Source organism: Mesocricetus auratus, unplaced genomic scaffold (genome assembly GCF_017639785.1).
Source record: "Mesocricetus auratus isolate SY011 unplaced genomic scaffold, BCM_Maur_2.0 Super-Scaffold_100010, whole genome shotgun sequence".
Classification (NCBI taxonomy): domain Eukaryota; kingdom Metazoa; phylum Chordata; class Mammalia; order Rodentia; family Cricetidae; genus Mesocricetus; species Mesocricetus auratus.
Genome location: NW_024429194.1, coordinates 19,002,490 through 19,247,683, shown reverse-complemented (window position 1 = coordinate 19,247,683; position 245,194 = coordinate 19,002,490). Strand labels below are relative to the sequence as shown.

Below are 245,194 nucleotides of genomic sequence, written 5' to 3'. Positions count from 1 at the left end.
GCAAGAACAAGAGGGACAGCAGAAGCTGAGGGCAGAGCAGAGAGGAGCAGCTCAAGGACAGAGGCTATAACGAGCCAGAGAATAACCTGGAAGAGTTCTAGAGAGTTTGTCAAGTCTTTAGGGCCAAGAGTCTCAAACAGCTCAGGCCTGAGAAATCTAACACTGGTCACTGAAGAATCCCGCCTCAGGCCTACATAATGGCTAACTGTCCTGATATCCCAGGTCTGCTGGGATGCTAATGCCAGAAAGAGCTACCTGCTGCTGATTCTGAGGGCCTATTGCCACCTGATGCCAGCTGCCAAAAGCTCTGAAGACCAACACTGAGCACTTTCTCCTTACAAAAGAACCCAACTCAGTTGACCGACAACATCATCAAGTCACCACAGCCTCTGAAGGTCAGAGCTCAGCAACAATACAGTCTCATGCTCTCTCTTCTTTTTTCTTCCCTCTCCTTCTCCTTTTAATGTAATTAAATGTCCTTATTGTCCATTCCATCTTCTTACTGGGTTCTTAGGTAAGCTATATTGCAGATTTTCAGTCCTGTTATTTGTACACGTTTCTGTTCATGGGTTGCCAAATCTCTCTTGAAATCCACTTATTTGCTTGCTGTGTATAGATTTCTTTTATAGATCTTGTTGTTGCTGCTGTTGTATTAAATGTAGTATCTCAGATTCCTTATCCATTAATTGTAGCTGTGGTTTATGGATGAGTGTAACAGGCTTTCTTGGACCGCCAGCCCCAAATCATGACACAGAGACTTATTATTAATTATGAATGCTTGGCCTTAGCTTAGGCTTGTTTCTAGCTAGATTCTTTTTCTAACTTAAATTAACCCGTTTCTATTAATCTATGTGCTGCCCCAAGACCTGCTTACCTCATCTGACATATTACTGTCCATCCTGCTTTTCTGCCTCCTCCACACCTGTCTGGCTCCTCTTTTCTCTCTGCCCACCAGCCCCGCCCATCTTCCCTCTGCCTTGCTACTGGCTGTTCAGTTTTGTATTAGACCAATCAGGTGCCTTAGGTAGGTAAGGTAAAACAGCAGCACATCTTTACATAGTTAAACAAATGCAGCATAAACAAAAGCAACACATCTTACATAGCTAAACAATTATTCTGCAACAGAAACAAAAGCAACACATCTTTACATAGTTAAACATTCTGTTCCACGACAGGTCTGTTTCCATTGTTTTGTTCCTGGTTTTGGTTTTTGTTTTTACAGTGCTGAAGGTGGAATCCTGGGCCACGTACCTGCTAGGCAAGCACTTTACTACACCATGTGTTGTTTTTCTTGGCCATGGTCTCATTTTCCTGCCTTCTCACTTCCACACTAATGCCCCTGTCCAATGCACAGCAACTCTGTTTTTCTCTTCCTTTTACCTCCAAGAACAGCACCTTTGCCTTGAATTCCTGTCTTCGGGATATCCAGAGAGCAGCTGGTAAGCCACAGTGATTCTTGTTGGGTCACAGTCAAAGAACAGGAAGCTGTCACGTGTTAGTGCCCACTGAGCACCTGCTCAGCTCAGTGTTTACATAAATTATAACAAGAATCTTCGCAGCATCCCAAGAAGCCCTAGACTATTATCTCCACTTCCTGGGTAGAAAAACTGAGGCTCCGAGTGAGAGAGCAAGTGCATTCCCACAGCCACGCAGCTACTGAAGCAGGATTCACGCTTGCATCTCTGCTAAGTACTACACCACAAAGCTGAACGCATCCCCTGAGGGGAAATGAGCTCCTGCCAATCAAAGCCATCTTCCTACGAGATGCTGAGGAAATGACCTCTGTAGACAAGCTGCTTTGACTCCTCGATTTATAAATCCGAAAGAAAGAAAAAACAAAAGACAAAGGCAGCAACAATACACTCAAAACGGGTCAGAGAAGGGCAGCACACAGCATCCCACTTGGTCAGAGCACACAGCACCTATCCAGGCCCCTCCGAAAGCAGATCAACAGAGTCATCATCTCCAGGGTTGGCAAGGGAGTAGGCAGATGGCACTTCCACAAGCTGCGGCTCACACACCCCGGCAGCTGTTTGCTGAGAGACACACAGGAATGTCCATCAATGGGCCGGGCAACAATACAGCCTTTAACTCAGCAGTTGCCCAGTGAGAAACGGCGCTCAGTGCTGTGGTCACGCTCCCGGAGCGCATCCGGAGTCCAGCGGACACAGGGGAGCGGGTGACTCAGTCCTCTGGTTCTTTTGCTGCTCTGAGTGTCACTAATGCTGACGGCAGCATTGCTCACCCTCATGCCAGCCTGCCAAAGCCTGCTTTATGAAAGCCTTTTGGAAGCTTGGTGCAGGGAGCCATGGTGGGAGGGCACAGCAGGGGCTCAGATCCTGCTGAGTTTCAGTCATCACCTGGTGACCCTATGAGCTCCATATAATTGGGTGTCCTTTCGATGGTTCCTTGCATTTCATAACATTCCTGCACTGACCCACCTAACAGACAGGCTCTGGAGTAAGCCTTCTCATACACCTGTAACCCTCCTAAACCTGGAGGATCAATGGAAAGAGCCACACTCACTCCTGCTAACCCTGGGTCCACGTGGAAGACAAATGTTGAGGCTTGGGCTCCTCCAGAGATGAGGCTCACAGCCAAGGTCACAGCAAGCCAGACAGGCCTGGGGGAAGGAAGGTCCAGTATAAAGGAAGACCCATCTCCTTCGGAAAGCAGAGAAACTGCTCCTCCAGCCTTTGTGTATGCATCTGCTAAAACAGCCGCGGAAGCCCCACAAAGTGAGTTTCTTAAACAGCAAAACTACATTGTCTCTTAGTCGGGAGGCCAGCTGCCCAAGATCGAGGTGTCTGGAAGCTCTCGGGAGTAGCCAGTCCTCTCCCTGCAGACTGTGGGCAACTGTTGGTGCCCTGGGCTTGTCAAGTCAGGACTCCAGCCTCTGCCTTCATCTTCATACAGCTTCTCTCTCTGTTGTTAGTGTCTGTCACCAAACTTCCCCTTTTATAACATCTCCAGTCCTGCTTAATTAGGGCTACCCTAGTGACTGCATCTTAACTCGATTAGCTCAGAAAAGTCTCTATTTCTGGTCTGGTCACATTCTAAGGGACACATGTTAGGAATTCAAATCAGATCATCCTGGGAAGACATAACTCCCTTGATAAATATTCATGATGTGTCTTCAATATTCATGAGAAGATGAGCCTGAGTGCACATTTCCCAAGGGCCTGTCCTCTGGAGGTTTTGTGAGCCAATGATGAAAGTTGTAGACTCTAAGAACATATTCTGAGCTGAAGAATATTCCCCCTCAATCCATGTCCCTGTGGATCCTCGAGGGAAGAAGATATATGATTGCTGTAAGCTTGAGGCCAGAATGGGCTACATAGTGAGTTCTAAGCAAACCTGGGCTACAGTGTGAGAAGTTGCCTCAGGAAAAAAAACCAAACAGATCAGGGCTGGAGAGATGGCTCAGTGGTTAAGTGCACTCATTGCTTTTTCAAAGGTCCTGAGTTCAATTCCCAGCATTCCCATGGCAGCTCACAACTGTCTGATGCCCTCTTCTGGTGTGCAGATGTACATGCAGACAAAGTATCCACATACATACATACATACATACATACACATATGCATGCATCAGAGCTAAGAATGCTTGTTTATTGTTGTAATCCCAGTACTTGGGAGATGAGGTCTCAGAGAGGAGCGAGGGTGGATGGTCAGATCCAGGCCAGACCCCAGGGAATAGGATGGCCCTTCAAACAAGCCAGTTAAGAGGATGAAGATATATCAGTGCCCTGATAAGAAAGTGTGTGTGTGTGTGTGTGTGTGTGTGTGTGTTGATGAGAGAGAGAGAGAGAGTGTGTGTGTGTGTGTGTTCTGTCTGTACTAGGCCATGCATGCCTCAGTGGGAATTCTGACTCCTGTTTTTCATGCACTTACCTGTGCTCATTCACAAATTCAACAACTGTTTTCCAGATGCCCTGGGAACAAGATAAAGGCTCATGTCCCCTCAGCGAAGTTCAAGGTGAAGGGACACCTTCTCCAGCATTTCTGAGAAGTATTTCTTTCTTCCCAGTCTGTCGTCAAACTCACAGAAATTTTCCTGCCTCAGTCTGAAGGCATGAGATATTTTCAGATAAATCTACTCCGGCAAGATCTCCTCGATGGTCCTACCTGACATTTGCTCATTCTCCATCATGAGAAAAGCCTTCTGCAGCAAAAACAAAACAAAACAAACAAAAAACAAAACCAAAAAAAAAAACCCCAGAAAACCTCTGTGACATTCCCTCTGCTCTGAGTCGATCTAAATTTAATGAATCATAGCAGATTTTATTAGCTGTTCTTTGTCTAGAGATGTCACTACAGACAATTCAACTTGAACATACCACACAAATGAATAAGGGATAAGCAGTTTTTCTTTTATCGAAAGGTTTGTTTATTTTATTTTTTCGTGAATGGATGTTTTGCCTGCATGTATGTAAGTGTGCCCACCCATGTGCAGTGCCCAAGGAAACCAAAAGAGGTCATCAGATTCCCTGGAAATGGAGCTATAGAGGGTTGTGAGTCCCGCCTTGTGAATACTGGGGACAGGAACCCGGTCTTTTGTAAGAGTAGGCAGTGCTTTTAACTGCTGAGCCATCTCTGCAGCTCCAGGAGCTATTTTTTTCTGTTGTGCTCTTAAAATAGCCTGGATGCTGGTGTGGAATGCTTCACTTCGGACCTTCCCTGGAGTTAGGCTGAGTGAAGCCAGGCAGAGCGAGGTTCTCAAAGCGGTTGCATTGTCAGCACTATCTTAATGTGGGGAAGTTTCCAGTGATTTTTCTCACCAAAAAAAAAGTCTCCAGGGCATTATTCAGTGAACAAAAAAACTTGATGAAATGTGTGTGCTATTTTAAAATTGCCAAATCAAGGACATGACGTGCTTTAAAAGTCACTGCCAAAAATATGAGAAGCATCTTCCAGACCCAGAAAAGAGAGTTGAAACATCTGTGCTCAGTTTCCATTGTGGAGGAAGAGGCTATGTGACTGATAACGATGGTGCGTTTTGTATAAACACTGTGGTGTTCGTGGCACAGTTTTAGTGGTGACAGGTATCCAGGAATGGGAGATTTGTATCCAGATGTGCTGATGTGTGTGAATACTCCAAGGAGGCAGAGGGGCCAGTCCACAACAGGGCTCTCTCCTCTCTCTCTCTCTCTCTCTCTCTCTCTCTCTCTCTCTCTCTCTCTCTCTCTCTCTCTCTCTCTCTTTCTCTCTCTGTGTGTGTGTGTGTGTGTGTGTGTGTGTGTGTGTGTGGTATCTCCTGGGATTAATAGCAAAAAACACATTATGTTTGTTGTTATTCAAGAGTATTGACCGTGCAGTCTACAAGAGACAGTGGGTTGTTCTTAGCTTCTGGCTGCTGTGAATCAAACATACACAAACATCCTAGTGTGTGTCTTTGGGGCCTTATTTTCATCTCTCTTGGGTAATTCTGGGGAGCAGAATGGCCTCATCATATGGCAGTTTGTATGTGACAGTACTGTCAACTTGAGATGATCTAGAAGACAAACCACTGGGCATGTCTGTGAGGGAGATTTAGAGCAGGTTCATTGAGGTGGGAAGACCCACCCTAAACACGGGGTTCCAGACACTGGAGTCCCTGGATAAATGAAAAGGAGAAGTCAACCTGAGCACCAACACTTGAAGTCAAGCTGAGCACCAGCATTTGTCTCTCTCTGCTTCCTGATTACAGATACGACATGACCAGCTGCCTCCCACCCCTCCTACCATGCCTTCCCCAGCTCTGATGGACTGCATCCCTAGAACTGTGAGCCCAAATAAACCCTCTCTCCCTTAGATTGCTCTTGTCTGGTATATAACCCCAACAAAGAGAAAAGTAACTAATGTATTATGTTTCTTAGTAACTGCCTGCAGCTTTTTAAAGAGGCTGCCTGGTTTATGCCCACCTTGGTTCAGCATCCTCACCATTTAGGATTACCAGTCTTTTTTGATGTAGGCATTCTAGTGGTAGTCTGACGCTATCTTCTTACTTTCCTCCTCCCTAACAACAATACTGCCTGTGGTGGCTTAAATGGAAATGGTCCCCGTAGGGAATGGCACTATTAGGAGATGTGGGCTTGTTGGAATAGGTGTGGCTTTGTTAGAGGAACTATTTCACTTTGGAGGCAGCTTTGAGGTCTCCTATGCTCAAGCTATGTCCAGTGTAACAGTTCACTTCCTGTTGCCTGTGGATCAAGACCTAGAACTCTCAGCCACCTCTCTAGCACCATATCTGCCTGCATTCTTCCCATCATGAAGATGATGGACTAAACCTCTGAAACTGTAAGCCAGCCCCAATTAAATACTTTTCTTTATAAGAGTTGCTGTGGTCCGGGCTGGAGAGATGACTCAGAGGTTAAGAGCACTGGCTGCTCTTCCAGAGGTCCTGAGTTCAATTCCCAGCAACCACATGGTGGCTCACAGCAGTCTATAATGAGATCTGGTGCCCTCTTCTGGCTTGCAGACAGACATGGAGGCAGGATGTTGTAGTCATAATAAAATAAATAAATAATCTTTTTTTTTTAAAAAAAGAGTTGCTGTGGTCATCTTCTTGGGTATAGAAAACCTAAACAAGACACTACTGAAGTCCTTTTTGGTTACTTCTTGGCATTTGTATCCCTTCAATGTAACAATACTGCTTCAGAAGCCTTTATTCTGGAACCAGGTACTTTGTCACCACAGTCTGTAGTGGAAATTACCTCCAGATATGTGAATTGTCTTTCCATTTTCATAATGAAATTCTTAAACTAGCAGAATTTAAATTATTTTTGAAATTTCTTTTTATGATTTGTGCTTTCTGTGTACTATCTATGAAATTTTGATCTTTTATATGGTCTGAAAGATGTTCTCTTACATTTTCTTCTAGAAACTTTTAAGTATGTTTCTAAAATCTATTGTGACATAATTATGTACATTGTGAGGGAAGGTGTGGTAGTTTGAATATAACTGGCCCCCATAAGCTCATTGGGAGTGGCACTACTAGGAATTGTGTCTTTGTTGGAGAAGGTGGGGCCTTGTTGGAGGAAGTGTGTCACTGTGGAGGTGGGACTTGAGGTTTCATATATGCTCAAGGCATGCCTAGTATCTCAGACCACGTCCTGCTGCCTACAGGATCAGGATGTATGAACTCAGCTCCTTCTCCAACACTATGTCTGCCTGCATGCCACCATGTCCCACCATGATGATAATGGACTGAACTGAACTGCAAGTCACCCAATGTTTTCTTTTAGAAGAGTTGCCCTGGTCATGGTGACTCTTCCCAGCAATAGAAACTCTAAGACAGAAGGTGAAAGTCAAGGTGCCCATCGCACCCATATAGATTCCCAGTGGCTACAGTCCCTCTTCTTCACTGAATTCTCATGGAGCCTCTGTTGAAAATGCATTAACCACTATGGGAGTCTGAATCCCCTAGAACCCAGTCTTGCTTGTTCACATTTTTTAATGTGTCATTCTGTTTGGGTAACATTATTATTTTTCAGGTTTACCAGTCGTTTCTTATATATTATCCAGACTCTTAATAATACTATTCCATATATTTTTGTTAAAGCGTACTTTTCTGGGGCTGGTTAAGAGTGCTTGCTATTCCTCCAAAGGACCCACGTCAGGTGGTTCTCTTGTACCTCTTGTGTCTCCAGGGGATCTAGCATCCTCCTCTGCTCTCCAGAGGTACCTACACTCACTTGGCATACACTCACACAAGCACAGATCTGAGTGTGTCTCCCACTTCAGCTCATGAAGAACTCGAATTTATACATGTGCCACCATGTCTTGGCATGTTCATGTTTAGAATTCCCAAGTCTCTTCTACATTCTCTATCTTCATTCTTTATACCATATCTCTCATAGTTATTTTATGCTGTTCATCTGCTAATTCCAACATCTATATCACCTCTGAATTTTTCCCATTTGACCACGTGCCTCTTGACTGTGGCTCTCTTTCTTGTCTAGTAACTTCTTAGTAAAGGATAGTGTATGGTGCTGGCATTATTTTGCAGAGTCTGGATCCTGTTGTCCTCCTTTGAAGAGTGTGAATCCCAGGAGTAAGTTAACTTTCCACAACCCTGATTGCCATCTTGGTCCAATTGAGACTTGGTTCTAGGTTTTGTCACAGTGTGTCTCTTTGGGTTTTCTTATCATACTTTTTAGCCAAAAAATGTGGCCTCCCCATTAAGAAGTGGTTGGGATTTCAGTAAGAGTTCAAGATGTCTGACAGGTGCAACAGTCAACTGTCTTGTCACTATGACAAAATACCAGAGAAAAGCAACTCATAAGTAAGAAGGGTTTCTTTGGGCTCAAGGTTTTAGAAGTTACAAATCATAGTCATTTGGTTCAGTTGGTTTAGAGCCTGTGGCAAGGCAACACATCTTTCTGAGACAGGACTTTTCTGCTCATGGCAGTCAGGATCAAAGAGGTAAGAAGGGTCCAGAGTCCCCCTATGCCCTCAAGAACATGGACCAATGATCTAAATTCCTCTCATCAGGCCTCACCTTCTAAGAGTTCCACCACCTCTGTTGTAGTTTGCTCCTCTGTGATAAAAGCACTGACCAAAACAACTTAGAGGAAGGAAATGTTTATCTCATCGTTCAGCACCCAGGTCACAGTCCATCACTGAGGGAAGTCAGGGAGGAACCTGAAGGCATAAACTGATGCAGAGACTATGGAGGGATGCTTCTCACTGGCTTGCCCTCTGTCTTTCTCATGCTGCTTCCTTATATCATCCAGGACCACCTGCCCAGGGATGACACCACCCACTGTAGGCTGAGCCCTCCCACATCAACCACTAATCAAGAAAATGCCCCCTCAGACATGCCCACAGGTCAATCTGATACGGACAATTCCTCAGCTGAGGCTCCCTCTTCCCAGATGACTATAGCTCTTATCAAGTTGACAAAAAGTAACCAGTGCAACCTCCCCGACGATGTCAGTGGCTGCTGCGTGAGTTTTGAAAACACCTTTGGGAAACAGTTCCCAATCACAGCCCCAGGCCCTGGTAGCTCTGCTGGACCCAAGCCTCTGTCTTTATCTCTCTAGCACTAAGCAGCTGCTAACAACCTCTGCTCAGCTCTTTCAGGATCCTAGCTGTTGCATTCTTCTGGGTTTCTTAGAGAGTCATCCACAGATGTGCAGTTCAGGTCTTGATATTTGCTTCTTCATGGTTCCCCATTTCTTTGGTTTTCCTATTGACTTTGTAGCCCCAGACTCTGACATGTAGCTTTTCAGTCTACCATCTTGAGACTTGTTCCCTTTATATCTATGCTGATTTGTATCTGTGTCACAGCGGCAGCACCCAAACCTACTGATGTCTCAGCACCTGACTGTATCTTAGCAGCCACCACCTATGTTCAGGCAGAGGGCTAGGTGGACCTCTGTCTCCTGCCACTACAACCACCTCAGCTGCCTCCACAGAGGGAGACGAATGTTATTTTAACTAAGTCTCTATCCTTTTATTTTACCAATAGAGACTTGGGATCCAGATGCTGGGGTGAAAACCTGCTAGCTCAGAGAGGCAGAGAAAACAGTCATCTGACCTTCCTCCCAGAGGGCTTCTCTTTTGCCATCCCAAACCAAAAAGGACCACCAAACCTCCAAATCCCTCCCTACTACTTCCTGTGTGCCTTTCTATCCATCTTCCTGACTTCCTCTTACTCTCTATGGCTACTTCCTGTCAACTAGGTACTTGCCCCACATCTTGACCTATGGTGGATTTTATTTAATCTCATTTACAACAAACAGAAAGCTCTTAGATGAAGTGTGTGCACTGGGGCTGGGCTACACCACAACCATACGCAGGTTTTCCAATAAATAATGCGATCTCAGGGTTCACACTGTGATTAAATATCCTGCAACATATCTCAATGATGACAAATGTCTCACTGGGAAGATGTCACATCGTTTGCTTCCCTTACTGCAAAGGCTGTGTCCACTTGGATTCTTGTCTGCACATAACTCCCTGGCACTCTCAAATGGCTCCTTACTGTGCAGACAGGCTTGGATTGTTATTATCAAATGTTTTTAATGTAGTTTACCTTCAATTGCTAGTACCAGAAAGTTCACTGTCCTGTGAACATCAAATGTTTTTAATGTAGTTTCCCCTACATTGCTAGTACCAGAAAATTCACTGTCCTGTGTTTTTCAAAGCCAAACTGATTCAATAGCTAATAAATCCCACACTGGAGAAAGATGATTCCATCACTAGTCAACAAGCATTTGTAGCATCTCTTTCACAAGTAAAATGAATATTGGCTTTCATATCCTGCTTTACACAGCAATATATAAAAAAGTAAAAAAGAAAAAATGACGTTGTTGTGCCCAAGTTGCAAAGATCCCCAGAGACCACCAGGAAGACAGACCCACCAAACTGTAAAAGCAAGGCTTTAATTGTATTGATTGTACATCCAACCATGACAGGGACCCTGTCTGGTTAGCTGTCACAGCAGCCTCCAGAGGGAGTGAAGTTCCCTGTCTACTGCTAGGTTTTAAAGACAAAAGTTACAGGATTATACTAGTAGGTACAGGTTGGTTTCTGATTGGTTGACATTTGGGAATAATTGGGAGAATTTCTCAAAGTCATATTTTGGAATAAAATACTTGTGTACAAATTATTCTCATTGGTCAGTGCTGAGAGGGAACATTCTGTGATTTCTATGGCATTGTCTTGTTACTTGCAGGTAGCCCGTCATTCATAGATACCAATAGTTTTCAGAACTATATCCTGGAGACTACAGGGGAGGTTTTGGTCTCCCTTGGAGTTTCTTTTGTGGCCAAACAGTTCCCAGAAACCAAGTATCTAGGAGGCCGGGGGGGGTGGTAGTCTGGAGTTTCTTTGTGTTCAGTTTTGGCCCTAGGCTCCGGGTGGCCAGAGGATCTGGAGTTTCCTTGTGTCAGAGGCCTATGTGTCTTTTCTGTCATGGCTGCTAAAGCAGGGGGCTGAGTAAGGGTCTGGTCCCTTTATTTCTAAATTATTGAAAGTGAAGCCTTTGAGTTTAGTTTATCACTTTCAATTGTATGTAGTCAGGTGCATTTTTTTTTTTTTTTTTGGTTTTTCGAGACAGGGTTTCTCTGTGGCTTTGGAGACTGTCCTGGAACTCACTTTGTAGACCAGGGTGGCCTCGAACTCACAGAGATCCGCCTGCCTCTGCCTCCCGAGTGCTGGGATTAAAGGCGTGTGCGACCAACGCCCAGCCACATTTTCTTTTTTAAAATACTTATTTTAGTTTCTGTGTTTGGATGTTTTACCCATGCGAGCGTGTGTGTGTGTGTGTGTGTGTGTGTGTGTGTGTGTGTGTGTGTGTGTGTGTGCATCATGCTCATTCCTGGTGCCTAAAGGAGGTCAAAAGTGGGCATCTGGTCCCTGGAACTGGAGTCCTATATGGTTTGAGCCACCATGTGGGTGCTGGGAACTGAATCCAGGTCCTCTGAAAGAGCAATCAGTGCTCTTAACTGCTGAGCCATCTACCCAGTCCCTCAAGGACATTTTCTAAATACTCATGGGTTCACAACCCTGAGCAAGGCTCTTTGGGTGATAAAAAGGCAAGCTTGGTCCTAGTCCTCAGGAAGCCATTTGAGAGAGCTACACAACAATGCATTAAGGGAGACAGGCAATGTAGTTAGCAGGCACAGAGTCCTGATTTTGATTAAAGCCCAGAAAGAGGAGTAGGGGGAGAGGGAGAAGGAAGAGGAGGAGGAGTGGAAGAGAAGAAAGACGATGCTCTGAGGAGTTGGCTCTGCAGAATTTCCACTTTCACAGTTCTTCTCCCGGGGACATACAGACCCACACGGCAAGTCCAAGCATCACACCCTCCCACTCAGCCTCCTTGCTTCTAGAAAATTCCTGAACCAGGTAGCACTTGGGAGTGTGAGATTCCCTGGGAATGACACTTTAAATAGCTTTGAGAACTTCAGCATTCTAACTAGTCACAAGTTAGCAACACAGTCACACTCATTGCCCCCCCCCAGCTTCTGTGACAGACATAGAGATGCCATTCTGCAGATCTGAGTGGGCAGCTTGATGGAAAAGGGCTTTTGGACTAGAATGAATGGCATCAGTCTCAACGACATTCAGATGGTCATTGCAGGACTTCATAGTATAATCCACTCAAACCCTACTTGGAAACACCTCTCAGAATGAAAGGACTAGACTCCTGGAATGCCAGGTGGGCAGGGCTGAGGATCTAAGTGGAGGGAAAGGTCTTAGGCATCAGGCAGGCTTCTCCCAGAAGGAGAATGCTGGAGCTTGGGGCTGGCTTTGGGTAAGCACCCACATCCCTTCGCCTTGAGAGGGCAGCACCAGTCCTGGCTGGCCTGGGCAAAGACAGAATGCCTGTGACTTCTCCTGGCAGGACTACAGCACTAAGGAGTATGGAGCCCCATGTGATACACAAAGATGGCATAGGACATTGCCAGCAGGTATCTCCTTGTGCCTACAGTGCCAGCAGGGCACCAGCTGGTCTACTCACGCCCTGAGCAATGTAACCGGGATCTCTCATCCTTCATATGTCACTCCATTCTCCATCCTTCCCCTGGCATACATTTCCAACAGCTTCCCTGTCGCTGAGGGGTCTGCTTCTGGTCCCCTTCAGTTTCCTCCTGATGTCTCTAAGGGCTCATACCCACTTGGTCATACAACTCAGCTGGAAACACCTTAGTGTTAACCATCCTGATCCTAGTGGGGGCAGGACTGCCACCGGTGGCTTCAGAAGGCTTGTCCTTCTTTTCTGGACCATCCTCCCTCCTGCCCTCCCCCAAGCCCAACCACTCTGAATTTCACCCAAACCTTCAGAGACCCTACTGCCTTCTCAGCCTGAACTTTTACAGGCGACCCGTCTAATAAAAACAGTTCCCTGATCGCCAAAGGAGACGAGGCAGGGCAGAAGAACTTTCTTCACCTTGCCTAGCCTCAGGGCAGCCTTCTATCCTCCCCAGCGGTACCCGCAGAGAGCTCCAGAGCCCAAGTTTTCACTGACAGCAGGGAAGATGCCCGGCCCTTTCTCAGAAGCTGGAGACACTACTTAAGTGACCAGTCATGGGGCAGACAGCGGTGATGGGAGCAGAAAGTCGGGAAGAAAGAGCTGTATAGACTGCATACTCTCACAGCACGGTTCCAAGAGCCCAGAGAGCTGGGAGTCACTGGTGTCTGGGCTGCCACCTGAAGGCACCTGGACCTGATCCCAGAGCAAGGCTCTCCCTCCCTGGGGATGACCTTTTATCTCATCTGGCTCAGATAAGGATGCCAATTTAAACCATAACCTGGGCCCATCCCTCAGTGCAAACTCTTTCAGGCCCTCCAGTCCTCGGAAAGCCTTCCTACGACCCCAGCAGAGGTTTCCACACAACTGCGTCATGCCAGTTCCAAGCAGTTTGGCCTCTCCAACTCATGCCCCTTAGCACCACCAACAGCCCCTGGTCTCACAGTCTCCTTCGTGCCCGGTACCCGGTGTTCTGGAATTCCAATGTATCCCCTCCACAATCTGTTACTCCTAGGTCCCTGTCTGGCCCACCCCTATGAGGGAGACTCTTCTGTGGGTCTCTGCTGCTTTCAGTATCCTCTGCCTTGCCCCCGGGGTCACCAGCGTTTCTGTCCCCCCCCCCCCCCGGCTTTCTCGCAGCCACCGCTTCAGCATCTCCATCACCACCCTGCGTCCTCGAGTCCCTGCGTCCCACCTCGCGGTCTCCAGGGCATCCACGGATCCCAGTGGTCCCGGCCCCGGCCTCCCGCGTCCCCCCCGCGTCCCCAGCCCCGCGCCGCTGACGCCATGACGCCGCGGCGGAGCGAGGGGCGGAGCGGGCGGGCAGGCTAGCGCGGCTCGGAGATCGGTCCCGCAGCAGCTGTGCGCCACGGCCGATGGACATGGGTACGCAAGGATCGGGGCGCAAGCGGCTCCCCAACCGGGAGCGGCTGACGGCGGAGGACGACGCTCTGAACCAGATCGCGCGCGAGGTAAGCGAGGCGCGGCCACAGCTGTCAGTGTCCCCCGCGGTCCCCAGCCATCCCCAGCGGCCACGCTCTGGGCCGGGCCCCATGGGACAGAAGCGCTGGGCCCCGGCTCCCGTCCACGGCCTGCGGACCACTCCGCGCCCGCCAATGCCTGAGGCGCTGCTGCCCTCAGCTCCAGCCCCTGGTCCTTGTGGGCCGCTAGTCACTGAGGCGACTAACTGAATCGGGCCACCAGGGGCCCAAGGTAGCCGGATTCCAGTCGAGTGGGGGCTCAGTGCCCCTCATTGTACTGGGAAAGGAGATTAGGCCGACCCTGCTGGCCAGTGGCGGCCCCAGAAGCCACATGGCCTTGCTGAAATGGCCCCAGTTGGTTGGTAACCATTGTCACATAGGTATCAGTTTGGGGGTAACTTCGGGGTCCCGTGTCTGGGCCACCCTGAAAGCAAGCCAGAGCATGTTTGGAGGTTTGATGAAGTTTCCTGGACAGTTCACTACAACGACAAGCCCGTTCTTTAATGAACTTCTCGTGTGGCAAAGGAGGGCGCATGGGTGTACGTGTCTGCACAAACGCCCCATTTTCTCCCACAAAGATGCAATCTTCAGGCTGCAACAGCATGCATGACACGTGAAAGGAAAGGACTAGAGCAAACTGGGGGCAGCCGCTCTGGGGGAGGGGGGATGGCTGGTTAAGACGGAGGGTGGACAAAGGAATCAGAGACGCTTGTATTGCCTTTCTCTTCCCTTTGAGTTGAGTGTCCTGTGCACATACTTGAAGAAGAAACAAAAGTCAATGCAGGTGATCCAGGCTCCTCCCATCTCTTCCGCGCAGGTTGTGATGGAGAGTTAGCATGCGTGTTATTTCCATGTGGAGAAAACTTCCCAGCAATTTAGGCTGTGGCTATATTGGACTGGGAGTGGCTGGGGTCTGCCTAGGACTGACTCTTCCCGTTGGTAGTTTTGAATGCCTGACTTCACTTTTACTGGTATGTGGATCCATGTTTGCAGAACACTGAGCTGAGAAATGGTTTTCTTTGTACAAGACAGGAGAGGACTTTGCAGCAAACTCTTATTCATACCTGAAGCCCACTGTACAAACTGTGTCCTCTGTGAGGTTTTTGACACTTAGCTCTCCCATGGCACCCCAGGCATAGGTCCCGCCTGTATCTGGTACAGTTGGCAGAATGTGCCAAGGCTGCCTGTAGTTGGTGCCTGTAGAAGGTGGCGTCCAGGCAGACAGTATCTTACACCAAGGGCTCATTAGAGACAGGTGGACAGTAAGTGATTAATGGTGTTGATTCCAGGACCTTTGACTGTAATTAATTTCCTGGTTACAGTAGTCTCTTACATGGGTATGTGACCACGCAGCAAACATACGTCCCTGGGAGAGCCAGAGTGCCCCACAAATCCCGGAACGAGAAGACTGGGAGTTCCATAGCCAGTCTCTTATCGGCTGCTTGTTATAAAAATAGACTGGAAGCAGAGGCCAGGGAAAGGTTCTGCAGAGTGTCCGAAGAGCCACAGTCAGCAGTTATAAAGACCGGCAGGAGTCAGACCTGAGCTTGGGCAGGACGGACCACTTTGCACTAGCTGTGCTGGTCTAGAGAAGCCAGCTCCCCAGCCCTGTTCTCATCTCTGAAAGAGGGACAGACTCCCTGGGGATGTGGGGAGGCGCAGAGGAACAGCAGGCAAAGTGTATCCAACCAACTCGGGAAATGAGCTCATCCCCTCCCCAAATCCCCAGTGAAAGTCAGCCGCACATGTGGCCCTCACCCAGACCTGGTGGCAGCCACTGAAGAGATTGCAAGGAGCAGGTGATGCTGTCTGCTCTGCCATTGAATTCTGTTGCCCAACTGTGAAATTAAACCAGTATTCAGATGGCAAATATCTATTCCCTGTTCATATGAACATCGGCCAAATTGTCTCACGTTTGGAACTTTCTGTTGACTCTTCAATCCATGATCGTGGCATCCAATGCCCTGTCCTAAACACACCAGAGTTGGGGGGGGACTGGCAGGGATTTGGATCAAAAATGGGTCTGGCAAGATGAGTAGAATTATCTTGTGATCAAAGCTCTGAGGAGGCCAAGCCAGGAGGATACAGAACTGGAGGTCAGTATGGGCTTCGTAGTGAGACTATCTCACAGAAGACAAGAGTGGGTTGGTTTCTGTAGGTCTACAGTTCCCACAGAAGACACAATTTGATTGGAAAGGGGATGAAAGGGCCCGAGGGTTTGGAATGAGAGAGAATCCCAGCTAGCAGATGGGACCAGAGGCTGCTTCTTGGAAGAAATGGCATTTTGAGTTCTTGAAGGATGTATCCACCAGCCAGATGGTTTGGCTGCCAGGACAAAAACCCTTACCACTAGACAAGGGACACACACCAATAGAGTACAAAAATCCCAGGGGAGGTGGGATTCCCTACGGTCAGTACTTGTATTTCACCCCTACTGGCTCCTGTAATGCTGACCCCATCCACAGGCCGAGGTGCCCCATGGAAGTTCACTGGCCTCAGGCTTGACAAAAGGGACCACCCCAGCTGCCCCCTTGAACTGTGCGGTCTCCTCTGCCTGCCTCTCCAGGGAACCAGAAGCAGCTCTGGGGGAGCCTCTGCAGGTCTCTCTGGCTCTCCTGTTCCAAATGCCAAAAGCACAGATTGCTGGCTTCCATGACATACATCCCTGTGGCAAAAGGAGACAGGACTCCCGGTGCCTGGCCTGCAGCTGGGGAGGGCCAGCTTCGCCTGGATTCTTTAGAATGGCGTACAGTCCTGAAAGGTGGGGGAGTGGTTACGAAAGAGGCAGCGGGTGGGTTGCCTTCAGGAAGACAAGTGGAGATTCTGGGTCAAGGTCATCAGGGGCAGTGAACCCACCCAGTGGAGTAGAGCAGGACTTCAGTTCTCCTGGGGGTCCGAGGTTTTCTGGGAAAGAGGAGAAGCCTTTTGTGTCCCCTCCACAGCCTGCCTTGTCTTTCCATGTCCACAGGTCCTGTCTGGCTCCAATGCAGCAAGTAGACGGGTTGTCATTTAATATGCCCTGGCACATCAGCACTGATTGGCTCATCTTTGGGAGGTAGACTCCTAGAATGATGCTGGAGAAAGGGGCCTGCCAGTACTCTTCAGACATTAAGACATGGCCTGCTGGGAGGTTGGGAATGCCAGGTCTCACATCTGGGCAGAGGTGCTCCTGAGGTTCTCAGAAGGTAAATCCCAAGGCTGAGTCTCCCCTCCTCCCACTCAGGACCTTCTGCCAGGGACTTTGGGAGCCCCTGGATTTCCCCGTCAGCACTCTGCCCATGGCTGTTCAGGGCCTCTTCAGGCCTTTCCTGCCACAGTCACAGCAGCTGGGTTTGTCTGTCATGTGCTGGTGGAGGCATCTCCTTGGGTGGTGACTTGGGCCCTCCCTCTGTGGCCACACGGGATGCCTTTCCTCATTCAGCAGGGCAGGGCAGGAAGGGGGAGGAGGGCTCTAGTCCATCACTGTCCCTGAAGCCTCTTGTCCAAGGAACCCACTGTAAACAAATCCTCCTGGCACGTGGTCCAGGAGCATTGAATGTTGAAAGCCCAGAGCCCACTCCAAACTTGACCCTCACTGGCGTGTGGAGGGAGAGGTCCCCCAGCCCCAGCAGAGCTCCTGGGAGAGGCAGCCTGTGTGTGTGTGTGTGTGTGTGTGTGTGTGTGAGTGAGTGCATGAGTGTGTGAGTGAGTGTGTGTGTGTGAATGAGTGTGTGAGTGTGTGTGAGTGTGAGTGAGTGTGTGTGAGTGTGTGAGTGAGTTGTGTGAGTGTGTGTGTGAGTGAGTGTGTGTGTGTGTGTGTGCTCGCACACCGTGATGAGCCCATGCTCCATCCCGCTTGCCTCTGGGGATCTTGCAGGAAACCACTGGCAGCCACATGCCTGCTGCAGGCTCTACTTCTGGGGAACCTGTTGTGAGCATCAATCTGTATTGGGCAATCCCATGAAGACAGTCCTTCCACACGCTCTGTCCTTATCACCCTCCCAAGTAGGCCTCCAAGCTCAGCCTTCCTGAAGTGAGTCTGCCTCTGCATCTTCTCGAGCCTCAAAGCCATTGAGATTGCCGTATGTTGGGTGTGCTTATGGGCTTAGCTCATTTGAGACCCTCTGCTGCCTTTGCATCAAGCTGACCTGGCTTTCTTGAATTGAGGTATCTGGGAGAAATTCAGCTACTGTGAAATATTCCTGGCCTCTGTCATAGTCCCCATGTCCCATCTCCCACTGTGACAGTACTCTGAGGCCAGCTACTGCCTAAATTTGACAAAGAGAAAGGTCCTTTTTGCTACCAAGCCACTTGACTTGAGCCTTTGTCTTTGCACCTTTGTTTTCCAAGACTGGTCAACTGATAAAAACCTAATGGACAGGGGGCTGGAGAGATGGCTCAGAGGCTAAGAGCAGTGGCTGCTCTTCCAGAGGTCCTGAGTTCAATTCCCAGCAATCACATGGTGGCTCACAACCATCTGTAATGAGATCTGGTGCCCTCCTCTGACATGCAGGGATATATGCAGACAGAACACTGTATACATAATAAATAATCTTAAAAAAAAAACCTAATGGACACTGGCTGGCTGTCGCACCCAGGGTGGCTAGCACTGTGCTGTCATGAAGTAGTGGTACCCCACCTTCCATAGGGTGGGGGAACATGTGGCTGTTCATTGTTCAATGTGAAGAACTTTCCCACCCCAATTACTAATGAAGCCGCCCTGGGTGGCCTTCCTAAGAGAGACAGATCTGGGAGATGGGCATCATCTGTGAGGTGTTATGAATGGCCAGAGCAGGAGTTCCCGGGCCTGTGAGCTTGCACTGTTGATGGGATTTCCAAAAGACTGAAGAGGCTAGAGAGGATTCAGAGCCTCAGCTGGACAGCCCTGCCATCTCTGGTGGCCGCTGGGTCCCACCCACAGCTATTTCTATCAGAGCCAGCTGTCCCTTCCTCCATCTGTGGAGCGTCTCGGTGTTGGGATTTTTCTATGAAGAGGCTAGTGTGAATGGTGGAGACCACGACCCTGGACTGTAGTCAAGTTTGTCACCTACAGATCCCATCAATGTCTGGGGCACAAAAGGAAGAAGGGGGACCACAGTGAGCCAGCCATTCTCAGGAATTTCACCCTACAAGTGTACTGAGCTCCATCAGAAGAGGAGAGCGTTTGGCACCTCATCTAAGACTTCATCGCAGGTGACATCCTATAGTCAGGCAAACTTCACCTGTCCCTGGGACAGCTGTCCCCAACTGACCTGCGAGCCTTCAGTGTAACCTTTCATAAGGCAGACACTAGTGCCCTCTGCCTTCCAATATCCGGGACCTTCTTTTTCACTCCTACATCGCTAAAAGTTTAATTTTATTTCAGCAAACTCATGTGCTGTTTTACCTTTGCCATGTTCTCATGATCCACACAGCCGAATAGTTCTTTTAATTGTTTTTAAATGTAGGATGATTTTATGTGTTCGTGTGTACCTGTGTGAGTTGACATGCACCATGTGCATCTAGGGAACCAGAAAGGACTAGATTCCCTGGAACTGGAGTTCTGGGCGGTTGTGAGCCACCAAAGAGACTGCTGGGAACCAATCCCAGATCCCTTGCAGAAGCAATAAGTCTCTTAATGGCTGACTATCTCTGTGTTTCCAGAACTGTCCTGTTAATACTTGTCAGGCCCTGACACTTTTCTGGTGGGAACTCTTCCATGGCTTCTTACATCATTGTATGTCTGTTGGTTTGAAAGCATTAATAAACTCAGAGTGACCACTGGTGTCACAGTAAGGGCAGAAATCAAAGCACTTCCCCTTGGTGTCATCCCATCAAGAGCCAGCCCAGGGTTTCATTCTCATGCTTGCTCTCTCTGAGTCTTCTGTTACCCCGCCTGTCTGTCGTGTGAGTCTGACTCTGGGTTGGAGCCTGTGTCTGTCAGTGTCTCACAGAGAGCCTCACTCTGCCTTTTATTGAACAGCACGGAAAGTATCGTGTGGGGGAAGAATGAGGGACACTTTACAGAGCCCTTTAACAGTTTACGATGGATTAAGTCACAGACTCCAACTAATAGACAGTATTACAAACAGAATTGTTTGTAAATGTTGTGTGCCACTGATAGTGGATATTCAGTTTATAAGACTGTTTCCAACCTATGTTTGCTGTTGTTTTAGCAATGGTTATCATAGCACGCACACACATTAATTACTCTCTGGGTCAGGAGCATGGAAGAATACATAATTTAATATTACAGCTATGCATTGGCGTATATTGTAAAAGCTGATTACATGGGAAAGTCAAGTCAAGTAAGGCTGGTTGTTACATTGTTTTTGGTTTTGTGACATTGTTTATTAAAAGGTATATTTAACAAACTGGCTGAATACACAGTACGACAGCAGTCCTGAGTCTTACATGACCTCCAGGTATGTGTACTGGCTGGTTTTGTGTGTCAACTTGGCACAAGCTAGAGTCATCAAATGAAGAAGCCTTAGCTGAGGAAATGCATCCTTTAGATCCAGCTATAAGGCATTTTCTCACTTAATAATCAACGGGGGAGGGCCTGCCCATTGTGGGTCCTGTCATCTCTGGGCTGCTGGTTCTGGGTTCTATAGCAGGATGAACAAACTATGATGTGCAAGCCAGTAAGCAGCTCCCCTCCATTGCCTCTGCAAAAACTCCTGCCTCTGGGACCCTACCCTGTTTGAGTTCCTGTCCTGTTGTCTTCCTTCAGCAAAAAACAGCAATGGTGAAGTGTAAGCCAAATAAACCTTTTCCTTCTCAGCTGACCTTGAACTCACAGAGATCCGCCTGCCTCTGCCTCCCAAGTGCTGGGATTAAAGGCATGCACCACAACCACTCTGCTCAAGGTATATTATTAATTGGCTGTGAGGTACAGCAAAAGTTCCAATTTCTAGAATGTAATAAGAGATATTTTCAAAGATACAGCATTTCCACAACCCTGTAAAAGACAAATATTTTAAAGAGTCCAAAGTCCCTGAATGCCCTGGTGAGTATCATTATTTTCCCAAATATTATGCATATAAATAGATATTCTATTATTAAAATACTACTTATAAAAATATTCAGCCAGGCAGTGGTAGGGCATGCCTTTAATCCCAGCACATGGGAGGAAGAGACAGGTGGATCTCTGAGTTCAATGCCAGCCTATTCTACAGAGTGAGTTCCAGGACAACCAAGGCTACACACACACAGAGAAACCCTGTCTCGGAAAAAAACAACAACAACAGCAACAACAAAATCACGCTTTGTGGATTTATCAAGTTTAAATGCTTTCTGTTGGCTTCCTGGGTTGGAGAATCAGAGTGGGTGTCCATGAACCCAAGTCGAGCCTCTCCCCATTCCCCCACATCCTCATATGCACTTCCACTGCTGTGGGTTAAACATTATGCTCATTGTTGTAATGACAGGGTGTTGAGACTATATAGGTAATAGAGTGAGGTTTCATGGCTTCAAATCTGTCCTCTTTTTGTGATCAAAAGCAAATTACATAAGCATGTAGCCCCCCCAGCCTCTGCCCAGGAGGGAAGTGTTAACAGCCCACTTCCCATGGGGTAGTTGTGAGGGTAAATGAGAGATATCATGTATAGATCGCAGAACAATGGCCAAAACGCACACAGTCGGTGTTCAGGAAATGACGTTCAGTGTTCAGTGAAGGCGACCATGTGATATGCTACAAATCACTTTGGCTATGGAGCCAACTCACACAATTTGCTGTTTCTCCTAGAGTTGTTTCTTTTTATTTAATTGCTCACCTGTTCACCTATCTATGATCTGTAATTCTTCAAAGTCTTAACGGAACCCTTTATGGACCCACTTTGTAATATAGTTAGACAAGTCTGACCATCGTGCCATTCCATTTATTACCCACTACCCGTCCAGTCGGGCCTGGGTGCTCCAGGCTTTGCCCACCTCAGTGTTCACCCCCCTTTTCCATCTCTGAAGGATCCTTTTGCCCTTTGGGGTGGAGGGGTTGCGTCCCTGTTTCCCGAATTGTACGTTGTCTTTCTTGGATAAAGCTCATTTTGCTGGAACACATCTTTCAATTGCTTTCTGAACAAGAGTACCTTTTCCAAATATTTGCACATCTAAAAAAGCCTTATTCTAGCCTCCCACATGATTGATAGTTTGGTTATATAGAGACCTATCTAGGTTAAAAATAAGTCTCTAAGGAATGTCAAAGATTCCTCTGTGTCCTTTGGAGTGGTTCCCAATTGGCATTGTTGATTGAAAAGAGCCTGCACGATAAGGGAAGGTGGCCCTCCATCCTCCGTGGGGGGAAGGCTGCAATTTGCTGGCATTCACTTGAAGAAACCCTGACAGAGCCACAGCAGAGGAGTGTGGGAAGCAGTGCTGGCAGGCTTGCCAAGGACTTGCCTGTGTTGCCTAATAAGTCAGTAAATCAATGTGGAAAAGTAAAATTAAAAATGAACTTCTGCCATCATCGCAATACTTCTTCCTGTTTTATTCTAGCATTTGGGGTTGTTCTGAGAAGGTTAATGCCATCCATGGTTTCTGGTGTTGTAATCTGCTCTTATTCTCTGGATCCCAGGGCAGTCACTTTATTCTTAGTATCCTGGGCTCTTCCCATATGTATTGAGCATGACTATCCAGAAGTTCTGAGAGGTGACTCTCCAGTTCTGAGAGGTTCCTGGGTGACCCCATGCCACCAGCTCTCTTCTATCTTCTAGGTCTGCCTATTGTCTGCACAGATCTTCCTTTTGTTTTTTTCTACACTTCTGTCTTTTGTTAGATTGTCTGGGAGAGTATTCAAATGAACCTACTCCTACTAAGTATACTGGAACTATATTTAACTTTAATTTCTGGAGGCTTCCCTCCTGCCCCTCATTCTCTTTCTTCTTTTCTTCTTCCTTTCTCTTTCTTCTTCCCTTTAAAACTTTTGGCTATTATAATACTATGGGCTGGGCGGTGGTGGCGCACACCTTTAATCCCAGCACTCGGGAGGCAGAGGCAGGTGGATCTCTGTGAGTTCGAGGCCTGGCTGGACCGACAGCCTCCAAAACAATACAGAGAAACCCTGTCTCATAAACACCAAAAATACTATGGATTTATTTTTATTTATCCATTTATTTTGAGACAAGGTCTCATTATGTAGCCCTGGCTGGCCTGGAACTTGCTATGCAGATCAGATCTGCCTGGAACTCACAGAAATCCACCTGCCTCTGCCTCCCAAGAGCTGTGATTAAAAGTGTTTGTCATCATACTTGCATCGCATTTATTTTATAAGTGTGCATGACTGTGCATGTCACAGCGCATAGATGGAGGTCAAAGGATAACTTGTTGGAGTCACGTCTCTCCTTCCACCATGTGAATTCCAGGGAGGAAACTCAGGTTGTCAGTCTTGGAGCAAGTGTCTTCAACTGCTGAGCCATCTGACCAACCCTCTTTTCCTATTTAATCTCTCTCTCTCTCTCTCTCTCTCTCTCTCTCTCTCTCTCTCTCTCTCTCTCTCTCTACACACACACACACACACACACACACAGCCTCACTATGTAGTCTAGGCTGGTTTTGAACTCATGATCCTCCTGCAAAGCAGATAAATTACTCATTAGTTTGTCATTACCAAGAGAAAAATTAAATGTCAAATTGGGTGAGAGACCAGAGTTTAAAAAACAAAACCTAAGATTTTGAGCTGGATGTAGGGACACATTTGGCCCTTGAAAAGCAGGAGCAGGCGGATGGCTGCAAGTCCAGGGCAAGCAAGGGTTATGTAGTAGTTAACAGGTTGTTTATATCTATCTAGCAAGACCTTGTCTCGAAAGAAAGGAAGAAAGAACGAGAGAAATAAAGAAAGAAAGAGAGAGAGAAAGAAAGGGATAGAGGGAGAGAGGAAGGAAGTAAAATGGTGAAGGGAAATGAAGGAAAGGAAAGGAAAAGCGCAATAAAATGAAAAAAGATTTTTCTGACCTCAGGCATCAAGAATCTTTCATTCATTCATTGGTTTGTCAAGTTCCCTCGGACGTGAGATACACCTTACATAAAACAAGCACCTGGGGAGTTGGGTAGGCAGAATGTGATCTGTCTTGGCTGTGGGTAAACTCTCAGGTCAGCAGCGTATGAGAGCCAGGAACAGTCAGCATTGTGCTGGGGCTCGGTCAGGATTTCCACTCCCTTCTTGGTATGATTCACACAGCAGCTCTGACCCTGGTCGTATAGAACACTAGGGACTCACACACTGTCCATTCTGCTTTTCACCCCTACCTGTGCTACACTGCTGCCCTCATCCTTGACTTCTTTTATTCTTTGTTTCTGTTTTTCAAGCCAGGGTTTCTCTGTGTAGCCTTGGCTGTCCTGGAACTCACTCTGTAGACCAAGCTGTCCTCAAACTCACAGAGCTCCTCCTTCCTCTGCCTCCTGAGTGCTGGGACTAAAGATGTGCACTTCCACAACCCGGCAATTTCTTTTAGTCTTGTTTTCCACCTTCTTCTATGACATCCCTCGGGCATCTGGAAAGCTATGGGGGATATCCGACTGACAGTCCTGGACATGGAATTCCCATGTAGACGGAGTAGGGAACATGGCCATCCCATATACGCTGAGCTGCTTCTTACTGCCTCTGGAACACAGGCTCTCACTAGGGGGCACCCTGACCTGTGGGGCATCCTGTTGCGGTGGGAATTGTCTGTGTCTCTGCAAGGTATTGTAAGAACTACCACCCTCAGTCACTGTCGTGCCGCAGTGCAGCTGAGGACCCTCAGTCTCAATTGTTTTAAAACTAACTGAAGTAGCCACACAGCTAGCAGCCACTGTGATGGCATAGGCCACCACGTTGGAGCAATGACTTATCCTTTATGACGCTGTGTTATAACAGGCATATCCCGTAATTTGAAATCACAATTGAGTTTTCTCAAGCCATATATCATTCATGGTCTGGCATGGAAGCGGAGGGGAAGGGTGGCGTAGGCAGGAGGAGTAGCGGTGGTGAGGCTTTGCCTGGAGCACACTTGTGGAAAGGGCACAAACACTCTATCCTTTCCCTTTGCCTGTGAAAGAGGAACAGTAGAGCCAGGGTGGTTGTGGAGTTGTGGTAGAGTGTGGCATTTAGCAGGTACTAGTGGAAAGGGTGGCGGACGTTTCCTGCCTGCAAGTGGCTCCAGGAGATAATCAGGGGACCTTGGTGCTTCCAGTCCAGTATGGGATGCAGCCAGGGATCCAGGGCCAGGGCTGACTTGGTTCCTCCTAAGTGAAGGGATAGGGTGGAGTGCGGAGCAAGAGGGCTGAGAGGAAGGATGGGAGAGAAATTACAACAAAGATGACCTCGGACCAGGAATATAGATGCAGGTGGCATCGAGGACTGGTTAAATGAACCCCCAGCGAAAATGCTAATGACTGTGACTTTGCTTGCTTGTGACAGAGTATCACTATGTCATGCAGGCTGACCTTGAGCCCAAGATCCTCTTGCTTCAGAATGCTGGCATTACAAGCACACACCATGGCATCTGGCTTCTTGGCTGTGGTTTAAATATATATAAAATATAGATATAGATATAGATATGTTAGTGTCCACATGTCTGTGGGGTTCCTTGTGGAGTATGGGAGCTGGGGACTGCTATAAGTTGGATATGCACCCCTAAAAAGGGGGCTGATATATTGAAGGGGTTGGTCCATGGCTGATGGTGGTATTTTGGGAGGTTCTACAAGCTTTAGGGACTGGTGTCTAGCTGAAAGAAATAGACCAATGGGGTCTGAGAGCCTTCCGTTAGCTGTCTGCCATGAGGTAAGAAGCCTTGGCCACAAGCTCCAACCACCATAGTGTTCTGCTTCACCCAGAATCTACAGAGCAGAAGCCCATGGGCTGACTCCCCTGAAGTGGTCCTCACTCCTTAGGCTGCCTGTGTTGGGTATTTCATCTTAGTGACAAGAGGTCCACTGATGCTGTACTTTGCACAAAGGACCTCCTGTATTCAGTATCACTTTTGCTTCTTGGTCCTCAATTCAAATCAGCAGGAGGATGCACTCAGGCTTCTCGAGCACTCCATCCTTATATAGCCTAGGTGAGTGCTTGTCCTGGTGACTTCCTGAAGACCTGGCCCATGCAGGCCGGGTTTGTTCCTGGGCTTATCTGACCTCCGAGAAGCTACTAAATTACCTCCCTATTTTTAACCCATGCCTCCAACCCACCAGAGTGGTTGCCACATGGGTTGAGATGAGGTGATGGCCTTCTTCTACCTCATTTCAGTTTTCGACGTCTTCTTTCCTACTTTGGCTTTAGGTTGGGGTTCCTCAGTCTGGATGCTCTTGGCTTTGGGGGCCAGATGATACCCCCATGTGGTGGCTTTTGTTTATAGCCATAGAAGGCTCAACAATATCCCTAGTTTCTGATCAGCAGATGCCAGTAACTCCCACCTCCTAGGTGGTGACAAGGGGACATGTTTCCAGACATTGTCAGATGGCTCCTGGGGAGAACACTGATTTAGACATTGTCTCCCCCTCTGCTGAGTCTGTGCCTTGAGCTCAGAACCACTGGCCTCTGCTCTGGAAGCCTAGACATCCCACTGGGACTCTGTCAGGGTGAGTTGTGCTGTTCTCTGGGGCAGGCAGAAAGCCTAGCCTATTTTTGGTATTTCCTCTATCAGACCTCCTGGAAAGCTGGAGAGAGGGGACCATCACCTCAGAGGTGGGGAGGGGGTTGGGCAGTTCTAGAAGACAGCTGCCAGTTCTAGAAGTAGGGGCCTCTGCTGCAAATCTGATGGCACTTGGCCTGTGTTGCAGAAGTGTGGTGCCATTGTCTGTGGGGGCGCTGCTGGGTAGTAGCAGCACGGATGCTGGCTGCTCACAGCCCTGGGTGCTACAAGTTCAAGACCAAGGCATATTCAGGAATAACCTTGGTCCACTCTGTCAGCTGCCCTCTTCATATGGCTTCAAAGGGAAAATGGGACACATCCCAACTCAGTGTGACACGTGAGGGTAGGGATGGAGACCCACTAATACTCCACCCAGATTAGCAGAACACACATATTGGACAACAAATGATCAATGGCATCCACCTTTGCACAGGGCTAAAATTAGCCCCGTACTTCCTACAAAGCCACATAGCTAAGCTTCTTAAAATAGATGCTAGGTCACTGTCTTGCCCAGAATCCCCTCCCTATCACCCTTGAGTCCTGGCAGCTCCCATCTTGGCACCTCCCTTATGTCTCCATGATTCCCAGAACGTACTGTGCAGCCTCCGCCTGCTCTTTCTGTTAGCCAAGACTGTGTGCACACCCCTTCCTCTAGCCGGGGCCTTCCATTCCCTTAGCCCGTGGGGCACGAGTCACCCTAGCTGCTGCTGAATGGGACAGAATGCCTTTTTAGTGCTCCAGCGTAGCGGTTCTCAACCTCCCTAGTGCTGCGGCCCTTTAATACAGTGCCTCGTGGTGTAGTGACCCCCTATCATCACATCGTTTTTGTTGCTGCTTCCTTCATAACTGTATTTTGCTGCTGTTGTGAACTGTAATTTAATATCTGTGTTTTCCTATGGTCTTAGGCGACCCCTGTGAAAGGGTGGTTCGAGTCCCCCTGGGGGCCCCGACCCACAGGTTGAGAACTGCTGCTGTAATGCAGTTGCTTCCATCACCTATGCCTCTCTCTGCTGTTTTTACCTGTGAATTGTGAGCGTTTATTTCCAAGGCAGGTTACAGCCTCTGTCAAAGTCCATGCACGGGCGGGTGGAGTGGCTTTTATGGACAGCCCATTCTTTATCCCCTCAGCCCCTCAGTTCTCAGCATGCTCTGCCCTCTAGCCTCCTCAGAGCTCACCAGCAAAGGGCCAGCCACCCCCAGAGACCACAGCTGTCCCTGCGGCCAAGGCTGTGAGCTGTCCTAACTGAGAGAACCTTCCCTCCTAACTTCCCAGCCCAGAAGTATCCTACCAGGTCCCTGAGTCGTTCTGAGTCCTTCTTGGAGGGTGCAGCCTTGGCCATCAGCACCGGGTTCTACAGCCCCTTGCCTTCTCCCAGGAAGCCACAGGGTCCCTTGGCCCCAGTGTGCCCACCCGAGGGATGGAAGCCAAGATAAAATCATGGCACATGCGATCTGAGGTGAATGTCATACCTGGGATGACCCGGCTGTCAGTGGACACGTGTTCAGCGGGAGAGATCTCCTTACACACCCTCAGAAATGCACAGGACATCATGCCAGCTGCAATATGTGTGTGTGCAACGGTCACCCGCCTGTCGCCTGTGCTTCATGGAGTAGAGACCTGACTTGAGCCCCCAGATCATAACTCTTCCCAAGACTGGCTCCAGGCTCCAACATCCAGGTTCTCCCCCAGGCTCCAGGCTAAAAGTTCTGCTCTAGGACCCAGGTCCCACAACTTGAGTTTCCAAGCACCAGGTTCTGCTCTAGAACCTAGACTCCTTGTCCCCTTCAAGGCTCCAAGCTTTAGGTTTCAGGTTCTCCCTCAGACTTGGCTCCAGGCTCTTAGTCACCTCGGGACTCTGGGCTCCAGGCCGTCTGACTGGGCTGGGGAAAGGCATCTTTGAGATGGGTTATCGGCCACCTGTTTGCCTCCCAGAATTCACATGGATCCAAAAGGGGCCCATTTGGACTAACACACGTTATCCCCAAAGGTTTCATCTGTGAATTGCTGGACATGGGGACATGGGGCAGCATGCTTTTTGGTTCTGGAGGCTACATTGGATTTTTGTTTTTGTTTTGTTTTGTTTTTGAGACAAGATCTCCACATATCCCTGGCTGTCCTGGAACTCATTATGTAGACCAAGCTGGCCTTGAACTCACAGAGATTCACCTGCCTCAGCACTGCCATGCCCAGTGTGCATTGGTCTTTACAAAGCACACTCTCTAGGCCCCTTTGACCGTGCTGTTGCTTTCCCCTATGGCTGGAGCCAGCACAGGATGTCCCTCAGGAAGGTAAAGGGCCAGCTGGGAATCTGGACACAGCCGTGTACAGATTGCCTGTGGGTGGCCTTCTCTAGCCTTGGAGGCCCTGGTCCATTCAGGTCCATGTGGAGATGGGGAAGTAATGGATTGGAGTTACCATCACCATGACAGCCACAGATGTCCAGGGTTATACCAGGTCGTCAGGGAGGGGCCTTAGTTAGGCTGGAAGGGCTGTCCCCAGCCCACTCAGGCCTCCACGGAATGTCTCCAACCTTCAGTGTTACCTGATAGGACCCCATCTTCTGTGTGGCTGCCCAGCGTATACCACAGGTGGAGGAAGAAAGTTTGAGCCTTGTATTCCATGTGAGAGCCACAGGGTCCCGCCCCACAAACCAGAACCTAACACATAGGTGTACTCTATCCCTCCTTCTCTCTCACTACCTCCCTCTCTTCTGTCCTTCCTACTCTCTTGTATTACGCAGATGTAAATTGCATATCAAAACCACATGTTCCTCATGGGATGGAGTTGCAAGCGTGACTCCTAAATGGTTCCACCCCTCAGATGTGACCTCCACAGGACATCTCTGAAACAATGGCTGGAGAGTTTCTTAGCCCAATTCTGAGAAAGCAAAAACATGTTGCAATGGAGCCCGGAAACTTGGCTTCCATTTGTGACCCAGTGGTCTGCAAAATGTGGCCTCCAGACACAGGGTCTCCCTCACCTGGAAGCAGCTAGAAATGCTGGGTCCAGAGCCCTGGATGGGGCAGTACCTGTGGTAGTACACCTGGTTTGGCCATCAGGACTGTCTGCTTGGGGTGATGGAGGGCCAGCGTCATCCTGTATCTCTATTGAACAAACTAGCATCATCCTGTCTCTCCACTGAACAATGCAGCCTCTTGCTCAGCAGTGCATCCAGCTGTGACTGTTGCTTTGACCACACGCCCAAAGCTGCCTGCTGAGGAACTGCTCATCGCAGCACCTTTCTGAGGCAGAGCAGGTGGTGGCCCTCACTATGGGGTGGCTCTTTGCATGCAGACGATGCTGAGCTCCTGGCTGAGGGAATGAATGCCTGAATGAATAAGTGGACATAGCTTTACCTCAAAGGAACACTTGAGGGATCTACTTTTTTTCTTTCTTTCTTTTTCTGTTCTTGTTGGTTTTTTTGAGACAGGGTTTCTCTGTGTAACAGCCTTAGGTGTCCTGGAACTTGCTCTGTAGACCAGGCTAGCTCTGAATTTACAGAGATCTGCCTGCCTCTGCCTTCCAAGGGCTGGAATTAGAGGGGAGGAGCTACGTCTAAAGACCCAGCTGTGTTTCGTTTACATATAGCTGAAAATCCTCCAGTACCCAAGGGTAGCAGGAATCAAGCTGTGTTGGCTCTGTGTCGGTTCTATGGGACTACACTTTGGTTCACTGCTCTTTGGCAAGTGGTTTGGGACCTCATCGCCTTCCATGTGATTGGACAGAGAGGGGACAGTTACAGCAAGACACTAAACCCTTTTCCTGTCCACTCCTGCAATTCTTCCCCTCTCCTGGGGCCCCGTCTCCACAGCTTCCTCCCTGGCATTGCCCCACTGGCTTTCTTGTAATGTGGTACATGGGGGAAAAATCTTTCCAAAAATCCAGGGGAGGGGCCTGTGACCTCACCGGGGCTGCGTGGGCGATCGGGTTGCCTTGCACACTGCCAGTGTGCTGAGATCCCACGCCCTAAAAAGGCATTCATCCATCATGTTCAGGAAGGCTCTGCCTCCGATGGTGGCACTTGCCCAGGGGCTGAAGTCGTTTGGATCCCGTGTAGAACATTCTCTGTCTGGCTGCCCTGCTGGAGCGAAGCACTTGAATTGCAGGATTTCCATGTATTAATAGAACATTCTCTGTATTAATAGGCCCTGCCAGGTGCGATAAACAGCTGCCTTTGCCCGACCTTCACCTCAAGCAGTGCTGCGCTTCTGAGAAGCCTTGGGCACCCCTGGAGAAACAGAACACACATGAGGGAGGGTTCTCCTGAGCTGGGGGAAGGTGGCACTGGGCTGGGGCTCTCAGATAAAAACAAAAAAAAGAGTAAGACGCTGAAGGTGTGTCTCGGGAAAGCAGAAAGTCACTTAGGCTAATCTCTTTCCTTCCCGCACAGTGCTGGAGATGGGAACATGGGCCTCTTGGCATAAGAGACAAGGGTTCTGTCCTCAAGCCCTAGCCTGGTCTTTAAGACAAAACATAACCTGTTTTTGACAAGATAGGTTTTTCTTCCTTTTTTAAAGCTTTTAACTGTTCTAATTCCCTTTTTATCAGAGATAAAACACTGAGGTCTCGAAGATTTCAGTGTATAGCCAGCCAGCTCTGTGGATTCTCAGCCTGTGACAAGGCAGGCAGCATAACAGGTAGGCATGGTAGAGGGACTCTGCCCCACTCATAACACACAGGAAGCAGGGGCTGGGAGAGGGAGGGATAAGGTGCACCCTTTCAGGACACCCCTTCCTGTGACCTCCGTCTTCCAAGTAGGTGCTACCTCTTAGTGCTCATCGCTTGTCTAGGCATTTGGGAGGCAAAGGTGTGTGAATCTCTGAGTTTGAGACCAGCCTAGTCTACAGAGTGAGTTCCGGGACAGGCAATAATGCCATCCCAATAATGTCCTTGAGTTATGAATCCAAGGCTGGGGACATGGCTCAGTCAGTTAAGCGCCGCATAAGTGCCAGGCTCCCCCTCTTTGAAGTCAGTGTCCCTCTCCCAACCCTGTTCACTGGAAGCGGGTTACCCACCCAGTGTCCGTGCTGGAAAGAGGATGTAGGCTCACATCTTAGTGGTGTGCTTAGCAAGCTTAAAGAGCGATCCGGAGGCTGTGCCAATAGCCCGTGCCATCCCAAGGCATTTGCCAGTGAATCTGTAATTGCTTTTCTTCACTGGTTTTCAGTGCCGGGAATTGAACTTACTTACACACTGTAGGCAAGCGCTCTGCCACTGAGCTGTATTCCCAGCCCTCATTGACTTATTTTTGAGAAACCCTTGCTGCTGTGTAGCCCAGGCTGCGTTCCAACTTGCAGTCATCCTCCTGTCTCTACCTCCCCAGGGCAGATATGACAGACATGCACCACTGTGCTCAGCTGCACGCAATCCTGTGCTGTTGGTTTTGTTTTAGTGTCAGTGGCCTAAGTGGGTTATCTGGTGTCACTGAAGAGCTTGGGAGGAAGTAGTGGGAAGCCCTGAAAGGCCACCTCTGGGCCTGGCTCTCAGCCATGACCGTTTATCCTCACTCCTCCCAGCTGAGCTGTGAAAGGGCCTCTAGGTCTCACCAACTCCTCGGGGGCCTCTGCTTGCCACTGTGAGCTTGGATTCCCACACTCCTTCCTGTCCACACTGTTCCTTGCTCCCCACCCTGGCCCCCAGACCCCCAGCCAGCAGCAGGGAAGAGAGAGCTCCCAGCGGCTCCGTGCCCCGGCCTCTGCCTCTGTGGTAACAGAGAACTCTGCTTCCCAACACCCAGAAGCAAGATTGTTGCCCTGTCAGGTCATTCTGCTGACTCCATCTTCAAGGGGTGGGAGTGGGTCACTGCTTGAATGAAGGTCGTATGTAATGAGTGGAAACAATGACAACTGCCCTGACCTTCCCTCATTGTCACTTCATAATCTACTCATTTACTCACTCAGCCTGCGATGACGGAACTTTCAGGTTTCAAAAGCACAAGCCTGCCGTTGAAGTCACTCGGCTGGCTTTTCCATTGACAATGCCGGGGAAGGAACTCAGGGCTGCATATGCCAAGCAGATGCTCACCTCAGATCCTCACTCCAGCATGCAAGCACTTCCTGGTAGGTAGCATTGAAAAGGAGCCTGTCTAAGGGTGGTGGTGCATGCCTTTAATCCCAGCATTTGGGAGGCAGATGCAGGTGAATCTCTGAGTTCGAGGCCAACCTGGTCTACAGAGCAAGTTCTAGGCCAGCCAGGGCTACACAGAGAAACCCTGTCTCGAAAAACAAAAAGAAAGAAAAAGAGCCCTGAAGGCAGAGAATGAACATTTTTGTGAGCCACAGCTCATTTGGCCAGCACTCGGGAGGCAGAGGCAGGTAGATCTTTGTGAATTCAAGGCCAGGGTGAGTTCCAGGACAGGCTCCATAATAATACAGAGAAATCCTGTCTCAGAAGAAAACCAATAATTATGATAATAATAACAACAACAATAATAATTTTGTTTCTTGCTGTTAAAATGAGTAAAGATAGCATAGTATGCTGGCTCATGCTTGTAATCGTGGCAGGACGATTGATGCTGAATTTGGGGCCAGCCTGGGCTTTCTAGCAAGTTCCTTGTGAGTACTGGTTACAGAGTGAGGCCCTGTGTACAAAACAAACAGCAAAACCGGAGACAATGAAATGACTCAGTGGGTAAGGAGGGCACCTGCCACTCAACCTGACCATCTGGGTTTGATGCCCAGGACCCACGAGATGGAAGAAGGGAGTTGACTCCCACGAGTTGCCCTCTGACCTCCACATATGCCCACTTACAAGCAGACACATAAATAAATAAATGTAATTGTGTAAAGGGCTGGCAAGATGGTTCACTTGGTAAAGGCACTTGCTGTCAAACCTGACTGCCTGGGTTCAATTCCCAGGACCCACATGGTGAAGGAGAGGACCAACTCCAAGTTGTCCTCTGGTTTCCACAGGCATGCTATGGTATGTGCATGCTTTCTTAGACCTACAGGCATGTGCATGCACACCCACAAAACATGTTGAAAAAAGTTGAAAACAGTGAATAAAGACTTTAAGGGCAAGTTTTGTGGGAAGGAGGAAAAATGGAGTTTTTCCTAAGTAATGGTGAGCAGTGGATGATGGAGTGCCAAGAAATTGCGGAGAGGCCTCGGAGAGCTCAGGCTGGATGGCAGAGACTGCCCTCCTCTCCCTGTAAAATGCTCCTAGGGGCCAACAGGTTCCAGGAGTGCTCAGAATGGAGCCCCTAGTGGCAGCCCTGGGCCTCGCTCATGGATACCCTATCCTTTATCTCAGCTATAATCCTCAGGAGAGATCCCCAGAAGATAGGATAACACAGCAGAAGGCAGAGCAGTTTATCTCCTGGGGTGTGTGTGTGTGTGTGTGTGTGTGTGTGTGTGTGTGTAGTGTGTGTTTATCTATTTAATTGGGGTTGTGCTTATCTACTGAGGGGGGACATCTGCTTATCCACTGAGTGGGGGGGACATGTGCTCATGTGCTTATCCACTGAGGGGGGGACATGTGCTTATCTACTGAGGGGGGATGTGTAGTATGTGCTCTTTACCCTGGGACCCATCCATTAAATCTGCATATTAAAACCAGGGACACTGTGATTGTGGGACGTTTCTTGCCCCCTAACCCAAAAAAAAAAATCCCTAACTGCCTTGTGGCCGCATTTGGAAGTGGGGTCTAAGGAGGTGACTGAGAGTCTCAAGTGTAGGCACAGATGCCACCAGGCACAGACATCTTACTTCCAGATTTCATTGTAGATTTTAAAAATAAAAGCTTCTTTTCTTCCAGCTGTTGCCAGTGTTGGGCTGAAGAATGCTCGTGGATTTTGATTTTGTTTTATTCTTGGACCTTCGAGTCCTCCCTCCCTTCCGTGGTGCAGAGCATCCCAAGAGGCTGACACTGCACTGGTCTCAGCAGCCCTCAGCTCTGCCGCTCAGGACTAGCCTTCCTTTTCTTCATTTACTTGTTTGTCCACTTACTCATTCCTTCTCTCATTCAACAAAGACATTTTTTGACCAGACTCAACATAGCGGAGCCATAGAAAGACAAGAGTCCGGCTCAGTAGTTAAGAGCACAGGCTGCTCTTCCAGAGGACCCAGGTTCCATTCCCAGCACCCACATGGCAGCTCACAACTGTCCATATCTCCAAGATATAGCAGGCAAAACGTTAATGCACATAAAATAAAATAAACGATCTATGTATATATGTGTATATAGATAGAGAGCAAGACAGAGGGAATCCTAGTTGGTGGCTGTGCCACATGTTTAGAATCCCAGCACTTTGGACTCTCAGGCACAAGGTCCAAGGCAAGCCAGGTTACCTGAGCAAGTCTGAATCCAGCATGGGCTACAAAGGGAGACCTGCCTCAGAAAACAAACCCAAAAAACAATGAAAGGGGGGATTCTTGATGTCCAGTGACCTGTCTGTCCACTGCGAAGATGGCACCTGCCAGGCTAAGTGTATGAAGAAGAGGTGGGCGTGGTCAGTGCTGCACCGGGAGACCAGGCTGGGGCAGTTGTCCTGGAAGAGGACACGGTCAGGGCGTGGGGGGAGGAGCAGGAGGGTTGGCAAGTCACATTTTCTAGATATCCCGCCAGTGCAGCCCGTGTGGCTCACTGAGGGCCGAATGTGGAACGGAGGAGGAAGAAACATCAAGGGAACCAGGCGTCAGCCCTCAAATGAGCGGTGGAGTTTCACCTGAAGGAGGGTTGGCTCAGTGCAGTTCAGTTCACCTAGGATTTGCCTGAAGGAAGTTTGGGACAGAAAGAAATGTTCCTCAAAGCTTGAAAAATGAATGGCCTTACACTCTCGCAATCTCACTTCTGGAAACGATGTTTCGAGGGGGATATTTATTCAGTAGTGTTCAGGTAAAGAGTTGCCTGGGGAACAAATTAAGACAAAATCCTATTTACAATAGTTACTCAAAGCTGTAAACTACCTAGGAATAAGATTAAGGCAAGGACTGGTCTGTATATTAAAAACTACAGAACACTGAGGAAAGAATTTCAGAAAGGCACTCATGGTTGGGAAGGCTTTCAGTGCTCGCGGAGTAAAATGATTCATGTTGGGACTGGAGAGAAGGCTCAGCACTTCAGAGCATTTGCTGCTCTGGAAAAGGACCTACCTTCAGTTGCCAGCATCCATAACCCCAGTTTCAGGGGATCCAATGCCCTCTTCTGGCCTTCGTCGGCACTGCAGTCACAGGGTCCAACAATCCCATGTGTAGTGTATATATCTAAAGAATATGAAGTCAGTGGGTCAAAGAGATCTGCACTCCCATTTATTGTGCCATTATTCATAGTAGCCAAGGTATATCAACAGATGATGGGTGGAGAAAATATGGCAGCCTGAGTGGCAGGGGACCCTGGAGCAGAAGGAAACCCTGTCCCTTGCAATGAATACGGAGAACACTGGTGACACAGTTAAGCCCAGAAATTAGCCAAAGCCCAAGTAACTGGGAATCTAAAGAGGTGCACTCTGCGGAAGCAGAGCATTGGACCCTGGTTGCCAGGGCCTGGGAGGTAGGGTTCTGAGATGCTGTTGACCTCAGAATAACGTTTAGGAGCCAGGCGGTGGTGGCGCACGCCTTTAATCCCAGCACTCAGGAGGCAGAGGCAGGCGGATCTCTGTGGGTTCGAGGCCTGGCTGGACCAACAGCCTCCAAAACAATACAGAGAAACCTTGTCTCGTAAAAACAAAAAAAATACAGAATAACGTCTAGGGGAGGATAGAGAGGTAAGGCTATGAGGAAGCATAGTCATTCGGGAGACAGCCTGTGTGGTACTCGAGTGAGGAAAGTGATACTCTAGATGCTTCCTAACCCCAAACTCGGAAGCTGCAGAAACAACCTGTGGTGAGATACTATTTATGAATTATTAAAGCTTGCCTGAGGACTCAGAAAACAAAGTCAGCCTTAAGTTATAGAGATCAAACAGTGGTGACACACCACCTTTAATCCCAGCAGCCAGAGGTTAGAAGGTGGTGGTACACACCTTTAATCCTAGGACTCAGGATTAAGAGGTAGAGGGATCTCTGTGAGTCCAAGGCCACCCAGATCTACACAAGACTGATCCAGTCTTAAAGAGAAACAGCTCACACAGATGATCTCAGCACCTGGGATCACACGCCATTAATCCCAGCACTAGAGGGGTATAAAAGACAGGATCAGGGTCTTCAGTAGTTAGTATTAAGCATTCATTCTCCAGCCACAATGAGGATAGGAAGACATCCAATCTCAGGATTGTCCAGCCACGCCGAGAGGCAGCAGGATCAGCCCATTCAGCCTGAGGTAGTGGAAAGAGCTAGTGGCCCATTACTTTGCTTTTCCGATCTTCACCTTGAAGCTTGAGCCCCATATCAGTCTCTGGGTCTTTAATTTATTCGTGTTACAGCAGTCCATGGAACTTTAAGGCAGAGCTGAAAGGGCTCCCGGGAGTGAGTCAGCCACAGGGATTGTTCAGAGTGGACCATAAAACCGTGTTCTTTGGTGGTGACGACAACATCCTGAATTAGATCGTCTGGAGGTGGCACTGCTTGTGAATCTACTAAAAGTCCTTGAATTGCACTCTTGAAGTGGAGGGATTGTTAACACAGTGTTAGACCTCTGTGTGCAGTGGACAGGACCAGGCAGCATGCCCACTCCCCAGCTGGGGCCTCTGCACAGGAGTGGCCTCAAGACGTGGCTCTCTAGAAATAGCTCTGAGTCGCCCTTAGACTTTAGGACCATTTGTCACTTCAGCGTCATCCCTTTGGATTTTGTCACTCAGCCTGGCTTGCCACCAGGATGTGTTGGGTGGTGCACTGTTTGTGGATTTACTGGAAGTTCTTGGATTACACTCTTGAAGATGGGTGTTACGGTTGGCAAATGTACTTCTGAAAGCAGTTCACCCTCACGTATTCCAATTCCTGTTCTTCTGTGTCCGCCCCTTCCCCAGTTCGAGTACTGTTGGGTTTATTATAAAAATGGGAGGGTCTGCGTTTGTAGTCATCAGGAGTGTGTCCTACGCCATGCCGCATCAATGCAGTTTTACAACATGGGAATCTTTCTGTAGATCAGGTGACCACGACAGCGATGACTCCCTAAGTGGCCAGCTCATCTCATGGCTCTCTCCAGTAGTTAGGGTCATTGACAGCACTCCAGCAGGAGACCTTGCACCCAACCCTGCCACGTGCGCTAGCTGTGGGATCAGCAGCCCCGGAAGAGATCTGGAGGCAAGCCTGTCTCCCTGGGCCAGCCTGTCACTCAGGGCTGGCCTGGGCTCACATTTCCTAGGTCAAGTCCCAAGAAACAGGACCAGGCAGTGTCCTGACTCCCCCACTGGGACCTCTGCAGAGGACCAATCTCAAGAAATGTCTCCCTAGAAATAGCTCTGAGTCGGCCTCGAAGTTTAAAGCCATTTGTAACTTCAGCCTCATTCCTTTGGATTTTGTCACTCAGCCTGATTTGCCACAGGGGTGTGCAGGAAGGTGGCAGTTCTTAGGGGCTGCTCTCCAAGGGTGTGGCCGAGGCTATCCTAGGTGAAGGGGGCAGGGGAATATGTTGAGTGCTGGACCGAGGGCAGCTGTTAGCTGCTGGCTTACTCCATCAAAGACAGCTTATTAAGGCATTCCGTGAGGATTGGGGAGATGGCTCATCCATCAGTTAAGAGCACGTCCTGCTCTTGCAGAGGACCCAAGTTCAGCTGCTGGCATCCATGTGAGACCTCACAATTGCCTGTAACTCCAGCTCCAGGGGGGGTCTGATGCCTCTGGCTTTTGAGGGCACCTGCACTCACACACACACACACACACACACACACAATTTTTAAAAAGGAAGAAAGTAAAAGCATCCTGGGATGGGAATAAGCTTGTCCCTAATACACAAGGTCCTGGGTTCGATCCCTAATATAGGAAAGTGGGGAAAAAAAGATCATGGGCCACCTACTCATATCGGAATGGGACTTCTTATACTTCCCAGATTTAAGTGAAACAGTCATTGTAAGTCAGAACTGGAAGGAATCTTAAAGTGTATTCATCTCCATCCCATTTCCTGTTTTAAAAATGGGATTCTGGAGACCTATGACTGCTATGATTCCACAGCAACTCATACCCACCCCGTGAACCACTTATCTCCGAGCGGGACTGATGCTTCGCATCAGGTCTACAAGGCTCTGCTTTTGATCCTCTAGTCTGACAGTGCTGTCACTCTTTAACTCCAAGGCCAGTCTGTTCAGGGAGGAAATGACTCACACACTCATGACAAAACCAGTCAGTCATCCAGGAACTCAGTGAAGGAACGGCTGGCACAGAGGAAGTCAGATCTTAACACCGGGTAATGGCTTGAGACAAAACATTGACCACAAATAATAGAGCAATGTGACGTTCACAATTTCCATGTTTTTATTAGATATTCAGATTTTTTGTTGGTGTTTATGAGTAACTTTACTTTAATGTTAAGGGTATTTGGCATTTTAGAGTGTTGGCCATTATTTTATAGTATGAGTCACTACATTGGGATGTGGTCCTTGATGACTTTGAGACCAGTCCTCCCCAGAGTCGTTCAGCCAGGAGCTCAGAGTCTCACTGTCTCTTCATTTAACCTCCTGCATCCGGACAAGGTGTGGTCAGCTTGGTGACCAGTGGATGTGTTTTGTGCTTGCAGGGTACCACTGTCAAGTAGTCTTTTCATTTTATGTGGCTGATTGAGCTGTACAAGGGACTGCACATTACACGTATTAGACAAGTATTCTACCACTGAATTGTGTGTCGGCTCTACTAGTTACTTTCTGCTGCTGTGATAAAACACTTCCACTAAAAGTCACTTACATAGGAGAATGAGCTCATCTTGGCTTTATGGTCGCAGAGAGGTAAGAGTCAGCTGAGGCAGGGCAGCATCACAGTCACTTACATAGGAGAATGAGTTCATCTTGGCTTTATGGTCACAGAGAGGTAAGAGTCAGCCACGGCAGGGCAGAATCACAGTCACTTACATAGGAGAATGAGTCCATCCTGGCTTTACAGTCACAGAGAGGTAGGAGTCAGCCGAGGCAGGGCAGCATCACAGTCACTTACATAGGAGAATGAGTCCATCTTGGCTTTACGGTCACAGAGAGGTAAGAGTCAGCCGAGGCAGGGCAGCATCACAGTCACTTACATAGGAGAATGAGTTCATCCTGGCTTTACAGTCACAGAGAGGTAGGAGTCAGCCGAGGCAGGGCAGCATCACAGTCACTTACATAGGAGAATGAGTCCATCCTGGCTTTACAGTCACAGAGAGGTAGGAGTCAGCCGAGGCAGGGCAGCATCACAGTCACTTACATAGGAGAATGAGTCCATCTTGGCTTTACGGTCACAGAGAGGTAAGAGTCAGCCGAGGCAGGGCAGCATCACAGTCACTTACATAGGAGAATGAGTTCATCTTGGCTTTATGGTCACAGAGAGGTAAGAGTCAGCCACGGCAGGGAAGCATCACAGTCACTTACATAGGAGAATGAGTTCATCTTGGCTTTACGGTTGCAGAGAGGTAAGAGTCAGCCACGGCAGGGCAGCATCACAGCAAGCAGCAGGCATGGTGGCCACAACAGGAGCAAAAGCTCGCGTTTCAAATTGTAGAACAAAGCAGAGAAAGGGAGCAGAGTGAGACAGAAAACACTTAAATCCTGCCCCCAGCGATGTACTTCCTACAGTAAGACTGGTACATTCTAACTCCCCAAAACAGCACCAACATCTGGGGACCAAGTGCTCATAAATCTGAGTCCGTGGGGGCATTTTCCCTCAAACCACAACACCAACCTTTATTATTATCGTTATCATTATTGTTATTATTATTTTGAGACAGGGATCTTTATTTTCCTTGTTGATGTGATAAAATGCCCGACAAAACAACCTAAGTAAGAAAAGTATTATTTTGGCCTCATAGTTGGAGGGTACAGCCCGTCATGGTGGGTAAGGCTTGGCATCAGGTGTGTGAGGCACTGGTCTCGTGTCTGCAATCAGCAAGTAGAGATGAATGGATATCGGTACTCCGCTGGCTTCTTTTCTCCTTTATATTCAATACAGGACTTCAGCCCATGGGATGGTGCCACCGTAGTCAGGATAGTTCTCTCCTTAGTTAGGACTCTCTGGAAAGACATGCCCAGAGGTTTGTCTCCCAGGTGGCTCCAAATGTAGTTAATTTAATGCTGAAGATCTACTATGGCACAGGGTCTTGCTATGGTACCAAGGAAGACCTTAAATGTAATAATCTTCATGCCTCAGACTCCCAAGTAGGCAGGATCACAGGCTTATCCCTGGGGAGAACTCACCTTTTTTGAGTCACAATCATATTCCAAAGGAGTACAGTTATTTTAGTTTACTTTTCTTTAAGAAAACCCTCAAGACCTTCTAACTGAGAGAATTTATATTTGTGGATATATTGACACTTACAGGTTGTCTAAAACACAAACGACTCCAAAACCTCTCGCCGATGAGCGCTAAGTGGCATCTGGTTAATTCCCAGGTGACCCGCATATCTGCCACTCTGAAATGAGTGGGAAGCACACAGGACAGACTGACAGTGTACTAAATCAACTAAAGCCCATGTGCTCACTTATTTTGTGACTGGATATGTATAGGACAATGTTTTAACTCAATAAAATGACACAGCTACAGGCTTGTGCTTGTAGTCCCAGCTACTTGGTGTAATGAGCTCAGGGTTTGGAGACAAATCTAGGCAACTGAAAGAGTTCCTGTCTCAAAATATATAGAGAGATAGAGATACACATAATGATAGAGGTAGGTGTTGGGTGGGGAACTTGCTGCACAAGTATAAGGACCTGAATTTGGATCCCCAGAACCCACATAAGAAGCCAGACACTGTGGCGTGTGTCTATAATCCTAACACTGGGGAAACAGAGCCAGAAGATCCCAGAGGCTCACTCGCCACCTAGTCTTGCTAAATTGATAAGTCCCAGGTTCAGTGAGGGACCTTGTCTCAAAGAAATAAATAAATCAGATAAGGTAGAGGAACTATGGAACGACTCTGCAAGCAAGAGCATGCACAGTTCTTAGAGAGTTTGTTTCGTAGCACCCATGTTAGGTGGCTCCCAACCTGCAACTCTAGCTTCAGAGAATCCTCTTTTGGACCCCGGTGACATTGTACTTACATGCACACAGGTGTCACACACATGCATGTAATTAGATAATTACTAGAATAACATTTAAAGTGCAAATGGTAGAAAGCAACAGAGAAAGAACCAGACATCCATGTCTGATCTCTCAAGTGTTCTCGAGAGCGCACAAAACACACACACACACACACACACACACACACACACAAACCAAAGTGGTTCTGTTTATTCACTGTGGAAAGCAGCATAGCAGACTAGGCCTGATTATGAAGAAAAAAAGGAAAAAATACCTAAAACTACTAACCCTCCAGGGAATTAGGAGACAGAAACCAAAGCATTGCTTTTGCCTCACTAGGTTCCTGATGAGCAAGTCCATAATCCCACAAAATTCCACACACCTCTAACATCTCATTTCTCTGTCTCCTTTAGATTTCATTTTGTCAAATGTGAACACTTGGCTTCCAGTGTGAAATCCATTCACGCATTAAGGCGTTTGTTTTGCTACTGTGGATATTTTGAGTCTCGACTCCCGGAACCTGTAATTTGTAACCGAGGGCACATGGTGGGGAGAGGTGAGGTAGTAGCGGGTAGCGTAGTCTTCCTCTGAGTGTCACACATATCTGGCCTAAATGTGCTTTGTAAGGATTGGGTTTTGGTACCAGTGTTAACTGTGTACTTTAAATGACCCAAGTACTCCAAAGCAAACCAAGATGTATAAGCAAATTGGTCTTACCTATGTAACTCCTTCTGGGTTATAGTGAAGAACATTTCCAGGTAAAGAGTGATTTTCCCAGGAGGAATGAAGCATAAACTCTAAGACACTTGAACATTTTAGCTTTGCTGCTATTACACGGACACCTTTGTTTCTGGCACATTGCTGAGATATATGGTTTATTACATCTATTAAAATATCAGGACTGGAGAGATGGCTCAGTGCTTTGGGTCACTGTCCACTCTTCCAGAGGACCTGGCTTTGATTTTCAGTAACCATACAGCTGCTCACAGCTGTCTAGTCTCAGGGACAACTATTAGATGTATTTTTCCCCTTTTGGGATTTGAAGATGTATGACATAATGTCACAAACTGACCTGAAATGTTTTGTTCCACAGAAAAATCCATTAATACTACCTGTAACTGGGACAGGCTGCCACTCCGTTCTTGACCTGGATATTTATAGTGAAACCTATTTTCTCATAATTAAAGCACATTGGTTAACATTAAAAACTAGAACCAGTTTAACTGAGACGATAAGCAAATAGCAAATAGTTTTAGCAAATAGTCACTTAAGACTGTGGCCTGTCTCTGGGATGGAGATGGAAAGGGTCACTACAGTTTGAATGTATGTGTCCTTCAAAGCCCATACCGAAGCCCTAACCTGAGAGGTGGCAATGTGGGGAGATGCACTCTTTCCATTGGATGTGAGGTGGGGCCCTTGTGAGCGAAACAGTGCCCTTATAAAGGAAGCCCAGGGGAGGGCTTTCGACCACACCTATGGTGTGAGGACACAGAAGGGAGCTCCATCTATGAAGCACAAAGGGGCCCTTCCCAGACACTGAGGCTATCTGCATCCCAGTCTTGAACTTCTAGCCTGCAAGTAGCTGCCGACATTACTAAGCCACCAAGATGTTGTGTGGGTTGTTTATGTGTACATTTGTGTGTGTGCAAGTGTATGTGTGGAGATCAGAGAACAGCTATAGATGTTATCCCTAGGGAAAGGTCCAGCTTCCTTTGTGGGTCTCTCATTGGTCTGGAGCTTGCCGATTCAGTTGGCCTGTCGGGGATCTGTCAGTCTCCAGTGTCAGGGTTACACGTATACACCACCACTTCCTGGCTGCTATTTTTATCTTTTATTATTGTCACTGCTTTTGCTGCTATTATTATTATTATTATTACTGTACACATGGGGTCTGGGGATTGAACTCAGGTCCTCATGCTTTTACAGCAAGCACTTTACTGACAGATAATTCTCCTTGCCACAATCTGTGCTATTTTATCCTAGTGGCCTGACAGGTACCACAGAATGGCTTCCAGGCTTCCCATAGGGGTGCCTGGGGAGAATGGCATGATAATATACTAGGTTCATAGTCTAGAGATATCAGGGCCAGTGGGGTGCCTGTGAGAAGCTAAGATCAGCTATGGACCTGATGTGTGTGAGGTAGCTGAGGGTTGTTCAAGTGGAAAGGTCTAGTAAATAGTCAGACCTGTTGTGTCCCCCACAGGTTCATAGTCTGTGGTACTATTAGGAGGTGTGGTCTTTTGGAAGAATTGTGTCTCTGGGGTGGGCTTTGAGGGTTCAGATGCTCAAGGCAGGTCCCCAGCGTCATTCTCTCCCCACTGCCTGCCATTCCAGTTGTAGAACTCTGGGTTCCTCCAGCACCATGTCTGCCTGCATGCCTCCAAGCTTCCCGCCATGACAATAATAGAGTAAACTTCTGAACTGTAAGCCAGCCCCAATTAAATGTTTTCCTTCGTAAGAGTTCCCATGGTCACAGTGCCTCTTCACAGCAATAGAAATCCTAAGACACCTGTAGATCTGAATAGGGGAGAGCAGGAAGTCGCCCACCACAGGGGTAGTCCATCCACGTGGGGCCGTGATCTCCCTTTAGAAGTTCATGAGATCAGAGCTCAGAGAACGGACAGAGAGTGGGCAGAGGAATGGCTTCCTGAGGAGGAAGGATGTGTGGGGACGGGCAAATGGAATACTGGGAAAGGACACAGAAAGGAACTTCACTTGTGTCTTACAGGAGGGAGGTCCCAGGGCCCTCATCCAGAGAAACCTCAGTGCTGTGCATGGACACAGGGAGGCCATGGACACTGAGTCACAGCTGGGGCTTCCGTGGGACTGTGCATGGAGGTGAGAGGCTTCGTCCCTGGAGCTGGCATCTTGGCACAGGCTGGCTTCGTTCTTGGTAGTGGCCTGTAGCAGCCACCCAGAGCTTTTTGCTAGGTGCTGCTCTTCCCTTCTCCATTGTACCACTGACTGGACTGCGGTCCATCAGCAAACAGCAGGGACATGGGGCAGGGTGTTCAAGGCGTGAACAGCGCCACCTCTGGAAGAAGCCAAGGATGTTCCGTGTATTCCAGGGAGAACTTTCTAAAAGGGAACCCCGTTCAATGACTTGCTCAGGCTAAATTTTGAAGGCATGTGGCCTGGTCTGCTTTGCTAATTTTTTTTAGGACCTTTCTATTTGAATCTTTATATTTTGAGCATATCCTTTGTAATCTTTCTAAATGTGCTTTTTCTACCAAATGCCTTTTAAGTGGTCTACCTTTCTATCTGCGTGTCTCATGGGATATTATTATTGTTTATTTTATATTTTAATTGAAGCCGGTGGCTATCTCTTCTAAATGTCACTGGGATGAGCACCCACTTGTGGTCCTTTTTGTGCGTATTCCCAGTTGTTGCTGGAGGTAAGCTCGGAGTTAAAGGTGCTTCCATGAGTTACAGACCACTGGAGCCAGCTGGTTGGGATTTCAAAGAGGGAAAAGGAATTCATGCCCTAAGGATGATTTGTCAGTTGGCTTTTTCTCACAGGGGAAAACTCTAAAATGTCCAAAGTAAAGCTGTCTGGTGTGTCTGTATCACAACTGGTGGGACACTGGCAGCATCACCAAGATGCTGGGTTGCTGGCATCTGCAGCCTCCGTGATTGACTGATGGACCACATGGCCTCAAACAGGTCGCCTGTCAAGACTGGGAATAGTGGCACTGGTCTGCTTGGGCGTGTGGCTCTTCCAGATCACCTTCGGAAGCTTCATATCTCCTGTGATCTTAAACAGGAGAGGAAACGAGCGTCAAGGAGGTCAGGAAGCAGCATTGCAGGGGTCCCAGGTCCAGCTGCCCGACTCAGCCCCAAGTCAACTTTAATGCACCATTCACCCAGCACCTGTTTTACACGGTGGTGTGGGTGGCGTAGCATCACCAAATTGCAGATACTAAAAGTGGAGACCACCTGTTTTTAAACACGCCCTTAGAATAGGCTCTCATCATAATCTCTCAGTCATCTATTCTGTGCCTTAAGGTTTTGCCTCAAGGACTTTGAGGTTCAGAGTCTTTAAGAAATGGCTTCAGTTTTTCAATTCCCCATACAACGTGATGAAACACTCATCCACAGTAAAAGGGAAGTGTTCCAGAGTCTGAGGCAGCAGGCACAGGGCCTGCACACGTCTGCACCATTGGGCTCCTAGAGCTAAAGGGAGAAGTGGACGTGTGCCCCCAGTCCTAACCCAGAAGCAATCTCCAGCTGATAATCGCTTGCAATGAAAATAAATTCAGTTTCCTCCACGGGAGTCTCTCTAGGGAAACAAACTACTCTTAAGGGTTGGCTACATGTCCAGCAGTAGACAAGGAACTCAGTGGCATCTTTAGTAGTTTCTTACTTCATAATCTGTGTCAGAGCCCTTCCTTTTTTAAATTTTATCTTATTATTTTTATTCTATTTTTATTTTTCTCTTTTCACCATACAGATCCTTTGCATATATATGCATATATACATATAAATATATTTATATATATATATATATTATGGCTTCCAGTTTAGTGTTTTTATGGAATTCTTGAAAATTCAAATGGATTGGTCTCTGTTTCTTGTGCCTTCTCTTGGGCTCTTTTCTTCTGTGTATTTGTTTTGCCCAATTCCAACGTCTTAGTTTTTATTTTATCTTAATACATTTTCTCTTATTATTATTTCACGGAAGTCTGTTTTCTGAGAGACAGACAGGGGATGAATCTGGATAGGAGGGGAGACAGAGAGGAGCTGGGAGGAATAGAGGGAGGATAAACCACAACTACGATATATTATGTGAGAAAAAATACATTTCCAATAAAGGAGGAAAAGGGAAGAGCACATACTTTTGGACGAGAGGCAAACTGATTGACATACTGTGGTTACTCACTGTGTGAAATAGTGAAGGCAGGGTCACGTCCCTGCAGTAAAAGACAAACGTACGTTAGTCGGTCACCAAGTTACCCAGCTATGGGTGAGTCTTCTGTCATGCATTAGGATTGAATTTTTATAAGTTATTGTGGAAAAAAGGAAACCTACAAACTCAGGCTCCATGAAGTCACCACCAGCAGTCGTGGTAGCCTTTTCTGTCAGGTTCTGAGAATCCCTAGGACAATTTTGGATGGCCCTGGCAGAGCTCAGCACAGCAAAGCAAACTCTACAGGGTACAGAGGTGAGCTGGACACAGCCAGTGCTCCAGGCCACGACCCTCAAAGGTTCCACTCAAGCCACCCCTGCCTCCCGTTCCCCAGCACTGCACTGTCTAGGACCTGCCAGGGAGGGAAATGCTCTGTCTGGGTCATCGTGCATGACCCAATGGCTACCAGTTACTCTTGTCTTCTCAAAGGAAGGAGAGACAGAGATGAAGCACGGGTCTGTTCAGCACAGCAAAGTGATAGTCCTCTCCAGAGAGAGAGAGAGAGAGAGAGAGAGAGAGAGAGAGAGAGAGAGAGAGAGAGAGAGAGAGAGAGAGAGAGATTGGAGCCATCCCACCCAAAGCTCCCCACACAATCGTGGGGAGCACGATTGTGTGTTGTGGATCAAAAAGAAGTTATTATATTCTTGTATTACATTTGTTTGTGTGTGAGCGTGCGTACGTGTGTGCGCATGCATGCATGACACAATGTGCCTACGGAGGTCACAGAATACCCTTCCAGAGTCAGTTCTTTTCCACCACTATATGCTCCTGGGGATCAGAGTCAGGTCATCAGGCTTGGTGGCCGGCATCTCTATGGACTGAGCCATTTCTCTGGCCCCAAAAGAAGTTTTATGAATGTTTATGAGACAGGCGGCACATTTGTGCAGTAAGGCAACCCTTTCCCCTCCCAAATCATGGGAGAGCAGATCTTCCATTTAGGGTATTTCTTCTCATAATCCTCTTGAGAAGTCCACAGAGGAGGTCAAAATCACAAAGCAAATTGTATTATCCATCTTTTGAGGACACCAACCCTTTCTTGGAGCACATGTGTGTCAATGACAAAGCATCCAGTGACTGAGTTTCTGACATAGAGGGAACAGCCTAACTGCAGCTTCAAATGTTTAGCCATGGAGGGCCATCCTGACTGACAGGGAGATATAGTTTCCTTGGCTCCTTCATACCTGGCTTCCTACATAACCAAGACACCAGACATGCAGCAGCTGTCCTTGGTTTCCTCCTACCTAAATCCTTGCCTACCTGGCCTCATCGTCATTGCTATCTCCGTCATGGACACACAGTGTGGTACGTGGCAGTATTGTCCATATTTGTCTATTGATGCCTGTAGTGTGTGAGTGCTTTAGCCACTCTGACCAGTGGCACTGAGACCTGAGGTGAGACACCGGCTGTGGAAAATGCTGGAATGGTGATGGGGGACCAGCTCTGATGATCAGCTGAGAGGAAAGGGTGCAGAGGACATCTTGATCATGGTGTGCACATCTGCTGCGTGTGGCTATGGCTGTTACCTGAGCTCTAAGTTGTACCACCCACAAGTATGTCCAGGCTCCTGAGAACAGCCATCCCTCTGCAGTTGCCACCACACAGCCTCTCCCTCAAGGTGAGGCATAAAATGGCTACACAAAGCCTTCTGAGTTGATGCTGGGTGGTAGCAACCCCTCCCCCAAGAAAAGGAGTGTAGGAGGAAGAGCTTGGGGAATGGGGACTCGCCCTGGACCTGTATGGCCTTTAAGATGTCTTTGGGATTTCCAGGCCAGGTCAAGGTATCCAATTGGCAGTTGCTGAAGCTCAGAGAATTTGAGAATAGGAAAGCAGATCTGTTGCTCAGTACCATCTGGGCCACGTTCAAAGCAGCAGGCCTGTGAGAGCCCAGGGACTCTGAAGTGCTCCCACAGAGCGGCCTGGGATGCAAGTGCACCTCTATGCTGTCTTTCATGCTGTTCAGAAACAGGCATGCTGGCCAGGCCATGGTGGTGCACCCCTTTAATCCTAGCACTTGGGAGGCAGAGGCGGACAGATCACTGTGAGTTCGAAGCCAGCATGGTCTACAGAGTGAGTTCCAGGACAGCCAGGGTGACACAGAGAAACCCTGTCTTGAAAAACCCAAAACCCAAACAAACAAGAACAGAAACGGGCATGCTGCAAAGAATGTACAAAGGCTACTCCAAGCTGTCCCCATCAGTAATCAAGTAAAGGCACTGTTTTGCGATAATTACTCATTATTGTTCTTACTTTGCTTTTATTTTTATTTGAGACTGGATCTCACACTTGGTGTCTCAGGTTGACATGAGATGTACTGTGTAGTCCAGGCTGGCTATGAACTTGTTGCATGGCAATCCTATCTTGGCTTTTAGCTCTGGGGTTGCAAGCATCAATTAGCAGCAACACACTGCCTGCTTAACTATGTAATTTTAAAATCAAAATTTAAAAGACTGAAGAACTGCATTTGACACCTTCAAAGACTTCACCAGGATTTTTTACCATGGTTCTGAGAATACTCCAAGGACTTTTGGATAGATTTTCAGAGTTCTGAAACTGAGTGGATTGGAGTTACCTTCGGAGATGAATGCAGGCCAGGAGGTCTAGTCTATTAGAAGTGACTATGACCTGGTCATCACAGGTTTTGTGACATCTTTTGTTGGTAGCTACAGTTAGTGGGGGAGATTGCTGACATGAATCAGGGGTCAGCATTATTGAGGTCAACTCTGGGGACTTACCACATCAATAAGGAAGTAAGTACTCTTGCTTCAAACCCTCACTCCCCTGAGCTCTGCACAACCCCCTTGCATGACCAGCCTAACCAGAGGGCTCTGTTAACCTGACGCTAGAGGGCAGAAAAGAATTGCCCAGCATACATTCCTGAAGGCTTCCTGTTTCTCACAATATTGCCCTAGGGTAACAGAGGCCCATCACTGCACTAACAGCTTCCAGAGTTGGAGTTCTTACTGGGAGGCCTGGGTCCACTCCCAGCCCATGGGGTCCTGTCCCCCAGGCCTTGTCTCCAGCCTTTGCAGCTTCCAAAACACTGCCTTTGTGTTCCTCGGGGTCCTTTGCCTTGGGCAGCCCGGCTACCAGCACCTGGTACTCACTTCTTTAAAAATAACCCCAGACCTTTCTTTGTGCTGACTAGATAGTGGCTGATACACTGTGTCAGGGTTGAAAAGATACACTTACCAAGTATCACACTTAGCAAGTATGCTTGCCAAGAGTCTGATTTGGGTGTAGCACTGATCTGTTTTGTAATTTAGAATATTATTCTGAAGGATTCGTGCCTCCCTAGCGTGCCAGAAAGATTCCTAATACACATAGGCAAGCAGGCATACACACACACACACACACACACACACACACACACACACACACACACACACACCCATACACCACAAAAGCAAAACCAACAACAACAACAAAAAAGGTTGCCAGACTAATTAATTAATTGCAGTTTCCTAGGATAGGTTTATTTGCTTTGTTTTGTTTTTTCTTTCCCCCTAGAGAAGGCTTAAAAGCCTCTAGAAACACAAAGAAGGGTTTTTCCTTCCATTTTTTTATTCCTTTCTTTTCAAAGAACAAGACAGAGGAAAATGAACCTTGTATTATATGCCTCTTTAAAAGACAAAACAAAAAAACAGTGCACACTCATGGAAACCATCAGAAAGAAAAGGCAATAAAATGACTCCTGCCAGCTGCACCAGACCCTTCCCCTCAGGGTACTCTGAAGAGGAAGAGGGGAGGAGGGTGGAGGACACCAAGGAAGCAGAGTCTTCCAGACACAACAGCACCGACACACGCATGAGCTCACAGAGGCTGTGGTTGCGCGCACAGGGCCTGCACAATTCAAGCCAGGCAGGGCCCAGTGCTGAAGGGCCCATCCTTAACCGAGGAGCTGCCTCCAACTGACATCTGCTTGCAATGGTGTCTCATTAGGCATACACATGACAGTTAAGGGAGTCCCTGTGCCCAGCGATCAATGCCCGCCTCCAAGTGAACTCCATGATAGTTTTTTGAGATGTTTTTTCTCGTGTTGCTTTGTCTGGGCTTTTTTTTTTTTTTTGCTTTTGCTTATGTATTATGGTTCCCATTTTTGTGTCTGGGGTTACTCTGCTTTTTCTTTTTTCTGGTCTTTTGTTGTCATTGTTTGTTTTCTAAAGAAAGAAAAAAGGCATGGAGTTGGATGGGTGGGGAGATGGGAAGAATCAGGAAGGAGATGGAAGAGAAACCGTGGTCAGAATATATTGTGTGAAAAAAATATTTCCAAGAAAAATATCCTCCTTGAAAAAGAAGAAATGGAAGGAAAGAAAGAAAAGAAGGAAGGAGAGAGAGAGAGAAGACAAAAGAAAGAAAGAAAGAAAGAAAGAAAGAAAGAAAGAAAGAAGGAAGGAGAGAGAGAAGACAAAAGAAAGAAAGAAAGAAAGAAAGAAAGGAAGAAAGAAAGAAGGAAGGAAGGAAGGAAGGAAGGAAGAAAGAAGAGCTCCCTGTATCCTCATTAAATATGGCATGGCTCACTGGGTGGTGGTGGGGCACCCCTTTAATTCTAGCACTCAGGAGGCAGAGAGAGACAGGTGGCCAGCCCAGTCTACAGAGTGAATTCCTGCATAACTAGGCCTGTTACACAGAGAAACCTTGTCTCAAAAAGCAAAAAAAAAAAAAAAAAAAAAAAAAATTTCTCCCTTTCTGCCGTTTGTTTGAGGAGGCAGGTCACTCTCTCTGTGTGTCTCTCTCTGTCTCTGTCTCTGTCTCTCTGTCTCTCTCCCCCATCCCTTCCCCAAATAAACTTTCCACATTTAAAAAAAAGACAGCATGGCTCATTTTTCCTTATGGGATTTTTTAAATGTTTTTTTCATAAATATAATGGTGTGCACATATGCAGCATTCTCTTAAGAACTTTACATACTTTCACAGTCTTATCACAAATACCATTGCCGTGTGTGTGTGTGTGTGTGTGTGTGTGTGTGTGTGTGTGTGTGTGTGTGTGTGTGTTGCTCTATCTCTGGTATATTCCTTTGAGACAGGGTCTCTCACTGAACCAGGAGCTAGGCTGGTGGTCAGAAAGGTTCAACAATTCTCTTGTCTTCATGTTCCTTGTGTAATTCCTTACAATCACCAGCAACCTTGTCAGGCTTTTTATGTAGGCTCTGGGGATTTGAACTTAAATCCCTGTGCTTGTGTAGTGAGCACTCCTGCCCTCAGAGCCATCTCCCACAGAGCCACCATTGCTCAGTGAAGACAACATTGATAGTCTCTTCCCATGGCTGGGGATATACCTCAGTGTATTGCACAAACTGGGTAAGGGAGGGGTCTTCCATCCTCAGCCCCTCCTTCTCAGGTTAAATTGGCAGTGATCAACAAGCCACACCAGCTTACCAGGCCCAGTTGGCCGTTGTTTCCCTGAGCAGCCTGAATATGCATACGGAGTCACCAATGATATTCTACTTTGGGGGATTTCAGATATCCAGAGCTAAGAGCAGGGGTGACTTTAAAACTGAGAGGACAGCTGTCTGCACTCTCTGAGAACGTCTCCCCACACAGATTTCCTAGGTTTTTGCTTTGTTAGTTTTTGGGTTGTGTGTGTGGGGGGGGCAATTTCATCTGGAGTCACCTGGAACTCCCGCTGTCCTTCTATTTCCTAGGGGAAACCTTGCCTGGCTTGCTTCTTCCTCTCTTTGCAATGCTGCATAAACAAAAGAGTACACTTGCCTTTTAAAAATAGAATTACTTAAATCGTGGTAAAATATGCACAATACAAACTTACCATCTTAATGCTATACATTTCCTTCTTGCACAACTTAAATATCAACTTCCCATTTCTTCCTCTCCAAACCTCTGCCACCCACGGTGCCACCTTTTGTCCCTGAGACTCTGCCCGCCAATGGGACCCCGGCTGTGCTGCAACAAACTGACTTGTGTTTAGCAGAAGACAGACCCTGAGTTTGATTTCCAACATCCCAAGACCAAATTAAAAAACCTCTCAGGACCTCATACAACTGCAGCCATGTAATACTCATACTTAGAAACAGACTTCAATGTCCTCACAGGTTGTGCAACTTTGACCTTGTGCTAGAATCTTCTTCCTTTCTTGTAGACCAGGTTGGTCTTGAACTCACAGAGATCTGCCTGCCTCTGCCTCCCATAGAATCCCCTTCCTTTCTGAGGATGAATGTTTCCCACTGTATGGATCAGCTCTGCTTCACCTCTCTGTAGACCTTTTCCATCTATAATGGGCATGTGAGCTTTTGCACTTAATGTGACGTCTTTGACATTTTAATGTGGGTTCCTTGCCATTGTTTTCTCTGATGTTTTTGAGCCTGAGGCACTCATCTCCTAACTGCCTCCTGCCTCTCTGCCCATGCCTTTTTGATTTCTCATAAAGATGAACATAATAAAGTTAGACATTAGCAAAAACAATATTAAAGAGTTGGGTAAAAGTGCTTGCTTTGCAAGTCTGATGACCTGAGTTCAATTCCCAAAACCCATGGTGAAAGGAGGGAACGGACTCTACAGTTGCCCTCTGACTTCCATAAGCATGCTGTGGCATGAGCATCCTTATATGCACATGCGCACACACAATAATAATAACAAATATGTTTTAAGTTAGCCATGGATCTAGGATACCCAAGTCAAAATGAGTGGCGTTGTGTTTTAATAATTGTAGACCATTAGAATTGAAGAGTCGCATCTTTTCATAGTCTGAAGTGATTGTCTCTCCATATAGCCAATACCCCCTTGAAAAAAATGCTTGTCAGTCTAGGGAGATGGTTCAGTGGATAAAATAATTGCCCCACAAGCATGAAGACTAAAGTTTAGATCTCCAGTACTTACGTAAAAGCCAGGTGGGTGTGGTAACCCAACTGGGGCCCCTGTGCTCTGGAGATGGAGGTGGGATTCCAGGGAAAGCTGGTTAGCCAGACTAGCTGCATCTTCCAGCTCTGGGTTCACTGAGAGACCCCGCCTCACTTGGTGAGATGGAAAGCGATGGAAGACACCAGATGACAGCTTTGGCCTGCAGTGGCACACGTGGGAACACACACGTGCACACCTGTGCACACACACACAGGCCTCTCAGCTGGGGGAGGGTCTCTTCACCCCAAAGGGGAAGTGGTGCGCTTCTGTTACCCAACCCCATTCTTTAGAAACACAGTCATAACCGCTTATCTGGCTGGTGAAGTCCAAGAGATTTGGAGATTGCCGGTCAAGGAAGTGAGGTGCCTCACCGGAGTAAGCAGCACAAAGTTCAGGCCTCTTACTCTGGAGAAGCATGTGGTTAGTCCACTGGGCCTTGGCTCAGCTGATGTGTTTCACCAACTCACAGTACTGCGGGTACCAGGGCTCCCCAGTGCGGGGGTCAGTAGCTAAGGGCCAGCTAGGAGTCTCTCTGGGTGCGACAGGAATGAGGTGCAGGTTTGTCTGGGACACAGGTTACTACCACATCCCTTGTAAATTGGGACTGGTCCAATGAATGTGGACTGAATTTTCCTTCAGCTACTTTGTGCTGGGGTGAACAGAGCAACTGGTTTCGATACAGTTATGCACAGCATTGTTAGATCTCATCTAGTCCTTGTAAACCCTGTGAATTAAGTACCATTATGGCTCCCATTTCACAGGCAAGGGAACTGGGCCACGCAGAGAGGTCACCCTGCCCAGAGCTGGAGATTCGCATCAGGTCATGGGAGCCCCCAGGATCTACGTACTTTGTTAACAATCCACAGTGCCTCTGCGCAGAGCACAGTGGCATCCTCGCTTCAATTGTACCAGTGACTCCCTGACTTAAGGATGGTTCTGTCTCCAAGCTGCTTCATCTGTTTCTCTTTTACTGTTCACAAGAGTGTCTTGAGAGACGTGTAATTTGTTCCCTTTCAGGAGCCTCACTATGCTAGTCTCTAACTGCCCTGGTCAGCGATTTTAGAATCTAGAAGCTATTTAAGGTCTAATAGCCCAGAGTCTTGTCTGGCCTCCTCACAATGCAGGTACTAGCTCTCAAAAGTCACTGTGTCCTCCTTGTTCATAACTGCAGAGTGTCTGTTTCAAGAAGAAAGGTTGGGATCACAGCAGTAATGAAACTGAGGCACTAGAATTCGGGTCTTCAGAACCCTGGGAAAACAACCAATGTAACTACTAAATGGAAGACATGAAAATTTAATTTTAAGGATACTTTACTTTAAATCATGTGTGCGCACCTGCATGCTGGTGCCTGAAGAGGCCAGAAAGATAGCACGAAATCCCCTGGAACTGTGAGCATCCCAAAGTGGGCACTGGGAACCAAACTTTGGTTCCTTTCAATAACAGCCAATGCACTTAAGTGCTGAGCCATCTCTCCAGTCTCCAGGTTAAAAAAAAAGACCTCAAGGTTATACTTATATCTAATCTGAAATGTCCTCTATACCTGAGAGTTTATAGTGACATAAACAAAAGGCCCACACATCCCTGTGGCTTACCATCATGACTTTGTTTTTTAAGTGTAGGAAAAAAATGTAAGATCTGATCCAAAGTTACACAGGAATTAAGGAATATGCAGGGGTCAGGTGGGGAAGAAGGATGGCCTAGGGGTAAGTATGCCAGGAAGCCCAAGGCCCAGAGTTCAGTCACCAGGATCCACATAGTGGAAGGAGAGAACCGTCTCCCAGAAGTCCAGAAGTTGTCCCCTGATGTCCACATGTGCGTATAAATACCCATAAACATGCACACACTAGATACACTTTATTAAAAAATATTGTTATCTAAAAAATATGCAGAGCCAGGCGTCGGTGGCACCCGCCTTTAATCCCAGCACTAGGGAGGCAGAGGCAGGTGGATCTCTGTGAGTTTGAGATCAGCCTGCTCTACAGAGCAAGTTCCAGGACAGCCTCCAAAACAATACAGAGAAACCCTGTCTCGGAAAACAAAATGCAGAGCCTGCAGGAAGAACACACTGATGTAACTTCTTGGAGGACAGGCGACACTGAGTGGTGCAAAGAATATTCCTCCTCAGTGAGAAAACCCCATGTTAAAACTATTAATTTAATAGTTGTTAGTTAGTATTATTAGTTATTAATCATTAGTTATTATTAATCCCATCCCTGTTACACATACATACATACATACATACATACACATAAACTTCTAATAAAATCCTTGCTTAGAGGGAGGGTTGCTTTAAAGCTTAACAAACAAACTCTTGACTTCATCTAGAAGAATAACTCAGCCAAGACATTTCTGCAAAAGAATAGGGAGGGTGTTTTCAATTGTATTGTAGCCACAAAATCTTTCCTGCCTCTGTTCAGACATTTTCAGTGGGTCCTTTACAGCTTCTGGGATAAAGTTCAAGTTCCTGAGCACAAGGAACTGAAAAAAGAGCTGCCTAACAATGTCTAAGGGAGTTGCGGAAATAGCCAAATGCTCACGCTTCAGCCTGTGCTGGGCCATCCCACTCTTTTTCCATATTTCCTTTCGGACACCGTATGCAGACATTGTTGATCATAACACATTTGTCTAGAAACCTAGACACCAGAAGCTTGGCTTTGGACGGGCCCAAAACAGTGGCAGAATTCTGGGCTTAAAGAATGGCAACTGCCTGAAAGGGGGCCTGAGTTCCCCAGGGGTCCCCAAATGCCAGCAGATGCTTTCAACCACATCCAAAGATGATCAAGTGACACGGGACTTGTCCCAGGACCTCTCTAACCTGGGTGTAATTCGTGTCTCCAGAGATGCTGTCTGAAGGAAAATAGGGAGTGTGTGTGCCAAACAGAATGAACTGGGAGTCCGGCAGCATCTGTGTGTGCTGGTCCCTGTTCTGTGTGGGTCTCCCGGCAGTCCCCTGTGGTAGCAGTGACTCTCCGAAACAAAGTGCAGACCAGGACTTCCAAACCTGACTGCCAGACTCTGCCAGGGAGTTTGACACCCCCCCCCCCCCGTATTCTCTGTTAGGGTTCAGGACTGAATGTTCAGCCTCTACTCTCTGGTCAGGCCTGGCCTGAGGAAGCCAAGCCCAATTTTTGACCTCCTCCCTTTGATGCTCTCTCTACCAGCCTACCTGTAGGATCACACCCTTAACTTCCACGTGGCCACACGACTTCAGAAATCTCAGTTCTCAGCTCCTTAGCCTACGCTGCCTCTTGCTGGGTTCCCAATGCTGACTTTTGGTCTCTTCCTAATACAGCTTTGCCTTGGAGTAGTTTGTACTCCATGTAGTCTAGAACAGTCGATATCAATGATGACTCTTGCCCTGCTACCCTCTCCTGCATGGTTGCATCTAGCCATGGGTCTGTGGAACCCTGGCACCTCTCTAGAGATCAGTTAGTCAATGTCTTCCTCCACTGCGGCTGTTTGGAGGTAAATATGGTTCTCTCAAGTGAAGCCACCTGACAATGTCTGGAGACAGTCTGGGCTGCTGTGCTGGGGTGGAGGGTGCTTTACGCTGGTATTTGCTGAGTGAGAGAAGTGATACTGCACCAGACAGCTTCCCCAAACCAAGTCATTTGACCACCAAATGTCAGCAAGGTTGACCTTGAGAAAGCCAGACCTCCCCAGAGTCCAACACCCATGCAACACGGATGTGCTACTGCAGCAGAGACAAGGGGAGGGGTGCCTCATACTCTAAATAGCTGCAGTTAGACCAGATGGTCAGAGGAGATCCTCCATTTGGAAACCCTCATGTGGGCTCAGGGCCACGCCCTTCCATTAGACAAAGGCAGCTGCCCCAGTGAGCCGGGCGGGCATAAAGGTGACGTGGCCAGGAGTGGCTATTTGATCTCCAGTTTTTCCAGAATTTCCACTCCTGTGCCAAGCATGCCTCTCCACATGCTGTTCCCTGTCCAAGAGCTCAGGAGCCTCACCTAAAGCCATCTAAAGCCATCATCATCTTCCAATGGTGAGGTGTTTCCCCTCTGCACTAAGTCTTCTCGACAGACATCCAGTTCGCAGGAGCCGGAAAGGTACAAGTTGATCAAGACCTGGCAGTTTTCTGTAGTCTGGTAGTTTTGTTTCGTCTGGACTATAATTTCAGGGTTGGAGTGCAAGAGGCATCCTTATGAATCTGCATTCTTAGGAGTCTACTGAAGTGGGTTTGGTCTCTGTTTCCTTTGGGGGAGCTCACTTGGGTAGATTTTAGGGATACTGTTTTAAGTGTGACCTTCAGCTGGAAGGTTACTCCCTTATATTTTTGTAAATCTTTGACTCCATCTTCAGGAGCTTTCAATCTCCTTGGTTACTATGGCTACCCTGTAAAGTCAGATTATTAATGAGGTCCTATATCCCTTGTGCTTCCTCTCTGAGAATGACATTTTATAATCACGTGTGTAGCCTAGGGAGTAAAGATTTACTCTGACACCTGAGTTTTAAGGATTGTCTATATATTTCCTAGAATATTAAACTCATAGGCAGGATCACTAAGGCAGGCTAAATAGTACCTGGAAAAATATTTTTACTTTTTTTAAATTGCTGCTTTCTATTCCATCTACATTGATGTCTTTGAGAGACTTCTTACCCTTGGGTATTCTGTTATCCGGTGACTAGAACTCTGAGTAGAAAAGCTTGTCCTCCCCTGCCACTGTGTTTATTGTCAGAAGCACCTTGAATGGACTGTTCTTTGAGTGAAATAGCTACTTCTTCCTTTGCTATCAAGTTGACCTAGTGGGCTTCTTTTTTTTCTTTGAGTTTGTGCCTATATGGCAGAGTAATGCATAAGAGAGTTTAGGATTGTTAGTTGCAACATTTTTAGGAAAGCATTGGGCTGGTATTTGTAGTACATTGTATCCATGAACAACAGAACTGTTTTCATTGTAAGTGTTTATTGGTTTTTTGGGTCCTACAATGAAAGGGAGGCATTTCTGTGATGACTCTGCCATGGCTTCAGGGGTCACCAGTTCTGAGGAATGGCTTGGAAAAATACATTTGGATTCCCTGACACTCTGGGGGCAGTGGATTCAGAGTGACGTGGATTGGAAATTATCTCCAAGGGATCCTCAGTCACCTCATGCAACATCATGGACTTGATGGGGCTCCCCAGAAAGGATTCTGCTTCCCAGTAAGGGCAGTGACATAACCCCTACTGTTCCCAGTCCTGGCAATTACGTGACATCTGCTGTTCTCAGTACTAGCAATGGTAATGACACCCACTGTTCTCAGTACTGGCAATGGTGTGACCCCCACCCCCAGTGTTCTCAGTGTTCCCAGTACTGACGATGGTGTGACACCCACCGGCCAGTTCAAATCTCTGACAACTCTCCCATTTCTAACCTCCTGCCTCAACCTTGCCTAATCCTGCCCCCAACTAAGAGCTGAGGTTCTTACCCTGCCCTCCTACCACTCCTGACCACTTGGGGCTCGGTTCTCTTAACTTCATCCCCACCCCATTTAATTAGGCTCTTTCTTGGGCCTAGCAGCTCCTGGTCCTGCCCCTTCCCTCCTCCCATTCCTCTGTGGGCAGTCTGTCTCTGAGCTACTTCCCTACATCCCCAGCTCCATATTTTCTCACTCCCAGTTTTTCAAATAGACTCAAGGCTCTCCCATCCTTAAAGACCTCTGGACCAGAGGTTAGAGAGATGCTCAGCACTTAAGACCATAGGACATGGTTTGATCCCCAGAACCCACATGGAGGCTTACAGCCATCCATAACTCCAGTTCCAGGAAATCTGACTCCCTCTTCTGGCTTCTGCCAGCAACAGTGCACAGACATACTTGTAGTCAAAACACCCATGCACATAAAATACCTTTTAAAAATTTAAAAGCCCTATGGACCAATAAGCAAATCTCTCACACCCCAACCCCTCCCTCTAGTCCTGCCTTTCTCCCAGGCTTCAGTCTCAGCCTCTAACACCAGAATGTGGTAATCATTGTTTTTCTACTTGCAGATTAAAGGCCTTCTCAACTTTGTTCTCTTTGCTTCCAGGAGACACCTCTATTTTCTGTTTAACTACCCCTTCTCTGTCTTGGCTTGTTCCTGAGCCATTAAATGTGGGAGTTCCAAATTACTTCCCTCAACCTTGTTCTGATTTCACCTCATGGCCAGTCACTGACATCACCTTTGACTGGCCAGTATCCCATGCTACCTTTGGAAAGTTCCCACTTGCTACAAAAATACAAAATACTTAAAGATCAATGGACTACATGGACATGGTAACTCACATCTGTAATCCCAGAACTAGGATGCCTAAGGAAGGATGATTTTCACAAGTTCCTAGGCTACAGATTGACATTCTATCCGGAAAAAAAAGGGGTAGGGGGTCAAAGAGCTCATAATAACCTACGAAAAGTCTCCATTTTATTAGGAGAGCCATCCTTGTGTCTGTTCACCCACCTATCATGTATGAAGTGTCCACCTATTCCAAACAATGAAAATATGAAGCCTGATAGGGGAAGGCACAGGGCAGAATGAGAATGAGGGTCCTCCTGCGTGAAGCCCAGCCCAGGAGCTGGTTGGCACATTAACAACTAGCTTGCTATTGCTTTCCAGCGATCAGGTTCCAGGATCATCTCTCCACTGGAGGTGGCCAGGATTGTGGCTCATATTCCAAGTGCACTTTAGCCTGAGCTGGGTGCTGGCTTGAGGTACCACTCTTTCCAGACAACACGTAGGATGATCCACCTCTCCCATTCAATGGTACTACTAATAATGCTCCTAGTATTCGTGGGGGATTTAGCTTGCATCCTTGACCTTGGTTTGTTCACTGCCATGCCAATGACCTTAGATGGGTAGTGGGGTGATGTAAGGGAACCCCACTTCTGGAAAACCTCATGGCCTGGGGTGGGGGTGTGGGCAGGGCAACCCATGAGAGGTGAAGAATGAAACTCAGGACAGTAGCATCTTTACGGGCACTGGGTCATAGCCTTCTAGAGAATGGCCTTGTGGTTTACTTTTCTTATACATCTAAACGTAGTAGAACTTGTGACCTGTGACTTTTACAATAAGAATGGATTCTATTGACTGATAAACAGAGCTCAGGGCTAGAGCCTAGAGGAAGGATCATTGGAAAGCATAACGGTAGATTCTATTGGTGAAGGATGTAAAGTACATGGCCCTCTTTCATAGAGCTGTGTTCTATTCACTGAAGGATTGGGCCTAAATGGTGCTCAGGATATTGGGGGAGTCAGCTGGAGGCTGAGAATCACAAAGCTGATTGACCACGATTCACTGGCATTCCAGGTGACGAGGCTTCATTCATTCCCTTCATTGAAGAAAACAGGCCTGAGTGATTGACATTCCTGGTTTCTTCAGAGCTTTTTCTAAAGCTGTGCTTCCTACAGTGCTACTGGTCCAGGTTAAGCCCAGGGAGACAGCCAAGGTCTCACTGAGTCCCATGACTGCCTGCTCCCAAGTGAGGACCTATGAGTGTCTGACAGGGATACCTCTCTGTCACACAGTATGCTGAACATGTGTCATGATAAGATGTTCCAGGACTTAACAGTGGAGACCTGAATTTGAAACCTGACTCCCCTTCTCCAACCTGTCTGTGGACCAGTCAAACATCTTGTGGGCCTTAGTGTGTATGTCAAGTGTTTTGTAAACAGAAGATGTCACACAAAGCCCAGGTGATGGCCTGAACCACAGTCATCATAACATATAATCACAGCTGTGGGTTTTAGATAATTGTCTAAGGATACAAACAAAGTAAGAACATACATGTGCACACATTGTGTATTGAAGCCATTAGAGGTGTTTACCCTGCCACCCATCATCCATAGGGCCGGCGATTCGTGTCTGTAAAAAAAAAACAAGTGGTTAGGGTTGTGATGGAGAGAAATGATTTCATGTTAGCCAACTGATTAATAGGGAGGCTGAGAGCCACGCTGCCTTCCCTCTGCCTCTGCTTTCTGTGGTTACTCTGCAGCCCAAACCACAGAGGAAGGCAAAGCTAGTGAGCCTAGCAACAGATGCTAGGGAGACAGTAAACTGATCTTGGGCGGGAGCCCCAGTCTGGCTCATTCTGTGACTGAGCTGGTTAGCTGTGATCCTTATGGTTCTCCAACAATGCTGGCCATTGTATTTGATCCTTCTACAGGAATCCCTTTAAAATCAGGTTCCTGGGCATGACCTTGTACACCTGAGAACTGATGTTGAAACTCTAGATTTTCCTTTCTCTTAAGATACCACAGAGGGCCGGGTGGTGGTGGTGCACACCTTTAATCCCAGCACTCGGGAGGCAGAGGCAGGCGGATCTCTGTGAGTTCGAGGCTGGGCTGGACCGACAGCCTCCTAAACAACACAGTGAAACCTTGTCTCATAAAAACCAAAAAAAAAAAAAAAAAAAAAGATACCACAGAGGATACACCCACCACACACACATACCAACCCCCTCACATACACTACACACACACAAAACACAACACATACATATACCACACACACCCACAGACACATATCACACATGCACATACCACACACCACACACACTACATGATACACACCACACACACACACCATAAGCTGATAGGGACAGATCTTTCCCAAAGCCTACTCTGTGCACAAAGAAAGAAATCCAGGGCTTAAATAGTATTAACAAATGTATGAGCTCACAGGTCAGTCAGTGCCTGGCCGTATGGAAAGGCTGCAATTGCAGAGCCAGCTTATTAGAAATGACTGGCCATTGATCATGTTTACCAAAAGGAGAAAACTGGACAGCATCATATACTTAACAGCTCTTTATATAAAAACCCTGGGTCCTACAGGCCATGGAGGCACATACCTGTAACCCCATACTCCAGAGCTCGAGGACACCATCAGCTACATGTGACCATCTTTAAAAAGGAAAAGAAAAAGCCCTTTGACACCACCAAGTTGTTGGTCCAAGGGATGAGCTCCCCTCAGACTTTGGAAGGTGTCCTGGGGCTTCTTGACTGATGTGTTCATGTGTGTGGGTGGCTGGAGTTTCTTCAAGGTAGACTTTTCTATTGCTCTGCTCGGGCACTTCTGTTGGGGTGAAGATTTTGTATAGAGGTTCACACCCCATTCTAACAAGTGTCACTTTTCTTGCATCCTTCCACACACTTTGCACAAGTTAGTAGTTTCCCTTCCCATTCCTTACCCTCATTGTGGCCTTGCAAGACAGTAAAAAGAATAACAAGGCGCAAGGGGCATCAGAGAGGTGCTGGTGTCAAAATTAATGGAAGGCAACTCTGAGCCTCTCCACTTTATTAGAACATAGATTAATTTATTTAGTTTTTGTTTTATGTTGAGACAGAGTCAAACTCTGCAGTCCTGACTGTCTTGAAACTTGCTATATAGACCAGGCTGGCCTACAACTCAGAGATCTGCTTGCCTCTACCTCCGTTGTATGGGCTGGGATTTTATTTTTTTTTCCTAAGAAGACGTTTCAATTAGCTAAGGCTGGCTTCAAACTTAATACAAAGCCAAGGATAGCTTTCAACTCTTAGTCCTTGGGCCTCCTTCTCCCAAGGAGATTATTTGCATGTGTAGCCAGGATAAGTCCTACAATTTAGATTTATATGTCACCATCAAGGGTAGGTACTAAACATGCTACTCACTATATGGACTTCCACCCTCTTGGAGCTGGGAACTGTCCACAGTCACTAATAAGGCAGGCTGGGCTCACCTAGGTCAAAATGTGACACCCTCCTATCTGAGAGAGCAGGGTGTTGGGGTGGCAGCTGCCATAGCGGGCTGGCTCTCTGCAGAACCACAGGACTCACATGTTTGTTGCTATTCTGTGGCTGGCGGTGTTCCCCTACTCTCTTGAGCCTAGTAGTTTCACCACCCAACTCCCTCCTTTTTGGGGGAGAGGGTGGCAGGGAGGGTGGGCTGCAGATTTTCCCTTTCTTAGGTCTGCCTCACCTCTCTGTCATAGTCCAGTTCTCAGCTGTTTTAACTTATGGCCCAGCTTCCCAGCAAGAGGAGGCAGCAATGGGTGGGGGTGGGGTTCCTGCTGGAGGGCAGGAGGGCAGCAAGAACAGTGGTCTGTGATTCTTCGCTGGACTCCTGGGCACAGACAGAGACCTTGTTTATGAGCTTGTTAGAAGCCAAGAGATACGGGGGTGGGGGTCAGGGGGTGTCTCTATGTCAGCAACCAAAGTCTTCAGGTATTGTCTGGGGACAGGCAGAGCAAACAAAGCCTGCCCCTGGGCTACGATGTTGTGGGTGTCCCAGGGTTCCTGGAATCTAATCTACTCATCTAGGTCAGAATACACTAGCAGGACTCTGTTATTAACCGGCCTCCACTCTCACCTGTAAAGTTAGTCCTAATGGAATTAGTTGTACCCCGCATAAATTCCACCACCCTTTGCCATTACGATGTTATCTAAAAACTACTCTCTCCAATGATATAAACTTTGTAGAATCAGGCACTTTAAACGGGTATTACGTTGAGACCGGATGTTGGAAGTTAGTCCCCTTCTTGGCGGGGAGTTTTCCTCATCTGAGATGCTTAGTCAGAGTTTGCACCTGTTCTCTTTCAACTTGCACGTACTCCCAAACCACGCCCCTTCGTCCCTAAACCACGCCCCTTCATCCCTTCGGGCTAGGCTCCTCTGCTTTCAGGACCCATCTTCCTCTGGCTCCACCCTCTGGCCATCCCAGCCCTTTGAAGCACTGCCCGGAGTCGTGGTGTCAGGATGATGGTCCACACGCTCAGGCCAGTGCACACACGTGTTCGCTGTTAACAAGAAGCATGTCCTCCGGATGAGAATAGGGAGCCATAAAGCTCAGATATGACTCTGGCTTCTCCAGAATTTTTCTAGTGATTCCAAAAAAGAAAAACAGGCCAAGGAACCATGTTTCTTTTCTTTCTGAGCCTGAAGAAGGCCCTTCTAGAGCGGAGAAAACAAGTCACCCAGGTCTGCCGCGGACCATGCTGAGATATGCGGCCGGGATCCGCTAAGGGTGAAATCTGTGCGGTTTCCTTTGGGTTGCTTCAGTCCATAGCGCACAACACTGGAATCTTCTGTTTGCTTGCCCGCATGGCTTTAATTTTAAATCAGAGACGTTCCTACTTAGTGGATATGGAAGAAGCGTGCTACAAGTCGGGTAACTGTCCTGCGTGGAAATCAGTTTCGTGCTGTCCTGTTGGCACAGCACCGAAGCCTGAATAGAGGAGATGAAGGGCTCCAGACACCGGATCCCCTGGACCGCGACTGTCACCGGGGCCTGATGTTCGCTCCTGTCCTGAGTGGCCAGGGACCGTAGCTCTGTGGTCCCGAAGGCTGCGCCAACTCAGAAGACAGCTGCGGCGGGGACAGCCGCGCTTGGGCAGAGGCTCGTGCGCTGTGGTTCCAGCTCAAGCCACGCGTGTCCTAAGCGAAGGCATGCTTCCCGGGACTTGGGCTGGTCTCCCACGCTGACTCAGCCGAGGGACGGCAAGGGCGTGGTTGCGGGTGGGGTCCCTAGGGTCATTCCCCTCCGCCTTTCCGGTGTCAGCCTCAGGGACTGGGTGGTGATTGATGGTACCGCAGCTGGCTAGCTAGCCAGGAGCAGAGTGAGGAGGAAGGCGAAGGCGGATCCGGAGGTTCTGAGGCGGAGCAAAGGGAGGAGCATGGGCGGGGCCTTGAAGGAGGAGCTTAGGGTCCCCGGTGGGCGGATTCGGATGGACCTCATGGAAGGAGAGCTTGGGTTGGGAGTACCACCGTGGGTGACGCGATCCACTGAAGGGCCAGGATGGGGCCGCGTGTGGAGACAGACGGACCCCCGTGTGGGTGGAGCCGGGGAGGAAGGGGCCTACCCCCTGGAAAGAGCGCGGGAAAGGGGCTGGGAAGGAGTGGCGGGCACAAAGTGGGTGGGGCGCGGGGCGGGGTTAGGCGGAGCCGGGGCGGAGTGTGCCCGGGGCTCCTCTCTTGCCACCCCCACCCCCGGCCCGGGGCCACCTGCGCCCCGCCCTACCGGCCGCACCCCAGCTGGGGAACCGCGAAGTCGGCTGTCCAGGATTCGTATGCGCTAGGGGGATCATCGCGAGTTCTGCTTCTGCCTGGACCGCTGTCCTGAATCCGGAAATGTGGTCTCGCTGAGAGCCCTCGGACTGAGCGGGTCGGAGGCGCGAATTCACGGGTGGGAAGTTGGTCTGCACTCCGGCAACATGACCAGCCCGGCGGGAGCAAAAAACCAGGAAATCGACTGTCTGAGTCCAGAAGCGCAAAGACTGGTAAGAGGAACACGTGGTTCAGACTTGCGCCTGCCAGCAGTTCCCGCAGAGCTGGACTCTAAAGTCAAGGGCAGTGGCCCACTCAGTTGCAGTGGCCTGAGCCACTCCTGATGCCTGCGGACAGGTGGTTGGCTGAGTGCAAGATATCTGCAGGTGGCGCTCTGAAAAGTACATTTAATGTCCCAACACCCCTCTCAAGGACGAAAAGGAGCGTGGTCTCTCCCTCCGCTCCTAGTGGCGGTCTCTAGGCAGGCTCTGTCCAGCTGAGTGGCTCTGGCCTGGATCCAACAGTGATTGGAGATGTGCGTGTGGTGTAGAGTTTCACAGGGAACTACTAGTTTGGTATTTTGCAGAGTATAACACCCTCATCCGGAGGCACCACCTTGCCTAGGGCTTACAGGCATTTGACCTTAGGAAAACCTCCCTCAAGGAGCCAGGGCCCTAAACCCACTTTGGCAGGTGTCAGTCTCTGGTCTTTCACTTACCGAACTTAACATGTGGAGGCTTGGTGGTTAAGCAGTGGTTTGACCTTAAAATCGGGGATCAGCAAGTTGGGAACCTCTGGTTGTTACAGCCCTAGCTCATGGTTGTGGTTTGGGGGCCTGGAGTTGAGACCGGATGGGACTATGTAACACTTACTAGCCTTAAACTCAAGATCCTCCCTTCTCAACCTCTCCAGTGAGCAGGTACCTCCCCACCCAGCCCTTTGCTGTGGTTGCTTATGAATGGGAATATGTAAAAGCAAAAGGCTCCCTTTGAAACAATGTGTTTTATGGAGTTAGTACTACAGAAAGGAGACCCAAGGTTCCTACTTTGTCTGGTTTTTGCCAGTCCTTGATAAAAGTGTGAGCCCCAGTCACTCATTCGCCAGGTAGCCTGTAGTTGGTGTTTGTGTGTGGAATAGTCACAATGAGACTGCTTTGTTTGACTGGGAAGGTGTAAACTTTGATTACAGTGATAGTCCTTGCTGAGGACTGGGGGTGGAGGGCTGTTACTCTATGCCGTCACTTGAATTTTGGCTTGGGCTTTTGGAGTTAGTCTACAACTTGTGGGCCTAGGGACAGAACCTGCAGGGCCACTTTGGAGCCCTCCTCAGTGGAGCCTTGAGATCTGGGAGGAGGGAAAGCTTCTGAGACAGTGCTGTTAGAACAGAAGCCCAGGCACACCATAGAAGGCAAGAATTGGGAGGAAGTCAGCTCTGGGCTTGTTCTAGCACACAGGAACCAAGCGCCGCGGAGTCCTGGGCAAAGGGAAGAACAAACAGGCAAACACTTAGAAGATCGAGTAAGGAAGGCAGGGAAAGACCCAGGAGGTGGGGACTCCACCTCCAACAGGTCCGCTGCTCAACACTTGGAGCCTGCCTGGGCCACAGACAAGATACTGCCGAGCAGTAGGAGACTGGAACCAAGTCCTCTTCCAAGTGCTCATTGTGCTAATCAAGGCCCACCCTCCCTTCCAGAATCCAGGAAGCACAGAGCACTAAAGAGTGAGTGTTTATATGTAAGATTATGTCAGAATTCCTGCCCTATCCTAGATGAGGCTATTTTTAGTCTTCTCTTTCTCTCCTCTATGTAACGTAACCTTCATACATTGCTCTAAAGCCCTCTCCGTTCATTTGATAAAGGACTGCTACATAACAAAATATGGTCTGTGCCTCCTCTTACCCTACTACAACCTATCAATGCTGAATTCTGGAACATATTTGGTCCTAGAAAATTCTAGAAGGAAATCATGAATCTTTAAGAGGTTAAAGAAACAAAACGTGGCCCCTGTTTATGAGGCTAATGGGCTGTTGGACAGGAAGTGTGCAGGGGTATGACAATGGCCGGTGTGTTAGAAGGGGGGGCACCCAGCTGCCTTGGACCCTGAGTTGAGCATGTAACTGGAGACCAGCAGTGACCGTTACAGAATGGCTTTTGTGTTCTGCAGTAAATGCCCCTGGCTCGTAGGAGCAAGGCTCTCTCTCCCGTGGACAAGGGCTGGGTTAAATGGTTGTGAGAGGACAAGGTAAGCAAGAGGAAGAGACAGACATGTGACCTCTTCAGACCAGAGCTAAGACAAACGGCAAGGTTGGAGCAGAGTGTGTGGTGCAGGCCTGGACGCCTGCCACGCTGGCACTCAGAGGCTGGGTTGGAGAGAGCCCCAGTTCTAGGCCAGCCGAGGCATAGCCAGACCCTGTTTCAAAACAAGTAGGAAACTCTAGATGCTGAGGCACTCAGTGGAAGAGTGCTTACTTACCTGTCTGTGTTCACGGCCTCAGCACCACAAACGAGGAAAAAGGAGGCTAGGAGGGGAGAAGCAGTGTTGACAGGGTGCTAGGCTGGTCTGCTGGTGAGAAGTCTGAGTCTCCACATCCCCGGGGGAAACGGACATTCTTTTTCTTTCTTTCTTTCTTTAATGTATGGGTGCTTTGGCTGCATGGATGTCTCTGCTCCCCCTGCCTGCCTGGTTCCAGAAGAGGACTTCAGATCCCCTGTACTGGAGTTATAGACAGTTGTGTGCCACCATGTAGGTGCTGGAAATCGAACCTGAGTCCTCTGGAAGAGCAGCCAGTGCTCTTAACCACTAAGCCATCTCTCCAGCCCCAAACTGCCATTCTTTAAACTTCCATAACTTCTTGGCGTTGCTGAGGGTGTGTCCACTCTGGCCTCTTTCCACACAGTGACGAGCATTGACCCTGAAAGGATCCAGTCCACACCGGGGCAGGGATCGGATAGAAGGGTAGAAGTTAGCCCCGCTAGGTGTGTGCAACTCATGGCCCACAGGCTGCAAAGCAAGCAGGCTGTCTACGAATGCAGTCCTCCACAAAAAAAAATAGACTTACTTAAAGCACTGGGAGATGTTTGTTTGTTTTGTTACTCGGTCACAGGGTTCTCAAATGTGAACTCTGTAGATGACATTGTGTCACAATAGAGCCTCTCTCACAGGAACCTGTATCTCAGTCCCCAGGTTTATGAACTGTCGTTTTTAATGTGTTGTCTCCCCAAGTAATTAAGGTAAAAATAGTAAGTTCTTTTCAGTTATAGCTCCGAAGCCATTTGCTTCATTTTTTTCAGCCTGACTTATTTTATTACTCTGTGTGTGTGTGTGTGTGTGTGTGTGTGTGTGTGTGTCTCCCAAGCACACTTTTGAGTGTTCTCCTCCCCCCCTCCCCAAAAGGAACCTCTCAGCCACTATTGCAGGCAGATAGATGGAGGTTGACTTTGAAGCCCTTGTGCTTGAGGTTGAATTCATGTGCTCCCTGGCTTGGAAAGCATGGGGACCTTGGAAGCCCTCCAAGTCGGTCACCTGCTGCCATAGTACTTACTGACTAGGGCACATGGGTCAGCTGCCCCCCTGTCACTGCTGGAGCCAGGCTCATCCCAGTCAGAGGCTATGGCGACCAGGCCATTCCAATGTCAGCTCCTGAGCCCAAACTTTCCCAGTCCAGGAGACCACGAAGTGCAGTGATAAAGGCCAGGAACTAAGATGGAAACAAACATCTTGTTGGGTGACAATGGAGACTAAATTTCCCTTTTTCTCTAGGTTAGTTTCTGTTTAGCCTAACAGCTCACATAGCGGAAGCCTCCTTTGCAAACTGCATAAAACTTAAGGTTTAGCCACCACCTACCCGCTGTGAGAGCAGGAAACGGTTATTTACGGTGCCATTTCTCAGCACAGTTGACTGCTTAGTGTAACCTGCTTAAGTGAGATTCTTAGTCAGTCGACTGGGCAGAACCCGGTCAGGCATTGGTACCACGTATTTGCTCCTCAAAAGGCAAGGCACTAGAGGAATGGCTTATCCCAGAAGACTCAGGCTGTGACTCAGCATTGGAGATGTTTGTGACCAGTTACTCAGATGCCTGGGTTTCCAAAAATTCCGTTCAATTTAAAGGATTAACCTTGGAGCCCAGAGACCTTTCCTTGCAGCTTTGGGAAGGCTGGGGGCTGGGGGAGGTGGAAGGTGTGTGCGCCAGGTGCTTCAGTAGCTGACTGCTTTTACCGGAGGCCACCAGTTCCGGTTTGAATTTTAAAGAGAGAGGCTTACATTCTTAAGATGGATTTACAGTACTTATTGGGGCAGTAGATGTAGTTAAACGAATTGACTTCTTTCTCCCAAATTAAGCCAAACATTAGTGTGAATACACCCTAGAATTAATTCAGAATTGCCAAGTGATTTCTGACCACTGCCACAGTCACTTGCCTCCTGGACAAATTCCAGAACTACCAGTAAAAGAAGTGGCAACACCAAAAACCACCAAGCCACGCCTAGCCTTGCTAGTGTGTATCCCAGCATTAGACAGGCTGCTTTCCCTCGAATCTAAAGTATGGCCACTTTATAACAGATAAGTAACTTTCCCTTGAATCTAAAGTATGGCCACTGTATAATAGATAAGTAACTTTCCCTTGAATCTAAAGTATGGCCACTGTTTAATGGATAAGTAACTCACCTTAAATTACTGGAAGGAGAGTTTACTTTTAATGTTGTCAACACTTGTCTAATGGAGACTTTTTTATCCTTCAGAGTAGCAGCTTTTTTTTAAAGGTGTATTTTTACTTTTTAAATGTGTGTGGGTGTGTGCCTTGCACACGAGTGAAGGACGCTAGAAGAGGATGATGGGTCTCTTGGAGCTGTAGTTACAGGGGATTGTGAGGGTCTCCTCACCCTCCCAGCCTAATGTGTGTGCTGAGATCTGAACTACAGTTCTCAAGATTTATCAACAAGAGCTTTTAATCGCTGAACCATCTCTCTCCAGCTGTGGACACGTGTGTGTGTGTGTGTGTGTGTGTGTGTGTATGTGTGCACGCGCGCGCGCGTAATTTTTTTTCAAGACAGGGTTTCTCTGTGGCTTTGGAGGCTGTCCTAGAACTAGCTCTTGTAGAGCAGGCTAAAGAGATCCGCCTGCCTCTGCCTCCCGAGTGCTGGGATTAAAGGCGTGCGCCACCACCTCGCGACTGTGTGTATAATTTTTGTTGTTATGTTATTGGAGGGGAATGGATGTGTGCGACAGTATATATATAGAGGCCAGGGGCCAACTCTGTTACAGTCTTTCCTTCCGACTTCCCATGGTTCTGGAGGTTGAACTCAGGTCGCCAGGCTTTCATGCCAAGGGTTTTTACACACTAAGCCATCTTACTGACCCACCATTTTTATTTTACTTTTGGGGGCCCAGGTTTTTAGCTTGTGAGCCAGACTTTCTGCATAGTGGTGATCCTCCTGTCTCACTTCCCGAGCCCTGGGGTTGCATTGCAGGTAAAGGCCACCATTGGCTCACAATGTCGGTTCTGATCCATGTGTGGGGCAGAGCAGTTTGTGCATGTGACAGGGATAGGGCTGGGAGGAGGGAGACTTTCCTAGAGGAAGTAGGGTAAGGAGTGGGCATGAGGTGTGAGTGGCAGTTCAGCCCCCCCCCCATCCCGTGTAACCTGGGCTGCTTGTCTTGCACTGCTGCGCTTGGTGGGAACTGCAGTCATGCTTCTCCCTGCATCAGTGGCTGTCACAGAAGACTTCATAAGTGGTGGAAGCAGCTGAATTTCCCAGGCCCCTGCTGACTCGGCCTGGCCGAGGGTTATGTAGACGATGCCAGCCATTACCACAAAGGACTCGACAGTCACCTCTGATTTACAGATAAAGAGCAAGTGGGGGCTCCAGAAGCCAGGAGGCTTGCTGAGTGCCCACAGACGGGGGGGGCAGAACGTTCAGACCCTGGTCAGGTGACTTGGAACTGCAGCTGACTGTGGTAGCACTGTGTACAGCGCTTCAGGCCCTGGCAGGGAGCAAATACGCCACCGGTTGCCTCCACTGCAGTTTGCACCATGGCCATAAGGACAGCCCTGGGGTGTCATCACTCCGGTACCCTCCCCACAACTCCTTTTTTGACACAGGTCTGGTGTCCTGACCCTCCCACTTCCGGCTCTGAAGTGCTGGGATTACGAGCATGTGATACCACACCCAGCCTATTACTCTCTTCTGTGTCTGGTAATTTTCACGTGAGAGAATGTTGACCGGACTTTATTTCCCTAAATAAGAGAATAGTGGAAATGGAAGGCTGGTAGAAACCTCCGTTTTGCTATTTTTCAAGTTATACGGACATTTTCGATGTTACCTGAGAGTCTTTGTTTTACGGGATCGAACCTCGCTCGGCTCATGCCCACAAGCACTGCTCACAAACACTCCAAGCCTGTGCCAATCACGAATCACCATGATTCAAACCTTCAGCTTGAAGATTGGGCGGCGCCTCTCCACCTCCGCCCAGACTGACCAGTTCATGGGATGCGAACATGGCTTCTTCCACAACTGCTTCCAGGAAATGTTGACTGAATACAAGAGGGGTTGTGTTGTGAGAATTCCCTGCCTAAGGAGATGTAAACACTGTTCCATCCAAGATCCAAGGTCCCATCCACAAATCGAAGTACCGTTTCACTGAAGTTCAACCTTGGGAAACAAAGCATTTATTTGGCTTCCTTACAGAGATCATGGGTGAGGGAGTGTGGCTGACTCCAAAGCAGCTACCTTGCAAAGGCTTTACCCAGCATGAACAGTGGCTTCTCCAACACCACACAGATGAAGACCCTTCACATTAACCTTCTCTGGCCTGTGTGGCCTAGCACCTCCTGAGGACACTCCCCACCCCCAGCCCAGCCATGTGCCCTTAGGACAGAATTGTATACACGTGGCTGGGAGGGGTGGTAGGAATCTTCAGTGACTTTTCCACCTCCCCATTAAGGAATGTCAACACTCAGCTAGATAGATCTCTCAAGCAGGCGAAGTTTACTTGACAAAGACGGCAGCTGTTTTGCTTGGTGGACAAAATTCTGCCACAAGTTGTTACAAGCTTTTGGGTGTCTGGGGTCTGCAGTTTTCAGGCTTATTCTTAGAAAGAACAGCGTCAACAAATTGGTGAAATGTAGGAGTGGGTTCCAGGGAACAGTCTAGACTGGAACAGAGAGAGGTGAGGGAATAGAGCCCAGATGAGGTTCCTCAAGGGAACCTCTAACTTAAGAGGAAGTGGCCTTCTTCTGTCAACCCTGCAAGTCCTCCATTTGGGCTTTGGCATTGCCAGTGTGGTGTGTATTGTCCTCAACACCCTTTGGTGCCAGATATCACCTAGGATGTCATGTGTGTTAGGCAAGCAGCCTGATCCTGAAGAAGCCTGTTTGTCTTAGAGATGGTGTAGCCTCGTTCTTACTTCCGTAGTGAAGAAGATATTTGCAACCCAGTTGCCAAGCTGTGTCTCAGAACTGTGGTGGATCTCACACTCAAGGCCAGGTCTTCAGACTCCTCTCCAGAGAATACTCAATGGAGCCTTGGGCACCTCTGGGACTACTCACCGTCCCTGAAGCACAGAGCAGTTTAGTGCCTCCTTGGAGCCTGTGGGTCCAGCTAGGAGCAATAAAGGAACTGATTTTTAATCGATGGGTAATTTTAGCGTCTGTAATTCATCTTAGTTAATTCTGATAACGTTTTGTAAAGAAATCATACAAAAGGAGTTTAACACCAGCCTTTTTTTTTTTTTTTTTTTTTTTTTTTTTTGAGACAGGGTTTCTCTGTGTTGCTTTGGAGGCTGTCCTGGAACTCACTCTGTAGACCAGGCTGGCCTCAAACTCACAGAGATCTGCCTTTCTCTGCCTCCCGAGTGCTGGGATTAAAGGCGTGCGCCACCAACGCCCGGCTTGAACACCAGCCTTTAACTCTATGTGCTATATCCTTCCCAGTGTGCTGCGGAACCTGGGCTCCTTTGATCTTGTGGCCTGAGCTCTGAGTCCCACCAGGGCAGGTGTGGCCAGTATGGCTGAGTGCCACCAAACTGTGCTTGGGAAACAGTGAAGTGCTTATAACTCAAGCACAAGGACCTGAGTTTGGAGTCCCTGTATCCAAGTAAATGTTTGCCTGGCATACCTGTAATCCCCATGCTGGGGAGGATCCCCAGAGCCCGCTGGCCAGCTAGTCTGACCAAACTGGTGAGCTCCAGGCCCAGTAAAAGACCCTGTATAAAAAAGTAGTGCTTGAGGAAGACTTTGATGTTTACCTCTGCTTTACACACACACACACACACACACACACACACACACACACACACACACACGGCATAAGTAAAGGTAGTTTGTAGCACCGTGTGTTTGATAGATAAATGCCTACCTCCAGAGCACTAGTTAGATGTTTGCATAGATCCGGGGCTGCCCCCTTCTCTGTAGATACAGACTGACATGGGTGTGTCATACTGAGACCCCTAACACCGTGCTTACTCTTGCTGTCTGTGATCAGCCATTCTGAGGTGGCCTCGCCCTTGAGGAAGTACTGAGCAGAGCCTGGTACACCCTTCTCAAACTTCCATTCTGCTGCTGTTTTGTGAGACTGGCCTTGAACTCCCGATCCATCTGACTCCGCCCCCTCAAGTGCTGATGTTACAGTTCTGCATCACCACACCTGGAACATTCACTTTCCAGGCTGCTATCATTCACTGGGTAGTGCTGTAATCTGAACTGCATGGCTTGTATGTTTGGCATGTTTGTTTTTTTTTTTTTCAAGACAGGGTTTCTCTGTGGCTTTGGAGGCTGTCCTGGAACTAGCTCTTGTAGACCAGGCTGGCCTCGAACTCACAGAGATCCACCTGCCTCTGCCTCCCAAGTGCTGGGATTAAAGGCGTGCGCCACCAACGCCCGGCCGTATGTTCAATATGTATACAATCCACCTTGCTCTTTCAACTTGCCTGAGTAGCCAGTGACAAGCTCTTCGGTCCGCCTGGCCTCACCCTGAAGGCCATGACTGCTCAGCATTTCCAGTGACCCCTGCAGTGACACTGGTAGCTCCACTGTGTCCTGACTCACAGTTACAGCCACAGAGAGCAGGTTCCCTTGCTCCTGGGACCCTCAAGGGGGAGATAGTTAGAAGATTTGGGAAAGATGAGTATTTTTTTTTTTGAGACAGGGTTTCTGTGTAGCTTTGGAGCCTGTCCTGGCACTCACCCTATAGACCAGGTTGACCTTGAACCTCGAACTCACAGAGATCGGCCTGCCTCTACCTCCTGAATGCTGGGGTTAAAGTTGTGTGCCATCAATGCCCAGCTGAATACTTGTTTTAAGAATGGGATAAGGCTGGAGAGACGGCTCAGCGGTTAAGAGCACTGGCTGCTCTTGTAGAGGGCTTGGGTTCAATTCCCACCACCCACATGGCAGTTCACAACTATCTGTGACTCCAGTTGCAGGGGATCTGACACCTTCACAGCAGAGCAAATAAAATAAAGTTAAATAAACTTAAAAAATGGAATGAGGCACAGGTGGTATTCCAGGGCAGTGGGCAGTGGGTCTGTGGGACAGAGGCCAGCCGTGGCCACTGTTACAGAGGTGCCCAGGTAGTGCTGCCCTTTCCTGTTCCACCATGCATCCCCTTGGCTGCACCCAATAGCAGACTGTTTATAGAGTCTGCCAAATATAAGCTGTGGGGGTTTCCGTAGAAACAAAAGTTGGTAGCTGTTGCTACTTCCTGTAACCAAGGTAACCAGGAAAGGGATTCTGTCCCTCTGCAACCTCCACCGCAGTCTGGAAACCACCACGTGTCTGTCAGCCATGCTAACATCGCTGGGGGGGGGGTTACACACCAGGATTTCCAAGCTCCCACATGAGATTTTTGCTCCCTCTCCCAGCAATGGCTCACACCAGGATGGAGGCCTCTGTCTATTTCTAAACCAAGACAGCTTTTCGTGGTGCCACTTTTGGCTTCAGCTCCGTAGTGTTCATGTCGCACTCACAGGAGTGACCTTTCTCTACATCCTTAGACATTTTCTGAAATGGCTTTAGATTAGTTATGTCACGATGAAATGTGCCCTGGTGAAAATGCACCAATGCTGCCCAGTTCTAAAGCCTAGAAGCGTCGATAAATGTGTCATTAGCATGGATACCTCTTCCCATCTGTGGCGTCTTTACGTCTAAGTAGTCCCATGAGGCATCATTTCCAGGTGGCATCTGAGGAGGCAGACCAAGGAGGTGGCAGTGTCCTGGGGCCCTTCATCAGTCTATCTGCAGCCCAGAGGTCTGTCTATCAGCCTTCCTGGAGTTCTGGAGTGTTAGAGGATGCTGCATGTCATCTCCAGGCCCATTGCAGGCTGGCATATGGTCGAGTCTGCCTGTAGATGGGGGGTGGAAGCTGGCTTTATAGGCCCCACAGCTTCCTCAGTCTGAGACCAAAACTGTCTCAATTCCCTTTCTCGAGAACTTCCGTGTAGCTCCTGCAGCTTCTCTGTAGACTCTGGGACACTTTGGTGTCAGTACATGAGCACAGGGTGAAAGGGCCTGACATGCATACTTCTCCTGCTGGGCTCAGTGTCAGGAAAGCATTGAGGCCCAGGACTGGCATGAGCAGGACCTGGATGCTGAAGGACCCTGAAGGTGGGGGATGGGCCTCCTACAGACCCACCTGTCTGAGCATACTTTGCAAATCATGTGTCTAGTGCAGGAGCCTTAAGAATACTTGTGTGGGCCCGGGAGATTGCTCAGTGACACACCCCAGTGTATATTTTGCCAGTGGTCAAGACGTCCCACTGACTTCTCAAACAGCTCAAACAGCCTTTGCTAGCGTGTCCCCGGGGCTGTCATACATATGGCTGCATAGCCCACAGAAGGTATTTCAATAGAAATTATTTCTACAGCTGGCGAACTGTACACTTGACCCAGGGACCCTGCAGCAAGCTGTAGAGATGGCATTGGGGACAATAGGAGACACCTGAGACATTGGGTCAGACTTCTGCTTCTCTGTGTCTCCCCTTGCCGTCCTTCTTACCCAGGGTGGGTGAGTCCTTGGATGTGTATACCTCACCCATGATGGGTGTGTCCATGGATTGTGTGCGTCACCAGGGTGGATGTGTTCTTGGGGATTGTATGTGTCATCCAGGTAGGCGTGCCCTTGGGTTTGAGTCTGGAGTCAGAGATCAGCTTTGTGGAATTGTCATCAGCAACTTTAGTGATCTGTGGGACCTTTCCAGCAGTCCCCACCCCAAGGAGTGCCTCGATTTGAAAGCCTAGCCTATGAAACTGTCTATAGGATCCCAAGCCTGGGCCCACAGCAGCTAGGGACGTGCCAGCACGGCCCATAGCAGGGCAGAGGAAACACACATCCTGAACCAGCAGCTTTAGAATCCCCAAGAAGATAGCAAGCCTGTGGCTTGTCACAGGAACCTGGCCCTGTCACCCTTTCCCTGTGCCCTGCCCAGGAACCAAGATCAGGAGCCCAGATGGGCCTACATCTGGACAGAGACCCTTGTTTGCTTTCCAGCAGCCAGTGAGCATGGGTTTGGAGTTAGTGTCCGTCGCCCACCCTCTTCCTTCCCACCTGAGTTCTGAAAAGGTCAGATATCCCAAGGCATGCGTGGACTCCCACAAGGCACTGCTCCTGCCCTGCTGTTGGGCAAGCACCAGCATTCAGGGGACTTGTGAAGCCCTGTTGGACCAGGCCTCTGGAGGAAAGGCAGCAGGTCTCTCAGGAAACTGCCCCCCCAGTTCCTTACAGACTGCTAAGGGCAGCAAGGGGGAAGGATGGCTTGGAGAGTTTTAAATCCGCCTGTGACCTCACACAACCGTTTTGTATTTTGGCAAAGCGGCTGTCCAGGAAATCATAGGCCTGAAGTCCCTGCCCAAGGAAGCTGACCCCGAGAGTCCCCGGGACTGCTGGCACATTGAGGACAGGCCTGGCTTTGCACTGTGCACAGGGTGTGAACCTTGAGCCTGGGTGCCACACTCTGGACCTTGACTGTTATGTACATCAGTTCATTTCACAACTTGGTCACAGCCAGCCTTCCCTGGTGACTCCACAGGGACCATACACATGAGCGTCATCCCCCAGCTCCTGTCTCGTGGTGCTGTTCTTGTGTCTGAATAGGAGGGATCTTGCTATTGAAGCTCTGGCTAATTCTACGAGGCATCAAAGCTAGCGAGCTCCACCGAGGGTAGGGTTTACTTCATGGAGACAAGCACAGCCATATGGAGGGTTTGGATCGGCGTCAGTGTCCCGCTCCTCTGTCTGCTGGTGTTGGGTTGGGCAGGCTCCAGGAAACAGGATGATTGACATCCCTTCCTGTGCTGTGAGGCTCACAAGTCATGTGAGCAATGTAAGCGACGTGGGTGTCATGAGTGGAGGAGTCTACAAGGACCTGAAGCTGTATTGAATTACAAACTAATCTTCCAACCCCTGACATCAGGAGTAGCTGGCACATCACAGGCTCCATTCATGTGGCTCCTTTGTCAGCCCACGCCTAGACTTCTCGAGGCACGACTGCCCTCAAGAACAGAGTGCGTGTTGGGTTGAAATGGACCACATTGAGAACTCTGTCCCAAGGGGAGGTCCTTGTGACAGGTTCTATAAGCTCAAATGTGTGGACCCCATCTGGAGACTTTGGCCGGGTGCCACGAATTAATCCAGATGGGATGAGGAGCTAGCCAGGTGTCCTGGCATGGAATGTGTGTGAGGTACCCAACATCCCCAGCTCGGAGGAGGCCAACAAGGACAAATGTCTTCTCAAAGCAAGCAAGGTCATCTGTTGGTATGAAATAAATTATTAAATAAATGTTCGGAGATTCTTTGAACAACATTCATCTGTGTTGTCACGGCCCTGGGGTCAAGTGTATGCCTCGCTTTGCTGGAACTCCAGGATCCTCTGCTGAGCTCATTTGTGGTTCCAGAACCTTCACTTCCTTCCTTGCTTTTTTTTTTTTTTTTTTGATACAGGGTTTCTCTGTAGCTTTGGAGCCTGTCCTGGAACTCACTCTGTAGGACCAGGCTGGTCTCAAACTTACAGAGATCCACCTGCCTCTGCCTCCTGAGTGCTGGGATTAAAGGCGTGCGACACCTCCGGCCTGTGAACCTTCACTTTCTTGGAGGGTATAGGAGGAGATGGTGGCCCCTGTTCCTGATAGCTGTCACCTGAGGGCTACTCACAGTTCTTAGGATCCCTTCATATGCCTCTCTTATAGCATCCAGCTTTCTCAAGACAGAGAGAGACTTGTCTAAACCCTCTTAGAGGCCTCGTCTAAGCCCACCAAGAATATTCTTTTTGCTCAACTCAAGGTCATCTGATGAAAGCCCTTAATCTGTATAGTTCTGTCTGTCATATATTAGGTAGTGACAGGAATGACATGATTCCCTCGGGGGAAACTATACAGGTGCCTACATACAGGGTATCTATACCAGCAGAGTTAGCAGAATCCTGGGGAACCCTCCTAGAACTTGTAGACCTTTCTAGAATTCTGTCATCTACATTTCTTCCTCCTTCTGCTCTTTCTGGTGCTCTTATCTTTCTTCTTTCCACAAGCCCTTCCCTGTTCCTCATTGTCCCAGCTGTTGAACTAATACTGTTGTCAAAACTCTTGCCTAGTCTCTGCCTTCTTAGAACAGAACCAACAGGCCCAGGGCCATGTACCTCCTCACCCAAGGGTAGGTCCGGAATGTAAAGAGCCTTCTTCAGCCTTCCCGTCCAGCCCTGGGTTCTTCTTGCAGACCTCAAGTACCCATTTAGGACAAGTAACTGGTGTGGAACCCTTAAATGACACCAAGTGCCAGAGTTCTGATACAACCAAGAGGCAGCACCTCACTGCTGTGCCCCAGCCCTGGCCCTGGCCCCAATCCCACCCCAAGTCCCGGCCCCCAGCCCCAGCCCATCCCCAGCCCCCAGCCCCACCCCCACCCCCAGCCTGTGGTGTTGGATGCCCTTTGGTTTGAAAGACATGAGCTTGGACTGATAAGGGACGACACAAGCAAAATCCAGTATGGAGTCAAGTCCTTGGAAACTGGAAAGAAATCCCTTGTGATTCAACTTAGTAGTGAACTTACATTAGAACTGAAAGAGATCAGGGCACATGGTGGTGAGTTCCTGAAAATCCAGCATGGCAGAGGGTGGGAGGGCTGAGGCAGGAGGATGGTGAATTTGAGGTTGGCCTGGGCTATGTAGATAGCAGGACCTTGTCTTTTCAAAGAAAAAAGTGAAAAAATAAAAAAAAAGGGAGGATGTAACAGGCTTTCTTTTGGGCCACCAACCAGTTCCCAAACAAAGACATGGAAGTTTTTTTAATATTAGTTATGAATGCTTGGCCTTAGCTTAGGCTCATTTCTTGCTAGCTCTTATAACTTAATGTAACATGTTTCTCTTCATGTACATGTTACCTTTCTTCCCTTCTGTATGTCTTACTTCTACCGCTTCTTGTGTCTGGCTGGCTGGTGGCTGCCTGCCTGACTGACCCCAGGAATCTCCATCTTTTTCTCCCTCGCTCTCTTTTCCCTCCAGCCTAGATTCCTCCTCCTGTTTATTCTCTCTGCCTGTCTCAGGTCCACCTATCCCTAGCTATTGGCTGTTCAGCTCTTTGTTAGATCAATCAGGTGCCTTAGGCAGGCAAGGGGAAACAGCAGCACATCTTTACAGACTTACACAAATGCAGCGGAAACAAATGTAACACACCTTTACAAAGTGTTTACAAAGTAGCATTCCACAACGTAAACAATGAGATACATCTTTCCATACAGTAGTATTCCACAACAGAGGGAAGGGAAAGGAAAGGGGTCAGTTTGTCTTCTGGGTTGTGCGTGCGTGCGTGCGTGCGTGCGTGCGTGCGTGCGTGCGTGCGTGCGTGTGTGTGTGTGTGTGTGTGTGTGTGTGTGTGTGTGTGAGCCAGGGAGATGGTATTCAAGTCAGCCACCGGGACCTATCTCCTAGTGGGGTGTGTTGCTCAGAAAACCAAACGTGCTTACTGTTGCTCCTGGCTGGCCCTACTAGCTGGCTGCGTCCAGAAAATGCTGTATTAAAGCAACCTAGGGAACAGTGGGCTATTACAAAATTCCAGAGCTGTGGGTAGAATTATCGACTGTGTATCAAGGGAAGTTACCTGCCAAGAAGGCGGGACTTGACACCAGAAAGCCTGAATCAAACATTCTGTCTTTTACCTCCCTGGCTCGTGGGTGGCATGAGATAAAAACAGTCACATGATCTCTGGTCACACAGCAGGGCCAAAATGCCGTTTGTGACCCCTTGGTTGGCTCGGTCAGCTGTGTTCTGATGGCTGATCTTCCGGGGGGCCTAAAGATTGTTAGATCTTTCTATGCCAGGACTACATCTACAGCCCTCCACTGGTGGCCTTGGGAGACCTGAGCTGCCCTGACTGCAGAGGGGAGGGAGGGAAGTCGTATGGCATCAGGGCAGGCATAGAGGGACTGGGCAGGAGTCTCGCAGTAGATCTCTCTGTGAGGCCACCAGACTGGGGCCCTGCAGGGCTGCCTGGCTCTAGGCTGTGTTTAGGAGTGTGCCATACAAATAAACGAAACAGTTAGAACAGCGCCCACCTGGCATTTAGTGAGGTTTCAGCAGTCACCCCCCCCCCAACCCATCCTCAGGGGACAGCAGATGATACCAAACTCTGTTGGACTGTGTTCCTGGTAGACATGCACACCTATGACGTAACTTTATTTCTAAACTGGGCATGGTAAGACATTAACAGTGCTGTTGACCATGCGGCGATCTTAGCGTATGGTTTCCCTTCCTTTTTGAGTCAGGGACTTTCACCTCTTTGTTAAGAGGAAGCCCTTCCCGGCTCTTCTCGGGCACATGGGAACTGTCAGGGTCACCACTGGTGTGCTTTTGGGGCCACTGATAAGTAAAATGAGGGCAAGCCCAATACAAGTGCTGGCGGTTGCTGGGGTGGATCTGATGGTGACACAGGTATAAGGCATGGAAATTCTGGAGAACGGGAGTCAAAGTCTGTGCAAGAGAGATCAAAACGGTGCGGGATTCAGTCGTGCATTTGCTTAGCATTGCACGTAAAAAAAAAAAAAGCAAAAGAATTATTTGTTTCTGAAAATTTCCATCTAAAGTTTTTTGACTCTAGTGGACCTCCGCTAACCGATACGGGAGGAGCTCCTGGGCTCATGGCTCCTACTCTCCCCACTCGTGGCAACCCGAGCGCATCTGTGAATCGCCACTGTATGCTTGTTAAGCTCTAAACAAGATTTCCTCTGCGCAGGATCATTAACTATGTACCCGGAAGGTGCCTGGTCTGATCTCTAATAAGGTTTCTGGGTCTGTTTCAGGCGGAGGCCAGGCTTGCAGCGAAGCGTGCAGCCCGCGCCGAGGCTCGAGAGATCCGCATGAAAGAGCTGGAGCGGCAGCAGAAGGAGGTAATGGGGGCTGGGGGCTCGCAGTGGGGTCTCTCTCTGAGGTGTACTAGGAATATAAGAGAGAGCACCTGCTCCCTTCACTGTCAGCTCTGCGTCACTCTTGCTTGGAATGTGTGTGCTCCTGCGGTTTTTGTTCTAGGTTAGGCCCAGAGTGCACATAGTGCGGATGCCAGGCGTGCTTGCCCAAACCGGGGCCTGAGAGAAAGCTCACAGGCTGAGCTTGCCCTTTAGTAGTGAGTTTCCAGGCCCCTTTGAAGCTCAGAAGGGCTGGAGAAAACTGGGTGTTTGGCTTCTGTCTAACAGTGGCTTTAGGGTCTGGATCCTCTTGGTCAGAACCAGAAAAGAGCAGAGTAATTTTTTTTAATTGGTCAATTTCTTTCATTAAAAATAAAAATGTTTTCCCTGAGGCTTATGTAGTGATACAGAGAACAGTGTGAACACTGGATGAGTAGTCATGGGAACAAATGCTCTCCAGAGGACCAGGGTGGTCACAGGTGCACACACCCCTTCATCCTGTCCCTGTTGGTTTTTAAGACCTTGAGTCAGTATTCTTTCCAACAGCCAGTGTGTGGGCTCTTAACTGCGTTAGGGTGCTGGCTTCTCCACAACCTCGCCCAGGAAATGAACCCGTTGGGGAACATCCGCTCCAGCCCCACACTTCAGGGCTTGCCCGCTAAGAAGGCTTGAATGTGTAAGGGGTAGTAAGCTGCTGGAGTGGTCTTCCACAAGCAGGGTCTGGTCCTGCTCGTGGAGCCCAGACGGTGTTCACCGTTGTGTAGCTTCGGATGGAAGTTCGCCTTTCCTGTTTCTCTTCAGACCCCTGCATTATCCCTCCACCCTTCCCAACCAAGCCCAAGCCTGCCATGTGTTCTGGAGGGCCATTAGACCGTGATGCTCACTGTCCCTCCCTGCCCAGGGACTTTGCCACTCCAGAAAGAAATATGCCAGCAGAAGAGGGTGTGGTCAGACTTGATTTGGGGAAGGAAACTTCCAGGTGGTGTGTGGGTGGCCATACAGTGCTGGGAGCTCCAGCCTAATGGCTTAGCCAAAGGGGTGCCAGAGCCCCAGTGGGAGGGAAAGTGGGGCAGGGCAGTCACCACCATGAGGGGACCTCACCCTGTTCTGTGGCAATCAGGAAGTAATGTTGGCAAGCGTCTCCTATGTGCTAAGCTGTGAGCAGAAAATTAAGCCAGTATCAAAAGTTGGCTCACTGTCTTCCCTTCTGGTTGCAGATGCCAATAAAATTTAAAAAGTATAATATGTTCTAGGCTTTGTTATTTTACATTTAGAAGTTGGTACGTGTGTGTGTGTGTGTGTGTGTGTGTGTGTGTGTGTGTGTGTGTGTGTGTGTGTTCTCTTAGTTCTCAGGAGAAGCATGGGGCTAGTATAAGTCCGGCATCTGTCTCCTTTTTAAAATCAGAAAATAGGCGTTCCTGGGATTTTGTTTTGTTTTGTTTTGTTGTTGTTATTGTTAATTATTTAGGCTTTTTCCTAGATGAACTGTGATTGCCAAGCTTTCAAGTTAACTGAAGCGCCTCCCTCCCCTAGTCTCTTGGCCAAGGGTGAGGTGGGCCTAAGTAGAGTCAGAACCCGGTGAGCACCTGTAGGAACACCTCCACTAGGAAGTGCTTTCAGGACACTCACCAGAGACAAACGTCTGCACCCTCAAGTAGAGAATAGGAAAAGGCCACAGCTGCTTTGTGGGTCACTGTCATGCACCATGACCTCTGAGCAGGCACCGCCCAGGGCACTGTCCCAGCTAGAGCTCCTGGGCTCACCTGACTCTAGCATACATACTGGACAGTTTATTTGGAATTTAATTTAATTTTTTTTTAATGACTAAGTCCCAGTTGTTTCTCAGACGGCCTGGTATCATTCTCTCTGTGAAACTTTTCTTCATTCAGTAGACACTTGTGGGCCGCTGTGTGGGACCCTGCTAGCCCTTCCCACTGACTGTGGTAGTGTGATGGGGAGGTAGGTAGTTCCTGGGCGGGGGCTGCTGTTTCTTAAGATGCATCCCAGTTGCAGAGGGCAGCTCCTGGCATCTGCAGAGCCAGACGTCCTGTGGGAGCTGCCTCCTGTGGCTGCTATGCCCTGCTTAGGCTCATGCACTGTCAGTTAACCCTGGTTCTCCCACAGTCCTTCAGTCTTCCTTCCGTCCTCCCTTCCTCCCTCCTCCCTCCTTTCCTTCTTTCATTCCTTCCTCCCTTCCTTCCTTCCTCCCTTCCTTCCTTCCTTCCTCCCTCCCTCCCTCCTTTCTTTCCTCCCTTCCCCCCTTCTTTCCTTCCATCTTCTTTGGTTAGTAGTGGGGATTGAACCTGGGACTTTCATGTATGCTAGGCACTCACTCCCACTGAATCCCAGCGCAGGCACCAGCAGTCAAATCCCCAGAGTGTTTTGCTGCTCTCTAGTTCCGGGGGATTTATTGTACTTTATGCTCCACTGTCCTCTGAGTACGTGGTATACTTCATAGCTGTCACCTTCAGCTCCTATTAGGGACAAACCAAGGACTCAGGGCACTGGGAGGCAGTGGGCCTGTGAGTTGGCTCAGCATTGTACTCGGGCCTGTTAGTGAGCTTGGTGATTCTCACCAAGATGTAAAACTCCTACAGAGATGAAGGTGAAAGGGAGTTATAGGGTATGTGTGCACACATCTATTAAGTAACACTTTAAATTATATTTGTTCTTCCTGATGGGTACCATTGATTAGCATATATGCCCTATTACATAAAAATCTCCTACAGGGATTCTTGGTGAGAATCCCTGGGCAGAGTTAGATGTGAGTGTGGCAGCATCCACAGCTAAGAGGAAACTGAGTGAGTCCTAGCGATTTTTTTTTTTTGAGCAGAAGGATATTTGGCCTTGAGCACCAAATATCTTCTCATTGCTGCATCTGAGGCAGAATTTGTCAGCCAGAGCTGATGTTTGTCAACAGGAACCCCATAGGAAGAGAAGCCATGTGCGTATGCACAAATGTCCGGGGACAAGTCTGTGGAGAAGAGTGAGAGCAGCTAACAGCCCAAGCTTGCAGCCTGACACCGCAGCCCCTCGCAGACGGCTCTGCCTGTCTTTTCAGTCCTGGCTATTATTAGAAGCAGCGAGCCCAACTTGAGTTCATACCATCTGATAGCCCAGGGCACTGGCATTTTAAGTTGTTGATTAAGGAGAAATGAATATGCTTTGGACGGCCAGTGTTTAGCCAGTAGGCTTGGTATTTTGGTATAAAACTGGGAAACATGATCCCTGCTTTCTCCTGCACGTGCTGCTGCAGGAAGGGCTTTTCTTTCCCAGAGGAAGGGGTCAGAGCTAAGGCAGCCTAGATGAGCTGAGGAGACCTCAACTTGGTGGCCAGACTTGGGGGTCCCCCAGGAGAGCTTGCAGAGTGTGCAGAGAGCCAAGAAGGGAAAGACAGCAGTGTTGGGGTACAGGTCTGCCACCAAGTCAGGACAGTGAGCTGTGTCCAGAGCCAGGGTGCTCTGGGTATCCCTCGTGACAGCTTCAAGAGTCAGCCACACTGATGGCATGAATCAACAACAGCATCCTTGAGCTGTACTTTGGGCCTGGTTGAGTGGATCTGGGCTCCTTTTTAATGGAGTTACCAGATGAGAATAATATATAGGCATTCTTTGGGAAATTACAGGGATCCTTGAACTTCACAGGAGAGCTGGCACTGATAGAAATAAATGTCTGTCTTAATGTCACTGACTGGATAGCCATTTTGGTTGTAGATACTGCATTATAGTTGAATGTTGACTGTGCTTTCCCATATGGAGAAACCTGCCAAATTTCTAGGCCTATGACCTTAACAAGGCCTTATACAAACCGTGGCTTGTCCAGTGAATGCAAGTGTCTATGTCTCAGTGGTGACATAGGAGAGGGCTCTGATGAAAACCACTGTGTTGGGGAAAGGGAGCCTCTCTTGTATTTCAGCACATCCCCATGGCTGCAGCGTTTTGCTGGAATGTTCTTGCTATTCTTTCCTATAAATCTGCTTGGACCAGGACGCTAAAGCCTCTTTATTAATGGTTTCTGAATCTGACCACTCAATTTCCTACTTAAAATTGGACACTTTCTAGTTAAACTTTTATTAGTATGAAAAGCAGTTTTCCTTTTAAAGCTAAGTTGATGTTTATTCATTGACAGATTCATGTGTGTGAACATGATGCACTTTGATCCCCCACCATTCCCTTCTCTCATGGCCCTCCTACTGCCTCTGAGCCTTCTTTCCCGCATAACCCCACCTCCCTTAAAGTCTGAAAAGATGCCTTTAATTCCTGTTTCTTGTTGTAGCAATAGGCGGTGCATACTCTGCATTAGGTAACAGTGGGTTCTACAGACCCTGGTATGGAGCGACCATCAGCCATCATCTGAAACAGCACCGAATGAGTGAAATGGGACATTTTCTCTTCATGTTTAATCAGCAATCTTTGTTTTTCTACACTACGGTATCCATTCATGTTTCTGATTGTGACAGAGCCTTTCTGAACCGTTCCTGCAATTTTAACTGCATTTTCTATTTCTTCCCCTTTCCCTTTTGCCCTTTGCTGTAGATCTATCAAGTCCAAAAGGTAGGCTCTATCCTTCATGTCTAATATGCATGTGCTGCTCTCCCCTTGCCGAGGCCTTGTCCCCTGCAGAGCAACGCCATGCGCTGATCACCCCGCTTGTCATGTGCACCGCCGCCTCTGTCTACCTGCCTGATTAACAACTTTCTTCCGCTTGAGGCAGAAGCCATGCATTGAACACATCCCTTGATCCTTTTGCCTCAAGGAATTGGCAAGTTATCTCCGATACAGAAAAAAACATATCTAACTCAAGCCACATTTTATAATTGGGGGAAGCTTTTAAAATTGCATATTAAAAGACATACATAGTGAGACCCTGTCTCAAAAAATGAGAGAGAGAAGGAGATAGATAGGTAGACAGACAGACAGACAGGCAGGCAGGCAGGCAGGCAGACAGACAAAAGAATGGTTATTAGGCTAGGTATGGTAGCCCCAGTACTTACAGGCAGGCAGGCAGACAGACAAAAGAATGGTTATTAGGCTAGGTATGGTAGCCCCAGTACTTGAGAGGCTGAGACAGAGGACTACAAGTTACAAGTTTCAGGGCAGAAAAGAATAAAAGTCTATGAGTTCGAGGCCAACCTGGTCTACAAGAGCTAGTTCCAGGACAGCCTCCAAAGCCACAGAGAAACCCTGTCTGGAAAAACCAAAAAAAAAAAAAAAAAAAAGAATAAAAGTCTAGAGATAAGAAGAGAGTATAAGATTATAGATTAGTGGAGGTGGAATTAAAGTTTTATTAAAAAAAAAGATATAGGGGAAAAACCCAGCTGTCCTCCCATCTCAGCACGGGATTAGCATTATATGCTAATGTGCCTCTCTGGTCCATGACAACCACTGCGGTTAGAAGCTGGGACAATGAGTAGAAATACTGAGAGCTTGCTCTTCAGGGACTTGTGGCTCAGCCGAGATGGAGTGGGGTGCCACTGACCCCTGAGAGGCTGTGGGGCTTGATGAGCCTTTCCCGTGTGTGAGCCTTTCCTGTGGGGGAGCCTGTGTTCTTTCCTCAACTTGTTTAGTTTCTACCTAGAATAGCTGTGTCTTCCTTTTAAAGTGGTAAGTCAGAGTAAGAATATAGACTCTCAGAGCACACAGGCCACTTACACATGTCATCTGTAGAACCTGCTACATGCAATCCTGAACTCAAGTTTAATGACCCTTGGCCCAGCCCATCCTGCCTCCACTGGAAAAATCTCCTCTCCTGAAGAGGCAGAAAGGTCCAATGGATAGCCAGCAAAATTTATAAGCACACTGTTCATGGCCCTAGCATCCAATATGGAATGGATACTGAAGCCAGTCCCCTGTCCTCTAGAGTCCCTGGAGGACTCTGACAGGTTCCAGTTAGGCTGGGAAGCCCTGATGGACAGTGAGGCTACAGGACATTGCTGCTCCAAACTCAGGAAAGGGGCTGGAACTGGTCATTTCCCCTCACATCCTACCCTTTCCTGTTCATGGTTGGATTTGTTGACAGGCCTGAGATGTGTTGTGAGAAGTGTCAGATGTGAGCTCAGGTGCAGGGCGCAACTGGAGGATCTCCAGAGATGCACCACAGTTTGTATAAAAGTGTCCAAGGGAAGGGAAGACTTTTCTTAACAATCAAATTCATGATGAGGGCAGGAGACGGGGTGCGTTCTCTCCTGGTCCTGAGCCCATTGGGCCAATTAGTTTCTTTGTGCTTGAGGCTGTTTCTCAAAGTTAAACACCTTGTGCCTCAGTCTGGCTCCCTCCTGTCTTGCTAACTAAAAGTCAAACAGAAACAAAGGTGCCATGTGTCACACACACACGAATTAGGATCTGGATGTCATAGGTAAGGGCGGACTAGCATTAGGTGAGTCAGAAGAGGTCTTAACACAAGGAATGCACTGGAATTGAAGTTAAAATGCAACTTGGACACTTTGACAAGTGTTTGCTTTTATTTCCTTTACAAATGTGTGTTCTAAGGAAATCAGTACTGATGCAGAAAAAGCAAAAAACAAACAAAAAAACCAACAGCTCTCACTCCGAGGGGAGTAAGAGAGAGTTTATTCTGAGCCAGAAATCAATGGTCATGGTCAGGGATTCAGGTTAACCACTGTATAGGCAGGTTAGAGCAGAGAAGGGAATCTCACTATGGGTTTTAGATGCTAGCTGATAACAGTCTTAGGTTTTGGTTTGGTGGAAGCTAGTTCTAAGTTAATAAATTCCAAAGACTTTAGGTGTCAAAGGATGTGGGACCAGATGGACCTGGATGATCAGTGGCTTCCGTGAGAACGATAGACAGCAAAGATAATTTTGGCTTCTGATCTCCACAACCACAACCCTCTAATGGGTCAGCACCCTGCAGAACCTTCTGCCCCAGTGGTTCTCAACTTTCCTAATGCTGTGACCCTTTAATACAGTTCCTCATGTTGTAGTGACCCCTAACCATAACATTGTTTCGTTGCTACTTCATAACTGTCATTTTGCTGCTGTTATGAATCCTAATGTAAATATCTGATCTGCGACCCCAGGTTGAGAAACGATTTTCTACACAGATTTTTATTTATTTATTTATTTTTGGACATAGCTTAGTGGAAAAGACTGCATGTGTGGTGTTTTGCACTGGCTTTTGACACTCTTGGCTTTTCAAGGCTCTGTGAAAGTTGCCCTCCTAATTTCTCTTCTCTTGGTTTTCTACTTACCAACATCTCTTTGAGGAAGGGACATGGCTATGTATCTGAAATCCAGCCCTCCTTCAAGGTGAAACTAAACCAGTCATAATAACCACAGCATGTTTGAGTGATTCGAGAACCATTTTAAAGTGTCCTTGTATCTCTGTCACCCAGTTTTATTTTTATATTTCTCATTGTAAACTTGAAGTGTATAAAAATTTGACGTCCTACAGATTTGGTTTTCTGTTCCTTGATTTTCTTACTGGAAATTGAGGGGGAAAATAAGGAACAATGCCAAGCTGGTTGTTAAGCCCAGGCTCTCATCCAGCCTGGGGACACTGTAGTGATAGGAGCAGCCATTTGGCCAACTTGTTCAGTCTAACTTGGACCACCATGGCTTAGAGCAGGTGGCTGTCACCTGGGGCTGGTACCACAGTCTCTTTCCACCCAAAGGCCAGCTCTGTAGGCCTCAGGCGTCTGCAGCAGATGTGGCTTCTCCGGCCTGCGTCTGGCTCAGGTGTCAGAGCGGCAGCATGCAGCTGGAAGCCGGCTCAGCACGGCGCTTCCTCCTCCCTCCTCTGGGGCCCCTTCCTGGGACAGCAGCATGGAATGGCTCTCAGCTTTGTTCCCTCTGCAAGTGTGCCCCAAAGCTGTGAAGGCCTTTGCAGAGGGGCCTGCACAAGCTTTGCTTTCCTCCTCTTGGGAGGCCACCCTGCCTTATGAGTGTTTTGCTCTCGACTCTGTGGGGGGCCGGGGGTGGGGTGGGGGGGTGGGGTGGGGAATGGGGGCTGCAAATGTCTTCTCTGCAGACCCCAGTTCTGTGGCCTCCGTGCCTGGCATGCTGCCTCCAAAAGTGATTACGGGTGGGAGGGTTCGGTGGAACAGTTTCTTATGTCTTCACTGTTTACTTCTTGCCTAATTTTCTTTCCCTTCTGTCTATAGAAATATTATGGGCTGGATACAAAATGGGGCGACATCGAGCAGTGGATGGTAGGCCTTGAATATAATTTTAAGACTTAAATGGTTTATAATTTAACCCTGACTGCAATTTAATTATGCCAGTAGATTCCGCCAGCACTGTAATCTGATACTCAGAGGTCCTCTTCAGGGCATCCCTGCATCTGGTGTGGTGTTGTTAGAAACGGCCTGGCCAGGCCTGTGACCATGTGACCGGTCCCTCTGCAGAAAGGGACTGCTGATGTCTGCAGGCTGGTGTTGTGTGAGGCTCCATCGCCACTGCTTCCTCAGCTCTCTGTATCAGAAGATCCCCAGGGACTCAGGCTAGGCATGTGCCCTTGTGCAAGAACTTTCCAGAGAACCTCATCTTACTATCAGAACATCTTCACTGTTCTGCTTAAAACCAGAAGAGGCCCTAGACCGCGCGTGTGACTTTTTATGCTAGCTTCCTTCATGGACAGCCAGCTGCCCTATCATCCCCACTCCGTCTCCCCCCCCCAACTCAGGCAGCACTCTACCCCGCACTCTCCCTGTTGGCTCCTCTGGTCTCCTCTCTGCCCGTGAAAGCCCCTACTCTTGAGAAAATTCCTTCCTCCCTTTCTGTTTCCTTAAGAACCTGTCTGCCTTCCCAGGGTAGCCAAAGCCCAGCTCAGCCCCAGGGAGCCTACCTGCCCTCAGGCCTCTCAGGAGAGGTGCCCATGTGGCAAGGCTTTGGGCTGGGCACCCTCCAGAGCTTTCCATTGATCCCAGAGCAAAGCTGTAGTCTTATTAAGCCACCCTCCTCTTCAAATCCTGGCTCCTGTCCTGGACTTTGACACATGCTTTTGGCATTAGAGACCTGGAAATGTCCCCATCAAGGCTCCTCACCGCTAAACAGCCTGAGGGAGATTCGAGGCCATCTCTACCATCTTAGATGCTATGTGTGATACAAATATCTGTTGAAAAACTCACCACAGTTCAGCCTGTGTCAGCTGTCACCGTAGTGTACATCCCCTGAGGTGTGTATCTTATCACCTCTTAAGGACAGTTAAAAGATGGCCACTTGAAAAGAAAGCAAAGTCAATGGTGAGCAACTCCGTACCTCCCGCTTCTGCTTCAGAGACAAACATGCAGAAACCTGTTTGTCCTGGAGTCCGTACAGCAAGCCGGTTGGCATCCACATTGGGGTTCTCAGGGGAAATCACTTCCCGAAGGAGAGTCAGTCCAGAGGGGAAGAGGGTTGATTTAGAACCAGATTACAGGGTTACAAAAAAAGCAAGGCTTAAAAGCCACAAACTATGGCAGTTATTTGTGTCCTTAAGGACCTCCCCCGAGGAACTGTTTCCCACCGTCCCTTCCTTAGACCCTTTAAACAAAGGCAGATCAGCCGTGTGGGTCAGAAATTCTGGAGTCTGTGGCAGCAGGACCTTCCGGGGTGTCTAAACTCTGCCTTGCTTTCTCTAACCTCTCTCTGCCATTTCCCTTTGCTTTGTTCTGGTAGGAAGACAGCGAACGCTACTCTCGTAGATTCCGGAGAAACACATCGGTCAGTACCACGCTCCTTTACTGCAAGGGACAAGTTGAGGGAGCCTTAATTGTTCCTCTAGTGGCTGAAATAGATACAATAGTTGCTATTGTTGATATACAGCTGCTATCTATACCTGAATAAAGACAGTCACTCAGCATTTGGGACTAAACTGTGTAAAGAAATTGTGTTTGGGATTTTTAAAAAACTGGATATTGAACCCAGAGCCTCATGCAAGTTTAGGCACTCTACCACCACTAAACTGTGTCTCCGGCCCTGTTTGGAAATCTTTAAATATTGTTATTAATAATATATTATTCACTACAGTTAATAATTTTTATTGTTGCTGTAAATACCCATAAATAATTTTTATAATCCCTGAGGGGTATTAATAGCCCTCCTTAAAGTTGCCTGTGACATACTGTGTTTCCATAAACAGTCTTAGGCAAACTGAGGCATACTGAGGGCCTGGGCTCACATCCTCCGAGTTCTCAGGGTGGCTGGTCCACCCACCGCTGTGGAGTTCTCAGGGCGGCTGGCCCACCCACCGCTGTGGGGTCGGGTCAGCGGGTTCTTCCCAGCCCCCCAGTTCACGGCTGTGTTCTCATCCTGTCTTTTACTAGGCTTCTGATGAAGACGAGCGCTTGTCCGTGGGTAGTCGAGGCAGCCTAAGGGTCAGTAACATTGTGATTGCTTCTGCATGGCACACGATGTGTGGGCGAGAGCCTTTGATTTCCTGTCCCTGCTTTCGGCCCTTAGATCGTCACCCCTCTCCTCTGCTGATCCCCAGCTAACTGATGAAATGCTTGTATATAAGTTAACCAAGGGCCACGTGGGCTGGACTGGGGAGACGGTGGGGTGTTACTTGTCATTTCCCAAAGAGCGGAAGACATCGTTTTTTCAGTAGTTTTCCACAACATGAAACTACAAAACTGTGATTAACGATTGTTTCTGACTTGTTGTTATGATGGACAGGAACATGAAGGCATACGGCATGCCTGTTTCCCCCCACACTCTCCAGGAAAGCTAGTCTTGGTTAAACCAGCCATTAGTTGGACTGGGGAAATAGTTCAGGTGGTCAGTGAGGACCTGAGTTTCACACACACACACACACACACACACACACACACACACACACACACACACACACACACACACGCACCCCGCAGAACTCAGGTGAAGAAAGCAATGTGTAGTGGTGTGCACTTGTAATCTCAGTCCAGGGGACAATTAGTGAAGTTGACTGGCTACCTAGCTTAGCCTTACTTAGTAAGTACAAGGCCAGTGAGAGACTACGTCTCAAAAAAAAAAAAATAGAGGGCATCCCTGGGGAATGACACCTAAGGTTGTCTTCTCGCTTCCACATGCACATGCGTGTGTGTGAAAACACACCCAAAAGTAGCCATATGTTATTTATGATGTTTCTGCAGCTGCTGGAGGCTCCCTGGAGGGAAGGCGATGCCCTTCACCATCCCGGACCTTTCTGCCAGCCATAGTGAAGGTGAAGGTTCTTCTTTACAATGCCAGGATTAGATCTAGAGCCTCACACCAACTACAAGCTCTTCACTGACAACTTCATGGCTAATGAACACAGCCTTTGTAGCTGCGTTAGAAGAAAGTGTGTACTCTGGGAAACGAAGCAGGATGGTTGGGTTATAGCTTAGTAAGCACGCCCATTCGATTGGCAGCAGGGTTGACAGGGCATCTCACTACTGTAATAACTGGGTCTCCAAGCAGCCACTCTGGTTTGCTAAGGGACTTTACAGAGCTAAGGGTTGGTTTATCATCACCGTGACAGTTAGGTCACACAGTATTACCCCTTGACTAAACATGCACCAGGTGTGTGCTTAACTTGGCATATAGCGTTAAAGCCACCATCCCTGTCCTCCTAGCTCTAAGAGCAGATTCCGTGTGGTTTTGCTGGACAATGACATGTGAAGTGGGTGAGTTGGCACCTTGCTGCTGGGAAGTTTCTGCTGAGTTCTTTCATAATGCAGCTGTGACTTCCTCACAGAACCCCTCAGACATGACCTGTTTTAGAGGAAGCAGAATACAAATACAAGCTCAGCTTGCAACATCTGTGACCAGGCCCAGGCATTGCAGTCGGAGGACATGTCAGAGGTCTAGCCCTTGAAACCAAGGGGAGGAAGAACAGTTAGGGATGGGGGAGGGACTGGGGAGAGCAGAACAAAGAGCTGGCCCTTGGATGTAGCCTCCTGGTTGGTGGTGACTTTGCAAGAGAGCCTTCCACAGAAATGGCAAGCAGGAAGTGGATAAACAGGGGTTGGAGATGGAACAGGCCAGAGATGGAAGCAGAACCCAACCTCTGGGACAGCGTGTACTCTTCAGACCCTTGGGTTCCCCAGGGAGAAATTTCCACCATCCTAAGATTCTTGGGGCGGGGGAGGGTGTCCTGGCTCCAAAGAGTTTACCATAGTTTCAGCATTCACTCACCTTCCACATTAACCTCATGGATTGAGTCTCCATGCAGGACGTCTTCATCAGATACCAGTGTATTCACACGGGAGGTCCACGGTTAGCGAGCTGAAGGGGAGAACGGGAGGAAGTCAATGAATTTCACTGTCAGGCTCCATGTGGTACCCGACTCTTCCACAGTATACTTAAGAAACTTAGAGGACAAAGGCCGGTGCCACCAGGCCTGACAACCTGAGTTCAATCCCTGGGACCCACATGGTGGAAAGTGATTTGTGACATGGTAGAAAGCTGACTTCTGACAGCTGTTCTCTGAGTTTCACTGACACTGTGGCACACAACACCACCCCAAAAACTAGTTTTGTTTCTTTTTTTTTTTAAAGAACTAGACTTAAAAATGAAAAGAAAGAAGGAAGGAAGGAAAGAGAGAAAAAAGAAAGAAAGAAAGAAAGAAAGAAAGAAAGAAAGAAAGAAAGAAAGAAAGAAAGAAAGAAAGAAAGAAAGAAAATCCAGATTTTAGAGCTGGGGTTCTGGAAATAAGAGTCAGACCTGCTATTTTTATTCTTATAAATAGGTGTGGAACAAGCCTAGAACATTTAAGGACCCTCTTGAGGTCACAGGGACAGTGCTAGCTCCTGATTCCCCAGAGATTTTCATACCTGCCAGGTACCCCAAACCCTGTCCCCTGCTGGCAACCCTACTGTGTGGAATCACATGTCACTCTGTCCATGGAGGCCAGATCATGCCGCTTAATATATTTGAATATTGTGAAACCTTTATTTGGCAAATTCCTAAGATAGTTTCTTTCTCAACTCCCCAAACACGCCTTTTCTATTGCGATGGCAATGGCGGTAAGCCCTAAAGGCCAGGAGGGGTAGTTACCATCCTGGGATCAGCACGCATGGTCCCCTGGGGAAATCAAGATTGGGGTTATCATAAGGTTTTAATTATCTTTATTTAAAGTCTGACAATGCTACATCTCTAAACCTTTCCCCAACTTAATTAGATCATATCTATGTCAAGAAGGAAGTCTGATTCAGATGGTTTTGTGTTTCGTCAACCAAACAACTGTTGCGTAGAAGCAATTTAATGTTCTTACATTTTACGATGGCTATCATTCTAATATATGTATTTCTTTTCAGTAAGACGTTAGAAGTCATGGGAAATGTGTTCCTGTTAAGATTTTAAAGCTTGCCTGGTTTTGCTTCTACAATCGCTTAGCTCTGTTTCACCTCTGTCACTCCCATCTCAATTTTCCCTTTCCATCCTTACACTAACAGGCCCAGCCTGAGCCGGAGTATGGGAGTTCCTACACCTGGGTGAGGTGGTCAGATAAGTTTGCTGTGGGACTCTAACTGTGTGCAGTGACAGATGAGAGTCGTGCTCTTCCTACTAACTTCCTGGGTGCTCTTCCAAAGCCCAGCTGCCAGTCTTCAGCTAGGACACCATGAGGTCAGGAGGGCATGGCTCCCTCTTGAAAGAGCCATCATCCTTCCACTGCCTCCTGGCTTACGATGGGACCCTAAAGCCTGGACTTCAGCCCCTGGCTCCCAGTCACTGGCAGGTGCTGAGCGCTGCTGGCCACTCGCCGTGGGTTCCTCAAAGAACCCACCAGACCAAGAATTCCCAGGGCCTCTCTGTGTCCTCCTAAAACACTAAGTGTGAAGAAATCATTTTACTTAATCACCCCATTCTTTCCCAATCTGTAACCAAACCTGGAGGCTGGCTCTTTTGCTGGGAAAATAACCTTTGAGAAAGACTCCAGTTCCACCAACAAAAATTAAGCCCTGGAAACGAGTCTTCTCTCCGAGAGACCCAGTGCCTTCTGTCCTCTGGAGATGTGTGCAGTTTACACCCAAAAGAACTCTCCAGTGAGTTTTGCAAAGCGATAGCCTCTTCTCCAGGACTGTAAAGGTGTGATTTTTTTTTTTAATCTCAGAGCCCCTGGGCTTCATGTATTCTCCATTTGAAAATTGTTTGGAAAATTTGCTTTTCTGTTGAATGGCCCTTATTAATAAATGTTGCCATGGGTCTGCTGAGCGCGCTTGATCCCCCAGGGTCCCCACAGAGCTGAGCGTGGCAACTCTTGCCCCATCTCATACTGAGTCACCGCAGCAGCTCTGGCTTGGTGAGGCCAGCCAGCTAGGAAAAAGCATGGGACCAGGCCTGAGATTCAGGGCGAGCCCCAACAGGGCCTGCTCTCTGTCCACAGAGCACAGCCGCAGTCACCCCATGAAAGTAGCAGTTCTTCAGACCTCTAAGAAATCAAATGCATTTGAACTGTCTAGACATCATCCTTTAGCTTTTAAGCTCAACATTGATTTCGAGGGCTGGTCCTTGGGCTGCATGTGAATTTTAGCAGTGGCCGGGGCATTTTGGATTTCACTTAAGAGTGTCTTTTCTTTTTCTTTTTTCTTTTCTTTTTTTTATTCGAGACAGAGTTTCTTTGTATATCCTGGCTGTCCTGGAACTCATTCTGTAGACCAGTCTGACCTCAAACTCACAGAGATCCTCCTGCCTCTGTCTCCTGAGTGCTGGGATTAAAGGTGTGCACCACCACTGCCCGGTCTCTTTTCTTTTTAAAATTAATTTGAAGGCATCAAATGTGTCACTCACAAGTTTCAACTAACCTTTCTTGTTTTGTTTCCCATTTTAATGACCTGAATGCGCCCCCCTGACTCACACAGGAACAGACAACAAACATGGTCCATCAGAAACGCTGACAGCTGGCACTGCACAGCCGGGTGGGGAGTTCCCGTGCAGCTGCAAAGCAGTGGTACATTCTGCCAGTCTCCAAATGATTTTAACTTTAAACGCATTTCAGAAATAGTTTATGGCTTCCTGGGGTTTTCAGATTTCATGTGGAAGGCTTTCTAAATGCTCCTGTTTCACTTAAAAGCTTCAAATGTTTGATTTTTTTTTTTTAGTTGTAGCAAAAGTGGGCATATAGTTTATAATGAAGTTTCTATGACTGAAGTTAAAGTCTGCCTGTCAGTTACTTATCCTACATCAATGTCATGACTACCAGGTACGTGCGTGTGCACGCGCGCGCGCGCGCGCGCGCGCACACACACACGTACACACGTACACACGTGTGTAAGAAAACCATCCAGAAAAGCGATTACATCAGACCATGTACCTTACTCACAGGAGGGAATGACATTGGCCCCATGTTTGCTGGGCTTTTTCTGAGTTGCAGTGGGGTAAGAGGCATGCTGGCAGTGTGGGGGTGTCCAGACTTTCTGCTTCCCCGGGCTGCCCCATTCATTCCCTCTGCAGTGAAGGCTCAGTGTGTTCCTTGGTCATTGTTGCTCTCTGCTTTGTACCTGTGCTGTTCTTTTTACACTGATGCGACCTCTTCTCTCTCTGTTGAAACAGACTAACGGTTATGATGGAGACTATTGCGGATCCCAGTCCCTAAGTAGAAGATCTGGCAGGGTTAGTATAGCAACCATGCATGGCGCATGCTCTCAGGGATGCTGCTTCAACATGTCTAAAATATATTGCTAAATTTAGCTACTTTGCTCTTTTTGTATTGCCCTGGCTCTTTTTTTTCCCATAGTGCAATCTAACACTCTCAGAACATTAGCATTCAAGCATTCTTAGCATGATTCACATTCTGGATGTTATGGTAAAAGCTGATAAGCGTTCCTAAAAATACCCAGGAAGCAGAATTAGCTTGTCCACTGTTTATTGCCCTCATATTTGTGTGTCTGTGGCTGATTTGGCCTGTGCTTTTCTGACAAGGAAAAGGAAGGGGAGAGGACAGAATTCTGATGTCTTCGGTGCTCACATTGAGAGTGAGAGAGGCAGGCATTCCAGTGAAGAAGCCAGAGCAGTGCAAGGAGAGACAGAGAGAGGCTGGGGAAGGCCTGGGTTCTGTCAGGGGTGTAGCTGTTAGACATCTCAGAAAGTTGCATTGGACACATTTTAATTAAGCCTCACGAACCAAACAGATTAATCTGAGTTAAATGACCTAATACCTTCCTGTTCTTAATGTCATTTTCCCCCTTCTGGTAATAAGTTTCTTGTGTAAAATTTAATCTACTTTAATTATATTAAGGTAGCATTTAGTCACTTCAATTTCTAGGCTTCACACACACACACACACACACACACACACGCACACACGCACACGCACACGCACACACGCACACGCACACACGCACGCACACACTGAGCCAACAGTTTCGGCTTTCCCAAACTGGCAGAACAGGTTGCTTGAGACTTCTCAAACCTGTTTACAATTACCTGTGCTTTTTCTATGACCTCTCTTAGCTTTTCTAGTTCCAGACTTCTGAAGCTTTCTGTCACTCTTCACACTGACATCTGCTGAGTCTTTAGGGCAACTTGGCACGCCAGGGACAGAAGCCTGCAGTCACTGCCCTGTGCGTGTCCCTCCGTGGCGTTGCCATCTGTGCTCCACAAGCCTGCAGAGCTGGCTGCCAACATAAGCGATAAGAGCTGCAATGTTTCCCAATATTGACCAGCTGTGGCTTTCCCCCATAGTGTTTTTCCATAACTGAGGTTATTTGGGAGTTCTCAGGTTCAACTTCCTTCCAGGGTGAACACTCCTCTCTACACATGTGATGTGAACTTGTCAACCCATCTGTGGCCCACGGTGGCATCAAGCTGTGTGTCATACATATATCCAGGACAAATGTGCTTTATAGTTTAGTTAAGATTTAGGCAATGCCTCTGCAAGTCACATACTAAAAGGCCTGAATATAAAGCTGCTCATGGAGTGGAACTGGATGTAAAATCGGTCTAACAAGAAGCTAGAGAGAGTCCCATGTCTGAAGAACAAAATAACCTTCATCTAAGTCACACTTAAGAAACTCTAAACACGTGGGGGCCTCTGGAGGAAAGAGTAGATGGGATACAGGAGCTTTGTCAAGGTAGAAGAAGCAGACACCTGTCTGATAAGAGCTTGGAATGTCCGTCTCCTCCCTACTTGATTACTTGATCTAGTGCCTTTGTGTGTAATGTCATCTCCTGTGCAGTGTCACCTCCCCCACATTCTCTTTGGCCTGATGCTCTACAGTGCACACTCAACGCCAGCCGCCTCCACTGAAGAGGTGGAAACTGGTCCTCAGCCTCCCCTCTGCGTCTAGGGGCTGGGCTAGGCTGGAGAAAGGCTGAAGTTGTTGCAACAGAAAGAATTTCAATTACCCAAAGAGATATGCAAAGAGGAGAGTTGAGCCTATGAGGTCATGGGTGGTTTGACATGAGATTCAGTAAGTACCTGGCTAATAATAGAGCACTCAGCTCCACGGAGACAGAGCTCTGGTGTGACATCTAGACATCTAAGAAAGCCGGACTCACTCACTAAGAATTTGTGCTGCAAATTCTTCAGGTGAATGGGGCTTCTGGGTCCTAACACTGGTGTACCTGTGCTTGCCTTGTGAATGGGCAGGGTAAAGACGCACCTACCACTCACAAACTCCTTTTTTGGTGCTCAGAATTCCAGCTACAGCGGCGGCGATGGCAGAGTCTCAGCTTTGTCGTCCTCCAGAGAGGAGAAGTTGGTTGGTTCCCATTTAAATCTTTCACATCCTCTCTACAGAAACTGCAGGTTTTGTAGCATGCTTGAGTGTGGGAACCCCTCACCCCCAACCTGTTTTCCAAGTTTCCACTTGGAATGGATGTTCCTCTGAATTCCGAGGTGTAATTAACATGTGCTACTTCTGTCGGACTCACCACTGTCCTGTATATAACATAAATTATCACATTCAGCCAACTACCATGAGTGAACCAATAGCATGCTTGTGTATATTGTTTTTTGTTTAGAACTGATTCAAGGGGATACAAAAATTAAAAGCCTGTTCCTTCTTGCCTCCTTTCTGAAAACAATACTCTCTAGGCCTGTGCACTTGGTGTCACTTTGTCAGGGATGATATGGCCTTGGCATGAAAATCCAGTCCAGTCTCGCTATCTGCATGCACTCATGTGCATTGGCCTGGACAGCTGACTTCTATTTACGGAAGGGTCCCACCAGCCGGGGCTGGCATGTCCTAGTTAAAGCTCATGCACTCACTGAACTAGGGAACCAGTTTAGGTAGGTGGAGACCTGAATGGGCCCACATAAGCCACAGGATGGACACTCCTGAGTCTTATTGCTAGAATTCAGGCCATCCCCACTTGGCGCCTGTATCACAGTAAATAGCATGGAAATGAGACCGATTTCCCCAGTACTGTCATCAGAATGGATGTAAACTTTAAAGAATAAAGAGAAGGAGCTGAAGAGAGGGCTCAGTGGTTAAGAGCACTGGCTGCTCTTGTAGGGGACCTGGGTTCAGTTCCCAGGACCCACATGGCAGCTCCCAATCATCTGTAACCATACCCAGTGAAATGGCTATTACCTAGGCAGAAGCCGGGATCCCTATACATTTCTGGTTAGGAGTTTACCCACCAAATTTTAAAATTCAGTTCTCAAATCATAAAGACTAAAACCACTAGATCTTATTGGTTAAAATTAACGTGTGTGTGTGTCTGTCTGTCTGTCTGCCTGTCTGTCTGTCTGTTGTACACACTCTACTAACTTAAAGTCTGGTGGAGTCACTCTAGCTCTGTCAATTAATAGGCTCTTGTCCCCCTAACTCTCTTTCCCTCCTGCCCAGCAAGTGCATGCGGGTGCTGTGACGGTGACAAAGGCAGTTTTCTGTGTGTCCAGCCCTAATCCACCCGTGAGATTGAGCGACTTCACAGTCCCCACCCACCTGACCCGACTTGACTGTTTTCTTTCATTGCAGGGACTCTCGTGCTCCGACCTCGGCCTTCCTAGTAGTGGTCTTGCCTGCAAGCCCCTGTCTGCCCAGAATGGAACCCGGGTCTGTCCCCTCCCCCTCTCCCCTGCAAAGCTCTTTGCTGCTAGGGCACTTAGAGGCTCTTCAACCTCGCCAGCGTGCACTCAGCAGGGCCAGCCAGGCTCAGGGCTGTTTGGAATGGCTTGGCTAGCTTGCTGAGACTCTCCTCAGTCTCCTAATATGTACTTTAGGACCTAATAAGGAAAAACAGACTTTAGGGAATGGAGGGTTTAGTGAAATGTATACTCAAAGAAACAAAACAAAATTAAAAATCCCTCAAGTTCAGAAAATTGGTCTCTTGGGTTTCTCCATTTCCAGCAATTGTTCCCCCACTTGGGGTTCCAAGTTGCTTTTTTAAAGAACAATATTTTTCTTTTGTAAATGTGTCCAGGAAGCAACCTGCAAGGTCTCTGCACACATTGCCTCCTGCGTCTTGGAGAGGTAGACAGAACCAAGTATTTCTTTGACTCTCTGGCCCTTTCCTGTTTTCACAAGGCGGAGTTCAGGGCCAGCCAAAATGGGCCTTTCTTGCTCTGGGCATGGCAGCTCTGTTGCAGCTCAAGGGCGCCATGTTAGAAATCCCAGTGCACATGCTCATTTGGAGACTGGCTGTCTCCTTTGCAGGCAGACTCAGCGGCTGGAAGGTCTGTCTCTTGGGCCTACGTCTTTCCCTGCTCTCTCCCGTGTCCTATGCCATGAGTCTGCATGCGAGTCCTGACTCATAACTGGGTCCTGTACCTCAGAGGTTTGTCTCGGTATCCCAGCACGACCCCTTGTAGCTCTGCTCTGCGCTACTCTGTATTCTAGTTGTGCATCCCCTGGGGCTTTTGGAAGTGCCAACCGTGAGCAACCAACAGCCTTATACTCCCCTCGTGTCTTGACTGCCACGGTGACCCTGATAGAAACAGTCATACCCTGATACATCCTCTCTAGTTTTCTGTACCTGAGGGGCTGGTTGAAGGTCCCCCTTGATATCAGAAGCCAAAGGTACTCAAGTCCCTGAGATAAAATGATGTGGCATTTACATAATGTCAGCACATCCGCTGTGAGCATTAAGTCAGTTCCCCCGGCTTACTCATGATGCCTAATATGTAAATGTTGTGGACTAGCTGGTACGCCGTGTTCAGAGAATGACACAGGCAGTCTGTCCATGTTGGGTGCACACTGCTTTCTTTTGTTTTTTCAGATATTTTTGATCCTCAGTTGGTTGTACCCAGGGATGCTGAACCCTAGATATGGGGTTGAGCTATGAGGTACCTGGGTGGTCTTGAACCTGCCCGGTGACTATGTCCTTCTATTGGCTTTGCTCCAGGTCTTCTTCCAGCATCATCTGAAAAGAAATGTCTGAAAAGCAATAACCTCATTCCAGAGATGCTGGGGAAGTTTGTGCTTTTAAAGTTAGAAATTGTATCGCTTATCTTTCCTGTAAATTTTGGATTTCCATGTGTCCAGTCCCCTGAAAACACAATAACTTAACTTTGGCTTCTTCTTATAAGAATGGTATTATATTATAGTTATTTAGCTACCAGAACCGGACTCGTGGCATGGCGGCCTTAATGCTGCTGTCTGTTGCTGTTTTCCCAAGGTCTAAAGCCCACTGTTTGCTTTCCTCCTGCAGCCCTCCTTTCTATACAGTGCTGCCCGGCCTGCAGGGAGTTTCCGGGTGCGTGTGTCCCCACCCCTGCCATGCATGCTCCCCTCTGCCTGTTGCACATGCTCTGCAGCCCTGAGCCCCATTTCCTGCCCTGCTGGGGAAGCCGCACTTTCCTCACAGCTTACCACCCCCCTTGTGGTCTTCACGGGTCCCCTTTTGTCAGATCTGGGCTTTCTCTTCCCTGACAACAGCTGTCACCCTGTTCCATCTCTTGGAAGACTTGTTTAAGGTTGTTAGGAAGGAAACAATGCCAACATTTACCTATTGTCAGAAAGACAGATGGCTCCAGAATGTGTTGACAGCCGTAACAGACTCTAACCCACGTTGCCATAGTACTTTGGAAATTTTCATGTGACTATATTTTGGAAATTTCCAGTTTTTAATGTAGGTTCTTACATTCTGCAGAAAACTAGGTTTTCAAAGATGTTGTATTAATAACTGTGACTTTTCTACCACATTGCATATACTTAGGCGTTAGGTATGTATGTAATTACATGACTAACCTAGCCCCAGGGTTCCCTGAAGAGGATTAAGGAAAATTCAGGTGTCTTTAAAGGGGGAAGAGTTTGACATGACTGCCTGAAATCTTGTAAACATCTTTCTCTATGATTAATTGCATACAATTTCAAGGTAATCAAACACTGTTTTCTGTGTAGCAAATTCTGAAGAGATATAACGTATGCAACATCAAAACGATAATTACCATAATTTTTTATTTCAAAGCCACTCCACGCAAGAAAAATTGTATAAACAAAGTGTATGAGGATGCTTTGACGAACTTCAGGGTGTTTGAGTGGCTTGCCAATTTCCAGTCTGGATTGGTAATTCTCGTGTGGAACGTTTTTCAGAATAACAGTTTCCAGTGCTCTCGTGAAATTGCATGCCTACTGACAGCAACTTCTGATTCCTACACCTTTTAGTTCTCTGTGGCTCTCTGAAGAACTGAAGAGGGTCTCGTGGAGCCTGCATGGTGTTTTCCAGAACCTCTGCCTGCACATATCACCCTTGCTAACCTTACCTTCAGTGTTTCCTTCAAAAAAGAGTGTGCTTCCTGCCCTGACCATCTGTTCTTGTCGCAGACGTCGTCCATGCTGGATGAGAGCAGCCTCTATGGGGCTCGGAGGGGAAGCGCCTGTGGTTCCCGAGCTGTAAGGCGCTTTTCATGTTTCCCATCATGCCTCACTGTGTGCTGCATGACCCAGAGGTGTTTGTTGGATGGTGACTGATGTCACAGGAGGAAATGCTGCCTGTGTTTTCCTTTGTGATAAAGGTCATGGATGATGGAATCAGGAAATCTTTGCTTGTTAATTTCGTTGTCCTCACTCATCAGTTTGTACTGAGGAGACTAGGCTTAACTGGATTTCATCCGCTTCAGTCCCTGCAACCCCCGAGCAACATAACAAGTAATAATGAATGTCTGAGCCTGAGAAAAGGAGAAAGGGGGGCTTGGGCAGACCCCCAGGGTTGCTTTGACGATGATGGTCTCACTTTGCAGGGCTTGTACCTGTCCCCTCACGACCCCCAGACAGCTAATAGTTGTATGTAGTAACCCAATCTTGACACTGTGGGAGGAGTTTCCACCCATCTGAGCAGCATCCAGGAGGACTGTTTCTAACAGGAAGTGAGAGCAGAGACAGGCCCTACAAACGTTCTCTTCTTCGGGGTGGGAGCATCTGTGCTGGCCTGTCCTAATGTCTGTTTCTCAGACAACGTCTTCGAGTGGCCAATGGGATGGAGGTGTGATTATATTAGGTGCCCACTGGCCACTTGGCTCCTGTACATAGGTGACACCTGAGGCCTGGCGACATGAATGCTTCTCGTCCAAAGGGTCAAATCAGTCCAGCAGGTCAGATATCTGTTCTGACTAAGGGTCCTTAAGTGGGAAGGAAGCAACATGACATGGTCTTTATGTCTCTGTACACCCCACACCTGGGTGCAAACGTGTCTTTGTCCAGTGGAGAAATGTAGTCGGGTTGCCTCTGTAGGCCTGACCATGCTGCCCACAGTCCTTTAAGACACCCGGTGCTTTTGTTTAACCCTCAGTGACTTCTGGACATGAGGTGACACATGGAGTCTGGGAATATAGTATAGCTGCTGAATTTCAGGAGGGTCAAGTCAGGCCAGCTAGTCTGAGAAATGTTCTGACCCAGGAGCCTTGGGTTGGCAGGAAGCAACATGAGGTTGCTAGCATCGAGCTGGAGTCATTCATTTGTTCATGCATTCAGCAAGTGTGTCTTAAGTGCACCAGGCTTTATCTGCTCACTGAAGAGTCACCGAAAACGGAGTAGATGTGTGGGACTGGCTCTCTGGTGGGAAGACAAACCAAGAGGTGGTACTTAAGATGGCATCCTAAGCATCCCTGGAGATCCAGAGTCCTTATGGTTTACAGTGAAGTTGATGCTTGCAAGCCTCTGAGGCCAGCAGTCAGGTGGCTGAATACAAACTAAAGTTTAGAGGCTATAGCCCAGTGGCTGTCTTCTTCCATCATCAGAAGTTAGAAAGCTGGGATGGGCAGGTGTAGACGGGGCACTCAGAAGACAGATCCTCCAGTTTCTACCTGGAAAGGTGGCAGAAAAGCAAAAGCAAAAACACAAAAAACTTCCTTTCAGAAATGCCATGGCCCCACCCCACTCCCCACCCCCACCCCGAGCTACTTTCTGAGCTGAAATGCAACTGAAGGTGGCTCGGGATTTCACAACTGCCACGGCATAGCCAGGAGGTGAACACAGGAGATGAGATGCATGAACATCCAAGCTGAACGATGCTTGCTGTTTTCCTGCAGCTCTACCCTGTGGATAATGCAGTTGTGTTTTATTCTTGGGAGATGTTTACCTGACCTTGTGGCGAATGCGGACTCCTTTTCTGAGTCTGCTCCCTAACCCTAACCTGTCTTTCCTCCCTGCTGTGTGTGTGGCTAACCTCCACACTAACCGAAGTGCGATCTTGGTGGCTTTCATTCTCCTTGCCTCTTTGCTGACCTGTCCCTTTGTTTCTATCTCTGCATCCTGTGGTGGCTCCATGGTAGCCCTCAGAGTATAGCAGCCACCTCAACTCCAGCTCCCGGGCCTCCTCCAGGGCCAGCTCGGCGCGGGCCAGCCCTGTGGTAAGTCTGCTTCATGGGCCTGCTGCCCTTCAGCTCCCTTCCTTCCTCCTTCCCCTCTGCCTCCCTGTCCGCCACCCCTTTCTGTCCCTTAGAAAGCCAGTATAGTCAAGGTGAAGCTAGAAGCCTCTCATTTTATTTCAGGTCTTAGTAAATATGGGTGGGAAATGGTATTGAGTCTAGAAAATGCTATTGGGTGGTGTCAGGGGAGCACAGCTCTCCTTCTCAAGGACCATAACAGAACAGAAGTCATTAGTGATGCTTAGAAATGAGGCATGAGGCGGAGAAAGTCCATTCTGGGGATGTAAAACTGTAGCCTCGTGTGTGGATGTGCTGCATTTTACGATTTAAAATTTCAAGGGTTTGACTGTTAGCATTGGCTTTGGAATTGTGTGGGTTATCAGACCCCACCACGTTTTAGAATAAAGTAAATGCTTTGCCACACTCAGTCCTGCTTAGGTCACCTGTTGTCACATTTGCTCAAAAACTGCATAGAAGGTGTCACCAGGGTGCTGCTCTCTTTGTGGTTCACCACTTGTCAGACAGGACAGGAGGAGCCAAGGCCCCAAAATCAGGTCCTGTACTGTTTGACAGTGTCACCCAATTGATCAGTAGCTTTCTTTGAGGTTACTTTATCATTATCTAAACAAGAAATTGGGGGGACAAGGGGATATCTGCTGTCCTCCTCCATTGCTGCCTGGTTCTTGCTGATTTGGCTGAGCACCCAGAATCCTCCTGCCTCAGTACTAGGATTACAGGTGCACACACCACCAAGCCTACATTTTTTTTAACGTGGGTTCCAGGGATCAAACTCAAATCCTCATCAAGCCTGCATAGCAAGTAGTTTACCAACCGAGCCATCTCCCCAGTCCCCTTGTTTGTGTCTCATAGCCCCAGATGGCCTTGAACTCACTATGTACTTGAAGGTAACTTGGAACTGCCGATCTTCCTGCCTCCACCTCCCTAGGATACAGCACCATAACTGACTAAACAGTTCTGGCTGGGGTGGGGAGACATGCCCAGACTTTAGCAAGAGGTGTGGGTGGAGGCTCACACTTGGAAAGCCATGGGTGGAAAGTGCAGACAGTCCAGGCCAATCTCTTTTATCAGCTCACATCAAAACTGCCAGACATAAATACACATAGTTGGGGGACTCAGTTCTCCAACGTTCATTGCCCAGGATTGGTCACTGCACCACAGAATACAGGGGAGCCAAGACACATACTTACACAGATGCGTTCATTCTGGGGTTTCCTGCCAGAAGCAGCTTCCCCTGGAGGAGCCAGTGGGATCCCTTGCAGCTATGAGCCTCTCTGTGGAGTCAGTTCAAACCTAGTGCCCCTCCCCTATCCCATTATGTATCTTTCCTTTAAGTTGGAATGGCTGTCTTGAGTACCTTAGCCTCTGTGGCACTATAACACATGCAGTCTAATCCATGAGGAGCCTTCAAATTACTAGAAACAAAGCAATGGCAATTAAGCGTAGAATCCTCTTCCTCGTGCATAATAATCGAATGCGCACTTGGGGAGTAAGTGGAGTGTTTGCAACCAAGATAAGAAGTCTGTAGCTTTACTTCCAAAGATTCCCAACAACCCCCCACTCCACCCCACCCCTGCTGCCCAGAGTGGTAAAGCAGGATTATTTGCCACCACTAGACATGGTCCTTGGATTTATTAAGTATCACAATGAAGTCATGGTATGACAACATTCATGGTCACTGTGATTGGAAAAACTGAAGTCGGATGCAGATATATTTTCTAGAACTTAGGAAATTTTGCACACATGAAATAAGGTGTTTTTTTGTTTGTTTTTTGTTTTTCCACAGAGCTTCATTGTAATCTGTGAGGCAAGGGAAGTGACCTCTTTGGGGTGTGGGCACACACCCCCACCTTTGCTAAGGCCATTACAGAGATAATGAGTAGACATTTCTCCTCCTAGTCACCTGTCAGTTGCCCCAGAGGTCCATCGATCATTGTTTCTGTTGTCGCATTCACTGAGCAAAGGTCAGGGCAGAGGAGTGAGGGAGACAGGCTGTCCTCCAGACTCACTCTGCCACCTTGCATTAGCCAGGTACCTCCACACTGATCAAGGAACCGCCTATGTGTGGTTCTTAGGTGCAGGAACACCTCTATAAACGCAGGACAGTCCCAGGAGATTCTTCTGTCAGCGGGAGGGTCACTGGCCTTTGCCAGGTCCCTCTCCCAGGGCCCTGGCCTTGACCTCCTCCTCCCTCTCAGGCAAGAAGACCCACAAGTCCACACAGGAACATCTTGGCTTCTTCCCACCAGCAAGGCCATACACGCTCTCAGACACTTCCTGTTAGCAGCCAGCCCAAATCACCCACCCCAGTGTAGTAATAGCCCCAGGACATAGGAAAGCATAGTGCTAATACTGACCTAAATCTTGAAAACAGCAGGAGCTAGGGCTAGCTCCATTCTTTGTGCCTTTTTAGGTACCAGGATGCTGGGTTTGTCACCCTCTGCCCTTGGGACAAACAAGGACTCCCATCTGGTCTCTGTGGGAGGCACATGCAGCGGGATGTGTGGCAGGACAGGAGTTATAAGACAGGGTTCACATGCCGCAGCTCCCATTCCTGGCTTGACGACGTGTAGGCAGACGTATAAACTCCTGAGATAAAGCTAGAAGGAACAGCTTCCTGAAAGGCACAGTTTGTTTCTGCTCGGCTCGAGCTGTCTCAGCCACAGCACGAGCCAGTTGTTGGTGTCCATATTGGCTCTTGGAAAATCCCCCTGACCTGGTACCTCACCAGGCGTGAGAAGAAAATACAAAAGCCAGCTGCAGCACTCAAGGCTCCGCATCTCACATCTGTCAGATGGGAATCAAGGGGTACTACAGGATGGGGGCAGGGAGTCGCAGCTGAAGAGCAAAAGTCACCAGAACAAAGGAAGCGATCATTCATGCCCCTTTAAGAACATGAGTGTGCCCCCCTGTCCATAGCCTATTGCCAGAGTCAATCGAGGCTAAAAACCGCAGGCTCCCAACGATGCAATTCTCGGGGAAGCCAAGAGGCATCAGTCCCAATGCAGATGGCAGGTGACTGTGTTCCACCTCATTGCGACACTACTGCCCACTCCCACAACCCCCACATCCATTCCACCTGTCCATCACCAGTCCTAATTAGTGTTAGCTGTCAACACAGCCTAGGACCACCTGAAAGCTCAGCTGTTTGCCCATTGAATCTGAAAACAAATACTCTTGTGACTCATGTCACAGGCAGGACCCAGGTGAAGAGCAAGCCTGCATCTATGGGTACAAGAATAGATTTTTTTTTAATTTTTTCAAGACAGGGTTTCTCTGTATTGTTTTGGAGGCTGTTGTGGAACTCGCTCTGTAGACCAGGCTGGTCTCGAACTCACAGAGATCTGCCTGCCTCTGCCTCCCGAGTGCTGGGATTAAAGGTATGCACCACCAATGCCCGGCTGGGTACAAGAGTAGATTTAAAACTAACAGTTCACCAAGTATGGAGTCATGTGACTAATCCCAATACTAGAGAGGCTGAGAAAGGTGCACCATGATTTTAAGGCTATCTTGGGTTCCATAGTGAATCCCAGGCTACTCTCAGCTACATAAATTCTGTCTCCAAAATAAAATCAGGGCCAGTGAGATGGCTTAGTGGCTAAAGGCACTAGCTGCCAAGCCTGATGACCTCTAAGGCATACAGATGAGAACCAAGTCCCACGAGTTATCCTCTCACTTCTCCACATATGTCATAGCATGCATACACACCCTAAATAAATAATAAGTAATAAACCAAAATCCCCACACTAATGGTGACCTCCACTGTCACTGACATTGGAGGGAAGCAGCCTTTGAAATGGACATTCCCTGAATAGAGTTTGCTGTGTCACTTGTATTGCAAGGGTTGTTGCAATGACATTGCTTCAGGGACCCTGTTTGCCTTCCAGTGACTGATGTGGCCTGTCTGGGAGTTGGGACCATGAGGCTAGGTTCTCTCTTGGGCCAGTTCTTGCTTAGGTCTCTTCTAATGGGCCAGCAGACAGTGACATGCAAATAGATGTTTAGAACCTCATCATATGATCTTCATAAGAAACCTGCAGAGATAGTGTGGGTGGGACTCACACTTACCGTCCTCCTAAAGGACCTGTTTTTGGAAGGGAGGGATTTGCCATTGATCTGTGCTTCGGGAGGAAAAAAATATTAAAGAAAGCAAATTGAGACGAGTTCTTACTCTATAGCCCAGCATGACCTCAAACTCATGGTAATCCTCCTGCCTCAGCCTCTCAAGTACTAAAATTACAGGCATGTGCCACCACAGCTGGCTCCAGTAGATTTTGGAAGATGTCTTTGAGTACGCTCAGTGGTGACTATAAAAGACCAGCATGCATCATTTAGAATTCTGTTAGTGGGACATTAATCTGAAATACTGAGTACTAGGAAATGGAAATTTAAAAACAAAACAAAACAAAAAAACAGTAGGTTGCATGACGCCCGGTCCCCTTGCCGTTTCCACAAAGGGAAGGCCAGTGTTTGCAGGTCTAGTGGCCTGTCCCTTGTGTCTGCTGTGTCCACCTCTGATGGCCTTGTCTCCACGGCAGCCTTTACAGCAGGTCACACAGCAGCCATGGATGTGTTCCCCTCCCTTGTTTATTATTTTCAGAGGTACATTGGCACGCTCTCTGTCAGAGTGAAGGATACCGTCTGGTTTGCTTTTCTGTCCCTTTGTGTCTGGGACTTTGTGGAAAGGTATCGCTGTCCACCTGCATCTTTCTAGGCCTGACCTGAGGCAGACCTGGCCATGCTGCCACCTAGTGGAGCCAGTGGGAACGGCAGCTCTGTGGGCCCTTATCTCCTCACAGGGGACCCCAGCAGCTGCCTGCTTCACGCTGGGGAGGATGCATTTCATAGAGACACATGAAATGCACCTTGCAGCATGCTGTTTTGTTTTCCGTTCCATTTTATTTTCAAATTGACACGGGGCATCTGTTTGCCACCCCCAGCATCACAAAGCTGGACCTGTATATCCTGTCTCTACTTTGGACTCATTCATATTCATCTATAGGCCAACTTACCCAAGGAATGTTTGACAGTTGTCCATTTCCTCCACAGGTAGAAGAGAGACCAGACAAAGACTTCACTGAGAAGGTAAGGGATTTCTGCAAGCCTCTGTCTCGGGTTAGCTATTAAACTATAGGATCCTGGGTGAGACTGAGCTTGGTGACTTGTTGTTTAATAAAGCAAGTGAATGACTGAGACTGCTGAGTGGGCCACACAGCGTGACGTTGTATCTCCAAAGGGGTCCAGAGTGAGTGCTGAAATCTGAGGGACAAACCCAGAGCACCGGTGAAACATCTCTGAATGAGCCTTTTGAACAGAAGCCCATGGGAGATTGTCCGGTGTAGAAGCTGAGTTAAAGAGAAGGTGTGCTGAGGCTAGGGAGATGGCTCAGTGGGTAAGAGCGCTTGCTGCACAAACGTGAGGACCTGAGTTCAAATCCCCAGCACACGTAAAGAGCTGGGTGTGTTCACATGTACCTGTAACCCCGGTGCTGTAGCTGGCCAGCTAGTCTGGACAAAATGGCAAGTCTCAGGCACAGTGAGAGGGAATCTCAAGGGAATTCAGTGGAGAGTGACAAAGAGGACAACTGACAGGCTCCACACTGTTATCTACACGTGCCCATATCGCACACGCACACTTACACACAGAAATGATCGTCTGTGGAAGCTAAAAATGGCACATGAGAGAAAAGGTTCTGAGGTGTTAGACTTGTTGGTAATTTTGGTTTTACTGAATCACATTTGATCTTCACCCTTTCCAGGGGTCCCGTAACATGCCCAGCTTGTCTGCTGCCACGCTGGCTTCTCTGGGTGGGACTTCCTCCCGGAGAGGAAGTGGAGATACCTCCATCTCCATGGACACCGAGGCATCCATTAGGGAAATTAAGGTAAGACACTGTGCTGCTTGTGACTTGACAGAGCTCCTTGGAAGCCTGATTAGTCTTCTTCATATTTACAGATATTTAGTTTGTGAGGTTTCCAGACCAGTCCCATCTCCTCCGTCTGCCTGAAAACACGACTTCCTCCTAACACAGAACCCAGCTGAGGCAGCGTCTTTGTGGGAAGCTTTACCTGCTTGTACCCAAGCAGGGAGGAGCATGTGTCCTTGTCTGTGGCCATCCGTGCTTTGTTCTCGATGGTCTCTGGGCCATGCCGTCTCTCACCATGTGCCAACAAATGTAGATGTTCACTTTCATTTTCTGGAGTATTCTAGATGGTGAAATATTCTGGTCGTCTACCCTCATATCCCTGGACCACAGCCAGTGCCCACCCTCCGTCTCTAAACTGCGTGCTGTCCCTTCTGTTTGTGCCTCTGGTAGACTTCACTCCATCTTGGTGATTTTCTTTTTAATAGCACAGATGCTATTCTCTGTTAAACCTTTGACACCAAGGATGGTGCCATGTTTGGTGACCTTCTCAGTATGTGGAAAGACACACAGACGAGCACTGTTCATTATTAGCACAGTGCATGCCGTTAGGTAACTGGAGCGATTGTGTCCCAGACAGGAAAGGAATGGAGGATAGGTGACAGAGAGCAGAGCAAGAAAGAGGGTGGAAAGGGCTGCTCTGGCTGATTTTGTGGGAGAATTCATCATACTCAGATCTGGTTCACCGGCACCCAGATCCCACTGGTGGTGCCTAAAGCAGCCAGATAGCATTTGCCAGAACAGAGAAGGGATTGAAGCGGCAGCTGGCGTTAGACCTGAAGTGCAGCTTCCATATTTTGCAAGTGTGAAGCCAGGATAGTTGCTTTCTGTCTGCTCCCCTAAAATGCCATGTACCAGACCCCAGCCTTCTCAGCAACCACCGCTGTTGCTTTCTCCTAAAGTCCTATTTAGCCTCTGCTCTCAGATGTGAGTACCAGTCATTTGCCTGGCATATGTTGTGGCACATCTGTCCCCAGGTACCAGGCACATGGAGAGAATCAGGATGGAGACTGGGAATTCTTTAAGTGCGGGACTGGGATGTGCTGATACCAGCAGCTCACTGTGTCTGTGGGGTAGGAAGACAGAGAGCTAAACTCTTGTCAGAGTTCTTTTCGCTAGTTATTGTTGTTATTTTATTTATGTGTACCTGTGCCACATGTGTGCCCGCAGAGACCAGGCGGGGGGCCGGGGGAAAGTGTTGGATCCTCTGGAGCTGGAGTTACGGGTGGTGAATCGAGCCAGCCACCTGACTTGGGTGCTGGGAACTAAACTGGGGTATTCGGGGAGAGCAGCAGGCACTGTGAGCCTCTGAGCCATCTCCACCCACCCTCCACTCGCCTGTTTGTTTGTCTGCTCTTTAAAGATTTACTTAGTTACTATTTATTTTATGTGTATGGATGTTCTGCCTTCATGTATGCCTATGTGGTAACATGTGTGCCAGGTTCCCACGGAGACAAGAACAGGGTATCAGATGCCCTGGAATGCAGCTGCAAAGGGTTGTGAGTCACCTTGTGGTAATCGTATCCAGGTCCTCGGGAAGAACAGCCAGTCCTCTTAACCAATGAGCCATCTCTCCAGCACCAACTTTTTGTCCTTATTTTTTTGTTTTGTTCAGTTTTTTTGTTTGTTTGTTTTTTGAGGCGGGGTTTCCCTGTGTAGCCCTGGCTGTCCTGGAACTCACTCTGTAGACCAGGCTAGCCTTGAACTCACAGGGAGTCACCTGCCTCTGTCTCCCGAGTGCTGGGATTAAAGGCGTGCACCACCACTGCCTGGCTCTTTCCCCCCATTTTTGGTTTTTTGTTTGTTTGTTGTTTTTCGAGGCAGGGTTTCTCTGTATTGCTTTGGAGGCTGTTCTGGAACTCACTCTGTAGACCAGGCTGGCCTTGAACTCACAGAGATCTGCCTGCCTCTGCCTCCCAAGTGCTGGGATTAAAGGGGTGCACCACCAGCACCCGGCCCTTTTCCCCCATTTTTAATTATAAAACAAGATACAATGTATTAAAATGTGTGAGCTACACATAAAATTTTATCTTTATAATGCGGAAGCTTATTTTTCACTTCCCTTTAATGCCTGATAAAATAAAGAAGGAACCATGTCTCTGCGTAAACAATGGGGCAGACCCAGACATGAGAAAGGCGTTGGTGTGCGTGTGAACTCTACCGATTCCCTCCCTTGACGTCATCTGCCTTTTGTGCGTTTCCCTCAGGAACTTAATGAGTTAAAGGACCAGATTCAGGATGTAGAAGGCAGATACATGCAGGGACTGAAAGAGATGAAGGTATCGGCGTGTGGACGTGTGAGCCCGTGACACTAACCCATCTTAACCTTAAAAGCCTCACAGAAGTGCCGTGCGCATGCTCACCCTGCAGGGCACCAGCTGTGGAGAGTGGGGGAGCATGGGAATTCTAACACTGTGTGCATCGGTCTTCTTCCAAATGCTCTTTATGAACACAGCGAGTCCCTGGTGGGAAAGGTGACCAGCCCACCCCTTGATATGGGGTGGTGCTCAACACCCTTCCGCTAGGCTCAGAGACAATGTCTCGTTTTTTTGCAAACACAGCAGACAGACACTGGAGAGTTTTGGTTCTCCTCACACTCCGTAGTTGTCCCTTACAAGTGTCATGATCCCTGTTTGCTTTGCCGAGCTCTCTAGGTATGTCTAACAAGTATGCTTTGGAAGCATCCAGGTTAGTGCATGCTGTCAACTTGTACTTAGGGGACAGCATCTGAGAGTGTTTGTGTGTCCACTGCTCTCAGAACTGTGAAGGACATCGTCATCCCAACAGGAAATGTAGCTTCCTAGTTCCTTAACAATCCTTGGGTGAGCAGGTGCCAAGGCCCAGGCAGCCATAGCCACCAAAGAGCCCATGGCAAATCTGGATTCAGCAGTACAGATCTGTCACTTCTTTTTCAGCTCCCCAGAAAGGGCCTAAGAAGTCATCTAAATTCCATAGCAGTAAGTGGCATAAGTCACATATACTAACTGGTCATTTTCATGGTCATTTCTATATAAGAGAAAGATTAAGACCCTGGCTTTTCATTCACTTAAAGTGAAGCCAGAGAATCAACCGGCATCCGATGGTACCACCTTAGGTTGTCACAGTGTGGATGCCCAGAGCAAGACCAGTGCAGGACTCCACAGGGCCTCTTCGCAGCCCTGGCACTTGAGCCGACACCTCTCTCTTAGACTGGTGGCTGGCTCTCAGTCGCCTGCTGACTGCCCCCTCCGCCTTCCTGGCATCTCTTTCATGACGTTCACATGTTAGAGCCTACAAAAGTGGGAGCCATGTTTGGACACTGTCAATATTATCTTTTACAGTTTCTTTCCCACGACTGCCTTTCAAACAAATGACCTTGGTCTTTCCAGGACCTACCCAGTAAGACCTGTCTGTGTACCTTGTTTTATTCCCCATGAGTCAGAAACCTGCAATGGCCACGAATCCTTTCCTGGTTCCCGAACCTGAGCCAGGTGGCCTAGGAGTAGCTTGTGGCGGGGTTTTATTTACATCAGTGACGGACTCTTTCCCAGGCTGTAGCCACATACTGAGTGATAACTCCAGAAACCATTGAGCTGCCATGGCCCGTGGTGGAAAGGTCCTGGCTGCTGCTTCTCTGAGCAACTGCATCCCACATACCTCCTTGTCTTAAGGAGAAGGGAGGTCGCTGCTAGCTACTTTTCCTATTGCTGTGACCAGATGCTGTGACAAAAGCAGCTTAAAGGAGAACTGGTTTATTTTGGTTCACAGATCAAGGACGTAGTCTATCATGGCAGGGAGTCCTGGTGACAGGAATGAGAAACAACTGGTCGTATTGCCTGTGCAGTCCGCAAGCAGAGAGCCGTGAGGGCTGGTGTTCCGTTTCTCATTTCTATGCAAGCCAGGACTCCAGCTCAGGGATGGCCCACATTTAGGGTGGATCTTCCTGCCTTAGTTACCTAGTTAGCATAATTCCTCACAGGCAAGCCATAGGCTACAGTTGCTCTCCCTCTACTTATCTGAGTGGACAGGACATTGAAAAGTGGGCTCTGTGCTTTTGAAACGGCTCTCTCTCTCTCTCTCTCTCTCTCTCTCTCTCTCTCTCTCTCTCTCTCTCTCTCTCTCTCTCTCTCTCTCTCCCCCTCGGTTTTTCGAGACAGGGTTTCTCTGTATTGTTTAGGAGGCTGTCCTAGAACTCGCTCTGTAGACCAGGCTGGCCTTGAACTCACAGAGATCCATCTGCCTCTGTGACCCGAGTGCTGGGATTAAAGGCGTGTGCCACCAACGCCCGGCGCGCTGTGTCTCTTCTCATCTAAGAAACAAAGGCTGAGATTGGAAAAGAACTCTGGCTTAATCTCGCCTTGTTTTTCTTTTTGCAATTTTGAAACAATGGCCTCGTCTCTTCAGGACTCGCTGGCTGAAGTTGAGGAGAAGTACAAGAAGGCCATGGTCTCCAACGCCCAGCTGGACAACGAGAAGACCAACTTCATGTACCAGGTAGACACGCTGAAGGACATGCTGCTGGAGCTGGAGGAGCAGCTGGCGGAGTCTCAGAGACAGTACGAGGAGAAGAACAAGGTTAGCGTGCTCTGCTCAGGGACGCTAGGGGGAGCTGTGTGCATATGGTGTACTTATATTTTTCTTAAGGATTTTTATCTTTGCTAATTATAGGTTTGTATACTAGCTTGCAGAGACCAGAGGATGATGTATGATCCCCTAGGGCTGGAGTTACAGGCAGCTGTGAGATGCTTGATGTGGGTGCTGAAAATTGAACCCTGGTTTTCTACAAGAGCAGTATATGCGCTCAGCTGCTGAGCCGTTTCTCCAACCTGCTTTTTAAACAGTGATTCTCTACTTGTCCAGAAAGCCCAGAGTCTGAGAATTAGAATACTGTGTCTTTGTCATACGTGATGGCGATGGCTATGATCCCAGCATGTAAAAGGCTGAGGCAGGAGAATTGCAAGTCTGAGACTGACTTAACAGGACTCCACTGCCAAACAAAACAACCCCAAGGGCAGGGGACATAATTCACTCTGCAAACCCTGCTGCACAGCATTCAGACCTGAGGTCAGTCCTCAGCATCTGTGGTGGCATGTGCTAGAAATCCCAGCTGAGGAGGCAGAGACAGGTGGTCTACGGTGCTTACTGGGTAGCCAGACTGGCTGAATCAGCCAGCTCCTGACCAGGAGAAACCCTTTCTCAAACACCAAGGTCAGGCCTAGAAAGACGGCCCAGTGCTGAGGAGTGCATGGTGTCCTGCAAGGAGGCCATGTGTGGTTCCCAGACTCTCGTCAGGTAGCTCTCCAGCACCTGTAATGCTAGCTCCTGGGGATCTGATGGCTGTGGCCTCTGTGGGCATCTACACGTATGTGTGCAGACCCACACACACATATACATAAGTAAGAATAATAAAATCAGCCTTGAAAAGAAAAAAAAACTCAAGGACGACAGCTCCTGAAGAATGACTCCCAGGGCTTCCATGCACCTATGCACATAGGTGCACACACGTTTATATATACACATGTATGCGTATAAAACTCAGACACCTGTGCTCTTCTCTGAGTAATTTGAAATGTCAGTCTGCATAGTTTCAATTTGTAAGCTAGAGAGTTTTACTAGAATGTTGGTATTTTGCATGAAAATAAAGCAACCATGAAAAAGCTTGTATATGGCCACTCGGTGGTGGCGCACGCCTTTAATCCCAGCATTCAGGAAGCAGAGGCAGGCGAATCTCTGTGAGTCTGAGGGAGATACTCCTCAGCCGCACACTGTCCGGGAGTTAACTTTAGAGGAAACTGTGTGATCGTCCTCTATGGAGAGCAGAGAAATGAGTTTGTGTCGCTGTGCGCCTTGGAAATGGTGATGACGTGGTAGAGGGTTGTTTGTCCTGAGGGAAATGTGGCTCGTGAGAACGTGAACCGTGTGACAGAAACACACCACTCAACGGCCACCTCGGTACTGTGTTCCTCACCCACAGGAGTTCGAGAGGGAAAAGCACGCCCACAGCATCCTGCAGTTCCAGTTTGCTGAAGTGAAAGAGGCCCTGAGGCAAAGGGAAGAAATGCTTGAGGTGGGCAGCTCCTTTCCTCTTCCCTCTCTGATGGCTCCTTGCTCTGTTAGCCCAGGTTATTTTGACAAATACACCACACACTTGGTGGCCTTGACAACACATGGGTGTTTCTCACAGTTCTGGAGACCAAAGTCCAGGTCAAGGTCGGGCCCAGAGGGTCACCTTCAGTGTTGTAGCCTTAGGAACAGAGAATGTATACTTTCAATATGGACACTCATCCCGCCCAACCTGGGACCCACCCTCATGACATCATTTAACCTTAATGCCTCTGAAGATCTTATCTCCAAACACTGGTCACCTTGGAGGCCCGGGAGTCAGTTCGAAGCAATCCCTAAAGTTAAAGTCCAGGGATCAGGCTAACTTTCCATCCGTTGAGGAGACAGCTCCTCCTGTGGGTGAAGATTCTCAACTCTGGTGTTCATGTCTGTGTGTGTTGGGAGGCCCACCTCTTGAGAAGGCCACATCTTAAGTCCCTAAAAGTCAATATGGAAAAAAGGAGATTCCGAAGGAGAGACTAACGACCTTGAAACGGAAGGTTGTCCTTGACCATCTGTGCGGCTCTGACACAATCACAAGTCAACCTCGAGAGGGAGACACATCAGATGCTGTGGTGGGAGCTGTGTTGACAGCGGTCAAGGTTAGAGTTTGTGAAGAAGGAGCACACAGCAAGAATGTGTGCAGGTTTGAAGACAGTGGTTCTCAACCTGTGGGTCACCACCGTCAGAAAACACATTGTCTCCGATCAGAAATTTGTGTTTTCCGATGATCATGATCCGCAGGTTGAGAATGGATGTTCTAGGAACTGAGAAAGAAAAGGTTATCCATCCTCTCCTCAGAAGATTCTTTCAAAACAGTCTTGGAACTGGGAGAGTATAGTCATGTGACTTCTCGGAAGCTGTTGCCATTTGTTAGAAGGCCATAGGAAACTACCACAAGTGTGTGCCACACAGCATTCTGATCAGCAGTGCGACACACATGTGACAGTGGTCCCATGGATTTTATTACTTAGTGATATGGCAGTCATCACTATTATCTGTAATTTATGATGTTTGCAAACTGATGAGCTCACCTACCTGCACTCTCTCAGTCTGATGTCCTACAGTTAAACAAAGCATGGCTGTATGGGGTTGGTACAGGGTTGGTAACTTAATCAGGACTGTAAGTATGGCTTTGAGGTAAGCTATCAGCCAGGCTGGTTTTCTTCTTAGAATGAGAGTAGAACAGGAAAAGAAGATCCTGTCGTGCTGCTGAATCCGGCGTGCTGAGACCTCCCTGCCGTGGTCGTCCAGCGCCGATCTCTTCTCTCTGCTCAACCCTTTTTGTCTGCTTTCTTTCTGTCTGTTCCTCTCCTCAGGAGATCCGACAGCTGCAGCAGAAGCAGGCGGGTTTTGTCAGGGAGATCTCTGATCTTCAGGAAACCATAGAGTGGAAAGACAAAAAGATAGGGGTAGGAGTCTCAAGCCTTTGCAAAACCGTTCCCGGGGAGGGGTGGGCTGCTCGGCAGATGTGGTTCCTGCAGAAACCTTGGTTTGGAAGAGCGTTTGCATGGGTGTGCATGCAACCCTCATGTGACACACCGTGGATGGCATGGTGACTACCCCAGCTTATGCAGGTGGATGGAGCCGTGGCTGTGTAGCTGGAGCTGTCTCCCTCTCCCTACTGCACGGGGGGGGGGGGGGGGTGCAATGCAGGCCATGCAAGGGGAAAGGCTCTGGGCAGCTCAACATGGAGGATTTGGGGTTTTGTGATGCTGTGTAGGTGGCAGCATGCCATGCTCCACGGGTTCCCATTTTGAAACCTCTACAGGGAGTCCTCCTCAGACCCTTCTCCCTCCTCAGCAGAGAGGAGACAACCCATCCACATTTAGGAGTGATAAATGGGAAGAGTGGACCCTACCAAGTCACTGCTGACTCATAGTGACACATGGTACCTAAAAAGTAGCGACTTATGTGACAGGGCCCCAAGAGAGGTCTAGAGGTGATGTGCCGCATCACAGAGATGGTCACGATATGAAGCCCTACCATTCCACTTTGACATACTCACAAGCCTTGGCTAAGAGACTGTGTGCTTATGCACTGTGTGCACGTGTGTGTGCAAGCATGCTCTTCCAGGACATTGTTTTAAACAACAGATGCTCATAGTCAATGTGTAAAAATAAACTAGGGAGATGGCTGCTTGTGAAGTACAGGCAGCTGAATGTGTGTCACCAGACCAGACGTGGTAACACACATTTGTAACCCTGGCTCTGGAGAGCTGGAGATAGGGACATTCCTGAGGCTCACTGCCCAGCCAGACTAGCCTAATCAGGGAACTAAAGAGGATGGCATTTGAGGAATGACACTTGGTATTGTCCCCTGAATTATACACAGAAATACGTGCACACTGACACACATACATGTGAACAGGAGCATAAACACAAAATGTCTAAAATTATAAAGCGGGGTTCTTTAGCAACCTTTCTGGTTCTGCATCTATCTCTTGTTTAAAGGACCGCAGGACTCCTGTTAACTCTCCAGCACCATGTCATGAGATAAAAACAGACCGAACGCCAGACAGTGGTGTCACATACCTTTAATCCCAGCACTGTGGAGGCGAGTTCCAGGCCAGCCAGGGCCACACAGTGAGACCCCATCTCAAAAAAAAAAAAAACAACAACCCCCCCCACCACCAAAAAAAAAAAAGGAGAAAAGAAAGCGGAGCTAGTAATGGGGTATCTTGGGGATGTGGCTTAGTGGTAGACCACTTGCCTCCCACATGTGAGATCCCTGGCTCAGTCCCCAGTACTACAATGAGAAAACAAAAGAAAATGGACGGTGTAAAGCAGCCTTCCTCCCCAGCATACCTTGCTTTGAAATGCTAATGTGTCAACAGTAGCTGCTCTAGGCTGGCATAAACCCAACAGCATCCTTTCTCACTGGTGCACTGTATGGCAGTGCCTCCAAGTCCTTACTTCTTGCTTATCCTGCTACCTGTGCTAATCTCCCCCTCTCTGTGTATCTCCCTCTCCCCAACCCCTGTCTCTCTCTGTCTCTCCTCTCTGCTCTGTTGCATACTCAGGCATTAGAAAGACAGAAAGAGTTCTTTGATTCCATACGCAGCGAACGAGATGATCTTAGAGAAGAAACAGTCAAACTGAAAGAGGAATTAAAGGTAGGAAACCAGCTGGGCGTTGGTGGCCCACGCCTTTAATCCCAGCACTCGAGAGGCAGAGGCCGGTGGATCTCTCTGAGTTCAAGGCCAGCCTGGTCTACACAGGGAGTTTCAGGACAACAAGGGTTACACAGAGAGATTCTGTATTGGGGAGGGAAGGAAGGAAGGAAGGAAGGAAGCAAGCAAGCAAGCAAGCAAGCAAAGGACCAAGCTGACAACTTCAAGTTCTGTGGGTCTGTGGCCATGGGTGCTGGCTCTGCTTTTGTCACAAATTGTGTTAATAAATTTGAGACTTCAATGAACCATCCTCATCAAGTAGATGATACCAATGCCCATCCATGCTTCTGCCTGGGACCATCAGGTGTTTGCAAGAAAAACAGATCTGAGAAATAGCTCAGATTTCTAGCTCTGAGTTTGGCTTTTATCTAAATATTTTCTTACCCTCATTAGAATGTATGTGCTTCCTTGTTTAAGCCTCTTGTTCGAGGACTTTCTTAGCTGAACAATATCTGGGATACGTGGCAGGATCACACTACCCACCAAATAATAGGGAGGATGGGTTTCACTTTTTGTAAAGGCCATGCCAAGGGGAACCCAGCAGGCAGCCCTAGGCGGGTTCACAGACTGATACAGCAGTAGTACTGAGGGGTATGGCCATGGCAACTTCCTGACTGCCCCCAGACATGCAGTGTCATCTCCTGAGCAACCCAGGCAAAGTCAGAGCAGGATACAGACTTAGAGCTAAGACCTAAATGATGCTCCTTGTCCAGGCTGTGTGCAGCAACCCGGAGTGTCCAAAGAGCCAGGAAAAAGTGTTGGGGACCAACCAAGTAGACCGCAAGGAGGGTGCTCTGCAACTGAGGCAGGCAGCTGGTTTTCAGGGAGTTGGCCGCGTCGTCGGCACAAAAGATGCTTTTGAAGATACGAAGCATCATGACCACCTGCAAATGCCAACTCTGTGCTCAGTCCTTCCACAACACCAGTGCGTTCCTCTCTTAATGCTGGTCTCCCTTCTTAAAGACTGGTTTCTAGTGAAAGGTTCGCTTTCCGGATACTCCACTTTGTGGCAGCCCACAAGTCATTGCCCTAGTTAGAAGAAAGCCTTTCTCAAAGTATCTTGTCATCAGAAAATAGGTTGTGTATTGCAGAAGTTCTCAACCTGTGAGTCATGACCTCCACAGGGGTCACCTATCACATATTCACACTCTGGTTCATAATAGTAGCAAAAATGGCAGTTTTGAAGTAGCAACAAAATAGTTTTATGGTTGGGAATCACCACAACATGAGGAACCATGCTAAAAGTTCACAGCATTAGGAAGGTTGAGAACCACTGGTGTTGTGGAGCGCACACGGAGACTGTTGTAGATCTGCTCTGTTGATAGAGTATGGGTGTGTGCCTAGACACTTCTCCATCCCTGTAGAGTTAGCATCTACATCAGGGGAAGCAATATCCCTTTACAATTAATAAAATATCGTTTAACCTGGTCTCACTGAGTATTATGTTAAACCTCTCTTGCTCCCAGAAACATGGAATAATCCTAAATTCAGAAATAGCCACCAACGGAGAGACTTCAGACACATTAAACGGCGTTGGATATCAAGGCCCTACGAAGATGACAAAAGAAGAGCTGAATGCCCTCAAGTCAGCCGGGGAGGGGACACTAGGTAAGAGCTTCTCTTTGACCCCTTCCACTGTTTGACCAGCCTTGGTTCACCTTTGTGCACTGTGATTGCCACTGAGAGTAACAGTCACGCGGCATGCCATCTCTTCTGTCACTTCATGGTGGTGTCCCGAACAAACCATGCGGTCACCCACAGTGCTGTGTAGCATGCATTTTTGTCTAGTGCTTTCCACCAACGGCTCAAGGACACATTTCTTCTTCGCTTTTCGAGGCTGAGTAGAAAGAGATAGGGCTGAAAGTCAAGTGGTAACGGTGAGGGTTTGATTTGCCTTTTCTCTGAATGTGTTCTAATTATGGCCGTCAGCTTTCCTGTGATGGAGTTGTCCACAGGTGGGAACAGTGGAGGCTTTGCTGGCGTGTTTTCCTGCCAGCCTGGCACACTTGAGCACTCACCACATAAACATTTGGAGAGGGCATAAGCTGCCTGAGTGGGACAGGTGACACCTGGGGATGGCAGCCCTGAAGCTGCTGTCCCCACCCCAAGAATGGAAGGCAGTCTTGGTCCTGAGAGTGGTCCTTGCTGTGAGTGTGATGTGCTCACAAGAGTTGGAATCCCCCACTTTACTCTGTACGCCACACTGTTAGCTTCTGTAAGAATACACAGTTGGGAAATCTAATAGATAGAGGAATGTTTCCTATAATTTTCAGAGACAAAGATTCACAAGTTAATGAGTCTTAAATCCTGCCTTTAGAATAAATCCAGTTGCTAGTTTATTACAAGGCAGGACTGTGACTGTATACATTTATGCCCATGTAGAAGCCTGTAGGCCCCGACTTCTCCGAACTGTTTCCCAGCAGCTGCCCCATCCCCATGTGATTGTCAAAGCAATGTCCTCTCATCAATATGCAAGTCACCAAAACAGAAAGATTCCATAGTTTCCACCATGCCTCCAGGACAGCCCCACCGGGGACTGGTCCTGCTGTTCTTGTCTCCATGCGCAGTTGACATATCCCTGGTAATCATGTGACATGGCTACAAGAAGAAGAAAGGCCACTTTTGTAAGTGGCCTCAAAGGGTTTTGGATGTGGTATCTATCTAATCAGTGGAATGCTATGGGAACTCCCGGTTTAAATTTGCCCATGTCTGATGTTTCCTTAACATACACCACTAAACATAGACAATAGTAGAAAATCTTTAAGGGCGAAGTTAAGTTGCTTCTGAATAAAGGACGTCTCACCATTTTCCTGGGATCAGAGCTTAATTATAGAGGCTACAAAGTTCTTAGATTGACAGGCTTTTACTTCCAATAAGATAATATCCAATAGGCTGGGGATTTATTGACTAATTGATAGGGCTTTTGACGGATGGGTTACGTGTTCACCTTGATCTTCAGCTTTCCTTTTGTTGGGTTTTTACCACTCCCCTGGGGTGAAAGGACTGATGTGTTCTTGAGGAGAGCATTTTCCAAAGGAGACAGTGCAGGTAGTGGAACGTAGATTGCTTTCTTTCTGCCTTGTAGGGCTTACTCCTCAAGCGTCTTCCTGAGACTGGCTTTCCAGTCAGTTTCTGAAAGTGAATGTTATTTTAGGGAAGCATGAAGGCTGTGAGATTCATAAGACTCAAGTGGCTGAGAGTGTGAGTGTTTAGAGTTAGGGGTGCGGAAGGAGGAACTAGAATCCACTCTGAAAACCTTCCTGTGGCTGCCTGCCTGCCCCACAGCTCTCTCACCGATGGCAGTAGCCACTCTAGCCTTGGAGGTGATGGCAGCGGCCCTTTGCTTATCAAAGACAAGCTAATGCAGTTGCTGCTTTGCCGCATAGGCCTGACGAAGGCTTGTTTCCAGTGACTGACTCTCTCTCTCTCTCTCTCTCTCTCTCTCTCTCTCTCTCTCTCTCTCTCTCTACTCTCTCTCCCTCTCCCTCTCCCTCTCCCTCTCTACTCTCTCTCCGTCACTCTCTCTCTCTCCCCCTCTCTCCCTCTCCCTGTCTCCTCTCTCCTCTCTCTCCATCACTCTCTCTCCCTCTCTCTCTCTCCCTCTCTCCCTCTCTCTCCTCTCTCTCTCCCTCTCTCTCTCTCCCTCTCTCCCTCTCTCTCCTCTCTCTCTCTCTCTCTCTCCCTCTCCTTCTCCCTCTCCCTCTCTCCTCTCTCTCTCCTCTCTCTCTGTCTCTCTTTCAGAGAAAACTGAGTGGTAATTAAAACATGTGTTTTTGCATTTTAATATCTATTAAGTGCCCACCACATCACGGGGTCCCTTCAATTCTCTCAATGGTCTTTTAGGAAAAGCCAAAGAAGTGGAGTTGAAAAAGGAAATTGTGGAGAATATGGGGAAAGGAGGAGGAACCTTACAGAACACTGAGCAAGAACAGCCCAGACCCAACCCAGTAAAAGATTGTGTGGACAAAGGGATGTCACATCCCGGTGATAATGCTGAGGACCAGAAACCCGCTGAAGACAGTGCCCTGTCCCCAGGACCACTAGCGGGGGCCAAATGTGAGCAACAGGTTCAGAGCCAAGCTCAAGAGAACAGTTTTCTCAAAGACCCAGAGCAGATTGAGTCATGTGAGGTCACAGACCAGCCAGATGGTAGGACCAGAAACTCGTTGGAACAGTCCAACTGCCTGCAAGGTCTAGACAGTGAAGAGTCAGAACCCAAAAATCCAAGTGAAAACTCTGTAGGTTTGGGGCAAACATCTGAAGTTGACAAGATGAGCTTTACAGACTCAAGGGGCGCAGGTGGCAACCACACAGAGAATGCAGGACAGGTGGAAGGAGCTGCCGTTGGGGAAGAGGTGGGTACAGTCGCCTCCAGTCCTTCGGAACACCACGAAGACACACTGAGTCATGAGAGAAGTGTGGATGATGGGGAAGAACAGAGCTTGGAAAGAGAACTCACCCAAGAAGTAGCTGAGCCCGAGGAAGTCCTCGTCCCGAGCCCACCGGTAACTGGGGAAAACACTGTTGGAAAGACCAGGGACAAGAAGTCCATCCTGGCAGAAGTCCATGCCACACATGCACCACTTGATGAGAAAGAACCCGACAAAGAAAAGAGCGAGCAGCAGGCAGAGGCCTTGGATTCACCACAGAAGAAGTCTAAGAACAGGAAGAAGAAGAACAAGAAGAAGAAATCTCCAGCCTCAGCGGAGACCTGCCAAGACGCCAGCAAAGAGGTAGACCGCCAGAGCGTAGAAGAAGAGCCGGCCCAGTTCCCTGACAAAAAGCAGGCAGCAGAGACCCAGAGTGAAGACACAGAAAACTCAGAACAAAAAATCACAGCAGGAAGCAGTGAACATGCCGAGTGCCTACAAGATCCTGAAAATGAGCTTAACGGAAAACAGAAGCAAGGGGAGGAAGATGGTGTAAAAACCCAGGCAGGGAAAGTAACGGCAAAGGGAGACGTGCTAATGCATGAGGCGGAGGCGGCACAGTCGGTCGGCACCAGTGCTGGGGGTGAGGAAGTTGAAGACCATGATGCTGATGGTCCCACAGATGTCTCGGATCAGAACAAAGAAGGGGAAATCTCCCCGGTGAAAAAGAAAGGTCCCCCAAAGGATGCTAACCATGCTTCTCAGAGAGGAAGTGAGGAGGAGCATGTGCTGTCCCACCATCCAGGCCAGACGGTCAAGAAGGCTGTAGATGGCTGCAGCGTAGACAACAGTGACCTGTCAGGGCAGCTGGAGGGCTTCAGCTCAGAAAGTGGAGTGCAGGCAAGAGGGGAGGTTGAGAATAGCAAGAGTAAGGAGGATTGCACCATGTCATGAGGAGGCAGGAGGCAGACGGGGGAGGCCGAGTTTCAGAGAAGGCCAAGGACTCAACACACTAAGCCCAACCTCAAGAGTTCCATCCTTCAACCCCACTGTTCCAGTTTCTGTGGATGTGCCACGTGTCAGTCAAGTCTCAACTACTTTAAGTTATAGACTGTTACCTGTAGATTTGTATTCAGCCATTGATCATCTAGACACCATTGTTTTCAGTTTCAGTTCTAGCTGAGAACATTCCATTGGTGACACCATGTCCCTGTCATGTCTGCATTCCAGTCTTAAGGCCAAAACGTAACCATTTGCTTTAGGCCGAGATGAATGTGGCTGTGCTTGTCACATGTGTCAGCATCTAGTTGAAGTGACCAAACAGCATGCTTAGGTTTCTGTGTCGTGAGCAGTGGATAGTCAAACTAATGTGTCTCATTAAAATAGATGCAGCTTCATGTTTGATCTTAACATGTACATCATAACCTATGGGGTATTATATTTTAAGGAGCTAGATGGATAAGTAGCATATAGTCGCTGGGTGAGAGGAGCTGCACCTCAGGGTAGAGGTTAATTACTGTAGGGATTCAAACAGTTATCAAAAACGCAGGGAGACCATATGCCTTTACCTCACCTAAGTGCTGTATTTTGCACCAATGCTCTTGGATCTTATTGCCAATGGTACCCAAATCAATTTTGTCAAAGATCTTTATTTCACTTCACATGAGTGATATGCTAAATTCATTTCATATAAATATTTTATTTTTATTCTTTTCTGTTAATGACAAGTTGAAATTATATTTCCTACTTTAGTGTTTAGGAGAAAGTCGTTAATTTTTTTAATTTTAAAGTAATCTTCCTGTCTGAATATCTACTTATTAAAAAAACAATACAAGACATTGTTTGTTCTTATGCAAAGGACTCATTAGATTTTAATCCAACATTTTGTGTTTGGTATAAATATTTTTATTTGTTGTTTCTCAATATTTTCTTATTGGAAAGTTATTATTTTACCTGCCTGAAGGAAATAATGTATTTTCTATATAAAGAAGCATTTAGAAAAAATTATTATAAAGCTGCATTTAAAAGTACTGGTAAATATAAAATTGCAAGGCCATGTACTGTATGACTACTGTTGTCATGTTATGGGATCATGTGAACTCATACTACTGTTACAAGGTAGAGTGGAACGCAAAAAGACCAAACCCTCAGTAAAATCTGAGGCAAACTGAAGTGTCATATAATTGAAATAAAAAACATTTTATAATTTTACAAGCCTGTGGTTCTGGTCTTTGAGACCCTTGACCTCTGACCCTGGTAGCTATTTGCCCACATGAAGTCATTCTGGCTTTGAGCTCCCTGGGGCGGGGGGTTCCAGAAAAACCAGTTCTCAGTGCCTTCAGCATTGACAAGTGAACGCCGTGTTGAAGCTGCCCTTGCCCTGAGAAGCCGAGAGAGCAGTCCCCGGCCCATCTGGTGTACTCTGTGGACACATCCTTGTGTTCCCCCATTGGTGAAAGCCTCCATGTGCTCTGCTAAATTGTGCCAGTGCATAGGGCTGTTTGTGGAAGCGGATAGAAGCGGTGAGGAAACTGACTGTGTGTGCACGTGTGTCCTGAGAAACTGAACAGATGAGCTGTTGCATGCTCCCCTCCTGTGCCATGAAAGTAAGACAGGAATCTGGCTGCAGGCGCTACCCCAGGGTTCCGAAGGCTGCAATGACCCCAGCCAGCTTCGGTCAAGCTCCCATTCAAATGTCTCCCCCCACTCAGACCCCGGAAGACCACCTCTAGGAGCTTAAAAGGCTTAAGATTCTTGTTTTCTACTAGCTGCTCCCTTCCTGAGAGGCCACACTGTGCAGCGTCTCACGTGGTCTCTATGCCAAGGGGCACATGGTGAAAAGTATTCCCGGTGGCTTGCCTCTAAAGGACAGGAGGGGTGTTTCCTGTACTGGGGCAGTGTGGCGGTCATACTGAGAACACCTTTCCAGGGAAAAGAGGCATTTACCTCACCCCTTCACCACCTGCACTGCCCACCCACCCACTTCTTACCCCTTTACACATTTCTTGGCTGTAATGGCCGGATCATCCCCTGCCCATGCAGACCCCTTGGATGCTAGAAGAGAGACGCAGTTGAACAGCCATCTCTTAGCCTCAGAAAAGGTAGAAGCTAACATGGTTAGGTTCAGTCAGAGTTGGATCAGGAGGGGGCTCAGGGGAAGAGGCAACTCTCATTTCCTGCTCCCCCCCATCATCATTTGAGCATAGGGAAAGGGGAAAACTCTCTTGGGCAATGGGCAGGGGGGGTTAATAGTTGAAATTACCCACACAGTGTGAAGTACAGGTTGCTGGCATTTATCATGAACAAACCACCAGACCTGGGAAAGCTCCCTTTTGCCTACGAAGATGTGAGTCGCACCTTTTGGAGTTATGGGGTTGGGTTGACTGGCCTTGAGTAACTCTAGGGTGGAGTTGCTAAGGTACCCAGACCTCAAGATGACAAAGAAACCAGGAGCTTGGAGAATCCCAGCACTTTTTTGGCTCCCTCTGGAATTTTCTAGAAGTCTCTAACTCTTTCCCATTTTCTGGGTGTCAAAACTGTATAACATAAAATTTCCTAAAATTTTAATTTTGTTTTGTTTTGTTTTTTGAGATAATAGGATTTCTCTGTGTAACAGTCCTGGCTGACCTGAAACTCGATTTGTAGACTAGGCTGGCCTGGAACTCAGAGAGATCCTCCTGCCTCTGCCTCCTGAGTGCTAGGATTAAAGGTGTATGCAATTACCACAAAAAGAAAACAAAAAAACCTATATTTTAAAAAACCCTTTAGTGATATAAAGATAACTTTAATAGCCCGACAACTGATTTTAACATGAGTACAAAAGAAGCCCCAAGTTCAGGATAATGTGAGCTCTTTTGTTTTGGTGCCTCGTTTCTGAAAATTACAATCGCTATACTTAGTGAGTAGTTTGTGCTGTTTCGCCATCAAGTGTTGCAGATCAGTGAACCTGCTGTTTGCCAAGTCAAGGTAGGGGAATTCGACACAGAGCGTACCAGTGCATCCTGCTCTCCACAGCAAGCTAGATAGGTTCATTCTGCTCTGTCTACATCAAATACTTTCACTTTTCCTCTTTATCTTTTTTTAAGGGTCTCATATACTCGAGGCTGACCTTGAACTCACTGTGTAGCTCAGGCTGGCCTCAAACTCAGCAACCCTCCTGCCTTAGCTCCCTAGAGCTGGTATTTTAAGGCGTGTACTTCCACAACTGACTCCTATTTTTCTATCTTCTTGATGCTTGCCTCTCCAATTCCTCTTTCCAGCCTCTGAGTATCTCTTTTTCACATTCTCTTCCATAAAACTGAAGTTCAGACAGCCTGCAGTGTTTCTCACTGCCAGTGTCATTACATTCTGCCTTTTTTTTTTTTTTTTGCTGCTTTTCTAGGTTATTTGAAGTCAAGAGGAAAAACAATAACATTGTGTATTGATGGAGCTTTAAGATTGTTTTATGATACAGTCCATGCTCATTGCAACGATAGTTTTTATTTGTTTTTGTTTGTTTGTTTGTTTCTTGGTTTTATATGAGGTTAAAATACATAAGGGAAGATTGCTTCACATTTGGGTAGATTTTGAAAAATAAAAAATAAAATAACCTCACAGAAGCCACTGGGGCTGTAAGTTAAAGTTGAATACCAAAGGGTCAGAAAACTGTATTAATTCTTGACATTTTGGTTGTAAGCGTAGCCTTTAACAGCTGAGCTATCTCTCCATCTCAGAAAATTATATTATTGTTGTTGTTGTTGCTGTTGTTGAGATTTTCTGTTGGCTTTTACTTTGCCATGTTGTGCCTTTCCGGGTAACAGCTCAGAGTTTTTTGAAAGATGGTTGGCAAATGCCAGTAACTTGGATTGGGGTGTGCCTGGATGATATTAAATGAATACAAAGATGAGTTTTATGTGCATGGGTTTGCACACATGGCTCATCAAAGTTAATTATTTACTCTCTGGAGAATTCTGAAGGAGGCAGTATGAGAACATGATCATGTTAGGAATGGGAGGCATTAGGAGTCACATTGGGCCTCCCTGCTTCTGAAAGAAGGAAAAAAACAAGATGGCTGCCCATGGGGACCCTGGGCTCTGTTGGATCAGCACCTGCAAGTGGCAGCAGTGTCCCCGTGGGAATCCGGAATCCTGATTTTTGCCTTTAAATGTGAAAATCCTCACTCCACCTCAGTTCTCCCTGTAGACCTGAGAGTATTTAGTATTCTCTTAGAGAGATTTGGGGAACAGACTGACTGTCAGACAGACAGACAGACAGACAGACAGACAGACACACACACACACACACACACACACACACAATCCTTCCATGTCTGGGGTGGGAAGGATTACAGGAACCAAAGCCAGTACTGTGCTGCTTTTCTTAAAAAAAAAAAAAAAAAAGTAACAGCATACTGTATGTACCTAGCTTAGTGTACATGTTGTCATTCGGCTTGTGGTTTGTAAACAGAGTTAAAACTGTGATATCAGTGAGTCTGTTCGAGAAATGAGAAACGTAACTAGATGTGGAGTGTGAACTTGGAAAGAGCCCTCCTTGAAACTTTGGTGCTCGTGAACGGCAACATTGCACAATTGCTAAACCATGAAGCCTGTGAGATCTTGTGTTGCAGCAGCGTGTCTCCCTAGCGTTCTTGCATGCTAGCCTAAGTAGAAGATTAGCCTGTTTGCATGAGCCGGAGGCTGTCCTGATGAGAAGCATGTCGGGAGGCTGGCACCACCCCTTGGCTGAGCTCCCCATCCTGTCTGTGGCCTCATTCATCGTGGTACGTGTTTAACTCCCTCCATCACTCATCCCACTAACCGGCCTATGTTACTCTGTTAGTGAGGTGCTGAAACTGGGCGGGATGCAGATTCATCCATGTCTTTCTGATCTCTTCAGATGTCAGGTTGAAAAAGCTCATCGATGAACGGGAGTGCTTGTTGGAGCAGGTAACCACCTTTCTGTTACTCTGCCGCATTTTGAGTAGGGTGCCCAAAACCACGCACCTCTTCCCAGCCTTCCTTCTTGCTCACTCTGGAAACCCCTAAATGTCTATCTGAGAACAATGCTGGCTTGATGATTTGACCCAAATAGAATGAGAACTCAAAGCCAAGGGGCAGCGTTTGGTACATTCAACATGAGTTGTTGCTTTGGCAGTGGAGGGTGGAGATCTGCCATGGGGAGACAGGAAGTAAGTGACCGTGCATTTCCCCTTGTCCCTGAACACGGGTTTTGTGCACTCAGAATCGGATGTCCTTTCCAGCCGACATTTCTTTTGATTTTATTTATAATTTTTCTTTATTCTTGAGAGTTTCATACATGTGTGCAAGGAAATAGGATCATATCTACCTCCAATTTCCATCCTTCAGCTCCACCCATGTCCCCCCAACATGTCCCCTCTGAACTTCATGTTCTCCCCACCCCTCAACAATGCACTAAAGCCAATTAGTGCTGCCTTTGTGTACATGGATGTGGGACCACCCATTGGAGCACAGGCAGTCTCGCTGTGGGAGCAGGCTAAAGAAGAATGATTCTCCCCCATAGCGCTTCGTTAAGGCGTGGGGCCTAGAGAGCACATGCCAGTCTGTGCTGGAATTTTGACTCACTGTGTAACCCAGCAGAGGGGACAGGGCGTGCAGAAGAGCCTGTGGTCTGGCTCCCCTTCTGACCCTGTCTGTTTCTCTCTGAGAGCAGACTCTTTCTTGTAAGGCCCCCTTCATAAAGGCTGGCCAGTGCCCCCAGGCCAACGTGCAGCTTGACCAGGTTCTATGCAGAAGCATACAGTTTTATAGGAGACCCCACATTCCTGCACCAGGGCCCTTAAGAGGCCTCATATCTTTGTGACTAAGCAAAGATTGGCACCAAGAATTGCTCAACATATCAAGTGTTTTTTGTGCAATCTATTCCCGAGTCCCAGAAGAATTTCAGCCTGAGAAATTACTGTTCACAGAAGCTGGGGAGATAGCTCCATCAATAAAGTGCTGGCAGAACAAGCAGGAGGACCTGAGTTCAAATCCCCAGCACCCACGTAAAAGCTGGACGTGGTGGTGACATGCACCTGTAATCCCAGTGCTGGGGATTTGGAGATGTGTGGATCCCTGGAGCTGATTGACTAGCCAGCCTCCCTGAGTGCATAAGCTAGGTTTAGTGAGAGACCCTATCTCAAAAAAGGAAAATAAATAAATAAATATGGTGGAGCGTAATGGAGGAAAATAACCAGTGTTAACCTCTGGCCTCCATATGCACACACCTACATACACAGAGGCTCACACAAACAGATACATACAATGTACACAAAAATCACTGTCCACTGGGTTACAAAAGAATTCATGCCTGAAATTGTAAAGTCTTTGTCCCACCTATTCCCTTCTGAGGTGAGCTCTAGTCCTCAGAATATTTTCATTCAACTTTTGGGTTGGTTTTTATTATTTATTGTGTTATCCCTCTGGCTGCTGGGGCACAAGCTAGACTGTAACCTTTTCATGAAGCTCTCCTATATACTCCTGTGACCCTTGCCTCTAGCTCCTGGGGGTCACACTAACAGCAAGCCTGGTGTATTCTGGGTATGACAGGCTCTAAACCCAGCTTCTCAGTTTCCTTTAGAAAAAAAGATCTGAACGAATTTTGCTGGTGGTGTTTTCAGATTAAGAAGCTCAAAGGGCAGCTGGAGGGAAGACAGAAGAACGGCAAGGACCTTCTGCGGTCAGAGGATGGCATCTTGGAGAATGGGACAGATGTGCATGTCCTGGATCTGCAAAGTAAATGTTGACCCCGTGTGGAAACGCATGCTTTCATGTGTGTTGATTTTAAACGCTGTGACAAAGATGCCCAGCATTCCTTCCTGTCCGCTGGCAGCTCCTGGGTTCCACAGCACAGAGGCCTTTTTTGTGGTCAGAGCAAAGTGGGCAGGGGGTGGCGTGAAACAATGGGCTGGAGATAATGTCCCAGAATGCACAGGTGGGCATGGAAGAAACATATTTGCTTTGCTTCACGTGATAGTCTTTGGGTCTGCTGACAATGTGGGGAAACTAAGAAGTGTGCTTCATGTTAGTCAACTAGAGACAGGCTTACAGGAGATGAGAATATGTCCAGCCCCTCTTATACATCTCCTTCATCATCTTTGAGGGTCCTTCTCATACAATAAGGGTCTTCTGCCTATACAGTAAGAGGTACGGGGCATGTTTCCAGCCCGGACTCAAGGAAGACATGCCTTGTCTGCTTCTGTGGAGACCAAGACTAGAACTTGAAAATGTATGAGATGATTCTAGAGGAGCTGGTTTCCAGGAACAGAATATTCTAAAGTCTGAGAATTTAACCCATGTCCCTTTTTGTCACCCTTTAGGAGATGCCAACAGACAGATCAGCGACCTCAAATTTAAACTTGCAAAATCTGAACAAGAGATAACTGCCTTAGAACAAAATGTATGTGTGACTCTCCTCAGTCCTGGACAGTTTATACAGATGGGTTGCTAAGTAGAGTCTAAGGCTGAGGATAGAAAACAATAGAGCGGTGCTTCTCAGCCTCCCTGATGCTGTGACTCGTTAATACAGTTCCTCAGGTCGTGCTGACCCCCAGCCATAAAGTTATTTTCATTGCTACTTCATAACTGCAATTTTGCTACCGTTATGAATCATAATAGAAATATCTGTGTTCTCTGAAGGTCTTTAGCAACTCCTGTGAAAGGATCATTCAAACGTCTCAGGGATCAAAACCCACAGAGGGGATGAACCCGAGTTCAGATCCTCAGTTCCCATGTGAAAAGACAGATATGGCACAGCATGTCTGTGTGCCTTGCCCGAATGATGGAGACAGGAGGGACCTTAGGACTAGCTGACCAGTCAGTGACTGCCAGAGAGACCCTGTCTCAAATACAAAGTAGAAAGCAAAAGAGGAAGATGCCTGATGTCACCGTCTGGCCTTCCCACGTGCGCACAGGTCCTGAGGGTGTGATTAAGGCAGCCAGTCAGTTTCTTTACACATTTATTTACTTAGTCTTTTATTGTTGTTTGTGAGACAGGGTCTTACGTAGTCCAGGCTGGCCTCAAACTCACTATGTAGCCAAGGGTGACCTTGAACTCCTGATCCTCCTGCCTGCCCTTCCCATGTGCTGGCATGATAAGAATGTGCCACATGCCTGGCTTTCGAGGCACTGCTTGCAGAATGGGAAAGGAAAGTTTGTTACCTTCGTACTAATGTTATTTAAATGGTTGTAGCAAAACAGCTCATGTCAACGAGGCTTGTGAATGTTTTAGACTTTCTTTACTGTTGACTTTGTATGGGGGATGGCTCAGTCTGTACAGTGCTTACAAGGGGCCTGAACTGGATCCTCAGAATGCACATAAAAAGTTGAGCATGATGGCAAGAGTGTATCGTTCCACCCTAGGGCTTGCTAGTCAAGCAGCCTAGCCACAGGCCAATGAGGACCTTCTCTCAAGGAAAACACCGTGGGTAGCTCCTGAAGAACAGCACCCAGTGTTGTTCTCGGCCCCCACGTGCATGCATATGGATACACATACACATAAAAGTAATTAAAATAGTTGCTAATCCTACACACTTCATGCTAGGACATCTCCTTCCCTGAACATCTAGCCTTTCTCCCCCAAGCCAGGTGAGTTCCTCCTGCTGAACAAACATGGGGCCCTCCCACCTCTGCGTCCTGGACCCCAGGGGCGGCCCGTGTGGTGCATTCCAGGATGAGTACAAAGGAAGCGCTGTAGCCTCTGATGTGGACATATGTGCTGGAACTTTTCATAGAAACCAAGGGTGTTGCTACCTACCCAGGCTGATCACTGTGACTTCGTTTTTTAATTTGTCATTCCCCTGTGGACACGCACCCTCACAGCCACATAAAGCCTCCCTCTGTTCTTGCGGTCATTACTGGCCTTCCACAGCTGCAGCCTAGGACACGTGCCGAGTTCCTGACATTTGCCCAGACCAGTGAGCACAGGCGAGAAGGCCACCACATCTCGTCCCCATGCTCAGCTTTGTACTCGAGTTCTGGGAATCGAACTCAGGTCTTTTTGCAAACACTTCCAAGCCCCACAAGAGGGGGACGAAAGCAAAGAGAGACCCACCCTTTAGACTGGGGCCATTTGTTATCAGGATGGGGCGGGTCACTTAGAAATGCTACCGGACAGCTTGGTGGGCTAGAACCAGAGTAACACCCAAAATACCACACTCTTAACGGCGCATTTTCAATTTTATTAGACCACATCCTTTGATCGCAAATACAATAACGCAAACTGCAAAAGAAAACAGTGATGAATGTGTGTCCGTGACTTCCCCTTCCTTTCAGGTAATAAGGTTAGAGAGCCAAGTAACACGCTATAGATCAGCTGCTGAAAACGCAGAAAAGATAGAAGATGAACTAAAGGCAGAAAAACGGAAACTCCAAAGAGAGGTAAACTCCCTAGGCATTTTCTAGGGAACAGATGGGCCATGACTGTCCCTTAGGGTCAGTAGAGAGTGGACTGACCAAGTCTGGGCCATTCAATGCCCTCTCAGCCCAACCACTCTCGAGTTGACATGTTACGAAAGGCATCGTAGCATGGCCGGCTGGGACTTCTTTTTTCTTTTATTGTTTTCTTCTACATACACATTTGTCTGTGTGAGGTTATTGTATCCCCTGAACTGGAGTTACAGGCAGCTGTGAGCTGTCATATGGGTGCTGGGAATTGAACTGAGGCCCCTCTGGAAGAGCAGCCAGTGCTCTTAACCACTGAGCCGTCTCTCCAACACTGCCCCCCACCCTCGCAAGCTGGAACCCCTTTCAGCATGCGCTGCAGGACTCATCCAGAAACACAGGACAACCCAGGAAGGCAGGCGGGGGTGGAGGCCAGTGCTACGCTGAGTGGTTTGAGGCCACCTGCCTTGCTTCTTGTCCTTCTTTAAAAACTGAACATTTTACTTCCCTGAAGACACATGGCAAGGTTGCCCGCTTGGAAAATACAGTGTCTGCTGGGCCTGTGACCGCATGCCAGAAAGCCGTCACAGTTAATAATTGAATCATTTCTTTAAATATCGCAAACCCAGCTTTCTGTTTTCCATTCCCGACCACTGACGTATTCAGTCTTTGGGTGTTGCTACCCCTGCCCACCTGACCCCCATGGTTTCTCCCTTTCCAAGTTCAGTGGGGTTTTTTGTTTTGTTTGTTTGTTTGGTTGGTTTGGTTTTTTGGGTTAAGCTTGATTTTGAGTGAGAGGAACATCCCAGGCCTGAGGCAGGAGGCGGGAAATGTAATCTTTCTTAGAATGCAGCCACCTGCCTGGGGGTTGGTGTAGAAAGAAGAGCCCTGGGCTGTGCCCTACCAACAGACAGCTCCACTACTATAGTACGGAGCTCCCTAGGGCCAGCCCTCTGCCCTGATGCCTGCCTAGGAGCAACCTGCTCACATGACTACCTGTATGGTTCCAGGCCCTCTGCCCCTGGCTGTGACTGTTTGGGGCTCTGACATTCAAGCTTTGATTTGCAGCTGTAGAAACCTTGCTCCTGACTCCCCTCACCAGAGAGCCATCTGATCCAGGCTCTGTTTCATTTGTATTTAATGGCTCACTACACTCACCATTTCTGAGCCCATCAAGACCCACAAAATACTGCAGGTCTGGAGTCTAGTTCCAGATAAGGAGCATCGCCTAGTTAAGATGCCAGAACTGTGGGCCATATATTGTTTTTCAATTAAGAAACACACAGGATGGAGCGATGGCTCTGTGGTTAAGAGCACTTGCTGCTCTTGCAGAGGACCCAGGTTCAGCTCCCTGTACCACGTGACCATTCACAAATATCTATAATTCCAGTTCCAGAGATGCTGGTGCAATCCTCTGGCCTCCTTGGGTACCTGCATGCACATGGTACACAGACATAAACATGTAAATGAAATAGAGTACTAACTTTCATTAATAAGCACATGACCAATTATATAAAAAAGGGGAAAAAAAACACGTGTGCACAGCACGCATATGATTTTGGGGATTTCAGCGTGGGTGGGCTGTAGTTGTGCTTTAGACTCCTGGCCGTGCAAAACTCTGCCCTGTCTCGAGGAAGCCGGGTCCCCAAACTCATTGCCTTCCCTCCTTCTTCCAGCTTCGATCCGCACTGGACAAAACAGAAGAGCTTGAGGTCAGCAACGGCCACCTAGTGAAGCGGCTGGAAAAGATGAAAGCCAACCGCAGCGCGCTCTTGTCCCAGCAGTAAACACCAGCACCGAGTGGGCAGCACGCTGGAGACTCGGGCGCCTCGTGTGGCTTCGCGGGCTTTCTATCTGTACTGTCAGGAGCGCTGCATCTTTCCCTGCCTCCGAGGGAAGAAGTGCTTCCGTGCAGGGGTCACCTGGGAAATCCAGCAGCACCAGATGCTTCTATCTGCAGACCCCTGGCCTTGCCGGGCGATGCGCGGAGCCTGCAGCTTTCTTCATAAGCACACTGGGTCTCGTGAGAGTTCTGGACTTGATGCACAGGGGCCTCTTAACGCCACCAACAGGGGCGATTGAAGTCAAGGTTAGCGTGGGACTTGATCTTCTTTTGTGTCTTGCTGAAGGTTAAGGGGAAATGTTACCGTTGGGGAATATCCATGATGGACCCTCCAGTCTGAGTGACTCTAATTGTATCTCTTTGTCCCTGCTTCCCGTACACAAAACACTGTGGAACCACAAGCCATTACCAAGCAAATCTCCTCCACTGGAGACAAGGCGATGGTCGAGACGTAAAGTGACCTTAAGGAGACTCTTTACAAGCAACAAATGAAGCTTTTTCTGAGGGACTTTTGCATCGGTTCAGTAACGAGAGTACTTCCTCCCAGGGTCATTAGGCGGTAGCTTCACCGGAAACAACTGCTTTGCATTTGCATTATTTAATCCTTATATTTGGAATTGAAGTTGTTAACTTCTTTTAAAGAATGTACTGCTAGAAAAAAAATTTTTAAAAATGAAATGTTAAAGAGAGCTGTGTGTATTTTTGAGATTTACTTATTGCCAGGTGGTGGTGGTGGTGCGCGCCTTTAGTCCCAGCACTCAGGAGGCAGAGGTAGACGGATCTCTGTGAGTTCAAGGCCAGCCTGGTCTGCAAAGGGAGTTCCAGGACAGGCTCCAAAGCTACACAAAGAAACCCTGTCTCAAAAAAGATTTATTCTTATGTGTTTAAATGTTTGCCTGTATGTGTGTGCATCACATGCGTGCAGTGCCAGAAGAAGCCAGAAGAGGACGTTGGATCCCCAGAACTGGATTTACAGAACATTATCAGTCACCAGAGCCTAACCCAGGTCCTGCAGCCAGTGCTCTTAATCACTGAGCCATCTCTTCAACCCCCAAAACCATGTAGTTTTACTTTTTCCCACTGAGAAAGAATGTTACTTGATGGCACATTTGTTGTTGTGTATATTAGGAATCGTCTTTTCATTTTAATGTTTTTCCTTAAGTGTGTACACATGCACACTCACAACATATGTGTGGAGGACAGAGGAGGGCATTGAGATCAGGCTGTCCAGCATGGGGAGCACCTTTAAGTGCTGAGCCGTCTCACTGGCCCCATCTTTTTAAGCATATCACATAAATTCAATTTTTCTTTCCCTGTGTCTTTAAAGCAGATTCAGACCTAGTGCACTGGGATATAAGGGTAAGAAGTAAGAAAGGTAGACTCCTCTGTAGGACCAGAGGAGACAAACTCAGAGTGAGTTTCAAAGCAGCCAGGACCGTTTCACAGAGAAGCCTTGTCTCGAAAAACAAGGAAGGAAAAAAGAATAACCCTGGTAATGGCAAACCCTTCTGCGGCATCCGGACATGAAATCTAGTGCTTTTGTGTATCTTTGTTCATTTAATTTCCATGACAACATTATGCAGTAAATATTGTTGCATAAATTTAGAGTCTGCATCCCACCCAGTTCCTAATCCAAAGGAAGCTAGAACACAGTTTCAGAATGTATCCCATAGGAAAGTTTCCCTGCAGGTGGAGCTCCTGGGGGTTGGTACTGGCTTCTTTCTTCCCTGCAACCCAGTCTTCCTCAGCCTGGGCTCTGTTCACAAGCTGGAGCATTTGTGGATTGGGGTGACTACCCCATTGACTACAGAATGTTGAGCTGTGTCCTTGATGTCTACCCTCAGATGCTGCTGGATTGCACCCCAAATTGTGTTGGGAAATAAATCAGTGCTGTGAAGTACCGCCATTGGAGACAATGCTGTAAACCGAATTTTAAAGATTGAAAGTGATGGTTGAAATCCTGAGCCAGAACCACTGTTGTTTCTTACAAACTGTATTGGCTTTTAAATAAAATAGCATTCCATCAGAGCAGCCCGTTCAAAACCAGAAGTGGATGCTACAAATATTCCACTGCACTTCACTAACAGCTACAATGACAGCCAGAGGATCTACTCTGGGGAGATGGCTGAGTGGGTAAAGTACCTGCTGTACAAGTGTGAGAATCTCAGTTCAGTTCCCAGTACCCTCATAAGCTAGGCGTAGTGGCTTGTGTGCCTGTGGGTGGGTTCCGGAAGCTTGCTGGCCAGCCAGTCTACATAAAATGGCAAATTCCAGGTTCATTGAGACACCTTGTCTCAAAAGTTAGAGAAGCTATCAATGAAAGACATCCTGATATCAACCTCTGACCTGCACACATTGCCTGCAGGAGTGAGTGCACTGGTGTGCATATGCACAAAACGCACCACACACACACACACACACACACACACGCATACACAAACACACCACACACACATGCACACACACACATACACACACGTACACACGCATACACAAACACACCACACACACATGCACACACACACATACACACACGTACACACAAACACACCACCCGCACATGCACACACATACACACAAACACACCATGCCCACATGCACACACACACACACCCCATGATTTTATTTTGTTTTTTAAAGAATCTACAGTTGATGTCTATTTGGAGACAGGGTCTCATTATATAACCCTGGCTGACCTAGAACTTGCAATGTAGACCAGCTGGCTTCAAACTCTGCTTGCTTCTGCCTCCCAAGTTAAAAGCATGCACCACCGCACCCGGCTGCTCATATTTTTATTAGTTCTCTGGTGAAGGAGTGTCCACAAGAAGGCGGCTTCTCAATGGGAAGCAGGGCCATCTCGGAGGCTGCCAGGGGTAGGATGGAGAAGCAGCAGTTCTTTGCTGGGTGGAACCAGCCAGTTGCAGATTTCAAATGAGGCACTCACATCTGTTTGTATCTCTAATGGTTGAAACTAGATGTGGCACCTATATATGTGCCTGCTGGGTATTCCAAAGTGATGGAGCTGCTGTCCCTGACCTGCCTGGCTCCCATACCTGCAGGCACACATAGGTGTCATCTGACCCCTGGTGCTTGGGGACCAGGGAGAGCCCTGCTCAGAGATCAGAGTCCTACCCAGGAGCCTCAGGGACAATGTTTCCAGTTCTCAATCATTTGAGGCCTGGAAAGTCGTCCCCCTGTCCTGGCCTGTGTCTAATGCCCCTATTTGTCTATTTTCTGTCCCCACCTTCTCCCTGCTTCTTCCTGGTCTTCATTAGAGCTGCCCTGATTGCTAGCTGCTGGATGGCTCCAACTGGTCCCCAGGGGCAATGAGCGCTTGGCAAGTACCACAGGTCCTAGTGAAGTTGCTTGAGTGGTTGATTGATCTGTCTCCAACAGGCCACCGCAGGGGTGGCATAGTAACAGGAACACCAGAGACGTAGGGAGGGGCCGTCTGAAGCGTCCTGTGAGCTCTTCCTAAACTCCAGGAGCTTCCTCCACTATGGTTGGTGAGGGTCGCAGCAAAAGGGAAGAGAACACTTCAGGTTTGTCTTCATTCCCCCGCTCTAGCTCTGGATTCAGCACCACAGGGGCCAGCAGAGATCATCGAACTCTTCTTCTAAGAGCGGCACTGATGTCCAACCCTAATCTAAACAAGACTTGCTGCCCAGGTCAGGGGCGATGCATTTCCCCTGCTTTCCTCCTTTCCCCAGCTGCCAGCATGGTGACCCAGGAGGAGGCCACCTCTGCTTTACTACTCTGAGCTGCCTAAGTGGTCTTAACCTGCCACCGCCTGTGTGGAGGTCAGCAGCTACTAAGAATACAAGTTCATTTGCTAATTGTTTTTATGTTTCTGTGTCCAAAATTTCATATTCAACCCCCCTTTTTTTTTGAAAACCTGGATCTAATGTCATTCTGATGCCATAAAAAATATTGTTTTTCCTCTCACAGACCATTTGAGTAGTGGGCATGACTGTGACAAAAGACACTAGCTTTATTTTACACCCAAATATTAGAAGAGCCTGGAAAGTGACCCTACACGTGGAGTCAGCATAGCTAGGATTTGGCAAGTAAACATGCCCAGGGGTATGCAGGAGAGTCCCTTGGGGTTACAGCAGGGGACAAACAAGAACCAAACAGTGATGGAGAGCCCAGGTGAATGGATCTGCTGAGCTGCTTCCTGGGAGACCACTGAGGATGCTGAGTCAGGGAAGAGACCTCAGCAGAGCTGACTCATGGGAACAGCAGAGGTCTTGGGTCTTCTATATGGGTGTCAAGGTGCATGTGTGCCTGCAGATGGGGGCCAGAGGACAACCTCATGTGTCATTCCTCAGGAATACTAACCACCTTTGCCTCGAGACATTGTCTCTCACTGGTTTGGAGCTCACAACCCACCTATTTACACACACACACACACACACACACACACACACACACACACTCCCAGCACTGGAATTACAAGTACATGCCATCGAATTTGGCTTTTTGTGTGTGTGGGGTTACATGAGTTCTGAGGATAAAACTTATGTACTAGAGCTTGCAAAGTTGACTGAGTTACTAAACAGTATATGGTCCCTAACCGATTTTTCTTTAAATACGGTTAATAAACACTACTATCGAGGACACACACCTAAGAGTTCTCTTACATGCTTCTGGGGAGAATATAAAGTAGTCAGTCACTATGGAAGTCAGTGTGGAGGGTTCACAAAAAACCAGCGACAGATCTTTCACATAATCCGACTGTGGCCTTCTGGGTATTTACGTCACAGAGACACCTACACGTCACTGTTTACCAGTGCAGCACCAGTCATAATGGCCGAGTCATGTAACCAACCTAGAAGTCCAGCAGCAGAGGAACGGATGAGGAAAATGTGCTATACACACAATGGGATTCTCTTCACTCAGGAAAAGCAGTGTCAGGTTATCAGCAGGATAATGGGTACAAGTGGAGATAAGTTAATTAAACCAGTCTTGGAAAGACAAATACTATATGCATAAAACCATGTGTGTATATATGACATAGAAGCAGAAGTAAATTTGCCGCAGGGGACTAGAGGGATAAGGGGACGAATGGGAGAGGAGGACACATCAAATACAGACATACTTACACAATTATTTGTGATTTGAAAAGTTTACATACATTTCTATATAAATCTTCATATCCACTTAAATTGACTAGAGGTAAACATCTTGGCACTCCAAATTTAGTTTGTTCATACATAATGTAATGATGGCAGAGAACACTCGCTGTCAATTTTGGTTTTGGTTTTGTTTGCTTTACATATTGAATATTTGTCAAGCATGTCTTTGTTTCGAGAAAATCTTGAATTTAGCTAATCAACAGTAATCCTTCGTACAACTCTACCACTCAATGATTAGTGTGGGCACAGAGCACATAGCCATCACCTGCGTTTTCTGTCTCAGCCATCTGTAACAAGAGCTTTCTGTCCTGACTGGTCCCGTGGCCCTTGAGCCCCATATAATCACACAGATGCTATATTAGTTATAAATCTGTTGGCCAATGACTAGGGCTTCTTATTGGCTAGCTCTGTCTTAATTATTAACCCGTTTCTATTAATCTAAGTATTTCCACATGGTCTTATCTTACTGGAGAAGGGTCTGGTCCTCTAACTCTTTTGACAGCACACAAGGCAACCCTGCATGACAGGCCCACCCTGCCTACCTTTCCCAGGATTCCCCTTGTCTCCTAGACCCATCTATCTTCTTGCCTCATTGGTTGAAAAGTGTTTTATTCATTAACCAATAAAAGAAACATATATACAGAAGGACAACCCCCATCAGTTATCTGCGTGCTTTCTGGGTGATTTTAGCAAGTGTCCACCCTTCCTCTCCATAGAACCTTCCTTGGAAAGCCAAGTACAGACAATCTCCATACATATCATATGGTCAAGTAGAGAAAAAAGGAACCATCATTTTCTCCTTTCAAATTATCAGAAAACTTGGCTTTTTAAATTTTTTCCTGTGCGTGTTGGTGCCCTTGGGAGCCAGAAGGGGGTGCCAGGTCCCCTGAAACTGAAGTTAGAAGAGGTTGTGAGTCCTAATGTATACCAAATTCCAGTGTTTTGCAAGAGTAGCAAGTGCTCCTAACCACTAAGACATCTCTCTAGCCTCTGGGTGTTTTGTTGTTGAATTCACCATATCTGGAGCCCCACATCAGATGGAAGCTAATGGTTTTTACTTCATTCTGTCTCTAGCTGAAGTTTATTAGCAGATGTAGTAGATCTATAAATAGCCATATCCTGAGTCAGTTCTTTCAGGTTGATTGACACTTCTTTATAAGTTTAAAGGTCCTTTGAAATAAAGTGGATCCATGGGTTGTCCTTCTGTCAAATGACTCACCTGAAAATAAGGAAAAGTGATTGCAACTGAAAAGCATTTTATCTGACTGATCTTTGGTATTTTTGAAAAGTTTTGTCTTATATGGGCAATGGTTTGGTGTCTTAATTGAAGATTTTTCACTTTAGTGAACCATCTTCATGTTTCATAATTTTCCAGCAAAAATTTTCTACAGCTGAACTAATTTCTTTTACAGTCTTTCCAGCTCAAGTCTTTTTATGTTAAGCAACTATCTGAGCCATTTTAATGCTTGTCAAAGTTACCAAGCCCAAGGCATATAAGACATCACCTACAAACCTGAGCCAGGCCAGTGGCACAGACCTGTCATACCTGAGAGACTGAAGGAGGATTGAAAGTTCAAACCTTCAGGGGTAAAGATGCTTGCCACAAAGCCTGATGACCTGAGGTAACTGGGACCCACTCCTGCAAGTTGTTATCTGACCTCTACACGTGTGCTATTTAGCACACACACACACATACACTTTTCAAAAATAGCTGGGTGGTGATAGTACATGCCTTTAACCCCAGCACTCAGGAGGCAGAGGCAGGTAGATCTGTAAGTTTGGAGCCAGCCTGGTCTGTGAAGCAAGTTCCAGGGCAGCCAGAACTGTTACACAGAGAAACCCTGTCTCTAAAAACCAAATAATAATAATAATAATAATAATTTTGAGGCCTTCCTGGGTAACTATGTGAGACTTTGTCTCATAATAAAAAAAAAAAGGAAAGGCAGGCATGCTAGCAGGCACTATTAGTGCCAGCACTTGGGCAGCAGAAACATGTATCACTGTGAGTTTGAGGCCAACCTAGTCTATGTAGAGAGCACCAAGACATCCAAGGGAAGATAGAGAGACCCCACCTGAAAATCAAAATGAATCAAAAACGAAGAGGCTGACACTTGTCTAGCATGTAGAGTCCCTACATTCTTTTCCTGGTATTGTCCATTTAAAATTTATTTATTTATTTATTTATTTATTTATTTACTTATTTATTTATGCTAGACATTTAATTCTAAACTGAGATAATTAAATTTTGTATGTTCTGTTTAGAATGCTATGAAGAAATTTCTTCACAAAATCACTGTGTGAGTTATTTATTGCTCCATAACAAATTAACCTATGAGGGCACATAACTTACCTCACAGCTTCTGTAGTGTCGCGAGTCTGGGCGTGATGTAGGTGGGGAGTTCTGGCTCAGGATACCAAACTCCTGGAGAATGGTTCCCAAACTCACTTACTTGCTGATGCCCATCACTTACTGTTTGAGTATTGGCTAGAGACCTTAACAACTCAGCCTGGGTGCTCTAGAATGAGCTTTAGGGCTCACTTCTTCCAGAAAGATCTGGCTTAGAGAAATAAACAGAGCAGTAAAGAAAGGAAAGGAAAGGAAACTGAAAAGCATGATCTCCCCTGGAATGCGTGTTTCCCACATTCAATGGGAAGGAAATTAGCTCCATTTCTTTGGTTGGTTGGTTGGTTGGTTGGTTGGTTGGTTGGTTGGTTGGTTGGTTGGGTTTTCTGAGACACGGTTTCTGTGTGTAGCCCTGGTTATCCTGGAACTCATTCTGTAGACCAGGATGGCCTCAAACTCACAGAGATTCACCTGCTTCTGCTTCCTGAGTGCTGGAATTAAATATGTGCATCACCACCACTTGGCTGGTTTGGGTTTTTTGTTTATTTTTATTTTGTTTTCTTTGGGGGACAGGGTCTAGTTATGTAGGTCAGGCTTGTTGTGTTGCCCAGTATCACTGTCCACACAGTTTACCTGGTAATATATAACAAAACTATGCACAGTGTGGGCCTTTTCCTCTAGGAACACAATGCCCCATCTGCCCAGATCCAAGCTGTTCTTCAAGTAGATGATCTGTTGTCTTCAATAATTTAAAATGTGTAATGTGAATTCTAGTTGGTCTTATTAGTAAAAGCCCAGAGTCAGATATTGGGGTAAATGCTGAAAGATCAGAGAAGAAGGCAGCCACTAGTGCTTACCTCTAGGAAATCCTCAGAACAAAAGAGGACCAAGCTCCTGTCTCCTCCCACCTTATATTCCTCTTGCCACCCAGCCATATAGCACTTTCTGTCTTTACCACCTTAGTTCTGGGATTAAAGGCACTTATGCTGTGAATATATGTTGCTCTCATTGGTTGATAAATAAAGCTGCTTTGGCCTACGGCAGGACAGAATATAGCTAGATGGGAAATCCAAGCAGAGATACAGGCAGAAAGAAGGTGGAGTCTGGAGAAGATGCCAAAAGCTGCCAAGGAAGCAAGACATGGAGAAAATGAAGTAATGCCAAGGCCACATGGCAATACATAGATTAATAGAAATGGGTTAATTTAAATGTAAGAGCTAGCTAGTAATAAGCCTGAGCCATCGGTCAAACAATTATAGTTAATATTAAGCCTCTGAGTGATTATAAATGGGCAGGACAGAAACTTCCAGTTACAAAACTGCAGATACATGAAAGATCTGACAGCTTCTGTGTTGTCTCATTGGGTATAAGGGAACCATCATTAGAATGAACATCTGGTAGATATCTGTCTGTCCAGGAGAGAAATTTCCAAAACTCCTAACTGTGCTACAGAAGTCAATGGGGGACCACCACTAGCCTAATGTAGAAAGTGGTTTGCAGCCGTCCTCAGCATGCCTTCGTTTCAAAACATTCCCGCAGCTACAGGGGCTCCACAGCTCAGACCTAGACACCCATCTAGAAGCCATCTGCCCAGAACAGGATATGGTGTCCAGCTCAATGTGAACTTTGTCTGAACCAGCTTGAAGAACAGACACCAAACTTCATCAGCTTGGCTAAAGCCATGCCTCATTTTAAATGAAATGGTGGTTTCAAAAGTTAAATTCAAAGTCATGGTAGGTAAGAGGAGACTTGCATGACCAATTAAGTCACTGAAAGGTGACATTGTGCAGGCCCACATCCATGTTCACGGTTTACTGTACAGCACACCGCTACTGGTAGGTCAGCATGAATTTGGTGAATCTATTTGTTAATGAAAGAATACATGGGGTGCAAGTCAGAGGCCTCTATCTCTGACTGACAGTTTTGAGGTCGGCCCAGCTTTAAAGTCTTTTGTCCTTATTGAAAAGGCCTCCAACACTCCTCAGTAATTAAGAGTATGTTCCAGCAAACAAAGCCATACACAGTGCTGTAGAGTTGTTGGTCCTTATGGATAGTCTAATAATGTACAGGCTTAAATTATCTCTCAAATCTGTACTGAGAACACAAACAATGTGTGTGTGTGAGTGTGTGTGTGTGTCTAGAGAGATGACTCACACAGTTCTTGTATCCAGTTGGAATCCCAGGACTAATATCAGGGCTCACAACCTCCTGTAACTCCAACTCCAGGGGATCCCATGCTCTCTTCTGACCCTCTAATGACACTGCACCCATTATGTACATATGTAATAGCTAATAAAAATCTTCTTTAAATGTACATATGGAATATTAAAAATAATTTTAATGCAATCATATAAAAATCTAAATTAATTACAAAAAGAATCCATGATACCAATTTAGATAAAAATATGATCAGAAACAGTCCGCTCCGAGGTGCCACCTACAGCCTGACCAAAAAATGGGGGAGAGGAGAAAAGGGGTACTGGTTTGGATAATTTTCTCATCTCGAGTCTTGTTCTGACACTTTCTTTTTTAACTGATCACCCTGAAATATTGTCTTGCTTTCTGAATTTTGTGGTACACCCCAAGGTTTTGTCCCAGAGGCAAAGTACCCCACCCTAGACCCCCTCATCCTGCAGAAAGGGACACTGGGAGCAGAGAAAGCCATAGAGCTTCACATCCAGGATAAATGCCCCTATAGAAACCTCGAAGCTCACCAAATCTCGCGAGAGAACACTATACACCTGGCCAGCCAATCCAAGCCTGCGGCTCCTTCCCGCGCTTTCGAGCCTCAAGCCAATCATGGTGCAGACCTGTTCGCACAGGCCAATAGGAACGCTCCTCGAGCAGTGGGCGGATCGCCGGCAGCCGTTACCAGACAAGCTCCGAGACGCTACTCGTTAGGCAGCAGAGTAGGAGGTGAGGGCGTCCTGGCGGAGAGGTGCGGCAGCAGGGATGCAGGGGACACTCATGGTGAGCCCAGCATGGAAGTGAGACCCCCGGGCAGGGGGTGCTGGGAGCCGGTGCAGTCCGAGCTGTCCTGCAGCGAGACCTGGCCTCATTTGCGTTCGCGACCCCACCGTCACACTAGTATTTTCTCTTGAAATCTTTCTTGCAACGGTTTCGTTGGGGGTTGTTTGTTGTGTGTTTGTTTTTTAGTTTTTTGTTTGAGACAAGGTTTGTCTCTGTAGCCCTGCTGTCCTTGAACTTGCCCTGTAAATCAGACTGGCCTCGAACTCAGAGATCCACCTGCCTCTGCCTCCCCAGTGCTGGGATTAAAGACGTGCGTCGCTGCTGCCACCACCGGGCAGTTTCGTTGTTTTTAAAATGAGGTGATCGGCTTGCACACAAAGATCGCTTGGTGCATACATGAACGAGTTCTTGGGATCGGTCATTTATTTCTTAATGTTTTGTGGGCTGCTCGCCATTTCCTGACTCTCTAAAAGTTTAAACATAGCTAGTTTTAGGGTTCTGATTCTAGACATTTAACGAGCCTTTCTGAGCAACAAATTACGGGTTCAGTGGTGTTCTGAGTTTCCTAGCCAGAAAGGATCCAGGCTGGTCTGGATGTCACCGTATGACTGACTGCCTTCGAACTCCTGACGTCCTTAACCCTGCCTCATAGTGTGGAATTCTAGGTGTGAGTTGTTTGGGAAAACATATGAAACGACACTAAAAAGGTTTTTTTTGTTGTTGTTGTTTTTAATTTTAGAAAAGAAGGGGATATTGGAAACTAGTTTTGTTACTTGCAGAAGAGTATAAAAAGCTTTGTATAGAATGCCTGGGATGCTATGGTAATTGATGCTGGGGATCTGAACTTAGATCCTTAGGCTTGTAGCAAGCATGTTACCTTCTCAACTCCTTGTTTGTTTTTCATAACTGTACAGTTTGTTTAGGAAGCAATTTCTATCTAAATTTGACAACAGGCTCAAAGTAGTCTTTGAGATTATTGTGACATCTTAACGACCTGGCTGTGGTGGTTGAATAAGAATAGCCCTCATTGTTAGTATATTTGAATACTTAATCACCAGGGATTAGGAGGTGTGATTTTTTTTTTTTTTGAGAAAGTGTGTCATTCCTGGTATGCTTTGAAGTTTCAGAAGCCTGTGCCAGGCCCAGACTCAATCTCTTCCTGCTGCTTGTGAATCAGGATGTAGAATTCTCCCTGCTATGATGAACTATAAGTCTCTGAAACTGTGAGCAAGCTCCCAATTAAAATTTTTTCTTTTAAGCTGGGCGTTGGTGGCGCACGCCTTTAGCCCCAGCACTCAGGAGGCAGAGGCAGACGGATCTCTGTGAGTTCGAGACCAGCCTGATCTACAAGAGCTAGTTCCAGGACAGCCTCCAAAGCCACAGAGAAAACCTGTCTTGAAAGAAAAAAGTTTTCTTTTGTAAGGGTTTCCTTGGTCATGATGTCTCTTTACAGCCATAGAACAGTGACTAAGATACCTGGCATTATTATATTTCATTACTATAGAAATTTGGAAGAATGTCTTGCTTGAGGTTTTTGTTGTTGTTTGCTTTTTGCTTTTAACATAATTCTTTATTGATTCCTTGGGAATTTCACATTGTGCTCCCCAATCCTGCTTCCAGTCCCTCCATAGAGGTGTGTTTGTAATCCAGAGTTTTAAAACAGTTATTCAAAAAAGCTGGAGGTGTGGCTTAGTCAGTAGTGTTGACACAAAGCCACAATGCTCCACAATTCAGATAGGGTGGCATGCCTATAATTTCAGTACTTGAGAGTTTGAAGGCAGGCGGATTAGCCATTCAAGGTCACCCTTGGCCACATAGTGAATTTGAGGCCAGTTTGGGATACATGGAGACCCTTTCTTTAAAGAAAAAAGTTACTCAAGTGTCCTACCTGTTTTTATGTTTATTGTCTCTGACAGTGGAATCTTTGACTATAACTACTACTTTGTTTATTCTAAGTTTTTTTTTTAACTCTGTGATAGGTATACTAACAGTTCAATGTTATACCTTTTCTAGGATGTACATCTTTGAACTATGCAGGCTACTGCAGTGGTAGAAACTACTTCTGATAAAAACTGCCAGAAAAATGGGGGAGACCTCCAAAAAGGTGAGAATCCAAGGCTTGGGTAAATGAAGGTTTCCCTTTAGGGTTGCTATTTTAAAGCCTCTCCCAGCAAGATGGTACAATTCAGCACATTGTTAACTTTGCCAATTCCCTCATGAGTTTGTGGTAGCTGTGGGCAAACTGCTTTTATAATTATGTAGTAGGAAAGGCAAAAGACAGACCTTGTAAGTCCATGGAAGAACAATCTGTTTAACTAATCTGTTAAAATTGTGATATAAGACAGCATTTATGTTAACTTACTTATAAGCATGGAAATATGAAATAGTGTCCCTGATGTATGAAAAGTAACTCCTGTGTGAGTCTCTATATTTATTGCAGCTGAGTATTAATCTGTATCTTTTATCAGTGACCTCAGATCCCTTGCGTGGGCTGAACTCCATCTTCCTCCTCCCTGTCCTGCTCTCCCTCCTGTGCACCTGCTCTTCTTGGCAGGCCCTCTCTTTAGTGCTAAATATTCCCGTTCAGAGGCGGTGCCCAGTAAGTCTTAGAGTGGCACTTAAGCAGGGAGTGGCCGATCGGTGGGTCATGAAATAAAGTGAGCGAATTGTGCTTTTTAGTAAAATGAAATAGGAAATCCCAGAATGCATCGACCCAAGAGTAAATACTGTTTTAGAAGCTTTTTTTAATGGGGGGGGTTGTTTTTGTTTTTCGAGACAGGGTTTCTCTGTATTGTTTTGGAGGCTGTCCTGGAACTCGCTCTGTAGACCAAGCTGGCCTCGAACTCACAGAGATCCACCTGCCTCTGCCTCCCTAGTGCTGGGAATAAAGACGTGTACCACCAATGCCCGGTGTTTTAGAAGCTTTTTGTTTCACTGTGAACATTGTGTGTCTGTTATTTAGTGCCCTCTCTAGTCTTCTGCGTTTCTGCGTTCTTGATCTACCTGCCTTCACTCTGCAAGCTTCTTACAGGCGCTTTCCACAGCTCAATCCCAGTCACATGACTACCCTTTTATGAGGCTTACAGTGGCTTTCCCATCCCTTAGGATAAGAACCAGATGTCCTTAGCATCTCATAAAGGCCTTAGCAGTTCCCCACACTTCTCTTAGACATCTCTTCTACTACGTGCAGGCTGGCCTAGTTCCTGCAAGGACCACATTCATTCACACAGTCAGCAGCACTTGTTGGGTTTATCTAAGACAAATTAGTCCATTTTATTAGAAAACACTTGCCAAATGTAAAGTTTTCTCCTCAAATTTACATGTTCCATTAGCATAATGGTCATAACTTCTCTTAGCTGTGGTGGGTTTTTTGTTTATTATCTATAACCCTTAAGAAAGCCATAAGCTGTGGGGGCAACACTGGTGTCCTCTTGCCTTCATTTACACTCTTGCCTACAACTGACTGACCTCAGTAGATACCCCAGAATTTATTAAATGATGCTATTTTATAAAATTTCTTGTTAGACCCATCCACAAGTAAAGTGACTGCCCTATAGAGGAAAAACTTCTCACCACAGAAAGAATTCAAGAAGGATCTTGACACTTAGATCACCGTGGATAGCTGTAGTGAAACACCATTGATTAAGTGGCTTAAACAGCTTCAGAGTATTTTCTCATAGTTCTGGGGTTGGAAGTGAGGGATTGAGATGCCAGGATGATTAGATTCTCCTGAGGTATCTTGTCCTAGCTGGTAACTGGTTCCTAGTTTATCTTCAGATGGGATGTGACTTGAAGCTCTCTGCTACATTTTAAGGAGGATGAACCGTATCATGAGGGCCTTGCACTCATGGTCTCTAAAGGGCCAGCTTTAATAACCATCACAATTGTTGTTTGGGAGATGAGTTTCAACTCATTTTAGTTGCTATAAGGGGCATTTGTGTTTGTCATCAATGATGTAAAAGTAGTCCAGCATTTTGAGGAATCAGGACCAGATTATATCTAGTGTTTACAATGTTTAGTTTCTATGAAGTTGTTAACATATTCTCTTTTACTTTTTTGAACAGATAAACCTTATAATCCTAAGAAAGAAAATGGGTTATTTTCCAGTGGTTGCAATGAAGTCAAGTTGACTTTTCCTGATGGTGAATGGGATTCCTTGGCAGCAGAACAAAGAGCTAGTGACAAAGAAATCAGCAGTATTTACAAGATGGATTTATCAGAACCATCTTTTTCAGTAAATCAAGATACTAATGTAGAGCATATTTTCTCTCAGTCAAGTGAGTTTGAAGACAGTATTGACTATGCTTTTTTGAATGAGACATACTCTATACATTGTTCAGAATCAAAACTCAGGAATGCAAATCTTCCACATCTATATTCAGAGTTACATTCTGAGGTGCCCAAAAAGGTTGAGGTGAGTTCTGGCATTTTAGGACCTCAGGATAACAATAGTATTGGATTGCAAAAGAGCCATGAGGTTTCGGATGGAGACAAGAGTGACGTGGATGATGATTCCCAGCAGGAGTACCACAGTGCTGAGCAAGAATGCATTAGTACATACTTACCCTGTGACCCAGCTAAAGCAGTAAGCAAATCGAAGACAGATGTGAGCGAGTTGAAAACATTAGGCTATGACGTTAAGTGTAATGGCAATTTAGAAGATAATTATGTTAAATTAGAGAGTGGTCCTAGCCCCTCTTTGGAGTCACTTAATATTTTGGCACAAAAATGTTCACCTCATTCCTTTAAATCTCAGAGTTCTGATACATTAAAACAATACCATGAACCAAAATTTGAAAAGTGTAAGGAACAAGAGGTTGGTTTACTAAACCGTAAAGTGTTTGATGACATTTTGCAGAGAAGCAGCTCTCCCTTAAACCCTCAGAAAATACCCCAAACTAAAATGTTTGCTAAAGAAATGAAACCTCAGACAATTGAAAGTACAGATTTTTGTGGAAATGGAATTTTTCAGAACAAAACATTACAATGCCATGAGAACCCTATCTCGTTTCGCCAAGACCAAGCCCTTGGGACACAACTGAAGGCTAATAATTCTCTCCAGACTTCTGGGACTTCCATTTTTGATGACTCAGTCATTTCTCTCTGTGGCTCTTTGCAATACAAAGGCCTCCCGGATCCAGGCTTTTTTTCTCCTGTGCTCCCAAAGGTAGCAGTCACAGAAAATCAGGCAGAAGTAGAGGACAGCTGTCTACACCATGTAAAAAGCGGTGCCCCAAATAAAACATGCTCTCCTGATGTGAAAGAACCATGTCTAACGTCAGTGCCAGATGCCACAGGCTGTATGTTTGCAGTTCAGCAGACACTGGATGTGAGCAGAGGGGCAAATACAAGATCTTCTGTCATGTCTACATCAAGCAACACAGAGATAACGCTGAAAAAACATGAACCTCATGAGCGGCAAACTGAGAAACTAAGTGTGGCCTGTAATACAGACTGGTCGTGCAGACAGGATTGCAGAGATGCGCAGATGACTGTACCAAAAGAATCAGGAAGGCCACTCTCAATGGACTGTTTAAAGCCCAGTGGGATTTCCCTGAATGAGGTAAAATCAATAATACCAAATTGTAGACGGTGTGCAAATGTGGTTGGGTTCATTTGGAGTCTTAGTGAGCAAATGCTAACTCGGGAAAGGATGGCAGCAGGCCATAGCTCTGTCTTCTGGCGGCAGACATTGTCAACAAAATTGTTTCAAACTCTGGTTTTACATTTTACCATTTTGGAACTCCATGTATAACATTCATTTTGTCATATATTTATTTATAATTTTATTTTATATTGTTTTCAGAATTCCTTGGAACTAAGAAAATCATTTAATGCCACAGACAGAAAAAAACATCCTGAGAGGTAGGTTAGCTGTACAAGTTTATACATGTATTTATTTTCTGTGTAGTCTATTTAACCATGTAGAACTAAAGGGGCTGTAAGGAAGTTGGCATATTGGCCATTTCAGCAGACACACATAGCAGCATGGGGTTAGGGAGTGTCATGAAGGTCCTGTACTTGCCTCCATTTCTTTAGGTATAAAGGCATCATCTTCCCTTACTAAAGCCACAGCTATACTAATTCTGTTTTCTTTTTCTTCTTTTGAATCACACATAGATTAAACAAACTAGCATCTTAGAGAAAATGCCACATATTTGAAGAGATAGATACACTCACTGAAGTATTGTTAAATGTAAGCCTATTTATCATTGGTTTTTCTTGGCATTTGTTAATAATCCAAAAGTGGAAATCAGAGTGGAAGAAACGAGAGCTACAAACATTACTGTACTCTCATATCATGTGCCTTTTTTATTTTTCATTTTTCTAATGAGTTTATTCTGGTATCCCAAAGCTATAAAAGTATATTTAAAAATTAAACATCCAAAACAGTTTATGACTATAGCTTCCCCTATTTAGGAAGAATTAAATTAAGCTACATGGAAATATAAGACATATAAAATCTGGCCAGATATGGTGATGCACACCTTTAATCCCAGCGCTCGGGAGGCTAAGACAGGCAAATCTCTGAGTTAGAGGTCAGCTTGGTCTACAGAGTGAGTTCCAGGATGGCCAGGGCTACACAGAGAAGCCCTGTCTCAAAAGAACTAAAATTTGTTCCTAGAAAGAAGTCTGTCACTACTGTAGGATATGTTCAGAATCTTGCCTAATACCATCTTTTATTTTAAAGGGCATTTCAGCTTTGTGAAGAGATGAATTTGCCATCAAAGTGCTGTGAGAAAACCATTGAGAGGGCCATGAAGGCCGAGATGCACCTTTTGGATGTTTGCTATCAGATGTGCCATCGCCACTGTAGTCACATTTACAAACTTGTAATGGAAAGTAGAGCAGGAGTCAATAGGTGTTCATCTATTTTAAATCTAGATTTTCTTAACATTTATCACTGTGACTTTATTCTAGAAAGCTGTTTTCAGTTTTTGAAAGACAAAACGTAGGCTATAATTGGGTTTATCAGTTGCCTTAAGAGTAATAAACTTAGGACTGGAGAGATGCTCAGCCATTAAAGGCTAGGCTCACAACCAAAAATACAAGAGTAATAAACTTCAAAAGAAGTTCTTTTCCTGGGTGTGATTATGATCCCAGTACTTGGGAGGCAGAGGCAAGGGCATGACTCAGTTGGAGGCCAGCCTAGTCTACCTAGTGAGTTCCAGGTCAGCCAGGGCTACATTTTGAGGTTGTTTCAAAAATAAAACACAGTTCTTGTGTCATGGTGAGGTATGGTTGCAGTCATTAGTCCAGTAAAATAAATGGGTTTGCTGTTTGCTTATAAATTCCAAGTAAGAGTAAAGTCAATCAGTTGGGGTTTCTGCATGGTATTCTGTGATATTCTTTCTGGCTTACCTATCAAGGGTTGCTAATGCTGACCCTAGAAAATGTATCTACCATGGTTTGTTTAACAGGTAAAAATCAAAGATCTGAAAGAGCTAGAACTAAGTGTATGATACCATGTTAGTGTTAGGTGAATGAATTGAGCCTAAAAAATTTGTTCTGTGAACTTTGAACAGGAATTTATCAAGTAATTCTGCTAAGAAGGAATTAGGATCAACACTGCTATCTGTTCTGGGAGACTTGAAGGTTAGGTACTTGAACTTGAAAGAAAAAGTCCACAAGGGCATACCACTGGAGGAGCTGCCTCCACTGTCAATGGAGTCCAAACTGTTGTCTGCCTTCTCCGATTTTGCTTCCAGGGTATGTATGTGTTCTAGAATAAAACATTAACTTTGTTCAGACAGAAAACGCACTAAATCTGTTTTTCCTCCTTGTTTCTAGCTAATGGAAGAAGAGGCATGTGGGTAATTATAGTTTTATCTAACATAGAACCTGCTTTAAAAACTACTTAAGTCAAATATCGAAATTTTCTGCTTTGTTTCCTTTTGAGAACATTTAAGGAATGTTTATCTATTCAGCCTTGCAGGAGCGAATTCTGAGCCAGCTAATCAAAGTGTACCTGATGTTGATACTTCTCTGAGCCTACAGAAGACGTTGTCCCAGGTAAGCACTGAAGAGCAGGTCTGCTTGTGCGTGCATGGGGTGTGTGTGTGTGTGTGTGTGTGTGTGTGCGCGCACATGCACGTGGAGGCCGGAATTCAACCTTGAGTGCAGTTCTTCAGGGGCCACCCATATATGCATTTGTGCAAGGGGACGAGAGGACACATGTCCCAGCAAACGTGTTCCAGGCTGATTTGTGGAGGTCAGCAGACAAGCTCTGGTGTCAGTCTCCAACCTCCATCTTGAGACTGGCTCTCTAGCTCACCACTGCATTATGCTAGGCTAGCTGGCCTGCCAAATTCCAGGTGGTTCTCTAGTCTCCATCTTCTGTCTTCCATAGGACATCTGGGATTACAGATCTATTCTACTTGCCTGGCTTTTACATGGTTTTGGTTATCTCCTCAGTGCTGGGACTGCAACTGTGCCACCCTCCCCAGCTTTTTACATGACTAAAAGCACAATCAAACTCTGGTCCTCATAGTTGCACTGTGCCAACTAAGCTCTGCTCCATGCTCTCATCATTTAAATCTTAGTTTGATAGCCTCTAAGGAAGAAGTAACTCAGAAACGCTCACTTCCTCCTTCCCACTCCACTGACCAACTTCCAGGATTCTCATTTGAGATACTGACTATATTAGTCCCAGTCTTGCTCAGGCAGTTGCCATCAATATGGTGACAAAGGTCACATGTAATTCATCATAAACCTAGAGACTGAAGGGGAAAGAATAAGCATCATCATGAGCCACAGGGTCACTCTGCAGTGTAGCTCTCATTTTGTGAGGTAAAATAATAGTTCTTTTATTTTGGACAAGGAAAGTGTTAATTCTTCCTTTATGAAATATGTCTTGGTCTTTTTTGGTGGTTTAATTGTTATATAGGAACACATTGCAGGCCAGGCATGGAAGCACATGTCCATAATCTCAGCACTCAGTAGACAATAGTGAAGGAATCACATGATATTGTCTGAAAAATTAAGAAACGAATAAACAAGAATACCTGAGTGTAGAGTGACACGGAAACCAACTCTCCTTAGCGAGTAAAAAGACAGTGCTACTTAAAAGTAAAAAACTTAAAATAGTTGCTCTCTACTACGAAATTATGCAAACATAATATTGGGAGACCATCCCACTGGGGGGAAAAACCTTCTTTATAAATAAGAAATAATAGATTCAAAGCTATATGCTTAGATTTGTTAGATATTTTTAAAACAATTTAGTCATTTAACAATCCATGCTGTTCTCCCAATGGCATGTAGCTGTAGAGCAAACAGCCTGTTGATTCAGGGGAAAAAACTTAGACTACCAGGAGTGGTGCTGGAGACACAGCTCTTGCAGGAAACTTGTCTAGCATACATAAGGCCCCATCCTTGGTACTGCAAAAAAATTCTTTTAAGTAATAAGAAACTTTAAAGTGCAATATAAGTCAGGTGGTGGTATGTCATGTCTGCTTCTCAGCCTGTGTCTGAGAACGTGTAGAGGGTGTCGGGGATTGACAACACAGAGACTCGTTCAACGATATAAAGAAAACTTTAAACAGGCTCCAAAAAGGTTCAAGAAAACTTCCTAAGAAAGGCTCCCACCAGAGAAGCTTCTGCTCTCTCCTCTACCCTGGCTGGTTCTGCTCTGCTCCCAGAGGTGGATGTGTGTGGGTTTTGAAGGTGTGGTTAGTCTTTGGACAAGGTCGAGGTCAGGGCGGTTTCTGTGGGAAGGCCTTTTCCAGGAACTTATTGTATCGTTTTTAGTAAACATGTTTTTACTAAACATTGTCTTACAGCTGCCTACTCCCAGGCAGAAGGGGAAGTGGGTCTCTGCTCAAGGTCTGGTGTTCCCACAGTGGTAGAACACGCCTTTAGTCCCAGCACTCAGGAGGCAGAGGCAGGCAGATCTCTGGGTTCAAGACCAGCCTAGTCTACAAGAGCTAGTTCCCGGACAGGCTCCAAAGCTACACAGAGAAACCCTGTCTCCAAAGTAAAAAAAAGCAATACAGTACAGGTTTGTAGTCTTATTTTGACTATAAACCAATGTTACTTATTTTGCATTGTGTGTATAGGCATGTGTGTGTCACAGTGTACATGTGGATGTCAGAGGACAGCCTCTTAAGGGCCAGGTCTCTCCTCCCACCATGTGGAGCCTGGAGATGAGACTCAGGGTGTCAGGCTTGGTGGAGAGCATCTTCACCCGTGAGCCATCTCACTGGCCCTGGAGTTACATGATGCCTCTAAGGTTAAATTAATTGGATAGTTTTTTTTGTTTCCTTTTTCTGGTATTAAAGATCAAACACAAACTGTCACACATGCTAGGTAAATGCTACCCTTGAATCTACCCTATCCTAGAAGTGGCCTCCTTTTCAAGAAAATTTTAATGTAGAGAACAACTCAGGTCTACATACGGGGTTTTTATTTTCCACAATTGAAAGCTTATACACTGAAATGTATAAAGGGTTACTATCTCAAAAATCAAAAACACTTGTACCATCACTGTGCACACCAGTAGAACCCCAGTTCTTACTGGCACTGACCAACAACCTATGCTGAGTGTTTTTACTACAGAGTCAGATGAAAATGATTTTTCTGTCATACATAGCCTTCATTATTTGGAGGGCAAAATAATGTAAGTGAAAAGTGCCTGTCATCAGGTAGGACTGATAGTCTTTATCTTTGACTGTTTTTATTTAATCCTCAGATGTCTTTTGTATCTGACAGCAGTCATCCTAAACAAGATAAATCACCTGTGAGTGATGGTTTTAAAAACTGTGATATAAACATAGGCTTTACTCAGCTGAAGCTCGACGATAAAGGTAAGGATGGAAATGTGTTGTTTGTGTGGCACACACCTTTAATCCAGCACTCAGGAGGTACAAGTAGGAACTCTATGAGTTCAAGGCCAACCTGGTGTATATAGTGAGTTCCAGGACAGCCAGAGCTACATAGTGAGACCCTGTCTCCAAAAACTAAAAAATGAAAACCCAGAAAACACGTAATGTTTAAAATGTCCCGTCTTTACTAGCTTTTCCTTTCAAAGATTGTAATTACAGATGGTTATTAATTTTAATGATCTGAAGAACTGCAGCATGTTTACTGGGTTTGTTATGTAAAGACAGCTTCATCAATAAAGAGTAACTGATGCGAGTGAGGGAGGAAGGCTTTCGATAGATACATTGGCACCAGTGTCCAGTAAAGGAAACGGGAGCAGAAGCCTCGGGCTGAAAGAGCTTTATGTTCGGTGCCTGCTGACAAGTCCGGGTCAGAGACTGCCTGGCTCAGTTCCACCGTGCTTGTCTTGACAGAGGGGTTTATAACTGTGTTCCTGAGAGATAGACAAGGTTCCTTGTGCTCAATGCCTTAGAATACAAAAGCGTTCCTGAAGTAAGTGAAGACTGGTTTGACGCAACAGAGAGGCTGACTGGAGTTGACTTCTCAGAATCTCAGGAAAATGGAACAGAACACGACGGATGGAACCCAAAGAGTCCATTAGGTTGGTTCTTCAGAACTGCAGGAAAATCGTAACCTAGCTTATCTAAAAAACGGTGCTTTCTTCTATGTTTGGGGGAGACAAGCTATAAAAGTATTTTGTTCCTGTTGCCTATGTTTAAAAAGTGAGAAAATTGGGCAGTTGGAGGTGAATTTTTAATGAGCAAATAGTTACTAAATTCTCATTTTGTGAGACACAGTGCTCAGCCCATGGGACTGTGCAGCTTTACTGGACTGGTGAACGAGAGAGATGGCTAGGAGGTAGTGAGTCACTGCTGTTTGCTGCTGTAGCTACAGTGTCAGCATCTAAACTGTGAAGGAAGGGCTTCATTGTCTCTCCAGATAGGTGAGCAGATTAGTCCCATAATGAAGAAGGCAAGGTCTTTTTTTCAAGAGAGGGCTTTTCTATTTAACAGCATTAGCTGTCCTAGAACTTGCTCTGTAAACCAGGCTCACAGAGATCCACCTGCCTCTACCTCCTGAGTGCTGAGATTAAAGGCATGCGCCACCACTGCCATGAGAGACAGTGCCTGAACCCAACTGAAACTGCCAAGAACTTGTTCCAGCCTCCTCCTCTATAAGACAAATACAGTAGCCATAGCCTTGTTTAGTTTTCACAGCCATTTCAAGAGGCTTATGAAAAATGGGATTCATAGGCCTTTCATTACTACATAAAATTACAAAAGGTAGAAACTAAGACGTCTTTTTTTGCTTCATAAGTGCATTTATTTATTTTCTTTTTATATTTATATCTTTTATTTTTTTAATTTATTTTCCAGTTTAAATTTAGATTAGAAACAAGGTTGCTTCACAAGTCAGTTCCAGGTCCCTCTCCCTTTCCCTCCCCTCCTCCCGTGCCCTCCCCCTAATCCCCCCCCCCATTATCCCCTCATTTCCCCAGGGAGGGTGGGACCCTCCATGGGGGTGTCCATAGTCTGTCATTTCATACAGGGCAGGGCCTAGACCCTCCCCCAAGAGTTCAGGGTGAGAGTGCACCTCACATTGTTGGATGGGAGTCCAAAGTCCATGTGTATACTCGGGATGAGTACTGATCTACTGCCCAAGGCTCAATAGATTACCTAGGCCTCCTCACTGACACCCACATTCAGAAGTCTTTAGACAAGTGTGTGTACACCTGTGTGCTGGGCGAGGGCTTGCGGGGAACTTGATCTCAGTGGCTGGGATCGGATTTCACATCCCGTTGTCTGCACAGTGGAGAAAAGGGAGATGGATAGAGCATGCAGATTGTGTATGCTTGTGTCAAATAGATTTATAAGCCTAGCTTTATGATACCTAAATTTTCTTGTTATGCATTCCTCCATAATGACAAGATCTGTGCCTGCCATTGCTGCATGTCTGATACAAAGGTTGTTTTGTTTTGTTTGGTGTGCTGTTTCCCAGCAAGTAGTGCACTTAGAGTGTCCAGACACCAGCTCTGGCCCATGTGACACAGGCACTAAATAGCAGAGATAAGTGATGCTTGGTTGTTGTAATGTAAACTTTAGAGCTCCAGGAGAATGGATACTGTGTAAACCAACCTCTTTATTTGAAGGTGACATTAATAAGATGCAGCAATCTTAAGACTGATAGTCTAGACTCTTGTGTTCAATTATGGTGCTTGATTTTGTTTGTTTCTTTAGAAAAAAAGGGGGGTTACAGTATGTGTTCCAGGCTAGCTTTGAGCTTGTGATCCTCATGCTTCAGCTTTCTCAGTGCTGGGATTACAGGTGTCTACCAACATGCTTGGTTTAATGCTGACATTTTCTGACTTTATTATTTTTATTTTTTTGTGTGTGGGTGAGGTGTATGTGTGCCATGATATGCATATAGAGGTCAGAGGACAACTTTAAAAAGTCCATTGTCATCTTCTATTGTGTGATTCCTAAAGACAGGACTCAATTGTCAGGTTTGGCAGTAAATACATTTACCTACCATCAAGCCTGACTACTTGAGTCTGATTCCCATAATCTGTATGGTAGAAGGGGAGAACTGGATCCTGTGAGTTGTCCTTTGACTTCCACACACATGCACTATGGCATGCACATACAATGTACATGCAGCACACATAAGATCATAAATAAGCTTTGTAATTGGAAAGAAAACAAATATTAACACTGTTGGCATTTTCTTTAAAATATTTGATGTCACAGTGGGCATTTCTGTGATATATTCTAGAATCAGAAATGAAGAATGGTGAACTGCTTCGAAGAACTAAAGGCTTTTTGATACATGTTGGTGGTCTTTGCCCCTCTGTATCTGAGGTATGTCTAGAATTTCTTGGGGGGCTTCACTTTAAAATTTATAAATTATTGTGATGTCTTTTTAGCCTTTCACAAATTTTATTTTTTCTTCTTTTAGGCTGATTTAAGGACTCATTTCCAGAAATACCAAGTTTCTGAAATTTCAATAGATGATTCTACTAATTACAGGTTTGCTCCCAAATTCAAACTGTACATTACTGTATGTCTGCTGTGCAACAGATGCAGTAAGCAAGAGTCACTCCCCGGGGGGAGGCCCAGACAGAAGAGATAGTGCAGATAGTGGCAGTAGTTATACTGGCTGGTCCAGACTGTTACTCATGTTTCAGAATCCTGGCTGCTGAGATTGCAGCATGCACTGTCACACATGGCCTCTTTATCATAGATACAAGAGTTAACTGATTTCTGTGTATTTATCTGGCTATATGTCATTTCATAGCAGAAACGAGTGCATCAATTACGAAGATATACTCAAGAAACAGGACTGTTTCATGGCTGGAGAGATGGCTCACAGGTTAAGAGCATTGGCTGCTCTTCCAGATGAGTTCAATTCCCAGAAACCACGTGATTTGCTGGGTGGTGGTGATGTATAGCTTTCTTTAATCCCAGCACTCAGGAGGCAGAGGCAGGTGGATTTCTGTGAGTCCGAGGCTAGCCTGGTCTACAGAGCTAGTCTCAGGACAGCCAGGGAAACTGTCTCGAAAAACCAAAAAAAAAAAAAAAAAAGAAAGAAAGAAAGAAAAGAAAAGAAAAAAGAAAGAACTAGGACTGTTTGAATCCCCAATGCCTTCAGTAACTTGAATTAATTTGAATGAGTTACTTGGCCTCTGAGTTGTAGCTTCTTTGTAAAATGAGGATAAGGACAATAAATAGGATTGTTGTCATCACACTAGGAGTTAACTATGTAAAGCACTAGGAGAAAAGACAGAAAGTTGGTTTGGAAGGGAATATTTAACTCAATTATTTCCGACTTTTACAGTGTTTTATATTTTTAGGTAGGTGGCTACATCACCCATCTGTGGTTTTCCTGTGTGTGTGTGCACGTGCGTGCGTGCGTGCGTGCATGCGTGTCTATTTGGACATTTGTTGGTTACTCAGAGTATCCAGTTACAGTGATAATTACTTCATGGATACTTTACTGTTCTGTCATTAAAATGATAGCTGTTGGTTTCAGAGATCAAGACATAATTAAGAGGGATTTTGCTTGTGGTTAGAAACTTAAATTTGTAAAAGTTGATGCTAATTTTCCTAATTATAGTCACTTAGATTGTATCCTTTATATGACATGTTGATGGTATGTTAATGTATTTTTCTCATATTAAGCTATGGTTGTATCTCTTAGGAATATTATCCCCCATGACTTTCTTTTGGTATATTACTGAATCCTTAAAAATCTTAGTGAGGTTTTTTTCTTAAAATACAATTTTTGTGTACAAATTTAGAAAATGCAGTTAAATACAAAAATATAAGGCTATTTTAAAATTGTGTCCATAGTCCTATCATTTAGAAAAAAGTTGCTTAAGATTTGGTGTACATGTTTCTATTAACACTGTATAGAGCTGTTATCTTAACAGGTACAACTCTGGCCCAGCTTTCTTAATTACATATTTAAAATTCTTACTAGATTGTCTAACTTTTTGTTGATATATTTTCTCACTTCTGACTATAAATGCATTTTCATATATTCTGCTAAATATCTTCCAGTTTTGCCTTTAATGTTTAAGCCTTGAGCCACCTGGAGTTTATATTTGTACATAAAAATTGACTTTCAATTTTAGAATGTATGACCACTTGGCCCTAGGCCTCAGATCTGTACATATACATACATACATATATATGATATAGACTATAGTTTTAAACATTAAATTTTAATATGACTCATAATTATTACAGATTATCCTATTTCCCCTTTCATTTGTCCTGTATTCAATTATCCTGAATAAACACCTACTTATTTGGCAGTGAACGCCTTCACTATTAACCCTTGAGAGGCAAAGGCAGGCATCTCTGAGTTTAAGGTCAGCCTGGTCTACCAAGCAAGCTCTAAGACAGCCAGGACTAAATAAGAAAGAGACCCTGTCTCAAAAAACAGGTCATAAACAACAAACATCACCTACTTACCCCAGCAAGTATAAGAACCTTTTTAAGAGCAGCTAGCTGTTCTTGTGAAAGCCATCTTAGGTTTTACAAGAGTAAGTTAGAACTGGTCATTAACAAAGACCCTTTATCTTCTGCTCTGGTGTTTTAGATATGCATCTCTTGCTTTTGCAAAAAACAGTAATGCAAAGATGGCTGTGAAGGAAATGAATGGTATAGAAATCAATGGAAAATCGGTGAATGTGCGGCTTGTGAAAATTCCTGGAGAACACACACCACCACTTTTGTCCAAAACTGGGAATAGCACTAGTGTGAATCCTTTGGAGAAAAATACCAACAAAGAAGGCACCCTTGCCTCTTCTGCTTGTAGACTGCCCAGAGCTAGACCAAGGCAGCTGGAGTCTGAGCAAGACAGTGAGTTTCCTCCTTTGGACCAGGTTAGTTTTCCTAATCGATTAGTCGCGACTAGTGTGCTTCTGGAAGTGCCGCAGTGATGACAGTCCTTGCACTGGCGCAGCAGATCCGTAAGATGGCTCTTATCTTGGTTCCACCCTAACCTGCATTTGCACAGCTGCAGTTCCTCTTGTGGGGAAACCTGGATGTCCCCGCCTGGCTTGGAGAAGCAGGTTCTTGTTGCTGGGTTTACTACCGTCTTTCCCGGTCCTCGTCTCCTTATTCTTGACAGTCATCCTTCCACCAGTATCGCTTCGTTTCTGTTTTTATTTATTTTTGGTTTTGATAGTAACCTTACCTTATACATTTCTAAACTACAAAACGTGATTTATTTCAAAACCCTCATCTTCACCCCATTACAGTTTTAAATGCTTCCTGGAATGTGACAGTTTCACTCATCAAAATGCCTGGTATCCAGTGGGTTACCATAATGTTTAAGTTGAGTAAACTTCATTCTTTTTTTTTTTTTTTTAACAAGACAGGGTTTCTCTGTATTGTTTTGGAGGCTGTTGGTCCAGCCTGGCCTCGAACTCACAGAGATCCGCCTGCCTCTGCCTCCCGAGTGCTGGGATTAAAGGCGTGCGCCACCACCGCTGGCGTGAGTAAACTTCACTCTTGTTGGTGGTCATGACTAGACAGTGCACTTCGGTGAGTCCCCACCACTGACACGAGAGAGCAGCGTTAGCACCCCCAGAGCAGTCTCTGTGCTGCCCCCCAGCCCTCTGCTGACTCTTGCTCGTCTCACCACACCCTTAGACACATTGGTGACTGGATTTCCACTCAGACGTTTCTGTTGGTAGCACCCACAGGGCTTCCTAAGCCCAGCAGGGTCTCATTTGCATTCTTGAACTTAACCGTTACTTGTGTTTTTATTGCCAAGGTTCTCTGTATCCATTGTCTTCACTTATTTGACCATTTCATTTCCTCTTTGTCCTGTAATCTGACTTCATTCTCCAAAGTTCACTTTAACTGTTCTACCCATTGTCAAGAGTGACCTCACTAGTGGTCTTTCATCCACCTGCTGCCTTCTTGAGCACCTGGCTTCTTTGACAGTGACGGTCCCTGTTACAATGCTCCCTTTCCCTGGGGTTGAGGATAGGGGCACATGTCTTTAATCCCAGCAATCAGGAGGCAGAGGCAGATGAAGCGCTGAGTTTGAGGCCAGCATGGTCTACAGAGTGAGTTCCAGTTCAGCAGGGCTACATGGAGAAACCTTGTCTCAAAAAACAAAACAACAAAAACAAACAAAAAAGCTGCCCCCATTCATTTCCCTGATACTTAATATTTAGGGTGGGTTTTAGGGTCCACTGTTTTAGTCCACAGAAGGAAAGGAGGAAACAGGATTTCCTGGGAACTATGGATGTTTGGGAAATGTGGTCCTTCCTCTGCATTACACAATCACTTCGCTGTTGCATCTGTCAGCTCTCTTTGTGTGGGTTTTCTGTGTCCATGGTTGCAGTACCCCACTTCATGTAACTAGCCTGTAGCGTTTCTTGTCAGGCTCTGATTATTTGACTGAATTTGTTTACTCCATGTCCCAGTTCCATAAGCAAGAAATCTACTTGACCTGGCTTGTGAGGCTGGTGCTCATTAGCCTGAAGACAGCACTCTTTGGTCCAGTCAGCTGGGGCTGTGGGCATTGGGGTTGGCAGAGAGCGGGTCTAAAGAACATGCTGCAGGCTCTGGGTGCAAGTGTGTGAAGCTCCTGTTGCTGGCTTTGAAATACTTTTTAGTTCTCTTGCCTTTCTAGATGTTCTTGTACCCCTTTGCTCATATTTTCAACATTTGTTTAGGGTATCAAGAAAAATTGTAACCAGATTGAGTCTGCTCGGTTATTACCTGAGACACCTGTTCACTTCATACCTCCAAATACATTGAACCTTCGTAGCTTCACCAAGATCATGAAGAGACTGGGTGAGCTGCACCCAGACATCAGCAGGTACTAACTAAAGTTATAACTGAATTTTAAACTCGTATGTGCAGTGTAGTGTTGAGAACTTCTGCAACATGGTTACTTGAGAAGCAGAATTGCTGTCTGTTTTCCTCTTGTATAGAGACCACATTATTGAGGCCCTTCAGGAAGTGAGGATAAATCATAAAGGTTTTCTGAATGGTTTGTCCATCAACACCATTGTCAAAATGACTTCATCTTTTCTGAGAAATTCTGCTTCCGTTAGGAATAAATGAAGCAATACAGAGGTAATGTATGCTTTTATACTTAGATATTAAAGACTTTAGTTTCTTACATAAAACTATTGGTCTTAATACAAGAGTGAAACGTTACATTTTAAAACAAGTACACCATGTTAGTTAACTGTTGATTTAGAGCCAGTTCATCAGTTACTTTGCTCATATCTGACAGAAACAATGTATAGGAGAGAAGGAAGGTCTACTTTAGCTTCTTGTTTCTGAGGATATAGTCATCACGGTGGTGACAATGTGCCAGAAAGGCTCCATGGTGGCGAGTGTGTAGATGAGTTCCTTATATCATGACCAGACCATGAAGCAGAGAAATAAACACTAAGGTTCAGGCTGCAGCCTTCAAAGGCCCACTCCCCTGCCCAGTTACCCACTTTAGCCAGCCAGACCCTTCTAGATAGCACTGCCTCCAGAAAGATGGGATCTTGGTTAAATTCATCAAGGATGTGTGTTTTCAAATAATTGCAAATTGTACAAAGGGGAACATGGTGCAGGGGTGTGCACACATCAGTATCTCAAGAACCTCAAAGTGAATGTGACTCAACACCGCTCCACCAGATTCCTCTCAACTGCAGTAACTTTACTACTGTGATGCCACTCATACGTAACAGGTGGTGACCTGTTTCTCAACTAATTTAGTATTCAGTTAGTGATAAGATTCATTAGTGAATAGACTAAAAGAATGCAGTGGTAGCTCATACCTTTAATCCCAGCAATCAGGAGGCAGAACAGGTGTATCTCTGAGGTCAAGGCCAGCCTGGTCTACAGAGTGAGTTCCAGGACAGCCAGAGCTGCATAGTTAGACTGTCATGAAAAACAAAACAAAATAAACAAAAGAGTACATACAATGCACAAGTGAGCTATAAAATGAGTAGTATAGTAATAAATAACATGGTTTTTGGCATAATCAGCACATTTTATTGTTGGTTTTTCTCTGTGTTCTTGATCCTCTAGAAAATCCTAGGAAAGTATGAGTTCCCTTCATCAGAGAACGTTCTTCAGCATTTAGGAAAAGTTGTGGTAATACAATCAAACAGCCTCTAAAACTGGACCTAACACTTTAAGTATTGCAATTGATAGTCCTCCTTTAAAATCTGGCAACAACAGATATATCTATAGTATTAAAATCTACATGTTTTATTAAATTTATAAACTTAATTTCAGAATTATTACTCAAGACTTCAAGTGTATTTTGAATTAGAAAAAAAGGTGGTCATATCTATTTATAAGTCATCATTAACAAGTTCATTTAAAAAATATTGTCCAGAAAAAAAGTTTACTGTACTGTTTCAAAGTTCTTTGTATTTGTAAAAATTATGTAAAAAAATTTACATACTTCCATATGTAAAAATGGGATTTTTCTGGAGCTCACTTTGTAGTTTCAGCTTTTAAGATCAGATTAGACCGTAGGGTACAGATAAACTGAGTTCAGTGTGTGCAGAGGTAATTACTGCTTGCAATGCATTAGTGTGCTTTGATGACAAAATAAAGCATTCAGATATGTTTTCCCAGGTGTGCTGGGGTAAAGTACTGAAATGTAAAAGTACTCCTATTCTGGCCTATGTTTTACTAAGTTCTGTCATGTTTTAGTGTAACTTGGAAGGTTTTCAAAGGTTGATGTGGTTCCCTATCTTCTAGCACTATAGATGTAAGGTTAACCCCATTTGCTTTCTAATAGTAACTACTGCACTGGTTAAAACTACATTTGTACTGATAATAGCATTTAGTACTTTTTCAAATGTTTATACTGTTTCTATCCAATACTTCATTGTTGTTGCTTGATTAAAAGTTACCCCATTAAGCATTTATTTATTTGGTGTCCTTGTGTTTAATAAAGGCAGTCAGTCGGTCTATAGTTCAATCTGACTCTACAGTTCTCTAGAAGTGGGAGTGTCTTAGTGTAAGTCACCTACCACTCTATGTGGGTACATAAAATGGTAACTACTGGCTCAAGATTTTCCTTTTATTTTAATAATTATTTTGTTTCATTTATTTCCAGATTTACTTCACATATCTGCCAAGAATTAGATTCCTCTGTATGTGTATACCTAACTTCAAAAGTAATTGGTTTGACCCATATACTAATTTAGTAGAATTATAAAATCATGGGGGTATTCTCTACATATAAAATCATATGCGTTAATATATTTGGAGAAATTAGCATATCTGTAGTCATTTGTTTCTAAAGAAGAATAATCAAATATGAATCTCTTTTAGAATACATAAAGGCAAAATAAACTGCATTTCAAATAACGTCCAGGGGTTTGGAGTTAGGCAGCCCTTTCTAATAACTAATGTAGAGCTAGATCTGGCAACTTGTATGCACCAAAGGGCTCTCGGCAGCACCTAGAAGGGAGGGTTCATTGCAACTCACAGTGGACAGTCCTTCTTGGTGGGAAGTCGAGGCAGCAGAACCTTGAAGCTACTGGTCACATCATCTGCAGTCAGGAAAGCAGTACGTGCTCTCCTTAGCTTACTCTGTTTTATACAGGATGTTGGTCCAGGGAGGTCCCAGCCACAAGGAAGTTGGATCTTTTCACATCCTTTAACTCAGTCAGTGTACTACCTCACATGTCCACTTAAGGCTCAGCTTCCAGATGATTTCAGAGTTAACAAGAACCATCGAAATAAGATGTTCTGTGTATCTTTGCCTCCATTTTCAGTCTTGGGGGAATGTTACATGAGAACCTCCTTGAGTTATGTAAATTCCTCAGGCAGCTAATAAAGACATACAACTCACTTCTCATAACATGGTGCTTGTTTTCTTTATCCTGTCCTCTGCCTGTGGTGGCTTTTCAGTGCTTTCTGGAGGTCCATGGCCTTGGCATGTGTTGGTTATTCTATAGACTTGACTTTTCACTTGTCACTATACCCAGAAGCCTGTCTCTGCCCAAGGACGCATGTGATCCTGACCTCTCAGTTAAGAGGTCTTTCTTCTGTAAAATTTCTGCTTACTGGTTCCAGTACCCATTGGTTCATTTTGCTGGAGACAATTCCTGCAGTGTCTGTAATGGAGACTGGCTCTTCATCATTTCTGCATGGACACTCCTCTCACGTGCTTAGCAATATTAGGACAGTGTGAAGCGAGTGTTTGTTCTCTGGGTTAAAATGCATCAGTTGAGTCTCCCGCTGTTCACATTATGCTGGTGTTAGTACTTAATTCCTGTAGGGTGGGTTCTGTCTTCTTCTGAATGCTTGGTTTCTGCCACCACAGGACCATTCGATTCATCTTGCAATATCCCTTACTCCACAAGTTGTTTTCTTTTCTGGCAGAGCAGTATTGGAAAGCCATGTGGCCAGCGAGACACTCACTGCTGTTTCTGAGGCTAAGAACGGGTATCTGTTGGGTCACATGCCCCGTACGTGTTCTATGGTTGGAGTTGGTGTCTGTCCATGTCCATTCCTGACGATGCTTTGCCTGTCTGTTCTCTCTGTACACTTGCCTCACAGTTGCCATTATCTGTCCAGTTCTAGTCTGTACACAAGGTCATTGCAGCTTTTCAAACCATCTTGTGAGAAACTGGCAAACGGCATTTGAAAGCATTATAGAAAGTAGATGAGTTTTTAAACGGACATAGTTTGATTGTGCGTTAATATATTTTGTGGTCATGCGTTTGCTTGCTTTGAGGTTTTGTTTTTGTTTGTTTGAGTTAGGGTCTCACCATATAGCCCTGGCTAGCCTGGAACTCACTATGTGAAATAGGCTGGCCTTGAACTCAGAAAGATCCACCTGCCTCTGCCTCTTGAGTGCTGGAATTAAAGGCACAAGCCTGTGTGTGTGTGTGTGTGTACAGGGTCCCTTCTGTTACATGTGTTGAAACTTCATCGCTTGTATAGGTCTGGATAGAGCTGACTCCTCTTGTTCAACTGCATAGTTTTAGGGGAGGGTTTTGTTTTGTTTTTTTCATTTCTATGTCATTAGGATGTTAACTCTGTGGCCATGTTTCCATATCTCCCATGGGTCCCTAACCAGCCTCTGTCTGTCTCCCAGCTTTTCTCAGTCTGTCCTGCTCTCTGCTAAGTGTTGAACTGGAGGGCGGGGGGACTGGACTGGACTATGAGCATCAGGGACATGCGATTTTTTTCTTTTACTCATTTGCTTTGCTGCGCCTGAGTTGTCCCTGAGCACATCATTCTCTGTCAGATAGACAGTTGATTTGAGGATTTTCATTTGCTTTTCCCTTGGGTGCATTTGAGGGACTGAAGCTCTAAGCTCCTTGAGAGCCCTGAGGGTTTGGGTTTTAACTGCAGCTCCCTTGAGGGCCTTGACAAGCTGATGCTTGAAGCTGAGAGTTCCCAAGATGCCTTCTGTTCGTCCTTATCGAACAGCTGTGCTTGAGAACAACTGATTCAATGTGACAGTGGTCAGAGTGGCTTCCTGCTGGCCAGTGGAGAGGGGCAGACATAAGTCGGCCCTCTTTCCACCGTACCGGAAGACGTCCCCTTGTTTGCTTTGACACTTTCCTCTGGCTGCTGTTGAGGTTGCCTCTGTTACTGGCATTAAACAATTGCATGTGCTGTACCTTACTGTGTTTTCCTCATGACTCTTGTATTTGGGGGCGCTTGATATTCTTGAGTTTGTAGTTTCATGGGTATGTTTGACACTCTCCTTCCAGGACGACAGTCATAAATGAGGCCACTCGAAGTGGGGTCACAGTCTTGTGATGTGTTGTTCTTCTATAAGCAGTGGTTACATGGAGCTGCGTGCTGTGTGATGGTCTTGCTGTCAAGCTCCTTCAAGTTGCTCTAGTACTGTGTGTGTTTCTCCTGGGCCTGTGGCAGTCCCACTCTGACTACTCTGCTGCTCTGGGTACTTCTTTCTGGTTCCCTTCTGCGGTGTTGGCAAGTGGACTGTTCCAGACTAAGCTCTTTGATTTTTTCCTCAGGTCAGATAGTGTGTTGACATACACGTGTGAAGCCCGCACTCTGGATCTCTCACTGGAGTCCACTCGCAGCTCTCTGTCTCTCTCTCGTTACTTTGACTGATTCCCTGGACTCTGGCTTTCCTCTCCCTACTGTGGTGTGGAAACTTAGTGGGCAGTGCCAGCTGCACTGTCCCTATTCTCGGGGCTCCCTGCACTGTCCCAGTGACATTTGCTGAAGCGTAGTTACTTTACAATGTACATGTGGGAACTTTTTGTGTCCACTGAAGATGTAGTACCGACCTGTAGATGGACTTACTTCCACCGTTAATGACATCAAGCATTTAGCCTCTCTCCCCTGCCAGTGCATAACCTACTGCAGCACGTGAACCTCCCTGGGGGAGGGAAATCTAATGCCGCTGCTTACCAGTTAGCAGTGAGTAAATCTCATAGACTTGAAGGGGCCAGCCTGTTGTCACAGGGCAGCCTCACTTGGGCCAAGGAGTTGCTCCTTTATGTGTGAATTGGGAGAAACTCATTGCAAGTATTGGGGAACCTCTTGGGCTAGGTTCTCAGCTGTGGACATGAAAATGAGAGCCACACACCATGTTCCTTACTACAAGGCAGGGCTCAGCAGTTTCCCAGAACTTGCCTTGAATGTCTGTTGACCCTGGTAGAGTCTTCATAAGGTTCAAAACAAAGGGCTGGCCAAGCCAAAAGAATTTGTTCCCTTTTCCATGTCCCCTTGACTTCAGGACATTTGGGGCCCCGGGTCTTAGGTTTGCAGATCCAAATGTCCTCCTGGCCAGTACCAACTGCGGAGGGTCCCAAGCGCTTGGCCAGAAGGTGGCAGCAACCTCTTAGCCTTGTTCCTTTTCCTCTGAGGAATGTGGTCGTCCAGCAGTATTGTCTGCTGGCCGGAGTGGAGCCTCTGCCAGTACATGGCTGGTCAAGTGCAGCCCCCTGGCTGCAGTCAAGCCTCAGCGAGTAGACTTGCTCAGATAGTGAGCTGCTGCTTCCACGACTCCAGCTCATGCCCTACCCTGTACTCAGGGTATCTGCCCCAGGTTACCCAGCATGCCAGTGGTACACGGCATTTCTTGCTTATATTAACACACCCAAGACTCCTACCGTTACTGGTCCATTCTGTGTGCAGTCATGGCCAGTAGCCAACCCCAACAGAAACTGTCACCTTTCTACCTAGCAGTTCCTTTTGTCCCTAAGTTGGGTATTTATGAACTCTGCTGCCCTACCCTGGCCTATCACCAACTGCTGGCAAGTGCACCTTGTTCCTGCTGACCATTCTAACTGAGGTTCCACTCCTTGTCCCGCAGACGTTGGCTGGCCTGCTTTTGTCCCCACCACTCGAGTACCCTACAGGAAAAGGAGTTGGGACAACTGGCTGGCTGTTTGCAGAGCAGACCACAGGCTAGAGCAGGAAACCGGCCCTCAGGGAGAGGTGCCGGCTCTGAGTACCTGGAGACCCTCCAAGCCCATTCGCCCCAGACATTCCAGGAGCCTCCCCTCCAGTCCCAGCTGAGCTCCAGCCTCAGGTGCCGCCGCCAGCTTCCGCCCTCGACAGCGGGCGGGCGGGCGTGGGAGCTGCAGTGGGCCGGGCGCGGCCTCTCCCTAGCTCCCGCCCCCGGCGCGTCTCCAGCAGGCTCAGAGCTCGGCACGGCGCTGGCGCTGGGACGGCCGGGGCTCGGCTCGTCATGGCCCCCGGCCTGCGTGGCCTCCCGCGGCGCGGCCTCTGGCTGCTGCTGGGTGAGTAACCCGGGCTGCAGCACCGGCGGTGACCAGGGACCGGGAGGGCAACACCTGAATGCACCTTACTCAGTCAGAGCGCGAGCTCAGCCAGGGCAGCAGAGCCGGTGATGCAGGGGGCTGCCACCTAACGCTGCTATGGAGATGGGACGATTCGGGCACATCGCTTAGTGGGCCATCCGAAGGCACCAGCAACTTTTGTTCATACAATGGACACCTTGCTTTCCGGGAGGGATGGGGATCGCTTCAGTTCTCCGGCGGGCGGGCAGGCGGGCGGGCAGGCAGGCTCCAAGCTGATGCAAGCTCCCAGAGCCAGGAGAAGCTTGCAGATGTGCTCAACTTCCATCAAAGCCACCACTTAGGGGTCTGAACAGTATAACTGGAAACCTGTCTGTCACCTACAGCAGTTGCTTGTTAAGACCGTTTCTTTGGGGGTTTTGTTGTTAGCTTGTTAACCTGGCACTTGTGACAAAAAAAGAGAAAGAAATAGAAGTGGCAGACTTGCTGGGTTTCTGTTTTAGTGATCATGAACTGCAGCCCAGGGGTAACCAACAAGAAACTGCCCATCTCACTCTGCTTGCCTGCAATGCACAGAGAATCTGCCGGGAGCCTGGACTGCCAGACCTACTGAGCGTATTTCAGATGTACAGCTACCTTTTCATGAAAACAAAACAAGGAATTGGCCGTGTCCCTGGGAAGGCTGATGGCTCTTGTGGTGTCTTCCCACACCCATGGTGTTGGTCAGAGGCACCTGCTGCTCGGGCTCTGGTTCTGGTAAGGGTGGCCACGGGCACTTTTTATAGCCCAGGAAGCAGGTCAGCACAGTATGCCCTGTCTGTGGAGCCTGGGCAGGAGCAGCACTGAGAGACCTTCTGTTTACCAAGCAGATCTCACCCATTTGTGTTCCTCACCGAGTACTGCCCGGTCTGGAGAAAATATTCGTCTCCGGGTAATAGAATCTGAAGGTGGGTCTGGCTCCTTACATGTCTCAGCTAAACTCACATGAAAAGCAAAACCTTGTAATAATATTGTCTTCCCCTGTGCTAAGATCCTCTTGGTTTGATGTGGAATTTTAGCTTCAGTTCCCTAAGAAATGAACATTTCTGTATTAGCAAAGCAGAGAGCTGGTTGAGCAATTTTTTTGTTTGTTTAGAATGAGCAAATAAATAAAGGTCATTTACCAGTGCACCAGAGTCTGCACTCTGTAAGGCTTGTGTAAATAGAACACTGTATCTGACCAGATATAAGGACCTCCAGTGTTTACCAGGAAAAGGGTTCTTCTTGAAGTCCAAAGTCCTGTGCTCCCGATGTAGCCCTGAGTGGTCTGGCAATGTTGTCTTGGGAGAACAAACCCAACTTTATGAGGTTATCGGTGAATTAATGTCTTTGGAACCCAGCTGTGATGAACGGAATCTCTGAGCTCACACTGTTCTTCCCGGGCCCTGCTACTGGCCAGATCTCCTTGGTGATAGAGTTTGATATCCTGAATGGCTGTGTGGAAGGGTTTCTGTTTTTCTTTAAAGTATACTAATCTTCAGGGCTAAGATCTTATCTGGGACATTTTTTTTAAACAAGCTGGATCTTTTCTTATTCTACCTGCTGGCTTTATTTGTAATTAGCAAAATGGCAGGAGATAAAGTATTTTCCGTTCTCCCTGAGTACCCTGTGTGTGCTATTGTGTTTATAGAAGGCTGCGTACATTTAAAAAATTTTTCGTGTGTAATCATGAAAAAGTTCATCAGCAGTCAGAAAAGATGTGAGCTGTGGTTACACAGCAGAGCAGCTTGGACAGCTTGCTGACTGCTTTGCAAGCTCCCGATTGTTTTGCAGACTTCACTTGGGCATGCCAGCCACCGCTGACAACGATCAGTTCCCAAATCTTCTGTGCTGGAGAACACATGCCCCTCTCGTCTATCGTGCTGGGAACCTAGGAGGGGAAATTTGATTGTCCAGACTATTTGTTAAACTCTATATAAACTACAAGTGAGGGGAGCACCCCGGGAAGTCCGAGTGTGGCTGCGCTGCTGTTTCTATCTGGACATACCTCTAGCTGCAGAGTCCAGATCCAAGGGCTCCCACTTGCTAATCGAACCAGCCTGTTTGTTTGCTGTCACTGTGAGCTTGGAGGCAGAGGGGGATGCTTGGGTGTTTGTCCTACTTCCCTGCACATATGCTGGGTTCATGTGCAGATTATCAGTCCAGCCCCAGGGCTGCAGAACAGTGTTTCCATCAATGCTGGGCTACAGAGAACCACGACATAGGGAAACATTTTCAGATGCAATCCCTACTTGGGGCAACTAGCCCACTGGAAAAGTCCCCGGTGATTTCCCCACATACACCCCAGAGTGAACCAATTCCATAGTTTCTGATCAATCCTAAACTGGCATCTGGTAGAGTGTGTGACATGGGTACCACATGTGGTACGAATTCCAGTGAAAATGCTGAGCCAGGGAGTAGTTCCCTAAAAGCTCGCCCTCCGGTACCACTCCCTCAGGCCCACAGCCTCTCCTTCCTGAGATGCCATGTGTCCTGCTGGGCTGTACTTCAGTGGGGCACTGGCTACCGGGATAGTCACAGGCAGGACAGTCAGTTTTCTTCTGGGGCCCTGGAAAAGGTGGGTCTGTTTTCAGAGTAGATCTGAGTGCCAGTTGCCAGTGTGCAGCCTGCAGGCCACAGGCTTCCCATCCAGGAGTCAGAGAAACAGATGCACTCCTCATACCTTTTGAGCCCCAGTTGGAACCCACTCTAGGAAGCCACTGAGTCCGAGCCAAGTTTCCAACTTTCTACATGTCCCACACATAGCTCAGAGGTCAAACAGTGGCAAAGAGGACTAGAAGCTGCAATAGTTCACCTCAGCTGTGCCCTCCAGCACGAGACCTGCCCCGACTCCTGTGACAGAGAAGCCCAGGACAGCCTCCAAAACAATACAGAGAAACCCTGTCTAAAAAAAAAAAAGAAAAAGAAAAAGAGCAGTAGATAGCTGGATTGGTGGTTTGTAAGTAAACGCCACTCCGTGATTTCCCAGGTTAGCCTTCCACTCTCTTGGACCTTGGCTCACCAGTGATTCTGTAGGGATGTCCTTGGTGGCTAGACCTTGGGGAGGAATGGTGATTTAATGGTAGTCCACTGAACTTAAGCATCGAAACATGCTGGCATTGAGACCCTCTGCTCAAGAGTCCACCCCTCCACTGTGTCTTCCACCAAGGACTCATGGACTGGTTCCTGTCTGTGGGTGACTCCTTTGGAGTCCTGTGCTTTTTGTCTTTTCTTTCTTTCTTTCTTTCTTTTTTTTTTTTTTTTGACTGCTGCTGCAAATGGAGTGTGCTCCCTCAATTTGTTCTTGAGTGAGGCTGAGCTAAAACAAAAACACGCTTTTAAAAAATGTATTTATTTGCTTGTATGTGTGTAGGGCGTGGGGGGCAAGTGTGCCATGACTCATAACTGAAGGTAGTAGGCAACTTTCAGGAGTTGATGCTTAAGGTCCTCAAGCTACCAAGCCGTGTCCTAGCCCACTGGACACTATGTGTGCCTCATGTGGTGTCTCCCTTCTCTCTCATTGTTTTGTATTGGAGCTCCTCCCAAAGCCTTCCAAATGGGTCACCGTGCCAGCTCCAGCTAGAAGTGACTCCACCACTGCCCCCAGGCTTCGTGCTTTTTGGTTTTGGGTTTTTTGTTGTTTGGTTTTAGTTTTGGTTTGTTTTTCCCCACACCGGAGTAGGAGGCTGGCCACAGCAGCCTTCCTCTGCTCTAGGCTGTGACGGTAATCCTGCTTTTCTCCCGTGGCACAGAGGTGGTTTATCTCACTGTCTGTAGGGAAGAGGACAGAAGCATGGAGGCTGCATCATCTCTCCACATATACAGTGTTTTGCCACATGAAGGAAGAACCATTAACATGCACAGAGCAGCACAGAACAGCTTGCCCTGCCTCCTGCTGAGGGTGCTAATAGAGACAGCCATAAGATGCTTCTCCCTTCCCTTCCGGGCTGAGGAGGGCTGCTAAGGCCCCGGCTGCCCCTGGCTTTATCTCTCCTCTATAGCTTTATCTCTAGGATTGAGGTTCCCTTCGGCTTGGACCATGTCAATATCACCTCTGACTCTCAGTACCAAGACAGGCTCCTGGCAGGATGAGGCTGTTCCTGGAGGACCTGAGAGTCCTTTTTCCCTGGGGACTGTAGTTGACCACCTTGGGTTTTCCACAGCTGTCTTGCTGCTAGGGATTTTGTATCTTTGCAGTGACACCTGTTGCTTGCATAGGAACATATCCATTTCCCCCATCATCCTCTGCAGATGGTTCCTGACTTAGCATGATTTGACTTAAGATTTCCTTCCTCCTGCCCCCCCCAACATGATGCAGAGGAGAGCCGCACTGCGGGGAAACCATACTTCAGATTTTGAATCTGGACCCTTTGCTAGATTAGCAATTATTGATCTCGTCTCTCAAGCTGCAAGCATAGTCTCCAAACAGCCCTCGATCTCAGAGGAACAGCCAACAGCGTAGCATATCCCTCGATAAACCCTATGACCAAAAACAACATGGAGAGGAGTGGGTATATTCCTCACCTCAGGCTGGCTCCACTCCACAGCTGCTGCTGCTCTTGGCAGCCATCCCATAATACTGGTGTCTCTAAAATGCTGAGTCTCCAGGGCGACTGAATCTGCACCTTTACTGGTGGCCTCTCCCAACCTCTCTTCTGGGACTCCAGCCCTGCCACACAGTGCCAAGCCTCAGCTGCTCTCCATAACTCCTTCATGCCTTCAAAACCAATACCACATGGGTGACTAACATTACCAAGTTCAGCTGCCAGCGTGAGACAGCCTCAACCCCCTCTGGACCACAGCTTCTGTGTACTGACCCTGAGGAAACACTCCCAGACTTACAGTCCTCCATAACGATAGTCTCTTAATAGTCACGGTTACTTTCGCAGCTCCAGCATCTACTGTCTCAGCAAAGCAAAGGTTTCACTTCAGTGATTCAGGTCTCTTGATAATCACTGCTGATCCTTGAGCGTCAGCTGACCCGACCACAGTTTCGTATTTCGAAATATTGAATAGCTCCAATAGAGTCTTGCTTCCCTCTGAAACTTCACAAGCTGAGCCTCTATCATCTGCACTGCTCCTCCATTTGTCGTCTTGGTTCTCATAGCAGCGCACTGAGCTCGGAACCACTCAGTGGCTTCTCCAGGCCAACGATTTCCACAATCCAAATACATGGTCATGTCTGTCATAGCAATATTCTACTCCTGGTACCAATTTCTGTCTTAATTAGGTTTCTGCTGCTGTGATGAAACATTGTGACCAAAAACAACTTGGGGAGGAAGGGCTTTGTTTCTTCTTCCAGCATATAGTCCATCATTTAGGAAAGTCAGGCAGGAGCCTGGAGGCAGACACTGACACAGCCTTGAAGGAGTGCTGCTTACGGCTTGCTCCTCACAGCTGCTTTCTAAAGAAGGACACAGGTACCCAGAACCACTAGCTCAAGGATGGCGTAACCCACCACAAGCTGGGACCTCCCACATCAATCGTAGTCAAGAAAATCCTCCACAGGCGAGTCCGGTAGGGGCATCTCATCTCCTCAGTTGAGGTTTTCTCTTTCTCAAATGGCTCTAACTTGTGTCAAGTTGACACAAAGCTAGGCAGCATGGCTGACGTTTAATCCCTGTGGCAAAATCCCTGACAAAATCAACTTAAAGGAGGAAGGATTCATTGTGGCCCAGGTTTTCAGAGGTTTCAGCCTGTGGTCACCTGGCTGTGTCACCTCTGGGCAGTGGTGATGCAGAATGTGGTGGCAGGAACATGTGACAAACACAGGTGTTCTGCTCGTGGCAGACAGGAGGCTGAGACAGATGAGGAGGAAAGGGCCCAGGGACAGGATCTAGCCCTGCCAGGATCTGCTCCCTTCAAAGTTTCCATCAACTCCCAAGAATCTATGAAAATAGCACCCATCACTGCCCCACCCAAAAGCCACTCCTTGGTACTGCAACATCAATCATCAGGACATTCCGCATCCAAACTCTAGCACAGAGGTTAAGGCAGCACCTTCATTCTCTAGTCTATGACATTTTCAAGTTGTTATGTCCTCCATCCATAAAGCTACAAGTCCATTGTACATCTAGGAGTGTTATGTAGGCGGTCGCTTCTCTAACTCCTTCCATATCTGTGGGTGTTTCCCTTTCTTTGTCTGTCTTGTGAGCTGGCATTTTTATGTTTCAGGACAGACACTAGTATTCCTAGTGTTTCTCCCTCTGAAGAGTCAGTACTGAAGATCACCTGATCGATTTTCTTTGAATGCCTTACCCACTCGTGTGAGTGAGCATGCTCAGTCAGTCCTCTGCCTGACAGAACTGGGTGAGATTTTGTCTGTTTTGTGCCTGCTGTTGGCATCTTCAGAATTTTCTGTTTGTGGTTTCTGTTTCCTCTTTGACACAGAATGCATTTGGAAAACAGTTTTTAAAAGTCCCAGTGGCTCTCGGGTTTTGGGGATCCCAGACACTCATTACTGGTTTTATTGCACCATGGTTGGGAGACAGATCTGCCATAGCCTCCCACTTAGAGTGACCTGGGGGTGACTTCTTACCCCTACGCATTGACTTTTGTGAACAGACACAAGCCACTAGGAAGAACGTAGCAGTTTTGTGTTGGTTCCAGTCCTTTAATTAAAACTCCCAGCCACTGGGAGTCTTAAAAATTGTTTTCCAAATGCTTTGTGTCAAAGAGGAAATAGAAACCACAAACAGAAAATGCTGAAGATGCCAACAGTGGGCACAAGACAGACAAAAACTCACAGAATTCAGCCAAGCATAGGACTGACTGAGCAGGCTCACTCACACGAGCGCGTAAGGCATTCCTTGTGTTAGGTTTAAAAACTTGGTCCCCTGTCCTTGTTCACTTTACTTGTCCAGACCCGCGAGCTTTGTAGACACCACACTTAGGAGCTACCCATTCTTCCTGTCTCCGCCTCGTGTGCAGGAGGCAGATGGGGGCTTGTGTGCACAAAGCCTGACAGTCACCGCAGCACAGAGCTCAAAGCACCGCCTCTGCCCACATGTTACTCTTGACATTTTATTTTTAATTGTGCTTGTCTTAGTCACCGCTCTCTAGAGGAGCAGAACAGATACAATGAATACGTGCCATGAAAGGGAACTTTCTAGATTGACGTGTACCATGGGCGTTGGGTAGTACAGCAACAGCTGACTTGTACTGAGGAGACTGAGCACCTGCTAGCTACTCAGTCCTCAAGGCTGGAAGCCTCAACAGTCCCAATCTGATGCTGAAGGCCTGGGAAAATCCCTGGAGAGCCCCTGGTCTTCCGTCCACATTGGAAAGCCAAAGAAACTGGAATCTGTTGTCAGTGAAAGACGGTGGTGAGAGCGGCAACCGCAGAGTAGATGCACTCGCCAGCAAGAAGGAAAGGCAGGCCGGCAAGCCGGGGCTTTCCCCCAGGATCTCTTCATATCTGGACCACGGCTGGAAGGTATTGCCCACTCTGAGCAGAGACTTTTCTCTCCTCAGTTAATCCCTTTCAAAAAACAAAACAAAACATAATCCCTTTCAAATAAAAACAAAAAACCCAACACAGACCTTCCCAGAAGCACATCTCTTAGTTGATTCCAGATCCAATCAAGTTAATTAATCAAATTCCCTAAAGGATGTCTGAGTTCACTTTCAAGTGTACCATTGCATTCATTAGGTATATTCATGGAGTCTTCATCCCAGACACCTCCAGAATGACTGAAAACCTGTCCTCATCAAATACTAACCACTGACTCCCAGCCAGTGGCAGCACTAACCACTGACTCCCTCTTCCTCCATCTCCCAGCCACTGGCAGCCACCACTCTACTTTCTATCTCTCTGATTGTCTTAGGTTTCTATTGCTGTGAAGAGATACCATGACCACAGCAACTCTTATAAAGGAAAACATTTAATTGGGACTGGCTTACAGTCCAGAGGTTTAGTCCATTATCATCATGGAAGGACATGGTGATGCATGCAGGCAGACTAAGAGTTCTATATCTTAATCTGAAGGCAACAGGAAGTAGACTGACACTGGGCATAGCTTGAGCATAGGAGACCTCAGAGCCCACCCCCACAGTGACACACTTCCTCTAACAAGCCACAACCTCCTAATAGTGCCACTCCCTATGAGCTTATGGGGGCCAATGACATTCAAACCACCACAATGGTTTTAACTACAGTGGTACCTATGGAATAGAATTGTGGAATTTATCCTTCAGCATACGTTCTCAAAGTTCATCCTTGTGAACCAAGTTTTCCTTCCTCTGGAAGGTCAGCATAGACATGCTGCGTCCTGATTATTTCTCCATCCAAGGAAAGATGGGTCAGCTTCTTGGTTCCCACTCGTCACCTGGTGTGCAAATGCCTCTTTCGGGTCTCCTGGATATTGGCTCAGAATAGGGGGTGTTGCATCACGTGGTAGTTTTACCTCTGATTCTTAGGAGCCACTGTGCTGTTTTCCACCACAGCCATGCCACCCTACACTCTACACTCTCGCCAACAGTGCACAGACCCTCCTGCCCCTCTCCCCTCCCCACCCTACCCCCGTCCTCATCAGCAATCACTATTTTCTGGTTTTGCTGTTACAGCAGCCATCCTGAAGACACCGCACCATTCATTACTATATGAGTGGAATTGCACTTTGTCAGGGGCCATATTGTGCTTTTAAGTCTTACATTACTGGAATATTCCACTGCCCATCTTTGGGACATTCTGGAGTCCCTTGGTAGTGGTGGTGACTCTTCTTCTTTGAACCTTTTTTAAAGATTTTTACACATTTTAATTAAAATAGAGTTATATCACTTTTTCCCTTCCCTTTTCTCCCTCCAACTGCTCCCATGTCCTCCCACTCTCAAATTCATAGCCTTTTTCCTTCTTTATTTTTGTTATGTGTCTGTGTTTACTGTATGTATGTGTGAGCACAATTATATAAACATAACCTACAGAGTCTGATTTTGGTGTGGGGGGGGAAGAGAGGGAGAGAGAGGGAGAGAGAGAGAGAGAGAGAGAGAGAGAGAGGAGAGAGAGAGAGAGAGAGAGAGAGAGTTCTTTCTAGAAGTATCACTTTGTAATAGATAACCAGCAAAGTGGCTTGTCCCTGGGAGAGGTTAATTCTCCCTCTCCCAGCAGTATTTTGACCTGGGTAGTATTTGACTTCTCCAAGGATCCAGAGGACACAGTTCACTTGCTTGGCTGGGTCTGGTGACCTTGGCTGGCTACTTCCTTCTCTTGGGTCCTCATCAGGTTGAAGGTAGCACAGGCTCACATCCCCGGGATAATTGTGAGAATTCTGAGATCCCCATGCAGGATCACGTGAGACCTGAGGCACCATCAGCATTCTCTGTGCTTGGAATTTATTATAATATCTTATTTTCTATTCCCCATTGTTTGCTAGTTCTAGGTGGCATCCTGTCTTTTCCTTCCTTTCTTCCTTCCTTTCAATTTTTTTGACAAGGGATAGGGTTTTTTTCCTGACTTCTTCTACAAATTGATTATTGGTGTATTGGGAAGCTACTGATTTCTTAAGTTGATTTTGCTTCCTGGTGCTGTACAAGTATAGGTAAAATCTCAGAGTTTTCTGGGGGAATCTTCATGGTATTTTAAGTATAGGAGCATATCAGCCACAGATAAGGATGCTTAGGCTTTTCTGTCTACACCTTTATCTCTTTCACTTATTGACCTAGCTATGACATCAAGTGCAATATTGAACAAGAACAGTAGGATGAACACTGCTCATAGACATTTGTATGTAGTGTTTGATCTCTGGATCCCACAAAGTGTCTGAAAAGAAATGACCCCAAGAGTTCTCCTCTGACCTCCATACACAGCCATTGCATGCATGCATGCACGCATTGGCATGCACTTGTATGTGCAAGTGTGGATGCACATGTGCTTTTCTTGCATGCATCTTCACATGGCATGTGCATACACACAGGCACAGGATAAAAGAGTGAGAATACTTGCCTCATTGTGATATTAGAGGAGATACCTTCAACTTCCCTGTGTAGTTTGCTGTATACAGCCTTTATCTCTATTAAGATCTATTCCTTCTGTTCCTAGTTTCCTCATGAAGCTGTGCTGAACTTCCTCAAAGGTCTTTTCTGCATCTACTGAGATGATTGGGTGATTTCTGTCCTTAAGTGTGTTTCTATGTTGGTTTGCATATGCTGAACCAACCTTGCATCCCTGGGTTAACTTGATCATGGCATATAATCATAGTGTGTTCTTGAATTCTATATGCAGGATTTTGACTTTGGTTTGGTTTGGTTTGGCTTTTCAAGGCAGGATTTCTCTGTGTAACCGCCCTGGTTGTCCTGGAACTTGCTGTGTAGACCAGGCTGGCCTCGAACTCACAGAGATCTGTAGGGAGAGATCTTACTAGGCACCTGCAGTGCTGACCACTCCCGTTTGGACGTGGTCACAGGTGCATACATGGGGTGTGGGACAAGATCTCGGAGAGGCAGCTCTCGCTCTCTTGGGTTCTGGTTGGATCTCAGAGAGCAGAGGAGACAGACAGAGCTCTGACCTTGGGTCGTTGGTTTCTCATGTAAGTGATTTCTCCCTAATAAAATAATATACACCATCCCCATCCCGTGTATGGTAATCTTCCTCTTATAGAGATCCACCTACCTTTGCCTCCTGAGTGCTGGGATTAAACTAATGTCCCACCATGCCTGACTATATGCATTTTTATGTCTATATTCATCAAGGAAATTGGACTATAGTTTTATTTTATTTTGAGACAGGGCCTCACTTTGTAGCCCTTGTTGGCCTGGGACTCACAGAAACCCACCTGCCTTTGCCTCTCAAGTTCTGGGACTAGAGGTGAGAGCATACCAGCGGGTCTTCACAGCAGGTATGCAAAAGTGTATTGTTCAGTCTGAGCAGTTGTGTAGTTTCTGTGATTTTTCTTGTTATTTATTTCTGGTTTTATTCTGCTGTTATCTAATAATGTAGTAGAAATACCCAGTTCTGTTATATTTGTTAAGACTTGCTTTGTGGCCTCAAAGGTGGTCTAATTTAGACACAGTCCCTCAGGCTGCCGAGAGGTGTACTTTATATCCTCTACTTAGGAAAAGATTCCAGACAGACCTACTTAAAAAGCTGGGTTGCCAACATGTCAAACGATGAAAAGCCTTTGTTCTCCTGGGACTGTGTAGGATGAGTCTTAGGGATGGCAGAGCCACCCCACGGATGGAAGATGCCCTGAAGACCTGGTAAGGGGCGGAGACGGTGCAGAAGATTATTATCTGCTTGCCCTCGTGTTCTCCGGACAGCCTTGTTCTCTCCATCATCTCCAGTTCCTCTATCACTGAGGGTAGTGGAGTGAACATGCTGTTCCCGGTGCCTGGTAATTGCTGGGCATCACTGTGATGTGAGAGTGACCATCATCTCCTGCGACTCTCCTGTAGTCTCAGAGCCTCTGAGGACAGGGGTTATCCTAGCCCTGGGTGATGCTGCTGTCTGAGAGGCCCTGAGCCTGCAGGACTTCTGAGGCAAACATACTCCAAGATGATGGCCAGCACCACCACTCCTGATACCCAAACCTATGGTAGCTTCTGTCTGGGTATGATGCTATTTATGCTCAGTTGGGGCATTTTCCAGTAGTAGAGAGAAGGAGCCCAGGGCTGGAGGGATAGCTCAGCCGTTAAAGGCTAGGCTCACAACCAAAAATATAAGAGAGAAGGAGCCCAGCTGCGATACCGAATTCTTAAGTTATGCACAGCCTAGGGGAGCGCCTGTCCTGACAGGCAGCTGAGGGAGCCATATTGCCTCAGTCTGGATTTCAGAAGATAGCATTTGCCAGCACACAGAATGGGCCCTTTGGCTCCAAAAGGTGAGTTTACAGCTTGGGACAGTTTGACCATTTACTGTCACCTATCCTTTAAGAAAGATTAAAAATAAAGCTGCTCTCTGGATCTGCTTTCGGAATTGCCCATGGCCACAGTGTGGATGTGGGCTCTGCATTCTCCAAGACAGGAAAGAATAAGTATAGCAGAGGGTGAGGTGCTGGGCATAGCAGGTCCCCCTTTAGGAGGTGGGGGTGACTTGAGGAAAATGGGAGGTACAAAGGCCAGGCCAGGTAAGCTCAGCTCTGCAGCCAGACCAGGGGGACACTAAAACAAGCCAGGAGATCTTGGTCTTGAAGGCGAAAGAGCAGGGAGGGGGTCATTCCCCAGACAGTGTGGAGGGGGCATGGTCCCCAGCCACTTAGCACCCTTCTCCCTGTTGGGGACCATTTCTCCACAGAAGATATCACAGCCTCTCTGGAGAACTGGCTCTGTGTGTATCTCCTGATTCCCTGGATCCTTCACAGGAGCCTTGGAGACACCAGGTGCCTGTAGCAGATCTCCTCAATACTGATGTCAGTGCACATTGGGTTCTAACAGATGTCACTCAGAACCTTCCCTGAGGCATCCCCTTCTCTGCCCTAAAGTTGATCCTTCCAGAACAGGAAGGAAGACCACAGGCACTCTCGCCCCTCTGTTGCCTGTCCCTTGTACCAGGGATGCCCTCGGGCACCCTGGCTTCCACCCATAGTAGTGTTCCTTGACAGCCCAGTGTGGGTATCTCAGGCATTTGATGGATGTTAATGTGCCGCTCTGCTGCGTGCAGAGAGGACCGCCTGAATGAGTCAGAAACGAACGAGAGACAAAAGCTTCAGAGAAAGGCGCCTTGGCCCCCTCACCATGAGCACCCAGGATGTGGTTGTGGCTGTGGAGGGTGTGGTGTCTTCCTCAGGCTTTAGGGCAGTGAGGGAGGGCAGCTTGGAGCATAGAATTCATGGGAGGAGGGACCAGATGAGGCACAGGCCAAGTCTAGGTGCCAGGAATCATAAAGTATAGGGGACAAATGCAGAGAGGACCCTTGACCCTCACGTGAGACTGCGGGTCATATCCATCCTCGGAGCTCACTGTGTACCTGGTGCTTCCTGTCTCCCACAGGAAGGCTTCCACAAGAGATCCTGGTGGCACAGGGGTGACAGGTTACCCCTTCCCCAGTCTCCTCTGTGTGCACAGCTGACTCTGAGGTCCCCAGGTGCACTCACTGTGCCCGTGTGGCCTGGGCATACATACACTGAGCTGCTGCATGAGTTCAAGTGGGTACAGAGAACCCTGGGGCGTGGAGGTGGGGTCTGCTGCCTTCTGAGCATCCCGAGCTCCGGGTGGGGGCCAGAACATTTCCAGCAGCCCCTCCCACGGCTCTTCCCAGATCTCCTGCCGAAGGCTGTACGCTGAATCTTCTCTGGAGTGCCTCCCAGGAGCCATTTCCATGTCAGCCTTTCCCTTGAGGCGGTCTCCACCCACGACTACTCCAGAACTTTCCCTAAAGGTCCTCCAGCGTCTCCCTTCGCTCTCAGGACTCTGGTGTGTCCCAGCACCTAGCCTCCTTCCTCACCAGTCCCAGCCGAGAGCTGTGATCATCTCTGTGCTAAGCCCACTGTCCTGACACAGCCTCTCTTTCTGAGCAACTGCCCTCCCAGGTGACGCCTGTGGGAGCCTCAGCAGCAGGCACTAGCCTGGTGACAGGCCCTTCTGCAGTGAGAGAGTCCAGGTTCGCAGAGCTCTGCCACTAGGCCTCACGTGGCTCCACACGCTTCTGGGGACAGGGCTCTTGTGTGTTATCTGGGTTTTTATTTTTAACCGAATGTAGGGCTTTGCTTTCATTGCTTTAACCACACTGTCAGGAGACATGGTCCAGGGGCTGTTATCACCATGGGAGGAGGGCTCCCATGCCCAGCTCACTTACCGGGGAAGTCACCGTGTGCACCCCTGGCCTGCTCTGTGCCACCCTGCCCCAGCTTCAGAAACATCGGCCCTAACCATGCTGAGCACCCTGTCCAGGCTCAGGCAGTCCTGTGCCAGCCATTTTTCCTTGGTTATGGTGAGACAAGCAAGTGAATGTAGGGATTGCTTCCTAGGGGATACTCTGTTTCTGCTGTGTGCCTGGGCTCTGCTGGGCTCTGTGTTCATTGTGCCTGTGGTCAATCTGTCCTTGTCAGGTAGTTGGCCCTCTGTGAGATACTTGGTGCATCTGCCATGTCTGTGTCCTCAGAATCCAGGTCTGGGCTGGCAGGTGCCAGATGGGCATCTATAGAATTCACCCTTCCATCTGTTCACCCTGTAATTTCTCCTCCGGACAGCACTGTAGATGGCATCCTCCAATCCCTTTGTCCTTCACCCTCTCTGTGCCCCCTCTCTTCCTTTCCTGCCTCAAAGGACAGGTCAGACTCTCTGGCTATGCTCCAAGCATCCCTGGGGGTCTCATCTCAAGCCAGGCAGCACCAGGACCACATCTTAGACTGTGGGAGCCAACCATGTTCAGGCCTAGCCTGCACTGCCTCAACACCACTGAGAAATCAACACATTTCTGAGACTTCAGCTTCCCCATCAGTAAATAGGTGGTCATAGAAGACTGCCCTTCAGCATGGAAGTGTATGAGATATGGGGGACCCAACAGTTCAGAAGAGCCTAGCACTGACTCCTCTGTGATCTCTGGACCCTACAGGTCCTGGGTCTCCACCCTCTCCAAGCCATGTTCCCAAGCCTGAGACCTCCAGCTGCCCACCCAAGGGCTCAGTTCTTGGGTCACCCGTTGCTGGAATGGTCTCCTTGATCCACAAAGCAGTGAAGAGCACCTTGCTGTTTCTCCTGAGATGTGTTGCTAATGAGATGAGGCTTTCTCCCATCCCGCATCTCTCTGATGAGGACCAACAAGGGTCCCACAGAGCCCTATGCAGTCCTGGATCCCTCTGGGCCCTTCCAGGGGATAGGAAATGGCCTGACTGATGAATGGAGTTGGTCCTTGTTGGGAGAAGATGCCCAGCATGATCCGGGAGAGGGAGGGCTAACAGGTTAGCAGCCAGACTCTGCGCAAAGGGTTTGATGACTGCACTCCCAGCTCCTCCCCAAAGAGCCTGAGAATGGACTGTCCATCCAAAGAGACCTGGCAGATGGGAGGGTAGCAGCCAAGGAAAGATCCTTCTCCTCCAACTCATATCCACCACCACTGGTATTGAGCTCCGGGGAAATAGGTTGCCTTTGAGTTTGTGCAACGTGGGGCTTGGGGGATCATTTTTGATCTTGTATTTTCATCAGACTAAAGAGGGAAGACACAGTTCACTTTGCAGTTTGTCAGCTTGGTTTATGATGGCCAAACACCCAGGCGCAAGGAATGTGTGCAGGGACTGGGCAGTGTATTACAGCTCCATGTGCTAAATTAACAAGGTGGACCAGGACCCTTTTCTGAAGCCCCCCCCACCCCCGGGCAGCAGTGGTTCCTCCCCTCATGTTTGGGGCACACCTGGCTGAGGTCAGCCCTTAGATTTGGAGGCAGTCCCGGGCCCAGTCCAGCAAACTGTGCCTGCTACCTGTGTTTCCACAGCTATGCAGGTGTTCGGAGAAAGACGCTGGGGGGGGTGAAACAGCTTGAGGGCAGTGCCTGGTGCCGATGCCCAGGGTAAGCTTGGAGAAAATGGAGGCCATTGCCAGCAGCAGAAAGTGCATCCAAGCGCCTTGTGGATGCCATTGTCAGTAGGATTTCCATACACAAAGTGACTATGGAAAGAGTCCATTAGGAGCCTTGGGCACAATGGGAATCAGTTTAAGTTATCAATCTGACACAACACAGAAATTACCTGTGAAGATGTGAAGAGTCTCTTCTACCTTGGGTTGACCACAGGTGGGTCTGTGGGTGGTTGGCTTGATGAACTTAATTGATATAGGGTGACTCATCCCACCGTGGGCAGCACCATTCCCTAGGCAGAGGATCCTGAACTATGTAAACGTGGGGAAGCTGAGCAGAGCACCAAGCGAACACGTATGCATTCACTTCTCTCTGCTCTTGCGTGTGGATGTGGTGTGACCATCCGTGCTAAGTTTCTCCCTGAGTTGCTTTTGTTGGGTTAGTTTACCACAACATAGCAAGTATGGGTGCTATCTCCTGATCACACAGACACACGTTTTTGGTGCTCATGGCTCCTGGGATGGGCTAGTGATGGGTGGGGAAGCAATGGGAGAAGCTGGCTACCAGGAAGGAGATCCAGTAACAAGCCCTGGATGGTCTTTTGCAGCCCACCATGTCTTCATGGTCACCGCCTGCTGGGACCCTGACTATGGCACTCTCATCCAAGAGCTGTGCCTCACCCGCTTCAAGGAGGACATGGAAGCCATCGGCAAGACTCTGTGGTGTGACTGGGGGAAGACTATAGGGTGAGTCCTGTTGGGAGAGGAGGGGCTGGAAGACATACCCTCTCCTTTATATTGGGACATCAGGTCACTGACCTGGGGGTAAACCAGAGCCTAAGATCACAGGATTGAGGGCAAAGGGAGTTCCAGTCATTGCAGGTAGACATTCATGAGCGTGGGAGGAGCTGGTTTCTCAATGGCTGTCCAGGTGGTCATGGGTACCAGGGGATCAGGAGATGGAGGGTTCAGATTAGATACCCAAATCAACCAAGTGCCAGACCCTCAGTGACTGTCTTGTGAACCAAAGCCAGGCCTCCAGGGAATCTCTCTGCTGGCTCCTTCCATCCTGTTGTCAATCCAGGGATGTCCTCCCCATCTCTATGCCCAGGCTGCTCTGTTCAGGGATCAGAACTGCAGGGGCAGACTATGACAGAAGGGGTGGACCACAGCCCCACCAAGGATGGCATCCATTGAACCTTTCCCCTGTCAAACTCAGATTTTCATCCCAAAGGCCCTTTTTCTGACCACAGTGTTTGCTCACAGTCTCTCAGACCCCAGTCACCCCACAGCAAGCTAGGAGGTTCTCCCTGGCAGGGCCTTTCCCCCAGCAAGAGCAAGGATCAAAGCTTGGTGTGTCCATGTCCATGGTGCATTTCCTAGGCTTTGTTTCTACTTCGCTGTGTGGGGTTGGAAGCACCCTGGGGCACTGGGGGGTAAGTAGGTGAGTGTGTGTGTGTGTGTGTGTGTGTGTGTGTGTGTATTGCCAGCTCCATCTGGGGTTAGAGTATTACAGAACCCAGGTCTAGAAACAACACCCTCAGACAGTAAGTGTTCAAGAGATGAGCATTAGAGATGAAGAAAGCCTTTGACTCTCAGCCATAGAACAGAAGAAAAAAAAGAGGGGTCAGCTTCTCCAGTGCAGGGAGTCAGGGCAGGAATGTCAACAAAGAGAGAGACTGATAAGAGACAGAGTGGGGGGTGCTCATGTCTTTTCTGGGAATTGGCAACACTCTTCTAGAAATTCAGATACTGCTGCTGACGCCACCACTGCAGCTGTCTCCTCCTCCTTCCTCCTCCCTTCCCTCTTCCTCCTCTTCTTCTTCCTCCTTCTCTCTCTCCTCCACCTCCTTTCCCTCCTCCTCTTCCTTCTTTCCTAGTTTCTAGTCAGAGAGGCTGGTAGGTGTCTATAGCCTCAAAAGGAAAATGAGCACCCAGGCAAATCTGGGTCAAGTTCACTCAATACCACGGCCTGAGCAAAACACTGTTCAAATGATCCACATATGTCCACGTATAGAGCTAAGTGGAATTTGACCCAGAGCTTGAAGCAGCAAAGGAGACAGATGCAATATGGAGGCAGAGACGTCAATCCTCCCTTCCAGATCTAGACCCTTGACATCTACAGGTCATGGGAAGTCAGTGTTGTCAGCAGACAGCCCTTGGGTCCCTGGGAAGTTATCTAGGCAGCAGTTACCACCACACAGCAGAATGGCTGTCTGCAGCTAAGCTCACGGGAACCCAGCTCTATTGCCTCCAAATCATGTAATCTAGTCAACTACAAGTTAGTGAAGCTCAGAGATCTGTCTAGACTTTTCTCTGGTAGCACAAGGAAGGGATTCGTGATGAACTGTGACCCAGCTTGACAGGCTGCCTGGTGTCTGAGAGGATTCTGAAGCTGACTGAGGCCATTCCACAGAACAGGGTTTCCTTCCGTCACACAGTACAGTACACATTAGGTGTGTAGTCTCAATGCCCTATGATAACAGGCACTTTCTTCCAGTGCCCGAGAGAAAAGAGAGGGAGTCTTGGGTGATCCATAGACAGGAAGAGCAGAGGGACAGGAAGTTTCCTTTGGGAAAGTCTCCACAGGGCAAAGGGGGAGCCAGTATCATTCAGAAAGAGACTGTTTGGTGATGTCTCCAGAGACACAGGCTAGACTGGGTTCCTGCTGAAGGTCAGACATGTCCTGTGGGATAAGACCCTGGCATGAGCTCCAGAGCATCCCTTCTGAAGGAAGGCTGGAGAGCATGGGGTGCAGAGCTCAGGTTCACGGCGTGGGACCCACTTTCCCTCATGAGCCTGGGTTCAGACTGTCTCACCCCTCGAGCCCTCCCTGACCTGCAGAGGCTCCTCTTACTAAGTGAGGGCAGTGGCCTTGTCTTTCCCTGCTCTCTGAGGACAGAGGCTTTGCCTTCTTCCCTGTGAGGTCTTTGCCCCAGCAGAGTCTGAGGTCTATGCACACTGTTGAAGACAGTCTCTACCTAGGAAGTCAAAAATGGGAAAATTAGTTCTGTGTTGTTGCTGTGATTAAAATAACCTGATGAAAAGGGGAGAAAAGGGCTTATTTGGCGTACAGTCCCAGGACACAGTGATCACTGTAGGAAGTTAAGGTAGGAACTTCACACCCTACTCACATCACACCCGGTGTCAGAGCAGAGAGAAATGGATGCATGCATGCTTGCTTGCTCTCTTGCTTGTGCTCAACTCAATTTCCTGCTCTTCTATGGTTCAGAATCTCCTGCCTAGGGAATGGTGCCTCCCACAGTGGGCTTGATCTTATTACATCAATTAACAACCCAGATGATTCTCCCCCACAGGTCAACCTGATCTGGCCCATGCCTCAGTTAAGACTCTGTTCCCGGGTGATTCTAGGTTGTGTCAAGTTGATGGTTAAAACCAATCACAGTATGAGATGTCTGCAAACACGGTACAAAACTAAGATTTGAATTAATGCATCTCCTCTGTCCAAGCCCAGGATGGAAAGTTGTCCCCAGCTCAGATGAGCTATATGAACTCAGGTCCTTCAGCTCAGGACCTACATCCCTGTAAACACAGGTGTTCAGAGGCCCCCAGGGCAAGCCTCAAAGCATGCAGTGGAGGACCACTCAGGGTCTTTATCCATTGTGCCCTTCTGGGCTGCTTGGAGACATCTGGCCTTCTCTTCTACACTGAGAAATGAATCAGAGTTGGAAAAGGAGAAGGGACAGGTTGTTAAAATCAGAACAGCCTGTTCTTGGGGCTAATTGGCTTCCTGTCTCAGCTGAGCAGTTTGTATTTAAATGAAAGTTGTGTTTATTATGATCCAGGGAAGACACAGTAGGGCCCTGAGGAAAAGCACTCACTGCCTACGCCCCACAGATCAGTGATTGCTCGCACATGCAGACTGACAGCTAGGGGAAGCCTGCTAGAGATGACAGGGCCGCAGTGGCACAAGGATGTTCTGAGGAAGCAGGGGCCGTGGGCTGTAGATGTGAAAATAGGAATAGCAATGATTAACACCAGGAGATGTGAAAATAGGAATAGCAATGATTAGCACCAGGCCAAGGAGACGTGATCAAGGTCAGAACATCCCGGTTGTGAGCTGGGAGAGTTCACATCACAGCAGCAACCCAACAGATCGTCTAGGGCCTGCAAGCTCCAGGTCTGCGATCTACAATGATGGCCCCAATCATGTTCCTGCCCTCATCTCTGGGCCCTGTGTGCCTGTTGTGTTCCATGGTGAGGGAGAGTTACATTGAGGTGGAACTGAAGACAGGAGCCCGAGATCTACAGAGATCATTCTGGATTACTCAGGTGGACAGGGTTAATCCAGACCTCCCTAAATTGATGCAGGCTCTTTCACTGCAGGACTTTCAAAATGACTTTTGCTCTTTACCAATACCGGTCCTTGTCTGAGCACTTCCTTGCCTTACAGATTTATCTTTTAAGACCCAGGCTAGGAATCAGCCATTTCTTCAAGGACCCTTCATTGCTTCTATCGGGGTGTGAGATTTAGGAACCCAGACATGCATATTAGAGCCCACACATAGACACCCCATGTTGTGCACACGCATACGTGTGTGTACACATGCAGACGCAGGATTAGACGGAACCAGTGTAACTGCACAGGGCTAGCAGAAAGCATGGTTAACTCCTCTTTGTAGGGACTTTAAGAGCTGGTGTATGGGACTCGGGGGATGGCTCAGTGGGTTGGAGCACTTGCTGTGAAAATATAAGGACCTGATTTTGGATCTCCAGGGCCTCACTGAAAAAGCCACACATGGCTGCACCCACTTGTAACCCCAGCAGTGGAGGGAACAGAGACAGGAGGCTTGCTGGCTACTGGCTGCTGGCTTAGTTGATGGAAGAAATAGGAAGGGAACCAGGCTCAATGAGAAACCGTGTTTCAAAGGAACAAATGGAAGAGCAAGAGAGGAAGACAGCTGTCTGCTCAGGCCCCTGGGTTCATGGACACACAGACACACAGACACCAAAACGAAAATAATACTTTTTTCAAAAAGAGCTGGAGTACTGGAGAGATGGCTCAATGGTTAAGAACACTTGTTGCTCTTCTAGAGGGCCCAAGTCAGGTTAACTACATCCACATTATGACTGCCTGTAATCCCAGCTTCAGGGGATCTGACACCCTTTTCTGGCCTCCTTAGATACCCATATATCCGTGGCATACACACACAAACACACACTCACATACACAAACACACACTCACACATGAGCATACACACATGTACATGAAAGAATTGGCCTACATGGTTGCAGAATCCAGGGGGCAAGCAGCAGGCTTGCAGATATGTGGACTGTAAGCCTCAGGGTGGAATTTCTTCCTGTGGGCCAGGTAAGACCCACACACATCACCAGGATTACTCACTGGATTGTGAATGCTAAGCATACTCCCCAAATTCCCTCAACAGCACCCAGACTAGTGGTTGATTTTACTAAATGGGTCCTAGGGCTGGCCATGCGGGCATACTGGGTGAAGTAAGAACTCCCTCCTGCCCTCTTCCCTCTCCTACTTCCCCATTCCCACCCACTTCCTATGGCGTACGTCTCATTGCCCTGTCCTGTTTCCTTCCTGTGTGTTTCAAGACAGGTTTCTCTGTGTAGCCCTGGCTGTCCTGGAATTTGCACTGTAGATCAGGTTAGCCTTAAACTCAGAGATCTGCCTGCCTCTGCCTCCCCAGTGTTGGTATTGAAGGAGTGTGCCACCACTGCCTGGCTCCTTCCTGTGTTTCTTCTGTGCAAATATGGAGATGTGTGTATTTTTCTTATATCTTAATTCTTACAGAAGGGACAGCACCTAACAGCCCCCCTCATACTCGAGATCACCTGTTTACTTAGCAACATGTTCTGGGGCTTCGTCCCTAGCAGGAGGTGAGGAGCTTCTCCATTTTCACAACTGCCTAATATTCCACTCTGCAGTTTCTCAGCTGCCTCCTTGTTTTTTGCTCAGTATTCACACAGGCTGTCTGTGCCTTCCCACACTACCCACTGTTGGGTGAATACCTAGTCTCACAAGGTCAGAAGGTGGAGTCACGGGGGACTGCAGTTTCTACTGTGTGTACCCCCATTTGTGTCCCCAAGGCTTTTCCAGCAGATTGTGCCATCCTACTAAAGCTGTCACTGTCTGAGAAATGGCGGCTCTGGTGAGTCTGAACTCATGTTTCAAGGGTCATTCTTTTTGTGACTTGTTTTCCCAGCTCTTTCTAAAACATTGAGTTTCCAGTGCTTTCTGAGACCTGTGACTGCCGAGGAGACTCCACGCATGTCTCCCTGGCCTCCCCCAGTTGTCAGCCATCTTTTGGCATGCATTTGTAGGGGTGTGGTTCAAGACAGGGTTTCTCTGTGTAACAGTCCTGGCTGTCCAGGAACTCACTCTGTAGACCAGGCTGGCCTCGAACTCACAGAGATCCGCCTGCCTCTGCCTCCAGAGTGCTGGGATTAAAGGCGTGCACCACCACTGCCCAGCAGCAGCATTCATTTTTTTTTAACTCAGCCAGATTTATCAACCTTCCTCGTGAATGAGTTCCAGCAAAGCTGAAAAGCCATTCCTTACACTGGCTCTTCGTTGAGCTTGTATAGTTCTGCTGGCTGCAGCTACATCCGTGCCAGGCTGAAGGTTATCCCTTTGTCCAGATGTGAAATGGAGATCAAATTCTATCTTTTCCTGGGGTGTTTCATTTGTTACAAAATCTGTCTTTCTGATGATGGCTTGAGGTTGTCCTTTGTAGGACACAGACTATACTGGGAGGGTTGATGGGACTTCAAACCAGCTAGATAGCTGAGTCTGCCTGATAATCTGTGGCCCTTGACAAACCAGGCAGAAGGAAGACCCCTGAATTATTTTTACTCTGTGGCCCAGGGGTGTGGCTCAGTGGTGGAGCCTGAACCTGTTTCTGGAAGGCGCTGAGCTCTGTTCCAATTAGCACACACACACATTTACACACAGGAACACATGTCCATTCTGTGCATCTCAGAGACAGAAATTGCCAAGTAACATCACAGAGAAGCCAACAGCATTCAGGATCCTTTCCCACACGCAGAAGGCTTGCTGGAGTGGCTCACCTCAACCCCTGGCCTGATTTGATTTTTAGAGGTCAAGGTATACAACAATTGGGATTTCATTTTTTTTTTTTTGAGACAGTCTTACTCTGTAGTCCAGGCTGACTTTGAACATGCTACACAGGCCTGGCTAGCCTTGAACTTGTGGCAATCCTCTCAGCTCTGCCCTGAGTGCTGGGAACACATACCTGTTAAGGTATATAACAATTAGTTACCTGAGCACCTAGATATTCACATCAGCCCAGGGCTCAACAGCAGCCTCCACTTTGACTGTGACCCCCCTCCCACCGTCCCGCTTTTCATCTGTTACTTCCCGGGTGGATCTGTCAGGATGCCTGTTGGGAGAGAGGTTCAGGGTTAATCTGAGTCCTGGGCAGCAGCCCAAGGCATTTCAGGGTCAGCAGCACAGGGCATCGCAGGGTCAGCATCACCCAGCAAAGTACCTGCAAAGCATATGAACTCAGTGCCAGGCCTCACTGTATGCTGGGCTGAGAGCTGTCATTACTGGGTTATCTCATTAAACCACAGCCCAGGCCTACTAATAGGAACATAATGTCATCTAGAGTATTAACTGGGAATCTAATCTAACTGGGGAAGGTAGAAAGAACATGGAAAAAAGTGTCATGGGAAACTCACCACCAGAGACCTTGCTGCAGGTAGGGAGAGAGGAGAGAGAGGAGAGAGAGAGGGAGAGGGAGAGGGAGAGGGAGAGGGAGAGGGAGAGATCTGGAACTTTCCAGATCCAGCTAGAAAGTAGGTGCTTTGTTGCTTTTTAACCTATTCTTAAATATTTATCATCATTATTATTGTGTGTATGCATAATGTGTGGGGACATCTATGCCATGACCCATTTGTGGAGGTCAGAGGACAACTTGCTGAATTTGGTTCTCTCCTTCTACCATGCGGGTCCCAGCAATTGAACTCAGGTTATCAGAATTGGCACTGGGTGCCTTTACCCTCTAATCCATCTTATCAGTGCTAACCTATTTTTTAAACTGATACATAAAAACATAGAGATTGTATATGCCAGGTGGGCACCATGTGATGTTTGATATACTTTGTGATGTTTAAGTCATGTTAAACATCTGTCTTAAGCATTTCTCTCTCTCTCTCTCTCTCTCTCTCTCTCTCTCTCTCTCTCTCTCTCTCTCTCTCTCTCTCTCTCTGTTTTCCAGGACAAGGTTTCTCTGTGTAGCCTTGGCTATCCTGGGACTCTTTCTCTGTAGACGAGGCTGGCCTTGAACTCAGAGATCCACCTGCCTCCACCTCCTGAGTGCTGGGATTAAGCATGGTACCTCACTGTGCAACCACAGGCCATCATTCCTTGCTCCTGTTACTTAACTCCAGTCTTTCCCCATTCCTCCCTGCCCTGTCTGCCCACCATTTGATCATGACACCCCTATTCTCATCTGTCTTGGGGTCAGTGTGTGAGGTCCTATGTGTGAGTGAGATCATGTGTTTGTCTTTCTGTGTCTGGCTGACCTCACTTAAGGGTTCAATTTTCCACCCCTGTCAAAATGGCGACACTTAGTTCTTCCTGATGGCTGAAGAGTGTCTAGTCATGCGTTTGTATCATGCTGTATTTGCTCAGTTGTCCAATGATGGGCATTTAGGCTCTCTCCGTTTCTCAGCCGGTGTGACCACTGTCTCAGAAAATGTGAGCGCACAGACACCTATTCAACAGAACATCATTTCTACACAAACCAGAGATAGAATTGCTGGACTGTATGGCATTTCTGTCTTCAATTTTTCAAAGAAATTTGCTGGTTTCTCACCTCATGACAAATACTAAACTAGTGCTCTGTTTTTCTTCCTATCGTCATAATCAAGAGCATGGCCAACAGAAGCTCGGAGAGGAAAGGGCTTATGTCAGCGTATAGTTTATAGTCCATCGCCCAGAGAAGCTAAGGGCAGCAACTCAAGCAAGGCAGGGCCCTGAGCACAGGACCTGAAGCAGGGGCCGTGGAGGGGTGGCTTGCTCTCCAAGGCTCCCGCACCTCCCAGTACCACCTGACCAGGTTGACACTACCCTGGAGGGCTGAGCCCCGTAGCAATCATTAATCAAGAAATGCCCCATGGGCTTGCTTACAGGCCAGTCTGATGGAAGTGGTTTTTTTTTTCTTTCTGGCTCTGTCTTCCCAGATGACCTAGTTTGTGTGACTGACAAAAGGGCTAGCCCTCACAGTTGGTTAAGAGGGGAAGCACCCTGCTCTTTCCTTCCTGAACAGCTTCAGGCTGTGAGTTGTCACCTTGGGTGAGAGAAAGATGTTAAAGACAGACAGATAGCAATCTAGACAGGGCCACCACCACCTGCCATGGCCCACACACAAGAATTCAGTGGCACCCCCGAGCACCGTTATCTTCATGACAGGCCTGCCCTCTGTGCGAGCCATTAGAATTTGTAAATGCAGGCCCTATCTGCTCCCACTCAGGGGATCTTACGCTGTCCCCATTCCAGAGATCCAGCTCTCCAAGGACCTGGGAAGCTGAGAACCCAATGCTGTCCCCAGGGGTGTGGCTCTGACTTACTGACCCCAATCTGAGTCATGAAGACCTTCCAGCTGATCTAGAAGCTGTGGAGTTATGGATAGGGCTGCCAAGGTCCCCAGAAGTGAGGTTGGCCATGCTATGAGTTAACAGAAGGACAAATGTCTGCGCATGGCTACTCAGAATCCTATATATTCAAATCGCTGTTTTAGATCATTGATTTAGGCAGGATGCGATGACCCATGTGTCCTGCTTGGGCCTGCTGCCTGCCCTGCTATGCTGGAGCACACAGCCTCCTTTGTGTGTTCAGGGCAAGAGTTGAGGCAGGAAACTCTCTTAGCTCGCAGCAGTCTGGAGGAGTTGCCTGTTTTGAATTTCAACAGGAACGAGAGGGAGGCTTCTCCTTAGACCTCCAAAGGCTCTGAAATGGCTGTCAAGCAGCAGGCAGGCATGTGAGTTTCTCCAGCCTCATGCTCCACCTGCCTACTCCACAGGGCAGCCTTGTCACCAGAAGCCTGACACAGGAGACTACCCACTGACCTGCATCCGTCCCACCCTGCCACCCTGGGACTATCTCAGTTACCATGGAGATATACCCACCGAGGCCTGCACCCTAGAACGTGGAATGTGCCAGTGAGCACTGAGGTCACATTTGTGCTAGGCATGGTGACTATGGGGCTGGTGACCTCATGTGTGATAGTGGGAAATTGGGGGTGGCATGGAAGGGCTTCTTGGCTTAGCAGGTACCCTGGGAGATCAGGTGTTGCAGGATCTAAAGCAGGCACTGCCTAGGCCAAGGCTACTCCCTGCCCACCACCATACACTATACTGTCTCTCAGGCTCAGGTTTCCCTTTGACAGAGTAAAGGTAGAGGGAAAAAAACCAAAAGCCTTACATGCCTCAAAGGTGACTAGTAGTTGGAGCTGTGGAAATAGCTAATGATGTATTACATGGCATAAAACACTAGTACCCTGCCCACCGGGACCTGCGGTCCAGATCCAGGTCTAAACAACAGAACTACACTTTAGAAACGGGGCTTGCTGGAGGAAGAAGGAAGGCACAGCCAGGAGCTTTCTGCATCCGGGTCTAGGGTCACAATGGAGCCAGCAAAGGAGCAGAAGGTCACCCTCTGCACCATGCACCAGACAGTGGGTATAGACAAGGAGTTGCAGGAGACCACAATCCAAGCTGAGGTCAGCCGTTACAGCTGACAGTCCACCCCACCGAGGTCCGTGCTTTTACCCTGCCTGCACCTCTACCTGTACTCCACGCTAAAGGAATTATCTTTATTTTGAGAGTGACAGGAAGCCCTTCTGGACTGCAGTAGCAATTCACTTGAGATCACCTCACAGCAAAGATCCCCCGGGTGTGTGGAGCCAGCCTGCTGGGCTGGGAAGACAGAGAAGGGAACCCCATTTCCTTCCTCAGCTCCCAGAGAGGGGCTGCTGGAAGCCACTCCTTTCTACCCAATGACCATTGCATCATTCTTGCAATTTCTGGGCATCTTACTTGTGGGAGATAGGACTGAGTGTCACAGAAAGTGGATACCTCCGTAGGCATGGTGGCCATTATTGTGGGCTCTAACCAAGCACTCTGTGCTGTCATTTTCATTTGCCTTGTTTTAAAATCTCTGATGTAGGGTTCAGCCAGACTCCACGTCCAAGAGTGAAAGGTTGAGTAAACAGTTCCCACCTCGTAGAAGGCTAGCAGGTGGAATGTATCCACTGATGTAACTTGCTAGCATCTCCCTGTGGACACATTGTTTCCTGGCTCTCACCCAGAATGCTCCAGAGCCATCCAGGCTGTGCGGACTCAAACAGCCAGGTGCTCACATTGGGCTTCAGTGAGCCTCCTTCCTGGCGGCCTTCTGCGGTGTCGGCAGGATGAACACACACTCCTGGATCTTGTGTGTTGTTGGGGAAAGCCGGGTGGGTGGAGGGGATAGCCAGCGTCCCTTGCACAAGCTTCCTTCACCCCAGCCATCCGCAGGCCAGAATTCAGAATCTCCCCAAATCTCCCCCTCCCATTCACTGCTCAGTTGGTGAGCCTTCCGGGGGGGTGGGTGGGGGGGGACACAGGAAGGACCCTTATCAACTCTCTGTGGGAAACCCCGTGTGGTAGAGCACAGCAGCCTTCCCTGCGTTTATTTTGAAGCTCCCTTTTCCCTTAAGGGATTTTTGGAACTGAAACATTTTACCTAACACTGAGCCATCTTTCATGACCTTCAGTCCCCTCCTCTCTTTTTTTTAAATAAATTTTTATTTAAATTGAAAACAATCTTATTTTACAAACCAATCCCAGTTCCCTCTCCCTCCTGTCCTCTCATGCTCCCTAATCCCCCTATCCACTCCCCAGGGACGGTGAGGCCTCCCATGAGGGATCATCAAAGTCTGATACATCATTTGGGGCAGGACCTAGGCCCTCCTCCGTGTATCTAGGCTGAGAGAGTAGCCCTCCATAGGGAATGGGTTCCCAAAGCCCATTTGTGCACTAGGGATAAACACTGGTTCCACTGCCAGAGGCCCCATAGACTGCCCTCTTGAAGTGGTATGCCCGCATGTGCTTCATTGGCAGTGCCTGGGTTTCCTCCTGTCTCCTTCAGGATCAAGAGCTCGTTTGCCTGAGGGAATAGACACAGCAGACGGTGGGGAAGACCTTGGTGGGAGAATGTGTGAGGAGTCCATCACCAAACCATCAAGTCTCCCGTTCTGTCCTCTGCTTCCTTTTGGCTGTTTCTTGTTTTGACGTTTTTATTTCGTCCTTGTTGACTCAGTCCAGCTTCCTCAGACTCGCTCGCTCTACCAAGACACACAGCGGCCCTTGGAATGTTCAGTCTCCTACATTCTCAGGCCTCCACTCTTACTTTCTCTAGCTGTTTCTTTCTTTTCCTGCTTAGTTGTCACTTCCTTCACCAGACGAAAATGAGGAGGAGGCTGGATGGGACTGGAGCAATAACTCAGTAGTTGCGGACACTGGCGCCTCTTCTACAGGACCTGAGTTTGGTTCCCAGCCCCACATGGCAGCTCATAACCATTCATAGCGCCACTTTCAGGGGACCCAGTGCCCTCTTCTGACCTCCACTCACACCAGACATGCCCGTGGTACACATACACACACGCAGGCAAACCACCCATGCACATAAAATAAAAATATTTTTAATTTTAAAAATTTTAAAGAAATGAGGAGGGGCCTGGAGAGATGGTTCAGAGGTTAAGAGCACTGGCTGCTCTTCCAGAGGTCCTGAGTTCAGTTCCCAGCATCCACATGGTGGCTCACAGCCATCTATAATAGGATCTGATGCCCTCCCTTGAATGCAGATATACATGCAGAGCACTCATACATAAAATATAAGTAAATAAGACTTTAAAAAATAAATGAGGAGACCCATTCCTTCATGGCTGAATGGGGTCATCTAAAAGGCAGGCTGTGCTTCGGAGAATGGTATCATTAAATTGTGTTTTTATACTTTAACCTTTATAATCCACTTTACCTCTTAAAAAAGCTTAGGAGCTGGGGAGATTAGTCAGTGGATAGAGGGTTCATTGCACAAGCATGAGACTCTGAATGCAGACCACCTATGTAAGAGCTGGGTGTGGCCAAGTGTGCCTGTAACCCCAGCACTGGAGGAATCTGAGGCAGGAGGATGCCAGCGCTTGCTGGTCCACAGCTCTAGCTGAAACCTCCAGCTTCAGTTTCAGCAAAAGACCCTGTCTCAAAAATTATGATAGAGCCCAAGCGAGGAAGATACCAGGCATCTGCCTGTGGCCTCCACACTGTGCAGACACCTGATTTTAAAAGATGGTGTTTCGTTTTCTTGCTTTTTCCCTAAGATTTAGTCGTCTCCCACCCCCAAGTTTATATTTTCTTACTTTTAAATACTAGTAAAAGCTGTGATTTTTTTCCTTCTTTTGTTTTGATTGGTTGGTTGGGTTGGGTTGGGTTGGGGTGTTTGGAGAGAGTACTGACAATCCTTAGGCAAATGTTTTTTTGTTTTTTGTTTTTTTTTTGGTTTCTCTGTGTCACAGACCTGGCTGTCCTAGAACTCTCTCCGTAGACCAGGCTAGCCTCTGCCTCCAGAGAGCTGGAATTAAAGGCATCTGCTGCTACCGCCTGGTGGCAAATGTATCTTAATCCTCACAGGCTCAGGTTTTTATGCTCTCCTGTCCAATCCTCTCCACTGGACCTAGGGCCTGCCTCATGCTGGCATGTGACCTTTGAGTCACATCCCAGCCACACACGGTTCTTAATGCCATTCCCCGACATAGAAAGAGGAAACAGAGCAGGTGAGCGTTTGTGTTTCTTTTGAAGTTCTCTGTGGCTTCCTACCTGAAGATTTTCTGTGAACCCAAGAAACACTGTGAAGTCTGCTTCCTTCTCTTAATCCCCAGAGCAAGTGTGAATGCTGGGCAGCTCTGTCTGCAGTGGATAGTGGGTATGAGTCTTCAGTTCTAGCGCTCCTTTTTATTTGTATTACTGTTCTCTGTGTTATTTTTCTATGGGGCATCTGCATACGTATTCTGCTGTGTTCTGGGCATGCCACAGTGTGAGCTGCTGTTGCCAAGGCTGCCTCTTAGCTGTCCTTGTCACAGGATCATTTAGCTGGACATGATGCTTGGTCTCCTATTGACAGAGACATCCCCGCATGTCAGCGGCTGGTGGTCCGCCCACTCGTTGATCTTCCTGTGTGTTCCTGTTGGTGCTCATTGTTCTTATTTCCACATGGACGGCAGTAGCCTCCTTCCAGAGGCTCGGGCGTGGAGTTTGTGCTCTTTGTTCTCTCAGGCACTCTCCTTTTTGTCTTCCTAGTCTTTCCCCCCTCTTTCCATGCCCCCCCACCCAATTGTTGAGACATGATGTGTTTTCTCCTTTTAAGTGAGACTGCAACATTGGCAAGCTGTTTTCCACCCAAGCAGCCACGGTGTGTGAAAGATACATATTCATATGCTTGTGTTTATTTTCTTACTTGTCAATCCACACAAGTTGGGTCCCTCTCCTTGAAAGAGCAGCAATCTCTGATTCCCGCCCCCTCCTCCCTCCCTCCATCTCTCTCTCTTCCCACCTCTCTTCTTCCCCTCCTGTCTCTGTCTCTCACTGCCTGACTGCAGTTATATGTTCCCAAACCTGCCCCTCCCTCTGGGTCCTCCGTCTGGTTTGACTTTTCCACTGTGTCTGTCTTTGACAGTCACACTGCTGAGTTGGCATTTCATCCAGGCAACCCGGGCTCTGTTCCGGCTTTTGTTCGCTTTGCAGATGGTTGTTAATTTCCACATGTCTCGTTATATTTTAACGCCATTACCCCCTCTCATTCCCTCTCACACAGGTGATTGTGTGAAGTAGCTCCGACAGATAAGCTGTGTGTCTAAGACATTCACAGGATTCAGATTTGCCTAAGGTGCCTCCTGCTGCCTCTGTGTGTTAGCGACAGCTTGGCCAGGCGACAGCCCTGAAGTTCTCTGAAGCTCCTCTCACCGGGTTCCTTTGTCTACATTAGCAGAGAAGGCAGAGCAGCTACAGTTGATTGTCTGGCTGACTGACTGATGTGTGCCTGGAAGTCCTTTCCATGATGGTGGCTCCCTTCAATTCCTGGGACATCAGCTGGTGAAGTAGCTCCTAGCTCTGATCCTTGAAGGACAGACATTCTCCTCACACTGTCAGCCTAGGACTCTGCAAACCCAACACTTTCTTCTGCCTCTTGGTCCTTTTCAGTGACTGTGGCTCTTTGGTCATATTTTTATATAAATTTTTATTTAATTTAAATTAGAAACAAGTTTGCTTCACATGTCAAACCCATCTCCCTCTCCCTCCCCTCCTCTCCTGCCTCCCCTTCAACCCTCCCCCAACCTCTTCTCCAGTCTCCATTCCACTCTCCAAGGAGGTAAGGCCCTTCATGGAGCATCTTGAAAGTCTGTCATATGATCCAGGGCAGAACCTAGGCTCTCTCCCATGTGTCCAGGCAGAGACAGCATCCCTCCATGTGGAATGGGCTCTCAAAGTCCATCTAGATGACAGGGCTAAATGCTGATATATTGCCTGAGGCCCCAAAGGATGCCAAGGCCTCGTCACTGACATCCACATTCAGGGGGTCTGGATCAGTCCCATGCTGGCCTCTCAGCTATCAGCCTGGGGTCTATGAGCTCCCCCTTGTTCAGGTCAGCTGTTTCTGTGGGTTTCACCAGCCTAGTCTTAACCCCTTTGCTCATCACTCCTCCCTCTCTGCAGCTGGGTTCCAGGAGTTCAGTTCAGTGTTTAGCTGTGGGTGTCTGCCTCTGCTTCCTTCAGCCACTGGATGAAGGCTCTAGGATGGCACACAAGGAAGTCATCAATCACGTTATAGGGAAGGGCATTTAAGGTGGCCTCTCCAGTATTGGTTAGATTGCCAGCTGGTGTCATCCTTGTAGGCCTCTGGACATCTCACTAGTCTTTGGTCACATCTTACACTCTTTTTACTACTAGCGGCTGCATCCTTTTTTCTCTCTGGCTGTGTTCTTCCAGACAAGCTGGTTTTATTTCTGGCCTTTCACTTTTTAGCAGTTTCCTGGTTGGATGTTGCAATGGCTGTCAGTTGACACCATAGTGCTATGAGCTGACCTTTGCCACACCCCAGACCTGAGGACAATTAATTGGTAGAACAAGGGATGGCCATTTGGAGCTCTGACTTGTGGAAGCTCTGCCGGGTCTTTATGACTCCAGGGCCCAAGGGGTGGCAGAATTTTAACGGACAACTCCTCTGGAGATATGGCCAGGCAAGAGGGACAGACAGAGCCTGGTGCCAGCATAGAGGACACCTGTGGATAGTAAATAAAGGGATGTAGCAAGTCAGTAATGCAAGCACCTGAGTCCCCCTCCCTAGCTGGCCCTGGGTGGGAGTAAACCCCCCAAGCCATGTGGGTCTGAGGCTCTGTGTGGATCTTGGTACATGGCAGCTATCCTGTGACCCAGGCTTACCTCCAAGATGGTTTTGAGTAGGAGACTTCCCCAGAAGCTAACAGTTTCTCTCTTTCAGTGGGGACAGTAGCTCCCCATTGTCCCTGGTGGGTTCAAAGGCTACAGAGAGACATTTGCAGGAACTGAGATGTCAGGTGCAGTGTGCCCCCCCCCCCGTGTGGGGTGGCTCTCCTCTGGCAAGTTAGGTAAGGGTCTGGGTACCTGAGAAGCCTTTAGAGGTGATGCTCGACTCAGAGTAACAGCTGCTTTCTGGGGATATAGCAGGCACATAGTCAATGGTGCTGGCCACCAGGACTGAATAGGACATGGCTTTTTGCCCTCCTGCAGCCATACTCCTTGAGATGTGACCCAGCAGCAGGTGGGGATGGACCCCATCATTCCTAACCAGCACACAGCCCACCCCACTAGGCTGGCTCAGCCTCCTATCTGAATCAAGGTCAAGACAGGAAGTGAGAGACCGCAAAGAAACCACAGCCAATGTCCCTTCTTCTAGGGGCTTTAACCTCAAGTCCCTTCCTGATTCTCTCTGGGGCAACTCCCTCCCTGTGTCATGTTCCCAGTCCCTCCATCCAGCTAGTCACTGCAGGGACAGTGAGCACCAGTAGGCCTCTGCTTCAGTGTCTTGGTTGTCACTTTAGGCTCTGACAACTCTTACTGCACATCCTGTCCCACTGAAATAGCCCAGCTCCCTGGCTTGGCTTATGTCCTTGGAACAGAACCCAAGCAAGTCCCTTCTTTATGTCCTTCCAACCTGTGTGGTATCTTACACACATGACAATAGAACTCCTCACCTTTGTGGCAGCCGATGCAATGCCAGGCTCTATACTGAATCCTGGGACAAATGGTCTCACTTACCGGCATATCTCAGGAACTCACCAAAAGAGTTATCAAGAGGTGGATCCCAGTTAGCATAAAACCAGAGACTGAGGGTACCCAGGATGCGGGGACCCTCAGTGGGGGCTGTCAGTACAACCAGTGATCCCTTAACCCATTTAAAACTGAAAACATTAAGGCGTTATGAATAGTAATGTGCTATCTCAAAGTCACATTGAGAGTGGACACTCCAGTAGAATGTTCCAGTTCCTTCCCTTTCCCCCCCACACTCAGGATTTCTCTAATCCTTGGAAGAGGTTAGGTAAGGACAGAAGGTAGAGAATTGGCCAGGGGACATGGTGACTTGTGTGCTGGGTTGTCTGGTGCGGGGTACAGCAGGGAGGACAGTTCTCAGGAAGCCCTGAGGATATCCACTGGCTGCAGGAAGACGTGGGCTTTCTTGGGAAGAAAGGGATGGGAATTGCCACGAGCCACGCTTTGGATGGCTGCCTGGAAGCTGGGATAGAGGGTAGACTTGGGGAGACTGCCCCCTCCTTCCAGCCACCATTGCATGCTTCATAAGGACAACAGCCTTGGATGGCAGCATCCAAATATAGTATCCGGCTGTCATGCCTAATCCCAGGCTTGGACGCATGCTTGTCTCTAAGAGTGTGGGAGCTGTTGGGCCTCACCCTGCCTGACTACAGACCCTGCTCCCTACCCCCACTCAGCCGGACTCAGGGTCAGCTTCTCTCATCTAGATAAAGGGTCCCGTGACGGGGGTCCCAGGAGTGCTCACTCTAGAAGATTGCACTAAGGCCACAGGGGAGGCACATGTGCCCAGTCACAGGAACTCAGTAGCCAGCCACTGTGCCTTGTGTCCTCAGCCCCCGGGGCTGGACTCACTGGCACAGAACAGACCCTTGTCCAGACCCTGCTGCCAGTGCTGGCAAAGAAATCTGCAACTTTGCCTTGGATGCTGGCGGAATTTTAACACTGCTTCATCTCACAGCCCCAGGAGCTGGTTCCTGACCAGGCCTGTTCTGAGAGGTGGCATTGTGCCCACCCTCCTGGGGGGGCCTCTCCATGGGGAGCTGGCTTGGCAGCTATGGGCTGCATCTGTGCCCGAGCCAGCTGCATGTGGGGCCAGTGATGGATTTAGAATCTTCTCTTCCTCCGAGCCTGGGCAGAGGCGCCCAGATGCCTCCCCGGCCTAGGGCCTTAAGAGTGGGAATGGTGGAGGAAGAAGGACAGGGGGACAAGGTGCCAGGACAGAGGAGTCTTCTCAGGGGACAGAGGAAGCAGTCGCATGGGTAGAAAAGGGCTTTGCACTGACACCCTATGGTCTCTCTATAGATCTCCCTGGTCGGTCTGTAGAGGGAACACATATACCTGCTGTCACACGGCTGGGTGAGCAGTGAGCTCGCCATGACAGCAGGTACCATGGTTCCCTGTCCTCGGAAAGACAAGCCTCAGCCATCTCAGGGATATATTGTGCGAACAAGCCAGCCGTGAGCGTATAAGAGACTGTAACCCCAGTCTAAGGGAGCCCGGTTTCATATGCCTTTAGTTATCATCGAGTGTCCACCGGTCCCAAGTGTAGAGACTTGGGCCGGCCTGCCCGGGCCTCAGCAGCCCTCCCAGCTCCTGGCATTCACCTTGTGCCATATCCCCGTTGCCTTGGGGTCTGCACAGCCCCTCTTGCCCTTTCCTCCTAGACCTGATTCTCTGCAGGCTGGACCTTGGTGAGGAAGCCTGGTAGGTCATGAAGGAGTGACTGAGCCACAACTGCCCTGTATCCAGAGGAGCCCCAGGCCTGGGTTCGGAGCAGGTGTGTGATAGCATTGTACCACACCTGCCTACAGCCTGTGTCTCAGTCCCCGGAAATGGAAGCAAAATGCGGGATCTCTGGATTGTAGCAGTCCCCTTGGCTTTATGGGGACCGGGGCCCCCATAGACTCTGCTCAATGGTCTCCCCCTTAGCCCTGGAGTCATTGTCCCAGATGAGCACGCAGCTCAGTAATCACACAGATGACATCACTTGCATGGGTGGAGGACAGCAAACTCTGTTAGCTGAGCAAGCGGAAGGCCCTGTGGGGAAAAGGGACACCCTTCCTCCAAACCACCATGGACGGGGCTGGCAGATAGCCCAGCTGGGTCAAATTGCTCACTGAGGAACATGACCCTTATGTCCCCCACTTTCTCCCTACCCTCAGATCTTCCTTCCCCTGGGATCAAAGAGACATTCTCAGCTCTGAGTGTGCAAAGTGTGGCCTGCATCTCCAACTGGTTGGTGAGTTGGAGACTCACCCCTGCAGACCAGGTGCTCACACAGAAATTCCAGACTCCCCATGGCCTCCTCTGCCCAGACCTGAAGGCCAGAATGGTGCCCTCTGGTGGGCACTGGAATTACAGACATCATTTTCATGTGTTCACCGGGCCTCTGTGTGCCTGCAGGGCTTGTGTGGGGGCAACCCATGATCCGGCAGGGAGTCTCCCTCTTGCCACTGGACCCTTCCCAGAGTTCCCTTCTCCCATGCTTTGTCCCTTTTCTTGACTCCTCCAAAGAAGAGGTGCTCAGCAGTGGCCTGCGAGTGTCGTGTGCGCATGTATGAGGTAAGTGACTTCAGACTGTAGAGGTTCTGCACTAGGTCTGTAGTGCTGTTGTTGGTTACTGACCCCAGGGTCTTGGAACCTGACCCATACTGCCATGTCTTGGACAGTACCCAAGCCAAGGAATCCCTTGTACTGCCTGGGAAATAGTGTTACTTCGATGTCAGAAATCTCTTTTACACAGATCTGGACAACGTCATCTTAAAATATTCATTTGCTAGCCACATGGTTAGGGGAGCACTCAGGCTGGCAAAAGCACAGAGACCTCCTAATACTCAGCTCGCCTCTGAGTAGCCCGACACAGGGAGGGATCACTTGCAGAGTGTCCGTCTTCTCCCCCCAGTGGACCAGACACTCAGCATGAATCTCAGAAACGCACAGCTGGCTCAGTTCCCACCAGCCCAGCACTTTCCTAGCCTTGAAAGTATTTTTTAATCCAACAATTAGCAAGATTTCCTCATACATCTGCCCAGTACCTAGGAAAAAAGGGCTCTGTTGTCTGCTGCTTCCTACAGCACCGGGCAGCTCCCTTGCTTGTCCGAACACCACCAGTAAACTGGATGGGCTGTGTTCTCCTGCACTGGAGTGGAGACCTGTGCAGACTGGCTGCTCGGGTAGCCCTGCCTGTTTACCCCATTCCTGGCCATGCTGAACTAAGGATGCCAGGACTTTCTGCAACCAGGGAGGCAGCCTCTGCCCACTGCAGAGAGTCTCTGCTGGCTATTTTTGGAATCTTGGGTAGACACTCTGCCACCAAAGGCAGAAACCACCATCCAGAAGGCAGCTGGGCCTAAGTGCTTCACAAGGATCAGTTTCTTCTGGACTGGTGGAGTGGTTCCCAGCACTACAAGGAGGCAGGTGCTGGCTACGGGAGAGGGTCTCTTCATGGAAGAGGAGGTCACAGAAATAAGTGTTGGCTAGGTTGGTGTGGATGCCCGTGTAGGAGTCTCATGAGTTTGACACCAGCCATAACGAGACTCTGTCTCAAAATAACAAGAAGAAATGAGTTTTATCAAAAGCTTCTCAGCATCAAATGGCATTTATCTCCCTTGACATGTTCAAGTGTGATTTTGTGATGGCAGGTATAAAGCTGCCCTTTGATATATTCTGTACATATTAATGAATATATTCTGAATATGTTCTGTACAGCTAGATGGAGCATACGGGCACTTTGCAGAGGCCTTCTGTACCTCTTCATTCTTCCTTCCTTTCTTTTTCTCTTTATTGGTATATTTTTTTGAGACAAGGTTTCATAATGTAGACAAGACTGACTTCAGACTTACAGAGATTCACTTGCCCTGCATCTGGAGCACTGGGCTGAAAGGTATGCTCCACCCTACCCAGCACACTGCATACTATTTACACGTGTGTTCTCTAATTTACTTGCTGGTTTTGTAGTTGATGCTTTCTGCTCTTCCTCCCCCCCCCCCCAAGATTAGACTCTTGGGAATCATGATTCTTTTGTTATAACTTTTTGTTTTGCTTTTCTAGACAGGGTTTCTCTGAGTAGGCTGTCTGGGAACTTGCTGTGTAAACCAGACTGGGCTCAAACTCAGGTTTGCCTGCTCCTGCCTCCCCAGTGCTGGGATTAAAGGCATGTACCACCATTCCCAGCTATTGTAGCTATTTTAAAGAACCAGCTTTTGAATTTTCTTATCCATGTTATTGTTTTTAATGCATCAGTAAGTTGGTTTTAAGTGTGCATGCACACAGACAGACACACACACACACTCAACACACGTGTGCATAATTGCTGGGGGAAGGGGAGTACAAGTGCCATGGCATGCATGTGGAGGCCACAGGACAGCCTGTGGCATTTTTCTCTCCTTCCACCTTTATGTGGGTTCCAGGGATTGAACCCAGGTTTCTAGGCTCGCACAGCAAGAGACTTTCCCCCACTGAGTCATCTCACAGTCCCTTTTTACAGGTCTTGATTTGGATACTCACTTGATGATTTTCTTTAATACAAGGTCTCTCTATATACAAATATAAATACATATATATGTATATATATACATATACATACATACATATACACATATCCCACACTGCCTTGAACTCACTAGGTAGCCAAGGCTGGACTCCAATTCCCAGTGATCCTTCTGCCTCAGCCTCCTAAGTACTAGGATTACGGGGTGGTGTGTCACCACTCCTGGCCTTTTGTTTAATTTTATATTCATATCACAATAATAATTTGCAACTGTACATTTTTCTCAGAATTTACTTTGGTACTGATTTCATTAACTTCATGCATGAGATACTGTTGCATTTCCATAGGTGCCTGTAGTTGAATGTTTTAACTCTGAGTGACCCTCGAACTTGGGTAACCCTCATGCCCTTGGAACCTTTCATTTTTAGAGACTGCATTCTTAAAAATTATCCTTTTCTTGCTAGCATTTTAGTTTGGGTTTTTGTATTTGTTGTTTCTTTGTTTTGGTTTTTTGAGACAGGGTTTCTCTGTGTAACAGCCTTAGCTGTTCTGTCCTAGAACTTGCTTTGTGGACCAGGCTGGTCTACACAGAGATCCACCTGCCTCTGCCCCCCCCCAAATGCTGGGATTAAAGGCATGCGCCTCCAAGCCCAGCAACATTTTAGTTTTTAATATTGGAGCCAAAGGAAATTGTCCTATGACTTTTGCTTCGGGAATTTATTGGCTTTTTTCTCTGCTGCCTAATATGGATCCGGGACTTTTGACAAGATTGTTGATTCTTGTAGAATCACAAGGTCACTTATTTTGTATTCATTTCACACGACTTTTGAGCTAAACTGTGGAAGCATGCTAAGGCCCCTCCTCTATGAAGATGGGAAGATGTACATATGTCTGTCAGAACCCCAACCTCCAACCCCAACACACACACTCACACTCATGCACACATACACACACATGCAATGCACACACATACATGTGCACACACATACACACTTGCCACTTGCATACATACATGCACACACATAAACATACACGCATGCACACACTCACACACACACACACACACACAGACACACACTCATACACTCACGCTAGGATTTGCAGGCCCTGGTGCTGTAAATGCGGCTCTGCCCGGATCTGCTCTGCACTGCAGTGTGCTGCCCTGTAGCAGCCCCCCATGCCTGCTTTCCTACCTGCCTGAGGATTTTGCTGGCTAAGTCACAGCAGTGCGAGCGGGGAAAGAGAGCTGAGACGTCCAAAGTGGATCAGAGCCCAGTTGTGAGTGAGGGTCATAGCAGTCGCTTGTGGCGGCCCAGGACCCATAAGCCTTAGCTTGGGAGGCAAGGGCATTGGGAGGGAACTCCTGTTTGAGGGAGAGGACCGAGAAGAAGGAGGGAGCTCTGTGGAGAAAGGGCCTCCACAACCCACCCCCTACATACAGTGCCCCACCCTGCCCCGTCCCAGGCAACTCTAATCCCCACAATGCCCAGGAGGCCACCGAGACCTCCCACTTCAGGGAAGTGGGAAGGAAGCTGTCCCGTGTGGTATGCCACCGCCCACCTCCTGCTGTCCCAGAAATGAGGCACTGACTAGGAATGCAGTGGCCTCAGATGCAGTTTTTCTCCTAAAATAAACTCTGGTGGAGCCATTAAAATAATGTATACTAAACTGCAGAAAACCACAGCCTACTGCCCCTTCATTGGGAGGAGCCATAGAAACTTGGCTCTCCTACAGGGACACCCCACCAGAGCTGCAGACTTTGGGCTGCCATGTGAACCAATCCACTTGGTTTGCTTAGCATCTTCATTTAAAGGTGTGCCTGATGGCACCCTAGAATTCTTCCTGAAAACTGTCTTCATAGTAGAGGCCCCTCCAAGTGCCTTTACAGAGAGCCAGTTTCTGCTTTTCATGATCTTGACCTCAGCTGTAAACCTCCTCTTACTGCCTGTGTCCACGTCTCATACATTTTGTTTTGTTTGAGGTAGCTTCTCATGCAGCCTAAACTGACCTCAGACTCACTGTGTAGCCAAGCGTGGCCTTGAACTCCTGATCCTCCTGCCTGCACTTCCCAAGTTCTGGATTATAGGCATGCTACAAAGATCAGTTTGTGCAATATTGGGGGTGGAACCCATGCTTTGTGACTTTTTTTTAAAGGCAGGCTATTCTTCTGTAGTGTAGGGTGACTTTGAATTTGTGATCCTCCTTCCTTGGTCTCTGTGATGGGATTACAGGTGTACACACACACACACACACACACACACACACACACACACACACACCTGGCTTCCTTTGTGTCTGCATACGTGAGGCTGAGTCCTTCTGTTATGTTCATTAATCATTTCTATTTGCAGAAGAAATACATAGACAGACAGCCATGGGTCTTCCTGTCTGTATGTCTGCAGGCTCCCACACCCTCCCCATCAACCCCTGACAGCTGGCATCTTGCCAGGCTCTTGAGGCAAGCCCCAAAGTGGGCCAGCTGGGGGTGGGAAGGATAGCAGTCTGCCCCAACAGTGTTAGAAGCTTCTAGAGCCTCCAGGCTGTGACCATCCCGGGGGAGGGTGGCAAAGGCTAGTGCCAAGACAGGGAACCAAATCCCAAGGGTTTCTCCTTGGACTCTCTGAGGAATTAGACACTCCGTGTCACTCAGCTTTGTCAAGAGTTTGTAGGACACAAATACACAGCAAGCCTTACCACTAGTGGTTCCCAGGGAAGAGGCAAGGAGAAAACTTATGGCAATGATGTACCCATTCTGTCAGGTCCTTTACACGTGTAATTAGATCTGTCCAGTCACCCGGGTAGGGGACTGTTCTTCATTGTAAGGTGAGGCTACCAATGCATGAACATGTGAGTTCAAGTCCTTCGGGTTGCTAAGAGGTGAAGCTGGCACACACACCCGGGTGATGGGTGGCAGGACACAGGCTCAGATACTTGGTGTTAAGGGCAGCTGGGGTCAGAAAGGGTACAACTGCAACCTTAAGGTGTCCCCAGAGGAGCAGACTCACTGTGTGCATTGGTGGGCAGCAAGTCAGAAGCCACGAACCATGGGGCCCAAAGCCATGGCTTGAGACCCAGAGGTTTGGAAAACTCCCGCTGTCGTGTTCAGGAACATTCCAAGCAAAGTTGCTTAGGGGCCCAGAATAGCAAGTCCTAGCCAAAAAAGGATAATTATTGAGTTACATGAGAACTGAAAATTAGGGACTTAGAGCCAGAGCATGCTTCATAACTATTTTGAGTCCTCTAGCTATCTCTGTGTTCTTTTAGTAGAGGCATGTCCGCCCTCCAAGGGGAATTCTTTTATCTCATCTCACTGATAGAACACGCACAATAGTTACTGAAAGCCTCAGCTGTCACTTCTGCACAAACAAATGGGATGCAGTAGGCAGCCATCCCCACGCCACAGATATTTTTAGACATAGATGGTTTCCATCTAGAAGGCTAATGTATCAGGGAGAGAGAGTCCAGGTCCCAGAATAGCCTCGTGCAGCCTTAGTGTGCAGGCTGTGGTAAGTTGGCTTCCAGAATGAGGGACTCCTAACTGTTCCGGTCAATTGAGAAAGACAGGGCACCTCCTGCCAGAGAAATCCCCAGGCTACAGAGGATCTTGTTCTGGGTGATTTGTCACCAAAACTATCTTTGGGTTTGGGTGGACAAGGACCGTCTACGCCACTAGTACCCCGTTGACCAACATCAGCTCCTTTGGCTTTAAACAGACTTTGCTGTGTTTGGGGTCTTTTGTGATGAGATCCAGGCTGTCCCAACTCCCGATAGCTTTCCCTTGTGTCCTCTAACTGAACCATGAGTCCTTGGCTTGCTTGGAAAGATCACACACCCCGGTGTCAGTGGGCAGTAGGGATAGGCCGCTCCCTCCCTCCCATGTCTTGCCAATTAGGCCTCTGGTGGGAGCTGGGGATGCCCTGGGTAGGGTGTGTAGTGACACAGAGGCAGCTGGGGGAGAAGAGGATGACATACTGGCCTAGCGAGTTAGAGGTCACATGACATGCCAGGACTTGGCAAAGCCCCTATTTTTACCAGCAAAGCCTCTTAGATAGCTGGGGGGTCTCCTCAGGGTTGCTTTATGACCTTCACTCCATTTATACACTTGCTAGATTAAAATAAAAAAAAGCTGGTTTTTTATTTCTTTGCCACCATTGCTGCTTTTCACTTTTTTGTATAGATCCAACATCTTCCTTGGTTTATCTTTTGACTGAAGAACTTTCTTTAACCTTCCTTGAGGCACACACAGGTCTGCCAACTCTCTCTGCTGCTTTTGTTGTTTAAAAAAAAATCCTAGGGTCGGACGGCTTTAATCCCAGCACTAGAGAGACAGAGTTCAAGGTCACGAGGTCTGCCTGGTCTATAGAGCAGAGCTACTTCCAGGACAGGCTCCAAAGCTATACAGACTAACCCTGTCTCAAAAAGCAAAACAAACAAACAAACAAATCCTTGTTTTTATTCCTTTGTGTGTTTTTATATCTGAGACTCTTTCTCGGGCATTCAGGCTTTGATGCGTGTTTGATAGTCTCTGTGATTTGTTGTGGAATAATCCTTTTGTACACTGCTCTCATTGTTAATAAAAAGCAGGATTTTCAGGGCAGAGAGCATGCTGGGATGAAGGCAGAGTCTGGGGAGTCTCCAGCCAGACTCAGAAGAAGCAACATGGAAAGTTCATAGATGAGGTAAATGAGCCTTGGGGCAGAGCATAGATTGATAGAAGAGGGTTAAGGTAGGTTGTAAGAGCTGGCTGGAGACAAGCCTAAGCTATTGGGAGAGCATTTAAAATTAACCACCATGTGGGTACTGAGAAGTGAACCTGGGTCCTTCGTAAGAGCAACATGTGCTCTCACTATTGAGCTGTCACTACTGAACCGTCTCTCCAGCCCTGAACTTCCCTTGTCAGTGAGCTTCTAGCTTTAGAGGAAATTGCTGCACAATACCTGGCTGCCTGTGTCGCCCTGCGAAGCTCCCCCTCTGTCCACAGCACAGATCCCTGCAGCTAGAGTCACTAGGGGATGGGAGAGGCGTCTGTCATCATCATCCACGATTTAGATGAGCCTGTGCCCTCAGCCACAGCACCGACAACAGCTGTGCTCTGCCTGGTGTCTGGGGTCAGGAGTGGGGTGCAGGGCAGGGTTCTACAGTCTCCTGACCACCCCGTCATAGAAAATAACCTGTTCTGGGCATGCTGGGCCCACCAAAGGAGGGAACTGCTGCCGCTGCTCCAGGAGGACTTGGGAAATGTGTGGTGTGCTGTTCCCTGCCCTCTCCATCCTTCTCACCGGCATCCAGAGGATCCTTTCTCATGGGAACCTGGCCGGTGGCAAGCCTGCCGGAGTTCCAGGCCCAGCAATTCTGCAAGGCTCCAGCTCGGGTGCTGTCAAGGCTCCCACTTTCTCTGAGTAGTCTTTTCTTCCTCCATTTGGCCACAGTTCTGTGCTCATTCATGAGACTCGGGTGACTTGGAGGTCTACAGCCCAGCTGTGATGGATCCCAGCAAGTGAGAGGTTTTGTAGCTGCTCAGAGAGAACTGTGACACTTGAACACCTTAACAGGAAACAGCAGTGTGTCACCTTGTATTCTCTCTCTCTCTCTCTCTCTCTCTCTCTCTCTCTCTCCCTCCCTCCCTCCCTCTCGTGTGTGTGTGTGTGTGAGAGAGAGAGAGAGAGAGAGAGAGAGAGAGAGAGAGAGAGAGAGAGAGAGAGAGAGAGAGCATGTGTTTGGTATACTCATGGGTACATGTGAATACAGGTACACTTGCCTATGTATATACACATGGAAGCCAGAGGTCTTTATCAAGTGTTTTCCTCTCTCACTCTCTGAAAAGTTTCTGTACCCCCAATAAGCATCTCCGTCAATGCAGTAATCCAAATTTGACCAGATCAAACCAAATTAGAAAAAGCCCATGTTTAATGGATACAATGCTCCTGGATGGCTTTCCAGCCCCCCAGAGAGGAGATGGGAAAGAGAGACTGGAAAATCATCAGTCTGTTTTCTGGGGGGCAGTTTAAATACCCTGTGGGAGTGGTCTTGAGCATCTCTGGGGGCGGGGTCACCATTTGGTGGGCATTGTGAGATGCAGCAGGGTTTGGAGAGAGATGGGGGAGGGTGCTTGGGTGGAACCTCCACCATAGCATTTCAGACTCTTTGGGTAGATGGATGCCAGGGGCTGGGGTGAGGCTTTCACCGTAACACTCTCCACTTCATTTTTTGAGGCAAGATCTCTCACTGAACCTGGAGATCCCAGTTTCAGCTACACTGGCTGGCCCACTTGGCCCCAGGATCTGCATGCCTACCCCCTCCCTCACCCCTGCAGTGCTGGATTGCAGGCACACACTACTGCTCTTGCATGAGTACAGGGGATCCGAACCCATGTCCTCATGCTTTCACAGCGGGACGCTACCTACTGAGCCACTTCCCCAGCTCCAACCTACCTTAGTCTCTTTTTCATTGTCATGCTGGGAATGACTGAGGGTCTTCTCTGCCAGGGAGCCAGGCCCCTAGCCAGATTCACAGATGGTGATGCCATTTCAGGTTGCTGGTGTTTGCGGAAACCTGTTTATGCATGTTGGAGCCACTGGTCTCCCCAGGCATATGTGTCCCACGAGAGACAATTGTATTTAGGGGTCACCATGTAGACTCATGTGAGACTCATTCCTGCCTCTGGTCTCGTGGTGTATTCCCATGTTACAGGTAATCCTCAGACCTGCTTGCTTTGAGCCATTTTCCTAAATATGCACATCTGAGATTTAATGGCAGCCCTGATGGGCACCTGTTCCAGCCTGCCAGTCACCAACCTGCACTGTGGAACAGAAGCAGAGGGAGCTTGCTTACAGGAGAGAAGCTTGGGAATACCCAGTGCTAGCCGGGCAGTGGTGGCGCATGTCTTTAATTCCAGCACATGGGAGACAGAGATAGGTGGATCTCTGTGAGTTTGAGTCTAACCTGGTCTACAGAGTGAGTTCCAGGACAGCCTCCAAAGCTACAGAGAAACCTTGTCTCAAAAAACAAAAACAAACAAAAAACCCTGATGCTAGCTTTACGGCTTGTGGCCCATCGTGGCTTCCAAACTCCCCAGCAAGTGAGATTTGGACCCAGGCAAGGAAAGTCCAACCCTCAGTCTGATCTGGGCCCTGAAGCCAGATGTTGAGAGTGGAAGGGTGGTGACCCTTTGGCCAGCCTGTGACACTCATGTCCTTGTCCTCCTATATGCTCCAATTCCTCTTTGGTAAGGTCTTGAGTCCCAGAACACCCCAGAGCAAATGAGGTCACCTGCAGAGCCTTAGGTCCCGTATCTGGCACACAGGAGCACCTGGGGATGATGGCAATCAGTCATTGCCATGGGGATGTTTAGAAAGATCCAATAAGGCCATCAGTTCCTCAGGACAGCCACTGGCCCCCAAGCCCTCATAAAGAGCGTTCTTCTTATGTCATCTGTCCAGAAGAGGTCTGGGAAAATGTGAGTTGGGGAGGCAGATGGAGCCTATGCCTTTTCCCTCCACTTCAAGAGGATATTTGATACCCACGTTCTGGCCTGGAAGGTGACTCGGGAGAGTGCCAAGGGCAGTATTCTCCTGGGGGTGGCTCATTCTGCTTCATTTAATGAGTCCATGACCACAAGCTGTTCAGGACCAGTCTTCACTGACTGCCCCTAGGGAGCCTTGTCTCCCTCTACCATGGTGGCAGGGACTCCTAAGACACCCAGAGCTGCCCAGAATGAGCTGGCTTCCAGTGTCTCTGGCATAAGTAAATTCCCATGGCCTCTTTCAATCCCCAGAACCCACATTGTGGGGACAGAGTCAATTCCTACAAATCATCCTCTGGCATTCATGCACCACACACACATGGGCTCTCTCTCACACACTCACTGAGTGACTGACTGACTGAATGAATGAATGAATGAATGAATGAATGAATAAGTGGGTGAATGTGAAAGCAGTCAGAGGACAGCCGAAGCCAGCAGGTCTCCCTCAGATCCTTGCCCACAGCCTCTTCTTCCCTACTGATGGGCCACTGTCGTTGAGTCGTGTAGGTGACTGGGCTTAGTGTGGTGACCTTTGGTAGGCTGACAACAGGAGCGTGAATGGGTGCAAGGCATGTAGCCTTGTCCTCAGGCTCTTGGCCTAAGGCAGGCACTTGGCACCTCGCAGTCTAATAGTTGGACTAAGCCTACTGGTGAGGACATCTGGGGCTGGCCATGAACTATCTAGGATCCTTACCTACTACACCCAGGGCTCTGCCTTGGGACCTGGGCTTCTGGGAGGAGGGGAAGGATCCCTTTGTCACTGGCTATTGTCGGCTTAGTCCCAGCCCGGTCCTCTGACAGCCTCTTTTTGTACCTACAGGAGCTACGGGGAGCTCACTTACTGTACCAAGCATGTGGCAAACAAGATTGGCTGTTTCTGGCCGAATCCAGAAGTGGACAAATTCTTCACCACTGTCCATCACCGCTACTTCAGCAAATGCCCCGTCTCTGGCAGAGCGCTGCGGGACCCGCCCAGCAGCATCCTCTGCCCTTTCATCATGCTCCCCATCACAATCACGCTGCTCGTGACTGCACTGGTGGTCTGGAGGAGCAAGCGCACGGAGGGCATCGTGTAGGTATCCCAGGCGACGGGGAGCTGGGGCATCATGGGCCTGGACTAGCAACAGCATCGGGATGATAGCAAGGCAGGCCCCGCGTTGCATCCTGCTCTAACCTAGCTAGCACAGGACTTCCGAGTGGCTCTGCATTAAGCTGAACGTGCTCTAGGTGGAGGCCTCTAGCAAGGGAGGCCTCTGAAAGAGTTCTAAGTGCCAGATCTCTGGTATACACCTCACTATTGTGGACTTTCTTGACCTCCAAGCAAAACTGCATAGACGTGTTTGTGGATGCATAGTTTGTGATTAAAAGAGTATTCTTAAACTTGGGAAGTGTTCTAAATTCTGGGTAGAAATAACCTATACAGGGAGGCAAAGAGTGGGAGGAAAATCAAGCCACCTCTGCAGGTCTGTCTTTTGCTGATGGGGTTTACCTCAGGGCTCTGACTGGATGACATTCAGTCTAAGGTGCCTAGTGTGTGGCCAGGGTGACATTCAGTCTAAGTGCCCTGTGTGTGTTCAGGGTTCCCAAGTGTTTCTGATGCCTTTGGCCTCTACTACATGGTCCCTGCTTTCTTTTTCCCTTCCCCCACCCCTGAGACAGGGTTTCTCTTTGTAGCTCTAGCTGTCCTGGAACTTGCTCTGTAGATCAGGCTGGCCTCAAACTTACAGAGACCCTCCTGTCTCTGCCTGCCGAGTGCTGGGACTAAAGGTGTGCACCGCCACCACCTGGCACAGCCCCTGCTTTAAGTCCTTGGAAATAATCATATACATTCAACACTATCAAGCACACCTAGTATTCTGGGCAGTGGTGGCACATGCTTGTAATCCCAGCACTCAGGAGGCAGAGGCAGGTAGATCTCCATGAGTTCGAGGCCAGCCTGATCTACAGAGGGAGTGACAGGAGAAGCTCCAATGCTACACAGAAACCCTGTCTCAAAGAACCAAAAAAAAAAAAAAAAAAAAAAAAGAGCAACACCTATTATGAGCCAAACCTAAGGACCCTTTGGTCACACTACCTTCCCTGAGGAAACCCCAATACACAGGGCAAGTGAAGGCCAAGAGGCGCCAGGTATGTGACTTCCTCCTCCACTCACTGCCTCTGGCCCCTGGGAGGCCACAGACAGCAGTGATAATATTAATTTGAACACTGAGCTATGAAGCCGGGTGTTGGTGCTGCACGCCTTTAATCCCAGCACTCGGGAGGCAGAGGCAGGCGGATCTCTGTGAGTTCGAGGCCAGCCTGGTCTGCAGAGCTAGTTCCAGGACAGCCAACAAAACAATACAGAGAAACCCTGTCTTGAAAAACAAAAAACAAAAACAAACAAACAAGATTGAGCTATGTCAGTGCTTGTCTGGAATTGAAGCAGTTTGGGGGCTCAGTGAGATAGGATTGCTGTGAGTTTGGGGCTAGCCTGGGCTACATAGGGACATCCTGTTTTTAAAAAAAAACTGAGGGAGAAGGGGAAGAAGGAAGAGGAGAGGGAGGGACAAAGGAACATGAGATTGGACTCATTTGCCTGAACTGGAGACCAGCCTGCCTTCCATGGCTTTGACAATGAAATCCACAAAGTGGGAATAAAACAAGGCTCCCCTAAGTCACAGAATCCAAAAGCAGCGAGAGAACTGGGGACATTGGCTGGGGAAATGGAGCTGACCCAGTGTGCTGTTCCCTGAGCTGCTCAACGAGCTCTCAAGGTTTCCGGTAAGCCGAGAAGGCTGGAGCCTGAGGTCATCTTGAAAGCCAGGCCATCCATCCAAATGTGCTCAACCAAACAGGGGTCAGGCCGGGAAGCAATGAGCCCAAGACCCCTTGCATATCAGCCTCCTAGGGAATCCTGGTCCACCGGGAGCGGATCGTGATCCATTTATCAAAAAAGAGCACTAGTGGTGCCCTCCTGAAGACAAGTCAGAAGTGTGGGCCAGGAGTCTTGAGTGTTTGTTCTCAGTGATTTCTCTTCTAGGAACTCATCCCAAATACGTAATTAGACTGCTAAATGGCCCGTGGGACTAAGAGCGGAAGAGAGGAGACACCCTCAGTGGCCTGACAGGAGGACTGCTCCATCAGATTAACTCCAGATGACAGAAGGCAACTCGGTTCCCTTTAATGACATATATGGGAGTGCGTTTCATAGAACATGGAGTTCATTGAAAAGGGCAGATTTTAAAGCAGGAAATCAAGGTGACCTCTATGTTGTGTTTGTTTGCCCATGCAGTCCCTGTCCCCAGGCTACATTACGCTGGGGCGGGTGGGGCAGGGAGTCATGTAATAGGCCTCCCAAAAGACAGACCAACACAACCATATCTGGCTGCTACCTTCCCAGTTGCTGGACGCCGTTTCCTGGTGAAGGGTGATAGAGTCCAACCTGACCTGGCTGTCCTAACTTGAGCAACTAACTCATCTCTGGTAGCCATGGGGGAGACGACTTGGAGTATGTGAGCCATCTGCCTTTTGCCAGTGATGTTGTTTGAACCCCTGAAAGACCACATAGCCAGTCCTAGGAGCACCATGCTTAGGGCCAGTAAGAGTGATGCCTAAGTGAAGACTGAGCGCAGGGCGGTGGCGAAACACATTTTTAAAAGATTTCAAAGTGTATAAGGGTATAAGCATTTTTCCTGCACATATGTATGTGCACCATGCACATGCCCGATGCCATTGGAGGTCAGAAGTAGGTGTCAGAACCCCTGGAGGTTACAGGTGCTTGTGAGCTGCCATGTGAGTGCTGGGAATGGAATCTGGCTTTTTTGCCAGAGCAGTAAGCGTTTAACTGAGCCATCTTTCCAGCCCTGAGATGCTTTTCTCTGTGGCTCACCTCCTTGGTGAGCATAGAAGACCTACAGCACAGCACTTTTCAAGGCTATTCTGAAAAGTAAATTCCTATTGGGACTAAGCCAAGAAAGGCTATGGGGCTGCTGACTTTACTCTGTCTATCCGCGCATGTCAGAGATAGAAAGTCCCTGAGAGAAACAGGGTTTCTCTGTGGCTTTGGAGGCTGTCCTGTCTGTAGACGAGGCTGGTCTCGAACTCACGGAGATCTGCCTGCCTCAGCCTCCTAAGTACTGGGATTAAAGGCGTGCGTGCACCACCACTGCCGGGCTCTGATCCCTCTTCTTGAACTCAACACAGCCACACTTCCTGTCTAACCACACACCATGCAGTACTTTCTCCAACATGCTGGCAAGAGGCTGGGGAAACTTATTTTCTTGTCACTCCTGGTATTAGGGCAGGAAGTGGGTAGAGGTGCCTGGAGGGCAAGGGCAGGTAGTAACTTCTGTCCATGCTCAGCACAGGCCACCAGGACAGCGTCTGCACCCTGCTCAGGCCCACCCCATCCAAGGCACAGAGAGATGCCGTCCGACTTTCATTCTGGTATCTTCTTTTAGGGAGCTCCACATTTCCAAAAGAAGATGGAAGAGGGCCCAGTCGGTCAAGAGCCATGCAAGCATGAATGAATTAAGGAAGTCCATGAACGCCCAAATAAAAGAATGACAAATATTTATTTGAAGAACACTCACACGATGAAGGTGAAGAACAGTCATAGTCCTCTGCCCCTGGAGGCGCAGGATGCTTCGATGCAGGTCTCAGACCACCACCCAAGAGAGAGGGGCGGAGCTTACTCCCAGTCCACCCCGTATCACCAGAGCCCTCGCTCCTTCAAGGGGCCAGAACCTCAGAGACCATTGGCTGAATGAGTTCCCACAACAATTTCTCCACCACACATGGGGACCTCAGTTCAATCCCAGAACCCATGATAAAAAAAAAAAAAACAAAAGCAAACAGGCCCAGTGGTGCCCACTAGTAATCGCGGTGCTGAGAAGGCAAACAGGTAGATGACTCTCTTGGGGCCACTGGCCAGTGAGCCAGCCCAGACCAATAAGACTTCCGTATGCATATTTATGTGCCCCACCCCCCCACACAAATACAAAGTTGCCATGCACAAGCAAACTACCTGGGTCAAATCAGATGCCAACTCCACCAATGGAGAGGCAAGCCAGTGACTGCCTGCCCCTCTGTTTCCTACCTACCAAGGAATGACTGGGCCTCAGACAGTTCGGTATTTGCAAAGAGAGCCCTTGACATGCCCCAGCGTGTCACAAGTGGTCATTTCCCTTTGGCCATGGGGACTCACCTTTGTACAGGGACCTGTGACCTGACTACTGCATGCGTGTGACTGTCCCTAGGGGTGTACCTTTCTACTCTCAGCGTGTGTCATTTTCTGTCGCCCAGAGGCTGGAAGGTGAGTGGATAAGGGAACACTCACTGGTGCTCACCACAGGAACTACTAGCACCGTGGAGGACTTTCTTCCTTCCCCTCTGCGTCATACAGACCTGCGTTCCCGGGGACTGCGTTGCAGACTCCACAGTCCCCTGCTTGAGGGGAAGCAGTTCTCCAGGCTGGAAACCTGACCGCTAGGTCTCAGCAGACTTGGCTCCTCCGGGGAGGGGATCTAGCAGATTCCAGTCACTGGGATAAGGTCCACCCGACAACCTCACCTGCCCATGACTACCTCTTAAAGACGCTCCCTTAAAATAGGGATCTGACGTCCTGGGGCTTAGGATCTCAACATATGAATCTGGGTGTCTGTTGGAAGGACAACTTGCCCATGACAAAACGCTGTCTTCCTACTGCCAGCTGGCTCACTGCAGCTGGTTATGTTATGGGCCCACGTTGCAAATATTCGTGAAAACTCGAGGAAAACAACTCTGGCCGGAAGTGCTCGGGAGCCATGGAAAGAGGGAACAGAAACCTGCTTCTCATCAAAGCCCATCAGCACACATTCTTGTTGGGAAACGCGAAGCTCAATTAGGAAAGCGGGTGGTGGGGAGGGTCTCCGGGGAGACTGCCTGGAAAATTCCAGAGCCCGAGTTCCTGGCCTTCATTTTGTCTCATTTTTCAGAAAAAAATGGGCAGGACTTCTCTCTTGATGACATGTTCTCGACCAGATAACGTTTCTTGTTCCTAGCAGATCATGCTTCTGCCCACCACCTAGATAAGAAATAAGAGGAGGGCAGAGGAAAGAAAAGAGAAAATTTGCCAGGTGGTGGTGGCACACACCTTTAATCCCAGCACTTGGGAGGCAGAGACAAGGCGGATCCCTGAATTCGAGGCCAGCCTGGTCTGCAGAGTGAGTTCCAGGACAGCCAGGACTACACAGAGAACCCCTGTCTCAAAAAACAAGGAAAAATAAAAAGTGTGTTTTTCTTGACTTAGCAGCAGCGTGGGGTGGAGGATGTTCAGGAATGTGGAGGAGGTCTGTGGATCTGGGCAGTGGAAGAGGACATCAAGCATGCTACTATAAGGAAAGAGTGTCTGAGGGCCCGGCCGGAAGAAAACACTGGTATGGAATCATCCGGAAAGGTGGCCACCTCACTTACCTCTGCCCCCTGTCTTCCACCCTCAGAGGTCCTGTCAGACTCCCAAAAGGATGGCTGAGGGACTGAGGGGTGCTTGATGTCTCTGAGCATGATGGCAGAGCTGTGAACCCTGAAGCCCCATGGCTGGTAAACCTGTGCTGCCCCCTTCCTGTAGCACCATGGGAAACACAGAGATTGGGCTTGGCAGGGGGTGAAGGTGGCTAGTCTGGCTGCCCCAGCTTGGGGTATCTCTAGGAGTCATAGCTGAATGTTTCCTTTTTTTGTTTGTTTGTCCCTGCACACCCCTCCCCATTCAGACAAGGTTTCTCTGTGTAGCCCCGGCTGTCCTGTAATTCACCCTGTAGACCAGGCTGGTCTCGAACTCAAGAGATCCTCCAGCCTCTGCTTCCCTATGCTGGGAGTAAAGGCTTGTGCCATCACTGTTCGACTAGCTGAGTGTTTTAGACCGGGTATGGGGTTGAGGGTATGGGGTGGGGATGAAAAGCCCGAGTGAACTTCCCTCTGCAGGGTGACAGCCCTGTCCTGTACAAGCTTTCCTGTCCAGGCTCTCCTGCCCGCCCCCCTAGGCAAACTTCACATTTAGAAGCCTCAGTTACACTGGTGATGCTTTCAGCTTCTGTTTCCTGAGCCCCAGGAAGACTGAATGGCTGGACCCTCACCCAGAATGAGCCATTTGGTATGTCCCAGTCCAGTCCCAAGCCCATCATTATGCTGACCCTTAGATGCCTTGCTGTCATTGTCCCTAGCCCCCCTCCTTACCCCAAGGCTGCCCACTGAATAAAAATGAGGACATGGCCGCTCCTAGGTAGGGATGAGAAGGGTTTTATTGTAGAGATGGAGAGGATTCATCGAGGGGCATCCGGAAGAGTCCCGACTGAACCGGATGAGAGGTGAGGGAGGGTGTGTGGACAAACACAGCTGAGAGAGGAGAGAGGAGAGAGGAGATGGTGCAAACAGACCACGAGAGGAAACAAGGAACAAGAGGCCAAGAGAGAACAAGAAACCAAGACAGCATGCAACCAAAATGTCTGGGTTTCGTAGGAAGGAGAAGCTGGGTGAAGGGAAGGGAAGCTCTGGGCGGAAGAGGTTGAGGGTATGGGGTGGGGATGAAAAGCACTGAGTGGAGCCAGGACTCTGTTCCCGGTAGTGCCGTTGCTGAGATTGCCTGGCAGCCAACATCCGCTTTGATACATTTTTTAATTTAAATTAGAAACAATTTTACATATCAATCCCACTTCCTGCTCCCTCCCATTCTCCTATGCCCCTCAACAATCTCCCCCCACCTTCCACCCCCATCCATTCTCCAGGGAGGGTGAGGTCTTCCATGGGGGATCATCAAAGTCATCAAAGTCTGTCACCTAGGGCCCTCACCCGCAGTATCTAGGCTGAGAGTATCCCTCCATAGGGAATGGGTTCCCAAAGTCCATTTGTGTACTAGGGATAAATACTTGTTCCACCGCCAGAGGCCCCATAGGCTACCCAGGCCTCTTAACTGACACCCACGTTCAGAGGGCCTTGTTTGGTCCTATGCAGGTTCCCCAGAATGGTCTTGACCCCTTTGCTCATCTCTCTTTCCTCTCTGCAATTGGATTCCAGGAGTTCGGCTCAGTGCTTAGCTGTGAATCTCTGCTTCTGCTTCCGTCAGCTACTGGATGAAGGCTCTAGGATGGCATATAAGGTAGTCATCAATCTCATTACAGGAGAAGGGCATTTAAGGTAGCCTCTCCACTATTGCTTAGATTCTTAATTGGGGTCATCCTGTAGACCTCTGGGACATTTCCCTAGTGCCAGATTTCTCTTTAAACCTATAATGGCTCCCTCTATTAAGGTATCTCTTTTCTTGCTCTCCTCTATTCCTCTCCGGAGTCAATCTTTCTGATCCCTCATGTTCTCCTCCCCATTCTTCTTCTCCCCTCCTTTCTCCTAATAGGCACCTCAGTTAGTCATTTGTCCCGAGTTTCTTTGGGACCTGACACTGAACCAATATGCCCATCTACTTTCTTTTCTTCCAAGCCACCCATTTGATCAATTCCTTTAAAAAGGATTTCTTCCTTTGTTCCAAACAGAGCAGAGGGTTCCTGGTAATGTGGGGAAGGACTTTACTTGCAGTTTTAAAAAGGAGGAGTGTTTGGTGGCTGAAGAGATAGCTCAGAGGTTAAGAGAACTGTGTGCTTTTCCAGAGGTTCCAGCAGCCACTTAGTGGCTCACAACCATCTATAATGAGATCTGGTGCCCTCTTACGGCCTGCAGGTATACATGCAAGCAGAACACTATATACATAATAATAAACAAATTTTTTTTAAAAAAAGGAATGTTCTAGTGCCTCTTGGTGCTCAACCTGGCTGCTGGATGACAGGGTCCTAGAAGGAAAACTTGGCGCACAGGGAGGCCTGGGAGACCTTTAAGGAGGTGAGCTCAGTTCAGCTGAGCACTGGCTCCTCCTTTGCTTACTCTCTTCCTTCTTTTTACCTGTTTTATTTATCTTAAATTTCCTCTTTTCTATTTTCATAAGTCAGCATAGTCAAAGAATTTCTAATGCTTAAAATGGTGTTCATTAGGCGCTCAGAAAGCGTGCATTTAATTTGTTAATGGTTATTAATATGTCAGTGACCATAGCCTGACTATTCAGCCCTCCATGGATAGATAATTAACTGGGGTGACATTTTATCTCCTGTTGTCATGCAAAATTCTACTTAAAACAACTCCTTGGCCTAGGAAGATGGCTTGGTAGGTGAATCACTCTCTGCACAAGCTTAAAGGCACTGTTAAACATGAGATTCAAAAGAAAGACCAGTTCCACAATTTTTTTCTTTTTTTTCCCCCTGAGACAGGGTTTCTCTGTATTGTTTTGGAGGCTGTAGACTCGCTCTGTAGACCAGGCTGTCCTCGAACTCACAGAGATCTGCCTGCCTCTGCCTCCCGAATGCTGGGACTAAAGGTGTGCACCACCAATGCCCGGCCAGTTCCACAATTTTAAACCAAAGTTGAAGCAAACTTTGATTAAATACTGGCCAGGATGATGGAGTCTGCCTAGGTCCATTCCTGGGTTCCCAGAAAATGGCAATGGGATACATTTTGCATGGGCTTAAAAGGGCCAAACTCACAAAGCCACCATATTTCCAACCAGATCCAATCAGGGGCAAGTATATATCCTGAGGTATATCTTTCCTGCATACTTCCCTTCTATATCCAATCAGAGGCAAGTGTACATCCTGACGTATTTCCTTCCCAAGTACTTCCAGCCTACATGTAATCTAGCGCATCTGGTGCAGATGAGTCAAAATTGTTTAGTGGAGTGAATGAATGTGGCCTGTTTTCCTCCATAAACAATAACCTCCAGCATTTCAGGAATATCTGTCCTTGGGCAAGTGGGGCTTACAGGTTAACTTTGGCCCAGACCCATGATCTCCCAAAATCACACAAAGCTGGACGCAATGGTGCCCACCTGTGATCCCAAAGGAGACTGGAGGGACTTGAACGCTGACACAGCCTCAAGCAAGGTAGGAGATTCTTCTCTGATTTCCACATGCAAGCTGTGGCACACATCCCCACGCAAGAACACACACACATGCACACACACACATACACACACATGCACGCACACATACCACACACATGCACGCACACATACCACACACATGCACGCACGCACACACACACACACACACACACACTCTAAAAAACAAAAACTTATTTCACCATGGAAGTATTCTGCAAACTGAGCAAGACACAGGTAAACAAGCAAACAACAAAATAAAACAAAGAGCCTTAATTCCTAGCACTAAAAACTTTTAGCATTCATTTGCTGCATACTGTCCAAACTTTAGCTTGTCCTTAGGTACATAGATAATGGATGTTTCAAAAAGAAAAATTGGCTTGTTCTACTTTGTAAATAATGTTTCCAATTTAAAATTACTATTAACATTTAAAAAAATACATCAATTAATTTTAATGACCAGAGTTTTCAGATGTCCCAAAGGCAAGGGTTCTATCCTTTTTGTTTATACTGTTTATAAATAATGCTCCGATCCGTGCTTCCTTATTTCCGTCCTTAAAACAAATGTTTAGAAATAGTCTGGTGGGTCAAGGGGATCCTTGTGCTTTGAGTAAACACTGCCAGGGTTATTACAAGTGCTTACATCACCCACAGTCACCAAGGTCAATTAGAACTCCTACCTAGGCATTTGCCTACAAGGGAATTTTTCATTAGTAAACAGGAAAATCAGTTGGGTGAGGAAAGATGTTCTCAACTGCTGTTCTCATCTTGCATGTCTGACTATGGAGTGGCCAAGCTGTCACTTGTGGGCACTGACCACAGGAAGTCTTAGTAAATTACCATGCAGGCTCTTACCACCAATAAATTCCTCCTCTCTTTACAAGAGCCCTCCACTCTCAGGCTGACCATGTTCACATCTTATGCAAAAAATTAGAGTTTCTTTAGCCTTTTTTTTAACATCAAAACTAAGTCCGTACTTCTTTTAAAAAGTCGTGTTTTCCTCAGGATTCTGTGAGCTATCCTGTTCTTGTTTTGTTAAGCAGATTAGAAACTTCCATCTTATTCTGTGCTCTAAATGGCTTGTGGGGCATGAGAAACACAGGGACGACATGGAAATGCTTGATAGAGTCAAGGAGATGCCTCGCCTCTCGGCTGTAAGTGGTGCACACAGACAAACTTTGAAGAGGATGAAGCAAGAGGATCATCTGGGGGCCAGTGTAGGCTACACTTTAAGCTAGATGTGGTGGCTCATACCTTTTGTTCTGAGACAGGGTTTCTCTGTGTAGCCTTGGCTGTTCTGGAACTCACTCTGTAGAACAGGCTGGCCTTGAACTCACAGAGATCCACCTGCTTCTGCCTCCCAGCCGCCAAGTTTGGTACACGCCTTTTCTCCTCAGCTGCATAGCAAGAGCCTGGTCAACCTCCACTACAAGAGATCCTGTTCTGAAAACAACGAACAACAAAACCCACAAGGTGGTCAGGGGATGCGGATTAAAGCAAGAATGGAATGCCATTTGTGTATGTCATATTGGCAGTTTTTAACGTGATAAGAAGCCACAATGATGATTGTAATCCGGCTGTAAAGAACTACAGCTTTTGACAGGACCAAACTATCAGATCCTATCAAGCTTTTTTTGAACATTTACTTATTTTATGGGAAAAGGTATGGGTGAAACAGCTGTGATTGTCAGGGAGCTGCCTGAAATAAAGATGAAAGCTTGCTTGGTTTGCACTGGGAAGATAGGAAAAGTACCTTCATAGCAAGACTCCATCAAAGCGTGGTGATATGAACATGATCCCTTATTTGAAAGGTCTTCATTTTGAAAGAGAATGCCTGAACCGGGCAGTGGTGGCACACGCTTTTCATCCTAGCACTCAGAAGGCAGAAGCAGTTGGATCTCTGGTCTACAAAGCCAGTTCCAGGATAGGCTCCAAAGCTTCAGAAAAACCCTGTCTCGAAAAAACAAAGGAAAGAAAGAGAGAGAATGCCTGAGAAGGTACATCCTCCAGGCAGCCAGTTCCAACAGGACAACGTAGGTCCAGTCATGCAGGGACTCAGTGTACACTAACTACAGTGTAGTCCAAAGAGACCAGACCACACCTCATGTTCACAATAGGATTTGGTGTTGTCTGCACGGTGCTGGTCTTGCAAGCATGCCTATAGCCAGATGTGATGAGTGAGCATCCAGGCACTGCTAGATGGAGTGATTTCAGCAGCACCTCTGAAATGTTTTCTTATGGATTGAAGGCCCTTCCTCTGTGCTGATCAGATCCTGGGTCCAGTGCCAAATATACCAAAAACAAACAAAACAAAAAACTCCTGTTGGGTAGCCTGTCTTTAGCTTTGAGTTTGGTTTCCTTTGCCCTACAGAAGTTTAAAAAAATTACAAAGTTGACTAGTGTTTCTGATCACACAGCCGTGCCACCAAGGACAGTTGTTCTATAAGGTCTTCACCTAAGCAGTGAAAATGGCCAGAGGATCAGTGTCTGATGAGGAAATGATGGAGCTTAGAGAGGCTTTTGCCAAAGTTGACACCGATGGCAACGGATACATCAGCTGCGATGAGTTGAACAACTTGTTCAAGGCTGCCTGCCTGCCCCTGCCTGGATACCGAGTAAGATAAATCACAGAAAACCTGAGGGCCATGGGTGATCTGGACAAGGATGGAAAGATTGGCTTTGATGAGTTTATCAAGGTCTTCCATGGCCTGAAAAACACTGAGGCTGCCAAAACCTTCCAGAAAGCTACCAACAAAAAGGAAGGGATCTGTGCATTGGTGGTACCTCCGAGCAGTCCAGTGTTGGCACCAGCATTCCTACTCAGAGGAAGAAGAGTACGCCTTCGTCAACTGGATAAACAAAGCCCTGGAGAATGACCTCGACTGTCGGCATGTCGTCCCCATGAACCCGAATACCGATGACCTCTTCAACGCTGTGGGGGATGGCATCGTTCCTTGTAAAATGATCAACCTGTCAGTGCCAGACACGATTGATGAGAGAACAGTCAACAAAAAGAAGCTCACGCCCTTCACCATTCAGGAAAACTTGAACTTGGCTCTGAACTCTGCCTCAGCCATTGGGTGCCATGTGGTTAATATAGGGGCCGAGGACCTGAAGGAGGGGAAGCCTTATCTGGTCCTGGGACTTTTGTGTCAAGTCATCAAGATTGGGTTGTTTGCTGACATTGACCTCAGCAGAAATGAAGCTCTGGTCACTCTTCTGAGAGAAGGAGAGAGCCTGGAGGACTTGATGAAGTTGTCTCCTGAAGACCTGCCGCAGCGGTGGGCTAACTACCACCTGGAAAATGCAGGTTGCAACAAAATCGCCAACTTCAGCACTGACATCAAGGACTCGAAAGGGTATCACCACGTGCTGGAGCAGGTGGCTCCAAAAGGAGATGAAGAAGGAATTCCCGCTGTGGTGGTTGACATGTCAGGACTGAGGGATAAGGATGCATCCAGAGGGCAGAACGCATGTTGCAACGGGCAGAGAGGCTGGGCTGCCGGCAGTTTGTCACAGCCACCGATGTTGTCTGAGGGAACCCCAAGCTGGCTTTCATTGCCAACCTCTTTAACAAATACCCTGCCTTGCATAAGCCAGAGAACCAGGACTTCGACTGGGGGGGCTCTGGAAGGTGAGACGAGGGAAGAGCAGACATTCTGGAACTGGATGAACTCCTTTGGGGTTAACCCTCGAGTCAATTACTTGTACAGTGACTTATCAGATGCCCTGATCATCTTCCGGCTCTACGAAAAGACCAAAGTCCCTGTTGACTGGAACAGAGTAAACGAACCTCCATAACCTAAGCTGGGGGGGGGGCAATATGAAAAAGCTTGAGAACTGTAACTGTGCAGTGGATCTGGGGAAGAATTAAGCCAAATTTTCCCTGGTTGGCATCGATGGACAAGATCTCAATAAAAAAAAACACACTTTGGCAGCTAATGAGAAGGTACACACTGAATATGCTGGAAGATATTGGTGATGGACAGAAGGTCAATGATAACATTATTGTCAACTGGGTGAATGAAACATTGAAGGATGCTCAGAAAAGCTCATCCATCTCTAGCTTCAAGGACCCGAAGATCAGTACCAGCCTCCTGGTTCTGGATCTCATTGATGCTATTCAACCAACCAGGCTGCATAAACTATGACCATCTAAAGACAGAAAACCTCAGCCGGGCGTTGGTGGCACATGCCTTTAATCCCAGCACTCGGGAGGCAGAGGCAGGCAGAGCTCTGTGAGTTCGAGCCCAGCCTGGTCTACAGAGTGAGTTCCAGGACAGCCTCCAAAACAATACAGAGAAACCCTGTATAAAAAAAAAAGACAGAAAACCTGGATGAGGAAGAGAAACTCAACAATGCAAAGTAGCCATATCCATGGCCCGAAAAATTGGTGCAAGAGTGTATGCCCTTCCTGAAGACCTGGTAGAGGTGAACCCCAAAATGGTCATGACAGTGTTTGCCTGCCTCATGGGGAGAGGAATGAAACGGGTGTAAGGCCCCGGAGAGCAAGCCAGAAGGTGGCACAGTCAACCCTGGGAATCAGCACAGGGTGCTCCCATGATACAAAGGACATTCAAGCCATTCCCAAGTCCTGAACCTCGGAGACATTATATGTGATTCCAGAAAGAGCGCATCTGTTCTGTGATTCCAGAAACAGCACATTTGTTCTGTGATTCCAGAAAGAGCGCATCTGTTCTGTGATTCCAGAAACAGCACATTTGTTCTGTGATTCCAGAAAGAGCGCATCTGTTCTGTGATTCCAGAAAGAGCGTATCTGTTCGGCCAAGTAGTTTCTACTCTCCTTAACAATATGTGTGTCTCTGGTTTATTTTTTTTCTTCAGAAGATCTACTCTTCTACAGATGTTTTTATTCTTTGAAATTCTACCAGGAAAAAAAAAGTTAAAAAGAATTTCTTTCCAGATGCCCTCCCTGCTTCCGCTGGTAGTCAAACACAAAACTGCAGTGTTCCTATCTGTCACTTGATCTTTGAGGCCGGTTTTATCTAGCTGCTTTTTCCCTTATCCGCAGTGAAGACCTGGACGGGATCATCCAACTGCCTTAAATAAAGTCTGTCACTAGAGGCCCCCCAAAAATTACAAAGTCAATTTACCAGTCATTTCCTCCATGATTTATACTGCTAATCTTTTCTTTAAAATAAAGAAATTTATTTATGTGTATGAGTGTTTGCTTGCATATATAGCTGTGTACCAGTGAGGGCAGTACCAACAGAGGCCAGAAGAGGGCATCAGATCTCCTGGACTGGTCCTCTGGAAAAGGACCCAGTCCCTTGCTGTGGAGTAGCTTGTCAACTCCTACAAAGTTGAAAGTGCCTTTTCCCTACCACCCAACCATTTGAGTTGTGGGGACAAGCTCCACCACACAGACTCTAAGTGTAACCATTTGTACTGCAAACAATTGAGAGCAACCAACATATGACATACACAGCAATAGGGATTTTACAGGAAGTTTAAAGGCTAAACTGTGAGTCTATTGCACTTGCCATGAGTGGACTGCTGGGCTCTCAAGGAAGCACTTGCTGGGCAGCCTGTTTTCCAAAGCTGAAGAACCAATTTCCACCATCACTGGTAGTTAGTCTATCTGTCCTTTTTGGCCTCCTGTCACTAGTGAGGAGGCACAAATGTCATGGGTGGGTGGTAAGCTTTTGTGATGTTCCCAGTGGCACCTACTGCTTGTTTTCTTGGGAAATTTGCTGGTTAATTTGTGTTATGCTCCATACACAAACCCTTTCTATATGTGTCACAGGCATCTTCTCCCACTCTCTCTGTCTTCTCTTTTGGTTTTCTTTCTTCTTTAAAAAATGTATTTTATCTGTAGGAGTACTTTTTTATTGCGTGTACTTATGTGCATTTCGTGTGTTCTTAGTGCCCATGGAGATCAGACGGGGTTAGATCCCCTGGATTGTGAGCCACCAAGTGGATGCTGAGAACTAAGCTCCCAGACCGCAGCAAGAGCAGCAAGTGCTCTTAACTGCTGAGCCCTCTCTCCAGACCCCCTTTCATTTTCCAAACTATGTCCCTTAGTCAAAACAAGTTTTCTTTCTTTCTCTCTTTCTTTCTTCTTCCCCCTCCTTTTCATTTTTGGTTTTTGTTTGTTGTTTTTTTGTTTGTTTGTTTGTTTTTGTTTGGTTTCTGGAGACAGGGTTTCTCTGTATTGTTTTAGAGACTGTCCTGGAACTCACTCTGTAGATCAGGTGGCCTCGAACTCACAGAGATCCACCTGCCTCTGTCTCCCAAGTACTGGGATTAAAGGCGTGCATCACCAACACCCGGCCATCCTTGAACTTCTGATCCTCCTGTCTGGTTCTGCTGAGGGCCAGGGTTATAGGCCATCCTTGAACTTCTGATCCTCCTGTCTGGTTCTGCTGAGGGCCAGGGTTATAGGCCATCCTTGAACTTCTGATCCTCCTGTCTGGTTCTGCTGAGGGCCAGGGTTATAGGCCATCCTTGAACTTCTGATCCTCCTGTCTGGTTCTGCTGAGGGCCAGGGTTATAGGCCATCCTTGAACTTCTGATCCTCCTGTCTGGTTCTGCTGAGGGCCAGGGTTATAGGCCATCCTTGAACTTCTGATCCTCCTGTCTGGTTCTGCTGAGGGCCAGGGTTATAGGCCATCCTTGAACTTCTGATCCTCCTGTCTGGTTCTGCTGAGGGCCAGGGTTATAGGCCATCCTTGAACTTCTGATCCTCCTGTCTGGTTCTGCTGAGGGCCAGGGTTATAGGCCATCCTTGAACTTCTGATCCTCCTGTCTGGTTCTGCTGAGGGCCAGGGTTATAGGCCTGTTTACCGCTGCAGCATAGATGCTGCAGATCAAGCTGGGGATGCTAGGCTAGGCGAGCACTCTACCAACTAAGCTACAACCCTAGCTCTGGAAGAGAAGTTGTAAATTCAAAGTCCACGGTGTTCTTGTGCATTCTGCTATCCCCCCCCGTGTGTGTGTGTGTGTGTGTGTGTGTGTGTGTGTGTGTGTGTGTGTGTGTGTGTGTGTGTGTGAATGAATCTTTGCCTTTCTGATGCAGCATTCCTCTGGTGAGTTTTCCGGGGCTGGGAAAGCTGTTTTAGCTTTCATTCTTAGATCTACAAACCACTTGGAAACTAAACCCCTTCATGATCTCTCCTTGAAGTGATGAGCAGAGAGTGCTCAGTTCAGAGTAACAGAACTCCATAGGCAAGTATAACTCCTCTACAAGTGGGTAGTTCCTGGGCTTTGCTCTATCCGCGTCCTTGGGCTGCCCTCTGGAGGTGGGAGTTGTGTTTGCAGTCAGATCCTTTAACCTTGCCGCGCTGCGGGTCACAACTCTCCTGTGGACCCTGCAGGCTTTAAGAACAGTGGCCTGGGCAGCAGCTAGCCTCACAGAACTCAGGGACCAGGCAGACTCAGTGAATTCACCCTCTGCATCTCATCCACGAGAGCGCGATTCCCTCACTCCCGTGTTCTAGCCTGAATCCTGGGCGAGCCCACCAAGGTTCGCCATCCAGAGGGAGGCAGAGGAGAGGAGCCTTGAGCATTGGGCATAAGGCAATGTATGTCTTGCTCCAACCCAGCAGCCCCACCAATGTTCGGATTCTGGGCCACTTGTGAATCATGTGGCAATCTTGTTCTGGGCAGCTGAGACCTGTGTATACCCGCTGATCCCTTGTAAGAGCGGGGGTTTGTGTAGGGGGTGGGGTGGGGGGAGTAACCTGTTTAACCCCGCCCAGTCCTGCCTATGTGACTGTAACTATCTGCCCTTTGTCGTTATGCTGTGTCCCAGGGAAGGACAGTCTGCAGCGTGGATTCTGAACCCTCAGGACATCACAAAGCAGAGCAGGGAACTCGGGTGGGGCTCCTCTCCAGCAGGGCCACCGTGACTAAAGTTGAGATGGAGAGGAAGGACCCAGAAGGAACAGCCACTTTCTACAATGCAGGGCCTATCCAGCCTGTGTAGTTGCAGAGATCTGCAATCGCCAAAGTGCCTGTGACCCCTAGGGGGCCACCTTGATGAAGTATCCTGGCCTGCAGGTGTCTCTATGGGATTAGGAGAGGTGGGCGGTCCTATGTCCAGTTGGAGCTAGGGTAATGGCATCTCCATATGAAGGGTAGCTGCAGCTGGGCGTGAAGATTGTCTGCTCAGAAGTTGCAATGACACCACCCTCCAATGAACAGATCTGCAAGGGCTAGTCTGGCATGCCCATGGTTGTTTGTCCTCCATCGTGGTAGTCTCTCCTAAAGCCCCAGAGAATGAACAGATAACAATGTCCTAGGGGATGCCCACCCTAGGACATTTGGTGTCCCAGACCTCTTCCAGAAGCTTCTGTGAGATACCCACAGGATCGGGGTGCATTGTAGCTAGCAGCCCCTACTTGTTTTGCAGTACCACAGCTCTGCCATTTACACCTATGGCTCCCACTGGCTTGGGAGACGAGGAGAGGGGCCTCAGAAGAGATCCTTTTACCTGCAAGCCCCATTGACTCCTATCAGCCTCCATAGGTGTAACCAAGCTTTGAAGAAGGCCTGTGGCACCTGTCAATCACTCTGGCAAGCAAATCAGAATTATTCAGGGTTCTCCAGAGTAAAGAGACTCCTGGTCTTACCTCTCTCCTTATAGTCAACTGAGCAATGGTTAGCAGGCAGATTCTACACAAGGCTTAGGATTTGAACTGTAGCCCCACCCCCCATTCATATGTAGAAGCCCTCACTCCCAGAACCATGGGAGGTAATCTTACTTAGAAGGTATAAAGTCAGTCTCTGTGGAGGTAACCAGTTAAGTTGAGGCCCAAATCTCATCTGCTGGGTATCTTTAAAAACTAGAGGAGTTAACTGAAGATGGAATTTCTGTCCCACCAGGTCCCACGGCCCTTTAGTCCCAAATAAATACACAGAGGCTTATATTAATTATAAACTGTTTGGTTGATGCCTTAGGCTTCTTACTGGCTTGCTCTTTCAATTATTAACCCATAACTACTAATCTATGTATTTCCGCATGGCCTTATCTTACCAGAGAATGCTCAAGCATCCTACCTTCCCAGTAGCTACATGCCGTCTCCCTGGCGGCTACTCTCTGCATTTCTCTCCCCTGAATTCTCCTAGTCTGGTAGCCCCACCTATGTACTTCCTGCTTAGCAATATCCTGCCTGTCCATTGGCCGAAACAGCTTTTTTCATCAATTAATAAGAGAAACATATATTCACAGCATACAGAAGGACACCTCCCATTAATTAACTATCAGAGAAGGGGAGGGGAGGATTTTGAAATCCTCACTCAGAGAGAAGGTAGCCTGACCAGCTAAGGAGGGAGTCTTAGTACAGACCCATTCTTCAGGCCTTGGAGGAAAAAGTCTGTCAGCATCCTCATTCCAGGATTGTCATCTCACAACAATGCATGATGTGTCTTTTGCTTAAGCTACTCCATGTATGGTGTTTTGGGCAGTCTTGGCAAATGAACACAACATACTTCTTTGGGGGGGGGTTCGAAGCAGGGTTTCTCTGTATTGTTTTGGAGCCTGTCCTGAACTCGATCTGTAGACCAGGCTAGCCTTGAACTCATGGAGATCTGCCTGCCTCTGCCTCCCAAACTCTGGGATTAAAGGAGTGTGCCACCAACACCCGGCAATACAACATACTTCTAAGTATTTTCTAACCATCCATAAACTTATGTCTACCTAAACAGGCTACTTTTGCACAAAATGCCATCATGCTATCCATCGTCTTAACAGGCATCGTCTTATCAAACTCATCTACCATCTATGTTTTCTTCTTTTGTGATATATGGATGCTTGGTGTGGGTGCATGTGAACATACTTGTATTTGGGTTTTCTCTCTAGGTGTCATGGCTGGCATCAAAACAGGAAGGGGAAAAAAGGAAAACTCACTTCAGCCCAATTTAGTTAGCCAGGCTGGATCGAACTTTGGGAGTGTGATGACAGGTGATTTTGTAAGCATATCTAAACACAGTACAATTTGGAAAAGAGTTTCCAGGTGGCAATCATTCCAGGTCCTGGTGCATAAGAAAGCTTAATGTGTGGCTGCATACACAAAGTATGTGTGACCATGAAGATGGGTTCTATAGCTTGAAAGCCTAGGATCTGGTGTGGTCTCTGACCTAGACACATAGAGGTCAGCAGGCCATATAGTACATCTGAAATCTCCCCTGAGGATGGGCTCTATCCACTGGGATCTAAAGATAATGGCCTAAGGAGGGAAAGTCTGGGATGAACCTTCTGGGGAATCCGAGTGAGTTCTGGCTTCCACAGATAGCAAAGGTCACCAGGTCATTAACTGCTGTGAAGTAACCCTCTTGCACACTGTAAAGATTTGTCATCGGAGCAGGGCTGTGGTGTTGCGTGCCTTTAGTCCCAGCACTCGGGAGGCAGAGGCAGGTGGATCTCTGTGAGTTCAAGGCCAGCTTGGTCTACAGAGCTAGTTCCAGGACAGCTAGGGCTACACAGAGAAACCCTGTCTTGAAAAAAGAAAGTCATTTTAATAAAATGCTGATTGGCCAGTAGCCTGGCATAGCCAGGCTGGGCAACCAAACTAAGGATGATGGGAAGGAGAAGGGTAGAGTCAGGAGTTGCCAGCTAGATGTAGAGAGAACGGTAGATGAACGTGCCATGCTAATAAAGGTACTGCCACGTGGCAGAGCATAAGGAATATGGATTAACTTAAAATGTAAGAGCTAGTTAGTAATAAGCCTGAGCTACTGACCAAGCATTTATAAATAATATTAAGCCTGTGTTGGTTATTTGGGAACTGGAGGGAAGGAGAGAAACTTCTGCCTACAATTAACGCCCACTTCCAGCTTTCTGGTGGAATGCAGTTATTTTATTTCCTCCATTAAGGAGATACCCCTGCATGTTTAACATTCCTGAATCCCCTAGTGCTTATCAGTGAGAACAAGAACTTCGTGCCCTCTATATGTTCCAGATGCTTGTGGAGACCAGAGAAAACATTGGATGCCATCGTTCTGTTGTGCCCAAGTTGCAAAGTCCCCAGAGACCACCAGGAAGACCCACTAAACTGCAAAAGCAAGATTTAATGATCGTTCATCCACCCATGACAGGGACCCTGTGTAGCAAGCTGTCGCAGCAGCCCCCACAGGGAGTGCAGTTCCCTGTCTGCTGCTAGGTTTATGGACGAAAGTTACAGGATGACATCAGCAGGTACAGATTTTTTTCTGATTGGTTGACATTTGGGAACAATCAGGAGAATTTCTCAAAGTTCTATTTTGGCATGAAATACCTGTGTACCAATTATTTTCATTGGTCAGTGCTGAGAGGGAACATTCTGTAGTTTCTATACAATGTCTTGTTACTTGCAGGTGGCCTGTTGTACACAGATATGAATAGTTTTCAGAACTGTATCCTGAGACTACAGGGGAGGTTTTGGAACAGTTCCCAGGAACCAAGCATCTTTGAGGCGGGGGGGGGGCAGGGGAGGCGTGGTCTGGAGTTTCTTTGTGTTCAGTTTTGGCCCTAGGCTCTGGGAGGCCAGAGGATCTGGAGTTTCCTTGTGTCAGAGGCCTATGTGTCTTTTCTGTAGCCTGTCATGGCTGCTAAAGCAGGGGGCTGAGTGAGGGTCTGGTCCCTTTATTTCTTCTTTTCTTTTCTTTTTTCTTTCTTCTTTTTTTTTTTTTTTTTTTTTGAGACAGGGTTTCTATGTATTGTTTTGGAGGCTGTCCTGGAACTTGCTCTATAAACCAGGCTGGCCTCGAAACTCACAGAGATCTGCCTGCCTCTGCCTCCCAGCTCTGGTCCCTTTATTTCTAAATTATTAGAAGTGAAGCCTTTGAATTTAGTTTACCCCTTTCACATTTCTCAGGTATTGTCTCCTTTTTCTTTTCTTTTTCTTTTTCTTCTTCTTTTTTTGGATCGTTCACTGTCCTGGAATTCAGCCAAGTAGGTTAAATTAACTGCCAGTGAGTCCAATGGAGCCACTTACATCTGCCTCTCCAGTGATAGGATTATGGGTGGGTGTTAGCGTATGCGGCTCATTTATTTATTTATTTATTTATTTATTTATTTATTTATTTATTATTTATAATGAATTCTGAAGATTGAACTTTGCCCTGGTGCTGGCAAGGCAAACACTACCAACTGAGCGATCTCTCCAGTCTTCCTCTTTTTTTCTTTATGAGACGGAAGTCACTATCTGTAGCCCATGCTAACCTTAAACAAACAGCAACCTAGTGTCTCAGCCTTCTGAGTACTGGGATTACAAGCACATGTCACAGCACTGAAGTTATACTTCTTTTGTTGTTGTTGTCGTTTTGGGTTTTTGTTTTGTTTTGTCTCTTTGAGACAGGGTTTCTCTGTGTATCTCTGGCTGTCTTGGAACTCGCTTTGTAGACCAGAGTGACCTCACACAGAGTTTTGCCACCTGCCTCTGCCTCCCAAGAGGTGGGATTAAAGATGCGTGCTAGCACCACCTGGCATGAAATTCTGCTTCTTTGACATGAGAACTGTGTTCAAGGTTAAAGATTATTTTTTGGTTTTGTTTTGAACCCAGAGTCTTTTGCAAGCTAGGCAAACAGCCCTACCACTGAGCTACACCCTCAGCCCAAGCATACTTTGATATTTTGTTAGGTCAGGATGGTCTGGAACACACAGAGATCTTCTTGCCACTACCTTTGAGTGCTGGGATTAAAGGTGTGTGCTACCAGTGCTGTTTTAAAAGAAACCTAATTGTCTTTATTAAGACAATATAAACAAAATAGTAAACTTGGTGTGGTGGTGAATGCCTTTGGGAGGCAAAACAGGCAGATTTCTGACTTTTAGGGCAGCCTGGTCTACAGAACTTTCAGCCAGGGATAAACAAGAGAAACCCTGTCTTGAAAAACCAAGAAAGAAAGAAAAGAAAAAGAAAGCAAAGAAGGAAAAAAGAAAAACAGAATAGGTGCTGGAGAGATGGCTCAGTGGTGAAGAGCATTTACTGCTCCTCCAAAGAATGTAACTTTGGTTCCCAGAACCCATGTCAGTCACAACTGAACTCCAGTACCAGGAAATTGAAGATCGGATACCTCTGGCCTCCATGGGCACCTGAACTTGTGTGAACATACCCACATACAGACACATATCTACATATAACAAATAATAAAAAATAATTTTTCAATGAAAGGAGAAAATTCACCCCAAATGTTCCTGCCCTACACAAATACTACATTCATTTCTGTTCATTTTCTTCTACTCTCTGATTTACATTTTTTTTAGACTGTAGTCATCGTATGCAATTTGAATGGTGCTATTTAATTTAATAAGCAATTCCATGGCTCCACACAGTCTGCATAATGACTGAGGCGCACAGCTCTACAGCGTTACCACAAGCAAACTTGAGGTAACGTAGTTAACCATCCACAGTGCTCCATGAGGCAGCGTCCAAGTTTTCAACATTACACAATGGGTATCTTCCCACCAGGATTCTCCATGTCCTTGGACTACTTCCTCAGGATAAGAGTGCAATCATGAGGCCAAAATTTCAAAGGGTCTGTGTGTGTGTTGTGTGTGTAGCGTATATGTGTGTATGTATGTGTGTGTATATGTTATGTATGTGTGTATGCATGTGCATATGTGTATATGTGTGTAGTGTGTGTATGTGTATATGTGTTTGTGTGTGTATATGTGTATGTGCATATGTGTGTAGTGTGTGTATGTGTATGCGTATGTGTTGTGTTTGTGTGTGTTTATGTGTATGTGTATATGTGTGTAGTGTGTGTATGTGCATATGTGTATGTGTGCATATGTGTATATGGTGTATGTGAGTGTGTATATGTATGCGTGTAGTGTGTGTGTGTGTGTGTACATGGCTTGTATGTGGAAGTCAGAGAGAGCAGCTTTCAGAAGTCAGCTCTCTCCTCCCACCATGTGGCTACTGGGCGTCCAATTCAGGTGGCCATGCTTGGTGGCAAGGTGGCAAGCTTTAGCTGCGGAGCCATTTCCTCTTCCTTTTTAGAGTTGCATTCTGTGTTTCTATGTGTAGGTACTGTGCACGTCACAGTCTGAGTAGAGGTGAAAAGACAACCTGCAGTGGTCAGTTCTCTCCTTCCACCATTTGGGCTCCAGGTATTGAACTGGGTCACCAGGCTTGGTGGCAAGCGCTCATTCCCGCTGAGTCATTTTACCGGCCCCTCCCTCTCTTTTGTCTCAGCCATTTTGTCACAGCTTCAGGAAGCTGAGTAACAGCCTCCTAAGGGACTGAGTAGCAGCCTCCTGCTGGTAACACACGTTCTAAATGGTGACTTCTCCTCACGGATGCCACCTGAGTGGTGCCCGTTCTCAGTGCTGAGTGACTCGTGCGGCTCTGATTAGAGTCATTCCACCTGGCTTGTCACTCTTCCCCCATCTTCAGAGACAGCAGAAAGCCCCTAGAGATGTAGACTGCTGACACATCCCAGATAGTTTCAAATACTCAGGACAGCTGGGTGGTGAGGGCACACACCTTTGATCCCAGCACTAGGGAGGCAGAGGCAGGTGGATCTCTGTGAGTTCAAGGCTAGCTTGGTTTACAAAGGGAATTTCAGGACTGTCTCCAAAGCAACATAGAGAAACCCTATCTTGAAGAAACAAACCAACAAACAAGCAGAAACCAACAACAACAAATCTCAGGACCGGGGATGGATGTTCATGTTTCTATCTTGTTCACTGAAGTGTTTGACTCCCACCTCAACTCTAAAGACCCTCCCTCCAAAGGAAAGCCAAAGCAAAGTCCCATTCTGAGGTAGTGGAGTTAGAAATTCAACATGTTTGGAGAACACACAGTTTAGGCCATAGTGTTGGGCCCCAACCCCTCTGGGTCTCTGTGAGTTGCTGGTCAGCCTACAAGTGCAACTTGTTTTCCAGTCCAAGTGCTTCCTGTTTTCTAGTCCTGGCTTACTGCCCCAGCCTTGGCCCTCTGACATCAACATTCAGCAGGAGGAAAACACGCTCTCTTCTACCTGGGGTTTTTCCACTGTGCTGTAAACCTGTATATAAAGCTCCTCCCTCTTACAAGAGGGAGACCTCTTAGCACTTGCAATGAAGACACACACACACACACACACACACACACACACACACTCTCTCTCTCTCTCTCTCTCTCTCTCTCTCTCTCTCTCTCTCTCTCTCTCTCTCTCTCTCCTGGCAATAAAGGCAACACATGCATTCTCTTAGTACAAACAGCTGGACGTCTGGCCTTTCTTTTCCTGATACCCTGGACTTGCTTATGGCGCGGACGCTGCACCACAGCAGCAAAGTAAAGTTCCTTCTGAGGCTCAAGAAATTCTGTTTTAGCTTCCAGAGGCTACCTGAACTCTACTCCCCCACACTGACCAACACTGCTTGTATCTTCACACACACTCCCCCTACCTACCTTCCACCTGCTGACTACTCACACCCCCCCCCCTTTATGAGCATCCTTGGGTTACACTGGAGTCACTTGGATAATTCAAGACAAACCCAATTTAGGAGCCTCTCAATTTACTCAAATCTGCAAGTAAATCAGCATACTTCCAGGTTCCAGAATATTTTTTGCTTGTTTTTTCCCTTCTTTTTAAAGATTTATTTATTTATTATGTATGCAGAAGAGGACATCAGATCTTATTAAGGATGGTTGTGAGCCACCATGTGGTTTCTGGGAATTGAACTAAGGACCTCTGGAAGACAGTGCTCTTAACCTCTGAGCAATCTCTGCAGCTTGGCAAGCAAGTTTTTTAAACAGCTATGTGCAGCCTACCAGTCACGTCCTGCCTCCCTCCCCTAAGTAACTGAAGTACTCTACCAGAACAAAACTGTAAATGGAGGTGTAACACAATAAATAAATGACCCAGAGACTGTTATTGGGGTCCAATCTTCAAGTTGAATATCAGAAAAGCAAAGCAGTTGGCCACTAGCTGCTGCTTCTTCTTCTTCTTCTTCTTCTTCTTCTTCTTCTTCTTCTTCTTCTTCTTCTTCTTCTTCTTCTTCTTCTTCTTCTTCTTCTTCTTCTTTGAGACAGTTTCTCTGTGGCTTTGGAGGCTGTCCTGGAACTAGCTCTTGTAGATCAAGCTGGTCTCGAACTCACAGAGATCTGCCTGCCTCTGCCTCCCAAGTGCTGGGATTAAAGGCTTGTGCCACCAATGCCCAGCAGACACTAGCTTCTTAGCTCTACCTCAGACTGAATGGGCTGGTCCTGTCTCCTAGAGCTCTCACCAAACCTCAGGCTGTAAACTTTCCTTAGCATGACTGGAGAATGAATACCTCTCTGAGACTCTGCTTCTGTCTTACATACTTCCCTAATGTTGGGATTAAAGATGTGAGCTATAATTCTTTTAGACTGATTTACTCTAGTGTAGACCTCTGTGGCCTTGAACTCACAAAGATCATCTCTCTCTTAATCCTGAGTCCTAGGATTAAAGGTTTGTACCATTACCTCCTAGCTTCTGGCTGCTGGAATTAAAGGTGTTTGCCTGGCTTCTAAGGCACTTGTGGCTGACTTTGCTTTTCTGAATCCTCAGTCAAGCTTTAATACATTATAAATAATATGTCACCAGGCACGTTTTTGTTGCTGTTATAATACCGGTTTTATACCCAGGGACTCCAACATGCTAAGCCTACCCTCTACTGGACTGTAGCCCCAGCCCAAGGGTGGTACTTTCTGTCAGCTGCATAGAAACGCAGGGAACACAAGCTGATCTTGATTAGTGACTGACAAAAGGAAACAAGGCTTCAAAATGGAAGGGCATATGACACACAGTTTTAGTCCTTTTCTTCAAGAAAGCAAAACTGGGAGAGTCAGTTTATTATACACATGCAGTTGGGATGGCTACTCTTGGTTGTCAATTGAACTACATCTGGAATTAACTAAAACCCAAAGGCTGGGTACATCTGCTAGGGACTTTTATTTTTTATTTATTATTGCTTATTGTTGTTTTCAGACATGGTTTCTCTATGTAGCCCTGACTATCCTGGAACTCACTCAACTGGCCTGACTGTGCTTGAACTCACAGAGATCTGACGGCCTCTGGAGTGCTAGGATTTTGTTTTTGTTTTTGAGACAGGGTATCTCTGTGTAGCTTTGGAGCCTGTCCTGGCACTCACTCTGTAGACCAGGCTGAACTCAAACTCACAGAGATCTGCCTGCCTCTGCCTCCTAAGTTCTGGGATCAAAGGCGTGCGCCACCACTGCCTGGCGTGGAGTGCTAAGATTACAGGTATCTGCTGCCACTTAATCACCAAATCTTCTGCTGGTAGCCTACATAAGGGACAGGGTAGAAAGCTCTTTGCCTGCTTGTTCTTGTCCTCACTGGCAAGTTCATCACTGGCATTAGAGTCTACTTTATACTGAAGACTAGCTAAGACATTCAGCCTCATGGGCTAACCACTTGATTCTTGGACCTTCTGTTCAAGATTCTTGGACCTTCTGTTCAAAAGCAGCCATTGTTGGATTAGCTGGACCATAGCCTGTAAGTAATTGTTTTTTTTTTTTTTTCCGTTTGTTTTGGTTTTGTTTTTCGAGACAGGGTTTCTCTGTATTGTTTTGTAGGCTGTCCTGGAACTTGCTCTGTAGACCAGGCTGCCCTTGAACTCACAGAGATCTGCCTGCCTCTGCCTCCCGAGTGCTGGGATTAAAGGCATGCGCCAGCAACGCACAGCCCTGAAGTATATTTTTAAAGTACCAAGTAAGAGAAATTAAAAAATAAGGAGCAAGAAGAGTGCCTCTACGCCCACTGGCCACGTGGAGTACTAACTACCCAAAGCCCTAGGGCAGGCTGCAGGCAGGTCG

General features: G+C 47.5%; 3 protein-coding genes, 2 long non-coding RNA genes and 1 pseudogene across 27 annotated transcripts; 5 read left to right on the top strand and 1 right to left on the bottom strand.

Annotated features, from left to right (window-relative positions):
- Positions 1 to 13,748: 13,748 nt before the first annotated feature.
- Lrrfip1 (LRR binding FLII interacting protein 1) lies at positions 13,749 to 137,819 on the top strand. Of its 20 annotated transcripts, XM_040753040.1 has the most exons (26): positions 13,749 to 13,929; positions 81,591 to 81,677; positions 86,228 to 86,245; positions 89,812 to 89,859; positions 91,307 to 91,351; positions 91,954 to 92,004; positions 95,044 to 95,082; positions 97,142 to 97,201; positions 99,226 to 99,291; positions 100,516 to 100,593; positions 102,188 to 102,232; positions 103,303 to 103,371; positions 105,249 to 105,326; positions 110,412 to 110,447; positions 111,121 to 111,246; positions 113,493 to 113,564; positions 115,669 to 115,839; positions 117,239 to 117,331; positions 118,686 to 118,778; positions 120,389 to 120,481; positions 122,005 to 122,146; positions 130,783 to 130,832; positions 132,527 to 132,641; positions 133,226 to 133,305; positions 135,180 to 135,284; positions 136,964 to 137,819. In XM_040753040.1, the coding sequence occupies exons 1-26, from the start codon at positions 13,834 to 13,836 to the stop codon at positions 137,072 to 137,074; spliced, it is 2,067 nt and encodes a 688-aa protein (XP_040608974.1). In that variant the 5' UTR covers positions 13,749 to 13,833; the 3' UTR covers positions 137,075 to 137,819. The 20 variants fall into 20 exon arrangements, with proteins under 20 accessions (XP_040608974.1, XP_040608975.1, XP_040608963.1 ...); XM_040753041.1 differs by lacking the exon at positions 102,188 to 102,232 and having other exon boundaries at positions 13,750 to 13,929; XM_021234153.2 differs by lacking the exons at positions 13,749 to 13,929; positions 102,188 to 102,232 and adding an exon at positions 65,293 to 65,548.
- On the bottom strand, positions 61,028 to 65,198 carry LOC110343128. The gene is made up of 2 exons (XR_002385322.2): positions 62,147 to 65,198; positions 61,028 to 61,161 (listed from the first exon to the last, which is right to left on the bottom strand). It is a non-coding gene; the product is annotated as an uncharacterized LOC110343128 (long non-coding RNA).
- Positions 137,820 to 147,484: 9,665 nt separating the features above from the next.
- Positions 147,485 to 167,875, top strand: Rbm44 (RNA binding motif protein 44). Of its 3 annotated transcripts, none has more exons than XM_040753025.1 (16): positions 147,485 to 147,582; positions 149,596 to 149,686; positions 151,647 to 153,145; positions 153,389 to 153,447; positions 154,274 to 154,444; positions 155,109 to 155,292; positions 155,374 to 155,396; positions 155,511 to 155,595; positions 158,273 to 158,387; positions 158,936 to 159,064; positions 161,236 to 161,321; positions 161,419 to 161,489; positions 163,567 to 163,852; positions 165,662 to 165,807; positions 165,923 to 166,067; positions 167,022 to 167,875. In XM_040753025.1, the coding sequence occupies exons 2-15, from the start codon at positions 149,614 to 149,616 to the stop codon at positions 166,053 to 166,055; spliced, it is 3,060 nt and encodes a 1,019-aa protein (XP_040608959.1). In that variant the 5' UTR covers positions 147,485 to 147,582; positions 149,596 to 149,613; the 3' UTR covers positions 166,056 to 166,067; positions 167,022 to 167,875. The 3 variants fall into 3 exon arrangements, with proteins under 3 accessions (XP_040608959.1, XP_040608961.1, XP_040608960.1); XM_040753026.1 differs by having other exon boundaries at positions 147,493 to 147,528; XM_040753027.1 differs by lacking the exon at positions 158,936 to 159,064.
- Positions 167,876 to 172,536: 4,661 nt separating this feature from the next.
- On the top strand, positions 172,537 to 218,917 carry Ramp1 (receptor activity modifying protein 1). 2 transcript variants are annotated; one of them, XM_005082212.4, is made up of 3 exons: positions 172,537 to 172,693; positions 188,779 to 188,917; positions 218,358 to 218,917. In XM_005082212.4, exons 1-3 carry the CDS (start codon positions 172,642 to 172,644, stop codon positions 218,611 to 218,613), a joined length of 447 nt encoding a protein of 148 aa, XP_005082269.1. In that variant the 5' UTR covers positions 172,537 to 172,641; the 3' UTR covers positions 218,614 to 218,917. The 2 variants fall into 2 exon arrangements, with proteins under 2 accessions (XP_005082269.1, XP_021089817.1); XM_021234158.2 differs by lacking the exon at positions 172,537 to 172,693 and adding an exon at positions 173,220 to 173,658.
- A 619-nt stretch (positions 218,918 to 219,536) lies between these two features.
- Positions 219,537 to 224,773, top strand: LOC121142738. Its single transcript, XR_005879811.1, has 2 exons — positions 219,537 to 220,774; positions 221,977 to 224,773. It is a non-coding gene; the product is annotated as an uncharacterized LOC121142738 (long non-coding RNA).
- Positions 224,774 to 227,403: 2,630 nt separating this feature from the next.
- On the top strand, positions 227,404 to 232,644 carry LOC101837090 (annotated as a pseudogene).
- The last annotated feature ends 12,550 nt before the right edge of the window (positions 232,645 to 245,194 follow it).

Bases quoted from the DNA above. Each gene is read 5' to 3' on its own strand.
- Lrrfip1 (XM_040753028.1), top strand. From the start codon at position 65,483: ATGACCAGCCCGGCGGGAGCAAAAAACCAGGAAATCGACTGTCTGAGT. The intron at 91,352-91,953 runs GTCAGTACCACG...GTCTTTTACTAG, and splicing joins GATTCCGGAGAAACACATCG to GCTTCTGATGAAGACGAGCG. The intron at 92,005-95,043 runs GTCAGTAACATT...TTACACTAACAG, and splicing joins GTAGTCGAGGCAGCCTAAGG to GCCCAGCCTGAGCCGGAGTA.
- Rbm44 (XM_040753025.1), top strand. From the start codon at position 149,614: ATGCAGGCTACTGCAGTGGTAGAAACTACTTCTGATAAAAACTGCCAG. The intron at 153,146-153,388 runs GTAAAATCAATA...TATTGTTTTCAG, and splicing joins GTGGGATTTCCCTGAATGAG to AATTCCTTGGAACTAAGAAA. The intron at 155,397-155,510 runs GTAATTATAGTT...TTATCTATTCAG, and splicing joins ATGGAAGAAGAGGCATGTGG to CCTTGCAGGAGCGAATTCTG.
- Ramp1 (XM_021234158.2), top strand. From the start codon at position 173,520: ATGCCCTGTCTGTGGAGCCTGGGCAGGAGCAGCACTGAGAGACCTTCT. The intron at 173,659-188,778 runs GTGGGTCTGGCT...GGTCTTTTGCAG, and splicing joins CCGGGTAATAGAATCTGAAG to CCCACCATGTCTTCATGGTC. The intron at 188,918-218,357 runs GTGAGTCCTGTT...TTGTACCTACAG, and splicing joins GACTGGGGGAAGACTATAGG to GAGCTACGGGGAGCTCACTT.